The 276,788-nt window shown below is 51.8% G+C and overlaps 11 protein-coding genes across 35 annotated transcripts in view; 7 read left to right on the forward strand and 4 right to left on the reverse strand.

Moving 5' to 3' along the window:
- Positions 1–230: 230 nt before the first annotated feature.
- SAMD10 (sterile alpha motif domain containing 10) lies at positions 231–6,068 on the reverse strand. Of its 4 annotated transcripts, none has more exons than XR_005027824.2 (6): positions 4,476–5,481; positions 2,438–2,619; positions 2,189–2,360; positions 1,775–1,915; positions 1,513–1,670; positions 231–497 (listed from the first exon to the last, which is right to left on the reverse strand). XR_005027824.2 is itself a non-coding variant. In XM_036900907.2 (5 exons), exons 1-5 carry the CDS (start codon positions 5,995–5,997, stop codon positions 1,648–1,650), a joined length of 525 nt encoding a protein of 174 aa, XP_036756802.1. In that variant the 5' UTR covers positions 5,998–6,068; the 3' UTR covers positions 231–1,647. The 4 variants fall into 4 exon arrangements, 2 of the variants coding, with proteins under 2 accessions (XP_036756802.1, XP_036756800.1); XR_005027823.2 differs by having other exon boundaries at positions 1,240–1,670; XM_036900907.2 differs by lacking the exon at positions 4,476–5,481 and adding an exon at positions 5,991–6,068 and having other exon boundaries at positions 231–1,670.
- Positions 6,069–6,117: 49 nt separating this feature from the next.
- Positions 6,118–37,999, forward strand: PRPF6 (pre-mRNA processing factor 6). Its single transcript, XM_036900759.2, has 21 exons — positions 6,118–6,317; positions 7,940–8,108; positions 8,974–9,092; positions 11,510–11,588; positions 12,063–12,239; positions 12,474–12,629; positions 14,391–14,485; positions 14,944–15,100; positions 15,845–16,007; positions 18,513–18,631; positions 19,559–19,777; positions 25,955–26,077; positions 29,247–29,368; positions 30,787–30,925; positions 32,287–32,406; positions 32,743–32,919; positions 33,285–33,418; positions 34,082–34,173; positions 34,757–34,871; positions 37,008–37,134; positions 37,735–37,999. Exons 1-21 carry the CDS (start codon positions 6,247–6,249, stop codon positions 37,885–37,887), a joined length of 2,826 nt encoding a protein of 941 aa, XP_036756654.1. The 5' UTR covers positions 6,118–6,246; the 3' UTR covers positions 37,888–37,999.
- A 1,409-nt stretch (positions 38,000–39,408) lies between these two features.
- Positions 39,409–42,064, forward strand: C5H20orf204 (chromosome 5 C20orf204 homolog). The gene is made up of 4 exons (XM_057503215.1): positions 39,409–39,574; positions 41,051–41,326; positions 41,418–41,570; positions 41,760–42,064. The coding sequence occupies exons 1-4, from the start codon at positions 39,572–39,574 to the stop codon at positions 41,886–41,888; spliced, it is 561 nt and encodes a 186-aa protein (XP_057359198.1). The 5' UTR covers positions 39,409–39,571; the 3' UTR covers positions 41,889–42,064.
- Positions 42,065–50,468: 8,404 nt separating this feature from the next.
- Positions 50,469–52,114, reverse strand: SOX18 (SRY-box transcription factor 18). The gene is made up of 2 exons (XM_036900852.2): positions 51,669–52,114; positions 50,469–51,532 (listed from the first exon to the last, which is right to left on the reverse strand). The coding sequence occupies exons 1-2, from the start codon at positions 52,015–52,017 to the stop codon at positions 50,724–50,726; spliced, it is 1,158 nt and encodes a 385-aa protein (XP_036756747.2). The 5' UTR covers positions 52,018–52,114; the 3' UTR covers positions 50,469–50,723.
- A 2,286-nt stretch (positions 52,115–54,400) lies between these two features.
- Positions 54,401–67,977, forward strand: TCEA2 (transcription elongation factor A2). Of its 5 annotated transcripts, none has more exons than XM_036900809.2 (11): positions 54,401–54,491; positions 58,861–59,007; positions 63,278–63,340; positions 63,633–63,738; positions 64,659–64,749; positions 65,833–65,963; positions 66,231–66,287; positions 66,698–66,852; positions 66,923–67,069; positions 67,578–67,649; positions 67,802–67,977. In XM_036900809.2, exons 3-11 carry the CDS (start codon positions 63,287–63,289, stop codon positions 67,808–67,810), a joined length of 822 nt encoding a protein of 273 aa, XP_036756704.1. In that variant the 5' UTR covers positions 54,401–54,491; positions 58,861–59,007; positions 63,278–63,286; the 3' UTR covers positions 67,811–67,977. The 5 variants fall into 5 exon arrangements, with proteins under 5 accessions (XP_036756704.1, XP_036756700.1, XP_057359194.1 ...); XM_036900805.2 differs by having other exon boundaries at positions 58,861–58,963; XM_036900803.2 differs by lacking the exons at positions 54,401–54,491; positions 58,861–59,007 and adding exons at positions 60,201–60,441; positions 63,139–63,206 and having other exon boundaries at positions 63,260–63,340.
- An 835-nt stretch (positions 67,978–68,812) lies between these two features.
- RGS19 (regulator of G protein signaling 19) lies at positions 68,813–74,482 on the reverse strand. 5 transcript variants are annotated; one of them, XM_036900899.2, is made up of 7 exons: positions 74,360–74,463; positions 73,777–74,136; positions 71,424–71,521; positions 71,137–71,258; positions 70,039–70,113; positions 69,712–69,946; positions 68,813–69,637 (listed from the first exon to the last, which is right to left on the reverse strand). In XM_036900899.2, the coding sequence occupies exons 3-7, from the start codon at positions 71,451–71,453 to the stop codon at positions 69,446–69,448; spliced, it is 654 nt and encodes a 217-aa protein (XP_036756794.1). In that variant the 5' UTR covers positions 71,454–71,521; positions 73,777–74,136; positions 74,360–74,463; the 3' UTR covers positions 68,813–69,445. The 5 variants fall into 5 exon arrangements, with proteins under 5 accessions (XP_036756794.1, XP_057359195.1, XP_036756796.1 ...); XM_057503212.1 differs by having other exon boundaries at positions 73,777–73,855; positions 74,360–74,433; XM_036900901.2 differs by lacking the exon at positions 74,360–74,463 and adding an exon at positions 73,567–73,668 and having other exon boundaries at positions 73,777–73,794.
- Positions 74,483–74,522: 40 nt separating this feature from the next.
- Positions 74,523–89,405, forward strand: OPRL1 (opioid related nociceptin receptor 1). Of its 6 annotated transcripts, XM_036900860.2 has the most exons (6): positions 75,204–75,341; positions 75,476–75,580; positions 84,011–84,252; positions 84,819–84,934; positions 86,896–87,251; positions 87,340–89,405. In XM_036900860.2, exons 5-6 carry the CDS (start codon positions 86,906–86,908, stop codon positions 87,861–87,863), a joined length of 870 nt encoding a protein of 289 aa, XP_036756755.1. In that variant the 5' UTR covers positions 75,204–75,341; positions 75,476–75,580; positions 84,011–84,252; positions 84,819–84,934; positions 86,896–86,905; the 3' UTR covers positions 87,864–89,405. The 6 variants fall into 6 exon arrangements, with proteins under 6 accessions (XP_036756754.1, XP_036756755.1, XP_036756758.2 ...); XM_036900863.2 differs by lacking the exon at positions 84,819–84,934 and having other exon boundaries at positions 83,988–84,252; XM_036900865.2 differs by lacking the exons at positions 75,204–75,341; positions 75,476–75,580 and adding an exon at positions 83,318–83,410.
- On the reverse strand, positions 77,300–79,037 carry LKAAEAR1 (LKAAEAR motif containing 1). Of its 2 annotated transcripts, XM_036900898.2 has the most exons (3): positions 77,857–79,033; positions 77,505–77,627; positions 77,300–77,423 (listed from the first exon to the last, which is right to left on the reverse strand). In XM_036900898.2, exons 1-3 carry the CDS (start codon positions 78,247–78,249, stop codon positions 77,364–77,366), a joined length of 576 nt encoding a protein of 191 aa, XP_036756793.2. In that variant the 5' UTR covers positions 78,250–79,033; the 3' UTR covers positions 77,300–77,363. The 2 variants fall into 2 exon arrangements, with proteins under 2 accessions (XP_036756793.2, XP_036756792.2); XM_036900897.2 differs by having other exon boundaries at positions 77,300–77,627; positions 77,857–79,037.
- A 25,420-nt stretch (positions 89,406–114,825) lies between the features above and the next one.
- Positions 114,826–195,057, forward strand: MYT1 (myelin transcription factor 1). 3 transcript variants are annotated; one of them, XM_036900722.2, is made up of 26 exons: positions 114,826–114,943; positions 116,357–116,493; positions 128,117–128,210; positions 128,753–129,764; positions 150,089–150,189; positions 157,599–157,653; positions 158,455–158,485; positions 163,937–163,999; positions 164,754–165,001; positions 166,133–166,978; positions 168,835–168,969; positions 169,488–169,578; positions 170,616–170,729; positions 173,431–173,645; positions 174,972–175,096; positions 175,676–175,930; positions 178,336–178,490; positions 179,509–179,571; positions 179,673–179,741; positions 184,268–184,330; positions 184,695–184,778; positions 188,636–188,857; positions 190,003–190,094; positions 190,711–190,814; positions 193,044–193,187; positions 193,556–195,057. In XM_036900722.2, the coding sequence occupies exons 4-26, from the start codon at positions 129,740–129,742 to the stop codon at positions 193,694–193,696; spliced, it is 3,441 nt and encodes a 1,146-aa protein (XP_036756617.2). In that variant the 5' UTR covers positions 114,826–114,943; positions 116,357–116,493; positions 128,117–128,210; positions 128,753–129,739; the 3' UTR covers positions 193,697–195,057. The 3 variants fall into 3 exon arrangements, with proteins under 3 accessions (XP_036756617.2, XP_036756618.2, XP_036756619.2); XM_036900723.2 differs by lacking the exons at positions 114,826–114,943; positions 116,357–116,493; positions 128,117–128,210; positions 128,753–129,764 and adding an exon at positions 133,409–133,840; XM_036900724.2 differs by lacking the exons at positions 114,826–114,943; positions 116,357–116,493; positions 128,117–128,210; positions 128,753–129,764 and adding an exon at positions 133,896–134,349.
- A 12,784-nt stretch (positions 195,058–207,841) lies between these two features.
- Positions 207,842–234,162, forward strand: PCMTD2 (protein-L-isoaspartate (D-aspartate) O-methyltransferase domain containing 2). Of its 3 annotated transcripts, none has more exons than XM_057503210.1 (7): positions 207,842–208,011; positions 212,656–212,986; positions 220,971–221,073; positions 221,785–221,956; positions 226,467–226,590; positions 229,571–229,946; positions 233,172–234,159. In XM_057503210.1, the coding sequence occupies exons 2-7, from the start codon at positions 212,680–212,682 to the stop codon at positions 233,215–233,217; spliced, it is 1,128 nt and encodes a 375-aa protein (XP_057359193.1). In that variant the 5' UTR covers positions 207,842–208,011; positions 212,656–212,679; the 3' UTR covers positions 233,218–234,159. The 3 variants fall into 3 exon arrangements, 2 of the variants coding, with proteins under 2 accessions (XP_057359193.1, XP_036756764.2); XR_005027820.2 differs by having other exon boundaries at positions 207,847–208,011; positions 229,571–230,115; XM_036900869.2 differs by lacking the exon at positions 207,842–208,011 and adding an exon at positions 208,298–211,784 and having other exon boundaries at positions 233,172–234,162.
- Positions 234,163–244,973: 10,811 nt separating this feature from the next.
- The window catches only part of LOC130683922 (nucleosome-remodeling factor subunit BPTF-like), a 46,001-nt gene continuing 14,186 nt past the window's right edge, over positions 244,974–276,788 (forward strand). Inside the window, exons 1-2 of one of the 4 annotated variants that reach the window (XM_057503217.1) lie at positions 244,990–245,109; positions 269,696–269,829. Coding sequence is in view for 1 of the 4 variants with exons in the window: in XM_057503216.1 (XP_057359199.1) it covers positions 268,218–268,237 (20 nt within the window). In the remaining 3 variants the exon portion in view is untranslated. Of the gene's footprint in view, positions 245,110–267,561; positions 268,238–269,695; positions 269,830–276,788 lie in introns of those variants that run through there. The other 3 variants (XM_057503218.1, XM_057503219.1, XM_057503216.1) reach the window with 3 other exon arrangements.

The following is a 276,788-nucleotide window of genomic DNA, read 5'->3' on the forward strand; positions in this document are numbered from 1 at the left end:
GGGGCAGTCCACAGAGCTGAACCCACATTTCCAGCCTCTGCCCCTTGTCCCTGCCAGGTCCTGGGTAAACAGACACTCCACCAGAATGCAACACCACTGCTTCCTGGTGGCCCTGGCTGCAGGCAGCTGAGCTGGGCACCCTCCCCTCCCAAAGCCAGGCCCACCCCAGGGCTCTGCTCCCTGTCCCCACAACATGCCTAGTTGGCTAGAGCCAGACACTACACTCAGGGTACTTGAGAACCAGGTTTATTTCTGGCTTTTTTGTCAGAATATAAAAAAGCACAAAACAAGGAAGATGAGACAGGAGTGGGGGGGTGCAGAGTGGGCAGGACAAAGGAGGAGGTGGGGCAGAGATGGGGCCGGCCCTTTGGAAAGGACAGCACTGGGATGGCACAAGGTGGGCAGTGACAGGGCAGCCAGGTAGGATGAGGGGGCTTCCCGTGGGGGGCGCACAGGATGGCAGGCACCAGGCCAGCTGTCCAAATGTCACTCAGGACCTGCAACAACCAAGCTCCCGTTCGGAGGCAGCTCAGGGCACAGAGAAGGGCTGGGGGCTCAGCCTCATCTGTCTCTGAGATTTTCAATGTCTCCTAGGGGAGTGAGAGGGCAGAGGAGCAAGAAGAAGGGGCTGCCAGGACTGCCAGCCATCACTGTCCTTCTGCTGGGCAGCACCAGCCCCAAATCCCTGGCCCTGTGCCCCACAGGGAGGTTGCTCAGGTGACAGCTGGGTATTTGGTGGGTGCATGGGTGGAGCACAGCCCTCAGGATGTTCTCTTGTGTGAATCCAGGTTTTCCTAGGCAAAGGCCAGTGGAAATACCTGCCCGTGACTGCCTTGAAGGAGGTCTCCATGACCCTGGGGGAGGGAGACCCCCAAACCTGCAGTCGGGACTCGGCTGAGTCTGGTGCGGGGTGCTGGCTGTGGGGTTCTTCTCATTGTGCCATGCTAGGTCGTGGCGCTTGGGCAACCCCGGACCTCTCTCGTCTCAGTTCCCATGAATAGATGGGGGCTTGGTGATGGTTTCATAAATAGTGAAAAGTGCTCGGCACAGGGCTCAGCTGGGTGGATGCAGACACTGCTCACAATTATCTGGGTGGTGGGTAGGGCCTGCTGGGGGGGCACAGGGGAGCGCACACACCAAGGAGAGCTTCAGCAGTTTATCCCACCTGGGTGGGCAGTCCTCCAGGTGCTGGGGGAGTGTATAGAACCAGACAAATGGGCAGACAGACAGACCTCTCACTCTGGGAGAGTGCAGGATGCCCAGATGATGGGTGGCTCAGCAGACAGTGGGGTTGGACAATGATGTGAGTGGAGGGAATATAAACAGACTCCCTGGGTGGGGACACCCAAACCCCTCTCTGCTGCCCCACATGCTGCCAGCAGCACCAGGGAGTGGGCCTGGGCTCAGGTCCTCAGAGGAGAAGCCGCAGTCAAGCAGGCCTACCCTCCCAATCCCAGGCACGACTCCAAGTGCACAACCCGAGGCTGCTGCAGGGGGTGATCCTGGTCCCACCTGTCCCCTGGGCTGGGTTCAACCCCTGGGACCTCTTGCAAGGTCCAAGAGGGGCTGCACAGCCAGCTCTGCCTCGTCCTTGCCACGGGCTCTGGTCACAGTGCTGGGGTCTGGGGTTCAAGCCTCTGGCGGCAGCTACGACGCACTTCCGAAGGACGCTATGGGGTGGATGGGGGAGGTCGGTCTCTGGCATCTTCCACTCTGCCCTGAGGCCCCACGGCCCGCCCAGGCCTCTGCCAGCCCTCCGCTCCCTCCCACTGACCTTGGCTGAGCAACTGCAGGCTCCGCCCCTCCTCGCGCACCTGCAGGCGCAGGACCTGCTGCAGCACCTCCTGCCTCTGCGCCTCCTGTGCCAGCCCCATGCGCTGCAGCTTCTCGGCGTTCAGCCGCAGCAGTGCCCGGCCTGGACGGGGAGGGTGGGGCTGAGGTCAAGGTCTGAGGCTGAGAGCGGAGGGAAGGACACAGAGACTCAAGGAGACAGAGAAAGAGGAGAGGGGCAGAGGAAGGCAGGATGGGTGGAGACCAGGCAGAGAAGGGCCAGATCAAAGCAGAAACGGCCCGCAGAGAACCAGGGGGAGAGGGAGGCGACGGGGAGCGGAGCAAGGGCAGGTGGGTGTGGAGGAGGAGGGGCTCCTGGACTCCCCGCGCCCCTCCCCCGCACCCAGCCCCCAGGCACCGGTGATGGCGTGCTGGGAGAAGGCCTCCACGTAGACGAGGTAGTTGTGGGGACAGTGCTTCTTGAGCCACTTGCAGACATCCTGCTGGCTCCACAGGACCACAGGCCTCGTCAGGCCACCCAAGGAGGGACTTGTATGATACAGGCCATAGTGGTCAGGGTACAGCCGGCTCTGCAGGGGAGAGGGATGGCAAGTACAGCAAGGTGGTAGGCAGGGCAGGGGCTGAGGTGGGTAAGGTGGGTGGGTACCTGGGGGGCCTCTGTGCCAGGCTGCTGCAGGAGCTTGACTGGCCGGCTGCCAGCTACTCTCTGCCCACGGGAGTCATGCCACGTGCGACTGGTGCCTGGTGTCCGAGGCAGGTGGCAGGGGATACTCTCGGCTGACACTGTGTGCTCCAGGAGGCTCCGGCAGAAGCTGAAGTGGGCAGTGGCTGCAGAGCATGGCACTTGGTTACAGTGGTTAGAAGCAGGGCCAGAGGCACCTTTCCTGCCAGCTGTCTCCCTGCTCAGCCCTTCTCCCCTCCACGGAGAAGGAACTGCCTTCCCAGTTAGGCATTCGTGAGTCCCCAAAGGTGGGAGGCATGCGAGCGCTGTCTTGATGACCCCACCCCACCCAAAGACTAGGAACTGGAAGCTCCTTCCCCCTTTTGAGTCCGCTGTAGAGCAGGATGAGTCGTTTCCACCAGGGAGGCACAGGGAGCCTGAGACCTACAGCCCAGCAAGGGGCTATCCTGAGACAGCACTGACCTCACCCTTGCCTTGGGCTGACACATGCCAAGCCAGACCAGGGTGCACACGTAGGACCTGAGAGGAAATGCTGGCCCCCATGTCCTGGGAGGCCCTGTGCCATGGGGAGACCTCCCTGGGTGTGCTGCCTGCCCAACATGGTTTGGGTATGTGTGAGAACTCAGTCTCTGCAGCCATACCTAGTGTGTGAGGCTGGGCCCCTGCCCTACTGTGCTCACCAGTTGTGATTCATGGACAATTCAAGCCAATAACCGGGATTCCTGCTCCTCCATGCTCCCAAGGCCTGGCCTACGACAGCTCCTGTGTATGGCAGTTATTCACGGGGTGTGGGCTGCTTAGCACCCAGGTGTGCAGGGTACAGCCCTCTGCTCCGGGAACTAAGGTGATGCCCTGTGCTCTCCCTTCCCACACCAACTTCATTGCACTTGTCAAGTCTTACTAAAATTTCTGGGCTAATTTGACTCAGGGTAGGCAGATAACTCGACAGGCCACTCCCAAGACCTTGCACAGATCTTGACCCACAGGAGGTGCCCTGAAACAAGGGGAGTGCCTGGCACAGATGGATGAAGGCTGTGTGTGGTGTCCACAAGCCGGAGCCCCGAGGAAGCTGGGCCCAGGTTTGCCCCATCTTTATAACATCTGGGCCCTGACTTAACAGGGAGGATCCTGTTCGGAGGCCAGGGCCCTTGCCCCACCCCCTCTCTGCAGCAGGGACCCTCCCTCCTCCTTCACATCTCCCCGCCTCCCCCCCACTGGGCAGGGTTTGTCCTTGTGTGCAGGAGGTCTCAGTAACTCCCTCTCCTTCCACCCCATACGATTCCCCTGACTTAGTACTCCCTCCCTATTCTTGAAACTCTCTGCAATCAAGTGACCCCGGGTGACTAAAAATTTGCTGTCTAGAGTAAGACAGAGGGTGTGACCGATGTGACCCCTGCCCCCAGGTGGCGTCTAGTACCACCGCGGGAAATGACTTCTAAACCAGCATCGTCCAGGGCACAGGCGCCTGGGTCACTGGGCCTCGCCTCATGGGGCCTCTCAGGCCGGGGCACGCTGCTCCAGGCAAACCAGTTGGACGCCGTGCCCGCGCCGCACCTGTCCCCGGACTGCCGGGCCCCGCCCATTTCCTGAGGGCGCTCGGGGAGGGATCTCTGTCCATCCGTCCGGCCGTCCTTCCCAGCCCCGGCGACAGTATTTCAGCAGGAAATGGGCGGGGGCCCTCGGAGGCCCCCGCACCCGATTGTGGCTTCGGCGCGCGCTCGGCCCTACCTCAAGGGTTGGAGGTTGTCCCCGCGAGAAGGAAAAGGTGACCGTAGGGTATGCCTGGCTAGGGACAGGAGTCTGGGCCCGTCACTTCCCTCAAACCAAGGGCGCGCTGGTCCCCAAGGCCTGAGGCCGCCCCCCAACCCCTAGCGCAGGACAAAGACCCAGGACGCGCCCCCCACCGCGCCACGCTGCAGCTCCGAGTCCGCCAGGTCCCGCCCCGTCCCTCTCGGTGCATGCGACCCGCGATATCGCTGCGCCCGGGTCCATCCCTGCTCACCGTCCACATCCCGGCGCTCCCCAAAGCCGGTGCGCACAGCCCCGGCGCGGCCTCGCGGGGGGCTCAGCTTGGTCCTCAGCTCCGTGAACATGGGGCCCTCGGGTCCCGGGCCTGTGCACACGCCCCTCGCCGGGCGCAGGGCGGCCCGTGTGGCCGGCGGGGAACGCGCGCCGCCGCCCCGCCCCAGCCGGCCCCGCGCCCGAGCCGGTCCCCGCGCCCGGCGAGTCTGCGCGGCGAGGCACCTGCCGCTGAGCCCTGAGCGCCGAGCGCGCTCCGGGAGCTCCGAGGTGTGTCGGCGGCGCGCGGGTCAGCGTAGGCAAACGGTGTTTGCCGAGGCAACGGGCGTCTGAGCGTACCTGGTAATGGTTCCAGGGACGAGAGACTTTGTGCACCTCCAGGGCGCCCAGGTCAAGGGGCCAGACCGACCCCTCCCAACCATTTCGTCCATTCTCCTACCCCAGTGTACGCACTCTCATTCACACAAGCTAGACCCAATCCTAACCCAAACCCACCACCACACTGAATTTCTGGGCAGCCAGGGTGTCTCCTCTTCCCTCCGTAGCCCCAGGCTCCGAATCGGTGCCCAGATGTGGCACTGAAAGCGGCGTGGCTGGGGACGGGAAGGAGAAACTCCAGGGAAGCAGCAGCTGGCGAGAGACATGTTTGTTCCAGGAGCCCAGAGTAGTGCTAGGGTGAGCTGGGGGCTGCTTGTTTCAGCCGAGAGCCAGACTTTAGACCAGCTGGGCTCTGCCTTCCCTGCCAAGAGCCTGAGCGCTCTCCCCAGGGCTATGTGCAGGCCCAAGGATGTCCCACAGAAGAGTGAGCACAGGTGCACGTGGACATGCAGAGCACTATCGTGCAGGTTCACCTTACACATGAACAAGGGTGATCTGATCTGTACCCATACCCACCAACACACAGGTAGAGATTTGCACGGAATTCACCCACATGCTGTTGACTGCAGATGCCCACATGCTGACTTATTCCCAAAATATCTGCTGCAATTAGTTACTTTCGTCAATTAGCTCTCTAGGACCTGGCTTCCGATCCTTGCCGGCTTGCTTAGGGTTCGCGCGCTATACAGGGACAGGTACCCGCACCGGCGCTCAGAGACCTAGGGCCGTCGTCTGTACGTAGGAGTACACGCAATCAAGACATATGCACCCAAGTGTTGCACAACCGCGTAGGTGTGCAGCCCCGCTCAGGTGCGTTAAGGCCTGCCACGGGGCCAGGACGGCTCTGCAAGATAAGGTGGGCGGCTGGGCCGAATCGGAAGGGTTCCTGGCGGTTGCGCTGGCTTAGAGAGGGAGGGGACCCACGGGTTCGGCTGGTACAGGCAGGTCTCGGAAGTGCATCGAGAACGCGCAGTAAGCAGGGTTGGCCCCGGCTCAGTTCTCAGGTCCCGCAGGGTTTGTCCAGAACAGTGCAGTCTCTGTTGCCCTCCGACCCGGCCACCCGGCCACCCGCGCCACCCGGCCACGCCCGCCACCCGACCACCCCGCCAGCAGGCACCACCACGCATTCCCGCGCCTGCGCCTGCCGCATCTCCACCTCTGGCCGCGGCCGGAAGTCTCTGGAAGCAGCGTTCCAGGAACTTCCGCCCGGGGAAACCGAGGTGGGCAGGGCTTCGTTCAGACCGCGGGCTTTGCTTCCGGGGCGCTGGTGACGCGAGGCCCGCGACCTCCGTGCGGCGAAGGCTCGGGGACGCCTGCGGTGTTTCGCCTTAGGCCTCGGCCTCGCTCTCTCCATTTTCCACCTAGTCGCCGGCGCCATGAACAAGAAGAAGAAGCCGTTCCTGGGCATGCCCGCGCCTCTCGGCTACGTGCCGGGGCTGGGCCGGGGGTGAGGCCGGGGGCGGCAAGGCGGGCGCTCGGGGTAGGGGCCGGGGAGGAGGCGGTCCTGAGCACCCACTCAGCTTCCCGGGAGGCGGTGCATCCCGGCAGCTTGCGGACGGCGGCGGGGCAAGTCGGCAGCAATGAAAAATTATACACAGTCTGGACGATAGGCATTTGGGCTTCGTTCTGTTTGGGGCTCGGACAGATCTGACTGAGTTCTGGCGGCTGCCTAGGAGATGTGTGAACGGGGGTTTAACCGCGCCTTGGCTCCGAGCCCGTTGTCTGGTCTCGGAGATGGGTAGTAACTCACGAGCAGGTGAATCCCTGACATGTAGCACCACCGTGGCCGCCCTCCCCAGGCCCGGCAGACACTGATCCTTTCCCGATAGCCCAGGCTAGGTTCCCGTGTGGTCGCTTTAGGGTCTTCTTTCCCTGTGGTTTTGGTCGTATATACTACTTGTTCAAACTCTCAGCTCCCCAGGGTCAGGGAGGGCAACTGGAAGGCTGGTGACTAGGTCCTCCATGCCTGTCACACCGAAGATTACCTTAAGTTGCTGAGTAAATGAGTAGTTATTATCATCGTATTTGTTTGGTTATTCTTTGGGTTAGGAAGACTTTTTGGTTTGGTGGGGGTGTTGTATTAGAATCTGTGGGGCACACACAAGACTCATATTTACACCATCTTCAGAAGGCCTGCAGTTTACTAGAAGAGGTGAGGTATTTGTGCTAATTATCATAAAAAGTAGCAGATTTAGAACTCTGGGGTTCCAGTCATCAGGGAACGCCCTATAGAGTGTTAATAGCATTTGAGCCAAGGTTAGGAGAGCTGGATTTAGGGATGGAAAAATGTGGTAGGGTTAAAGGAAAAGTGAAATTTTTGGATGTGTTGAGGAGTTGAGAAAAAAGATGAGGCATGGAGGAAGATGAGAGAACAGCAAGGAGTCTGTGTGAATGGAATATGCGTGAGCAGAGTGGACCTGCAGGAGGCCAGAGGAGCCAGAGCACCTGCAGACCTTGCATAATCGTGCCTGCAGAATGCCGTTGTCAGAGCCATATGCACACAGAGGAAGGGTGGAGGGGCGGCTTCCTTGGTTTCCAGCCTTGATGGGAGTCGTGGTCTGGGTAGGAGGGATTCTGGAGGTAGACTTAGAACTTGGCAGTAGATGGGATGGAGAAGGAGGGAGAGGGAGGCAAAGCTGATGCTATGGTGCCTGGAATGGCACTGCTACCAGCTGAAACATTTCAGAGCAGCTGCAGGGGGCACAGAAGAGCGACCAAGAGTCAAGCTGGGTTTGAGGGCTTCATTGGAAGTAGAGGGGGAGATGATCAGCAGGTTAAAAGGGAGGCTGGGACTTGGAGTAGGGAGATCTGGTGCCCTGGCAAATCTCTTTGAAGGGGAATGGGTGGCAAAAGATAGCCTTGTAAACCCTTTCAAAGTCGGTCAGAAGGTTTCTTGCCTGATAGAGACTGGTAACGTTTGAGAGCATGGCTGTGTATAGTTCATTGCCAGCAGGATCTTTGGAGGTTTCCCAGAGGTGTTAGAAAAAGACATGCTATTAAGTCAGGACTATGGAATGAAAAACACAGGAACACAGTCATCCAGGTAAGTGGATGTCTGGTCTCCTGCAGTGCCACTGGCTTTACCACCCGGTCAGACATTGGGCCTGCCCGGGATGCGAATGATCCTGTGGATGACCGCCATGCACCCCCGGGCAAGAGGACCGTTGGGGACCAGATGAAGAAAAGCCAGGCTGCCGATGACGATGACGAGGATCTGAATGATACCAACTATGATGAGGTGACTGGTGGGCTCCCAGGTGTCTCCAGGCGGGCTGACCAGCTTCCTAGTGCGGGGTACTGCTGCCCCCTGTGATGAGTGGCTCAGAGTAGCTGATGACTTAATGTGTTGTTTATTCACAGGACATCTTCCTGTGTGTGAGAGGGGAGCAGGGAAGAAAATAAAAGAACACACACTTCTGTTTTTTCAGAAGAGATGTACTTGCAGATGTGAGAACCACTGGGTTGGTGTGTTGGGCCAGTCTTCAGTAATGGCTGTTGACAGCCTTGGAGCTGAGCTTTGGTTTCTTTTGCTCCAGTGCTCACCCTCTGGTTGGCGTTGGATCAGTTCAAGTAGTCATCACGGGTTCTAACAGCATTTTTCCTCTGCTTAAACTTAATTCTGAAACAGTTTTAAACTTACAGGAACTTGTAAAATCACATGGAGAATTCCTGCATACCCTTTACAAGTCTTTCGTGCCCATAGCACAGCCACTGATGGGGCCATGGCACTGGTCTTGACACAGCACTACCAACCATGCTTGCTTGAGTCTCACCAGGTTTTCCACCTATGTCCTATTTCTGGTCCGGGACCTGGTCCAGGATCCCACATTGCATTTAGTTGGTCTTCTTAGTCTCCTCCACTGGGGTAGCTCCTCCATCTTACGTGCCGTGGCACTCTTGAAGAGTACTGATCAGTTATTTTTTTCCTCAATTTGGGTTCATCATTTAAAATTTGGGTTTAATCCAAATTTTTTTGGATTAAAAATTTTGTTGCTCAGTTTTTTTTGTAAAATGCAAGGATTTTACAACCAGGAGTGTTCTCTGTGTCTGCTGATGGGGTCTGTGTTGGAGGAAAAGCTCTAAGTATGTTGTTTGTTTCTCAGTTTAACGGCTATGCTGGGAGCCTCTTCTCAAGTGGGCCCTATGAAAAAGATGATGAGGAAGCAGATGCCATTTATGCAGCTCTGGATAAAAGGATGGACGAAAGGAGAAAAGAAAGAAGGTAAAACAAGTTATAGTATCGCCCTTCACATTGTGTTCACCCAACTTTTTTTAAAAAAGTTTTGTTTTGATGCATTTCAGACTTTAAAAGAAGTTGCAAGAACAGTACGTGTGTCTGCCCAGCCTCGAGGCCACCTGGGTCTTGGTCTACGGCAGCCACATTTAGATAAGTGGTTGGCTGTCACAGAGGAGCCTCAGGGCCTGGGCACTGGAGTGGAGAGCTTGAGAGCTCTATGTCTGGCTTTCCAGAAATCAGAATCACATCAGGGTTACCTCTTTGAAATGGGCATAGTGATGTTGCTTAATGTATATTAAAATAATTTGGAAGTTAACTGAAGATGGCAAATGAACATCCAGTTCCTCACAGGCAGGTGATCATGGCTTGAGAATCTCGGTCCATGGACCTTCGGTGTCGGGACACAACCATGGGTAGCTGGGTCAGGTTGGTGGGGACAAAAGCCGATAGTGAGCCTGAAGGGGGTGAAGCACACACAGGTAGGGGAGGACGTTTGCTCTGTCCTTGGGGCCTGTTGGAAAGAAGATGCTCCGCAGCAGGGCCTTAATGTTTTCTCTTTGGGCTCTCGGGGTGTCCTGCACTGAACTTTGGTCTAGCAAATCTTGTACTGATGTCACCTCAATGTACCAGCTGATATGGCAGCCTTCTGAATTCCCTGACCTTGTTCTGGGAAAATTTATGCAAAGCAAACACAGGATCCTACAAACTATAATAAACTACATGGCTTTGTAAGTTGTTTACATTTTTCAAAGAGTACGTTCTCATTAGGGAATGCTAGGACAATTATATTAAGTGTAGGTAAGAGAATAAGATTTATTCATAAGCCCAGAAAGTGACAGTTCACATTTTGGTTCATTTTCTTCTTTATATTGCTTATTATATATGTAATTTACTAAACCCCCATAATATATGTAGAGTTTTTAATTTTTTCAACATTGTAATGGAAGAGTAGAATGTAATTCTTAAGGGGAGTTTATTGAAGCTTATTATTAATCAAGGTGTATGAACTTACAGCAGTGTGTATATATTTAGTAATTAAACATGTATGGATCTGTATATTAAAGAAGGTTTTATTCCAGTCTTCTGGAATTCATACATAAAAAATTGGAGTGACATGGATACACTAAACACTAAGAGAATCATCAAATTTAGTGGATTTAGAAATGTGGTTGGCTTTTTAAGCTTTATAATGAAATAATAAGTATAAGCATACATAAGATTATTGTATTTACAATATACAGAAGAACAGTGCAGCAAACACATGCTGCCATGTAGTCTACACACCTATTCACAGTTCACACATTTGCTGCTTCTGCACCTTTAGGTGGTCTTTGCTGGGACATGTTGGGGTCAGTGTGCCCTCAGCACTGAGCACTCTGCCTTCCACATGGACACAGCGCCTTATCACACCCACCAACATGAGCCCTAATTCTTTGTTATCTGAGTACCAGTACGCAGCTGTATTTCCTTGCTTTTTTCCAAACCAGGACACAATGGAATCACTCCTCATATTTCCGAAGCTTCCCCCTTTCCCGTCTTTTTAACTTTCTACTGACATAGGCTTTTTGAACAGATCAGCTGTTTTCATGAAGGGCCTGAATTATAGAATGGCTGCCTAGCTCCTCAGGGTGTCCTTGAACTTGTTCTCCCCTTACTATTTCCTGTGGGTGGAAGTTGGATCCTGAGGCAGAGTCCTACCTCTGGTTTTTCACCTTTTCCATAATGAAGGAAAAGGCGACTCTCAATGTTAGGGATTATAAGCTACTTGGTTAACATCAACTCTTGTTTGTCTAACTTGGTTGGTACTTTGTCACAGTTTCTTGTAACTCTTTATGTTCAAATATAACTGGCACCTGGCTCTAAATCACCAGTAACCCAGTTAACGCTCCCTAAAGAGCAGTTACTTGGTTGGTGATACAGACCATTCGTTCTGGCAACTGGAGCTGTGAAGCTGATGGAGGGCTCATTGTTAGAGGTGATCTGTTTACTTGGAAAGAGGGAGGCAGTGACAAGTTAAGTAGAGAGTTGGGTGGGCAACTAGGACAGGGCTCAGCTTTTCCTCTGAGTTGAGGAGTCACAAAGAAGGGTTCTTCTGAGTTGAGACCCTACCTTTGGAATTTTGTAAAGTTTCAAAGCAGGAAATACACTCATGTTCAAATTCAAGAATTTATATCAGAGTAAGACAACGTGCTTTTATTTTAATAAACTTCTGCATGTTTTCTTTTGGTAGATAATTGAGTTATTGTATTTGTGAATGTATCCATTATTACCTTAAAATATATTTGACTTAGTTGCTGAGCATGCAGAATTATTTTTTGTGATTTAATTAAGAAGTGTAATAAAATGACTGTTTCAGAAGGGGCATCCAGTATTTCTAATGCATACATACATTTTACTTCTAGGGAGCAAAGAGAAAAAGAAGAAATTGAGAAATACCGTATGGAACGCCCCAAAATCCAGCAGCAGTTCTCAGATCTCAAAGTAAGCAGATGGACTGATGCTGTTTCTAATTCACTCGACCTACAGCAGAGACCCAGCCTGCTCTGTGGTAGAACTGATGCCACTTTACTAACTGCAGTTTTTATTTAACTCAGACGGTAGAAGGCAGCCCCTACTTTAGTATATATGATTATACCTGTGTGCAGAGAGCCTCCCCTCCCCTCACTGATAAAGGTGGGATAAATGAGCTTATTTTCATTGTAACTTTAACTCCATTTATATATAAGGTTTTCTAAATTGTGTCCTCTGGGCTTTGGCAGAACAGTTTAGATTGGAGAGAAGTAGAGTAGATCCAACAAATTGATTTTCCTAAGTGAAGTAGATAAGCATTTCCTCATCAGAATCCTTTCTGAGGGATGATAATTTCGGGGCTAGGAGTCAGGGAGAGCGTAGTTTTTCTTGTGCATGTGAAATTCTGCCAGAGCATGAAAACTTTTTGGGGCTGAATGTTTGCAGAGGAAGTTGGCGGAAGTCACAGAGGAGGAGTGGCTCAGCATCCCAGAGGTTGGCGATGCCAGAAACAAACGCCAGAGGAACCCGCGTTACGAGAAACTGACTCCTGTTCCCGACAGTTTCTTTGCCAAACATTTACAGACTGGAGAGAACCATACCTCAGTGGATCCTCGACAAACCGTAAGCATCCGGAAAGAAGGCAAGTGGATGTCTCGTAGTCTGATCAGACAGGCCGGCAGCGGGGCAGTGGGGCAGCGGATGGTGGCAGAGCAAGTGCTTCTGCAGTTCTTTCACTGTGTTGCAGCTCAGTCTCTCTCTATGTCTGCACATGTCAGACCTCAGGGGAAAGATTTCAGAGAGATAAGGTTCATCTGCATGAAAATGCAAGCCAACATTTTGTCCTTTTATCACCAGCAATTTGGAGGTCTTAACACACCCTATCCAGGCGGATTGAACACTCCGTACCCAGGTGGAATGACACCTGGATTGATGACACCTGGCACAGGTGAGTTGGACATGAGGAAGATCGGCCAAGCGAGGAACACTTTGATGGACATGAGGCTGAGCCAGGTGAGAGTTTGTGTCACATAACATTTTCCTACAGGTGATATTTTAAAACTCTTATTTTATGATTATTATGGGTGTGAAGTAGTATCTCACTGTAGTTTCATTTGTGTTTCCCTTATTAGTGATATTGAACATCTTTTCATATGCTTGTCATCTGTGTATCTTTGGTGAGGTATCTGTTAAGGTCTTTGACCAAATTCTTAATTGGGTTGTTTTCTTATTGTTGAATTTTGATAGTTTTTTGTTTATTTTGGATAACAGTTCTTTATTAGATGTGTCTTTCACAAATATTTTCTCCCAGTCTATGGCCTGTCTTTTCATCCTCCTTATAGTGTCTTTCACAGACAGAAGTTTTGTATTTTAATGAAGTCCAGCTTATCAGTTTTCTTTTCAGATACAGACCTTTGGTGTTGAATCTGAAAACTCATCACCATATCCAGGTCCCCTAGGTTTCTCTGTGTTACCGTCTAGTTTTATTGTTCAGCGTCTCACATTCAGGTCTGTGGCCCACTTGAGTTAACTCTGTGCAGGGTGCAGGGTCTGTGTCTGGGCTCGTTCTCTCCGCATCCAGCAGCTGGAGCACCGTTGGCGGAAGAGACCGTCTTTGCCCCATTAGTTGCCTTTGCTCCTTGTCAAAGGGCAGTTGACTGTGTTTACGCAACGGCCCGCTCTTCCGTTCCACTGACGAGTGTGTCTCTTCGTTCTCCAACACACGCTGCCCTGGTTCCTGCAGCTTCAGAGTGAGTCTTGAGGTTCGGGTACTGTCAGTCCTCCGGCTTTGTTCTTCTGCTTCCGTGTTCTGGGCCTTTGCCTCCTCTCCCCATGAGCATTAAAACAGCTTGTTGGTGATCCGCAGTGACCTGCAGGGACTCTGGTGGGGGTCACTTTGACTCTGTAGGTCAAATTGGGAAGAACTGACATCTTGACAATATTGAGTCTTCCTATCCATGAACATAGACTGTCTTTCCATTTATGTAGTCCTTTAGTTTCTTTTGTCAGAGTTTTGTGATTCTCCTCATATACATCTTGTAGGAATTTGTTAGATTAATAACTATTTCACATTTTTGGGTGCTTATATAAATGGTGTTGTGTTTTTAGTTTCAGGTTCCATTTATTCATTGCTGGTGTCTAGGAAAGCAGTTGTCTTTTGTGTATTAACCTTGTTTCCTGCATCCTTGCTACAGTTGTTTATTAGTTATAGGTGTTTTTTTTTCTTTTAGATTCTCTACATAGATAATCAAATCATCTGCAAACAGAGAGGGTTCTGTTTCTTCCTTCCCAGTCTATGTCCCTTTCATCCCTTCCTTGTCTTGCTGCATTAACTAGGACCTCTTGCCCATTTTTTACTTGGGTTTCGTTATTGTTTATAATGGTAATATTAAGATTTGCAACTGAAGAGAATAGTATAATAAGCTGCTGTGTACAAATTCTTGAAAACTTGAAGGAAATTTAAAGAAAATTTGAAGTAATCTTTTACTTTATGGTTTCTGGATTTCACTCATTCTTAGATAGCCTTTTGTTATGTTCTGTCATATTTTTTCCCCTGGTACTTTTTTTAATAATCTAAATCTTCCTTCTGTATAGATGAAATTTGTTTATTATCATCACAAACTGTTGTTTCTGTTGGAGTCGTTTCCTACTTCTATTAAAGTTTCTGTGTTCTCTGGTAGCCATGCTTGTGGGAAGGGGTTTCAGGGACCTCTGAGTCCTTGGTTCCGGGTGTGCTGATGCCATCCAACCAGCTCAGCTTGGCCTGTTGTGCAGGTGTCTGACTCGGTGAGTGGGCAGACTGTGGTCGACCCCAAAGGCTATCTGACGGATTTAAATTCCATGATCCCGACCCACGGAGGGGACATCAAGTGAGTGTTCCAACTGGGGGGGTTGGATGGAACTCAGGTTGCAAAGAATGTTTTGAGTTTTATTTGACACGTGCAGCCAAAATAGGATATGAGTGTTCTAAGTAATATACAGTGAAGTAGTTTGATTTTCCACATAAAATATATCTGTACTCATTCATTATGGACATTAAATGTGTTAGAAATAATATTCCAAATCTGTGTGCCTGGTAAGCTAGAAAGTAGCTTGCTATTCTGTCCCATGCTCCAAACTTTGACCTTAGTGTTCAGGGCCTGGTGCCTGAAGAGATGTTCAGAGCCTGTTTGCATGGATGCCAAATAGGCTCAGGAAAGTGTCAACTAGAGTTTTGAGTTGGCTTGACAATTCAGACCTTGTATCTGTGCAGTAGCATCTTTCCTCTGGGCTGGGGCACACACTGGGCAGTGTGGTAGCTGATCCCATGTGCTTTCTTGCTTTGTAGTGACATCAAGAAGGCAAGACTACTCCTCAAGTCTGTTCGGGAGACAAACCCTCATCACCCCCCCGCCTGGATTGCATCAGCCCGCCTGGAAGAAGTCACCGGGAAGCTACAAGTAGCTCGAAACCTTATTATGAAGGGGACGGAGATGTGCCCTAAGGTACGGCATGCTGTAGGGCATTTTCCTGGGAGGCTGCATGATGCCAGCCCCAGAGGGACCTTCGTGTTTGCCACATGAGACATCCAAGGGAGTGAACTTCAGTTAGAGTAAACGTACATGTCTGTGGTGTTGAAAATACAGGTAATAGTACAGGCAAGGGGAGGAGGGAAAAGGGTTTTCCTGGGGCTTATCCTCACTTAGAGTGAAGGCCCTTCCACCGTTAGTTTAATGTTGAAAAACCTTTACTAGAAAGAGATAACTAGGTCAGTCCTCATTCCACCTAAAGACTGATGCTGATTCCAGCACTGTTTCGGAGGTGGGAGTGAGTAGGCAAGCTTTAAAAGGTCCTATAAGACCATACATTTATTGTGCAGAATCTGGGGTACTCCTGACAGGGGAAGATGCCCGTGAGTCCTTACCCCAGGACATGAGCGTCAGTCAGAACTTCCCAGGCAAATGTACAGCTGCCTGCTGTGCATTGGTCTCTACTTTGTCCATGGATGGACCGTCCTGCGGGGAAACTGTTCCTTTCTCATAGTGTTGTTGCATGTCTCCCCCATGAAACAGATGTGCCATAGCCACGTTCCCAAGCATTGGCATTACAGAGGAGTCTCTGGTGCCAGTGTGTTCGAGGCCCAGCTGATAGACTTGATTGTGAAATGTGAGGGCGTCATGGGCTCATGTTCCTGAGGCTTGTGTGCACATTCCAGGGCTCCTGCTGCTTACTGTTCATTTGCCTCACAGAGTGAAGATGTCTGGCTTGAAGCAGCCAGGTTGCAGCCTGGGGATACGGCCAAGGCTGTGGTGGCCCAAGCTGTCCGTCACCTCCCCCAGTCTGTCAGGATTTACATCAGAGCAGCAGAGCTGGAAACAGACATTCGTGCCAAGAAGCGGGTTCTTCGGAAAGGTGAACTCCCTGGGGTGCCCACTGGGGCAGGTGTGCATGGGGCTGTGTCCACGAGGAGGAGGTGTTGCCTTCTCCACTTGCGGCATGTGCTCTTGGGGAGCAGGTTTTCCTCTGCTTCGCTTGGGTTGGTGGTCAGGGTGGCTAAAGACCAGTGATGCTTTTCAGGCCTTTATCTGGGCTGCATGGCCTCTGCCCTGGGACTTTCTGGGGGGCATCTCCACCTGGCTCAGGTGTTGGGTTTAGCTCTCATTCCTGCCTTTTCTTGCTATGTGACCTGGAGTGAGTTGGGCAGTTGCTCTGTGGCCCAGGTTTTCTCCATCTACAATATGAGGCAATAACTGCTCAGAAGTTGCTTTTCAAGGCTTGATGAGATGGTGTACAGGAGGGGTGAGCTGGGCCAGCAGGAAGTAAGCCTCATGGTGTCGGCCTCTCCATTCTGTCTGGTGTGTGATGTTCTGGCAGGTAGAAATGTGCCACTTAAGTACAAAACATCTGGGTGTCACGACAGCTTACATTACCTGTGCGCCTTCTCATCCACCGCAAGGCAGGGTCCCAGCAGCACTGTCCTGCCTAGTGCTTCAAGCACAGTAGCGTGTGCAGATGGCTCATGGCCCAGTCAGTGGTTTGCATGTCAGGGAAGCTGATTCTGTTCAGGAATCACTGCCAAGATGGAGCTTTTGTGGATTGTTTGTTTATCATTATTGCGGAATTGATAAGAAGAATACTTGGTAATGTTTTCTCTTCACCAGAACTGCATAGTAGATGCTGCTTTTGATCTTTGCTCCAAAAAAGAGGGCTGATTGGGATAAACCTGTGCAGGTGGCCTATTCTTCCTGAACCTCAGTGTGGGTGAAATAAGGTGTATTTGGGATTGAGGGCAGTTTTCAGTGAGAGGTTTCCAATGTCAGTTTTTAAGATGTGTTTTTGAGTGAAATATCAGATGCATATGTGTGAGGCCCGATGGTACTGGTATTATTTCAGACAGCTTTTGACTGTTTCTGCCTGTGTTTGACGGAGCCCAGGTGAAGTCTGCCTTAGGTGTGGCCCTGACTGTCTACATATGTGTGTGCATTCAAGTGTTTTCTAGTCTTGCGCCTGGTTTCTTGATTGCAGCCTTGTTACCCATTAAATGCTTTGAGTGAGTCTCTTAAAGTGAGTCGGAGCAGAAAGTTAGCACCTGTCTTGGTTTATAGACATCAACTTATCTTTTTTTAGCCAGGAATATAGTTCTCTGATGACAAACACATTGAACTCTGAGTAATTAGCGTTATTTATTTAGGAAAGCTCTACTGAATTTCCCCTGCCACAAGTGATGAATGGTCAGAATGTCTTTGTGGCCACTCCCTGTTCAGCACCAGATTGCCTGGGTCCATTTCCAGCTGGCTTCAGATCTGGAGACAGGGTGGTGCCCGCAGAGCAGTATCAAGTGATTGAGCTTCCAGGCCGCCTTGTGTTGAGGCCCATGGCTTCAGGGTGCTTCTCCCAACTGGTGCTCGGAGTGCTCAGCAGGTGCCATGCTGTTCTGCCTGCCCATTGCTCTGAATAACGGGACGGTAAGGCCAGGGAACCCCAGGGCTCTAGCCTTTTTCTGCACATCTTTGCTATGAAGTAAGTTTCTTGAACGTGTGATGGGTAAGTCCATGGATGGTGGTGCTGGCAGAGCATTGCAGACAGGGAAAGCAAGTCCATCCCAGTAAGAACCAGTCCCTGCCCCTGCAAATGGAATGGGTTTGGGATGTCAGCTGGTCCAGGGGCTGACCAGGGAGCAGTTCTTTGGGAGGGAACAGCTCAGCGGTGGGCATTGTCGGATCATCTGTGGGAGGAAGCCTGTGTGGATAAACTCCAGTGGCTATGATCCCGCCTCCATGGCCCTAGTACACAGCCCTGTGGAGCAAGTGGGGTGGTAGGTCCCCAGAGGAGGCAGCCAGCACCTGGAGGATGTGGTCTTGCCACACAGTGATTAGAAGGCCCCTGCACAGATGCCTTGGGAAGCCTCACACAGGAGCCTTGGCCTGTCTGTCCTAATACACTACAGGGCTCTGTGCAACTGCTCTTTGGGGCTTTTTGGTAGATTGCATTAAGAAAGGGCCTGCTTCCTCAAAGGTCTAGAAGTTCCTGGGAGTCTGTCCCTTTCCCCCATGTTGCTCTGTGCCAGCTGCCCGTGTGCTGCTGAGGGTCCTGCCTGCAGCAGCGCCAGCAAGGCTGTGCTGTTAGTGTGGTGTCACCATGACACTCTTGTCCCCTTGCGCTCCTCAGGCCCCCATGCCACTGCCAGCCATCTGCTCTGCCCCACTCTTTTGCTTTCCGGTTCAGGATGTTCTGTACTGGTCATTGTTTGTGTCTGTGCCAGACCTGCTACCATGTAAAGGGCAGGCCTCTGGTCCCCACCTGTCAGCCAGGGGAGAGACCATCTGACCCTGCTCGCAGCAGCATCCTCTGGGACACAAGCATCCTGCTTTCACTTCCCCTTTTCTGTGACCTGGTTTCTGCTTTGACCTTTCCCAGCCCTTGAGCATGTTCCAAACTCGGTTCGCTTGTGGAAGGCAGCTGTTGAGCTGGAAGAACCTGAAGATGCTAGAATCATGCTTAGCCGAGCTGTGGAGTGCTGCCCCACCAGTGTGGAGGTGAGTCTTCAGGCTCTGTCCACGCCCCCAAGTTCACTGTGTCTATGTGGCATCAACTGAGCACAGAGCTTCCCAGGGCTGTGGCTTCTGGAACCTTAAAGCAGGCAGTGTGACCACAGGTGCTGTCCTGTGACACAGCTGCCAGGCAGAGGTCATTTGAGCTGTGACCAGTATTGCCTCTGCTGGAAGTGCAGAACAGAATCTTAGCTCACCCCTGACTGCCACAGAGAAACCTGTGGGGAATGCTCTTTTCCAGGGCCAGTCTTGTAATTCAGCTCCTAGTTTATTAATGGGACCTGAGGGTGGAGGGCACAGGGAAGTACTGATCTGTCTCTGCCAGCCCAGCATGGGGTCAGCTCGTTGCCTCAGGCTGGGGCCCGCTGGCTCTCTAGCCTAAGCATCCTGGCTCACAGCGCTCTGTGTGGTGATTTTCCATCCTGATATCTAGTATGTCCTTAATTATCCTAAGGGGGATTGTGAAACCCTCCAAATAAAATTAATCTTTATTTATTTACATAAAAGTAAATAGAGCCCATACATATTTTTGGTGATGAAATGTTGCAGAAGCAACAGCTGGAGTGTGAGAACTCTGGAATGTTGAACGCCCATGTGTTCTTTTAACTCCTGAAGGCAACATTCACATCCCCTTCACTGTATGTTCCAACACCTGGAATGAGTCTGGCGCACTGTGCACATGCAAGCAGTGTTTGGAGCACGTGACTGAGAATTTGTCAACTTTACATGGTAACAAAGAGTCCCTAAGTCAGTCAGAAGCACACCTGAACGGTTACGGGATCAGGAGAAGATTGCCGCTGTGCGCTAAGTGGTCCTTGAGAGCTTTTAGAACAACTCATGCGTGTGCTGCAGGCCCGTGTGGCCTGGGCTGTGCTGACTGCTGTCCTCTGTGTTCTTGTGCTCCCCATACAGCTCTGGCTCGCTCTGGCACGGCTGGAGACCTATGAAAATGCCCGTAAAGTCTTAAATAAAGCCCGTGAGAACATCCCTACAGACCGGCACATCTGGATCACAGCAGCCAAGCTGGAGGAGGCCAATGGGAACACACAGATGGTGGAGAAGATCATCGACCGAGCCATCACCTCGCTACGGGCCAACGGTGTGGAGATCAACCGTGAGCAATGGATCCAGGTAAGGTGGGCAGGTGGGGCTCCTATCTGTGGTCAGTCTTAGTGTCGTCTTTAAAAATGGGTGTCTTGCACATTGGAGTCTCTTTTAAGGTAGGGGCTGCTGGATGGCCCTGAGGGCATGTGGTCACATCATAGCTTTTTATAGAGTCAGAACCCTGAGTGCCTGTTAGACCTGGAGGCTCTGAAGAGCTTCCAGCACATGGACACACATGACCAGCACTGCTTTGTGAGTAGAGATAGTATAATGGGAATGATAATATTATGGCTCCTGTCATCTTCCCTGTCTTTTAGCCTTTTCTATAGATTGTAGCCAGTGAAGTCTGTGAAGATCTTTTAACCCAGCCACTGGATGGGTGTCTTCTCCTGCCTTCCACTTCTACCAAGTGAACCCTCTAGGAAGGGGTTCCCCATTCTCGTGAGGGGCCCAGCCTGTAGGGTAGTCAGCCAGGGAAAGTGCTTCTTTATGCTAATCTGCCCCATTCTATCAGAGGGACGTGCAGAGTAGCTTCACTCTTGCCTCTCAGCATTGGAAGATGGCCCTGATCTACATCCCACCTTCTCTGGGCTCCCGCTGCCACAGTTTAGATTACTGTTTTCAGAATGACCCACTGTCTACACCTGAGCTGCCCCAGATATAGGTGGGGAGGGCATCTCCCCTGCTTCCAAGGAGGTCACCTCCGGTGAGGCTGCTTCCCAGGAAACCCTCTTGCTCAGTACCTCTACTCTTTTGTTTGTTTGTTTTTAAGAATAGTTGGTATACAACCTTATATTAGTTGCAAGTATACAACAGAGTGGTTCAACAGTTACCCATGTTAAATCCTCACTGCCTCTGGTGCAGCTACTATCTGTGAGCACAGGAAGATGTTACAGAGCCATTGGCTGTATTCTCCATTCTGGGCTACCATCCCCATGACCAACTTATATTACGATCGAGAATTTTTTGTGCTCCTTTATACCGCCCCCTTCTCCGACCCCCACCCCGTGGTAACCGCCAGTCTCTCCTCAGTGTCTCTGAGTCTGCTGCTGTTCCTCTCCTCTTTTTCACATGGATGTTGTTAATCCACGTGATCCCCTTTTGTGTTTGGACAATTTTTTTAAAAAATTTCAGGTGCAGGGCCTCACATGTGCCTTAAATTTTAACCATCTAGACTGATCACTTCTTTCTTTAGTGTTTTTAACCATGGTGTTTTACCGTGTGGGATGCTTTCACTCCTCTGGGCAGAACAGGGCTCCACCTGGGGTCATCTTTCTGCCTGAAGGACTGGCACTAACACATCCTGTAAGTCAGGTCTGCCAGTGGCGGATTCTTCCCAATTTTGTATCCCTTTCGGTACTTTAAATGTACTGGTCCGCTGTTCACTCACGTGCATTGTTTAGAGTAAGAAATCCGCCTTTCTCATCTGTTCTTCTGTACACCTGTATATTTTTAATTAAAAACATAAAAAATTTCTAGATTAAAAAAGACTTGCTGCTTTCAAGACTTTTTCTTTATCATTGGTTTTGAGCAGTTTGTGCTATGCCTTGTGTAGTTTTTTTCATGTTTCAACTGTAGAGTTTATTCATCTTCGATCTGTGGATTTATAGATTTTATTATATTTGGAAAATTTGTGTCCACTGTTCAAATACCACTTCCTCCTAGGTGGAATTACATGTTCATTAGGGCACCTGAAGTTGTCCCATAGGTCACCATAAGCTATTCACTTTTTAAGTTATTCTTTGTTTAATTTTTTAATAGTTTATTAAGTCATAATTAACACCCCATAAAATTTATCCATTTAAAGTGTACAGTTTGGTGACTTTTAGTATATTTGGCAGGCATCACCATAATCTAATTTAGAACTTTCTCATTACCCCAGAAAGAAAACCTGTGCCTATTACTTATCACTCCTCTGCCCCATAGTCCTATGGACAACTTTCCTTATATATTCGCCTTTTGTCTCTATTTTCATTTTCTAGACATTTTATATAAGTGGAATTATACAATGTGTGGGCTTTTGTGACTGGTTTTCACTTGGTACAGTTGACCCTTGAGTAGTACAGCCTTGAATTGTGCAGCTCCACTTACATGCAGACTCTTTTTCAGTAAATATATTGGAAAATTTTTGGATATTTGTGACTATTTGAAAAACCATTTTCTTTACTCTAGCTTACTTTATTTTAAGAATGCAGTGTATCATCGCTCATTATCAGGGAAATGCAAATTCAAACCACAGTGAGATACCACCTCACACCAGTCAGGATGGCCAACATAAAAAAGACCAGGAACAAAAAAAGCTGTCAAGGATGCAGAGAAAGGGGAACCCTCCTGCACTGCTGGTGGGAATGTAAATTAGTTCAACCATCGTGGAAAGCAGTATGGAGGTTCCTCAAAAAACTAAAAATAGAAATACCATTTGACCTGGGAATTCCACTCCTAGGAATTTACCCAAAGAAAACAAGTTCTCAGATTCAAAAAGACATGTGCACCCCTATGTTTATTGCAGCACTATTTACAATAGCCAAGATATGGAAGCAACCTAAATGTCCATCGGTAGATGAATGGATAAAGAAGATGTGGTGCATAAACACAGTGGAATACTACTCAGCCGTAAGAAAGAAACAAATCCTACCATTTGCAACAGCATGAATGGAGCTAGAGGGTATTATGCTCAGTGAAATAAGCCAGGCAGAGAAAGACAAGTATCAAATGATTTCACTCATATGTGGAGTATAAGAACAAAGGAAAACTGAAGGAACAAAACAGCAGAAGACTCACAGACTCCAAGAATGGACTAGCAGTTACCAAAAGGGAGGGGTGGGGAAGGGTGGATAGGGACGGAGGGAGAAGGGGATTGAGAGGTGTTATGATAAGTACACATGGTGTTGGGGGGATCATGGGGAGGACAGTGTAGCACAGAGAAGACAAGTAGTGATTCTGTGGCATCTTTGTGCGCTGGTGGACAGTGACTACAGTGGGATATGGGTGGGACTCGATGGTATGGGTGAATGTAGTAATTGCATTATTTTTCATGTGAAACCTTCATATGCTGTACAAAATACATGTTGACAACTGTTATTAATACAGCTTCCGGTCAACAGCAGGCTTTTAGTAATTTTGGGGGGAATCAAAGTTATACTTAGATTTTCTGCTGCATGGCCTGATGGTCAACTATGCAGTGTTACCCAGGCTTGTCCATATTGTAGCATGAATGTGTTGAAATCTTTTACATGCTTTAAATTGGGTCATTTATCTTTTAATTATTGCTTATTTATTATCTATTTTTTTATTGTTGCATTGAATTGTAAGGGTTCTTTATATTCTGGATACAAGTCTTTTATCAGATTATATAATTTACAAATGTTTGCTCCCATTCTGAGGATTGTCTTTCACTTTCTTGACTGTGTTGCTTGTATCACATGTGCTTTTAATCTTGATATAGTCCATTTTATCTATTTTTTTCTTTTGTTGCTCATGCTTTAGGTATGTTATCTAAGAAACCTTTCCTAGCCAGAGGTCATGAAGATTTACCCTATTTTTCCCCAATTTTTATTGTTTTCACTCTTGAACTGTAGTCTGTAACCAACTGAGTTAATTTTTGTTGTGTATGGTTCTCCTACATGTGCAAGTTCAGTTTTAGCGCCACTGTGTCTTCCCCTATTGAGTGGTTTTGGCACTGTGTGGAGAACCAGTTGATCATAAAAACAGGAGTTTATTTCTAGACTCAGTTCTATTCCATTGGACTACATGTCTGTCTTTGTGCTAGTGCCGTACCTTTCTGGTTCCATAGCTTTGTAGTGAGCTTTGAGATCAGGAAGTGGGTCCTCCTCCTCTGTTCTTTATAAGATTGTATTAGCTAGGCTGGTTTCTTTGTGTTGCCACGTGAATTTGAGGGTCAACTTGTCAATTTCTGCAAAAAAAACCAGCTGGGATTTTGATAAAGATTGTATTGAATCTTTAGATTAGTTTGGGAACCATTGCCATCCAAACAGTATTTTAAGTCTTCCAATCCATGGACATAGGATGTCTTTCCATTTACTTAGGCCTTCTTTAATTATTTTTCCCCAGCAAATTTTCACTTTCCTTTATTTATTCCACAGCATTTTATTATTTTTAACACTAAGTGGAATTTTTTCTTAATTTCATTTTCAGGTTATTTGTTGTTAGTGTAGAGAAATGCAATTTGTTTTTGAATTTTGAGCTTATGTCCTATGATATTGCTGAAATCGCTTATAAAACTAATAGTTTTAGTGGAATCATTTGGATTTTCTATGTATGGGATCAGGTCATCTGCAAATACAGCTTTAATTCTTTTCCAATCTGGACGCCTTTCATTACTTGTTTAATTGTCCTGGTTGGAACCTCCAGTAAAATGTTAAATAGATTTTCAGACGTCTTTGTCTTGTTCCTCATCTCAGAGAAAATATCCTGGTCTTTTCCTTCGAGAGTGACATTAGCTCGTGTTGCCCACTGATGCTCTTGATCACTTTTTAAAACACTGTTCTTTTTACTCTCAGCTTCATCTTAGACAGCATCTATTACTTTTTCAGGTTTCACAGATCTTTTTTCCTGTGATGCCCCCTCTGCTTTTATCTCGTCTAGGGTGTTTTCATTTCAGATCTTATAAGTACTATGAGCTAAAAATTGTGCCACTGGAGCTATCATTTCAGATATTATAGTTGTCATTTCTAGGAATTTAATTTTGGTCTTTTAAAAATGTCTTTTCATATTTCTGTTTAATATTTTGAACATATGGAACACAGTTATGTTGTTTCAGTGTCCTTGCTGTTCATTCTAACATTTGTGTCAGTTTTGGTTCTGCTGATATTTCCCCTTCCTTATAAGCTGTATTTTCCTGTGTCTTTGTGCGCCTGGTAAGCTTGGATTTGTTGCCAGATTCTGGGGATTTTCCCTTGTTGGGTGCTTGGTACTTTGTGCTCCTAGAAACATTCTAGACTTTGGTACTGGAGCACAGTTATGTCGTTGGTGACATTCTGACCCTTTGGGTCTTGCTTCGACAGATCTGTGCTAGGTCAGATCTGAGCAGTCATCACTCCGGGTCGCTTAGGGTTGCTTTCCCTATGGAGGCAAGACCTCTGTGCATTCTCCCCAGTGCCCTATGTCTCCTGGGGGTTTCTAGTCTGGCTCTGGGAACAGGTCCTAGGATTGTTCCTGCTGATCTTCTGGATGGTTCTTTCCACTCATGCATCGATAGACACTCAGTGCTGGTTGGTGAGTGGGTGCTCCTCTGCAGAGCAGATACTTGGAGTTCTTTGGGCTGCACTTTCCCCGTTGTGCTTGGTCCTGTGTACTCTGTCCTTTGTCCTCGGGGCTGCCAGCTCTGCTGCCTCCAGTGGCCCCTCCTGCAGTTCCCCTCTCTGCACTGCAGCCTGGAGACTCTCCAGGTGGTGAGTGAGCAAACGTGGGTCTCCCCTTGACTGTTTCTGTGGCAGTCCTTACTGCCCTTTGTTACTTATGTTCCATAAGTGTCATCTCGGTTTTCTGGCTGTTTGAGGAGGGAGGGCCTTGGCTGCACCAGCATTTCTTCCAGTCCTCCAAGGGCTTTTTGGAGGCTGGCTGTGTATTCTGCCAGGTTCACTGCTTCAGCTCTCTAACGGCCTTCTCGGTCCTCCAGGGGCCCTGGTAACCTTGTCACATAGAGCAGAACTGGGGGAGAGTCCTGTGTGTCCCCTGTGTCTGTTCTCACCTGCTGTTTGGGGTGCATATGCTTGGCCACAACTAGGCCATCTGTCTTGCCAGCTGCGTTTCCACTTACATCTTGTCAGAAGGATGATTGAGGATGGCAGGTGTCCTGTTTCTTTGGTGGTTCTCAGACTACCTCCTGCAGACTCTTAATTCAAGTGTCTGTGAACTTGTCTTTTACTCCTACTACTTTGAAGTTTCTTTAGCATAGGAATCTCTCGTAGTTATTGAGTACTACAGTGCTTTTTTACACAGTTGGTGCTTACATAATGAATGGATGGATCCAGCTTCATTCAGTCATCAGGTTTTGTTAGCGTTTACCTCCTGGGTGGTGGGGGTGGGGGCGTCAGTGACCAAGACAGACACGTGCAGCCATCTTCTGTGCCCACACTACCTGTGGTACAAAGGGCCTCCCTGCTCTCACCTTTAAGTGATTGCACACTCACCATCGACACCTGCAGCTTGGGGCTGTGAATTCAGTTTGTGTCCCTCTTTCAGGATGCTGAGGAGTGTGACAAGGCTGGGAGTGTGGCCACCTGCCAGGCAGTCATGCGTGCTGTGATTGGCATTGGGATCGAGGAGGAGGACCGGAAGCACACCTGGATGGAAGATGCTGACAGCGTAAGTCCAGACACATGGGCCTGGAGTCTGAGGCTTAGACATAGACCATAGTTTGAGAATCCTGTTGGTCAGCTGATTTTCAAAAGAGTTGCAGTTGTAAAGAATGCAGTTTTCTGTGAACCCAAGTTCGTGTGCAGAGCTGCACCAATGTGGGGGTCTCTCTGGCATGGGCGGGCTTGTGTGTGAACATGGGGCTGTTGCGGAGCCCAGGCTCACACAGCTTGCTGGCTGCTTAGCACTCAGCATCTGGGTCCTTTGAGATTATTTCCTTAGAATAGGTTTCCAGAGAAGAGATAATGGTGTAAAAAATGATGAAAATGAAAAGAGATCCTCCTCTCTTTTTTTAGACTTTAATTTTGAAATGATTTTAGACTTACAGAAAAGTTGCAAAACTGTACAAGGAATTCTTACATGCCCTTTACCCAGATTCCCCCAAATTTACTCATTTTACTACACTTGCTTTTTCATTCTCCACACATACATGTGTGTGCAGTGCACACAAACACATGCCCCTTGTTATTTTTTTCTGAAAATTTTAAGAGTAAGTTGCAGGTGTGAGGGCCCTTTCCCCCCACATACTTTAGGGTTTCTCTTTAAAGGAGGACATTCTCTTCCATAGTCACAGCACGGCTATCAAAATGAGAACTTAATGTCCATATGGTACTATTATGTAATTGTGGACCAGATGCAGATTTCACCCACTGGCTCACAAGTGTCCTTTTAGCAAAGGACTGTGTTCTTGGCAAGGAGCTGCCCAGGAGCACAGCCTCAGGTCTTTGTGGCCCCGATAGTCTAGAGGATGGCTTTGATCTTTTGTTTTTCATGACACTGACTTTTTTTAAACAGGCTGGTGATTTTATAGAGCTCCCTTTATTTGGGTCTGCTATGTGCTTCCTCCTGATTGGGTTCAGGGTCTGCTTTGCTGCAGATTGCTGTGTCCTAGTGGGATGTGTTGGGAACCATATGCACCCTTTCTGCTGTGACTAGCCCAGGTGGTGTCTCCCAAGTTTCTCCATCGGCAGGTCACCAGTTTTTCCATAGTGTGATTAGTACGTCTTTTGTAGTCAGACACTTTGAGACTTTGGAAATATCCCATTTGTTGCCAGACGTTGACCTACTAGTTTTGAGGTCCATTAATGATATTTTGGATCTGTATTAGTTATTACTGTGGTTTTTGCCAGTGGTGATTTCTTGTCATTTCTTGTACATTTTATCAAACGTCATTACTTGGGAGTATGCAGTAATAAAGAGCTTCCCTTTCTTCTTTATCCATGTGGGTGTTCACTTTGCATCAGGGGAAGCCAAGGATGCTTACTCTCTCCTTTGAGACTGCAGCCCACTGCTGCCGCTGCCTGTGGGGCCCAGGCTGCCACCATCTCGAGCTCTGCCATGGTCCAGAGCACAGGTGCCGGCTGGACCAGCTGACTGTGGGGTCTGTGGGGCCTGTAGGTGGCTTGGTGCACTCTAAAGACATGGTTGGTTAGGGGAATTAAGACACAGGGCAACCATCACAGCTTTTTAAAAGCTCTTCATTCTGTAATATTCAGGATATAAAAATGTATGAGGAATAATTTAACAAATATGTGTACAGTCTCTGTATTGGAAGAAAATATCTAAATATGCATGAAGAATCCCAGCTCCTTATTGTGATACCCCTTTTATTCTGTATGAGGAGTCAAAACACTGTTTCTTTTTATTTTCTTTATTGTTTTTGAAAACGCTGGAGGCCCTCCGTGGGGGAAGCCATCCTGTGGATAGCAGATCGTGGGAGCAGAAACCCGGGGGCCCCTTCAGATCTTCTCTCCTCGTTTTGCCTCTTTCCCAAAAACGGGACTGAGCACAGCTGTCTTGCCAAAAGTCTGGAATTCTGGAGTAGGAGCAGAAGCCTCCTGTGTGCTTGGAAGGACGGAGTGTTCCCTAGGGCTTTCACCGCCCGACTAGCCCGGCCCACCCATGCCCGAGACCCTGGCACGCTGCCGCTGCTCCTGTGGGACCACAAGGCCCAAAAACTTGGTGACCGACCTTCAGAACCTCGGTCTGAGGTCACGGAGAGGGATACAGACCAGTTTGGGGTCTGATCCATGGCTGATGTCCTCCCTCACGTGTCCAGATGCCCCGGTCAGGACGCGCCTGGGGCGGGGTCCTCCTTGGATTCTGTGGTGGTGGCCGTGAGCCAAGGAGGAACAAGGGATGAACAAGGCATCTTAGCTGCATCCCTCATCTTTTTTCTCCTCCGCACCCACTTCCATGCCAATCACCTTTGAGACTTGCTAGGGGTCCTCTTTGAGAAAGCAGCTGTCACTCTGGGATGTGGCTGCGAATGGCCAGGTGCCCTTCCTGTGGGTGGCCTTGCACAGCTGTGAGGCTGCCTGTCTAGATTCTTCCACACCACTTAGATGTTCACAGTCGCAAAACTTGGTCTCTGGCACACTTCCTAGTGGCTTTTCACTCACCTCAAGATAGGAAGCCCCATCTTGGTGTGAGAGTGTTTTCAGTGTTTGCGGAGTCTGGGGGACAGTGAGTTCTCCGAGCCAGTCACTGAGCTTCCAGTGTTGGGTCTGCTGAGCGCTGGCCTTTGTCCTGTGTGTCCCGTGTCCTAGTGAGAACAGCTGCCAGCCTATCCCAGTGACCATCTGGGGGTTGTGACCATCCAGAGATCATCATTGCGAATTGTGACTTGCATCCTCATGTCACCTGCCAGGGAGTAAAGTCACTCTTGAGTCTGGCAAACCATCCAGGGGCCAGAGAAAGTGCTGATGGGAGTTCTGTTTGAGTGGATGGCTTTCCTTCTATGTGTACTCGCCTGTGTTTTATGGGTTTCCACTGAGTGTGACTTTTATAACAGAAAGTGTTTATACTACAATCAACTTTAAAGAAGGAACTCATGTGTGTGATATGTAGTTTCCTCTGTGCCCACCTCACTCACTAGCCTGTGGCTGGCCGTCCTCTGTGCCACCTCCCGTTGTTTGTCGAGAGCTGGCTGACGGCCCCATCAGAGGCCCGTGGGCTTCTGTCTTGGTGTTCGTGTCCCCGTCCCCCTGGGTCTCCCTCTTGTGGATTGTGCTTCTCATCAGATGGTCCTGTCGCACGATTTCTAGCAGATGCCGCCACTGGGGAGGGTGGCCAGTGTTGGGCCGCCCACTCCCACACCTCTCTCTCTCTGCTCTAGTGTGTGGCCCATAGTGCCCTGGAGTGTGCACGAGCCATCTACGCCTATGCCCTGCAAGTTTTCCCCAGCAAGAAGAGCGTGTGGCTGCGGGCGGCATACTTTGAGAAGAACCATGGTACCAGGTATGTGGTGGGTCTGTCTTCCCCATGTACTAACTAAACCTCCAGCTGTAGGTTGCAGAGTGTGAATTTAAACCTCACATTTCCACAGATGGGTAGGTGCCTAAATTTGAGGTCCTGCCTCTGTGCTGTGAGGGGCAGGAGCTCCCATGGCACTTGGGACTTAGAAGCAGGAACCACCTTTATGGGCCTGAGGGGTGCCTGGGTGAGGCTGAAGCCTGGAGCCCCGCGTTTGTGCTGGCACTGGTGTTAGCATTGTGGGCGGTGTAACATCTGCGCCCAGACAGGCATGGTTTTCATTTAAGCTGCGCTGGCTCTGGGTTTTGGCTGGTTTTTGTGCTCTGAGGAGGTCTTTGACAATTTTATTCGATTGTACTTCTTAATTGAAAAAACCTTTCAGGTCTGCCTTACTGGCTGTAACTGCTGATTAAATTAGGCGTTAGCATTTCTGGTGTTGAGTGGGTAGCTGTCCGGGGTCTGGGGCTCATGTTGCTGAGCACACACTGCCCAGGTCCTCTGATGCTCTCTCCTGTTTCTGGTGGGCATAGGCCTTGGTGGTTGCACCAGGGTTTCAGCTGGGAACACTGAGCCCTTATTTTTTTTCTTTCGTGGTGTTTAACCTCAGTCTTTCCGCAGTGTCTTTCCATGTGTATTGCTGAAGCTCCTGTCTCCTTCCCACTCTCACCAGCTGGAGTTGACTCCGTTGGGGACATTTTGAGATGACTGTGCTAGCTCACCCTGTACAAATTCACCTCAGACAGTCCATGTCTGAAGTGGGGCCTGTCCTTCTGGGTGTATTTTGTGGGTAGGCCTCCACCTCCCTGTGGCTCAGTGGTCTTGTCCCTGGGCTCAGGGCAGTTCCCCTTCCTCGCCTCTGGCACCCCTCCTGTGGGGCCAACTCACAGAACCACAGGAGAGGCAGAGTGCTCAGGACCTGGGGGGTCACAGTTCTGTGCCAGGTGCTGTGACGGATTGGTAGTGAGCCGCGTGAGAGCTAAGGGCTTCACCTGATACCCAGGCTGGTGATCTTATTCAATAGTGAATGAAAATAGCTTTCTTCCAATAAGATAGTTTCTTTGGATGCCAGAGAATAGACTCAGTGCGTAATCTTTATCGGCGGATCTGTGGTTAAAGATGAAAAGGCCTCTCCTGTCACCCAGACCGTGAAGCCGGCGCTCTCTCCAGGACACGGCTGTAAATGGGCCTCTTGAGAAGTTCCTCCATCAGGCTGTGCTGTTAGACAATGCGGCACTTTGTAGCACCCTCTACAGTAGTTGATTTTAAAAGCTTTATGGAGAGAAAAGATTTCTCCACACTCTCCCCATTGTAAAATCTGGTAAATCATTTATAGTGCCGAACTTTGGAGCAGTAACTGTCTTTTCAGTACTCGCGCCAAGGCTACAAGCGCCTCTGTCTTGCAGGGAGTCCCTGGAAGCGCTCCTGCAGAGGGCTGTGGCCCACTGCCCCAAAGCGGAGGTGCTGTGGCTCATGGGTGCCAAGTCCAAATGGCTGGCAGGGGATGTGCCCGCAGCAAGGAGCATCCTGGCTCTGGCCTTCCAGGTGGGTAACGGTCAGCCATGCTGTGAGGGGTGAATGCACGTGGCCCTGACCTCAGTGTCAGCTCATTGGTGGAAGCTGACTTGAGGGGGACATACGCAGTCGAGGTACACAGGACTCAGGGCTGCTCTGCAGGCAGCCAAGCCTGGAGGGAACCTGAAAGCGGGAGAAGTAGTCCAGCTGGGGAACACCTACTGCTTATTTGCTGTCATTCAGTGTAACCAAAGGCTCCTTGTCCAGAACACAGGGCAGACAGGTGACATTGCCCAGGAGTGGGTGCAGCACCAGGGAGCACCATTTCCCCACAGAAGAGCACCTGACAGCTGCATCCCTGCTTTAAACTTAGACCTGCAGTCCTTGGAGGGGGAAGGCCTTTCTGTCCCCTGTACCCTGAGCACAGGGATGTGCTTTGGGGTCACATGTGGGCCACCCAGTGCTGCCAAGGCCTCTTAGGTGGGTGGAGTTACATTCAAACAGCTACGCCTAGCCAGGCTTTCTATGGCTGAGTCATGAGCTATGCAGCTTTTTCTCAGTTCCTTGTATTTATGATCATGTGTAATATCCTGATACTTTGTGACAACATGGGTGTCAGTCAGTAGTCTGCACCATACTCTTACAGTGCCATGTGAACGTCAGCCTGTTGTAACCAGCCTAGCATGGTGAAGTTTGTCCTTTGAGTAAATATTATGAGAGGAGCCTGGCCTGGCTCTAGGCTTGTGCTGTCTGTTGTTGTTTGAGAGCATTCTCCCACCATCTGCCTGGGCACTGCCCCCTATTTCCGGTATCCTGGGATGGCTTTCACTGGAACTGCTTATCAGGTCTGTGATGTGGTCAGCCCAAGTGTTGCCGGTGGGTGGCTTTGCTTTCAGGAGGCTGCGAGGGCACCACCCGTGCATCCACTGGGCTCTGAGTTGTATAGGCCCAGTCCTGGCTCCTGGGAGCCCTTTCCACACTGCTGGTAATGCTTTGGGCATCCTGTCCTGGCCACATGGACACACTGGGATGGCTAGTTCCTCATCACCAGGCTTGGGAAAGAGCCAGGGTGCGTGTGGGGATCCACGTGGGTAGGACCTGGGTAAAGTGTTGCGGCTTTGAGAGGCCGAGCAAGCTCAGGGTGGATCCCAGAGAACACGGCTCTGTAGCTGCCCGAGCTGCTGCCTGAGTGCTTTAGAGCCTCATGTCCGTGCCGGTGAACACGGTGGCTTGTTTCCAGGCGAGTGGGCATTCTTGGGCTGGACTCTGCCTTGTCATCCACTCGCCCAGGAGGTACTTGGATCTGACTGCCCAGGCCACAGGCTGGCTGCTCTCAGTGAAGTGTAATCCAGCTGTGGCCACTTTGCTCTGGGCCCGTCTTGACCCTCCAGGCCAACCCCAACAGTGAGGAGATCTGGTTGGCGGCTGTGAAGCTGGAGTCGGAGAACAATGAATACGAGCGGGCCCGGAGGCTGCTGGCCAAGGCGAGGAGCAGCGCACCCACCGCCAGGGTGAGCAGCGGCGTCAGCACCCAGCCCTGGGGCCTGCAGCGTCCGGAGCTGTCAGGTGGGGAGGGTGAACTGAGGCCGTGATGCCCTGGGCACGTCTGTTCGTCCTCAGCCTAGAGATACACTCACATATTTACTCTCCACCTCGTTCCAGAAGATCGGAGACAGCTCCCAGAGCACACAAGGTACAGGAGGATAAACAGCGTTTCAGGGGAGCCGTACCACACAGGTGCTGGCCTGGCCTGGGTCCAGTGCTGGAGGCTGGGCCCGAGCCTGGGCAGGCTGGCGGCCCCATCCACACAGTGGTGGGGACTGCTTGATGGCATGTCTGCCCCCCAGGTATTCATGAAGTCTGTGAAGCTGGAGTGGGTGCTGGGGAACATCGCGGCTGCCCAGGAGCTGTGTGAGGAGGCCCTGAAGCCCTACGAGGACTTCCCCAAGCTGTGGATGATGAGGGGGCAGATCGAGGAGCAGGAGGGACTGGTGGAGAAGGCTCGGGAGGCTTACAGCCAGGGGGTGAGCTGCCCCCTCAGCCCGTGAGGTTCACTGCCCCTCCCCCTCACGGGAACTGGAAGGCCAGTGGCCAGCAACATGCTGAGGTCCCAGCGGGTGGAGCAGGGGACTCTCGGGGCCACATCCCAGTCCCCTGCCTCCCTCCTGTGCTCCTCCTCCAGGGCTGCATGCGCTGCATTCAGCTCAGGTACAGACTACTGTGTACACACCACACACTTGCATGCACAGCACCGCCGTGCACATCCCACACCCAAACGTGAAACGGCAGGTCTCCGTGGATGCTGGTACCCTGGCTCTCCTGGCCGAAGGGGCTGCCCAGCGTCTCCCCGGACACCAGCCAAGCCCCTTCCACTTGTCCTTGTTTGCAGCTGAAGAAGTGTCCCCACTCCACACCCCTGTGGCTTTTGCTCTCCCGGCTGGAGGAGAAGGTGGGGCAGCTGACACGAGCTCGAGCCATTTTAGAGAAGTCTCGCCTGAAAAACCCAAAAAACCCTGGCCTGTGGTGAGTCCTGGGGAGCCAAGCTTACCCCTCGGGTGGGCTCCTCATGAAGTTGCTGTGTGGAAGCATTTCCAGCTGGGGCTCTCTGGGAGTATTGGCCCTGGGCCTTGGGAGAGCATGGCCTGGAGACCCAGGTGGGCCTGTATAGAGCTGAATGCAGTTGAATTTGTGCCCTGGTAGAGGATGCCCAGGGGGCTAGGAGCTGATGATGGGGGTCAGGGGTGGGAGAAACTGAAAGAGCATGCACTGCAGAAGAGGTAGCATCTGGGCAAGACTTTGTTTGCCCAGGTGCAGGTAGCCTTCTAGTCCTAGGAAACTGCGTGAGTGTCAGGGTGGGAGCTTGAGGGGGACACTGAAGACACCAGGAGGGGCAGGCCCCGCACACCACTTTGTCAGGGTGCTTGCTGTCCTGGCAGCTGCCGCATGCTGGCCTGCCCTCGTCCTGCATGCCTCCTGTCATCACTCATGCCTGAATGACGTCTGGGTCCCAGGTCTGAGCTGGTGGCCGCCGACAGTGGGCCTGACAACGGGGTGGGTGCCAGCACCTCGCTGCTGGGCAGTGTGGGGAGCTCCAGCTGCTGTGGCTTCCGGGAGCTTCCAGAGCTGCGCTGGGCTCAGGCTGTCAGTAGAGGGGTCTGGACCTTCCCCTTGGGCTTCCCTCCTCAGGTTAGAGTCTGTGCGGCTGGAGTACCGTGCAGGGCTGAAGAATATCGCCAACACGCTCATGGCCAAGGCGCTGCAGGAGTGCCCCAACTCCGGTAGGACTCCGCGGCCTCCCGGGCTCCCAGCAGACTGTCAGGGTGTTCTCTCTGTGCAGATTGTTTTGGTCAGAAGTTTCAATAGTAACTTCATAGGATTAACCGTGTGGATATGCCATTAATACACCATTCATCTTTTGGTTGATTTTTTTTTTTTTTTTTTTTGGTATCATTAATCTACAATTACATGAAGAACATTATGTTTACTTTTTGGTTGATTTTTAGCCAGATATTAGATATTAGTCTTTTTGCATGAATCTTCAACATTTCTGATTGTTTTGTTAAACTCTTAGGTGAGAAGTTACAAGTCAGTGAAATGAAACCTTGATGGTCGTTTGTCTTGTCTTCCTAGCCTAGTTGCCCCCAGAAAGTCATCCAGCTGTGCCATCCGGGCTGCTGTGGTCCCAGTGGGGTGGGCACAGGAGGCCTCTGTGGCTCTGCGGGCCTGTGGGAAGCGACAGTGGTGGTCTGCATACACCCTTGGTCAGAATCTCCACAGGCCCTCGGGCTGCCTGTGCGGGACATGCGCCTCTGAAAGCAGAGGTCTGAGCCCGAGGCGGCTGTCTTTATGTTCAACTTTTAGGGGTGCTGTGGTCGGAAGCCATCTTCCTTGAGGCGAGGCCCCAGAGGAAGACCAAGAGTGTCGATGCCCTGAAGAAGTGTGAACACGACCCCCACGTGCTCCTGGCTGTGGCTAAGTGAGTGGGGAGTCCTCATGGGGTTGCTGACCTGGTGGTCTGGTGGGCCCTGTCTCCAGGTTCCAGCGGGTCCCCAGAATGTCGAGGGCTCCCTGGTCCTTGGCCACTGGAGCTCAGTGACGAAGCGCAGGTGCTGTGAGCTGGGGCCGGCACGTTTCTGGGCAGAGCCACTGAGTGTGTGTTGCCCAGAGTACTTGAGCTGGCCCCTGCCCCTGGGAGGGCAGCTTCCTCTGAGCCCCTGGCTGCCTTCCCTCCGTCCTGGGCTCCTGATGGGACTGCTCTCTTTGCCTCCTTTTTAGTTTATACCTACACATGCCCTGGGTTGCAAGACTAAGACAAACTTGGTAACTTTGGTCCATAGACAGTGCGATTAAGCAAAGCTCCTTTGGCTCAAAAGGCTATGTGGAAGAAAATCATTTTCTCTGTGTTTAAGACAGGAAACCAGGCCATTTCACCTTTGTGACCTGGGTGTCACCCAGGACCCGTGGGCAGGCCTGTCGGTGTGCTTGAGGTGTGGAGATGCATGTGCCAGAGGCCAGCTCTCCCTGAGGGTGTGTAACCTCCAGGACAGGAGGAGGTCAGTGAGGGGCCACACCAGGAGTTCACATGTTGGGCTGAGTCAGGGCCTCCCTGTGGAGCTGTGCTTGTGCTGGGCAGGTGGGGGGTGCTCAGGGCCTCAGGAAGAGCGGGTGGAGTTGTGCAGGGTCGGGGAGGCAGTTCGGGCCATCCTGACTTCACAGGATCTCTGTTCCCTTCTAGTAGGAGGATGTGGCCTGAGAGGACAGAGTGTAAACCTGAGTGCAGGGCAGGCGTGGGTGTGGCCAGAGGAGACTAGCGGGTAACTGGTACCCGTGGGTGGAGGGGTCCTCAGGGGGAGCCTCTGGCTGGGGTCCTGGGGCTGCTGCTCAGGGCCCACCTGGGAAGGGGCATGAGGGCGGGGTAGCTCCATGTGCTGCCCCGACCTGAGCACGAGTCCCAGCCCCCCAGATGCACCCGGGTGGCACTAGCCCGCTTGCTCAGGTCCTGCTCTGCTTCCCACAGGAGCCCCCCGGCTCCCGAGGCCCCGTTCGGGCCTGCCCAGGGCTCCCTCCTTCCCTGCCATCCTGGGTTCCCGCCTCCCAGAGCGACTTTTATGTGTGACACTCCGATAGAGCCCCATAAAACCTCATAAAAGGCTTTGCTAAAGTAAATAAGTCACTCCTTTGCTGTTCCCAGGCAGGGGTTCTGTGTGCCTGCTATCTGAGTTTGCTCTCTTTAAATAACAGTTTATCTAACACCAAGCAATTAAGAATACCACAAGGCTTAAAAAACAATCAAGCTATCAGAGCATGAAATTATTTCGTTTTCTAACTGACTGGCCCAAACAGCTGCCTGGATGGGTCAGGTCAGTGGTGGACCCACCTGCGTCGGGGCCGGGGCCTTTGGCTACAGGGGGAGGGAGAGCTGGGCAGGAGGGGAAGCCACCCAGAGCCCCAGGCGGTCGGTTCTCACCATGGCGTCCTCCCCTCCGTCCGCCCCACTGTCCTGCCTTCGCACCCCTCCGGGGAAGGCTCCCGTGGGTCCCTGGTGCGGGTGCTGTTGGTCCTCACCTGTGGCTTCCAGCACAGGCCGTGCCCCAGGCCTGGTGTCAGGCGTGCGTGTCTGCCAGGCCCACATCATCAGTGTCGGCCTGGCTTCCTGCTGGAGGCTGCCTGATGGGGCAGGTGGTCCAGAGAGTGTCTGTTGAGGAGTGAGCTCCAACCTCGCTTTCCCTGCTCAGAAAACTTAATTTTTGTTAGGTTTACTTTCATCCACTTTCAAAGGAGTTTGAAGTTCTTGCTGTATGTGCAGATTTTTAAAGAAACAGTTTGGTTAAATGCTTGGATGGTTCCAGGTTAGTGAGCTGGAGTGAGATTTCCAGGTACCCAGGCTCATTCCTCCTGTGGGAGCCCAGGGGCCCTCTGGGTGGTCCCAGAGCTGAGCCCTGTGCTGGCACCACACATCCCCAGGCCCGTCCTCCACCCGACACGGGAGCTGCGGCCTGAGGAGGCCAGCACGGCCATGCCCAGCTCTGTGCCTGTGCCTGACCCCCGCCACCCCTCAAGCACCCATCATATGGCTGTTACTCTGGGTCCCCATCCTTCTACCTCCGGACAGGCTGTTTTGGAGTGAGCGGAAGATCACCAAGGCCAGGGAGTGGTTCCACCGCACGGTGAAGATCGACTCGGACCTGGGGGATGCCTGGGCGCTCTTCTACAAGTTTGAGCTGCAGCATGGCACGGAGGTGAGCGGTCTCGCCCCTGCTCCTGCGCTGTGGAGGGCTCAAGGGAGGGCGGGCAGCAGCACCCTCCTGACCCTTTCAGCCTGAAGTTAAGGTGTTTGGGCCCATTTTAGTGGCCTTTCAGCATTTCCTGAATGTGTTGGTTGGTGACTAGGACATGGGGGTCACGGTAGAAATGGGAAAGCAGTCCAAGCCCTGGGGTTGCCCTCCTGGGCCTGAGTGCGGCTTCCAGGAGAGCAACCCCCTCAGGAGCTGAGCGTGGTCAGAGCTGGGGGGTGGCCAGGCTGTCCTGGGGCACCCGTGAGAAGTGGGACCCATAGCATGTGAGCTGGCACACTCCTTGTTCAGGGAAGGCGACAACGGGGCACCTGTGGGAGGCACAGACCTAGGGTTGGGGGTTTGACATGACTGGGCACCTGTGTGTCCCTGGAGAACTTGGGTCCTGTGGACTGCAGTGGGGCTGCCCAGGAGGAGGGGCTGTCCGAAGGAACACATCTGACAGCTTTGCCTGGGGCAGGGACCTGCCCTCTGTGGGGCCAGGGCTGTGGGGCTGGGTGTGTGAGGTGGGCAGGCCGCCTCACGTGCCCGGTCGTCCCTGCCCAGGAGCAGCGGGAGGAGGTGCGGAGGCGCTGTGAGAATGCCGAGCCCCGGCATGGGGAGCTGTGGTGTGCTGTGTCAAAGGACATCACCAACTGGCAGCGCAAGATCGGGGAGATCCTCATGCTGGTGGCAGCCCACATCAAGAACACCTTCTGACTGCCCGGCCAGTCCCGTTAGGGCTGGGGCCTCAGGGCGGCCCCTGGAGGAGTTGGCGTGGCGTGGGGTGGGGCGGGGCTGTCCTGCTTTTTAATTAAAGGTTTTCCAGGTAGCGTGTGTCGGGGTTGGCGGCCTGCGGTTTTCTCTGGGCCTCCCTGGTGCGTGCTTTTGTCCCCCAGCCTGGGCTCCCCACAGTTCCCTTTGTGAGCTGGACAGAGGAAGCGTGGGGAACTCCATGGCTCCCTGAGATTTTATGAGAAAGGCTGTGGGACACACATGTTCTGGTAAAAGCCACTTGTGGGAACAGATGGGTGCTTGGCTCTCTTGGTGCCCCATCTGTCCCCAACCCCACAGGGGCCCATGGTGCTGGTGAGGGCAGTCACCGACCCACAGCTCCACCCTTGGAGGCGGCGGAGGTTAGGGAATGCCCACCCCCAGTGTCAGCACCTGGGGCACAGGCGTCTTGCCTGGAGAGTGCGGCCCTGCCGGGTCTGCTGCTGAGGTTCTGGGAGCCCCAGACGCCACCAGCCCAGGGCAGGGGCAGACCACCCAAGTGCGGGGTCAGGTGCTGCTGACCCTGAGGCAGGTGACCTGGGCGGGGCCGGTTCACAGTCCCTGGCTCCTCGCCTGGGACCATGCCATGCAGGGCCACCCTGAGGGGCCGGGAGGACCTGGGGTTCCCACCGGCACCTAGAAGCGGGAGGGGTCCTGCTCATCACTGAAAAGTGAGTCCTGAGGTTCCTAGGAGCTTGAAATGGAAACTGAGGCCCAGGAAGAGGCAGTGGCTCGTGGACGCTGGCCACCTGCTGTGCCTGGAGTAGGCAGCGCCCTCTCCTGGGCCTGCTTCTAGCCTCCCAGGTACCATTGGGAAGCTGGGAACGTCTCGATTATCCAGTGTGACTATCATCTTCCTCATCTTCACGGGGGTTGTTTTTTCAAATGCATTTTGGTGGTTCAACTTCCCCTGAGGGACATGGATGATCAGCTTCTCTTCAGTTGACATTTTTTAGCTCTAACGCCAGGCAGCTTGGGTTCCGAAGGCAGCCCTGTTCCGAGGTGCTGCTGGGGGCGGGGTGCTGTGGCCCGGTTCCCCAAGAGCCTTCTGGGCAAGCAGCCGTGACCTCCCCCAGTGAAAGGCCTCCTCAGCTCAGGAGGGACAGGCAGTGGGAGGCATCCCTGGGCAGAGTGCTGGGTCGGGACCCCCAGATGTCAGGGCGTGGGGACTGGTGGCTGTGATGGGCATTAGGTCCCACTCGCCTGGTTCCTGGGCGAGGCAGCACCTGCTGATCTCTGAAGAAGGACCTGGTGGAAGGGTGCAGGCAGGCCCCCCAGCCTCGCTGGGCTCCCTGGCCAGCTGGCAACTACCCCCAAAGTATGCCACCCCCTCGAACAGATACCCATGAGGCTAATGTCTTGATCAAAGACCCACTGGATAGGAAGGGAGCCCTCGGCTCCGAGGTTCACTGAAGCAGCAATAGGATAGGGGTGGGGAGGAGGGGGCAGGGCTGGGATCAGGGCCTCCCTCCCGCCCCCTCCCTCCTCTGCTTGGAGGAGCCTACTTCAAAAGCCTGGTGCGCCGGCCTGTGTGCTGGCTTGGTGGCTGCGGCGCCCCCTCCCTGAGGACCCGGGACCATGTGTGAGGCCCACTGGCGGGACTGAAGGAGGGCCTGACCCTGGGAGGCCCATGGTGAGCAGCTGGGATCCACTGGGGAAGGGGCTTGCCGGGCCAAGGGCCTGGAGGCATGCACCGCAGGTCAGGGAGGCTGCTTGGGCCCGCCCTCCCCCCAAAAAAACTCCTCTTGTTCATCAAGACCTGGCCCTGGGCGCTCTTGCCCAGCCATCCCACAGTGGGGGTGGGGGGCAGCCGGCTAGGCTCCTCAAGTCTACCTCCTGGTGCTGGGGAGCCCTGTCTTCACCGGCTGAGCTGGCCTGAGCCTTGGCCCCTGTGGGTGCAGCAGACGGGCCTTCTAGGACCCCCTGGGCAACCGACCACCCCACTCGGGCATCTCTCCAGCATCAACAGCTCTCGTCCCGCTGTGAGTTCTGACCCAGGCAGAGGGGCACTCAGAGTCGGCCATCATGCCCAGGATGTCTGGGGACAGTGTTTGAGAAAGGGCCCCAGCCAGTTGCTTCTGCCCCTCGAGCTGGTGCTGCTGGGACTTCAGGCAGGAGCCCCTGTGCACACCTGGCTCTGGGTTCTGGCTATGGCAGTGCTCAGTCAGGCGCCCTGGCCCGGGGCTGGGAAGCCGAGTCCTGTCATCTCGCTGGGTTCACATGATTGGTTTTCTAGTTGCTGTCAAGACTCCATCCTGGGGGGCCTGAGGCCAAGTCCCTTGGGCTGGGAGCCTAGGGACAAGCTGTGCCCGCTCTTTTTGATGTTTGGGCTTTTCCCCAAGAGAGAGAACCCCTCTGCTCTGGGGCAGGGGGAGTCCTGTAAATGAGCAGAATGTTTGGTGGGGTGTAATGTAGTCCCATTCCCTTCTTGCCTCTGGGGGTTTCCCCAAGCCTTCTCCTCTCATGGGGTGCGGCCTTGAGCTGTGAGCCCTCACCCCTGCCCCGGTTGGGTCGGGGGTGGAGGGGAAACCCACTACCCGTGCTTTCAGAGCTCTTTGTAACAGAGTCATTGATGGGGCTGGGGGAGAGGTGGGAGCTGCCCAGCCACAGAGGGGAGCAGATTAGTTCTGTGCCAGGCGTGGACAAGGGGGGCAGGGCAGGGGTAGGTGGGTAGGGAGAGCAGTGCCAGGGAGTGAAGGGTACTCAGCAAGAGGAGAGCCCAGCTCAGGGTACTTGCAGTATCCCAGTGGGCATGAGGCCCCTCTCTCCCGTGTAGACTAGGGTGCTGGGGGCTCCTGCCTCTGGAACCCTTTGTCCCTGCCACCCCCCTGCCCTTCAGGGCTCTGAGCGGCCTTCCCAGCCCCTCATCACTCAGCCAGCACATCTGCATTGAGCATTAAGCTCCGGTTTTGCAGGCCTCTTGTCCATTCTTCCCTAAAACCTAAAATGGGCAGGGATTTGTCCCTCCAGACCCACACCTAGAACATTTGTTGAGTGTCATGGCAACATCTTTTTTTAATTAAACCAGCTCAGAGATCCCCACCTTCCAGCTGTTGGCGGGAGGGGTTGGCCAAAGAAAATTTCGACCCTGACCCAGTGTCCCTTCCAGGTGCCCCCCAAGCCTGCACTCTGGGCTCTCCTGCTGGCACTGCTGGGGATAGTGCCAAGCTGGGCTGGGCTCCACACCTGCAGCGTCCCTGACGTGCTCCGCCACTACCGTGCGGTCATCTTTGAGGACCTACAGGCAGCTGTGAGACAGGTTGGGCCAGGGGTGGAAGGGACCAGACCAGGCTCCAGACACCTCTATATCATTCAAAAAAATCTGACTGGGGCCGCAGCCCTGCAGCGGCGACGACCAGTGGGAGCCTCCTGCAGAGCCCAGAAGGTATGGAGCAGATGCCCACCCCCCACCTATGTCCTACAACCCCTTCAGGGCCACTTCCCCAACCTCCGAATTTCCTCCGTTCCCTCCCCAGGAACACAGTATCCTGCTGTCCATTGCGTCTCTGGGTCAGACTCTGCGCGGTGCAGTGGCTGGGGACCGACGCGATGCGCTGGAGAAAGCAGCGTGGACTGTGGCCGTGCGCACGGAGGCAGTGATGCGGCGCCACTGCAGGACGCTGCGCCAGGTGTGCGTCCCGGAGTGTGTGCGGGTCCGGATCCCAGTCCCTCTCCTCCCACAGCGGCTCTGCGCTTCCCACGGGCTGGGAACACACTGGCCGGGTCAGGACCCCTTCCCCAGGGGCAGGCAGGACGCGCGGGCTGCCGGGGGCGGGCGCGGGGACCGTGCGCCCTCGCTGACCGCCCCATCCCGACAGCTGAGCCGGCGGCCCGGGACGCGCCCTGCCCGGCGCCGCGGCGGCCGGAGGCGGCTTCTGCTGCGGGCCCTGGACGCCGTCGCCACCTGCTGGGAGAAGCTCTTCGCGCTGCGCGCAGCGGCCACGTAGGGCTCCTAGCGCGCGCTGCGCGGGGCGGAGGCCGGAACCCACCTTGTCTGCGGACGACCGCGCCCCGGAGCGCCCAGGACCTGGAAATGAGAGCCCCGGTCCCGGCCACAGCCGGTCCCGGAGGTGGCCCGCCCTCCGTGCGCAGAGCGAGGCCTCAATAAACTGCAGGTGCTGCGGCTGCGATTCTCCTCTTCGCCTGCCGGAGTCGGGTGGGGGGACCGGGGCGCCGGGGGGACCCACACGGCGGCGGGGGACCCGGGGACACACACTCCCTGGGCAGGGGCCGGGCGGCGCTGCTGGCCTCGGGCAGCAGGGGGCAGCAGGGGGCGGCTCGGGGCCGCTGGGGGCTGGGGGCAGGGCGGGCCTGGGGGCTCCTGCGGGCCCTGCGACGTGGCGTATCCGTCCTGCCGCGCTCTGGAACCGGGGAAGGGGGGAAATGGAGGGGAGGGGAAGGCCGAGCTTTGTGATTCGGAGCAAAACAACCGGATAAAGGAAGCGGGCCTGAAGGGAAGCCAGGCCATTTCCTGCCGCCCTGGGAGCGGTGGCCACAGCCTCTCTGCGGGACTGGACAGGCCTTACAGGGACACACTGACTCGTGCGATGGGACCCTGTGCTTGCTTGGCAAAGTGGGGGCTGATCCTGGACTTCCCCGTTCACAGCTGCGCAGGCCTGAGCGTCCACGGCCCCCTCCCTAATCACAGCTAATGGAGGTGTTGGGGAACTAGAACACCTGGCCAGGGAGGACACCTGGAGGGCCTAGTGACTCTCATCAGGCCCCTCCCGGGCAGGTGGATGGACCCAGGAGGCATCAAAGCAGGCCTGCCTTCTGGGGTACCCTGGCAGAACAGACGGCAGGGCCTCCGAAGGGCCTTTGTCGGGGAGCAGTCAGCAGGGGCACAGAAGCTGGGGCAGGCCTAGCTCCCCACGGTGCTTGTGTGACATGTTTAGTCTCTGCAGCAGGAACTGCTGTCCCTGTGTACGGATGAGGAAACGAGGCCCAGGAGGTTCCAGGACTTGCCCCAAACCACACAACCAGGAGCTGTGAGAGCTGGGATGAGACCCAGGCCCCCAGCAGAGTCACACCCCAGGCACACTCTGCAGTAATGGAGCCGAGCTTCCCGACCCCCGTGTGCATTCAGTTGCCCACCACACTTCTCACAGGCTCCTGGGCCATGAGGTGCAGCTGACCTGGGGGCCACATTCTGAGTACAGGGCGATGGGTGATGCCTATGGTGTGCGTACTTTGTGCAGCATGGGCCCTTTGTGAGGACAGGCATGGTGTGGGGGCTCCAGCTAGCGCTAAATAAAGCACGTGGGGGAGGAGCCTAGACCTACCAAGCAGTGTGGGCTGGGGGGTCCAAGCTGAGGAGGGTGTGAGTCGGGATCCAGAGCAGTCCTTGCACCGTGTGTGCAGGTGGCCTGTGGCTGAGGTAAGGCTGAGGGAGGTGGGCTTGGACATGAAGTGGGTGAGGAGAGGTCCAGACAACCCCACGGTGCTGGCCCGAGTGCCCTGGGTGAGTCACCTTGAACTTGGGAAACGCGGTGTTTGGTGGAACAGCTCACATCCTCACATCGCTGGACTCCTGCCATGAGCCTGGGGGGTGGTGGGGCAGGTGTGCAGACAGAAGGAAAGAGGCTCAAGTTGGCTGGAGCAGAAGGTGTGGGGCAGTTGATTTGGGGACTGGAGAAGGTCAGTAAGAGACTCCAGGGGTCAGGGCAGGGACAGGAGGGGGACCGGCCCCCCATGGCCATTTTCCTTTCAAAGGCAGCTGGTTCCTTGGCACTTGCACCCACCCTAGCCCAGGGCCTGTGGGGAGAGCTCTCCTCTCCTGGTGGCACCTGGACATGGCCTCCCGGGCTGTGGTGGCCGCTGCCCACACACGGCACTCCCTTTCTGCTTCTGAGAGCTGCCAGGCTGCCCTGGGTGAACAGCAGTCATCCGCAATGCCTGAGGCAGATTCAAGCAAACTACAGCTGGCTGGGGTGGGGAGCAGAGGTCTCCGAGCTTTGGGGACACAGTTCCCCCCGAGCCCCGGACGATGACCACGTGAACGGGCGAGATACTCCTGAACCTCAGCCCTGACTGTTCCTCCCCTAGCATGTCTATGTGTGTGTGTGAGTGTGCACACACAGGTGTGCTGTAGGGTTGCCCAGAAGTGTGTACATACAGGTGTGTGTACAGCAGGGATGGGTGTGTGGTTGTGTGGGTCCAAGCCCCCAACTCCCCCTGCCTGGCAGAGCTCCCCTCTCCCAGGCAGACCCTCCAGTGTCTAATCCTGGTCTGTCCTGGCAAATTGAATGCTGTGGGGGTCGGGGCCAGGGCTTGGGAGGGACGGAGGCCTGAGAGGCCTGGCCCAGCAGAGCCCGGGGCCCCGTTCTCCCTCTCAAGTTGCTCTCAGCACGAGCTGCTCTGTCCACTCTGCTTTTTCTCTTGAGGCCGCGCACATGCCCAATGCTGGGCAAAGGCTCTGCTCATCTTGCCCAGTCCTCATCGTGCCAACCTCCTGATAGCCCTGTATTCAGGGTGTGGGGATATGGGGCTCTGTCCCCTTATCTCAGAGATCATCCCTATTAGCTTCCTAGGGCTACTGTAACAAATGGCCAGAAACCAGGTGGTACCGTAAACACACCTCAGAAGAAATATCTTCTCTCACAGTTCTTGGGTCTAGAAGGCCAAAATCAGTATCAGTGGTCTGAAACCAAGGTTTTGTGGGGCTCTGCCCCCTCTAGGGGCCCCGTTCCTGCTTCCTGCAGGTTCTGGCGGCTCCAGGCTTCCCTTGGCCTGAGGCTGCATTGCTCCAGTCCCTGCCCCTTTCTTCACGGACCTTCTCTTTTCTCCCTTATAAGTGTCGTTGCCACTGGATGTAGGGCCACCTGGGTAATCCAGGGTCATCTCCTCACCTTAAGTTCCTTAATTACATCTACCAAGACCCTTTTTCTAAATAAGGTCCCACTCAGTTTCTGGGAGGTGGACACATCGTTTTAGGGGCCACCATCAACCCACTGCACCGTCTTCCTCACGCAGGATCAGGGCAGGGTGGGCTTCTGGCTTCTGGAGCCGAGTGCACTTGTCCAGGGCGGGGGTCTTCCACCCAGACGGGTCTGCTGGCGGGTGCAGAGCCAGATTCCCAAGAGACACGGAGACTCGAGGGAAAGCTGGGGGCACCCTGCTCGGACCCCGAGACACTTGCTCTTCAGGCTCTGCACCTGGACCCCCTTTGTGGCTCACTCACCACAGCACACGAGCTGCTCATTAAATGTTTGCTGCCTGGAACTGACCATAAGCAACACAGAGATTGAGAGACTCAGCCATACCTTTGGCCACGGGGCCACTGAGGGCAGAGTGCAGGCAGTGAGAATGGGCCCTGAGTGTCCGTGGACTGTGGTGTCTGCCAGGTGGGCACCACCACCCTGCCTGCCAAGGCCCTGGACAGATGGCCTGACCCTGGCTCTTCCTCCATAAAACATTGCTTCTGGGGCACACACTCAGTTGGGTCAGGGACTACCCAGTGGTGTCCTGTCCCACATACACGCTTTCTCAGCTGCTTCCAGGGAGGTGGGGCCTGGGGCCCAGTGGCCGTGCCAGGGTGGCAGATGGGGCTGCAGGGCACTGGCCAGGGTTGTGCAACTTCCCAAAGCCAGGGAGCCAGACCCCCCATGTGCAGCCCAAAGGAGGGGTCCAGGCAGGCTTTGAAGGGTAGCTGGCGTCCCACGGCCTCCCCAGACTGGGAGCCTTTGAAAGAACATCTGGAACATGGGCTACCAGCAAACTAGTGCCTGGATTTGGGAAACCAGAAAGTCAATGCCAACTTTACCACTTAGGCGTTCCCCACCCCCTGCCCACATGCTCCGCCCTCTCCCCACCCAACCTCCCACTCCTACCGCCTCCCAGGCTGCCAGTAGGCTGCAGGGCTGGGGTCCATGCCAGTCCGATGCTCTGGCCCTCTGTGGTGCAGACCACCTGTGCGTTGCCCTGGGGTCCTCCTGTGGGCTCCAGCAGCACTTCCCCTCACTGGCCACCACCCCAGCCCACTGAGCAAGCAGACGTGGTGGGAAAGGCACCTACCATGCCAGGCCCTGGACAGATGCAGCTCCCATGCTCATGGCGCTGTGGCTGTGGGACAGGACATTAGTTAGCCAGGACCTAAATCTGTTTCTGGGTGCTGAGAAGGCACGGAACAGCCCTCAGACCCAGAGGAAGCACCTGCACCCAGACCTGGAGGTGCGCTCGCCTCGCCCGGCACTCAGCCCTTGCGTGTGAGCCTGGCCCAAGTGTGGGGTCTCTCAGCCCTGCAGGTGTGCAAGTCAGCTGTCTGTTCCAGCTGCAGTTGACGTGGAAACAAACAAGGTCCCTCAGTCCAGGAAGCAAAGTGAATACTCTTAGGGGGTGGGGAGTGCCAGGTGCCTGATCCCATTGTCCCTGCCAGTGGCCTGCAGGACCCTGGGGGGTGCCCATGGACAGTCCCCATCCTACCCCCTCCCTAGGAAGAGACCCAGCTTTGTAAACAAGACAGAAACAACCATCATGTCCCCCATAAGCCCCCACCCCTGAAGAACCAGCCAAGACCCTGAACCTGAGAGAAGTGAGTCCTTGTTTTGGGGAAAATGAGGTCATGACCTGGGGGACAGGGCAGGGCAGTGGGTTGTGGAGGAGGGGGACGCCCTGGCGTTGGACACTGGCCCCTGGTCACCTCCCAGCTGGATTGGACGTCTGCTCGTGTCTGTGCAGGGAGAGGGCCCACCCTCACCGGGTCCTTTTGCTTTGTCACCTCCCCCCACTGTCAAGCTGTGACAGTTGTGGCTTGGGCATGAGGTGGCCAGGGCTCCCTGCCAGGTGAGCAGGCCCTGTTCCCCGGCAGGTAACCCTGGTGTCCCCTTCTCAGCCTGTGTGGGGCATGAGGCCAGGGGTCGGGGCTGTGGCCAGAGATAAGCACCGCGCCCGGGGCTGCTTCCTGCACTTCCTCTCGGTGCAGCCACTGCGCACCCCTTCCTGTTTTCTGGTGGGGCAGGCAGGGCCAGTGGGGGGGCCGGAGGGGGAGACAGAGCGGGATCATGGGGGCCAGGGGCGGGGTTGTGGCAGATGGGGTGGGTCTGTGGTGGATGGGGCATGGTCGTGGGGGACACTTGGTGGTTGTGGGGGTCCACGGAGTCGTGAGGCCTGGATGGGTCCTGGGAGCAGGTGGAGGGCAGGAAGCTCCCATGTGCTGGTCTCCCCTGGGAGGCTGGCTGCTCGCACACAGAGGTGGACCTAAGTGGGCTGTGGGCTGGCTGAAATCAAAGGAGGGGTCTTGATGCTCTCACCCCTCCAACGTCCCCTGCCAGGAACCCCCACACACCTGGCCAAGACTCTCCAGGCCTGGCACCTGCTCCTTGGGGCCCCACCCCAGCCTAGGGCAGGAGTGGGAGGGGCTGGGTGGAGGCTTGAACCTTGGCTTTGGGGGCCCATGGGGATTGGAGGTCAGCTGCTCTGGATACCCCTGTAGGGGCAGCTGCTCTAGTGTTTGGGTTTAAGGTGAATAATCTACTTGCTCAGATTTGGTCACTGGAGATACAAATGTATGTGATTTAGTGAAAACACACATCCACACAAACCCTGGCACAGGAACGTTCATGGCAGCATCATTCACAATGTCCAAAGCATGGAGACACCCTAAATGTCCACCAGTGAATGAATGAGCAGAAAACATCATGCTGAGCAAAGCCAGACCTAAAAGGCCCCTATGTGGGATTCCGTTTGTAGGAAATGGTCGGAATCGGCAAGTCTGCAGAGACAGAAAGTAGATGAGTGTCTCCTGGGGGCTGGGAGCAAGGAGGGGTGGGGAGTGGGCGCAGATGGGCACAGGGTTTCTGGAGTGATGGGAAAGTGCCAACGTTACAGAGGTGATGTGAATATGTCAAAATCACCCAGCTGTGCCCTTAAATGTATGTAGGTTTTGCAGAAGGTGAGTCAAGTGGTTGGATTGTCTGGAGTTTGTCCAGCCGAGTGGAGACTGCTCTCGGTCCCTTCTTGCCTACCCAGCATAGCCCCACTGGGGTCTGGTGTGTGTGTACAGCCTCGGTGTTCTCCGTGGGGTCCAGCCAGGAGGTCCAAGATGACGGCCACGTCTACTGGCAGGAGGGGTGCTCCTTAACTGCTTGCAGTCCCGCCCTCTCAGACCTCCTCTCCTGGGCTACTTGCTGGGGAGGGTTCAACACCTTGACCAGGTCAGTCCAGGCCAGGTTGGGTCCTGGGCATGGGAGCTGTGGCTGGCGCCAGGCAGGGCTGCTAGAGCTCCCCACTAAGAGCTGGGCTGCCTGGGTCTGTTCTTGGTGGCCCTGACTCAGCGGGGGCTGGGGGTGGGGACTTCCCTTCTCAGGTCCTCAGGGAAGCAGGTGGGTGGGGCCAGGAGGAGGTGCGGTGGGGCTGGAGCCATCCGAGCACTAGGCAGAGGGTCCCCTGAGGAGTCCCTCCCTCACCCCCCAGCACCGGCCCACCCCTGCTGAGGAGGTGCTATTGGAAGCAGCTGACCTTGGTGGGGGGCCCTTTCATGTCCCCATCCCAATCCTGCTCCAGGACACGCCGCAGCTCCGGGCACAGGGGACTCACTCCAGATTGGGGCCCCCACTCGTCTCCTGCCCTGGCGCTCATGGAGGAGCTTCTGCCAAGTGAGCCACTCTTCCTACCCCAGCAGTGGCTGTGCTGGCCCCCTAACCACTGGCCCTGAGGGGGACACCCTCTGGCTGGGGGTGGGGCGAGAAGCCCAGAATGGAGGGTGTGAGAATCCTGTTCCAGAAAACAGGAGAGGTACAGATGGGCATGTCCACCTGCCTGGCCCTTTCTCTGTGTCTGTGGCTGTCTGTGGGTGGGGCTGGCCACATGGCTCTAAGCAGCAGGATGGGCTGGTCCCTGCCTTGGTGGGGGCGGTGATGGGTGAGCCAGTCCACACCTGGGGCAGGGGCTCCTGGATGCTGGCTGTGGTGGGGCCCCATCCCCACAGTGTGGTACACCTTGGCCCAGCTGACCCAAGGCCTCAGGACGTGGGCCACCTGTTCCCTGACCAGGCGGCAGGTCCAGAGCAGAACAGGCGCTGGTGGGCTATGAGAGCTGCACTTACAGGTGATGTGAGCAACCCGTGCCCTGTGAGGAATGTGGCTGGACAGGACAACCCTGTCCCTGTGCTTCAGGCTCCCTGTCCCCTATTGTGTGCCAGCACTCAGGTGTGATTCTAAAGGGCAGGTGATGTCCTTGGTATCCTGAGGGCTCTCTGTCTCTCCTCTGGCCAGAGTCTCTGTCCACCTCTGAGTCCATCTCCTGTCCTCCTCAGCAAGTCTGTTTCTGTCCCTTAATGTGTGTCTCTCTCTATCCGTTTGTCTTTGAGTTTTCTGGGCCTTGCTGCTGATGGGGTAGGGGCAGGGGTCCAGACGCAGCTCTCCCAGTCTGCCAGCTGAGTTGTGGAGCTCCTCCAGTTAATACAGGCGGTGTCACCCTACCTCTGAGGTGGGACACCTATAAAAACAGCCCACACCCTGTTCACTTCCCCACACACAGACAGAATGTGTTCCACCTGTGTGGAACCCACGTTCGCACACGGGCACATACTCATCCAGCCCAGGCCTTGTACATACACCATGCACAGCCTCAGACACACTGGGTGCACACAATCACCATCATGGATGGTCACAGTCACAGCCTCATGCACACATATTCCTGCTTGCCTGATATGCATATTCACGTGTGCAGATTCAGTCTCACCTGCAGTCACGGAGCTGCACACATCATCACACAGAACCCACAAGCTGTCAGGGTTGTCAGTGAGGGGGCACCAAAAAGGATCTGGGGGTACCGAGAGGGCAGTGTGGAATGCAGGTGTCCAGTCCTGCTGGCAGGGGGCACAGGGCTAGTGTGATGGGGCTCCAGAGTTGGGAGCTTGAAATGTGGGGCCTGAGCCCCCTGCTCTGGTCACTGAGCTTCTTTCACCTGGCAGAGCCTGGACAAGGCACCCTGGGGAACAGCGTGGTTGTGCCACAGTGCAGTTCTCTCTGGGCACACAGGGTTGAGAATGACAGACGGGGCCGGTATGCCATGCCTGCAGAAAGGCGTCAATCCCCCCAGCCTCCTGCAGAGAGGGGCACTGTCCCGGGCAGTCCCTGGGCCTGAAGAACATTTTAAAGATGAGATGAGGATGACGAAATGTGGGTGGGGTATGGGGCGACTGCGGTGTAGACTGATCTCATTAGGCCTGAATTAAAATGGAGAGTGGTACAGGAGGGAGGGTGGGGAGAGCCTCCTACCAGCTCTGTCTGGGGGAGTATCCTGGAAGAATGAAGTGGGTGCTGTGGGGTCCAAGCTGGGTGTCAGGCCCTCTGGGGAAGGTTTGGAGAGAACGGCAAGTCCAGGGCCCTTGGGGGAAACCTCGTCTCCTTCCCAGTAACCGTGGACTGCGGTGTGCGGAGGAGAGGACCAGGCACTTTACTGTGGCCTCGCCGGGTCCCGGGAACACAGCTCCTGACTCCTCCTTTAAAGCAAACAGACATTGTTAATCCTCATATTTAAAAAGCCCTTGCTACATTGATGCTTTTGATCACTGAAACCCCTTAGAAGAAAAAGTTTTAAAGTTTAATTAAAAATTAAATATATTGTATTACATATATAAAAAAAAGGCAAAGTAAAAAATACAGCCTGGTTCTAGAAGATACACTGCAGTTAAAGGATTAGGCACTTCAAAAACTTAACCCTGGCAGGGCCAGCCAACCGGTCCTGCGCCTGGGCTTCCTTCGAAAAGCCCGGGACACGGGGAAACCACGTTTGCAGGGCGTCACCGGTTCGTACGGGACGGTTGCATTTAGCCTCAAATTCTAGCCGGAGATGCACGCGCTGTAGTAGACGGCGCTGCTGGCGTCGGACAGCGCCGCTATCAGGCTGCTCTCCTCCGGGCAGGACATGGCGCGGGGGCCCAGCTTGGCCAGCGCCACGTGGTACGGGAGCCCGGCGGCGTCGGGCCGAGTCCGGCTGCAGTTGAGGTACTGGTCGAACTCGGTGAGGTCCACGTCGGCCCACAGGTCGGCGGCGGGCCCCAGCGGCTCGGGGCCCTCCAGCGGCGGGGCCTCGGGCGGCGGCGACAGCGGGCCTGGGTACGGGCCCGAGCCGGGCGCGCCCAGGGCGCCGTAGTAGAGGCCGGGGAGCGGCGCGGCGGAGGCGGGCGCGGTCCTGAGCGCCTCGGTCAGCGGCGCCCCGTAGCACCCGCCGGGGTCCCGGGGCAACTCGGCGGGGGCGTAGGGCGCGCGGAAGGTCCGCAGCGCGCAGTCCTCGGACGCCGCGGGCGGCGGGAAGAAGGCGGCTTCGCCGGGCTCCAGGCCGTCCAGCGGCGAGCGCTCGGGCGTGGGCAGCCCCAAGCCGTCGGACCCGGCGCCCGGAGGGGGCAGCTCGCGGAAAGCCCGGGCCGGGCCGGGCGCCGGGGGGAAGGGCTCGGGCGGCGGTGGCGGCGGCGGCGCCAGGCCGGGGAGGAGGAGGCCGGGCTCCAGCCGCCGGGCTTTGCGCGCCTGCTTCTTGCGGCGCGGCCGGTACTTGTAGTCGGGGTGGTCGCGCAGGTGCTGCACCCGCAGGCGCTCCGCCTCCTCCACGAAGGGCCGCTTCGCCGCCGCGCTCAGCTCCTTCCACGCCTTGCCTGCGGGCAGCGGGCGTGGGTCAGGGGGCTGCCGTCCGGGGGGCCGGACTGCCCGGTCCCGCGTGCGCCCTGCGCGCAGCGCCCCCGCCCGCCCGCCGCCTCCGCGTGAGGCCCCCGCCCGCCCGCCGCCGCTCACCCAGCATCTTGCTGAGCACCGCGTTGTGCAGGTCCGGGTTCTGCTGCGCCAGCCGCTTGCGTTCGTCCCTCGCCCACACCATGAAGGCGTTCATGGGCCGCCGGATGCGCGACTCGTCGGGGGCCGGGCGCTCCCCGCGGCCGGGCGGGCTGAGGCCATAGCGCCCCGCCTCGGGGCTTCGCGGCGGGCTTCGCGGCGGGCTGGGCGGCGCGGGGGGCGCGGCGGGCGCGGCGGGGGCGGCGGGGAGGCCGCGCGGCTCAGCGGCGGCGCCGGGTCCCGGGGCCCATGCACAGTCGCGGCGGGCTGGCGGGTCGTCCTGTGCGCCGTAGCCGGGCGGCGATCTCTGCATTCCAGCTGGGCGCGGCCTGGGCGGAACGGAGCGCGGGAGCGCGGAGGACGGGCGGTGGGCACCTCGGGGCCGGGAGCGGAGGGCAGGCCGGGCGGGCGGGCGGGCGGGCGGCAGTGGCCTCGCGCGGGGTGGGCGCCCAGATATAGCTGCGCGGGGCCAATAGGCGGCGGGCCGGGCCGGGCGGGGCGGGGCGGGGCGGACCCCCCCTCCTTGGGGGCTCCCTTTCTTCTCCGGGGGCGGATTCCGCCGCGGCCGCCTCTGAGCAGCGGGCCCCGCACCCTCTCTGAAGGAGACTCCCCCCGAGTGGGCCAGGGCCGCTGGTGTGGGCTGGAGCCTGGGAGGGGCGCCCTCATGGGGGCTGCCACCGCCCCCACCCCCGCGGAATCAGACACTTGGACGGTAATTGGGGGAGGGGGTCTGCCCCCGTTTCCCCGACGAGATTACTTGGGGAGGAGGGGCCATATTTTAGCACTAAGTTCTTGGGGGCTGTCTTCTCAACAGCCCGTAAGTCCTTTCTCGAATCTAGCTCAAAAGTAACGGTCACCTTGGGAAAAGCACCCTGTATATCTGGGGATCATGCTCTGGTTAATCCAGGGGCGTCATGCCCCCCCAGACCTCCGCACAACTTTCAGCACTGGGGGCTTTGAGCACACTGCAAGCCTGTCCATGGGGTCAGAGGGGAAGATGCTCTGCATGTCCCCTCCCTGACTCCCAAGCCTACTCGGAATAGGGCATGCCTGTGTGTAAACACCCTGGGTCCATACCACCGTGGAGGGAACAGAGGGCAGAGCCCCAGGCCTCAGCTCCCCTCCCCAGGGCATGTTGGGGTGGGGTGGAGGCTGGGGCCAGTAGTAACTGTTGGCACTGTCCAGCCCTGACCACCACTGCAACAAGAGAGTGAAGCTGGACCAAGGGCTGGGGCAGGTTTTGGTGGGTCAGTTTTTCCTATGACATGTCCGTTTGTAGCCTGGGAGTTCTGTAGCCCCCCTTACCGCATCCCAAGTTTTGGTAGCCCCATGATTCATGGCCCTGGGCCTGTGTGGCCCAAGGTTCCCAGTCCTTTGTCACTGACAGTCCCTCTAGGCCACATACAGTCAGTGTTCCTGAAAGGGGTAAGTCCCGTGCGGGCCCTGCAGCTTGCCCAAGAGGAGAAAACAGCCTGAGGGTCTTGTCCATCGTCTGGAGGAGTTAATGCCTGGGTATCCCAGCCTGGTTCCCAGATCTCAGGCCCTAGCCCCTGATTCATGACACTGAGCCCACGCTGCTGTACTGGGGGCAGTGAAGACACGCCATTTCTGCGTCTAGGGAAGACTGGCTTTTCCTGGGAGGCAGGGGATAGTGGGGGCCCTGGAGTGCCAGCTCCCCTTGACCAGTGTGGGTAGATGGACCTGGTAGCCTTCGGGGGTGGGGGGCGGGCAGTGTGGGGAAGGCTCTTTTTGAAGGATGGGTGCAAGGGGCCAGCAGCATGCAGAGCTCTCTCTACCCGCAGCCTTCTAGGTGTGGTCTGGGGTCACCAGGACCTGGCTCAGATTGGGTGGCAGCTGGTCTGGGATGATGGTCACTGGGCTCCGGAAAGAGTTCTCCAGGGTCCTGCACTGCAACCCTCCAACATGGGGGGGATATTCGGTTCCCTTAGGGGACCTGCCTGGCGTTCTACAACCCCCGACAGCCTAGAGTTGTCTGAGCTGCTTCAAGCACAGTGGCAGGCAGTATCCGGTATTACCTCACCATCCCTGTGCCCCCACCCCCAGCAGGATAGCTGCCTCGCCTGGCGCCAGCCAGTGACCCTCCCTCCTGGCTGAGTTCTGCGACCCAGGTGTCCGGCTGTCATGTCCTGTGGGCTGCGTCCAGGCTGGGCAAGGGGAGAGACTCCTGGAGGGCTTGTAGTCCTACCTCTCTGGGGTCAGGCTGCCCTCCGTTGCGTGCGAGCCTCACACGGCTGCCTGGCAGGGGTGAGGTCTGTGGCTCTGGCCCACTGTCCCCGTGGGAAAGCAGTGGAGTAGGGACTGCTGTTGGAGTGGTCCTGACTTCAGAGTAGTGGGGCTGCGGGTACCCTGGGCTATACAAGGGGTTGTGTGGGTGTGGTTGGCTGTGCTGGGGGAAGGGGCATCAGATGTGTGACTCTGTGCATCTGTGTGTGGTCTCTGTGTCTATCTGCCTGGGTAGGGTGGTGAGGTAGGCTGTCGGGTTGGAGGCTGCCCAGAGGCTAAACTCTGCCATGAGGACAGGGGCCCCTGGGGTGTAGAATGGGGTCCTCAGTGAAGTTCTGGCCCGCAAGGGACCAAGGAATGGGTACCCAAGACTTCTCTGGCCTCCAAGCTGTGGCCCCAGCTTTATCCAAAGTGGGGGTGATTTCCAAGTCTGAGGGTGTTCTTTTGTCTCCAGAACCCACCTCAGGTTGGCCTGACCCAAGATGGATGCTGCCCACCCTTGCGGAGGCCCTGTCTGTAGCCCCCAATTGCCCAGACTGAAAGGTGGGGTGGAGGGGCAAGCTTTCTCTGCAAGGGTGGGGCTGGCCTGGTGTAGAGTGGACACTACCCTCTCTGCCCTCCACACAGTACTTCCCTCAGCCTAGGCCAGACCCCCATGCTCTGGGCAAAGCCTGCAGAGGATGCTGGGTAATCCCCCTTGTGGCAGGGCTCAGGCTGCTGCGGACCTCCCAGGCACTGCCCGGGGCACAGACCTCACAGGCTCCCACCCTGTGGGAGCACTGAAGCAAGCACTCATAACTCAGGGATGGTTATGAGTCCCTTGGGACTGGACCCTCTTTCTCCCAGAGGGTGGGGCTGGGGCCCCCACCCGACTCAGGTGCAGGTGGAGGGGACTGTTCAGTCTCCTGAGACCTTGGCTTGGGAGCCAGGCCTCCCAGTTCAGATCCTACCTCGTGGTCCTTGAGGCCAGAGCTCCAGGCCCGGCCCTTGTGCTGCTGCCCCTCCTTGAGGCTGCTGCAAGGGCTGGGGCAGTGGGGAACACACAGTGTGTGGTCCACCTCAACCTCTGCCCTGGGCTGGAGCTTCTGGGGAAGCCGCCTGGCAGCCTAGCATCAAATGGGCACACGTGTGTGTGTGCCTTGCCCAGTGACAGGTCTGGCTCAGGTGAACACTGGGGACAGCAGGCTCACCCCATCCTGTGCATTCTGGCTCTCAGTCCTGGGGTGCTGGGCCTGGTGTCCACAGAGCCACCAGGCTTCCAAAATGCTATGGGTGCGGTGGGCACGAGTGAGTGCGCCCACGTGTTGGGTTTGGGGTCGGGATGTGATTTGTCACAGCTGTGGATCTGTGTTGTGGGTAATAGGGTGTCAGGGTGCTGCTTGTGGTGGTGTCAGGCTGGCTGGGGGTCTGCAGTCTTCTGAATGAGCAGAGCAGGCAGGCCTGGTGCTGTCACCGGGGGCATCTCAACTGTGGTGGGGTTGGGGCCAGGATAGGTCTAAGGGGCATTGTGCAGGGTGTTGTGGGACTCTGCCCCAGTGCTGTGGGGCGAGCAGGACTGAGTAGGTGGGAGGTTTCTCTGGGATGAAGGGCACAGAACGCAGCATGTGAGGAGGCCTACCAAGTGACATTAGGCTGCAGGACGGCAGAGGTCGGGGTTAGGGCTCAGGTCACATGTGATGAGAGTGACTTCTGTGGGTGCCCCAGGTGTTGGGGGGTGTTGTGCTGTGTGAGCTCTGAGGGCCGTGTGTGTCCCGGGAGTTGCAGCGCCCTGTGTGGGCTGCTTGGTGCTCAGTGGGGGCTCCACAGGGACCAGGCTCCGGGGCGGGGGGCTGGCTGCTCTCTGTTTCTGTGGCAATAGCAGGGCGGAGCCGGGAAACACCGTCTCAGGAAGGAAGGCCACAGCTGTGAGGAGGGAGTGAGGGCCAGCCTGGCTGAGCAGGCGCCAGACACTCTGTCCAGTCGTCCGGCCAGGCCAGGCCGGTGTTCCTGCCCCTGGCTTTGCCCCACTAGGGGTGACCCAGGCATGAGCAGCGGCTGGTATGGCTGTCTTTATTAAGATCTTGTCGCCCTGATCCTGGGTCTGTGGCATCCTGGTCCTCCAGGAGGTGTGCCCTGGCCCCCTGTGGTGGCTCACAGTGGGCAGACGTGGGGCTGTGTGTGGGGCCTGCATGGAGTCCACATGTTGGCACACTCGGGTATCCTGGGCCCCTAGGAGCGCCGTCCCCACTCTGACCACCTTGTCCCAGACTGGCTGGACCCCTCACTGTCCTGCCAGTCTTGGTGACAGTCCTCAGTTGCCCTGGGATCCCTGGAAAGGAGGAGAAAAGCTCCCCAGGTAGCCATCAGCCCACCCAGCCCCTGCAGGCACCACAGCTGTTGTTTCTTTTTTGCTGCTGCGGTGGCTTTGGTGACAAGTGGCTTTGATGGCCCAACCGCTGGGGCTGCCAAATGGCCTGGGGGAGGAATGTCTATGTTCTGGGGACCACCCACCCCTTCTTGCTCTGGAGCAGGAAACTTCCATTCATGCATTTGTTTGTTACCAGCACCTGCTATGAACCCTGTCCTGTCTTAGGAGATAGGGGTTTGGCAGGGAACCCAGCAGACCCAAGTCCTCACCCATGGGAGCTTCTGTTCTGATGGAGAGAGACAGACAAGAACGAAGCCACCAACAAGCCAGAACAGGGGCACCAGGCTGTGATGTCTGGGTGAGAGAGAAGCTATGTTGGGGTGCTCACTGCCCATACTTTCATGAGGGGACTTTTGAGCCAACTCTAGGAGACTTGTGGAGGAGATGAGGGGATGCCCAGGGAAGAAGGTTGTATGTAGAGGCAGCAGCACTGCCAAGGCCCTGGGGCAGGGAGGTGTGCTGGGATGTGGGAAGAGCAGCAGTGCAGAGGGGAGGGAACAGGGGGGCTGTGTGGGGCCTGGGAGGGTCTTGCTTCATTCTCTAAAGCAGACTTGGCAACTTGGGAGGGTTCCGAGCCGAGGAGGGGGTGCTCTGACCTAGCTTCCCGCAGCCTCGGCACAGCTGCTATGTGAAGATCGGCTTGTGCAGGGCAGGAAGGATGGACTCTCCACCAGGAGAGAAGGGCAGGGGGTCTGCTCCTGGAGCCAGGCCTGGCCAAGGCCACTCCCAAATCCTGGCTCCTTGGCCCCCGGTGTGCCTCTCTCAGGAGTTTCCTTAGTATCTCTCCAGGAGGGCAGGGCCAGTGTGCCTGGAACCCTGGGTGGCACTGCCTCAGAGACCCCTGGGCTTTCTCCCCTGCGAGTGAGCGAGAGCTCCTCCTTCCACCCCTAGCCCCTGACCCCACCACTACTGCCTGGGGCCCCTGGGGAGGGGGAGGGTGGAGTGGCCGCCAGGCTGGCGGGCTGGGCAGGGAGGGCGGCGTTTCTGGGAATTGTGTGGGGGAAGCACATTGTTAGAATGAGCCTGAAGCAGGCTGCTGGCCTCTGGGGGATGCCTCCTGCCTCCCCCCAAGTGCTGCCTCTTGGGGAGGGAGCTGGGCCTGGGCCAAGGCTATGGGCTGGGCTGGGGACTTTCCAAGATGCAGTCCTAGGCACACGGCTCTTCCCATTCTGCAGACAGGGAGAATGGGACCCAGAGAGAGGGCCGCTGCAGCGCCAGAGCTAAGATAGCAGCCAGCACATGGGGCAGAGGCTCTTGGTGGATCTAAGTCCTGGTCACTGCCCTGCCTGCCCCCAGAGCCTGAGCTTCTGATGGTGATGTTCCGTGGACTGAGATGGGGGAGGGCAGACCTCTGTGCCAAAGATGTGGCCTCACCTGTGTGGAGTGGACCCTTGGGTGTCACTGGGGTGTCCCTAGACCCCTGTCAAGACTGTCTGACCCTTCAGAGCCCCCAGAACAGGATTGGGCTCCCCACAGAAGAGGGCTCCTGAGGGCAGACCCATAAAGGGGTCCAATATGGGAGACCCCTGCAGGACAGGCTACAACCCCTAAGGATAAGCTGAGGTGGGGTTAGTCCTGGGGGTGGGGCTTCTGAGGGCCACACTATGGGACCATCGTGGGAACTAATAAGGGAGGTCCCCTGGCAGTGGGCCGGCAGTGTCCCAGAGGGCCTTCTGGACTAAGGCAGGCAGGGTTGGTCTGGGAAGGTAAGTGGGGGCTGTCCTCTACCCCTGAGGGCTTCTCCCCTGCTGTTTGCTGATTCCCTTTACCCTCTCTAATCAGGAGCCTTCCCCTCCACCCACACATCCACATTTTCATGGCTCACAGTCTCCTAACCCAGCCTGACTCCCTTTGACTTAGCACTAACCTGTCTGGTGCATCTGGGTGTTACCGCTCCTCTGCCTAGGCCCATCTGAGCAGGAAGCGGAGGGGCTAGGGTCCCGAGGAGAGGGCCCTGCGTGGTTCCAGGAGGGTCCCTGTATCAGGCCTGCAGCCCAGAGCAGAGGGAAGATCACTCACTCCTGAGCTGGTGGTGGCTGGCAAGCATGGGTCTCTTCCTGAACCTTCCCCATCCCCCCGTGCCATTTTCCTTCCTGTGGCACTGATTTACTGAGCACTATTAGGTGGCTGAGGGCTGAGGATTTGGCAGAGGGTGGAACCGAGGCCTTGTTCTCTGAGCCGAGCAGTCTGTGGGAGACAGACGCCTCACAGATGGTCCACAGTGCCTCTGGGTGTCTGTGCAGGAGGCACCCGCGTGCATGTGATTGGCACCATGCCTGGAGGATCCTTGGGTGTGCCTGGCATGTGCACATGTGAGCAACTTTGTCCCCTGTATGATTACATCATATGTATTATTAAAAAGGAAGTGAGCTTCGTCACCTGCAGGGCTTCAGGCTGTGGTCTGGAGGGACCCAGCCCTGGTGAACACCTTTTGGGGTATGGCCAGGTTTACCTAATGGCCCCAAAGAAGAATGCAGTGGTTCTGATATTACTCTCGGGCTGCAGCTTTCTGAGGGCACAGGAGGATCTATTCTTCTTGGGGAAGCTCCTTGGAAGAGAAAGTCCACAATGTCAGTTAAGGGCTTGGAGTATCCTGAACACCTTCCAGGCCTCACAAATTCATGAGGGGCCCCAGGACCTGGGATTCCTGAGGTGAGGAGTTAAGAGCTATAGGGTTGGCAGTTGGTGAGTGCTACTCCAGCTTGAGCCCTGGCAAGGGTGGGACCACCTATAGCTCCCGCAAGGGAGGGCCTCTCTCCAAGACTACCCACGGTCCCATCTGGCTGCTTCAAGCTGTGGCCAGAACAGAATGGGCCACCCTAGGGGAGGGCGGTGGATGCCTGCCCACCAGTCGGTATGTGGCTCACTCCTGCCACCTGGAGGCCACCGCTCATCATGGGCCATGCAGGGCACAGGCAGGGGCACCCCACCCTCACCCATGGGGTCACACCCCTCCCCTTGTGGTGGCATCTTTTGATGCAGGGCTGTCAGGGCTCATGGCCCACAACACTATAGACATCAGCCCCCTGGCCTCTACCCTGCCTCGGAATTGTGTCCCCTCCTGCAAACCACCCAGTATCTGCATCACTCAGGAGGGGGCAGACTTCTGGTAGAGAGGCTGGCCCTGCCCCTTTTCTGCCCCAACCCTTCTGGGGCCAGGGCCATTCCTCCAGCCGAGTGCAGCCTGGCCTTCCCAGGGATCCCCAGCGGCAGAGAGGACGGCAATCTAATTGCTCACGCTCTGTCCCCTGCCCTGCTGTCAGGGCACGACCTGAATCAGCTCGCACCAGCCTGACAGCTGCCCTATGGGGCAGACACTCTCAACAGCCCCGTTTCATAGACGGAGAGGCTGAGGCGCACAGTGGTCGATGGCTTGTTCGGAGCGCAGAGTCCGGGATTCGCCCCCGGTGGCAGTCCCGAGGCAGGGGCCTTACGGGTCCCCGGCGCCGGCGCCTAACATCCCCCCACCTCCTGGCCCACCCAGGCCTGAGGCCGAGTCCAGGCCCGAGCGCAGGGGTCCGCGCGGCGCTGGGTCGGCGGTTGCCGCAGGGCTTAGAGAGCGTGGGAGTGAGGGTCTTGCGGCCGCGGGGCACCGCAAGGTAAGCGAGGAGAGCTCAAAGTGGGCGGGGAGAAGGGACGGGCTCCCAAGGGCCTTTCGCCGCGCCATTCGCTTCGGCGGACCGCTGCGGAACCGAGTGGCGGCGCGGCGTCCCGCAGGTCTCCGGCGACGCCGCGTCAGGACTACACTTCCCAGGAGGCCGCGCGCACCCGCGTGGCTCCTGGGAGTTGTGGTCCAGGGCGGGGCAAACGCGCGCGAGACGGGCGGCGCGGGAACTACGAGTCCCAGGGTGCAGCGCGGCGGCCGCGGGGCCGAGGGTTTGAACAGAGGGTCTCCCGCCGGCGGCTGGGCGGTGTCGGCTGCGGCGGGTGCGGGAGGCGGCGACGGCTGGGGTCGGGGTACGGGCCGGGAGGCTGAGCTGGCGCGGGGGCGCTGGGGGCGCTGCCCCCGCGGCAATGATGGGCAAGGAGGAGGAGATTGCGCGGATCGCCCGGAGGCTGGACAAGATGGTGACCAAGAAGAGTGCGGTGAGGGGCGCGGGCCTCCAGGACCCCGGGACCCCCGCCCCGCCGAGTCCGCCGAGCCCCCGTCAGGGCTGGGGACACCACCCGAGAGGCAGGATGAGACCCCGCCCCGGCGGAGACTCGGGACGCAGGGTGGCGCCCGTCGGTGGCCGAGACCCCTGCCCTGGGCCAGCCCTGCCCGTCATCCTGGCATCCACAGCGGAGGCCGCGATCCGGCCTGGACCTTGCCCAGGGGAGCCACCTGCGTTGGACTCGGAACCCAGCTCCCAGGCTGAGATCCCGCAGCCCAGGGATCCGCCCCCTTCCCTGTCCCCTAACTCCAGACCCCCCTCCAGGGCCACGGCCAGCGAGACCTTCCTCGGTCCCACCCCTCGAGGCCTGGAAGACTCCCCGGCCTGTTCTGCCCTTTCTTGCTGGCGGCCGGGTCCCCTCTCGCCTGCTTTCTTGCCAGGCTGCGCATCCTCACAGCGCCCCCACCCCCAACCAAACGCGGGAGCCCCAACTCCCACCTCAGAGTCCCCCGTCCCCCCTTAGATCTCCCGCACCCTCTCTTGGCCTGCAAGACTTTGGAGTGGGAGATCGGACCCATTCCCCGCCCTACCTTTGCCCAGGCAGGGCTGTGGGCCTCATCACCCCCTTCACAAGCAGGGGAGAGGCCTTATCTGGCCCCTTTTCTTCCCTATCTGTCCCTAACCCACAATTATTAGGCTTCCCTAATAAATTCTTTCCCTTTCTTAGCTAGAACTCAGCCAGCAGCAACTGGGGAGTGGGTAAATACCGAGACCCTTGGGAAAGCCCTTGAGGTTTGCTGAACCCTCTTGGGGGTGCCAGGGTGCGCGAGTCCCTGACCAGCTGAGCTCACTGTGCTATCCGGGCTTGTTGTCTCACGTCCAGTGAGCCTTTGGAGGAGGCCGGGCAGATGGGGCTTTCAACTCCAGCCCCTCCTCAGCTTCGAGGCCTTGGCAACCAGTGTACCCTCACACGCAAGCATCCTTGGTGGGTGGTGTCAGCCTCTAGGGCGTGGGGAGGGGACCTGTTTGGCTCCCTGAGAGGCTCAATAAACTCAACCATCTCTCTCTCTCCCTAGACCGTGAGCTCCTGGGGTAGGGCAGAGTGGTGGCACAGGCGATAGAGGCGGCCTGCACAGCCACCTCGGAGCTGTATGCCTGCATGGTGGTTTGCATTGGCTTTTTTTAATTGAGCAGAGTTGAGTCTGGGTCCTCTACTCAGGGTATGAGTTCTGGATAGGGGTCTACTCCCAGCAAAGGGGGCTGGCTCCCGTTCGTTCATTCATCCTGCAAGAAGCCCCCTATTGTGTTCACATCCCTGGGAGGCTGTGGACAGCACAGAGCAGGGGTGTGGGAACAATCTAGCTTTTTCCAGAGATGACTAGAGAAAGCAACTGCGTCCCTTTGTGGAGGAGACAGAACAAAGATCAACACCCCCCAGGTGGGGGCAGAGATGGGTCCTGGAACCCACAGAGGGCTGGGTGATTTGCAGCAGAACTTGGGGGAGGGCTACCCAGGTGGAATGGAAGCCCCAGGGAGAATGAGTAGGGGGAGCAGGCATGGCTACAAGGAGGCTACATGGTTTAGGGGTGCTGTAGTGGGAGCTACCAGAGGCTCCTGCTGGGCACCAGAACCTGTGAGGCCCCTTGGGGGAGTTGGAGACCCTGATTGGGAAGTTAGGAATCGTGTTCATGCCTCTCCAGTCCGGAGCCCATGGAAAGCTTCATTTTGGGAAAAATGGTTTGTGAGTGGCACTGTCCTTGGCTCTGGCAAACATCTGTCTCCTCTGAGGTCACCCCAGGGCTGGATGCCACACAAGTGGAGGGGCAGGGTTTGCCAGAAGGTTGAGGGACGAGCTGCCTCCTGAGCAGAGATGCCACATGGATTGGTGGCCGGGGAGGGCAGGGGGCAGGGTCAGCCCCTCCCTTATCTGAGGCTCTCACAACTGTTGGTGTCTGGGTCTGGTTACTTCTGTCCCCTGCATGTCATGGAGAGAAATGCACCAAGTGTGTTGGAGAGTGAGGGGTCTGTTGGGGAAAGCAAAGCAGGGGAAGAAGATGGGGTGTTGTGTGGGGTGTGGTTGCAGTTTGGAGTAGGAGAGGCCTCCTTCCCTGGGAAGGTGTCATTTGGACAAGTTCTGCAGAGAGCGGCATGTCCCTGGCAGTGAGAACAGCAGGTGCACGGGTCCAGGGGCAGGCAGCTTGACATACCAGCCTGGCATGGAGATGCAGCCTGTGTGTATTCGGCCTTGTGTGAGAGGCTCTGAGGAGAGGTGTGGGCAGGGAAAGAGGATAGGGCTCTGCTGCAGTTGTCTGGGCAAGGGGCTCTGGCTAGCCGGAGGGGTTCCACAAGGGCTGGAGGGGTTGATTGCCAGAGTGAGGGGAGTGAAGTGCCCCAAAGCTTAGGCCTCAGCAGGGCACACTGACCATTCCTGGGTTGCCCTCTCAGAGGGTAGGTGGGCCGCTTGGAGGAGAGGCTGCCCTGTCTGCCTGGGCAATGGACATGGGACCAGATGGGAGTAAGCACCCCTGGGCTACACCTTCAGCTGGTGTGGCACCCTTGCTGGGAGGGGCTTCGACTCTTGAAGGTGTTTCCTGTCATCATGGTTTGGTCAGTGACCTGATGCAGGGAGAGAAGCCACATCACCTTCTGTGGGATTGAGTCCGCAAAGCTGCTTCCCTTCTCCTTCCAGCCCGCCCTGGATGTCTGGCCACATGTGGATCTCCAAGTTGTTCCTCCTTGAGGCCTGACTCCCACCTTGTGTGTAAGAGAAGGTGGGATGGTCCACCGAGATCTCCACGTTGTTTATGAAGGTCCCCCTTCTCCTGCAGGAAGGAGCCATGGACCTGCTCCGGGAGCTGAAGGCCATGCCCATCACACTGCACCTGCTGCAGGTAGGGCCCTGTGTGCCCCGCCCTCGCCCTCACCTTAGTCAGTGCGAATGCCTGTGCCTGAGGAGACCGTCCGTCTCTGCCTTTCTCTGTTGCCTAGTGAGATGTGGCGGGGCATCCGAGGATAACTCAGTCCCTCACTGAAGCTTCTGGGTTCCAAATGGGGACAGTAGCCCTCGAGAAGGGCATTTACCTCCTCATGCTGGTCCCCCGCCCCTGCCATGTGGGAACTTCCAAGGGGCATGAGGAGGGACTGACATCGCCCACCCTCCAGCTCAGTCTACTTGCCTTACAGTCCACCCGCATTGGCATGTCTGTCAATGCCCTGCGGAAGCAGAGCTCGGATGAGGAGGTCATCACACTGGCCAAGTCGCTCATCAAGTCCTGGAAGAAGCTCCTGGGTACGGGTCAGGAGCACAGGCTGAGCGCCAGGCCAGGGAGCACCTTGAGAAGCTCTGGCCCCTGGCCTGTTGGAACTGTAGGGTGCCCAGTCGGGCCACCTAGGAATAGGGCTGTGGCAGAACTGGTTCAAGAAGTGCCTGCTCAGGGCTGGGAGAGGAGGGGCTCCGTGTGGCACAAAGAGGTAGGAGAGTTGAGGGCAGGGGCTGTGGAGCTGCTGAGGGACCCAGCAGAGCTGGGGGAGGAGATGTGGAAGCAGCAAGGGGGAACAGGGAAGGGAGAGGGAGGTGGCGGGGAGGGGGCCACAGCTGCGGGAGGGCAGATCTGTGGGGACAGTGGGGTGGGCGGGGGTTGGAGAGAGGCCCTTCTGGACCCTGAGGACCCATCCCAGACCCTCCCAGCTCAGCCCTTGGGAAATAGAGCGGCTTGCTCAGGGCCTCTCTCCAGTCCTGCATGGCCACCGGTCTGTGTGGTGGACAGGTGTGTTGATGGTGGCGTATGGTGTGCTCTTCATCCCATGCAAGGGTCGGCAGTGCAGGCGTGGGCTCAGGAGGACTGTAGGGTGTGTGCTCAGTGGACATGGGTGCATGAGGCCCAGGTGGGGAATGGCCACGTGTGGCCTGCCTGTGGCGACCGCCCTTTATCCAAGCTTCACCTCTTGAGGCTGTTGTTCCGGGTGGATCACAGCCCCTCTGCCAGGACAGGCAGCTGGTTGGACCCCAGGCAGCCTGCTTGAGTTGGGGCATGTGTGGGGAAGGGGTGCGGGGCCATCTGGAGGCTGGGTGGAGGCAGGGCCTGCAGGCCAGGCTGGTCGTCTGACTGAGGCTGTGCCTTGGCGGTGCTCTGCCCCCCTCCCTGGCCTGGCCCTGCCCCCCAGGGTCTGCTTTCCCCTGGCCACCCGTCTCTTTCCTGGCACCTGCAGATGCTTCGGATGCTAAAGCCAGGGAGCGGAGGAGGGGCGGGCCTCTGCCCACATCGTCCTCAAAGGAAGCCTCCGAGGCCAAGGATCCCAGGTAGCACACCTGGGAGGCAGGTGGACACTCTCCTACCCCTCGGGTGCCTCCTGCCCAGCAGACGAGGGTGCTGATGCTGTGTGCTCCCATGGGGCTGAGGCCATAGGAACACACAGGCCTTTGAGCTCCTTGAAGGGCCCCTTCCTTCCTGGGGAGCTGCTCCCGGCCGGTTGGCTTCTTACTGGAGAGTTTCCTTCTGGAGATCTTCTAAATGCTGCGTCTTTTCAGCCCCCACCCTCTGAGGGGTGAGCTTGTGTCCACCTGGGCGCTGTAGGGAACCCTACTCATGTCCTCCAGCTCCAGGGCTCTTCGTGGGTCTGGTGCTCAGTGGCCTGGTGTCACTGCGAGGCCCTTTGGCCCCTTCTGATTCAGGCTCTGGGGCACCATGGCCTCACTGCTCTGCTGCTCCAGGGAGGGCAGTCGTGGAGACTGGAGGTGCTTATGGGGACTGGATGTGGCAAAGAGGGTCCTAACCCCACTGGACAGGAATGGCCAGGAAGGCTGAGCTCTGGGCTCACAGTGTGGCTGGGTGGAGCTGTAGGCTCATCTACCCATCTGCATGTTATTTTTCTTCCAGGAAGCCACCTGTTTCTACTGGCTTCTGTGGGAGTCATGGGGTCACAAGACAGGAGTGTGAGAGGAGAGCTAGGTGGATGCAGCTTGGCTACCAGCAGCCTGTTGTGGGTCCTCAGCCCTGCAGGGCATCTGAGCTGGGTGGGGCCGCCTGCAGAGTGGTACCTGGTCTTGGGCAACCTCAGCCCTATCTGCCTCCCCCAGGCCTGGCAGCTGGTGTCGGGAAGTGTGGCCCCATGCCCCAGGCCTTCTTGAGGGCAGGGACCTCACAGGTGATGGTACCCACATTGTGCCCTTTCTGGGGGAGTGCACCCCACCCAGCAGGCCTCGCTGCTTCTAGCCAGCTGCGCAAACCCCATGGACATGCTGCTCTGCACTTGGCAGACAGGCAGGGTTATGGGCTGTCATCAGGGTGGACCAAACACAATTGAGGGGATGGTGGTGGTGACGGCTTCTCTGGGAACTGTCCCATGGAGTGCGTGTGGCCTGAGTGGGCCTGTCCCTCTCCAGCCACAAGAGGCCAGAGCTGCCCAGGACCCCATCGACCCCAAGGATCACCACATTTCCCCCAGTGCCAGTCACCTGTGATGCTGTGCGCAACAAGTGCCGTGAGATGCTGACCGCCGCGCTGCAGGCTGACCGTGAGTGTTGCCAGCAGGGCTTCTCGCTTGCCCTGGGGTCCTGGCTGCTGACACATGCCTGGGTTCCCTGGGTGGCTTGGGCCCTTCGTGCCAGCAGGGGGTCTTCGGGGGTGGCCCTCTCACCCAGCTCATGCTGCTGACCTCGGTGGGGTAGGGGATCGTTGGCGACACCAGAAAGCCTGGGTCCTGGGCTGGCTGCCCAGTGCCGGGCAGGCTGAGGTGGTGGTTGGAGCCAGTGGGGTGGCTAGTCAGGGCTGCCTCTTGCAGATGATCACATGGCCGTTGGTACAGACTGTGAGCACCTGTCAGCCCAGATTGAGGAATATATCCTTTGTGCAAGGGCTTGGGGGCTGGGGTTTCTGGTGGAGTCACAGGGCCAACCAGGCCTGCTCCCCTCTCCAGGCAGTTGGGTTGGTCAGGCCTCCCCACTCTTGACCAGGAGTCTCTCTCCTTACCTGCTGCCTGCTGGTGGGACCTGGGTCCCAGAGCCCGAAGCTGGGTCTCAGCCAAGAATGGGTGTAGTGGGGACTCTTTCCAGCAGACCCCTCGCTCACTGCCAGGCCTCGGTGGGGCGGCTGACACCCCCATCCCTTGTTGCTGGTCTCCTCGTCCCTGCCCAGCTCCCCCACCTTTGACATGGCCCCCATAAGGAGAACCTTGTTGGCCTGGGCTGGTCGTGGGGTGGGTGGAGGGCAGGGGTACTGGCTTCTGGGTAGGTCCTTAAGTACTTGCACGCATCTTCCGGGACGTGGGGAACACAGACATGAAGTATAAGAATCGTATTCGGAGCCGCATCTCCAACCTCAAGGATGCCAAGAACCCCGACCTGCGGCGGAACGTGCTGTGTGGCGCCATAACCCCGCAGCAGATTGCCGTGATGACGTCGGAGGTGAGCCTGCTGGAGGGTCTGGGGGCCTCCTACGCACAGCGGTGGGCTGAGCATGCACCCCTCCTCCCAGGAGATGGCCAGCGACGAGCTGAAGGAGATCCGCAAGGCCATGACCGAGGAGGCCATCCGGGAGCACCAGATGGCCCGCGGTGGCGGCACCCCGACCGACCTGTTCACCTGTGGGAAGTGCAGGAAGAAGAGCTGCACCTACACGCAGGTGAGCACATTAACCCCCTCAGAGCCACACAGGCCCAACCGTGGGCTGGAATCTACGACCCTAGTCCTTCGGGACCTCCCCCCTTGCCCAGGACCCCTGGTCCCCAGTAAGCAGTGTCTTGGGAGGTGGGTCCTGCTTGCTCTGCAGCACCAAAGTTTGGGGCCCGGCCTGACATGGAGGAGCCCCGGGGAGAGTTGCTGCTGGTGGGAGGGCTGGCGTGTTGAGTGCCTGGCAGTGGCTACAGGACTACACTCAGACCTGTGGAGATGGACACTTTGCACCCCAAAAGATGTCAGGGAGCCCTGGTGAGAGGAAGCAGTTGGCAGCTGGAAGGTTGGGGTTGCCAGGAGGCCTCAACGCAGGCCACCCACAGGGACCCAGGGCTTGTGAGGCTCTGGGCGGCCTTCCCACGGTGTGGCTCCAGGGAAGACCTGCTATCTGGGGGCTCCTGCTTTTAAGTGACAGAGCCCGGGGGCTGGTGGCCCCTCTCATCAGGATCCTCTCCCAGGTGCAGACCCGCAGTTCCGATGAGCCCATGACCACATTTGTTGTCTGCAATGAGTGTGGAAACCGCTGGAAGGTAAGGGGGAGCCCAGGCCACACCCAGCCCTGCTCTCTGGCGGTGGGCCGTACGTGGTGTGACACTAGGGCCCACCAGCCTCCTGGGAGCTGCCCTGCCCTGAGGGGTCTTGCCGGTGGTATGGCCAGGCACCTCTCGCCCATTTGTTGCAGTTCTGCTGAGGCTGTGGCCAGCACTCTCCCCAAGTCTCTGCCAACAGACACAGCTTCTTTGGAGACCCGCCCTGTGCCCACATGGCCTCCCCTGGAGGGCTGTGTGCCCCACCTCCTGCCCTGCCTGCAGTGCACCTTTGTCCTCCCGCCAGATTATTAAATGTTTCTTTTTGCCACCATGCTGTCCCTGGCCCTTGGCCTGGTGGGCCCTGCACAGGCTTGGGCTGCCAGCTGGGTCCCATGTCAGGTCTGACCCCGCCACTGCCATCAGGGACAATCCTAGGGTCAGGTGAAACTCGGAGGGCCCTGCCTGGGTGCCTGCAGATGAGGGCAGGTGCTGGGTCGGGGCTCAGCTGGGAAGGGTCTTAGGCACACAGACGACGAGTCTCAGCCTTCCCTGGGCACTGTAGCTCAGGGCCCAGGGCTTACGGGCAGGAGGCCAAGTCTGGATCCCATAGCCCTTCAGGACAGCTTGTCCTCACCCCATCTCTGCTTGTGGAAGCACAGTGGATTTGGGGGGGACCCTAGGCAGAATCACTGGGCCCTGGACCAGCTGCAGTTTAAAATTTTTCACCTCCTGGAAACTCAGGGAACAGGATGGCAAGCATGTGGCTCAAGGGGCCTGTAAGACAGTAGAGGCTACACTGCCTGGCACCCACAGACCCTTGGGGAGGCCACACCATCTGTGTCCTGCCCCAGCCAGCCTGCAGGGATGAACTTTGACACATGCCAGGGATCCTGCCCACCTGGGGCCTGAGCAGCCCTTCTCATTGCTCTGCCTGCCTTGGCCAGGCTGGGCACGGGGGCCACACCTGCCTGGGTCACAATGCCCTCCCCAGCAGGGATGAGCACAGCTGTCTACTGGGGTCACTGCTCTGAGGATGGGTGGCAGTGGGGACAGAGCACTTGGGGTCAGGTCCCTGGCAAAGCTGTCTGTTCCTTGCCCTGGGTATTGGACAGTTACTCATCTTCTGATCTCCCCCAAAACATGTAAAGAGAGAAGACTTCTGCTTAAAAAATAACTTCAAATAAGACACTCTATTTTGGGGGTAAGAGATGGAGATAAATATGAAAACATTTTTTTCTGTTTTTGATAAAACTGTGAGGACATATTTCCAGGTTTAAAGTCAAGGAACATACAAAAGAGAAGCTGACTCCTTTTGTGTTCAGCCTGTTCTGAGGTTCTGGGTCTGATTCTGGGGTGCACACAGCCTGAGTTGGAGGGTCTCCTCGTGTCTCAAAACGATTCAGTACAGAGGTCCTGTTCTCCAGAAAAGGCATTTCTTGAGGCTCCTGGATGCCTGGGGAGAAGGCCCGGGAAGCTGGTGGATCTGAGGTGCCTCTTGGGAGGGTCCCTCCTCTCACCATGCTGAAGCTCTGGCAGGCCAGTTGGAGCTGATGTGTGGGGGGCTGCCTGGGCCCAGAGGCCCTCATGCCTGCCTCTTAGCAGGGCCCTGAGGTCCTCCTATGTCCCCCGGGTGGGGCGGAGGCTTCTGGCCTGCCCTGCACCTGGAGCTCTTGCTGGGATTGCCCCCAGGGGTGCTGGACCCTGCAGGTGTGCCCGACACCTGCTGACACAAGCTTGTGAAGGTAACCTGAGTCTGCCCATGGGCAGGTCCCATCTGTGCTGCTGCAGTGGGCAGCCTAGGCCTCGCTGGAGGACTGGGAGCCCCCCCGGAGCAGCAGGGCACGATAAGTGGGGGAGCTGAGGAAGCGGGGGTACGAGTCCCGGTGCATGAGTGTGTAAATCTGCAGCTGCGCGTCGTCAAATGTGTGTGCAGACGGCTCCTGCATCTTCTTGTTGATGCCCTCCCGCACTCGGGAGTCCAGGCTCACCTGTGGGACAGGGTACCATGTCAGGGGCCTGGGAGGCACCGCCCTTCAACCCCCAAGTCCATGCAGTGGCGCACCTCCTTGGGGGACAGGATGGACACGTAGTCCTCGTAGATAAGCCGCGCCTTCTCGTCCACCACGTGCTGGCTGGCTTCGGACTTGAGCTCCTCGCAGGCCAGCCAGAAGAGCATGTTCTCCTCGCTATATTCTGTGCGCAGAAACTCCCGGAACACACCGCGGCCTGCCGGGCTGTGCATCAGCTTGTCGAAGGACTGTGCCCAGCTCTGCACCTCCTCGGGGCTTGGCGTGGCACTGTGAGCATTCACCACCCGGCCAAGTCAGGCCCGGGTCCCCTCCACCCAGGTGCCCCACACAGATGCATGCACACACAGCTGGCCACTCACCACACTTCACAGCTGGGGAGGGGCTGCAGCTTGTTATCCTGCGAGGCCCGCCATGCTCTCCGCCGCTCTTCATTCCTGATGGCAGGGAGAAGGTGGCACTGCCCGCCTCGGCACATGCACAGGCACATATCTGAACACGGGATGCTCAGCATATGTGTGAACCCACTGCAGGTGGGAGGGCCTGGAGTCCACTCCTTTTATATCCTCCTGGGAAAGAGGGTCTATACCCACTGTCCACGGCCCCCTCCTCCTGCCCAGGGGGCCAAGGCCATTTCAGCAGTGCGTGGGGGATGTCTACTGTCTTTCTGCCTTTGGGACTTCTTGGGTTCCTGCTGCACCCCTCCCTCTCTGGCCTTACCTTGGCCCCCACCCAAGTGCCTGACTCCTGACTCTCCCTAGGGGACCTTTCCTCCCTTGGCTCCTAGCACCGTGTCAATGCTGGCTACTAAATCCATACCCCGAGCTGGACCTCTCTCCAGGGCCACAAAGACGGCTAACAGACATACCAACCCAAATGTCCAGGCAGAATTTGGCTCGGGCCCTACCCTATCAGCTAGACCCCAAATCCCCCTCTCAGCCCTCACAGTGGGTCTTAACTATTCATGGCCTCCCACCTCTATTTTCAGGCTGCCCCATTCTGCGTGGAGCCTGGTCTTAGGCCTCTGTTGCTCACTGGTCAGCAAATCCCCCTGTCAGTCTCCACAGTGCTGTCCACTCAGTGGCCAAGGGTCAGAAGCCTGAATGAGGCCAGGGCTCTGCACGGTGCAAAAACTCCAACAGCTTCCCTACATGCCTAGAGAACCATCACACCACCCTGAGGCCCCACACTTGCCCTCCGGCATGCTGCCTTGGAAAGCAGGCCTCTGCTCACCGCTTGACCTGACAGTCTGTTGGGGCTGTGCCACACGATCCGCTGCAGGTCCCCAGAGCAGGTGGTCCCCAGAGCTGGCCCACCTGCACGTGCACCACGTGCAGGCACCGGTGCAAGGGGCTGTGCACCCGGGCAAGCGCCGTGCAGCGGGGCCCTGGGCCCGAGCCCGCCCACCCCCCGGACTCCCCACTTCCCCCTGGGCACCCCTGCACCCCCGGCCCACATACCGCGAACAGCCACAGCACCAGCACCAGCACAGGCAGCAAGGGGGGCGGCCGGGGGCGGCCCGGGTGGCAGCATCGGGGCCTGACATCGAGGGTGGCCGGCCCGCCGCCTCCGGCCCGCCGTGCTGGGGACAGGGGCTGCCTCGTCTCCCAGCCAGGCCGCAGGCCCTTGCACCTCCCCAGGGCAAGCCGGCCGCGACCCTCCCGACCTCCCAGGTCTTCGAGGTGCCCCCATTCCTTGCCGTGCCCCCTCCCCCAAGGGGCAGAGGTGGGTGGGGGTGGGGGCACACCTGTTTCTCAGCCTCATGCGGGGTGGGCATGGGTGGGTGGAGGAGGTCGCCCGGGCTCCGTGGTGCCAGCTCCGGGACCCTCACCACAGCCTGGGGGTCTGGGAAGAGAGGCAGAAGTTCTCACTGAGAACCTGAGACTCCAGCCCTTGCCTGGCCCCTGGGAGGGGTCCCGAGAAAGTCTGTGTCTGCTCTGTGGACCTGCTGGGCCTGCTCCCCCACCTCCCACCTCCGGACCACTCTGTCCAGGCTCCTTCCCCCTCCAGAGCTACACTAGGGTGGGAGGGGTGCAGGGTCAGTGAGCCTGGGGCCCAGACGAGACCACCACAGAAGGTGCTGGGACACCCCCATCGGCTTAGTCCCTGGGAAGCCGGAAGCCTGGGTTCCTCTTTTTTGGTTTCCGCTCCTGGCCCCTCCCAAGGGGGCCAGAGGCCCTGAGTCTGGGACTATGGGGTTGGTGCATAGGAGTGCTGGTCAGACTTTCAGGACTCCCCATAAGCTCCCTCCAGCCCCAGTTTTCTGCAGTGGGGGGAGGTGGGAGGTGAGTAGGGTTGTCCCCCACCAGGAGTCCAGATTAGTGTGTGGGCCCCAGAGGATTCCAACCTGTCACTGAGACTCGGGCAGCAGCCTAGCCTAGGCCTGCAGCATGGAGGATTTGAGTGGGCCCTGGACGGGACTTCCTGAGGGTGCAGGACGTGGGGCAGGGCAGGGGTGAGGAGGGTCATTAACTTCCAGCTCCTCAGCCCTAGCCGCTGCCCTGGCACCTTACCCACAGCTGCACCTCACCACACCCAGGGGCTCCCAGACTCCCTTCCCCTCCCCCCAGCAGGCTGCGGAAACCACTGCGGGCCTGTGGAGGGTGGGGGTATCCCGCCCCCGGGCTGGAGCCGCAGCAGGGAGTCCTGTGTCTGGAGGTGTGCGGGGGTGGCCCACTGAGGCCCCCAGCCGGGCATGCGCCCCCACCCCCACCTCAGGATGACCCTAGGGCGGCGATGGTGCAGGGTGTCTAATCAGTGCCCTGGAGGCAGTTTTGAGCGCCCCTTGCGAGGCCTCCCTGGGACCTGCCTGAGCCCCTGCCGCTGGGGCCAGGAGGCTCAGACATGGTTTCACTTTATTTTCCCCTTTATCTCATCCTGTCTGACCCCCATCCTTCCACTCAGGGTCTTTTAATTCCTGTTTGGTCCACATTGGCCTCTTGGGGTCTCGGAGGGCAGGAGGTGGGATGGGAAGGCCCCGGAGTAGTCACTGGGCTAGGCAGCTCCTGGAGCTGGGGTGCTGGGCCAGGACTGTGCCAGCCGTGGAGCTAGGCACACTTAGGGCCCCCTGCCACCAGGACTGGGCATCACAGACCTCTGCCCTGACCCAAAGCTGGGGACCAAGTGCAGGGACCTGGAGCCTCAGCCGCTCATCACCAGCCTGGCTTCCCTTGGGATCATAGATGGGATCCTCAGATTGGGTCCCACAGGCTCCCACCAAGCAGACAAGGAACCAGCCCCACAGCGTGCCTTTCCCTAGGGGACAAGCGTCCAGGGCAAGGAAGGGGTGTGGCGACCTCTGAAGTCCGAGGCCTACCCCAGATGCACTGCGACCTCCCCAGGCAGGGCCCCTCTGCCTCCCCCCACCCCCACCCGAGGCTGCCCACCCCCACCTCAGCTCTAAATTGGAGGAGGGGGCCTATCAGAGGGCGCAGGGCCCAGGTGCTGGGGGCCAAGTTTGGGGTGAGGGTGGGGCAGTCCCTGGACCTGGTGGGCCATTCCTGTACCAGGCTCCCTGCACCCTCCTCAGGCTGGCTGGGGCCGCCCTCGTCCCGAGCGCACCCGCTCTCTCTCCTGGGGAGATGGAGGGTCTGAACTAGGGCTCCTGCCTCTCAGGAGGGGCCCCTTCCCATTCCCTGGCCCCTCCAGGCTTTGGCCCCCAAGTCTGGCATGGGAGAGTCTGCACAGGCAGCGAGTCTGGTCTCTGGGGACAGAGGCTCCCTTGGGAGTGGCTGCTGCTCTGCTCCACAGAAGGAAAAAGAACGTCCCCTAAGCCAGCTCAGTCCAAAAAAAGAGTAAGAAAATGTGACAATCCCAGAAAAAAATGTCACAACCTTTGGAGGGGAGCTGACAGAGGGGCTCCGTTCCCTCCTTCCAATCCCACTAGGTACCTCTCCTCTGCTGCTCCCCCTTGACTGGTCCTGGTGGCCCTCGGGGCTCCAGCCCAACTCTGCAACGGTGGGGGCAACGCACTTCTCTCCCTCTTCTCTCTGCTGGTAGGGTCTGGGTTTGAGGGGTCTGTTTTTCTTCAGGGGCCCCCTCTTCCAGCCTCTAAGTCTCCCACCCCTACCTCAAGGAACTCGACATGGTGCCCCACTCACCAGTGACCCAAAGGCGAGGTGGGGGCGGGAGGGGCCAGGTTCGCCCTGGGCCCCACCCTGGCTGCCGAAGGGGCGTGCACTGCAGCAGCAGGGACTCGAGTCAGACAGCAGGAGGTACTCCTGCAGCTCTCTGGAGGGAGGCCGGCGCCTGGAGTCCCCGATCTGCTGGGGCCGGGGGTCGTAGCTACTCCCCTGCGACCGGTAGTGCTGAGCAGCTGCCAGATGCAATGGGGTGGGGGCGGGGGCGGACAGCGCGTCCCGCCTCGGCCCCTCCCCACTAAGCCGAAGTGGGGCGGGAGACGCGGAAACCTGGGTTCTTCCGGCCCCCCCCTTTGAGCAATCACTTCCCCAGGCTTTGAGCTGCAGAAAAAGGGGAACCCGGTTGCAGCACCCCCTCCCCCACCAGCGGGGGGTCGGGCTCCAGTCCCGCCGCGGCGCAGAGTCCACGTGGACCCCGCGGCGGGAGTCCTTGGGGTGCGGATGCGGGCGCCAGCTCCCGAGGCTCCCGCGCGTACGGCCCCGGGACCCGGGCTGGGAGGGGCAGGGCCGCCGGCCTCGGCGCCGCGCGCGCGCGCGCACTCACCGGCTGCGCTCTCGAGCCGCTCGCGCCGCCGCCGGCCCGCGCGCTCCGAGGTCCGGCCAGATCGCGGGGAGGGGGCACAGGGCGCATTGCGCAGGCGCCCGGGCTGCACTTCCCCAAAGCGCGGGGCCGGGACTTCCTCGCGCAGGGAGGCGCCCGGCCCGCCCTTCCCGGCGTGCCCCGCCCCGCGCTCGGCAGCCTCCGCGCCCCACGAGCCCCTTCCCCACCGCCCGGCCTGATCCTGCGCGGCGCCGTGGTCCTCGCTGGCGCTTGGCGTGTCTCTTGGCGATGAGGTACTAATAATGGGGCCTCTGGCCCTGGGGCGGCTGACCTGGCAGTGCCGTGGATGGGGGTGTGGCGTGCCCCCCCCTCTGCTCAGCGGGGCCATGCCAGCTTTGCCCTTCAAGTGGGACTTCCAGGAGACTACGGCCCAGTGTGAGGCCCCAGAGCCCTCGAGACTCCGGCGTCCCCGTATGCTGCTTTCCCCTCTTGAGTAAGAAGAGGCCGCCAGAAAGGACTGTCCACCAGTCACTGCTGGCCTGGCACTAGCCTGAGACTGGGTGCCCTTTCCTGTAAAATGCTCTCACTGTGCTGTAGGGAGTTTCCCAAGGCAGGGGGCGTCCTGTGCGCCGCTGTCTGTGCTCTGGTGGGGTGCAGGTGCGGATGCTGGGGGAATGGGTTCTTATATCTGAAGTCACCAAGTGTCCCTGGCCTTGGGGCCTGGCTGAATCAATCCCTCTGACCCCTCCGGTTGCCCAAGATGTCCTAAAGCCACACCCTCCTCTTTGCCATGCCCCTTCTCTTTGGCTAACTCTCCCGATATTTTATCGTCAGGCACAGGTGTAAGTTAAATGCCTTGTCCCAGGGTGCTTCGAGCCAGTGTCAGCGTGGTCTCAGCCCAGCTCTGGAAATGGTCGCAGAGTGTCTGCAGCCCTCTGGCCATGGTCATGGGCAACGACTGTCCGCAGCGCAGACACTCAGCCTGGTCAGTTCTTGGTGCCCTGGTCCTGTTCTCAAAGTGCCTTCCAATTGCACGTTGTTTATGCACATTTATTCAGAAATTTTCAAGACGTAAAAGGAAGTGGAGATTTTACATTCACTCATTCTTCATTCACTCAGCAAGTATCTGGGTGTCCCCTGTGTGCCAGGCAGCAGGACCTAGCAGTGAGCAAGACAGACCAGCCCCGGAGCAGACAAGAAACGGACTGTCCGACTGGGTGAGAGGTGAGGAGGGCTAAGGAGAGCGTGGCAGAGGAGCAGGCAGGGGCCCAGCTGGAGGAGTGTGCGCACAAGGTCAGAGAGGTGAGGGAGACCCTGGAGGCTGGGGTGCCTCTCGATGCTGTGTGCCCAGGGGCTCTGCCGACATGACCACAGAACTGTCTGGCTGCCATGCTGACAGGCTGGTCAGGCCAGGGCAGAGCCGGAAGCCTGTCCAGACTGGAGGCAGCTGCTTATTATTTAGCCTGGATAACAGTCCTGAGAGGTGGATCCTACAAAGACGGCACCTCGTCAAGGCCACGTCGCCAGGCTGATTCCACAGTGTTTGGTGTGGTGTCTTTACCCACCTTCTGAGAAACGTGTGGTGTAGCTGGCCATGTAGTCCGCACACTTCTTTTTTCCTTCTGGCCACTCTACACCCTTGCTCACCCTCCTCTCCCTCCCAGCCCTCTGTACACGGTCCACCTCTGGTCACTCCCCTGTGTCCTCTGGGCACTTGGCCTGCTCTCCATTCCCCTTGCCTCATCTCATGCATGTCAAGGTGTGAGTGACCAGCACTCCTGAACAGAGAGGCTGCCTTCTCCTCTCTGTCTGTCTGTCCCTGGCCCGAGCCACCTAGTCTCCCGTTCCTCCTTCCCCCTGCCTTCCCAGAGCCCCTGCTCTCCAGCCATACATAGCTCTCTCCTCTCTCCTGGAGCTGCCAGACACCAGCTCCAAACAACATCCTGGGCTTGGTTTAAGGCCAAGGGCAGCAATAACCCAGAAAGGGCAAAGTACAGAGGAAGAAGGGCTGCTGAGGGCACCAAGGGCCCAGGTCCCCATGTGGCTCAGTCCCCATCCTGAGTTAGGTCAGGGAGGGGCACTGGCTGCCACTGAGCAGGACTCCTTGCAGCGGGCCCCCAGCTCTGACCTCTGCCAGGAAGGATGCACCCCTCCAGGATCATTTCTCCACAGCAGGCTGACTCAGCAGGAACTCCCTGGTAGCGGGAGTGGCTTGTCTGAATCCCTGCAGCCCCCACCTCTGCGACCTGCTAGTCTGGTTGAGGCTGGGAGGGAGGGAAAGGAAGAGGTGGCTGAGAGAAGCCCCAGGCTCTGCAAAGAACCTGTGTGGGGAGAAGAGAAAGTTCTCAAAAAGGAGGTCTCTCCAGAAACTTGGGAGGTGCTTCTGAGTCCAGAGGGCTTGCCAGTCCTGTGTCTGATAGAATGGGATGGGGGTGGTGCCCTTCCTGCCCTCCGCGCGCGCGCGCGCGCGCGCGCGCGTGTGTGTGTGTGTGTGTGTGTGTGTGTGTGTGTGTGTGTGTGTGTGTGTGTGTGTCTGGGGCAGCAGGGGTTCCCCCTTCCCCAGTGTCTGTCTTTGGAGGACCTCCCCGGAGCGGCTGGATCTCCAAAGGCCAGCTTTGGCTTGTGCAGTCACTATTCCTGCCCAGAGTGTCACCCTCCTCCGTGAGCCCCTGCTGGAATGACCTGAAATCTGGGGTCCCGCTTGGGCCCCACTTTCTTCCTGAAGCTTCTGGGGATGTGACTGTTGCCCAGCCTGGGCCCCTTCCCCCACGGGGTCGGGGATTGTCCCCCGTTCATCGGACACACGCTCACTTGCACCTTCCTGCCCTGGAGGAGCCCCGCTGTGCAGCCCATGTCTGTGGCATCCTGCATAGGAGAGGGGCAGCCGTACTCCCCCTTCCCTCCCCAGGGGCCTGGAGGGGGAGCACAAAGACCAGGGGGAGCTTGGGAGAATGAGAACTTTATGTGGGCCGGTGGGGCGCAGTGCGGACGCACTATGGGATCTCCATCAACGTGGGAAAATGCCGCCGTCGACTTTCTCCTCCAGGATTGTCTCCACACGCCTCCGCTGCCGGGGAGAAGGGCTGGAGCCAGGTGTGCGGGAGGCAGGCAGGGCCCCCTCTCCGCCCCTTCCTGGGCTTGTAGTCACCTCTTGGCGGTCCAGGGGGTCCGGGATCCGCGTGGGTTTCAGCTGCGGCGGCAAGAACAGCTCCAGGCGGATGGCAGCGCGCGCGGACTTCTGCCGCTGGATGAGGAGCGAGATTTCCTCCGCCTGCGGGCCCCGCGTGGAGGGTGGCTGGTGTTTCTGAGCTCACAGGGCCGGTTGCCTTTACCCGTCGCACGCAGGCAGGTCCGCCACCTCCCCAACCCACCGTCGGCCTCCACCCCGCCCTCGCAGGGCGCCCCAGCGGGTCCCCCGCCCCTTTCCTTAGGCTACCAGGACCCGTCTCCCCTCCCCGACCTCTGACGCGCCCGCCCCTCCCTCCCCGCTCTGGCTTCACCCGCAGGCGGCTGTAGCGCAGCCGCAAGGCGCGGACCCGCCCGCGGGCCTCGGCGGCCTTGAGGACACCAAGAAGTCCGTCCCGGCGCTCCGCGGGCAGCTCCCACGACTGCGCCCACACGCGCGGGTCGGGCACGCGAAACTCCAGCTCCACTGACTCGCGTGGGAAGATGGAGGCGGCTGCGCCCGCGTCCTCAAGCAGGTTGCCAAAGAGCAGGTGGCGGTGGCGTTGCGCGGGGCTCATGGCTGCCAGCCTCTCCGTTGTGAGGGCCCAGCCTGGCTTCGGGAGCTGCTCCGCGGGCGCCCTTTTGGCGCGCTCCCCCGCGCCCTGTGCGCCCTTTCCCGCGGGCTCCCGCGGGCCCCTGCGTCCCTGCTTCGCCGCTGGCGGCTGCATCGTCAGCCCTGCCAAGGGAGGAGGGCGTCCGGTCGGTGCTCGAGCACCCGCTTAGGCCTGGCCTCGCCGCACTGTGCTTTCCCGGCTCCTGCCCCTCGGGCTTCTGCCCCTTTGCCCAAGCCCAGCACGCAGCCCTAGCAGCGCTCAGTTCTGCAACCATCTAGAACTTTCTGATCCACAAGGAGTTTCAGGAAATCCCTTTCCTGCCTGGTTCTCCAATCACTGAGAAAATGCTGAGACCCTGAGTTGACTTCAGGCTGTACCCAGAGGTGGAGGCCCGGGAGGGGCTGTGGGTGAGGCTTCGCGGCCCCTTTCCCGCAGTGCTGGGACCTTTGCTGGACTCCAGAACCCCACGACTACGGTCAGCAAACACTCACCCTACTGGAGCCCCAGGGGCTGGGCTGCCCGAGTCCGCCCCGCACTGGACTCAGGCCCCTTTGTCTGTGTGTGAAGGGCTGGAGGTGGAACGGTGGGCCTTCATATTTTGGGCAGAGGACTTGTGCCCTTCTGGGAAATGTGTGTGGTTTTGTGTATGTCTGTGTGTGTGTGTGTGTGTCCGGATGTTCTTGTGTGGATCAGGCTGTGTCTGGGAGGTCTCACATGTATGATGGGAGAGGACCCCATCCGCCTCGCCTGTCCCCTGCTGGGTCTAGATGGAGGAAGGGGCAGCGGAGCCCAGAGAGAAGGGGATGGAGTGGGAGGGTCCACAAGGGGCGGGGCAGGAAGGGAGACGCCCTGGGAGTGCCGGCTCAGCCCTGCCGTGCGCCTTTCTTCCCCGGACCCCAGATCCTGGCCCACTGTGGGCCAGGGGCAAAGCCGCTGCGTTCTGAGCGTGTGCCGGCGACCACCCCTCCCCCCATCCTTAGCTACAGCGGTCAAGGGCCCCGTCGCAGCATCCCATACTTTCTGCCTTCTTGGGTCTGAGCCTCCAACTGAGCCCCGACTCTCGGGCTTGTTGACACGGTTGCCCGGCAACCGGAGCCCTGCCCCTCCCCCAACCTGACGGGGTCGGACGGCCCCTCACGAAGGGCTTGGGCAGAGACGGGGGTCCCAGTGAGTGGAGAGCGCCCCCATCTCGGGGGCCAGACGCCGCAGACGCCCGCCCACCCCGCTTTTCTGGACTGCGGAGGACGTGCAGGAGGCGACTGCCAGATTTTCCAGCCCCGCTTCACTTTCCTTTTGGGGGAGCCCAGGCACACTGCGGGGGCTGCGGTCCAGCTTCCTGGCTGGAGGGGTCTTTGGGGGCTGGTTTGCAGGCAGAGGGCGCAGCTATGAGGACACCCTCGCGGTTGAGGCCCTTCCCATCTGCGTGTCCCGAGGTTTCCCACAGCCGCTGGTGTTCACAGGAAGGGGAAATGGTCACAACGCAGCACCCCTCACCTCTTCCAGAGCAAGTTTGGCGACCCAAGCGTCCCGCAAGACCACACCCAGAGTTTTCCTGAACCCTAAGTCTCTGCGTCCTAGATTTCTGTAGTTATTTGTAAATTAGTAATATTTGATAACTAATTTAGTTCTCAATTTACTAATTCTATAATTTATTCATGTACTCATTCTAGGTTACATTAGGCACCACTTAGTGCATTAAACCCATCATTTGCTGGTGTTATGGGTGGCTTCCACACCCTTCATTCATGTTGTGCCAGCGTGTGCACTGGGCCCTGCCTGGGGCCTTACGGGCATTCAGGGCCTGAGCCCCTGAGGTGGGTCTCAGTTGAGCTATGGCTTTCCTCCAGGAAGCTCTTGAGAATTCCCACTGTTTCTGGGACTTTGCTCCGGCCTCCTGGTCTGTGCTCCTGTGTCCCCAAGCCTGCACCCCGGGCAGCTCCACAGGACGCCTGTCCACCCTTCCAGCTCTTAAGCCTTTGTCGCGGCTGTTCCCTGGTGCTTTCCCTTCCTGCCCTGAACGTGCCTTTGGACTGTGGCCTTGGCTTTGGGATTCAGCACCAACCTGGGGGCTTACTGAATGAAGATGGAGGTCTCTGGGCTCCAGAAAAAGCAGTGAGGGGTCAGGAAGGCTGACCTAGCAGGCCACCTCCTCCAGGCAGGCCTGGATACAGGCAGCCCACGCCACGATCCCACACAGGTGAGTTCTCTGAGACAGGTTTCTGGGCCCTCCTCTAAGCTTCTCAGGGACAGGCCAGGGGGGCACACAGGAGGGGAGTTGCTTGCTGGTTCCTGGCAGTGGAGTGGGACTTGTAACTTTCCCTCTGTTTTTATAGGATTGAAAAACTTTGAACACCCCTCCCCCTTAATTCCTGGAGGGCTTGGTGCCCACATAGCTACAGTCCTGAGCTTGGCTTCTTCCTGCTTCTCCACACCTGTGGTTCCCTGGGAGTGGGGCGCGCCCTGTGCGTCTGTGACCCAGCGACTGTGAAGGACCACCGGGCAGATGTCTTCCATATGTTTCTGGGTCCAGGATTCCTGTGTTTTTCAAGGGCCGATGGAAATGCTGAGTTGTAAAAGCTTATTGACTGGTGCCAAAGCCTGAAAATAAAGCTTCAAAATAAAATTGATAAGCCTTATTGAATGGCTACAAACATTAACATTATATTAAAAACCTACAACTCAATTCTCTTGTTGCTGTATATAAATATTATGAAGTCAGAATTACAAGGACAAAGTAATTTATTATGATGAGACTCAGAATTATTAAAAAGCTCTCACTTTTAACAGCACAAATGGCCGAGTGTAGCCTGGTGGCTGAATTCCCCGGAGATGGCTGTTCTGTGTGAGGCTGCCAGTGACTATCCTTGGACTCCTGTGCCAGCCCAGGGGTGGCGGAGCTGTGGAGGTGGAGGGGGAGCAGCCGCGTGCCAGTCCAGGGTGGTGAGGGCTGGTGCTCAAGTCTGCCACCTGGCATTGCTGCCTCAGTAGCTGTGTACATGAGCGATGTGCTCACCCCAGTTTGTGGGAGTATGTCTCATTCTGGGACAGAGGTCCTGTCCCAAATGCCTGTGGCCTGAGTGCAACCCATGTCATCTGTGGATGCATATCCTATAAGCTGGGTGTCTTGGACTGTCCTGGTGTCCCTGCATGTTTTGTTTTGCCTGCATATGACGCATGTGTTTCAGTCTGTCCATCTTTGACACAAATGCCCTCTAATATAATATGCGTCCCCTGCTATCCCACGTGTGACACAAACCTTCTGTATCTGACTGGCTGCTCATGTGTCAAGAAAGGCAGTGCCTTAGGGTCCAGGGCTAAGTGTGGTCACATCCCAGCCAGGTGACCGAGCTTGTCCTTTGGCTGAGACCGTACCTGCGGGGGGGCTGTGTGCCCAGCTCCGCCGTCCTGCGTGCCGGCTCTGCGAGGCACTCTTGTGGGATGTCTGTCCAGCCCAGTCTTGCAGCAGCCTCACGGCCCTTCTTTCCCCAGTCTGGGGCCTGGGCTGGGAGACAGCTGAAGGTGATTGGGAAATGCAGCTCTTTGGGGCTGGTAATCAGGGTTTCCGCTGCTTAGACCTTGGTGAGCCCAGCTGGTGGAGGCTGTAGGAAGCCTGGTCTCCCTGAGTGCCTGCCTCTGCTGGGCTCCTGAGGCCAGTGGGGTTGTGCTTTGTGCTTTGAGCTTCCTCTGGAGAGTGTGGTGCACATGTGTGTCCCCTGGGTGTCTGAGGGCTTGATCTGGGTCTGTTGTCTCCCACCTGCCCACGTGCCTGGAGAGCAGCTTGGTGTGGGTGTGCATGTGTACAGCCCACGTGTTTCTGCCTGTGTGTCTACATATTTCTGAGCACGTACCTGTGTCTGTGTGTTCACCCATGTACCTGTTTGGGCATCCATGTGTGTTTGCAGACATCTGAGTCTGTGAATCCCTGAGTGTCCTGAGTGGATTCTGGTCATGCTCCGTGTCCCCACACATATCCCTGAGGTGGCTGCAGTGAAGATGCAGAGATAAGCCCTGGGAGATATGTTGGGATGCTGTGTCCCGGGGCAGCTCCATATTCTCCTGATTTGCCAGGTATCCTAGCGACACTGCTGCCAGTCGCCTAGCAACCAGGTCCCTATCCTTGGAGACAGATGTTCTGAGCAGGGTCTGGGCTGTGTGGGCAGAGCCTGTGTAGAAAGGACGACCCCACGACTGCATGGGGCTGGCGGCTCAGCTCAGGGGTCACCTATACAGCATGTGGTCCCCGTGCTGGAAGGAGGTACTCCATGGCAGCTGTTCAGTGGCATGGGTGTTTGGGACTAAGGGTGTCAGGCTCAGATGTTGCTCTGGCAGAGACACCAAAGTGACGGACAGACCTGAGTTTTAACCCTGCCTCTGCCAGTTGGAGAGATGGCTTCACCCCTCAGGGCTTAGGGCTCTTGTCTGCACCAGGATGATGCTGATTGCAATGGCCAGGTGCCATGGGGCTCGGTGAGCTCATGTTCCTGAGAGCACAGGGGGCACACAGTAGTGTCCGGGCATCCCGCTTGTTTACACCAACCTCTGATCAACTCAGGGCTGGCCAGCAGGGCCCTGTCCCGTGTCCATTTGCCCACTCAGCTCACCTCCCATGGGAGCTGGCTGGAGGGTGCTGTTCTGGGCACAGAATGCCAACCAAGGCTGGCCTACATCCATCCACGGCAGTGTCTGCTTCCCAGTGTGTCTTGCTTGCCACGTCCCTGAGTCTGTGTCCCGGGTGTCTGCTCTGCCTCTGTGCCATGTCTTTGTCTGAGTCTCTTTTGTCCTGTGTGTGTCTGTCTCATGTGCCGGTCCCTGAGTCTCCATGTATCCTTATGTGTGTCTGTCCTGTATGTCTGTCCCTGAGTGTCCATGCATTCTTGTGTCTCTCTGTCCTTATGGGCCTGTCCCTGAGTCCCTGTGTGTCCACGTGTGTGAGTCTATCCCTGTGTCCCTGCATCCTGTGTCCCAGCCTGTCTCTGTCATTCATCTCTAGGTGTGTGCCCTGGTGCTTGCCTCTGTCCCCTTTCAGCGTTGGACCAGTGACCCCCTTCCCTGTGGCCCCCACCTCCAGCCTGCTTGGCCCCTCCCCCTCTGGCGCAGCCGCCTCCTCCCCCGCCCCAGCTCTGCGCTATGCTGCTGCGTCTGGTCTGGCGTCTGCTGAGAAGGAGCCGCAGCCCCATCTAGACGTGGTGCCAGGCAGAAGCGGGTGCCTGCTGGGCTCTGTCAGCCGCGGAGGGTCAGGGTCTCCAGGGTCCCAGCTCCCACAGAAGCTGCCGAGGTAAGGCTGAGCCCCTGTGGCTTGGGTGTGGGGGTCACCTGCAGAAGCCCCCAGCACTCAGCAGGTCTGGGGCAGGGCAGGAGGAAGCTGTATGCACTGCTGCCCTGGGCCCCATGTTCCAGATGCTCCTGAGCATGTCCTGGTCCCTTTTGTACCTGCGTGTGCATGAAGGCAGGTCTGGGCTTCTCTGTATTTGTGTGTGCACACATGTCCCCTGCCTATGAACACAGGGTGGCTGAGTATCCACAAGCCCCTGTGGGTGGACACACATCCTGGGGTGTAACCACATCCACACGTCCCATGTGGGAGTCTGCAAGCCAAATGTGACTGTCTCAGTGTGTGCACGTGAGCCTCTGTGTGAGTGTGTGTCTGTCTGTGGTACATGTCTGCATGTCACTGTGTGTCCCTCTGTGCATGTGTGTGCTCCTGTGTCCCTGTGTGTGTGTGTACAGGTGTGCCACTGTGTCTGTGGTTGCTTGTGGAGGGTTCCACATGCCTGTGGGCCACTCTCTGTGCTCTGTGGCCCTAGCCAGGTGGGTGTTGGGTGCTACGGTCATGTGTCCCTGTGCCCTTCCAGGTACTGAGTGGCTTCGCACACAGGGCAGTGGCATGGAGTCTCTTTTTCCTGCTCCATTCTGGGAGGTCCTCTACGGCAGCCACCTGCAGGGCAATCTGTCCCTCCTGAGCCCCAACCACAGCCTGCTGCCCCCCCACCTGCTGCTCAACGCCAGCCACAGCGCTTTCCTGCCACTAGGGCTCAAGATCACCATTGTGGGGCTCTACCTGGCCGTGTGTGTCGGGGGGCTGCTGGGGAACTGCCTCGTCATGTATGTCATCCTCAGGTAGGCTGGGCCCCACTGAGACCCCTCCCTGCTGGTGAGCCCCATGCTGTTGCAGAGGGGAACAGTGTATGGAGGGCTTGGAAGGAGGGGAGGAAGAGGGGGTGTAGAGTGGCCTGGAGGAGAAGGGCAGCATGGGGACAGCACGGGGAACAGAGTAGGGGAGAGAGGGGGCAGCACAGGGGCAGTATGCATGTACATGTGTACATGAATAGGTGAGGGTGTGCATGTATGCATGCTGAACGTACTGTATTGTGTACACGTATGTGTGTTCTCACCACACGTGTACATGAACACATGGGTGTTTATGTGTATGCGCACACATGTATGTACCTGTATGTGTGAATGTGCCCATGTGTGTTGCACGGTGCATATGTTGGCGTATGTGGTGTGCATGCTTAGATGGGGGCTGGGAGGAGAACTGCCTTACCCAGGGGTCTGGGACTCACATGCCCTTTGTGGCTGGAGGGTGCTGTGGGTGAGAAGTGCCCAACCTGGGGTGGTCTTGCCCAGCCTTCCTCTGAGTGCTTCTCTGTGTCTCCTTTGCTCTGGGGCACCCAAACTCTCAGTTCCATGTCCTGGGCTTGAGCAGACAGGGAAGGGTGCCTGACCCACAGCAGTCCCCAGAGAGGGTGACACGCAGGAACTGCCCTGGAGGTGGCACAGTGTTTTCAGAGCCTGAAGAGTAAGTTGGGCTGCTTCAGGAGTCAGAAACACCCTATTTAAAGTCCTATTTTTTTTTAAGACTTAATTTTTTAGAGCAGTTTTAGGTTCATAACAAAATTGAGAGGAAGGTACAGGGATTTATCATATAGCTCCCACCCCACACATGAATAATGTCCCCCATCACCAACATGAGAATGGTACAGTTTTTACAGCTGATGAACCTATTTTTGGCACATCAAAATCACCCAGAGTCCATAGTTTACCTTACGGTTCACTCTCGGTGTTGCACATTCCATGGGCCTGGACAAATGGGCAATGGCATGCGTCCACTGTGGACTCACTCAGGGAGGGTTCACTGCCCTAAATCCTCTGTGCCCCACCTGTTTGTCTCCCCTGCAACCACGGATCTTTATGTTGTCTCCACAGTCTGGGCTGTTCCAGGGTGTTGTGGGGCTGGCATCGCACAGTACATAGCTTCCCAGATGGGCTTCCTTCACTTAGTGATGTGCACGTAAGCTTCCTCCATGTCTCTTCCTGGCCTGACGGCTCATTTCTTTTCAGTGCTGAATAATATTCCATTGTCTGGATGTGCCACAGTTTATTGACCCATTTGCCTATTCACCTGCTAAAGGACACCTAGGTTTCTTCCATGTTTTGGCAATTATGAGTAAAGCTGCTATAAACATCCGTGTGCAGGTTTTTGTGTGGATACAAGTTTTCAGCTCCTTTGGGTAAAAACCAAGGGGTGTGATTGCTGGATTGTATGGTAAGAGGCTGTTCACTTTTGTAAGAAACCACTGACCTGCCTTCCAGCGTGGCTGCACCTCTTGCACTGGCCCAGCCCGGGTGAGAGCTCCTGCCACCCCGCATCCTCGCCAGCATGTGGTGTCATCAGGATTTGGGATTTTGGCCAGGCTGATAGTGTGCAGTGTGTCCCTGCTGCTTTGCTTTGCGTTTCCCTGATGATGGGACGTGGAGCATGTTTTCATGTGCTTGTTTGTCACCTGTATGTCTTCTCTGGTGAGGCATCTGTTAGGGTGTTCGGCCTGGTTTTTAACTGGGTTGTCTGCTTTCTTATTGTTGAGTGTTATTCTGGAAGCAGTCCTGTATCAGACATGTGTTTGGCAAATTTTTTCTCCTCTCTGTGGCTGGTCTGCTTTTGACCAGCTCTGTGGCTTTGAAAAGGCCACTTAGATCCTCTGAGCCTGGGTGTTCTCCTGCATAGAGTGGGCATCAAAATAGCATTTTTGGAATCTTAAATGAGATAAAATGCATGTAAAAAGCTTGGCACAGATATCTGCCATCATTGCTAAGGCCTCTTGTACTTATTTTTAATCCTACACTAATAGGCAGGACTAAACCCCAGATTCCCTTATAGCAGCTTAACTGACACGGAATATTGTCATCAGCCATCACCATCACCATCACCATCACCACAGTAGCCGTTGTCATAACCACTGCCATCGCCACTATAGCAACTATTAATTATTCAGCAAATATTTATCAAGTGCCTACAGTCCCCCAGCCCTGTTCTATGTGTTTGGACATAATCAAACCCCATTAGCACACCACCCATTCCTGTCACTATTTCCTATCTTGATCACTAGATGGCAGTGCGGACTGGGAAGGCCTCTAAGTGCTCCTGCGGAGTCAGAGCCCTTGAAAACCTCTAGCAGCAACGCCCAGGCTTGTCAACGTGGCCATCTGGGCCAGATTTTAGTCCATGACGGGCTTTCGAGGACCTGACAGGGAGGAGGGGGTTCTTCCCCTTATGGTTCTTATCTCTTTGCCTCCGTTCAAGGCCAGGTGTGTCAGCCTCCCCAAGCAACCAACTTTTCCAAAGAGACCAGTCTTTAGGTTTGAACAAGGGTCTCAGAGTGGGTGCCCCTCATGGTGGCCAACAGGAAGGGCCCCTTGCCCTTTGCTGCCAAGACTAGCCAGGTTGGCCAAAAGAAGCCTTCCTTCTTGTCGCCTCTGCAGACACACCAAGATGAAGACAGCCACCAACATCTACATCTTTAACCTGGCCCTGGCAGACACTTTGGTGCTGCTGACCCTACCCTTCCAGGGCACAGATGTCCTCCTGGGCTTCTGGCCATTCGGGAATGCCCTGTGCAAGGCGGTCATCGCCATCGACTATTACAACATGTTCACCAGCACCTTCACCCTGACTGCCATGAGCGTGGATCGCTATGTGGCCATCTGCCACCCCATCCGCGCCCTGGACGTCCGGACGTCCAGCAAGGCCCAGGCTGTCAACGTGGCCATCTGGGCGCTGGCCTCCCTTGTTGGCGTTCCTGTTGCCATCATGGGGTCAGCACAGATCGAGGATGAAGGTCAGTAGGGTGGCCCTCCTCCGCAGCGCCGTTCTCCCCACAGGCCCCTCCCTTCCCACCTGCACTGACCCCGCTTCTCTCCCTGCAGAGATTGAGTGTCTGGTGGAGATCCCCACCCCACAGGACTACTGGGGTCCTGTTTTTGCTGTCTGCATCTTCCTCTTCTCCTTCATCATCCCCGTGCTGATCATCTCTGTCTGCTATAGCCTCATGATCCGGCGGCTGCGTGGCGTCCGCCTGCTCTCTGGCTCCCGCGAGAAGGACCGGAACCTGCGGCGCATCACACGGCTAGTGCTGGTGGTGGTGGCCGTGTTTGTGGGCTGCTGGGCACCTGTCCAGGTCTTTGTGCTGGTTCAGGGGCTGGGCGTCCAGCCGGGCAGTGAGGCCGCTGTGGCCATGCTGCGCTTCTGCACAGCCCTTGGCTATGTAAACAGCTGCCTCAACCCCATCCTCTATGCCTTCCTGGATGAGAACTTCAAGGCCTGCTTCCGGAAGTTCTGTTGCACACCCACCCTGCGCCGGGAGATGCAGGTGTCTGGCCGTGTGCGCAGCATTGCCAAGGATGTGGCTCTTGCCTGCAAGACCTCTGAGACAGTGCCGCGGCCTGCATGACTAGGCGTAGACCTGCCCATGGTGCCTGTCAGCCCGCAGAGCCCCACACCCAACACGGAGCTCACCCAGGTCACCGCTCTTTAGGCTGACATGCAACCTGAGCCCCGAGTGTCACCAGCCTCGGTGCCTTCTCTGGGGTCCCACAGGGCTCAGTGACATCACGGGACAGGTCAGAGCGTCAGGGCTGCTCCCATGGGGCCGGTCAGATTAAAGCTGCTTCCTGATGCGGGATGGGGAGGAGCACAAGGACTCACTAGTGAGCATGCCCGGCCAGAGCCCACCAACACGCCCCAGCTTCATGGGACATTTCTGGCCTCTCCCTGCTGCACCTTGCATGCTCTGGGTGGGCACTTGCCTGGAGGTGTAACAGCAGCATATACGCTGTGCTGGGTGCTGTCGGCACAGAGCCCCGAAGCCTCTGCTCTGAGCAGCTGGAAGAGCCTGGTGCTGCCTGAGCGCCAGCAGGCATCTCTGGGCAGTGGGACTCTTGCCTGTGCCTCGTGCTGTCCCCTATCCTCGTCCCCCACCCCTGCTTCCCTTCAGAGCCTTCTCAGCAAACCTCTTCCTTCCAATAGCCGCAAACGTGGCTGCCCAGGTATGGGAAGGTGGCTCATACCTGGGGGGCTCAGGATGGAGCCTGTGTGACCACCGAGGGCCACTCCATCATTCTCCAAGTGGCCCTACATGCCGAGTCTTGGCCGTTTAGTGCTGGGTGGGCTCTGTGCTCTGTCTGGTGGTCCTGTGCCCCCCTTGGGCTCTCCCTCTCACTTTTCCTTACCTTGAAATCAGAGGCCAGAAGCTATGCAATTGACAAGACTCTGTGCCCTGTTTGGATCCTGTGGCTTTGGAAGGGTGGCAGTGAGGACAGGTTCTGCCCTGCACCCCTAGTGACTGACCCCCAGCTTCATCACAAGCCTCCAGATGTCTGTGGGAGGCCTGAGCTCCCTGCTGCCTGGACTTGTCTTAAATGGTGCCAGTCAGGAGATGGTTTCACGTGGGCACTGGTGTGAGGAGTGAGGCTTGGCAGGGCCTTCTGCGAGGACTGGGCTGCACGCACTCCAGGTGTGAGTCCCTGCTGTGGCCACCAGGGAAGCACATGCCCTGGCCACAGATGGAACCTGCAGGCTGCTGAGTTTGCAGATGGATGCCTGGGAACCTGCAGCACTGAAGACTGTGGTGCCTCCACCTGTAAGCTCAGGCCGTGACCAGGTGACCTCAGTCACTGGCAACGAACAGGAGGTGCTGACTTGGGCTGGCTTCTGCTTCGGGGAGCCTGGCCCTGTGGGGCTGCTCCTGAGACAGCTGTCTCATGCTTCCTGTGGTTGGAGGCTTTGCCAGGGCAGCAATGGCTGTGGTATTTTCTTGCCAAAACTGAGAGATTTGTGAATTTGTGCTGTTACAACACATATCTTTATGTATTTATGCATGTGACAAGTGTGAGATCCCCTGCACGTGACCAGCCCTGATCCTGTCTCCAGGGGTCACAACGGAGGGCCATAATAAACCCCTGCCTGCTGACCAGGGTGCATCCCTCGTAACAGGCGTTTCTGACCCCTGTGGGTGGGGCTGCTGGGGTGACTTCTCTGGGGTCAGCCTGTGGGGGTGGGCTGGTGAGTCCCCCCCACCTGCTCTGTGCTCCTCACATGGTGGGGCTTGGCCCGTAGTGGAGGGTCCCCCCGAGAGGCTGCAAGTTTGGGGGCTGAGGGGCTCCTACCTTTTCTTCAGCACGAATAGTTTCTCCCTAGTTTATCCCGCTGCCGCAGCGCCCTCCTGACCCCTGCAGCAAGAGGCCCTCTGTAAATCCAGAGGGGGGGGCGCCCTTCCCAAGGGCTCATAGGTTTTCTCGCCGCACCCAGTCTGGCGGGCTTCCCTGTCCTAGCCTTTCCCCTCCCTTGGGTGGGTCCAAAGGGAGCTTTGATAACGATGGACAGAACGGCGTCCCCTGGTGGCCCTGAGATGCACATGGGCCTCTGGCTTCTGTGCGGCCCGTTCCTACCCAGGGTGACCTTCCAGAGACAGGGGCTTCCGAGGGGGCAGGGAACGGGCAGATGGGCCAATGGGCAGTTTTACACAGGTTTTAATGATGAGCACTTTGCTGTTAAAATATAGCATTAAAGGAAAGTTTGCGAGGGACGGGTCACAGAGGCAGCATTGTGAGGGGCTCTGCGGTTCTGGGGTCCGGGCCGAGGCCGAGGCCCAGGATGGGCTCCTGAGTGCAGCGGACCCACCAGGCGCCTCCCCCCGCCCCCGCCTCGCCACCCTCCTGAGACCTAAACCCCCACCTCCAGGCCCGCGCCATTCTCGCCTCTGTCCGGGCCAGGCGCTGTTCGAGGCTCAGGCTTCCTCCCCTGCGCAAAAGGACCGGCTAAGCCTTCCTGACCGGGCTGCTGGGAAAGGCCGGGGCGTGGGGAGGGGTCAGCAGTCCCGTTTGACCTTAGGGGAGCAGTGGACACAGCTGCCGCTGTGGACTGTCCCGCCCCCACAAGACCTCCAGGTCTGGTCAATGGCAGTGACATTTGAGACGCTGAAGGGAAGGGCCGGATTCTCCTTGGAACCAGGATCCCAGAGCCTGGGCTCCCTCCCTCCCCGTACGCCTCCCCACCTTTGTACGTCAAGGTGGAGGGTGGGGAGACAACCAGTGTCCTTGGGGGGTACGCATTTCTGGGGCCCAGGGACTGCTTGGGCAGCATCTCGGTGAGGGTTCCTGCTCCCATCTTGGCTGGCCTCTGGCTCCCTGGTTCTTGAGGCTTGTGGGTCCTGGGTGAGGACCCTCCCTGCCATTGGATGGGGGTGGGCGGGGCCTGTGCACAGCGGGGCTGTGCTTGATGACTTGTTCACCACCACGGTGTTCCCAGTGTCACTCGCGTTGCTGGCTGTGGATGGGGGCAGCAGCCGCACCAGGGAATAAAGGGTCTGGGGCTTCTGGGACACTTGACTCACACCCTCTGTGATGTGGAGGTGTTCTGAGGGGCCAGGGGCAAACTGGGGGCAGGGTGGGAGGTCCCAGCATCCCCGCTGGGCGCCACCCCTCACTCCCTGCCGGCTCTCTGCCACTGACACCTCACCCTGCTCTGCGCTTGGGTCCCCACTTCGTGAGGAGCTGAGGGCGGCTGAGCCGCAACTGTGCTTCTGCTCCCAGAGGTGTGACTGCAGCAGGAGGCAGCCGTCTCCCCGGGGAGGGGGGGAGTGGCGTAAGGGTGTGCACAGCCCCAGCGTGGTGGCCTAGGGACTCGCCTCCAGGGCAGATGAGGAGGGAGGTCTTTCCTAGGTTGAGGCTTCCTCCTGGAGCTCTGGGACGGTCACCCTGCGGCCCTGTGGAGAGACCCTGCCTGTGCCCCTCTCCCTGCGCAGCTTAGGTGGCCGGGACCACTTGAAGCCTGAGCCAAAGCCCCCCAGAAACTGCTCCAAATTTCTGTCCCACAAGAGCGTGAAATAACAAATGTTTACTGTTCAAAGCGGTTAATTTTTGGGAAATTTGTTATACAGCAATAGATCACTAATACAGTGCTGTTGGGAACAATAACAGGACTGGGGTGGCATCTGAGTTGCTTCTGGCTGAGAGAGAGGAGGGGAGTGGAGTGGGCCTGAGCTCTTCTGGCCGCAGACAGGTGAGAACCGATGTGGCTGGGGACACTGGAGTATGAGGGGTGGGGAGGTGGTCGTGTGCCCGGGGACCGCTGGGCAGACTGGTCAGGACTCTGCCAGGAGGACTGAAACCAGGGACCCTGAGCTGAGAAAGGGTTCTGGGAGGTGCCTGCCGGAGGCCCACTAGGGTGCTCTTCAGAGACCTGCTTCTCCCCTCCCCAAGCAGAAATCAGTCTCTGACCAGCTAGCACCTCAGTGTGCCCACACCACCAGAGAGGGGCTTAGGGTGGAGTGCACTGGCTGAGTCTAGGCCCCAGGCCACACCCTGGAGGAGAAGCAGTCCAGACGCCAGCTGTTCAGGTGATGGATGCCCCCTCTAGACTGGAGGCATTCAGAGGTACTGGCAGAAGGGTCCTGGGTGCCACAGCAGGACATGAGGGGCCACGGGCTGTGGCATGGAGCGCACAAAGGGGTGTGGGCCACGCGGCACCCAGGGGCTTGAGGGGCCCTGAGCCACGGGCTGGGGGTTGATGGGGGTGTGTGTAAAGGTGCACGGGGCTCCTGGTGAGATGTCACCAGGGTGTCAGGCTGTGAGTGCACTTTGCTGCCTTGTTTGGTTTCTGCAGTGACACCTGGCTTTGTTGCCCCAGGTGTCCAAGTTTTGTTACCTCCCAACACTGTCTTGGGGTGCTGGCCCTCGGAAGAGATTGCAGCTGGGGTTTCCCTCTCTGCAGACCGCATTGTCAGGGAGGACGAGGAAGGAACATCTGGGGAGTGTATCCATGTTCCCGCAGGTAAGTAGGGTCACATCAGTTGTGTGGGGATGTGTGGCTGGGTGGGCCCTGAACCTTCATCCCGACAGCTGCCTGTGCAGAGGCTGTCCAGGAGGTGGCCAGCCCTGGTGGCCTTTATCTCTCTGTGTGGGGGAAGTAGTGAGGGTATGTGGATAAGTGGGCTGTTCCCTGAAGGGACAGTGCTTTTCCTGAGGCATACGGGGTCCTGGGGGGAGCGGTACTCAGGCATCCCGGCGCTGGAGTGTGCTGCGGCAGTTCCTGCAGAAGCTACTGTCCAGGACGGTGTAGAGGAAAGGGTTGAGGCAGGAGCTGGCATAGCTGAGGCTGGTGATGATGTGGGAGATGCCAATAACCAGTGATGCCTGGGGCAGGTCTGTGGCCAGGGCCACGATGGAGGCCAGGTGGGAGGGTGTCTGGCAGAGCAGTCCCACAGCCAGCACAGCCAGGCCAAGGTGGTCACCTTCTGCTTGGCCTTGTCCACAGTCCTGGCTCTGGACCGGACCTGCAGGGCCCAAAGCTGGTGCGGAAGGTCCCCGCAGAGGGTGCAAAGAGTGCACATGGGCACCACAAAGCCCAGGACCGGCATGTAGATGCGGCTGGCCTGGAACCAGGTCAGCCGGCAGCCAGCGACCTTCAGCTCATTGCTGTAGACACCTGCGAAGGCGAGGGGGCGCGGCACCAGTAGAGAGTGGTGGTGTGCCTGGTGCCACTGCCCCAAGAGAAGCTGGTGCCTGCTGCAGCCAGGAAGGAGTCGCCTCTGCTGTTGGGGGGCTCCAGCTCGGATGCTTGCATCATGAGGTAGGACTGAAAATGGTCCTTGTTCTGGACAGGTGGGAGGTGCCTCGGAGTTGGGGGCCTGGACAGCGGAGGCCCCCTTGGGCTGGACTCTAAGAAAGAAAAACTCAGAAACCTTGGAATCTGGCAGCTTCGAACAGCCGCCGTCTCAAGTTCTCTGGCCAAGGTCATGGCCACTTTACCAGGGTCAAGTACACATGGGGTGTCTTTCCACCCACCCCATCCAGTGGCCAAAGAGTCTGGTGGGATGGACAAGGGCCTCCTCCTGGGCAGCAGTTTTGGCTGGGCAGTTTTCTTTCCCAAGCCCCCCATGTCCTGCAGAGAGCAGTTGCTGACCACTTTTCTGGGGAGATCTGTCCACCTCAGCCCCTGTCCTGGCCACCCCCCAACATACAAATCTGCTCTAGGCAGCTCCTTTGCAGACGGACCTCCCAGGCATATACCCGACTCCTTTGAACCCACAAGTCCTGCAGCCAGTGCCCTCCCAGTCACACTGCAGCTTCTGCACGACCACCTGGTCTTCTCCCCACTTACCTGTCCATTGATACGTGGCCAGAGCTAGTGCCCTTGGTGGGTGTGTGCTGGCGGCCAGCTTGACAGTAGCAGGGATGGAGTGAGCAGGTGTGGCGACCTGGACAGGCCCACGTAGGGTCCCTTCGGCTCTCGACCTCCTGGGGGGCTGTCAGGACCTGCGCTCTAGCAGCCTCAGCTGGAGCTGGCTTCCCAGCAGAGCCTTCAGCCTGGAGGCAGCACAAAGGCTCTGAGGGAAGGAGGTGGTCCCAGGGGCTGACACAGCCCCGGGAGGAGGGGGCAGGAGCCGCAGCCACCACGGCCCTCACTCACTCGGCTGCTCCCCTGTGGGCGGCCCTGTGTGTGTGCGTGTCTGTGCACATGTGTGCCTGTGTGTTGGGAGGGCACACGGTGCAGACACATCTGAACATGCCCAGGCCTGTGGGCAGTGGGCGGGACCAGGGTCTTTGAGCGCCATCCATGGGTCTCTATGGGCCTGAGCACACTTATCTACATGTGCATGTGTGTGTACGTGGGTGAGCACCTGTTGTCTGTATGGGGTTTCTGAGGTGAGCTCTGTGGGTCTGTATAGGACCCTGGCTGGGAGTGGTGGTTTGGGGAGTCTGCATGCCTTCTTGTGGAAGCAGAATTTGTTGCTCACAGATAACCCAGTTTCTTTCTTTTTTTCTCTCTCAGAAGGAACATGTGCATATGCAACAATCACAGGAGGTGGAAGGCTGCAGAGGGAAAGGAGGTTGGCTGGAGCTTGGCTCCTGGTCCCTCCCTGAACTCCCCGTCAAGAGCCACTCTCAGAGGACTCTGCCCAGGTGGGGAAAACCGTGTGCTGTTCTGCACGGAATCTCTTGCCCACATCCACTTTTCCTGCTGAGCCAGATGCACCCTGGCTTATCTGACCCCCACTTGCAGACAGCTGGGCTGTGTCTGGCTGCTTTTGCGGCTCTGAAGCTAGCAATGACGCCTGCTGCCATCTCTGTGTGTCTTCACATGGGCTTCTGGGTCAGGGGTCTGTGTGTTTCCAACCTGGGAGATGTGGCTGCCCACTGTCCGCAGGGTTTGGGGGCTGTCACCCCACCCTGAAAGGCTGGTTTCTTTCACCGGGGCTGCCGTCCTTGTGGCCCAGGTCAGAACTGGAGCCTGGGCAGTGGCCCGAGCACCCTGAAGTCACCAGGCTTGAGGCTGCACCCAGTGGGCTCAAACTGGGCATGGCAGGGTGCAGGGCCCCTGCTGGTTCTGGGAGGCCTGAAGACCACAAACCTCTCCCAGGGGTTGCAGCCCTCCTGCCAAGGCAGAGGCTTCATCCAGCAGGCTAGGACCCACCCCACTCCCTTGGTAGCCCCCAGGGCTCCTGCCTCCAAGTGGACTTTACTCACCCCCCTACAGGGATATTCAGGCACTAATTTCTGGCATGTGTGGGTTGCTGTAGCCAGAACTTACCTGGGGACAATTCACTGTCCCACACGAAAACACTCTGACTTCACGGATCTGGATGAGAGAATGTCTTTGGGAGGCGGAGTGCAAGTGTCCCGATGGCACCCTTGCCTCCATGACTGGCCTGGGCCTGGGAGGGAGGGCGCTGCCCCTTTGCTGTGGGTTGGATAGGCTTTGGACCAGATCTCTGGTGTGTCCCAGGCTGAGACCCAGGGGATGGGTAGTCAGTGACTCAGAGGGAATGCCACATGAGTGGTTCCTTCCCTGAATCGGGGGCTAAATTTTGCGCTTTGGTGGTGTTTGTGGGTGGGGGGAGGTGCCGGGTTAGCTCACAGCATCTGGACACCAGAGGCAGAACAGAGAGGGTCAGGCCTGGTGTTTGGGGCCCTTGCCCCTGCGGCCTGCATGCTGGCAGGAACACGGGCGGGTCTGGGGTGGGAATGGCTGACAGCCCCCTCCAGGCCAGGCGGGAATGGCCCAGGTCTCCTGTCACTCAGCTGCTGTCCTCAGGGTGGGGCAGGGCTGGCTGCTGGGGGGCCGAGATGTGGGCTTCCCTGGGGAGGGTGCCTGGGGTCCCCATCCCCTGCACGTCTTGGGAGGGGCCCAGGCTCTGCCCATGGGCCAGCATATAGCTGACAGGGCTCCTCTCTAGCCCTGAGCACAGCGCCTGGCGCGGGGCCCTTCACTGGAGGCCCCGCCTCGGATGGGACTTTCGTGCCCCTGTAGCTCTTTGCCCTAGCTTGGCAGGACACCAGGTACCACCCCAGACCTTCTCCAGGGCTGGTTGTTCCAGGCAGGTCTTCCCCGAAGTCCCCAGAGCAGGAGTGGCTTCCTGTGAGCTCAGAAATCCCCCCACGGGGTTTCCTCAATGCTTCGGGCTTCCTCCAAGGTGCCTTTGAGTCTGCAGTCCCCCTGCACCCAGTGTCTGGCTGGGTGCAGAACTCTGAGCCCCACCCCGACTTGCCCTCTGCTCCCCTGAGTGTCCTGGGGGCTGGCCCGGGAGTCAGTTGAGCGTAGAAGATTGGGGGGGGGCACAGGGGCAGGAGGGTGGCTGTGAGGGGCACCAGGTGTGGGTGATCAGCTCGCGGGCACATTTGGATGAATGGGCTCAGGGCCCTGGGGAACCAGCTCCAGGCCTGCGGGTTCGGGGACCCCTCCCAAGTGCTCCTCCCCCAGAAGCATGTCATCCATGGCCATGCTGCAGCACCAAGGCCCCGTGTGGGGGATGCCCCGGCCTTCGCTCCCCCGGCCCTCGAGCTCCGCAGGTGGCTTTGTTCTACCCCTGGGCCGGACACTGTATGAGTGTCATTCCGGGGAAATGAGTCCATTTTCAGAAATCAACTGGCTGTTTCACATTAGTCTCTGAGGCACTTCTGAGCTGCAGAGAGGAGAGGAGGGGCCTTGGGAGAGGGAGGGGTCCTCACCTGGCGTCCTGGGTTGTGGCTGGTGTGTCAGGACAGCCTGAGTCTGCGTGGTGGTGAGTGTGCAGTTGTGTTTGAGCACTGCTGCTTGCAGCTGTTCACATGGGGAGAATGCTGTGGAAACCCAGTCCCGCCTGGGCTCCCCATGGCAGGGGCACAGGCCCTGGTGCTGCCCAGCATGGAGCCTGTGAGCTGAGAGCTCAGGGGTGCCGGCTTCACCCTCCATTTCACTCGGTGTGGGAGTCCCCTTCCGCTTGTCCCTGACTACTCCCGGTGACTTGGGTCTTGACACATACGTGCACACACAGCAGACACGCACACTTGCAGAGAGACACGTGTGCATGCCCACAGGTGTGGAGCGCTTACACGCTCACCTGTGCCCTCTGAGTTCTGCTGGGTCAGCTCCATCCTGGCAGGCCTGTCTGCTCTCCTGCCCCCCCACCCCTGGCTCGTAAGGACAAGGGTGGCCATCTGCGGCTCATGGCCCTGCAGGGCGTGCGCTCTGAGAGCATCCAGCCCCAGCTGCCTCTCTGCAGGTAGTTGGGTTGGGAGCTGTAGCTCACTGGAAAGACAGGTGATTCCAGCTTTTCCCCAGGATGGAGCTGGGTCACATGCTTCCCCAGGTGTCCATCAGGCTCCCCGCCCTGCCACCGGGGGCCCAGCGACCTCTCTCCTCCAGCAGCCCGTGGGCACCCAGCTCTCCCCAGGGGGAGGTCACAGCCTGGGGCTTCCTGATGGTTCTTGTCCATCCTGTGCCAGGCAGGGGGCTTTTGCTCAGCCAACACCCACATATCCAACCCTAGGCCCAGAGGCATTCACCCACTTCACAAGTGTGTGACCAGGAACATGGCAGCGAGCAGAGGGAAACAGTTCTGCTCTGGGGCTGACCCTGTAGTGGGAAGGTGGTGAGCAAAATAATAAAGCGCCCAGGGCACTGTAATGCATGGTCTGACACCATCTTCCAGGTGTTCCTTGCTGAGAAGGCACCTTGTGCTGAAACTCCAAGCAGGTGGGATAGGCCTTGCAGGTGTGTGTGGGGCAAAGGACCGTGGGGAAGGTGGTGCAGGGCTTTGCCTGCCTGTGAGTTGGAGGAAGGGAGGATGGGCCTGCCAAGGCCTCAGGCCAAGAGTCTGTGGGGTGAGGTGTCGGGGAAGCAGTGTTGGAGTGAGGTGAGGAGGCTGGGAGAGGGGCCTCTGCAGAGGTCCTGCCCTGGGGGTCTGGAAGGGCAGGGAGGTAGGGGCAGGACGCTGTACACTGTCCTTACCAACCCTGTCCAAGGCCTTTGGGAGGAGGGGCTTTGAGGGCAACCGGGGCTGGGCTAGAGGCTGGCTGCTCTCAGGGTCCCACCGTGCACACTCCCCTCACCCCCCAGGGCACGCCGAGCAGCTGCCAGTGTGGCAAATGCCAGGCAAGACGTGTGGTTCGCCCAGGTGGCCAGGCCCTGCTCAGCCTGGGTGGGTGGGGGTCGGCGGGGGGAGGATTGAGTTAATTACCAGATAATTTACTGTCTCCCCTCCCACAGGAACTTGAGTCTGAGTTGGGGGAGTAAAGTGGGGCTGCGGCGGCCATGGGGCCACGGTGGTGGCTGCCTGCCCTCCTTCCTGCCCAGGATCCCGCCACCAAGAACAGGCTCTTCTGAGTGGAGGGGCCTCACTGCAGGGTGTCTCTGCCCCTCTGGGGGCATGTCTCCTCATGGGCTCGGAGCACATGGAGTGTGTGCAGCAGGAGCGGGGGCGGAGAGGGCTCTTTCTGTCCCCTGGGCGGGGTCCCCTGAGGTCGCGCAGCATGAAGTGGGCAGAGAGGAGGCGAGTGCCTGGATGTCCCAAGCGGGAGGGGCCACGGGCACGTCCATGTATGTGAACATGCCTGTGAGTGGCGGGAGTCTGTGTGCACCTTGACACCTACATGCCTGGGACAGCAGAGCGCCCAGGCCGGAGACGGACCCAGGGAGAACCTTCTGTGAGCTCGGCCTCCTGCTCAGTTCAGGAATTCTTAGTGAAGGTCAGTGCACAGGCTAGTCGATGCTCAAACCAACTCCTCAGAGTCATGACTTGGATAAGGAGGGCTGCCTGGTGGTGACCCCGGAGGCGGGCAGCGTTTCTCTCCCCAGGAGGCTTTGCCCACAGAGCTTGGCTGGTTTCTGGGCCTGGGGAGCAGGGCAGCCAGATTCCTCTACAGGCCAGGCTGGGTCGGGGGTGCTCCTGGGGCCGGACTGCTGACCTCGGACCAGGCTCTGTCTGTGGGCAGACATGGCAGGGGTGGGAAGTTTGGGGGAGTAAGGTCAGGCTGAGGCGGCCCCCTCACCTCCTGGAGCCCCCAGCCTGGGGACTCCTGGACAGCGGACGATAGACCGAGGTGAGATGGTCGGGACAGAATGATGGACCCTGCCCAGCAAGGGGCCTCTGGTCTTGATCCTTCCCTCTCCCCACCTTCTTGCACCAACCCCAAGCTCAGAGAATGGAGCTTGGCTTGAGCTGTGGCAACTTTGGCCACCCTGGTGCCCCCAGCCTGTGTGCACACATGCTCTCTCACGTGTGCACACAGGTCTCTGTGCTTATGTCCTCCTCCCCGACATTTGCAAGGACTTCTGCCTAATTCTAGGTCATGCACGGTCGTGTCCCACCTGCCATGTCTTGGACTCAGGTGGTGGGTGGGGGTGTCTGGGCTGCTCACTGAGAGACTGGGCCTCAGCAGGGGAAGGCTGGGCACTGGAGAGGGGCTGTCAGTGACAGGGGCAGGTGGCCAGGGCAGGTACAGAGCCCTGTGGCCACATGCTCGCTGGCCATCTCTGTTGCACAGGTATTGGTGAACATGTGTATGTTTCAGGCCCTGCTTTCGCAGTGTCTTGTCACACGTCGTGTTCACATGTCCCGCGGTGTTTGCTGACACGAGCACACACACGTTCATTCCCCATCTCAGGTCTGCACGTGCCGGTGGCACAAATTCCTGCTCTTGAGTCCCATCTGCCTGTCCTGAGGCTCTGCCACGGGGTGAGAGGAGCTGGGGTGGGGGGTGGCTCTCACCTTCTCTGTGGCCTCTGTGGCCAGGGAGTGGGTCCCACTGTGGCGGAGTGTTGGGCAGGCCAGGCATCTATGCAGCTTGGAGGTTCCCACAGACCTGATCCCTGGAGGGGTCCCTGTGGGGGCCGGGGAGGTAGTGGGGACTATACCCTGGGGCTGGGGAGGTGGAACACAGTCGGGAGAGTGCGGGGAAGGAGGCAGGGCTTGGCTGGGGCCTCCTGGCCTCTGCGTCCCCATCTATCCTGTGCACAGGGTTTTGCCACGCAAACCACGGTTGGCTGCAGGGCCGGGGGATGGGGCGCCTTGGAGACTGGGTGGGGGGGCACCACCTGGCAATGCCTTGGCCTCCCCTGGCCTCGGCTGGCAGGCTGCCCTGGACCCTGCCCTGCCCTACCCATTTGCTCACTGGTACCTCTGCTGGTCGGTGGGGCAGCCCTGCTGCCCGCCCACTCATGCCAGGCCCCGGGCTCAGTGCTGGGAACAGGTGGGCCTGGGGCTGTACCAAGGGCCCCAGTGCTGCAGCAGTGGGCTGAGTGACGGTGACTCCACGCTCCAGGCAGGGTCAGGGGCCAGGCCAGGCGACAGCCTCCTGGGAAAGGCCAGTGTGATCTGGGCAGTCTGGGAGGACCCCTGGGAGCCCGGGGTCCGCAGAAGCTGTGGGCACAAAGCTCACGGCTCCCATTGTGGATAGGGGAGGAGCCCAGGCCAGCCTGGGGATGGGGCAGAGACGGTGGTGGACTTGTAGGTGGCCAGCCAGGGTCCAGCCTCACAGGGAAGGTTCCAGGCCACGGCTGAATGGTGTCCTCCTGCCTGGTCAGGGCTTCCTTCTCGTACCCAGAGCCTGCTTGGGCCTCCTCCTCTGTCCCTCTCTGGACCTGAGGCCAGAGGTGTGGTGAGTGTGTCCTCAGAGCTGTGTCTAGAGCTCAGGACTACTGTCCTCCATTCCCAGGCCTCTTCTTGAAGGTCCAGGAGCTTCAGTGGGGCCTGCCTTGGGGGATGGGACAGGATAGTTCCCCTGAGGGAGGGCTGTCGGGGTGGCCGGAGGGGCCAGGGCTGGCGAGAAGACAGCCCCTCGCCCCCATCTCCACCCAGGGCTGAGGCACCTTCACCGATTCCCGTGGTCTGCCTCTGGGGCGATCTGAATGCCCACTATGTGCCATGCCACACACGCTGGCCAAGCAGCAGAGGCCCGTGTTCTCTCTGCCCATGGGGACCAGGAGTCAGTGCTGCTGTTAGCTGACTAGGAGGGTGCGAACCGGGGGCTCTGAAGGGGCTTCCCTGGCACGCTCGCACAAGCCTGCAGCATCAAGGTCCAGGGACGGGCCCTCTGGTGCCCCCTCGGGAAGCGGGCCCTCCTAAGGCAGGTGCTGGAGCGGCAGGACCCTCTGAGCACCTGCTTCCTTCACAGGGTCCAGGAGTGTGGGTGTGAGCCAGCGGCTCATGAGGAGGAGACCGGTCCTGCCAGAGGTCTCTGACCCCACCTCTAGGTGATGGTCAGCAGTGCAGGCTAGAGCCCGCTCTGTCCTTGCTGTGTGACCCAGGGTGAGGTACCCAACCTCTTTGAGCCTCCATTTCCTCGTTGGTCAAATTGGGATCATAGTTCTCCTGCCTCAGAGTGTGGAGAGGATTAAATTGAGGTGATGTGGGCTGGGGACTCTGATGGACACCTGCACGTTGGGCCTGGTGTCTGTTTCACGCTGGGGGAGCCTGTCTGCATTCTCAGTGCTCGTGCTGCTCTGGACCTGGTCTGGGGTTTCAGCCTTGGGCATGGGCAGTTCAGATGGACACCTGCTGCAAACACTGGGCTCCCATCACTGTGCATGGCATAGGAGGCTGCTGAGGGCTGCAGGCTGCAGGCTGCAGGGGGAGAAGGCTTCCTGGAGGTGGTGTGTGGAGGATCACCAGCATGTGCAGGGAAACCAGGAAACCATCCACTGGCGGGCTCTGCAGTGCAGGGAAAGTACCTTGAAGCTCCCCTCTTCCAGGAGGCCCTTCTGATTAGCTCTGCCCTGCCACAGAAGGGCAGTCATTTTCCCCAGAGGTGGGGTAGATGGACAGGGGTCCCCTTGATCTCCCAGACTGGGCTGGGTTCTATGAAATGCAACCCAACCATGGCCCCCCAGTGGCTGGTCCTGAGCACTGCCGCAGAAGAGCTGGGACAGCTGGCACCATGGGTGACCCCAGCCCAGGTCCCTCAATACCATTCCTGAAGAATAGCCTGGGCACACTCAAAGGAGGCCCCAGTGGTGGAACCCTGGGCCTGACCAGCAAGCCTGCATGTGGTTCATTCAGCATATTTTTAAGGTCCTATGGTGGGGGTGGCACATGTCCTGGAGGATTCAGGGGCAAGTGGGTCTCTGTCCCCAAAAAGTTCCATCCTGGAGTTGAACTTTGTCATGCTAGGGCCGGCCTTGATGGGTCACAGTGGGCTTCCCACGAGCTGCGCTTCTCCAGATAAGGAGGGGTCCCAGGCTCAGGGTGGAGGATCATGAGGGGTTGCTGAGAGGCTGGTTGCAGATCTCTGTGTGTCTCGGGGTGGCTGGAGTCCAGGAGGAGTGAGGCCAGAGGGCAGCAGGGCCACGGGGAGGAGCAGAGCAGTGACATGGCCACAGTTGTGTTTCAGATCATTCTGGCTGCAGGAGGGAAGGTGGATGGAAACTTCAGGCTGGCAGTAGGTGGCCTGTGGGAACCGAAGCCTCTGAGACCCCAGCCTGGTGGCGAGGAGGAGGCACTGGCAGGCAGGGCCTGGAGGGGGCTGGACATGGAGTGTGTCATGGAGGGGCTTAGAGGTGCCAGCACCCCTGAACAGACCAGTGGTGAGATCTGTTGTTGGGGGCCTGGGCTAGATGGGGGCAGAGGGGTAGGGGGTGCGGGCTTAACAGGTCTCAAGCACCTCAAATCCACTTGGGTCCTCAGGGAAGGCCCTGCCAAGCCTCTGCCTGGTGCCCCAACCTACTTCCTTCCCACTGGGCAGGGAACACTGGTGGTCAAACCTTACATCTCAGATAGGGTAGAGGTGTCTGGGCAGTGGAGGCTACCTGGAGCCTGAGGGCACTGCAGCTGGAAGGGCCCCAGGAAACGGCATCGGGGGCCTTGGGGACCTGACATTTCTGTGCGAAGGTGCCATCCTTGGAGTGGGGGCAGCTTACATGGTGGGCATACAGATGAGCATGCACATACAGGCTGCATGCATGTGCTGTGTGCATGTATGTGCGTGTGTGCAGTGATGCTGCAGTGTAGGAGTTCCTGCTTCCTAGTCTCTTTCTTTAGTTCTATTTGTCAGCCAGCATGATTTTTCCAAAACCATATAAGATCACATCATTCCTCTCTCTAAAAGCCTTTAAAAACTATTCATTAAAATATTTATGAATGAAATGGTGTGATTGCATTTGGGATTTGCTTCCAGATGGCCCCGAGAATGTGGCGTGGATGACAAAGGAGGGCTCCCAGGTTGCCCTCTGGCTGAGCCCAGTGATGCCCACACAGGTGGTCTGGGCGCTCTTCTCTGCTTCTGTCTATGTTTGAAATTGTGTCAGTTTAAATAGCAAAGGACTTTGAAATGTCAAAAAAAATTACCAGAGTTTCTTTCTATCACTATCTTTGAACTATTTTATAGCTCTATAATTGCATAAAATTGATAGTAATGCAAACAATTATTGTTCACAGAAATGCAAATTGGTTTTGTCCAGTGGAAAGCAATTGATGATTGTTCTTTGGGCATCGACCAGTTTTCCATCTACTTACATATTCATTCCAGGATTCTTCATACCTTGTAGGTGCCTTTGGCTTGGATTTTCCTTTGAACTGGGTCATAACATTTTGCTGGTTTCTTCATCAATGAGTGTCACGGGTTGAATTATGACCCCAAAAAGATATGTTCAAGTCCTGATTGCCAGTGACTGTGCGTGTGACCTCATCTGGTTGGAAAGGGCCCTGATCACTTGCCGCAGCCTCCACCTCAGGGCTGTGTTAACTTTCGGGCTGCATCCCACTGCCCAGGCAGGTGAAAGGGTGCTGGCACCTGGGTTTATTTGTTTGTTTTTAACCTAAGCACAACAGACATGTTGATGCATTCAGATGACCAGCCCATGCCCCCTTGGGCCCTCACCATGAGCTCCGGACCACATGGAAGGTCGCCATGAGCAACCCCAAGGTTTTTAACAGGGTCCCTTGGGACCCGACTTGGGTCCGTAGACTGTGTCTCCCTCCTCATCCGCCAGAGGGTGGCAGCGTCCAATGTTCGCCATGGAGACAGCTTCCAGGGATTCTTACAGGGTTGAGACCGTCTGGGGTGCTGAGACCCTCTGAGAGTCAGCAGAATGCAGCCATTGGACCCTCTGAAGGGCCAACATCAAAAGGAGGTGGTAACTGTGGCCCCAAGGCCCTGGCCCCCCAGTACTTCAGAATCACTTGGGGGTCCCCACCCCCAGACGCCAGTGTCAGAAACTCTGAACTTGGCTACAGGATTGGAAATTCAAGTGTGTTGATTTAAATATTTTAATATATTTTACTTTTCCTTTTTGGGGGAGGGGGCATAGGTCTCACCGCGGATTTTTCAGGGAGGGGCTTGGCAAGGAGACTTCCCAGCTGCTCAGCCACAGAATGCACTGCAAACTCGCCGTGGCCGGGAGAGGCCCCACGTGGCGCAGGGCTGTCCCTTACTGGTGGACACTTAGGTTGTTTTCAACTCCTTTTCATGGACAGCAGTGCCAAAGGTGTCCCGAAAATGTGCATTTCCCTTGGGGTGGCTGCCTGTGTGTGCTGAGCAGAGCAGCATGCACTGTCTGTGAAAGTCTCTTGTCAAACTGCCCCCCACCCAGTACGTGCCAGCAGTGTTCCCCCCTAACTCCCAACATACCCATGTTAAGAAATCTTTGGCTCTTTGCTAATCTAAGTGGTTTAAAAGAGGAACTCTGCAGTTTAAAATTTCATTTCTCCTACCACAAGTCAGGTCAAACAACTTACATGTTTCAAAGTTATACTTTCCCTTTGTTCTATAAATTGGTTATATCCTTGACCCAGTTTTTAATTGGGTTGTTGGACTTTGTCTTACCTATTTGTACAGTCTCTTTTCATAGTAAGGCTTTATCCCTAAATATTTGTAAATACAAAAGTTCCTCATTTGTTTTTATTTGTTTTTATTTTTTATTTTGTTATCATTAATCTACAATTACATGAAGAACATTGTGTTTACTAGGGTCCCCCCTTCACCAAGTCCCCCCCACAAACCCTATTACAGTCCCTGTCCATCAGCGTAGTAAGATGCTGTAGAATCACTACTTGTCTTCTCTTGTGTTGCACAGCCCTCCCCGTGCCCCCCCACATTATACATGCTAATCGTAAGGCCCCCTTTCTTTTTCCCCACCCTTATCCCTCCCTTCCCTCCCATTCTCTCCAGCCCCTTTCCCTTTGGTAACTGTTAGTCCATTCTTGGGTTCTGTGATTCTGCTGCTGTTTTGTTCCTTCAGTTTTTTCTTTGTTCTTATGCTCCACATGTGAGTGAAATCATTTGGTACTTCTCTTTCTCCCCCTGGCTTATTTCACTGAACATAATACCCTCTAGCTCCATCCATGTTGTTGCAAATGGTAGGATTTGTTTTCTTCTTATGGCTGAATAATATTCCATTGTGTATATGTACCACCTCTTCTTTATCCATTCATCTACTGATGGACACTTAGGTTGCTTCCATTTCTTGGCTATTGTAAATAGTGCTGCCTCATTTGTTTTTTGAATTTGTCTTTGTTTAAAGTAGTTTTGTTTGTATAAATTTTTCAATTATGTGAGGTAATTAATCCTTTATTATTTTGGCTTTGTGAGCTTATAATATTCTCCCCATGCTTTCTTATGATACTTTTATGGTTATTTTTAATGTTTACATCTTTGACAGAGCCCCTTTAGGGGGCTGTTTAGGATTTATTCAGGATTAAGATCCAAAGCAGGAATCTGTGTCAGTCAGGGTTCAGGTAGGAGAGACATGACACCCTCAGGTGGGGAGGCTTGAGGAGGGCTGGGTGAGGGGTCAAGCTGAGGGCAGGGCATAGACAGAGGACTTGGGCCACAGCAGGTCCACCCTTGGGCCTGAGAGGACTGCTTGGCAGGAGCTGAGGCCTGCAGGTGAGGATCCTGCCTGGAGAGGCCCGGGGAATTACTAATCCCACCCCAGTCCTGTGGGGCTCCCCATGCGGCAGCCAGGAGGCAGGGGGCCAAAGGAGCACCTGAAGCTCTGGGCAGGGGAAGGGGAATGAGGGATGCTGGGTGTCGGCATAGGAGGAGCTCAGTTGGTCACTGAATCAACACGCTGACCCAGGGCCAGGCTGGCTCCCTGAGGAGCTCCTCTGGGACAGAGTCCTGAAGGTTCTGGAGGCCAAGGAAAAGCCCATGTGGGATGATCTGGCCCTGAGCTGGTCTGGACAAGGCGGAGGCTGGCCTTCCTGGCCCAGGGCTGTCCACCTGAGCTCGCGGGGCAGTGGGGATGCTGGGTGGGACCCCTGACAGACTCCAGCAAGTGTGTCAAGCTTGTTCTAAGAAGTTACAACACTCTTTGACATAAAACTTTAAACCATAAATCAGAGTAATAACATCTAAAATCTTGGTGATTTCCCCAGGATGACTATCTGGACACTTTTAGAAATAAAAGCCAACTTCTTAAAACCATTGTTTTCGGTGCCCTGCTTTGATGGTTCCCTAAACACTTGCTGGGTTAGAAATTCAGTCCCCAGGTGGGTCTTGGCGATCTGGGAGAGGGAGTGGGGCTGGGCCAGTGCACACAGCCCAGAGAGAGGGGCTCGGTGGTTGTCTTGCAGGAGCTGCTGACTGCACCGTGGAGCGGAGGACACACAGGAGTCCCGGGCTACTGGGGATGGTCTGAGAAGGGCTTGGGCCTGTGCGCCATGGCCCCACAGGCCCTGTCTAGGCCAGAGGAGACAGTGGGAGGCCAAGAGAGCTAGCGGGATGCTCTTGGTGCCCCTGGTGGAAGGTGGCCAGGACCTACCGGATGCCCACCTGTAGATGGGCTGGGGCAGGGGGTAGTGGGGGGTTGAGGGCAGAGATCAGCTTTTATGGTGGCAGTTGAATTTGGACCACCCATGGGGACCCAGGCAGGAGCCCCTGGGGGTTGAGGGTGACATAGGCCCTCTGTGTGGGGTGCGCTGAGGGTTTACCTGTTGCTTGTCTGACCCTGGGGCTCACCACCCTGGTTTGCCTGGACAAGAGGTTTCCTGGATGGACCTCGGTTTTGAGATCAGGACAGTCTGGGCAAACCCAGGTAAGCTGGCCACCCTGCTGTAGGTCAGTTCCTGACATAGCAGAGCTGACTGGCAGCAGCTGCTGTGTTCAAAGGCTGGGCCCTGCAGGAAGGAGGCACAGAAGCCAGGTCAGAGATGAAGCCAAGGAAGCCATGGACACAGAGGCAGCCCTGCCCACCACACCTACAGGCTCCCGGGCGAGGTGTCCAGCCTGTCCTGGATGGCACTGTGAGACTTGGGGGCACTGGGACCCCCTTCTCTCTTGTCCCAGGACCCCCAGTCTCCTGTCCTATACACCCTGGGTCTTGCCTGTCCTTTGATTTCCTTGGTGATTCCTCCTGGTATGCGGGGGAGCAAGAGAGGGCCACCAGAACTCTGCTTACCTGGAGTGAGGCTCCTTTCACCTTGTCTGTACAAGGCAGGACTGCTATACATTTTCATGGTAAATTCGTTTTCAGAGCCGTTGTTGAGATTCTGGAAGCAGAGAAAATGCATTTGCTCCATCACCTTTCTGGATGTGACAAGTCCTATAAAATCTATTAAAGCCTTTAATGAAATCCCTGCTCAGAGCTGCTCCCTGAATGAATGTGGATTTGGAATTTAAATTAAAATGTTTTTTTTGTAGTCTGGAGGTTTTGCCTGGGAAGAAATTAAAGGGATAGCTCACCTTTCTGCTATCCTTAGGCTTGGTGGCCCTCTGGCTGGGTGCTGGAACCCTTCACCAAGCCCCAGCCCAGCAAAAGTGTAGGTCGCTGTGGAAGCAGCAGCTGGGCCCACATGCAAAGCTGTTCCCACCTCAAGCCCCACAGACGACCCCATGCAGAGGGGAGCAGGTGCACCTGTGGGCCAGGTAGCCACTTGGGTCTGGAGATAAACGTCTTCACTTTTAAGTAAGGGCAATCCCCATAGTCTGGGGGAGAGAGACACGTCCTGAGCAGGTGTCAACAGCCCTGAGAGGAAAGCCGGAGCAGTCACGGTGCAGCTGGAGAATGTAGAAGGGTTGGTGTAAAGGGACACAAGTTAGCAGAGCAGGAACATGGAACAACAACCCAGACAAAGGGACCTGCACTTGGGACTGCTTGGGGGGCAGCGGAGGGCCTGGCGGGTGTAGTGGCTGGCCCAGGAGGCAGTGCGGCAACTCTTGCCTCCTCACCTGAATCCTGACCTCTGACTTCAGGCCCATTCCATGGTCCATCACTGAAAAGAAAACCCAAGGCATCTCTTCTCAGCTGCGTCCTGGAGTCTGCTGTCCCATGTCTCCCACCAACTACTCTCACAGCCCTGCCTGGGGAGACAGTCAGGCACAGACACGCAGAGCCCTGGCATTGCACAGCTCCCTCACGTGGAGCCTGTGTGGATATAGCTATGTGAAAATGCTCAGGACACCAACATGTGCTTCCTTTCCTGTTTTCCAGGTTGGCAGTGTCACCCCATTCTTTCTCTGATGGAATATTTAAATTAAAAAGAAACATATTAAAGGTGTGTTGCAAGTGACAACAGGAGGGATTCAAGATGACAGCATGAGAGGTGAGACAGAAAACTCCCCCCAAAACCACATATAATATGAAAATATAGTTAATACAACTAATCCTAAAGGAGCAAGGAAAGAAGGCTGCACCAGACTGCACACACCTGGAGAACATAGCAGACCTCGTAAAACAGGGTAAGGTACCAAGGCCTTGATCTGGTGGGACTCAAGCCCTCCACCACTCCAGCTCACTGGTGGGAGGAAGAGAAATGAAGTGGGGAGGGGGTGGAGGCCTGGGACTGCTGAACACCCAGCCCTGGAGATCTGCTCTGGGAGCAGGAACCTACATTGCATGGTGCTCTGGAGATTGGTGGGGTTGGAAAGCTAAGACAGGGGGAATGCTTGGAAAGACTGAGATTCCAGTCATTTGTGGAGGACAGGGATCCACATCCGGATGCCCTGGGACAAAGGAAAGGTGGGCGGTCTGAGAGGCTTCCTAGCAGCGAGAGAGCTGCTGAAGGGGTGGGGTTTGCACAGAGCTTGCTGCTCAGGAGAAAGGACAGGTGGATAAGGTTGTCTGGGCACGCTCTGCCCAGCAGGTTGGGAACTTTCAGGAGCTTCAGGTGCTCCGTCCCCATGGCTGGCTACTCAGCTCCAAAGCCCCCCACCGTGATACGCAGCCTGCTGCACCTTCCTCCGGGCCTGCTGCCACCAGCTCACAAACCAGCAGTCCCTGCTCTGGCATCAGGCCAGCCAGAGGGAGGCCCTGCCTATGGCAGCTACACATGCAAAGCACAGAGGCCGCTCCCTGTGTGCTCGGCCCACTGATTCTGGCAGTGGAGGCAGGCGCTGCAGCCAGGAAGCAGGAAACAGCTCTTTCCTCCCACCAGGCACCAGCTCCGCTCCCCTGCGACCCCCGACATCACTCCAGGGGTTGAGCAGCTCCAGAGAGTAGAGCTTCTGGGCACTAGAGGGCACCACATACAAATATGAAATGTCAAAGGAACCTGGTTCAAATTAAATCCCACAAACACCAGAAAAAGGGGCAAGTGAAACTGAACTCACCAATCTTCCTGAAAGAGAGTTCAAAATAAAAATCATAAACATGCTCATGGAGGTACAGAAAAATATTCAAGAACTCAGGGATGAATTTAAGACAGAGATTCAATCATAAAGAAATTCCATATGTGAAATGAAACATACAATGCAGGAATTTAAAAGCAGATTAGATGTAGTTGAAGAGATGGGAAATGGAATAGAAATTAGAGAAGAGGAATACAAAGAAGCTGAGGCACAGAGAGAAAAAAGAATCTCTAAGAATGAAAGAATATTGAGAGAACTGTGTGACCAATCCAAGTGGAACAAAATTCACATTATAGGAACACCAGAAGAAGAAGAAGAGAGAGAGAAAGGGATACAAAGTGTCTTTGAGGAGTAATTGCTGAAAACTTCCCCAATCTGGGAAGGAGACAGTCTCTCAGGCCATGGAGTTGCACAGATCTCCCAACACAAGGGACCCAAGGAAGACAACACCAAGACATATAATAATTAAAGTGGCAAAGATCAAGGATAAGGACAGACTTTTAAAAGGAGCTGGAGAGAGAAAAAGATCACATACAAAGGAAAACCCATCAGGCTATCAACAGACTTCTCAACAAAAACCTTACACACCAGTAGAGAGTGGCATGATATATTCAATGCAATGAAACAGAAGGGCCTCAAACCAAGAATACTCTACCCAGAAAGATTATCATTTAAATTTGAAGGAGGGATCAAACAATTTTCAGATAAGCAAAAGCTGAGAGAATTTACCTCCCACAAACCACCTCTACAGTGTATTTGGGACTGCTGTAGATGGAAGTGCTCCTAAGGCTAAATAGCTGTCACTAGGGGAAAAATAACCACAGCAAAGAAAGTAGAACAATTAATTACTAAGCAGATGCAAAATCAAATCAACTACCCCCAAAGTCAGTCAAAGGATAGACAAAGAGTGCAGAATATGATACCTAATATATAAAGAATGGAGGAGGAAGAAAAAGGAGGAGGCAAAAAAAGAACCTTCAGGTTGTGTTTGTAATAGCATACTAAGTGAGTTAGATAGATAGTAAGGGAATTACTCTTGAACCTTTGGTAACCATGAATCTAAAGCCTGCAATGGCAGTAAGTACATACCTATCGATAATCACCCTAAATGTAAATGGTCTGAATGTACCAATCAAAATGCACAGAGTCACTGAATGGATAAAAAAACAAGACCCATCTATATGCTGCCTACAAGAGACTCACTTCAAAACCAAAGACATACACAGACTGAAAGTAAAGGGATGGAAAAGATATTTCATGCAACTAATAGGGAGAAAAAAGAAGGAGTTGTAGTAAGTACTTATATCAGACAAAATAGACTTCAAAACAAAGAAAGTCACAAGAGACAAAGAAGGACATTACATAATGATAAACGCACCCAATACAAGATCACCTACATATGTGAAATAAATACTAACATAATTAAAGGTGGAAATAGAATGCAATGCATTCATTTTAGGAGACTTCAACACACCACTCACTCCAAAGGACAGATCAAGCAGACAGAAAATAAATAAGGACACAGAGGCACAGAACAATGTATTAGAACAGATGGACCTAATGGACATCTACAGAACACTCCATCCAAAAGCAACAGGGTACAGATTCTTCTCAAGTGCACATGGAACATTTTCAAGAATAGATCATATACTAAGCCACAAAAAGAGCCTCAGTAAATTCAAGAAGATTGAAATTGTACTTACCAGCTTCTCAGACCACAAAGATATGAAACTAGAAATAAATTACACAAAGAAAACAAAAAAGCCCACAAACACATGGAAGCTTAATACATGCTCCTAAATAATCAATGGATCAATGACCAAATAAAAACAGAGATCAAGCAATATATGGAGACAAATGACAACAATAATTCAACACCACAAAATCTGTGGGACGCAGCAAAGGCCGTGCTAAGAGGGAAGTATATTGCAGTACAGGCCTACCTCAGGAAAGAAGAAAAATCCCATATTAACAGTCTAAACTCACAATTAATGAAACTAGAAAAAGAAGAACAAATGAGGCCCAAAGTCATTAGAAGGAGAGACATAATAAAGCTTAGAGCAGAAATAAATAAAATTGAGAAGAATAAAACAACAGAAAGAATCAATGAAAGCAGGAGCTGGTTCTTCGAGAATAAAATCAAAATAGATAAGCCCCTAGCCAGACTTATCAAGAAAAAAAGAGAGTCTACACACATAAACAGAATCAGAAATGAGAAAGGGAAAATCACCATGGACACCACAGAAATACAAAGACTTATTAGAGAATACTATGAAAAATTATATGCTAACAAACTGGATAACCTAGAAGAAATGGACAACTTTCCAGAAAAACAGAACCTTCCAAGGCTGACCCAGGAAGAAACAGAAAATTTGAACAGACCAATTACCAGCAACGAAAATGGTTTCACTGCTGAATTTTATCAAACATTTACTGGAGACCTAATACCCATCCTCCTTAAAGTTTTCCAAAAAGTAGAAGAAGAGGGAATACTCCCAAATTCATTATATGAAGCCATCATCACTCTAATGCCAAAACCAGGCAAAGACACCACAAAAAAAGAAAATTACAGACCAATATCCCTGATGAACATAGATGCAAAAATACTCAACAAAATATTAGGAAACTGAATTAAAAAATGCATCAAAAAGATCATCCATCATGATCAAGTAGGATTTATTCCAGGGATGCAAGGATGGTACAACATTCGAGAATCCATCAGCATCATCCACCACATCAACAAAAAAAAGAACAAAAACCACATGATTATCTCCACAGATGTTGAAAAAGCATTCGACAAAATTCAACATTATTTCATGATAACTCTCAACAAAATGGGTATAGAGGGCAAGTCTCTCAAGATAATAAAGGCCATAGATGACAAACCCACAGCCAACATTATACTGAACAGCGAGAAGATGAAAGCTTTTCCTCTAAGACTGGGAACAAAACAAGGATGCCCACTCTCCCCACTGTTATTCAGCATAGTACTGGAGGTCCTAGCCACAGCAATCAGACAACACAAAGAAATAAAAGGCATCCAGATTGGCAAGGAAGAAGCCAAACTGTCCCTGTTTGCAGATGACATGATATTACACATAAAAAACCGTAAAGAATCCACTCCAGAACTATTAGATCTAATATCTGAATTCAGCAAAGTTGTGGGATACAAAATTAATACACAGAAATCGGTTGCATTCCTATACACTAACGATGAACTAGCAGAAAGAGAAATCAGGAAAACAATTGCATTAAAAAGAATAAAATACCTGGGAATAAACCTAATGAAGGAAGTGAAAGACCTATACTCTGAAAACTACAAGACACTTATGAGAGAAATTAAATAAGACACCAATAAATGGAAACACATCCCGTGCTCATGATAGGAAGAACTGATATTGTCAAAATGGCCATCCTGCCTAAAGCAATCTACAGATTCAATGCAATCCCTATCAAAATACCTACAGCATTCTTCAATGAACTAGAGCAAATAGTTATAAAATTCATATGGAACCACAAAAGACCCCGAATAGCCAAAGCAATCCTGAGAATGAAGAACAAAGTGGGGGAAATTACGCTCCCTGACTCCAAGCTCTACTACAAAGCCACAGTAATCAAGACAATTTGGTACTGGCACAAGAACAGACCCACAGACCAATGGAACAGATTAGAGAGCCCTGATATAAACTCCACTATATATGTTCAATTAATATACAATAAAGGAGCCATGGACATACAATGGGGAAATGACAGTCTCTTCAACAGCTGGTATTAGCATAACTGGACAGCTACATGCAAGAGAATGAAACTGGATTATCGTCTAACCCCATACACAAAAATAAACTCAAAATGGATCAAAGACCTGAATGTAAGTCATGAAACCATAAAACTCTTAGAAGAAAACATAGGCAAAAATCTCTTGAATATAAACATAAGCATCTCCTCAGGCAAGGGAAACAAAATAAAAAATGAACAAATGGGACTACATCATGCTAACAGGCTTCTGTATAGCAAAGGACACCATCAGCAGAACAAAAAGGCATCCTACAGTATGGGAGAATATATTTGTAAATGACAGATCCAACAAGAGGTTAACATCCAAAATGTATAAAGAACTCACACGCCTCAACACCCAAAAAGAAAATAACCCTATTAAAAAATGGGTGGAGGATATGAACAGACACTTCTCCAAAAAAGAAATTCAGATGGCTGACAGGCACATGAGAGAATGCTCCACATTGCTAATCATCAGAGAAATGCAAATTAAAACCACAATGAGATATCACACCAGTTAGGATGGACAACATCCAAAAGACATACAACAGCAAATGTTGGTGAGGATATGAAGAAAGGGGACCCCTCCTACACTGCTGGTGGGAATGTAAATTAGTTCAACCATTGTGGAAAGCAGTATGGAGGTTCCTCAAAAAACTAAAAACAGAAATACCATTTGACCCAGGAATTCCACTCCTAGGAATTTACCCTAAGAATGCAGCAGCCCAGTTTGAAAGAGACATATGCACCCCTATGTTTATCGCAGCACTATTTACAATAGCGAAGATATGGAAGCAACCTAAGTGTCCATCAGTAGATGAATGGATAAAGAAGAGGTGGTACATATACACAATGGAATATTATTCAGCCATAAGAAGAAACAAATCCTATCATTTGCCACAACATGGATGGAGCTAGAGGGTATTATGCTCAGTGAAATAAGCCAGGAGAAAGACAAGTACCAAATGATTTCACTCATCTGTGGAGTATAAGAACAAAGCAAAAACTGAAGGAACAAAACAGCAACAGACTCACAGAACCCAGGAATGGACTAACAGTTACCAAAGGGAAAGGGACTGGGGAGAATGGGCGGGAAGGGAGGGATAAAGGGAATAAGGGGCATTATGATTAGCGCACATATGGTTGGGGGGTAACAGGGAAGGCAGTATAACACAGAGAAGACAAGTAGTGACTCGATAGCATCTTACTACGCTGATGGGCAGTGACTGTAATGAGGTATGGGGTGGAGACTTGGTGATGGGGGGAATCTAGTAACCACAATGTTGCTCATGTGATTGTATATTAATTATACCAAAATTAAAAAAAAAGATTAACAACAAAAAAAAAACATCTTGGCAAGGGGGAGCCTTGTAGGTAGGTGAAGGCGGTGACTGTGGGCAGGTCCAGGGCTAAGGCGGAAAGAGAGGCGCTCCAGCTGAATGTGAATGTTTGTGATACAACCAGCAAGGCCCACTCTCCAAAGTGCAGGGCACAAGCGTGCAGACCCACAAGAAAAACACAGCCGGACAGAAACAAAGGGCAACATGGTTGTGCAGAAACAGCTGGGGGGACATGGTTTCTGGGGACCCCTGCCTGGTGCTTCTTTCTCTCTCCAGACCAGGACGTAGGCCTGCAGGTGGTGGGCTGCATGTGAGAAGCAGGGAGCCCTGATTCTTGCAGTCCTTCCCAGAGTGGGTTTCCTCAGTGTGAAAGGGCATGGCAGGCATGCAGAGAATGTTCCAGGCCCAGAGGTCCTGAGGGAGCAGGACCCAGGAGAAGTCTCTCCCACCTTCCCAACCACTCTGAAGTTCTGGGAACTTGGGAGTGTGGTGCTTTACACTGCCCTCTACAGCCCAGAATTGTATGAAAAGACGAATCCTAGTCACCTGGGAAACACAAGAGTCTGGCAAAACTGAAAACTGATGCCCCGAGTCAGGTGAGCAGATGTGAAATGGTGAACTTCATGCTGTGGCAAGAGGGGGGCCAAATCAACTCTGATGCACCTTGTGGATAAAGGGAAGGTTCCTGTGCCCAGGATCCTTCCCTGGCCCTGGTTGGCTGGCCCACTGCACATGTGCGGGCAATGCGTTGTTACTGACTCTATATAAAGAGCTCCGCCCAGTACTCTGGGCAAAATGGTGGCACAGCTGCAAGGCTGCAGGAGAGCAGAGATGAGGACAGAGGCCCAGAGGATGGCTGTGTGGGCAGAGAGGCCCAGAGGCAGGGACCAGCTTGCTGCACGCAGACTCGCTCTGAGTGGACGGGATTCTGACTGGACAGAATCTAATAATGGACCTGCCACTGTGGAAATAAAGTCAGGTATAAACCCTTTCAACCCAGGAACGTTCTACTGTCATTTTTTTGGTCACATTGAATCCACAGTGAACTTGCCCAGGGCTGAAACCCATTGGTAAGACACACTTCAAAAATAACTTCTGTGTGATGAAAGCAAGTTGCAAAGGCTTTTGTTTTGCGTGATCGCAATAGTGTAATCTGCAAAGCATGTCATGCGTTGTTCTTGGGTGTGTGTGTAGACGAAAACTGCAGAGAAGTGACATGGACCGATTTCAGAGGCTCACTCTGGGGAGGATATGACAATGTAACATTGTCTATGTTTTTGAACATTTTAATGCTTAAAAAAAAAAAAGACTTTGGGGGATGGGATGAGGAGGCAGCATGCTGGAGACTGACCCCAGGAGGTGGAGGGAGTGGGCAGGTGGTGTGAGGCTGGGAGGAGCAGACTTTGAGGACTCCAGGCAGAGTTTTGTAGGAGGAAGAGCTGAGGAGAAGGGGGAGTCCAGCACAAAGGCATCTGGGAGGGCCAAGGGTGAGGCAGGAGCTTAGTTCTGGCCTCAGGGTGGGCTGGTGCCTCGTAGAATGACACTTCCAGGAACCTGGAGCTCAGGTGGGGACATGCACACGTGTCCTGCTACAGCATCTGGGCAGTAGGTGGCCCCGAGAGGGCTCGATGTCTAGGCCTCAGGGATCAGGCACTGGGTCAGGGTGGACTGGGCATAGAAATAAGGGATAGAGAGGGCAGGGGACCAGAGAACTGGCCCCTCCCAGCACCCAGCACCCTTAGTCATGCATCGTATGGTGTGCTGCACCAAGCAGACGCTGCTGGAGGCTGGTTCAGCCACGGAGAGCTGCTTCCTGCGGATCAACAAGTTTATAATAAACACAGTTAAATTTTTATTTATGGCACAGCTGCTAATTGCACCATAAACACTTTTCATCAGGCAGTTTCTGTTTACGCATTTGCCAATCAGCTCATTACCCAGCCACCTCCAGCAGCTGCCCTCACAGTCCCTAGAAGGTCTCACCTGCCTCTGTCCTGCCTTCATCACAGCCCCTCACTGTGCCGGGGCCTCCCACCCATCTCTCCACAAGACGGGGACATAATCTGAACCTTGGACTCCCTCCTTTCCTCAAGTGGCCATGGTCCTGGAGCCCCATCTTCTGGGAGGTGCATCCTGCAGTGTCCAGGTGGGTCTTGTGTCTGCTTATACCTTCTTCATTCCCGTAGCCGTGACCACCTCCTGTGTCAACATCCTTCCCCCCAGGCCAGCCCCTCAGGGGCTCTGTCCCTTCCCATGTCCCATCTGCAGGTTGGTCCCCATGTGGAGCTGAAGCGAGGTGGATCCCCGCCCAGCACTCAGACACTGACATGTGCCCCCCAACCCCCTGCCCCAGACAGCAGGCCCCTGGGCCTTGGTTCCTGAGATTCTCTGACAGAGACCGAGTAGTCTGCCTGGTGGCATTTCTGGAGTCCTCTCCCGGCCACCCTGGTGAAGAGAAACCGCCTGGCACTTCCTGTGGCAGAGCCTCTCCGCTGGGAGTCCAGCTGTGCCGCAAGGCGAAACCTGGGAGGGCGCATGTTTGTGTTGTAGCTGCTTGGGAGGAAAGGGGGAGAGACCATCTCCTGGTCACCAACCCCTTCATTTCTTAGATGAAATGGTGTCAGAGCCACTCAGGTTGGCTGATAGGAAAGGACACCAAGGTCCCTCCCCAACAGGGCTCACTCCAAGGGAAAGGGAAACACCAGGCTCGACACAAGGGCTGGTACACAGTGGGACGATGGGGGAGGCCCAGGCTTTGGATCTGTGCCATGCATAAGAGACCAGAGTCATGATCTCTGGCCCTACAGTGGCCTGTGAGGCTGGGGACAGCAGAGAGACCACAGGACAAGGAGTGCGAGGTTTGCCACAGGGCTGTGAGGGCCAGTATTCCACCTTGCATTGGGGGACCTGGCTTTTCCCTACTGAGGTCAGGTGCAGGACTGAGGAAGCCCCAGTGGTTCCAGGATGGGGTGGGTATCTGGGAGGAGGAGGTTCAAGCAGGAAACTAGGCTCTGTGCTGTCAGGGGGTTTGGAGACTTGCATACTGATTGGAGAAACCAAAACCCGTGCCCACACTTGTATCAAGCTAGGCACGGGTCGTTCATACGTGCTCCCCTTCTCAAATGTCTCCTGGCCCCTTCTCTTGGGGACCAGGAGACGATCCAGCCCAGGCCTGCTTTTTGGGTCTCCTGGTTGGGGAACAGATTTGTCATAATAGCACTGAATTGTGGCGGGGGGGACAGGACCCCTTGTACTCAGCCCTGGACTTGGTCTGGTGGAGGCTGATGTTTGCTGAGTGTGTCACTGGGCCAGCAGCTTGGGCTGTGTGCCGCCCAGGGCCGGGTGGGGGCCTTGGAGCTGCTTGTGGACTCCGCGTGTGTAAGGAGACTATGGGCCTGTCCTGTCCGCATGCAGCTGCTGCCTGGATCCCGTCCTGGGTGGGACACTCCCTGGGTTTGAGTCTGGCCCCTTCTCCCAGTGCCCACTAGCCCCAAATCTAAATCTGGCAGGGGCTTGGGTGGGGCCTGGGACCAGGAGACAAAGAACCTCCCTGGCGGAGGCCATGGGCAGCTGGGGGATCTTCAGCTTGGGCTGGGGGATGGGCTGCTGACTTCTCCTTCCTTCATCCCCGCCCAGACTCTATTTTCAATCAGTTCAATTACTACAACTTTAAAGCAATTAGGGAGAATTAGCGGGCAGGCTGCTGCAGGGGAGGCGCCCCCACCCTCGTTTTTCCCACAGCCTGGCAGCTGCTGCAGACACCCGGACTCGCCTGTCTTACTTCTCCTAGAGATGCAACCTCACCTTCTCTTAGGGTCTGCTGAGGGGAGGCGGCCAGGGGAGAGACCCAGAAACATGGGCCCAGAGACTGGGGTGAAGAGAGACTGGTAGGGGGCACAAGGAGATGGAAAGTGCCTCCCTGAGACCCCAGGCCTGTGTTCACCTGCAGAGGGGACAGGCAAGGACACCAGTTAGATGCTCAGTCCCCAAACCAGGGTGCCTGGTGCAAATTCCGGATCCTGGCACTGATCCTGCTCCCTCCCACTCTCTCCTCCTCTGTCACTGACCTCCCTGACCTCCCTGAGGGAGGAGGCGGATTAAGTCCTCGGGATGCAGAAGGCACTGGGTGAGTCTGTGACATTCCGCTCAGGACAGCTGCCCTCCCCCTGTGGCCTCTGTAGGGAGGGAAGGAGTCTGCTCAGTTCTCTGGGGAGGGGGAAGCACGCCAGCCTCTGGAGGCCCCTGGCCTGGCACCCCTGCACCCCTTTGTGTAGCAGGGCTGCTGCAGCTCAGAAGGAAGACTGTGTGGGGCTCTGCCCCTGTGTCTGCCCTCAGAGGGGTGGGTGCCCAGCCGTGTGCACCTGCAAAGGCCCTGGAGCCAGCCCCAGAGCTGCCCAGAGGAGGTGACCCTCTGTGCTGCAGACCCCTGGCCGAAGGCCTGGGCCCTTAGTCCGTGCAAGTGGATGGGGGTGCAGGGCAGGTGCAGGGCCTGACCTTGCAGACAGAACCCTTTGTGTTGGGACCCACCCATCCCTCCCAAGGCTTCTGGTCCCGCCCCTCCCCACTCCCCCAGCCTCTCAAAGAAGGCCTGTTCTGGAAGCCTCCTCTGGGAGACCCCCCCCCCAGCAGTGCAGCCCCCCTGAGGTGTGGGTGTCCGCAGGCTGGCGTCTCTCGTGTGTCTGCACCCATCTGGTGGAGCAGGCCCTGAGCTGGGGTTGCATGAGACATCCTCTTCCAAGGAGGTGGACGGTGGATGAACACAGTTACCTGTGCAGCTCTGTTTGTGATGGGGGCTTCCGGAGAAAGGGGCCAGGCTGGACTCCAGGGACACCCTGACCTAGTCTGGAAACTTCCCAGAGAGGGCTTAGCAGGATGATCTGGGAGAAGGACCTGGGCAGGGCAAGTCCTGGGAGGTGGCAGGGAGAGTGCGGCTGAGCTCAGGGGAGAGGGGCCGGGCTGAGGCCTGAGTGGGATCCTGCAGGCAGGTGGACAACCTGTGTCTTTATCCTGAAGTGATGGGACCTGATGAGGGGGCACAGGACAGGGTGGCTTCTGTTAGGTGGGTACAGGGAGGTGCTGGGCATGGACAGGGGAGGGGCAGGCCCCGCCTGTTCTCCAGCCAAGGAAAGGGTATGCCTGACTCAGCAGGGACCCCCTGACCCATGCCCTCACACGTCACAGGGGGCAAGCCAGGAAGGTCAGTATGGCTTCCAGTGGGCAGTTGCAATGGTCTGGGGTGGACTCTGGGGCTGTCCCCTCCTCTCTGGCAGGCAACGAAGGGAACCAGTCTGCCCCCGCTTATTAGACTGACAGCCACAACCAGCTGCCCTTGTCCTCTCTGGCTGTCCGTGCTTTCCCTGCAGGTCCCATCATGTCTGGTCTGAGCACATATGGGTGTCTGTGCCCTGTGTCCCCACTGCTGCCACTGTGCAGGTGAGTGCGCTGGCGCTGGGGTAGTGGCCTACCAAGGAAGGGCTGCTGAGGGGTACCAGGCAGGGGGTTACAGACTTGCAGATCTCACAACCCAGTCAAGTTCCCCTAGAGACAGTGGGACCACCCACAGTTGCTGGGACCCACAAACTCCTGTCACTGTCAGTACAAAGCAGAGGGCTTGATGCCCCTGCCTGAAAGGGCGTCCTTCAAATCCAGGGTAGCTCTTCATGGTGGACACATTTTGCGTCATTGAAGCTTCTATTTGACCTTGTGTGCTAGTTCCTGGGGTGGGGGCCTCTTGGGGAGAGGGGCTGCTTCCTGCCCTCCCACCCCCAGCTCCCCTGTGGCTTCTGCATAAACACAGGGTGAGACCAGAGGAAGGTGGAGGGATGCTTAAGGGCCAGACGTTTTCTCCCTGGTGCTTGCTGTTCCTATTATGAGTTTTCACTTCCTGATGAACCATCTCCAGCATCGTGGCCCCACACTGCAGGGTAAGTGTGCAAGAGGCGAGGAGGTTAAGACACTTTGGACCACCACCTGTGGAAGGCAGAGTAGCTGCAGGCAGCCTGTGGCTGTGGCTTGTGAGTTCACCTCTGGCTCAGGTTTGAGGGAGAGACCCAGCAGGTAGGGTCAGGTACTCATGCCAGGCCAGGCAGGGCATTGGGCAGCATCCTGAGCACAGCAGACTAAATGCCTGCCTGACATGGTTCCCAGCCCCGTGGCAGAGGCACAAATAGCTGGGAGGTTTAGCCAGCCAAGGGGTCCAGGCAGGCCTCTGGAGGAAGGACACATAAGCCAAGACCATGCAATGCAGCCGGTTCCTCAGTAGTGGGCAGGCCGGGAGTGTCCATGTTGTGGCCTGCACCTGCAAAGGGCTGTGGCAGCGGGAGACCCAAGAAGCCTTGGTCTGGGTGATGCACGTGGCCCCCCGGGAGGAAGGCTTTGTAGGCTCAGGAGGAGGACGTAAGGGCAACGCGGTAGGCCCTGGTTTGAGAAGGAGGAGGACCCCAGTGGGGCTGACTCGGGATGCGGGACCTCGGTCTGTGTCCATTTGTGCGCCTGCTGGGTAACAGCTGCTGGGGGGTTGATTCACATGGTTTCCTCCTGCGGGTGAGAGGCTAGACCTGTGGCTCTTGTGCTTTTGTCTCTCTCCTTTGTGGGGCAGAGTGCACTTAACAGACACATGCACATGTACGATGTGCACACACATGCTCACACATAGATATGCATATGTGCAAACACACAGGTGTGTGTGTACAGATACACAGACATGCATGAACAGATGTGGACCCATAGATTCACAGCAGACAAGCACGCACACAAGCATTAATGTGCATGTACACTTGTACAAGACATGCACACAGGCATGTAGCCACAGAGGTACACACATGTGCACACATAGCATGCACACAAATGACTCCTCAGTACAGTGTGGCTTCTGCTGCCTGCTGCCATCTCTCCCCATCCGAGCACAGGGGCAGGGTGCAATCTCTGAGGGTAGAAGGCCTGGTGTTCGAATTCTGCCTCTCTCCTCTGGGCCACAGCTTTCTGATCTGTTGACAAGGGATCCCGGAGTCTCACAGGTTGCTGGAGGGAGTCAGTGCCCTACTATGGGTGAGGGGCTGGGTGCTAGGAGCTGATATCAAGGATGGTATTTATTCTTGCAAGACCAGGGTGTGCCACCCTGATGTCTGCTCTGGAAACCCAGGATTCAGGGGGTGGGATGGCTCTGTTTGTGGACATGGTGGGGGCACATGGGCTGGCAGGTGTCCCCTCGCTCAGCAGCTGGCAGTACTGGGCTCAGCCTCCCCTAGTACTAGTACTAGGAGAGTACTAGTACCCCTAGTACTCTCCTGCTGCTTTCCCTAAAGCCAGGGCCCTCATAGCCCACCCCACTAAACCCCACATAGTCCAGAAGACTTTTGGGAGAACTCCTGGTCAAAGGCCAAGTAACTAGGTAGAGGACAGTTATGGTTAGGTTCTCAGTGTGCTGAGAATTTCTACCTTTGAACCCTGATTCAAGGACAAAGTGTGCTTACCCAGAGGTCTGGAGGGAGTTGGATGGGCTCTGGGAGCCTACCCACTGAGCCCCTGAGACGGCTGATGCCCTACGGGGCAGCTCTGTCCCCTTGACTGTGCAGGGTGGTCAGCACAAGTCCACTGTGGGCGATTTAGTGCAACCCCTCCCTCAGCTGAAGGCTGCCGCAGCAAGCCATGGTGTGGACAAGTGGGGCAGTGACCACAACCTGGCCCGCCTTTGCTGTCCCCTGCTGCCGGGCTTGGAATGGGCAGGACCGGCCATGTGGCGGCAGGACTCCCAGGGCAGCGTTCCTGCTTCTGACCCCAGGAGCACAGGTCTCCCTCTTTTCTGCCACTTGAGGCATGTGCTTGCCTGTGGAGATGTGGTGACCCTCAGGGGCCACTGGGGGCAGGCTGTGGGGGCTGCCTGGCTGTTCTGGCATGGCTTCCTCACCCTCCTCTTGTCTCCATGAGGGGATCACGGCTGGTTTCGAGGCCCACAGTGGTTTCTGGGGGAGGGGAGCGTGCCCCAGAGACTGGCATGCCTGTCCGAGGTCAGGGGACTGTGCAGACAAGAGAGTGGTGTTCGGGGAGTGGCTGGACAGGTGTCAGGCCTCTCAGGGAGGGCAGGGGACCTAAGGAGCCAGCTTGGGGAGGAGAGAGTGTCAGCGCAGAGGCTGCAGGGTGGGGGCTCAAGGGGGAAGAGCCACAGAGCTGCACATCAGGGCCCGGCTGTGGGAGGAGGAAGGGCCCGGGTCTCCATGGGCAGCCGTAGGAGGTACCAAGATCACAATGCCCCCCTGTGGGCAGGAGGTGGCCTCCCATGGACCGTCGGGGTTTGTTCTGCCCTCTGTGATGGCAAGTGCCGGGGACAACACTGGCTAGAACTGGTCTTGCTGGGGAGTCCACGGGGACCCCCAGGGAGAAGACTGGCGTGGCTGCTGGGGTGGTGGGCCCAGCAGGCTGCGAGATTCTGGTGCAGGCCAGGCAGAGGAATCAGCTTTGGAGGTGAGCCAAGAAGATGTGGCAGCTCCTCTCTGGTGAGGCAGGTCTGAGCTTTGCTCCTAGGGTGCCCCTGGGCCCCTTGGTCCACAGGATGTGGGCTGGCTGCCAGGAGTTTCCCACCTACCATGGCTCCAGGATGAAGCTGGCAGCAATTATGACTCAAAGCACCAATCCCAGACCAGTCCTCCATTTGCATCTGCCTTTGGGGTCTCATGGGGAGGAACCAGCTTTTGGAAACATCTATGGTGAATGTTCAGCTGCAGAGAGACATGGTGGGAGTTTTCAGGTTGCTTTGCTATTTTGGAGTCTAAAGCTGTGTCTGGAATCTTCTTTGTTTTAGAGGCAAGTGGCAGGATATGCCCCATGTTTCTGGGTTCCCTGCAGAGTCAGGGTTGTTTGGGGTGGCCCGAGACAAGCTGTGAGGGTGCAGGGTGGTGTGTGGGGGGTCTCGAACCCTTGTGCCTACAGCTGAGTCTCACACACTCGGGACCTGTCCCCAGGCTCTCTGTGGTGTCCGTCTGGTCCTCACCTCCCGGGCCCTGTGTGCAGAGTCCCGGCCCTCCCCGCCCCCTGCACAGCACGCACATGGACCGTCTGTCCAGTGCTCTTGGGTGTGCTCTTTGTGTTTTTGCAGGACATTGGTGTGGTTTTCAAGTTTCCAAGTCCATCTGGCTGATGCAGGATGGGTTCCAGTGCCGTAGCTCCCTTGTGCCCAGATTCCCTGGTGCTCAGAGAAGCCCTTCAGCCTTTCTGAGACCGTAAAACAGTAGAATCAGTCCCACCTGAAGTGCGGGGATGATTCCCTGAGGTGACTGTAAGTGGGAGCCTGCAGGGGTTTGGTCAGTGGTTACCACTCTTGCCATTATCTTCACTATTGTTTTATGCAAACTCAAACTGGTCCCGCACAGTGTCCCAAGGAAACTTAGCAGCAGTGTAAATGGATGGGTCCACTGCAGGTGGCACTCTGTGCCCTGTTTCTCAGCCATGGGCTCCAGGCTGCCCCTTCCACCTTGATCCTACTTCTCCCTTCCAGGATAGGGCCTGTGGTCACTCTGAAAACACTGCTGTTACCTTAAGGTCACTGGGGCTCCCCAAGGGTGCCCTCCTCTCTGGCATCCTGCCATCTGTTCCTCTCAGCCCTCCTTCCCTGCCAACCCCGTGCCCTCTGTGGGATTTGCATACAGGTGCCCCGGGGGCAGCTGAAGGGTCGGGGGTGGGGCCAGCAGCCCATGCTGGGAGGGCCAACAGCACAGGAGCACAGGTGGTGGGACAATGGCCCTGCGGAAAGTGGTTTTTATTCTTCCGCCACTTCCTCAGAGCTGTGTCTTTGCTCCTATGCCAGTGGGGCGGGGAGGGGGGCCTCTGGTGTTTGGGGCCTGTTGGGGAGCCCTCACTCTGACACTAGCTCCCCTGGAGCTGGTCCCATTTAGTCACTGTCTGAGCCTCAGCCCCTTGTCTATGTATAATTGGGGTGATGGGGGCATAGGGGGAAGCCTGCAAGGGTTGTGTAAAGAGGAGCTAAGGCCCTGTGCCTGCTGGGACAGACCGGGGTGGGGGTGTCCCTGCCATTGGCCCAGGCTGTACTTTCTCAAAGGCCCCCCAGGAAGACTTTCAATGCTCACTCCAATGGGGGGGGTCAGCTAGGCAGGCCTGACTGCAGACCCTGTAGGTGGGTGCCTGCAGGGCTGTGAGTTCCAAGGGCATTGTGGATTATTATCCTGGTGACCCCCAGTGAGAACCGTCCCTTGTGGCCACACCTCCCAGGCACTGATCCGATGCATCCATCCCCACCTGCCCTCTCCCACTCTCCCTCCCACTGCCCCATCTATACCCCATCCATCCTCATGGACGGCAGGCTGGACGTGGAGACTCAGGGCTATTGATGGGCTCACTGTAGCCTCAGCCACAGGCTCAGGGCTCTGGTGTGCATGCGTGCATGAGTGTGTGTGTGTGGTGGGAGCACTACACCGGGTTCAGTAGGTTCCACACTGCTCTAACCCGTGAAGGCGGGCGTCCAGGGGAAGGTGCAGCCTGGGGCCCTGGGCAGTCCCAGGCCAAGCAGGAGGCCCTGTGGCCAGTGTTCTCTGGTTGTCCTCATGGGCATGTCCTTCAGGCACCTGCCTAGGCTCCCCAGCCCTCCCCTTTGCCTCCATCCTCCTTGCCCTGCTCATGGTCCCACCAGATGGTTGCTGCCCGTCCCAGGGCTGGGCCTAGGGGAGGTGGGTGAAGCTTGGGCACCGTCTTCCCTTTGAAGCTGAGGCTGAGACCTTCCTCACGCAGAGGCTGCGCGACCTGCATGGAGAGCCCTTCCCAGTGAGCTCCTGCTGACCAAGGCACCACAGAGACCTCTCTTTGTGGTGCAGAAGGCCCAGACATAGCCCCGGCCTCGAGCTGTGTCTGCGGGTGGGGACAGCACTGCTGCCCTCTGCAAGGGCTCGCTGTGCTTGCAAGGGCACAGTGCCTGGCGCCTACAGGACATGTCCCCTTCCTCCTTCTCAGAGGCTGGGCCTGCGGGTTGAGTGACTGGTTGGGACATTCTGTGTGGTCCCCTTGGAGAGGTGAGCATGTTTGTCGGGAGGACAGGGGTCTGTTCCCCACTACCAGCTCTGTGGAGGGCTCAGCTGCCCTTAACCTTCCTGGGCTCCACATCCACAGCTGAGATAGGAGGACCTTCGTCACCTAAGGGCACTGAGTGTGAGACTGGGACCAACTAGGGTCTGTTCCTTTGCTCTTCAGGAACCAGCTGCTGTCACACCCAGTGTGTGGGGTTGACCCAGGCTGGCTTTCTGCCTCTGGTGCTGGTGTGGCTGGGACCCCTAGGATAGTGTGTTTAAAAACCCAGTTCAGGCATCTCAGGACTGAGTTGTCCCAACATGGCCAGACTGTTGCTGTCTTCAGTCCTCAGCGTGTGGCCAGCCAGTGTCCACTGGCTCCACCAAACTCCACTCTTGGTGCGGTGGGAGCTGGACATTTAGGCAAGGGTGCATGCCCCCTGGGCTCTGCGGGAGGGCTCCCGTCCCATGAGACCATCTTGCATCTGTGAGCCATGCTCTTGGGCCACTAATAAGCTGACGCCACCAGCCTGGCCTGCCATGGCAACGGCCCACAGCCCCACTCTGAGGCCAGGCTCCCGGGCGGCTTTATCTCTGAGGCCATCTGTTCTGGGAGCAGAATTCCAAAGCCACTTAAACAGAGCCTGGAGCAGGGCAAGGTGCTGAACCTGCTGCCGCCCTAGGAGTGTGCACACACACATGCACACACGGACGATGCATGGACCCTGTGGGGTGCATGGAAATGAAATCAGGGGAGGCTTCCTCACAGCGCTGCCTTTTCCCTGTGGACAGACACCCATCCCAGAGCCTTGGTGGCCAGCCTGTCTGCCCCTCACCTCTGCCTTTCTCTCCTGTGTCCCACACCCTTGTCTGTGTCTGTTTCTGTGTCTGGTCTCTGGACCCCAGCCTTGGCCCCCTGCCGCTGCCATGCTGTTGGCTGTTCTCCCTTGGCTCCTGCCAGGCCTGCTGCTCTCTTTCTCTTGCCTCCTCTGTCCTGGAGAGGCCTTGCCTTCCGGAGGCTTATGGTCTCTGCTCATCATCGTGGGCGTGCCTAGAGCAGTGAGGCAGGGCCAGCCGCTCACCGCTCAGGTCTGGACCCCCTGCCTTCCCTTATTTCACCCAAGATTGCCAGGCAAGGAGAGGAGTGCTACCAGACTCTGTTCTCAGCTTCCTGGGCCCCAGCCTGGCACAGTGCACACAGAGTAAGGGGAGGCCTCCTTGGAGTCCCTCTGGCCCTCCCTGAGGTCTGACCTGGAGTCCTGTGCTGTGGCCCATTGTGGCCTCCGCTTCTCTGGGCAGTGTCCCCCGATGCCTAGCTGCCCCTGGGCCATTGCTGAATCTGCTGTGAGCTGCCTGAAGACCCCAGGGCCACCAGGCTCAGACCACCACCAGAGCCTGAGGGCCTGGTGAGCTGGGTCTTCCAGAATGATCTGCTGAGTCCTGGCTGGTGGTCACTCAGCCATGTCCCTTTGCCCTAACCCCCTTCTGCCTCTGAGCTGCAGGTGGGCCTGCTCATGGCTTGAGCCTTCACTTCTGGCTCCCTCCAGCCTTCAGAAGGGGTGGGTGTCTAGACTGTGCTCTGAGAGGCCTTAGGCAGGTCCCAGGTCATGGCAGAAAGGGAAGGGGAGCAGAGGGGCAGACCTGTGGGGCTTCTTGGGTGCACATGTCGTGAGGGCTCTACTAAAGCCAGCCTGAATGGTCAATGGCCACAGTACTGAGCTGTCCCCCCAACCCCCCGCACCAGGCACTGGGCCCTAGAGCCCATGACAGGCCCCCAGGACAGACCCTGCTGTGGCCCTTACTTCAAAGGCACGCTGCTAAGTATGCGGCCTGCTGAGTCTCTGCTGAGAACAGGTGATGTCCTGAGGGCTTCCCTCAGGTGGGGGTGGCTGAGCTCAGTGCTGCCCAGCTTCTGGTCAAGGGGAAGGAGGTGCCTTGGCTGCAGAGCACCTGAGAGGCCGGGGCAATAGCTGCCCTTGACAGTCAAGCTGCATTCTGCAGACAGGGAGCTCTCTCAGGGGCGTGACGGCCAGAGGTAACTGCTCCTCACACTGTAAAGGGCCCACAGGTCACTTGGGGTCACCTGGTCAGAACATGGACTCTGACTTGGCTGGCCCATGTGGACCTGGGGCTCCTGTGCCGGTCCCTCAGCACACTGTGAGCAGGGTGGGGTGGCATGTGGAGGAGCCCGGAGGTCCCCCGTGCAGCTCCTCAGGGCTTCAGAGGATACATCTGTTTTGTCCCACTGGATTCCGAATTTGTCCAAGGGGCTTTGTCATGTGATGGACTATGAGGCGGTTTGGTTTTATCAAAGGAGAAAGCGCAGGCCTTCCTAGAATCCCCCACTGTTTCTTTAAATAATCAGTTGTAGTCAACTCCATCCAAAGAACACGTTTCCCCAAAGTCAGGGAGTCCTACTCGGGCGGGGCAGGAGGGGACTGCCACCTGCCGGCCCCCGGTGTCTGTGGTGCTTGGAGGGAGGCTTTGGCTTCCTGGGTTCCCCAATTTGGGAGGCAGGGGTGTGGTGGGGGGCCCGCCAGAGTGACTCCTCACCACCAACTGGAGTGGGAAACTGAGTCATGGGAAGGCTGTGTGAACACGTCTGTCACTGCAGAGGAGGGACCTCCCAGCCCATGCCAGCAGCGTGTATAGTCACCTTCCCTGACCCCACCCCTTCCCTGCCCCTCTCACCTGCACCAGCTCTCGTCTGCCTTTTCACTGTGCTGCCCTCTAACCAGACGACTCCCTTTTTATTTCCAGCCTGATCTTGGTCCTGAGCCTCAGACTGAAACCCATATCCCGGAGCAGAGCTGTCAGTCCCCAGGGACCTGCTCTCGCCCTGGACCCCAGCTCAGTGAGTGGCACAGCCCCCTCAGTGGCTCAGGTCAGCCCTGGAGTTCCACATGGCTCTTGCCTTCCCTCTAGCCCTACCTAGACCCTCAGCAGCCCCACCTACCCCCAGTGTGCCCAGCCTGGCCAGGCTTCCCCATGGACAAGCTGCTGCCCTTGTCCTGCTGGCTGCCCAGCCGCCTTCACTGGAGGTCCCCCTGGAGCGCTGGAGACATCCAGTGGTTTGTTGGTGGTCACAGAGCTGTAAGGGGACAGGGGCGGCCTGGGATCTGCCTCATTCTGGCTCTGGGACAGGGACACCTGACTGCAAAACCCATTCCCCTGGCTTGCAAGGCAGCAGATAGCCTGGGAGTGCTGGGTACTCGCTACAGGCTTCGCCTACTGGTGGGTCTGTGAGGACAGGGACTAGTAGTTCCTTTTCTCCATCCCAACATCTCGAGGGCCAGCGTTGAGGACATCTGCTCTGGAGGAATGTGCGAGGGGGCGCTTAGGACTGGTCTGCCCCTCCCACCTCCCATGGGTCCATCCTGGGCTCCTTCATGGCAGGAGAGAGCCTTGCCCAGCCCTGCCTCCCAGGCCTCCAACAGAACCAGCGGATGCAGGATTCCTGCCATGCACCTTACCTGCAGCAGGCCGCACACAGGCTTCCACCTGTCAGGGGCAGGCGCCTGAACAGGGGCAGGCAAGTATTCAGAGCTAAGGGTGGTTGGAGACCATGCAGGAGGTGACCCCTGAGTTGCCTCAGGGGTGAATGGGAGCTTCTCAGTGTCAGGGGAAGCCAGGTGGAGGGCACAGCCAGGCCTGAAGCTGGGACTGTCCAGCCAGGTCTGGTGATGGCCACACTCTTTGCTCTAAAGTACTCCGGTGGGCAGTGAAGGGTCGTAGGACAGGGTGAGGCAGGAGAAATCATTCCAGAAAGGCCCCTGCTGCCTCCCCCTACCACTGGTTGAGACTGATTTGCAGACCAGAGTTCCTCCCTCTCCCCGTGCCCCTGTGAGTCCGCCCCACTAGCCGCCATCCCTAAGGGAGCGGGCTCCCCACCGCAGCCCAGGGGCCACAGGGGCCTTAGCCGCTCAGCAGCCCATGATTGCGCTGCAGGGGAGGCCAAGATTCCCCAGACCTGAGGCTGCCCCACCCCATCCTGACTGGTCGGCCACCAGGTTTCCGGCCTGACACGGTCTGGGGTGAAGCAGGGAGGGAGGGAAAGTGGGAGGCGGAACGAGCAGGGGAAGATGGGGGGAGGGGGAGGGGCAGCATCTCGGAGCAGGCGCCTCCCCTCCCTCGCTGGTTCATCCTGGTGTGAGGGGCTGTGTGTTTGCTTCCCCCCACCTGCAGGCGGGGCCCATTGTGTGGGGAAGGGAGCCTCATTGGCAGGGCATCAGTGTGTGATCATCTGCTCCCTGGCCCTGATTGGCTGGATGAGAGGCCCCCCCACCCAGGACCCGGGACACAGAAGTTTGTGCAGCAACTTTTTCCAGCGTGAAGTGATCGTGTGTCCAGGCTTCAGAGTGGAATTGTGCCTGCCCAGCAAAGATGACTCTCTGTGGGACCTTCCTGGGTGCGTACCTCCCCCCCATCTCCACACACCCCTCCCCAGGCCTGTTCACATGTTTCTGCCAATATGCCGAAGGGACTAATTAGCTGTGTGTCCCATCAGTGCTCTGTGCTCTTTCCTGGGCAGCCAAGGAGGTGACAGACAGGCTCCCTCCTGAGTGAGGCCAGGGCCCTCAGCCCGATGCCTCCCCTTCCAGCTGGTCGAGTGGTTTGCAGAACCCTGTCAAGACTGCCGTGTCTGCGGGCTTGCCTCCCAAGGTTGGAGGTGGGGTGGGCAGTGGGTGGAGGTGGGTGTGTGCAGGCGCAGGAGCCGCGCTCTGGGAGAAGGCGGGTGGAGAGAAGGTGTGTGTGGCCGGAGAAGTCCACTGCTGCCCGAGTCTCCACCACACGCAAAGTTACTCTGTCTGTGTGTGAAACAGTAACACCGTGTGAGAGCAAGTCAGTGTGGGCACGTCTCCCACGGTACCTCCAAAACATGGTGCGTGTGCTCACACCAAGTCACGGGGATGCTGTGTTTGATATCTCAGCATGAAACAGTCTCAACTATGGCCCAGAGTGTGTGTGAGTGTGTGTGCACGTGCGAGTCTCACAAGCCAGCGAGTGTGAGGCAGGCACACAAAGTCAGCGCAGGGTGGTGTGAAGAGTGGCCCTCGGTTTTGTTCGCCCCATCTGCCAGAGCCTGCCCCGGGCAGCGGCCCCCCCGCCTTCAGCTGTTCGTATACAATATTAATGCTGACCATCTCGGCTCCGCACACAACGGCTCTAATTGTCGTCTGCAGCTTTAAGGCGGGCGCCCATCTGCAGGGAAGCTTTCAGAAAGAAACAAGGAAACCCTCACCCCCAGCTGGTCACCGGAGAAGGTGGTGCCAATTACAGATGCGAAAAGTTTAGACCGAAATTACTTGAAAGAGTTTTTATGAAGCAAATGAACTGACATTCGGGATGTCTGTGTGCAGATTTGCACACGTAATTGCATTTATTTGAAGTCAGTGTACCAGCCGAGCAGTCGTTAAGCCTGCTTCCTCTGCTCCCACAAAGCACTTCCTCAGCAAGCCCCGAGTTTGGTTTTGCGAATCTCCCCCTTTTCTCCCCGTGTGGAGTTTGAGGACCCGCCAGTCAGGCAGAGGTTGTTTCCCTGTGGCTCTTCCCAAACTGGAAAGTCACAGGCTACTACCCCCACAGATTTTCATGAAATAAAGCCTAATGGAATAATGTGGTCCCTGCTTGGTTATGGGAAAGAAAATATATTAAGATTAAAAAACATCCTGATGATTTTCACCCCGTGTAAGAAAGTTTTCAGCTCCATCTCGTTATTGTCACTTACAGGCAGGGCTGGAAGGCTTGTTTTGGAATTTCCTCTCCCAGGCCGGGGTTCAGTGGCTGCATGGGGGTCCTGACTGAGTCTGTGCTGAGGACAAAGGGCCCGGAGCGGGCAGGGAGCGCTGTCCAAAGTGCTGATCAGACCGCGTCGCAGGGCCGCCCCACTGCTCAGGCTGCGGGCAGCCGCCGAGCCCCGAGACTCGCCAGCAAACTCCCTTCTCTGCTCCTTTCCTGCGGCTCCTTCTCTCAACAGAGTCAGCTAAGGCTTTTGAAACTTTACTCATCAAAACGCGTCTTCCGAAACGACTCCTACTCTGACCAGCAGGAGCCCCGAGGCTCCTCTCCAGGCTCTTGGAACAGGCACCGGCTCGAAGTTCCTGAGCACGTGGGGAATGCGCGCCCGAGCGGCCGCAGGTGGAGTCCGGAGCCCCCACCCCGACCACCGGAGCTGCACACCTCGATGGGGAAGGTGTGAGATGCTGAAAGGCTAGGTTTGCAAATGCGATTTGTTACCTAGAAAGTTAATTGTGCTGCCCCAGGCCTTTTTGTGGCATCCTGATCGCTCAGTCTTTACTTCTGTTTGTTGTTTCCTAAGTTTGACTGTTGCATTTCTGAATTAAACACTTTCATGGAACACTGGGTATTGCTGGAGGACAAGGCTGATGCAGCACCGGCCCTCCCTTTGATTCTATCTTCATGTGGGAACAATGGCGAGCGGGGCTGCTTGAGCCTGCAGCCTGCTGATAAGAGTTTAATAGAATTTCTGAATGCCAAAGGTTTGGGATGTAAAATATCCCAGTACACACAGCATGTCCAGAGGAGACAGAAAATGGCTTCCAGGAGAGCTCTCAATTGAATATGTCCTTCGATGCTCATGGTTTGAGCCCATGAAAGAACAAAAACAATGGTAGGCAGTTACTATAGGAGCCTCAAACAGTTCTTATTTGGCTAATTAATATTTCATCCTCAGTTTGACCAGTGACGGCTTGCATTTATTTCGTTTTGCTCAGTATACAAGATTGCCCTGAGTGCGTTTTGCTTTAGTGGTTGAGAGTAATGTGGTGTCTGTATGAGAACCAAACATACTTATTTGCTTTTTGGATGAGGCTCACTGGTTTGCGTGTAATGTGATGTGAAAGCAGCACTGCGTTTTGAAAGTATTTCTCATGAGAGAGTTTTAGTTGATTTTCAAAATATGCTTTCTTTGAGAAAACTAAATGTTTTAGTTCTGTCTCATTCCTGCTTTTGGTGGCCTGAGCCCTTTAGTGCTGATTAGGTTGGGGGCATTGTGTTCCTGCCTAACTCACCGAGAAATGGTATTTCCTGTCTGTTGAAATCTCTGCATGGCACTTCTGAGCCACTAGCTTCTCCGGCCCTCACACTGGCCTGTGACGGCGTGTTCTTAGCAGGTGTCCGAAATTCAGTTTGTGTCATGTTTCACAGTACAGTTTCCAACACTCGATTATGATGGACAACTGTTAGCCCGGCTTATCAGCAAGGAAAGGGAATTTGGACAGTAAGCAAGAATACCATGGCTCCTGGGCACTCTTCCCGAGGAAATTCCAGTGTTCATACCTGAATGTGGAAAAAAATCTGACTGACAGATAAGAAAGCAAACAATTGGGTTGCTTAAAGAGCGGGTGGGCACTTCTGTTGTGTGTGATGGATTTTTCTCTTGGGTTTGATTGGAGGACTCCTTGCAGGCAGTTTTAAAAAAGACTCAAAAAGAGAGCAGAGAACTTGCGCAGGGTGCTTTCCTCCGGCTGGGATAAATTTAGTGGTTTTAGGGCACAGAATACTCATGCCTCAGGGAGTACCCAAGCTTTTTTTGAGAGGGCTTATTATTTTAAAACCTAAAACAAAAAAGGGAATGTGTGGTAAAGAGAAGGATCTTTTCCGGATCTGTTCTGTGTGTGTGACTTTAATTTTTGGTCTGTGGTCATAGGTACCATTTATGCACTTTAAAAAATACATGCCTATTTAAGTCACTGATTCTTGAATATGCAGATGAGCCAATTTGTAGCCCTCTGGTTCATCTGAGTATAAATTCTGCAGTCCGTTCTTTATGATGGTAGGTCATATTCCTAACCACCAATAAATATTGTAAAGTACTTTCGCTGCAGCCGTGCTAACCCAGGGCATCTGTCATTCCGGTTGCTGCTATTAGGAATTATTGGACTGAACCACTCGTAGAGAAAGCAGAGGGGGGTGAGCCTGGCGGTTGTGACGCTCTCTGCCCTTTTGTGTGTTTTGCATAAAGAAAACCCAATCATACTGCACATGAATTATGGATCTGTGTGGGCAAATGCAGGCACCTTCTGCTGGCTGAGGCTCGGGGCAGGAGACAGGGGCGCTGCTGGCCCGGGCACCTCTCACTCCCCAAGTCAGCAGATCCATCTCTCTGATGCTATACTGTAAATTTATTTCACCTCGGAGAGTAAACAGATATATTGGAGCCCCAAGGGTTCATGGGTAGCGTATTTACAAAGGAGCCTCTCCGCCAGCCCGTGCCACTGCTGCTAATGAGAGCGGTCATTAAGTAAATGAGACGTCGCCTTTAGCTGGCTTAGGAGTTCGCACACTAAGGGGAGAAGATATTTAATTGAAACCCTCACACAGGCTTCCCCACATGTGACCGCTGTAAGGGAGGCAGCTGCCTTCCCTCTCCTCCCCCGTCCACCCTGCACCCCCCATGTAAATTTCATGATTGCTTTCCGTGATGTCATTTTGAAAGAGGACAGACAATAGCTGTGGGGAAAGGTAAGTCAATGTTACGTTCTTTTGCTGACAAAGGCAGATATATCCAGGGCTTGGCTTTTCCCCTCAGACGGAGATGGAGAGGGCATGCAAGCAGAGTTAATTCCTAAGATGAAGGCTTTCTTTGCAGGAAGAGCAGGTCTGGGGATGGCTTTTTAAAGCTGCTCTGAGGGACCGGGGCTTTCTTCTCCTGGGTCTGCCGGTGGCTGCGTCCCTCTTTCTCTGACCCTTGCTGGCTTGCTCACGAGCTCGGCCTCTCTGAGAGCCTTAATGGACCGAGTCTAACAGAGAAAACATTGAGGGGGACCTGGTATCAAGACGAGAGAAACTTTACGCGCATTTCTGGAAGAGGAGCACAGATATATTTGCAGCTGTGGGACCCAGCGCGGTGTGCCCAGGGAACATGCTGGCTGCTTAAGGAGAAGACCTCCCTGGTGCGGGGAACTCGGAGTCGGTACCTCATCTACGACCAGCCCCCCAGCCCGCCCAAGGCACGGAGGAGAGATGGTCATGTGAGCATTTTGTCCTTGCGTGTCACATATTTCTAAACTTAACAGCTAGAGTACGTGTGTCCGTGGGGTAGACACGCAGACCCAAATGCCGGCCATTCCTCTCAGCTCCTTTCCTGGCCGTGTGACGGTCACAAATGTGCTTACTTATGGTATTATTGTAACTGAGTTTGTCTATTTAAAACTAAAAACCAGGGTTGGCCCAGAAGTCTATGTGAGCCTCCAGCAATGTATGCCATTGCCTGCTGGGCGATGTGCTCTGGGCTGTGGACTTCATCTTGCCCGTGGGATGCACTGTCTTCTTTGTGCATCAGGAAAATAAACAGGCCCCCAGGGGCCCCTGTGTGGCGGTGTGGTGGGTCCTTACCTGGGAGGCCCATGTGTCTTCCTGAGTCACGGGGCTCTTCTCTTCTCAGCACCCCCTCGGCACCAGTGGGCATCATCGGCTGGTAAAGTTGGGTGTTTAATTTCTGAAACAAAATGTCTGAGAGGTGAGTCTGGCAGCAAGATGTGGGCTTGGTCTCGGGCCGCCCGACCGTGTCACTGTAATGGCGATGATGGCAGTGCTCACCATCACTATACTTTTGGGAGAGGGAGGTGAGAAATTTTGCCCTGGTGGTTTAAAAAAAAGAGAGGCTAGAGAAACGTGAGGATGCCAAGGATGCCGCGAGGGCAGTGGCTGAGTGAACAAAAGGCAAGGCAGTGTTGGACAGGCCCGGGAGAGGCGAGCCCTCAGCCTCTGGGCATGAGGGGGTGCTTCCTTCTGCCCCCTCCAGATGCGGCAGAGCCTGCCCTGTCCTCCCTCAGCCTGGGGAGGGGGAGTCCCCACCTGCGCTGGGTGGCAGCTGGGAGAGGCCCGGGCTCCTGGCCCAGGGCCCCGCTCCCATCGGTCCTTGGCTGTGATTATTACCTCCTCCCTTATGGCCCTGCTAGTTAATTGTAAACAAAAGAGTGGAGAGCAGGGATTGGAGTTTTGTGGCACCAGTGGGGAGGTGTCACCAATGGGCAGGACCCTGCCACCTTCCCACAGTTGTTCACTGTGCAGAGGAGGCCGGGTCTGGGTTGAGAGGTCAGTTTGTTTGCAAAGAGGCGGCAGCCTCATGAGTCCTGCTGTCTTGTGGGGCTGGAGGCCGAGGCCCCTACAGGGTCTCCAAACCCCTGGGTGTCTGGGTGGCACTGGACCTCACAGGGGTATTGGTTGATCTAGGGGGCTGGGCAGCGGCTGCACAGACTTGGACATGAAGGCCTTCCAATCCTGGGGCTGTCTGGGCTGTGACCCCCTTGGACCATGGGGTCCCAATGTGGGCCAGGGAACTCACCTAGGGAAGGGGACTGTTTCTGTCTAAAGTAATCCAGGGGGCCTGTGTGACCCTCAGGCATTGCCTGCAGGTCTGGAGGCAGCCTCAAATATTCTGAAGCAATGCTCCAGACCCTGTTGGGAGACTCTGGCAGAGGCAGCGGTCATCCACTGCCCAGTGCCCCTTGTGCGCAGGGGAGGAGGACCTGCTCTGAAGCAACCCTGCCCAGTGGGCAGAGTCTTTGGGCAGCAGGACTGCTCCATCCCCAGGGGTCCCAGCAACTTGTCCTAAAGAGAGGTGGCTCAGGCCAGAGCTCGGCCTGCCCCCTCCGCTGTGGTGGATGCTCTTCCTGGTGCTGCCAAAGCCCAGAGCCCCTCCTCCCTGGGCCCCACGGCACTCCTGTGGCCTGGGGTCACTGAATGTGCCTGTGATGATGGTATAGGTGACTCTGTGCGAGCCTGGGGCATGGGGCTGGGAGGATCTGCAACAACTCTGGTAAGGGAGCCTGGGGGCTGTGTGTGTCCTGATGGCTGTGCGCAGGCTGGTGGGGCGGAGCTCCTCCTGGATGGACTCCATGTGAGGCATACCTGCAGCAGAGAGTGAGGCGTGGGGCTGCTTGAGCTCCTGCCTGGGCCGGGAGGGTGGGACCAGCACCGTGGTCAGCTCTGGGCCTGGACTCAACCGGGAGGCAGGGAAGTGGCCTCCAGACAGGCGGGGGCTGCCAGTAGTCATCTGATCTGAGGATAGGCAGGGCTTTGGGTGGCCAGGAAGGCCTGCATGTTACTCAGGCGTGCTGGAAAGATAGGAGCTGCGCCTGTCCTGGGCCCGGGAGACTCTTGTTGGCTTCTGTCTTGCAGAAAGCTGGGCATTAACAGAGAGAGGAGAGCCCGGCAGGGTTCTCCCTCACCCACCGGTTCCTAGGTCCTCCCCCTCTGCTCTTCCCTTGTGAACTCACAAATAAACCAGAAGTTAGTTGTCTACAGATGTAATTTTAACAGGAATTTTGTGGTGTGAGTTTACAGGAAAACTGTCTTTGGGAGCCAGCATCATTAGGAGATTAGTCAGCCTAAAAAATGCTCTTTCCCAGAAGGGATGAGAGCAGCTGCCATGGGTGCCGCCCTCAGGCGGGCTTTCTGCTCCCTGAAGACCCCAGGGCCTGGCTTCGCCCAGGACCCCCCAAGGCGGGCAGCGCACTATCTGGTCTGGGGAGCTTCCTGCGGGCTTGGGGTGGAATGTCTTAAGGTCCTCAGCATATTTTCTCTCTCTCATGGATGGCTGAATTTTCCCAAATGTCACTTAAAAAAACCCTCAAAACAAAATTAGAGAGACGTTTCTTACTTGACCTAAAATGCCTTTGCTCTCGCACTTAAGTGAAGCCTGCTTCAGAGAGAACAGCGGAGGGAAGACGTGCGAGGAAGCTCCGGTCGCCGTGGGCTCCCTTTGTGCCTCCCTTGCCCCGGGAGCCTGTCATGCCGAGCTCTTCCCCCAGGCTGGTGGCACGTGCTTGGGAGCTCTGGGCTCCTCTCAGGAGAAGAGCATCACCTACCACCTCTCATTTTTAAATTTGCACTTAAAAAAAAAAAAAGAAACCACAATTGTTATTTTAATCAAATGGAATGAAAGTAACTCGGAGGACCAGGTTCTGACCTGCCCCAGCCAGGCGGTGAGGACGTCTGCCTCTGCCTGTGGACGGGGGCAGGGCTGTCAGGCTCTGGTGGTGCGCGTCAAGCCTCAGGGCCACCCCTTGTTTTAAGGCACCTGCAGACCCTCAGGGTCTCTTGGAGTTGTTCAGACCTGGCACTGTTTGGGTGGTGTGCCCAGGGCTTGATTTGGGACTGTGGCCGGGGACCAGGGCCTGTGTGGTCATGATCAGGCCTCGGGAGAACTGGCGTGGTCAGTTCCGTGTTGCTCAGGGTGGCTGGCAAGGTGGGAATGTGCATGTGGAATCCAGACATGGAGGAAGAGCCGCTGTGCCATATGGCCGGAGCTGCTGCCAGATGAGCCCACGGGCCCCCACCGCACGCCTCACTTCACACCTTGATCGTGTTCGACACTGGTCTGAGGGCTCCGGCAGAAGCCATCTGGGGTCTTTCCTTTTTTTCCTGTTTTGTTGCCTAAAAACTACACATCAGAGGAGCAGCCTGAGCTCGTGGGTCCCTGGAGCTCCCTCCGCAGACGGGCCCCCTCACCTGCAACCCGCAGCCCCTCCAGGCCTCTCTGGGGTGGGAGGGAAGAGGCTCTCAAGTGCCTTCTGTGGGAGCCAGAGCGTGGGCACTCCATTTTGCCCCCAGCGTTTGCTTTAGAAGGTCCTAGAGGTTCCCTGGGGCTCCCAACCTCAAGCTGAAAGTGTGCTTTAGCGCCCTGAATCAGTGAGCCAGACCCCAGTGCTGAGTGCCCTCAAGGCACATCCCTGATTTCCCTGTGCATTCCGAGGAGCAGACTTGTTGAAGTACTTCAGACTTTACGCCCGCAGGGCTGGTTAAATTTTGAAGGTAAAACAGTATCAGCAGCCCTCCTCTTTGGGCAGCCCAGGCGGCCCCCCACCAAAGGAGCTGCCTGGTCTCCATGAGGCATTGCGCAGATGTAGAGCTTTGCCTGTGACAGATCAGGTGCCCAGGGACAAGGGCCCCCCCAGCCCCAGGTTCCCAGGGTGGTGACCACCCAGTGCCAGAGCCTGTGGTTCGTGGGAGCCTGCCGAGTATTCAGACTGCTAACTGGACAGTCAGTTGTGGTTTGCACATGGAATTGTGCAATTTCTCACACATTCTACCCTTAACAAAGTTTTGTTTAGGCAACAACAGGGATTTGAGATTGGGAGGGCTTACTGCGTTTGACATTGTTTTCATTGAGACTGAACCATCATTGGTAAAGCAGAAATGTGGCTCAGGTCCTGAGGACAGACGGACACATTCGACACTGTTACTTTGGATGCTGTGCCTAGGTTGGGCTGACCAGTTAGTGCCCATTAACATGCCTTGTGGGTAGACACCGTCATTACCACATTTTACAGATAAGATGCTGAGTCTGGGAGGCCCATCAGCTTCCCAGGTAGGAGGTCCCTGGTTCTGCAAGGCTTCCAGAAGAGAGAAGCCCTTCACTCCCCACAGGTCTCCCAGCCCTGCTGCCCAGCATCCCACGTAGTCCAGGAGGACGTCCTCACTGTCCTCCTGGGCACTGTCCCCACCTGGGAGATGTCCTTGGTCCGGCCCAGCCTGCCCCCCAACACTGCTCTCCATCTCCCGACTGGCTCATCTCCTGCAGCCAGACTTCACCTTTGCTCTGGCCTCATGCAGATGCCGCTCTGCACCCCTGGGTGGACCTCACAGGAGTCACTGACCCCCTTAGGTGTTTGCCTGTTGAACCACCTCTCTTGGCAGTGGTCTCCTCACATTGGGCTGTGGGTGTTTCTGCCTGCCCCTGAGGACAGCCTGCAGCCCACCATGTCTGGGGCCTGTCTGGCGGAGGAAGGAGGCCACAGGGTTCTGGCCTGAGGTTCCCTTGACAACACCGGGCTGGACATAGCCGGGGAGGGTTCTGAATTTGGTTTTGAGGTAGGAAGGAAAACTTAGGTGGGGAGAAAAACTACTTAAATGCTCAGTGAGGGGTCTTCAGTTTTGAATTTCCCCTCTACTGTCAGCTCCTTCTTGAGGCTGAAGCCTGCATTGAGACCATGTCCACCAGATAGGAAGTCAGACTACATCACGCAAACTGAAGGGTGCCTTCATTGTTACCTGTTAGTGGTTTGGTTTTGCTTTGGCTAGATTATTTGGATTTTTGTGCGATCTCAGAGTGCTTCCATGAAGCTCATGCCCCAACTCTAGCCACGGACAGCGACTTGAGTCTCATTTTGCACCAAAGCAGAGTATCTGGGAGGGTTCACCCCCCTGCAGTATGAACTGACAGTGTTCACCATCTGTGGGAGCAATGAGAAGCCATGAGCTTGCTGCCATCTCTCGCTCAGCAGTTCTGGTACTTCCCATCAGAATCGCCCACAGAGACCCCAGTGCCCTGAAATCAGGTGTCTACTTCCTCAGGGCACCAGCCCAAGGGAGAAGGTGGCTGTGTTGTTTGCATTGAATATAGTGAAGCTTTGTGACCCCTTAAAGCTCTCAGGCTGTGTCCTGAGGAGCTGGCTGTAGGCTTCTGGCCTTGATTTGCTGGTCCAGCTGCAGCATGCATGTAGTTTTTAAGTTCAGAACCTGCTGCTGGGTGTGGGGTTCCCCTTGCGCCAAAGGGTCTGAGTTTTCATGCTCTGCTTGCAGCCTGCATTTTCGGGACCTAGGGACCCAAACGGGCTTTGATAATGAGAATTAGGGTCCAGCTCTTCCTGTGCTGCAGGATGAATTCCCAGAGAGCACTCTGGTGTGTGTCAGTGTAGGGTAGTGGCAGGGCCTTCTTCCCCACCCTGCCCTTCCCCTCCTGGTGTGGGCCCCTTACTCCCAGAGTTGGTCAGGCCAGCTGCTTTGGGTCTGTGTAGAATGTTTGTGTTTTCTCTAAATTCTGTTCAGTGTTGGCTCTCTGTGTGCTGAGCACTGTCCATGCAGATTGAGAAATTAGCATCTGTACCCCGACCCCCCATATTTCTAGCCCTAAAGGTAGTGGTGGGACATTGTTGGGCAGTGCTAGGAGGCTGACAGGGGGCTCTGCACCTGTGAAAATTGACTGCCACGGGGGCCACTCTGAACCCTGGAACTGGGGCTACAGTTAAACTTACCAGGGAGCAGCTGCCAGACTGCAGCGCCTGGGGTTCCCTGTTCTCCCCACAAATAGGAATGCTTCCATCTGCTGGAGGTAGTGGGACCAGGTGGCAGAGGAAATGGGGCCATGGCTCCTAAGCTGGGAGGCTCCAGCACTGTGAGTCCCAGTTGGAGGGTGCTCCCCACAAAACCCTACCTGGATTTCCCAGAGGTGCTGAGAGCCCTCTGCTTTCTAAACCTGGCGTGAAGAAGGGCACAGACAGACCCTAAATGGGGTTTTAAGAAACTTAGTTTTCATCTGTTTATACCAGAGAGAGCCTGTTCCAGTGGGTCACCTTCAAGAGCCTAAATACAATATGCTTTCTAGGGGGAAGGAAGTGGCCATTTCTCCTCTCCCTGGGCTGGGAAGTTCTGACTAAGAGAGTTTCTGGGACTCGGGGACAAGAGCCCCAGAGCAGAATTCTAAAGACCTCTCCTAAACCTGGAAGGTCAAGCTTTCCTCTCAAGACCCCCAAGACTTACAAGGAGGGCTTCCAGAAGCTAGCCCTGGTCCCCACCCCAGCAGGCCAGGCCCACACTGTCCCAGTCCCTTGCATCACCTCTGCTGTCCTGTGTACCACTTCGGCACCCAGGATGGAGACAGCAGCTCTGAGTACCTTGGTCTTAGAGTCTCTGGCTGTGTCTCAGCGAGGCAGGCTCTGGGGTTAGCCTGGTCATTTCACCACCCTCCTTTACTGAGCACCTGTTGTGGCGCAGGCTCTGGGCCCTGAGAGGCAGCAGGATAGGTGTGTGGGTCCTTCGGGCACCCTGGGAGCTGCGGAGGACGCAGGTGACAGAGTGGACACCTTCCCAGGTCCTCTCCTGACCTGCAGCCTGAGTGGGGTAGATTGGCAGGTGGAGGGAGCCCCTCCCCAACGCTGTCTGCAAACAGCTGCCTTGTCCATTTCAGGGGCTCTTTCCCTGGCTTCTTCCAGCTTCTTGTGCTCCCAGTCTTTCCTGCTGGCCTGGCATGAGATGACTTAGGGCTCTTGGGTGTCTCCAGACTCCTTGTCTGGGGGTGGAGCATCTGTGCCCAGTCCCCACACTCCTGGGGGGCTCGCCAGCCCAGAGGGAGATCAGGATTGGGGCCCTAGTGTTAACCCTTGGTGTTGAACTCCACTTGGGGTGGAACATTCTTGGTGGTATCTTTGTGCATCCTCATGCAGCAAGCAGTGTGTGCCAGGCACATTCCTGGCACCTGCCCGGGTGCTGGAGGCCTTGGCCCCAGCGACTCTGAGCTAGAGGCTGCTCAACACTACCATGCCCCTTCCGGGACCCTCTGGCCTGCCCGGGGCTGTGCCCACCCCCACCCCCTCCTGAGACCCTCCTTCCCCTGCTGGCAGGCTCGGTGACAGGCCGCTGGAGAGCACGTCCTATGATTCGGTTTGGAAAGTCATTATTACTGCCGAGCAGTTTAGCTGTTGTTCTTACAGTGCTGGTAAGGTTAAAAGAAGTAATAACAATAATATGAGAAAGGCTCAGCCACAGTAACTGCTGGCAACATGCTATTTGCATTTTTAAGGAAACACTTCTTTGAGACAGCCTGGGTGAAAGGTCACTATTTGCATATAAATGGAAGGAAAGTGGATGGTGCTGGAAGTTGCGTCTGTATTATTTTCTCAGCAGTGAGCTGCTGTTGGAGAGATTAGGGGACATGGCTTGCATTTGGCTTTTATTGAAGAGAGAACGTACCAGCGAGGCTGATTCAGAAGCAAAATAATGAGAGAATGTGCAGAGCTGCAGCGTTGCCAGCCCCCTGCCCCCACCTCTCTCTCTTCTCTCATTTTCACCTAAACTCAGCAGAAGCAGGTCTGTCTTTGCTCCGCTCAGCAAGTCTTCATTTTACTTCTCTCTGAATTCCAGTTAAAAAAAAAAAAAAAAAAGAAAAAGAGCGAAACTTGCCCTCATTTTCCCCTTGGCCCTGTTTGCATTTCCTGCCAAAAGCTGGCCCAGTAGGTGGGAGGCCAGCACCTCCTGGAGACCCTGAAAACCCAGGAACAGAAACCCCAGGGCAGCTACACTCCAGGGATTAGAATCTGGAAGGGACCCCAGGGCTGGGTGCGGTGGGGTGGCCCCACCCCTAAGAGGTGATGGGTGAGAGGGAATGGGTGTCAGGTCTGGGAGCTCCCGGGGCTGCAGGAAAATGTGGCATCCCCAGGGAGCCCTGCGGTCCCTGTAGCCCCTGCCTGGGACCCACAGTGTCCCTAGGGCAGACAGCACTTCCTTTTGGATTCTCAGGGCTGTCAGCCTTTCTGCAGGGTCCACCCCACCCGCACTGTGCACTGGGGCTCACGTGGGAACCCCCAGGTGCCACGATGCCCTGGTAGGGGGAAGCCAGGCAGGCCTGGGGACCTTTGGCCTTGGGCTTTGCTTTCGGCACCACACGTCTCTGGAATGTTTTGATTCTTTATTTCCTCTATTGATATTGTGTCTGGGCACAGAGGGCACGCACATGGCCCTCAGCCTGACCGCCTTGAAGCTCTTGCTTCACTGTTGAGGAACCTGATGCCGTGAGGGTGGTGTTTCTCTTCTGGGATCTCCCCCGGGAAGGATGTAGGGCCTCTGGCTGTCCCGTGTTTTAGAATTTTACAGTGCTTGCCTCGGTTGGAGTGCATCTTCTTTTTTATTCACTGTGCTGGTTACTTAATGGGCCTTTTGTCTAAAAATATGATTTCCTTTAGGTCTGGGAAATTATTTTTATTATTCAATTCTTATCCTTCCCTCTCATTTTCTTGGTTTTCTCTTTCTGCAACTGTGGAGTTGGACGCTGGGCTTGCTCAGTTTTCTTCATTTCCTATCTTTTGGTTTTTTTTTTACTTTCCTAGCATATTTCCTCAATTTTGTCTCACAACTTTTCTGTTGGATTTTTCATTTTGGTTTTATGTTGTATTTCCAAATTGGGAAAGACAGACGCAATAGTATTATAACTTCCCAAATTAACTCCCATACCAACATCTGCCGCCCACCGCAGCCGGGGCTGGCTGGCCTCTGCTCTGCACAGCGCTCACTCATTCTGCCCTTGTCCTGCTGCTGGCCATGGTCCACGCGCAGAGAGGGCTTCGTAAGACATTTGCTCGTTCATCCAGTGCAGGTTCCTGGATGCTCCGCTCCCCCCACAGACCTAGGGAAGCCCTGGACACAGGTGTCTGGGAAGGGGCCTCATTTTGAACTTGGTGAGATCCTTCTGCAGTGCCCGGCAGCTGTGCGATGTGAGCCTGTGTGCCCTCCACGGGCCTCTGGGGGCGTGATTTGGAGGTGGCTTTGGGGTCAGAGGGTCTTGGGTCCAGAGGGTGGAGTTCTGGGCTGGTCCCCCCAGATGTCTACTGAGGCCTGTGTTGAGTTTTGTGTGTGCCTTAAGTCATTTCTGCACTTTATTCAGACGTTTTCTTCCTGCTTTTCTGGGCTTTGCCTTAAACCTGAGTAGCAGCAATAAGGGGATGGATGAGGATTGAGAGGAAAAATACGAACCAATATTTCCTTTTAAACGGCAAGGTATGTTTATACTCAGTTCCAGGGCCCAGATTTTCATGGATACGTTCAATGTATGGCTCTGAGGTGGAGTGGGGGGCGGTGGCGCCGAGACACACATTGCCGAGTTTCACTCCACATCAGGAAAGCCGCAGAGGCCAGCCCTGTCCCACCTGTGGGACTGGGTGTCGTGGCCCCCGGGGGTCCCCACGTGAGCCCCAGTGCACAGTGGCAGTGCACAGATCTGTGCGGCTGGTCACTTATGATGGGGGTCAGACTGGCTGTAGCCCTGGGCTCGTTGGTCAGCTGGGGCACGTCCTGAGGTGGCGGTGGGAGCTAGTCTGGGTTTGTGCCACGATGCTCTTGGCTGCACCAAAGAGGTGTCTTCTCCTGGTGTCTCCAACTGAGCTGCCTCGGGGTCGGGTGGGGTCTGAGATGCCTCACCTGCCGTACCTGGCCTGCCCCGCATCACTGCCCTTACCCACCTCCTGCTGCATCCCTGAACCCACCTCCGTGGCCGTGAGGGTAATGGATGGTGGGGAGTCCAGCCTGGACCAGGATGTGGGCTCATAGGACCCAGGCTGAGAGAACCGAGTGCACCCTGCCCGGACTGCTGTGCAGGGGCCCCTAGAAGTGGCCTTGCCGACCAGTTCCATGCCTGTGGGCCAGGGGTCCATGCATCTTAGTGGGAGGTAGTTCCTCTCTTGTCGGGCAGCTCCTGTCGTCAGAAAATTGTTTTCTAACGTGAGCATCCACTTATGGTTCCTCTAAAGCTGCCTGGAACCCATGGACGGCCCCTCAGTTCGCAACAGCCCTTGCCTGCCCTGCCCTTGTTTCCGCCACGACCTGGTGTAGCAGGAACTCCTGCCCTCCTCGCTGTCCTTTGCCTCACCCCTGGGCTGAGCAGGACGCTTCAGAGGGCGTCTGCCCCACGCAGGCCTCTCCTCTCTTAGGGCTGGTCGTCGTGCCTCTGGTCCCAAGCCCAGGTGAGAGTCAAGATTGCCTCCGGAGCCTTCCATGTGGGCTCCCTTGCGTGTGCCATTGACTTCAAGAGCAGCTTCCTTGAAACATAATTTACATGTTGCATAATCCACCCATTAGAAATATCCAATTTGGTGGTCTTAGCATATTTATAGTTGTGCATCACTACAATCTACTTTCAGAACATTTTCATTGCCCCAAAAAGTAACTAAGCCTATTAATAGTTGCACCCTTCCCCCTGCCCCACTAAGCTACTTTTTGTCCCTTTGGAAAGAGAATATGGAACTGTATAATATGTATTTTTTCCTTCTGACTTCTGTCTCTGAGTATGATGTTTCTGAGGTTCACCCGCTGTGCACTATGTGTGATCCCTTGAATCCTTTCTATTGCCAACTGCTGTTCAGTGGTATTTCGTATCATCCATTTAGCTGATGAATATTTGGGTTGTTTCCACTTTTTGGCTTTTTTATTCATTAGTATGAATGCAGCTGTGAAAATAGTTGTGTACCTGTTTTCTTTAGGCTCTCTGTAGACATGTTTTTGTTTTTCTTAGGACTATACCTAGGCATGGAATTCCTGGTTTATATGTTAACTCTATGCTTAATATTTTGAGGGGCTGCCAGACTGTTTTCCAAAGTAGCAGCACCATTTTGCATCCCTATCAGCAATGTATGAGGCTTCCAGTTTCTCCATGTTCTTTCCAACACTTGTTATTGTCTATTAAAAAAAATATATAGCCTTTTTAATGGGTGTGAAGTGTTTTAATTTGCATTTCCCTAATGACTAGATGCTGACTGCTTTTTATGTATTGGCCATTTATTTATATGTTGTCTTTGGAGAAATGTCCATTCAAACCCACTACCCATTTTTAAATTGAGTTATGCATCTCATTATGGAGTTGTGAGAGATCTTTATGTATTCTGAATAAAAGTCCCTTATCAGATACATGATATGCAAACATTTCCCCAGTCTTTGGGTTGTCATTTCACCTTATTGATGGTGTTGTTTGACACACAAAAGTTTAAGACTTTGATGAAGTCCAATTTATCAATTTTTCTGTTATTGCTTGTGATTTTTGGTATCACATCTAAGAAATAATTGCCTAATGCAAAGTCAGGAAGATATATGTCTAAGTTTTCCGAGTATTTTAGCTCTTACATTTAGTTCTGTGATCCACTGTGAGCTGATTTTCATGACGCAGCAAGAGGGACCCCACCTCGTTGTCTTGGATATTCCATGCTCCTTGAATGGCCATGTGAATGTTAGAATCAGTTTGTCAGTATCTGCAAACAAAACAAAATAGCTGCAGAGGTCAGATTCTGGCAAGATTCAGAAAATAGCAGTGGCTCTTTGGGTCCCAGGACAAACTCAAGTCTTGTGAGAAGCAGATCTAATTATGAGCAGGGATGGGAGTCAGAAGGGGATTGGCAAGTGGAGCTGAAGGAGGCTGTGCAGGATGAGGAGAGGCTCAGGGCTGCATGCAGGGGTGGGCAGAGTGCGCCCACCACACCGGGACGGTGCTCGGCTCCATGTGGTGTGGCTGTGCTGGCCACTCTTCCAGGACTGCTGGTTCGGTCAAAGCTGTAGGCACGAGCTGGCTGGAGTGGGCAGCAAGGGACAGGGTCAGCACGTTTGAGTCCCTTGAGAAATGCAGTTAAGAAGGGGACAGAGACGGAGAGGGGGCAGGACTGGGGTGTGGCATCCAGACAGACATTAATAGAAAGCCTTCCCGATGCCTCAACCTTCCTGAAGAGCTGAGGAGCCCCAGAAAGGGTCCAGTTGAGAGGGAGGGACCAAATATTTGAGAGGAATGTGGGATATGATTGATATTCCTGACCTTTTCACTGGTGGTGGGAAGGAGGACACATGAAGCCCAGACGGAGAAGTTGGCATCGGTGAGATGCAGGCTGCCCCCTGTGTCAGGGACCAGGAGGGGACAGAGGAGGGCTTGGGCGTGCACGCTGGTGTGTCCTGCTGAGCGGTGGGAATCTCTGCTGAGTGTGTGTCTGGGCGGGGCAGGGTATGCACAGGAGCGCCTAGATACGGGCTCCCTCTGAGGGAAGACCCTTCCTCCTTTGCAAGCTCAGTGGGGGCAGGTGCTAAGAGCTCCCGGCTCTGAAAACATTTAGGCTTTCCTCAATGACCACCTGGCCTCTCACTCAGCCTTTGGGTCCTTTGTTCTTATTCTTGGGGCAGGTGGGGGGCGTTTACGCAGAGGAAGGGGTTGCTGTCAGTGCTGGGGCAGGGTTAGGGTTAGGGCTGGGTTCAGGGTGGTCTAGGAATCATTCCAGGAGCATATACCCTTCTGTGTGGGGCCCTCCGGGAGGCTGTGGGGCTGGAAGTGACCACAGACATTGGTGTCAGGAGGGAAGCGCGTGCTGTCTGTGGGCCCAGGGGCCCCAAAGTGGGGGTCTCCCCAGGTGGCCTCAGGGTAGCATGGCCTGCGAGGAGCCGGGGCTCTGGCTCCAGGGCTTCGTGCTGCTGTTGCATGGGAGCGGTCTCCATGCAGGCCTGGCCGGACTGGTGCTGGGTCTGCAGCTGAGCTGTGGAAGGTGGGTAGCATCAGGAGAGGGCTGTGGCCTGGGTCAGGGCTCTGGCCCTGCAGGACTCACGTGTCACCTGCCAGTAGGCCCTGCTTGTTTATGGTCTGCTCATCGGGGTCCTGTAAAAGTGTCTGAGGCCTCTGTGGAGCCAGCAGGGTGCACTGTGCCAGGCCCCGGGGAGGCGTCTGGGACCCCTGCTCGCTAGTGGCTGGCTTGTTGTCCGTCTGTGAGCAGGGATTCAGAAGAGAGCGTTAGAGACCTAAACGGCCAAAGCAAGGGCTTGTTGGAGGAAAACCTCCTCCTCACTTCAGATTCCTCACAGTAATGGCAGTGACACCCTCACACATTCCCTTTGCGCCAGGTGTGGCCAGGTGCAGGAGCAGAGGTGCTCTACCAGCCCCCATCCCCGTCCCCTCTCTGCCACCTGCTGGTGTCTGCCGGCAGCACGACTTCTGGAAGGGGCATCCTGATGGGATCCCCGTGTTTCTGCACAGGGCCTTCCTTTGGTCTGGGGGCTCTGAACCTGTTTGGGATGGGGGCACGTGCTGCTGCCGTGCACATGGGGTGAGGGCGGCTGAGTGTGTCCAGGAGGGAAGGGCCTTGTCTGCAGAGACCTGGCCACACACAGATCCCAGTGGGAGGTCGAGAGGTCCCCTTGGTTGTTTCCTAGCAAAGGATAAGGTCCTTACTGGACTTGTAGTATTGACTATAGTTTGTGCCAGAAGTCTCCTAGGAAAAGGAAGGAATTATGTCAATGTAGGAGCTGGTCCTCATAAATGAGGTTCTCTGGTCCTGGGGTCATGTGACTTGTTTAAAACAGGGCCCTGCATCCCATGGTGTGGTGCTAAAGACATCACTGGGTGCTGCTTTGTTCTCACAGAAAAGGCAGGAGTGGCTGTGTAGAGGTGGTGATGCCGGAGGGGGTGTTCTTAAAGCCCCAGAGCAGGTGTGCAGCACACGGCACGTGGGCAGGCTTCCTTTCCAGACTCTCCTGGGCAGGTGAGAGAGGAGACCCCTTGTGAGCTGGCCATCCTCAGACAAAACCAGAGGCTCCTTCTCAGATCCTCGCCTGGCCCTCCTCCCCTGGGCTTCTCTGGGAAGCAGGGGAGACCTGGAGCAGAAAGAGCACAGGGGAGTCACACCGGGTGGGGGTGCTTCTAAGGCACTCTGCTGCTGTGCCCAGGGGGAGGGAGCAGTCCTGCTCAAAGCACAGATCTCAGGATCTGTGTCCTTCCTTCAGCTGTCAGTGAGACGTGCCCCAGCCACCTCACATATTCACAAGTGTCACCCTGACAGGAAATTGCCCGGTGCAGTGTGTCTGCAGTCTTCTCTCCTGGGAGGTAGGTGTGGAAAGTGAACCCCAAGTGCTTTGCAGCCAGGGGTCTCCCAGCCTGTCATTGCTGAAGATGCGAGGCCTCCCATCTCCCTCAAATTCTTGTGGACTCACTTCCTGAATCTCCTTCCCCCCATCCCCCTAGGGCGGGGCTGTCTGCTCCACCCCCTCACCCATGCTGTTTGAAGTATCCTCCTTGTGGGTTCGGGACCCTGGATAGCCCCCGTACTCCATCCCCCACACTCCTGTTCGGGAATCTGAATGCCTGGTGGGTGGCCCTGGCCCCACTTGGACTGTGCAGATGACATCACCAGGTGCACTGGAGACCCCAGGGTCTTGGAGGCATCTCACAGCCACACCTCTCTAGGGAGGCCACCTGGGTCCCCTGCAGGTGACCCATAGCTCAGCGTGGGGTAGGCACACAGTAGGTGCTCACAGTAGGCAACACATCCTGCTGTTTCTCTCATTCCTTTGAAGACCTTGTATTAGGCTGTCTCCTTGACAACCTCTGTGCTTCCCTCTGTGTCTGTGTTCCTGGAGGTCACAGGAGGCCTTTTAATGGGATGGAGGCATCTCCAGACAAGCGACTGCTGTGGCCTGAGCCACAGGGCGGCCTGGGGCAGGATTGGCGCAGTTCTAGAAAAACAGCCTTTGGGGATACATGCCGAAAAGTACGAAGAGAAGGAGGATAGCATGACGACAGTGGGCCTGACGGGCCTTCAGCAGAATCCAAACTCACTTCCAAGCAGAAGCGGAGCAGAATGCAGAAATACTCATTTTCTGTTTTTATTGTTGGTTGCTTAATGACCTTCTTTTGAAATGCTGCGGTGGTAGAAAGCTGGTTGTCATGGAAACAGGGAGTGTCGTGCAGGGAATAGGTACACAATGCATTTCTTTGTCACGTCCAGCTGATGCTTTCAGCCTCTGCTTAGACGTGTGAATTTATGTGAGGAATTAAATATTAACTGGAGGCATTGCCTTGGAGAGAGACAGAAACACAGGGAGAGGAAAGATGCTGGGGACAGGGTAAAGTGCCCACACTTAGGGACCGTACCTGATTGGCACCAGCTCCCGGTGGAAGCTGCTGTGCTGGTGAAGTCCGTGCCCACCCTAGGGCATGTCCCATGAAAAGCAGCTGAAACCAGGCTGATGCTGCAGGATGCCAGATGCCTCTGAGCAGTGCCCCAGTGAGGGAGTGATTTTCCTCAAAGAGCTTCCATCTCTTGTCCCTGGAACAACTGTGGGGCCACAACTTTGCACATCTTTCCAGAAAAGGGGGCTGAATAAATGCTGTGTACAAGATCACCTCAAGTTTCTTATTTATCTCTCCTCTGAAGCTGGCACAGCTGGCATTCATTAGGTGTTCTTTTTTCTGACCCTCAGAAAATGAGTTCCGGTGTGAGCTGCTGAGTCAGAGGTGGACACACGGAGACAAGGCCAGTAACTGTGGGACCTCAAGACTTCTCCTGGGTGGACACGGCAAGGTGAGGTGCTCAGAGGGCCTGGGCAAAGGTCTTCATCACTCCTAGGCATGGAGCACAGAGGTGATTTTTGGCTTAGGCATCATCAATCTAGGTTAGGCAAAGGATAATTGGGGGCTAGGGCCATCACTGATCTGATCACTTTTAAATTAAAGGAAGAAAAATAACTCTGAAAGGAATAAAACTAAGATGTGACAGCAGAGTCTCACCTTTGGCCAAGTTGCTGCTCTGGGGTCTGTCTGCCCTGGGCTCCCTGAATGCCTGTTTTGTGCTCTCTTCTCCCTGCTGTTACCTGGACAGGCTGGGAATCCCCGAGAGGCTTTGCTGCAGGGACACGTGAGGTCTGTTGACCTTGTTTATTTCAGTCTTACCAAGTGGAGGCGGATGGTGCGCGGCCTGCTTATCCCTGCCTAGAAGTCACTGATGAAGGTGCCTCAGGGTCCCCACCTGCCCAGGGATGCTCCCCCTAGGGTGTCACGTGCACTTACAGCCATACCAGGTGGGGGTGACAGCTGGCTTGGCGGGTATCCCTTCCCGTCTTCCTGATTCTGACCTGTCATTTCTTGACATGTAGAAACTCTCCGTCAAGGATCCAAGCCATGACCCAGGGCCCAGGGTGAGGACAGCAGGAGCTGTGAGGCTTCAGGTGACGACCTCGTTTGAGGGAGCTTGTGCTTTACTCTCAAACCCAAGGCTTTTACTCTCCATCTAGTGACTAGAATGTGCACGTTAATGGGTCTGTTGTAGCGTCTCAGTTCACACTTTCATTCCTGTAGGGCTATGGTGCCCTGCCCTGCCGTGGTGGAGCCTGAGGCAAGAGGAAAAGTCAGGAATACCAGTCCTGTTTTTATTTAAATATTTGGTATTCTGTTCACCATGGATTTTTTTCTGCATTAATGTTGAGGTTTTAAAATATTGCATTAAACTATTATGTATTTTGGTCACTCAGTTTTTGTTTCCCCCTTAAATTTGCACCTGGGCGAACGAATACCTCACATCCTCACCCCACCCTGTCCCTGAGCCTTCAAGCAGAGGTCATATCACTGGAAAAAATCACTTGATCGAGGCCAGGGCCTCTGGGTGACGCATCTACCATTGCTGGAGGTGTGTAAGGGACCGGAGGGAGGCTGCTGTCTCCCAGGGGCTCAGGCATGACAAGTCCAGAGGCTGGCCCAGCGTGAGTGCCCCCAGCAGCATCAACCCTTCCACGACTGTCCCATTAGAGAGTCATTTCCTCCAGTGCAGGCCAGGAGGGCCTGAGTTACTGTTCTGAGCAGAGAAGCCAAACGGAGAGAGGGCCAGAGAAGGCGGGAAAATTAGGGCTGCTCAGCTGTATAGGGGGTACCTTCCTGCTGAGGAGGCTGAGAAGGTCAGGTCACAGAGAGAGTGGTGGCCATGGGAGAGCAGAGTATCACACAGCCACGAGGGAGTGGTCCGGGGCAGGAGGTGGTGAGGTGAGGAGCTTAGGGCCAGCAGGGCAGGGGGAGCAAAGGAATCCTGTGTGGGAGGCATGCGCTGCCTGCCAGGCCTTAATTCAGCACTGAGCATGTGGACAGCTCAGAGGTGGGTTTGGAAGGGAAGCTTGGGGGGCTGTGGGCTTGGGGGAAGTGCTGGGGGTTGTGCCTGTTTTGGTTAACTTAAGGAGAAGGTATTTGTGTTAGGTCCTTAAATCTCCCCTTGACCTTGAAGAATGAAACATTTGGGTCTTAAATCACATAGTATTCAGTGGAAGACTAGAGATACGCAGTCCAGGAATGTGTTGGTCACATGGACATCTAGCCAGGCCTTCTTCTTGCCACCCCGCATGGGTGCTCATGATGAGGGAGGGAGGTATCGCTGGGCGTGGCCTTTCTGGCTTGCCTCACCCTGATGTGGTCAGATTTCTATTCCTGGGTATGTAGAAAATTCCATTTATGTTGGAATTTCAAAGAGATGGACCCAGACACGGCTGCTTTATCAGGGTGTCTATTATATAGCTTTAATTTTTAATTTGGGGGTTGGGGTGAGCCACAATCCCATGCTTAGAGATGTCAGAAGAACCGCTCCCAAGACATGTGTTAAAGAATGCTCCATGGGGTGTCCTTTCTACAGCCCAAGGGGAAGGATGGTCTATTCAGCTGCCAGTAGGTTGAACAATGGGTAGAATGTCAGGAGAATTTCAGACACGCAGTGGGACACCCCGAAGGGGGGACTGAACTGTCACTGCCCGGATCCAGGGCTGCTGTGGTGGCCATCAGGGATTTGCAGGGGTGTGGGCACGTGGTCTGGCCTCAGAGATCAGAGAATAGGAAGTGGGATGTATGTGCTAAGGTAGCAGAACGTCTACCATGTCTTTGAAGTGGACGGCCGTGCTTCAGGCAGATCCGGCATGTAACTGCTCAGAAGAATGGGAAGCTGGGAAGGCTGTGCAGGCAGGCAGCAGTGGACGGACTAGGGATGGAGCTGGGGAGGACTCCGTGGGAGTGCCTGGGGGGAGAGAGGGTGCAGGAATATGGTGGGGGCATGGATGTGCCCCAGCAGTCTCTGTGCACGGGCTACCTAGCAGCGGTGTGCGACCTGGCATTGCCCTGGGTGTGCACAAGTGAGAGGAGTAAGACAAGCCCAGGTGGCTGCCCTTCTCCACCCTCTACCGGAGAAAGGGGATACTGGGAAGGTGCTGCTGGAGTCAAGAGGGTGGGTTTTGGCCAGTTCCCTGGCACCTCCTTACCCCTTCTTTATAGGCAGGGCTGCTTGCAGCCTCCTGGGAGTCAGTGGATGCCCCCGCTTCATCCAGGTCTTCTGGGAGGAAAAGTGTGTCTGCCCTCCCTCAGGGGCACTGATCCATACCATCTTGTGGCGTTAAAAGGTCGTCCTGAGTCCATTCTAATTCTCCAGCTTTCTAGCTGTGGGAATGCATTTTAACAGCTGTGAAACACTAAGCCATCCTCAGCCCAGGGCCAGGGGGAACGTCCCCTGTGGTCTCAGGGGGCTTGGAAACACCACCCGGGTGAGGCTCTGGTCTCGGCTAGACTGCTTCCAACTGCTCCGGGCCAACTTCCCCAGCTCCCGAATCTCAGAGACATTTCCAGCTGTCCTCATTTGTCTGTCCATCTGTCCTTACGTAATATGTACTGAGCAGTGAATGAGGCCATGGCAATTTGCTCTCTGCAGGAGACAATGACCTTGAAAACATGAATAAACTAGCTTATTTCAGATCAGATGAGGACTGTGAGGGAAACGAGCAGACACAGGGTGGAGGGTGAGAGAAGGGGTAGGGAAAGGGAGGCACAGGCCTGACCCCTGAGATGTGCCGGCCACCCCCGTGTGTCCTGCTCTCCAGGTCTCCCCTCCCTAAATGTCCCCAGTCGTCACTGATACATTGAGCTTCTCCACTCCCATGCAGGCTCCCAAGTCTGGGCAGGCAGCCCCCTCCCTGACTGCACTTGAGCTCTCCGCTGACACCCGTCTTTCCCTGGAGTGAAGGGCCTGTGTCCTTGGGCAGCGAGGCCGATCTGCTTGGGCCCGGAGGTCCTGCAGGAGCTGGGGAGCAGGATGGGGTCTCCGCTGCTTGGGGTCAGGTTTCAGCGGGTACCCTTCAGTCTTCAGCCATCCATGCAGAAGGGGAAGGCAGAGGGTGGGGAGGAGGGAACCTTTAAGCTGTGAAGGCCTGTGCAGAACCAAGAGGAAAAGAGAGTGGCAGAGAGATGCACACTCACCTCGACAGAGAGAGAGAGAGAGAGAGAGTGGGGATAGGTGGGAGAGCAAGAAAGAGAAGGAGAAGAACCTCCTACAGAGACCCCCATGGACATGGAAACAGGCGGTTGTACTTGGCCTCTGGGGATACGGGTGAAGACCAGCACAGAGCCTGCTGGACATCACCGGGTGCCCTGTGAAGCCTCTAACCGGGTGATTTTGAACTCTAAGGAAGAGCCTACCCTCTCTGCTTGCTCTAGGCTGTGTGTCTGGATTCTAAGTGCATTTCTCACAACCACAGCCTAGGGGTCCAGATGAATTTACAGCTTTCAAGGCTCTTTTGGTCCTGGAGTTTGTACACATCCAACTTAGGGAGCTCAGTTTTGGCAAGGATGCTGGGCAGACGGGTCTGAAAAGGGGCTGGTCTTTGTAGCATGTCATTGTGAGAACTGTTTACATTTAAAAAGGGCTTACATGATTAATCTTGACTTTTACTAAAAACTACAAAGCAGAACAAAGCATTAACACTCTCTTGAGTGAGAATACCATTATAAGATACTAATAAAGAAAGTAAAATGGAAGGGAGAAGAGACAGTTCTCTCCGGTTAATAGATGTGGCAAATGGGATGTATTTGCCCTTGTAAATTATTCTCCTCCCCACAGTTTTCCTGTTGAAGAAAGAACTATTGAAATATTAATTAGAGTGGAGAGACGGTTTACAGAGCACAGGGACACGGTCCTGGTGGCAGAATAAAGTTGCATTACAGAAAGAGCACTGATGGTGTTCTTGAGAAGTCACTGGCCCCAGAATAAGAATGGGGATTGAGGGGTGCTTGGCTGGGACAAGGGGGCCTCTTCAACCTCAAGGTGATGGGCCATTCGGTTATTCGTGGGCTGTACAGAAATAGGGACTTAATTGGTTTGTGCTTGGAGCAAGTGAAGTGTTTTTAAAAATGAATCAATGGAATATTGGGACGTTCTGCTTGTGTTCATGTCAGTGAGTGGCCTGTCTGTGTGTGGCCCCGGGGGGCTTCCGGCAAGGCGAGTAGCATGAGCCTGGGTGGTGCTGGGCTCCTGTGGGCTCCAGTGCGCATCTCCAACATGCAGCACAGGTGTCAAGGGCACGAGGACAGCAGAGACCCCCCTTCCCCCACCCCATTGCTTTGAGCTCTCCGAGAAGGGAAACAATGTATATGAGACGTGAATCAGGAGCCGCTTTATCGCCGCTTCGCTCAGCTGCTCTCCACGCAGCCGCCACTGCTGGTTTCAAACAGCTCAGGAATCGATGTTTCCCTACTTCGTTGTTAATGTCCTGAGTCATCCTGCTCTTACAAACTCAGTCTCATTAAGGAGCTAACCCTGGTTTTTCCTCCCATAGTTCAGTTTTTGTTTTTCCCTTTTAAAATCAAAGCTACATGCACTGAAGAGAACTTCTCATTTATTGACCATTTGATGCAGATAAATTGCAAATGGAAAGGTGCTGCCCAAATGAATGCCACAGCTGTTAGCCTCATCAATGGGCGCTCACAGTCTGCACGCAGCGCCCAGTACGCATCCCTGCAACCCTCTCTATTCTCTGCTCTTTGAATAATTTATCTGCAGGAAATCCAAATTGCCAAGGCACGCTTTAACCTAGCAGAATGATTGCCAATTTCCTTGGGAAAACTGACAAAAAAAAAAAGAGCTGTAGATTGCATTTCAGCTGAAAGCAGGCGCCCTGCAATCAGACGCATCAGCTCCATTGTGAGGCCCGCGACCGAAGGCGCTGCGCTGTGGCTCCACGCAGACGACATTTGAAGGCTTATAAATTTGATGAAGTCCCTTTGACACCTGCTCCTCTCTTCACTTTAAATGTGAGCCATTGGTCCATGGGGAACCTCCACTTTAAAAATAGAAATTACAGTAATTGTCTTCTGTGCTAGTGGAAGGCTGTAATACACGCACAGCCCGTTGCACTGGCCCGGCAGCCAGTAGCCGGCCTCTTTCATAAATTACCCCAGGTTTTAATTTTTCTTCCTTAACAAATCACATAAATCATTGTATGCAGTACTGTCCATGGGGGTGGTTCACTTTGTAAATTTCACCTTCCTCCTTCCTAATTGGGGGAATTTCTTGTTTCTTCCCGGGTGGCACCTCAGACTCCTCTCTCTTAATGGCTTTTAGGGACTAAAACCCCTCACCTGCTGCCCTCCCCCCGTCACTGTCACTTTTTCCTCACCGTCCGGCTTTCCCTTTGGTAGCCTTGGCTGTGGCTGGGGGCAGGTGGGATTGTTCCCTTCCCTCCTCACCGTGGGGAAAGGCGGTGAGTCCTGGCTTTCCTGGGGTATATGGGGCATGTGGGGCACACCTGCCTGGCAGAGGCCCCTCCCCACCTGGCCACTGTCCCTCGGAGTCACGGAGTGTGTTGGGGTTCCCACCTACGTCATACCTCCTTACAACCTGCCTGCCCAGATTTGTCATGGGTGGCACAGGTCAAGGACTCTGTGTGATGACCTGTGGCCCCTGGGGACACTCCCCAAGCCCTGTCTGTGACCCTAGACCCCAGGCTTCATCTTCCGCGGGCTCTCCCTCAACTCCATCTCAGGACAATGTGGGCTGTGTCCCCCATGGGACTTGGTTTGGGGCAGGGAATGTAGGTGAGAGGGGGTACTTTTGGGCCCAGGCAGGGGGGCCAGAGGATGTGTGGGGCCAGGGCTGTGCAGGCTCCACTCATCCTCATTGGAGAAGCAACATCTCTGGGAGGGTGGCCTGTGGTCCAGTCCAGATGACCCCTGGGCCTCCATTCCTGCCTTGGCCTGGCTTTCACCCAAGACTGCTTCCCTCCCCTGCAGCCAGGCCGTCCAGCATAGTGGCTGCAGGCACTTGGCATGTGGTTGGTCAAACTTAGCTGTGCTGTGAGTCAAGGAGACATGCAGGGTTTTTAAGAGTTAATACAAAACAAAATCCCATTCATAATTTTTTATAATAATTGCTGTTGAATGGTTATGTTTTGGATAGATTGGGCTAATTAAGTAAGGTTTAGTATTAGATTAATTTCACCTTCTTTTTTTACATTTTTAATATGGCTATTAGAAAATTAAAAATAAAGTGTGTGATCTGTTTCCACTGGGCAGTGGTGCGCTGAGGCCCCTGTGCCTCTGGGAACACGCATGCTTCAGACATCCCATCTCACCTTAGGGACAGTCAGGCCGCCTCTCCTGGGGACAGCATGTCATAGAAATTGAAGCTGTCCATCTCTGGCTGCTTCAGGTCCTTGCCACCTGCTTCTAACAGGATGTCCCTAGCGTGTTAGGGACACTGGCCTCCACGGGAAGCCAGGCTTTGGGCACAGTGGGGTGCATGCAGCGGGCAGCCTGCCCTGGTGCCTTGGCACCTGCTGGCCCCAAGAGCAGTGAGTGGAGCTCCTCGGTCTTTCCAGGAGACTGCATGTTACGAAACCCCAACAGGAACGAAGATCTGGAAGGTGGGGCGGCTTCTTCCTCGGGCATGAACCTGGGGCAGCAGAAGGGCAGGAGCAGGAGATGGGGGACACCCCACGGCTGGTGGCCTCTGCCCCGAAGCACCTCTCCTTGCTTGCTGCTCAGGCAGGCCTTCCCTATCTTGTGAGCCCATTCCTTCCGTCCCAGATTCGCCTTCACCAGCAAAGCTAAGCCAGAAAATGGCTGGAGGTCCCTGTGGAGCCCTGGAGGGTGGCTCTGTGCTGCTTTTCCAGTTCACATCGCAGTTGTTTTTGCTTGCAGATGAGTTTAGAAAGTGAGGATAAGCGAGCTCGTACGCGATCCAAGACCCTCCGAGGTGAGTGCTGCCCCGCTGCTGGCTGGGCCTGGCCACGAGGGCAGGTCCTGAAGCTGTGAATGCCTCTTCACTGACAGTTTCCTCAGCAGAACAGCCACCCCCAGCAACGCTCAGGCCCTGGGATGCTTTCCCCCTATGTTGGGCCCCGGGGGTCTAAGGTCTGGCGGCTCAGGCCTCTTTTGCCTCAGGGTACCTGAGAGGGCTGGGAGGGACCTTTGACCCAGAGGAGCTTGCCTGAGTGGCCAGGAGGACGCAGGCATAGCTCCTGAGAGTAGGAACGCGAACTCAGTGGGGAGTCATTCTGTCTGGGAATGAAAGGCCGCCTGTCTTTGCTCACCAGCCTTTCTGCCCCCCAGGGTATCGGTCCTTGCGGGGGGGGGGGGGGGGGGGGGAGAAGGGAGGTCGCTGGGTGACCTGGCAGTGGGGTGGGGAGAGGGAGCAGGGCCCTGCTGACCCCTTGGCCAGCCTCGCCCTGTGATGCCACAGGCACAGCAGGGAGGGGCGCTAAGCTCCTCAGGTTGCCACCCAGTCGGACCCCTGAGCGTTTCTGCCCTGGTGGCCCCGTGGCCGAGGGCCAGAGGCTTGGCCCGCCCACCCCGTCCAGCTTTATCTGCTGGCTCCTGTTTCCAGCCGGGAGCCAGCCACCTGCTGCCGGGAGATCCCACATTCCAGCTCAGAAGATGCGGGGTTCAGCTCTCACTGGGGTTGCTGCCACTCTGCTCCATTTGTGTCATTAGGGTGATGTGCCTTTTCAATTCTGACTCCCACATGTTTCCCTGTTTCTCTCTTTCTCTCACCCAGTGCCCCCAGAGCCCACAGGTGCTGACCTCAGGTAAGAAAGGCCTCTGCTAGCGTGGAGCATTGCCCATACCCATGACCCTACGTGTTCTAAATGTCCCACATGGGGCACTTTGGATTAGACCAGCAGTGGCCCTGAGCCCCTGCTTTCCCTAACAAGGCCCCTTCTCCTTGCGCTGTGACCAGCTGTCTTCCCCTCTACTCTCTCCCACCTCTGTCCTGGCCCTACCACACAGCCAGCCTTGCAACAGGGGCCTAGACGTGCTCGCATCTGGTCACCACCAGGACCTGACTATCCCCACAGTCCTTGGTCGTCAGCCAGGTGCTGTATTAGCAGGCTTTCACAAACACTTCTGCATTGCATGGTCTGAAGGCCCATTTGTCCAGAGATGAGGAAATAGGCAGTTTTGTGTCCTGATCCTTCTGCTGATTGAAGATGCAGACATGGCTGAGCTCTGTGGGAGCTCCCTGAGGAAGAGAGGACTGTCCATGGTAGCAGTTTGCTGGGTTTAAACAAGAGGGGGCCAGACCCTCCTCCCTGGAGTCCGACTTGGCCCCGTCAGCTGACTTCCATCCTGGGGTTGGCCAAAGCCTTCGGAGGGGAAGAAGGTCCGGAGAGAAACCCTGTGTGTCAGGGCTATCCTGGCACCACCCCACACAGCCTTCGGTCCGCTGACTCTGTGGCCCTGGGCTCCTCCTGAGGTCTCTGGGGCCAGCCCTTGGTGCCTTCTTGCTCAGACAGAGCCCCAGTGAATGTTGTCCAGGCTCCAGTTTCCCCCTTTTCTCTCAGGAGGGGTAGTGCTGGTGAAGTCTCAGAACAGGAAACGTGCCAAGAGAGAAGGGAGGTAGTGCTTGTTGAGGGTCCCCAGTGTGCCAGGTGGGCACCCGGTGCCCCATTCAATTTTCACAAGCTTCCTGTGAGATGGGGCCACACTTGAGCTGCAGCCCAGATAACCTGCCCAAGGCTCATTCATCCCTGGTGGGGTGAGGGGCTCTGACTCCTCCTGCCTTCCCCCATAGCAGCTCTGGTGCTGAGTACACCACGGTGCCCCAGGACCCACACCCGAGACGGCCGATCTCTGGCCTGCATCAGGAAGATACTGTGCCCATGCCGAGGGGTCAAGCGGTGACAACCGCCTCTTGATGGAAGTTTCTCTGAGCTTCCCGGCACCTGAATGGGACAAACAACATTTCTGTCACTGAGGGTCGATGCCATTCTTTCCCTCCCTGCTCTACCCCTAGCCCAGGGTAGCTCTCTGCACAAGACTGCACAGTTCCAGGGCAGAGGCTGCTTCCTAATTCTTAGAGGTTAGGATTTCCATTAAACTGTGAACAAATCTGAGGCTAGGACCATATGATTCCTTTCCAGATAGCTTTTGTATGGATGGCTTTAGCCAATCAGAAAAACGAGAGGACCCCAAGTGTCCCTGGCCCCCTCCAGCCCCTGAGGTTGGATGAGGAAGGGGCAGGGGTGCAGGCAAGAGGCTGCCTGCTCGAGCCCCAGGCCTGGGTCAGGCTCAGCAATGGCTGCACAGCACAGTCTTGATGCCAGGCATTCTCATGGAAGCACTGCCTGGTGGTGTTAGCACCCCATTAAACCCAGGCTCAAAGGGTTAAAATTTTTCCAGCCAGGAGAGCTGGACCACATGCTCTCCTGCCCAAAGCCCAGTCCTGGTCACAGAGCAGGAGTGGGGAGAGTGGAGGGCAGCCAAACCAGGCCCCTGGAGGCGCAGAGCATCCTCTCTCCCTGGAGGGGAGGTGTCCTCTGCTGGGCTGTGCCACTGGAGAAAGTGCTACATGGTGCTCAGAGGGTCCAGAGCGCTGGGTGGAGAAAAGGCTTCCAGGAGGAGGTGCCACTTCCCCCAGGCTGTGTGACATTCACCTGGGGACATCTTGGGGACAATGAAGGGGAGGAGGCTGGGCAGAGGACTCCAGGAAGGTCTGGGTTTTGGTTACAGCAATTGATTTTGGCAAGATAGATAAAGTTATGGAGCGAATTGGAAAGGCAGACCAAAGAGATAGTCTCATTTAGTCTACCAGAAGCAGTCTCTGGTAACTTTGAAGAGGCAGAAGCAAAAACAACTCTCAAAATAGATTTTTTTTGGAAATAGTCTGAGAGGACCCAGCTAGCGTAAGCAAGAGGATTACGTGAGCACCTGGAGTTTGTCTACCTCCATGAATATTGTGGTCTCAACCTATTTACTTGGTAATAGGGAGACCCTTACATTTTTTTTATGGGGAAACTAGGGGCAAATGCATTGTTATTTAATGTTATGGCAACAGTGTCTTCAGCAATTCTTCAAGCTTTTGGGAGCGGAGTAAAATAGAATAATTTGTGCCAAGGGGCAAGACATAGTCCTTCCTTCCTGTGCTCAGAACCACCTGCTGGCCGCGAGCTGTGCGTGGGGATATGGTCTGTGCATGCATGGTGGCTGTCGCAGCCTCATTTACCTATAGGAACAGGCAGGTTCTGCAGGCCGGGACTACTTCCTCCTTCCCCAGCGCAGCACAGCTGTGGTCAAACAGGCAGAGAAGACGGCCCTGGCGCGGTTTACACAGTGGGTGCCAGCATGGGGAGGGAGGTCGTGGCTGTGACCTGGGAGAGGAACATGACGATGCCAGAGAAACTCACACAGAAGTTGCCCAGTTATGGTAGCTCTGCATGCTGGACTCCTTCGGTGGACAAGGGACACCCCTTTGTCCCAGAACTCCGTGGCCTGCCTCCTGCCTCAGCCTGCCCCTTCCCTGGCTCAAGCAGAGCTCACAGGAAGATGCTCATTTTCTGGGTGGTGGCATGTGGTCGCTATGAGGTGAGCTGGGGAGAGGATCAGCCTGGGCTGAGCAGGACTCAGCTGTCTGTCCCAGCTCTGGGTGCCACTTCCAGCTTGACTGTGCCCTGACTTTAACCCTGAGGGCCCAAGGGGACACAAACAGATCTGCTGGTCTGCCTTGCACCGTAAAGGGTGGGCAACATGTCCATGCCTATTTCAGTCAGGGCCCATGTGCTTCACACGACCTCAGGGCTGCCCTGCTGGAGGCAGTGGTCAGGCTGGGGATGTGGGGGCCTTGCCTTATTGGCAATTGGAGTGGCTGGATCCCTTTTGGAGCATCTTTGGGGCATCTCCGAGTTCTGGGAGAGACGCCTGTCTGTAACACCCATGTCCTGGCTGCCTGCCTGGCTGCCTATCCTCACCTGAGTGCCTCCCCTTTGAGCTACTGGCCAGCTCCTGCCCAGGGGTCATCTACCTGCCTCCAGGGGCCTTATGGGGGTGGTCGTATGGGGCCCCACCTGGGATTTGGTTCCTCCCAGCCTTGCCTCAGCTTCCCTGACACCAGTGGTTATGTTTAGGTCCCTCAGAGTGGCCACCTGGCCCTGCTCCTCCATGCTGACTGAGATCAGGGCCCCCGCAGGCCCCGTGCCTGCCCTGCCCCGCACAGAGAGCCACCTGGGGCATTCAGTGCTTGGCCAGGTCCGCTCTTGCTCCGGGCTGGGGGTGGCTCCAGAGGCCTGGATGCAGCGCTGCTTCCTCACCCTTCCTCAGCCCTGAGCACAGGGAGGGCATCAGTGAACACAGGCCCTTGGGGCTCTGACGGGGTCTCCCTTGGCTGCTGCACGGGGAGCAGGGCCCAAGGGGTCTCCAGCCGCCTCTCACAGAGGGGCCTCACTAGCTCTGCACGTGTGGGGCCCCAGCTGTCTGCGCTCTCTGAGGCTGGGGTGGAGCTGCGGCCCTCCAAGCTGGAGGCCAGGGACCTCCGGAACCCGGTGGGTGGGGGTGTGGCATCGAGCAGGTGACATGTTTGGGGGCAGTGCTCATGCCCCACAGGCCTACAAGGCAGCTGTCACCTAATTGCCTGATTAACTCTGATTAATCGACTAATTAGGACCTCAGCTTCACATCCCCAATAACAAGGAGCTTTTGTGAAAAGCCCAAAGCTCTAAAGGGAGTGAAAACAAGGCACAAAGTCTGGAACAGACAGGGCGGGGCAGCCCCAGCTCTGCCTTCTGGGGAGGAAATCCGCAATAAAATGTGGCCTGTCGACCCCACCCCCATCCTCTTTCTCCCCTCCACCCTCTAACCTTTCCTTTCTCTTTTTAAACACAATGAAAACCCCCACCGAGATCAGCCCTGCTGGCCCACACCCTGGAGGGCTGCAGGGACCCGTCCCCCAAAGGCTGCTGGTAGACCCAGGCAGACCCTGGCTGGGCAGTGAGGGTGGCCCTCAGGACATCTGGGCCCCACGGCCATCTGTGGTCAGCCCATGACCAGTGACATCAGAAGCCCTGGGGTTTGGACAGAGATCCAGGGCTTGGACACCAAGAGCCTACAGGTATCCATGGTCCTGTACGGCTCCCTTTCCAGGCTTTGGGGAGCCTGATCCAAGGTGGGGAGCTCAGACCCCAGACGCTGACCCTGTAAAGAGCAAGGTCTTTCCATTTTGGTCAGGGCCCCTTGGGGTAACCCCACCCAGGAGGACCTGGGGTCACCCTCCTGCGGGCGACCTCCACGGGTTCTCTATCACACTGGGCAAGTTTACTGCTCCATAAAATGGGGTGACTGCAGCATCTTGGAGTCCTTGGTCTGTAGATGTGCCCAGTGGACCCTGGGCTGGCACTGCACACAGGCCCCCCTTCTGCCCTGGCAGCTGATTCCTGGGGAAGTGGGTTGGGGCATGATCTGTGCCCATGATCAGAAGTTTCTGGAGCTTCCTAAGGTTTGGTGCTGCGAGAGGCAGGTGATGGTGGAGGGTGAGGGACTCCTGGGAGCTGTACCTCTGTCTTGGTATGCTTGGTATGCTTGCCGCCATGGGTGGGAGCTGCAAGAGCCCCACAGAAGTCTCACGGGCAGCTCTTGGCTCATTGGTCCTCCTGGCTTCGTCTCCCTATAGGGATAGCTGCCACCCTCACCAGGATTAAGGTTCTGGAGTTTGGTCTTCACTGCCACATGTGCCCACCCCCAGCTGGAGCCTCTGGCTCGGGCCAGGCCTGCATGTTCTCACAGCATCATTCGTTCCTGGTAGTGCTGGCTCAGTGTACTGGGCAAAAAGCAGACCTGGCAGGGGCTGCAGAGAACACTAACGTCAATGGCAGAGCCTTGCAGTGTCAGTGGCAGCCATGGAGAATCCCAGTGTCTGTTCTCTGCCTTGGCCAGGCTCAGGTGCTGGCTCCGGGGCCACCTTAGAGGGTGTGGAAGCCTGGTGGCAGTTTGCCTGCAGTGGGAAAAACTTACCTGCAGAAAAAGAAGCCTGATTTAGAAGTCTTTATCTTATACATACAGATTTTTAATTAAACGCACTCATAAAATTGTAATTAGCCATTCATTTATGTAAATGTGTTGAGTTATTTCATTCATTTTTAGCTCAGTGCAGGAAGGCATTCTGGGAGGAACTGTTTGGGGCCAGTCTTCTCCCCATGGCAAGGTCTGGGTGGGCCCTGAGACTCGTGCCAGGCCCGGCCCCGAGTGACCACTCCGCTTGTCCCCCACAGCTGCCCCACCCCAGGATGCACTGGCTCGGGACACGTCCGGGGCAAGTACTCCAGGCACCGGAGGTAAGGAGGCCTGTGGGCCCTCTCCAAGGCTCCTGGGAAACAGGATGGGCTGCTGGGCTGTCAGAACCCCTCTCTGGCCCTGGGCCCCTTCGTGGATCTAGAATCTTCCGTCTCTGCCCTTGGCTGCTGAGCCACCCATCGGACCCTGGGACCATGACGCCTTCGCTGCTGCGGCCTATGTGCCATGGCATGCAGTGCCCAGGTCTCCCTGCTGGGGCTGCCCCGAGTCGGGATAGTCGGGTGGGGTTGCTCAGGGCACACCTGACAGCTTTGGGATCTGAGCTTTCCACCCGGTGTCACTGTTGTCATTGCACAGCTTGACCTCAGATGCCCCTGCTGCTGAGCCGTACTGAGGGTGTAAGAGGGTGTAAGAGGGCGTGACAGGTCTGGAGGTGAGGGAAGGGCCGGGCACTCCCGATGACCTGCTTGGTCTGAAAGAGGGCATGGAGCAGAGCAGCCTGGGGGTGGTGAGAGGGCCACTCTGCAGTGCAAGGGCCTGTTGAGGTTTTAAGTCTTCTAAGAGAAGCAGGAAATGCAATTTAAGTGCAATCAGGAGTTTTTTAGTGTGGACAATTAATGTAAAATTTTAAGCACATCAGCCTGCCAGTCATGAATTTGGGGCTTCAAGCTGAGAGATGGCGATGAGCTGCAAAGAGGAACTTCCAGGACAGGGGAAGCAGAGGGTGAAGGGTGGGAGGGAGGACCCCGGGGAGGTGTAGACAGGGCGGCCCTGCTGGGGTCTGCTTCCTCCCAGCTCGCAGAGCTGCCCTCTGGCCAAGAAGAGGAAGCTGGAGGGTGTCGAGGCCGAGCACCTGGTGTCCAAGCGGAAGTCACACCCCCTGAAGCTGGCTCTGGACGAGGGCTGTGGTGTGGACAGCGATGGCAGCGAGGATGCCGAGGTGAAGGACGCCTCTGTTTCGGGTGAATCGGAAGGAACTGTGGAGGAGGCCGAGGCCGAGATGTCAGGACAGGAGGAGATTCATCGCCCTGGGCCAGCTGAAGGTGCTTTGTTGCTCTTTCTCCCCCGAATAAAGGGCGCTTAGTGTGGCCCTGGAGAATCGCAGCCTGTGAGCGGTGAGCGAGCAAAAGTCCTTCTGAGAACAAACCACGTCTTGTCCCGGCGTTTGCTGGGGCTTCCTGGAGGGTGGCCAAGCAGGGAGCTGGGGGCCATGGCGCGTCTGTGTTCGAGCACTGGGTGTATGATTGTGGCTGTGTGTCTGCGTGCATGTGAGAGATGGACATGGACTATGTGTCTGTGCTGGGGGCTCACATAGGCCCATCCGACCTGGCTCTTGGGGAGGGCTGCCTGGGGACTGGGGCAAGGGGTCTGCTTGGCATCAGGCAATGGAGGGATCTCCCTGCTTGCACCTTCTTTCCTTTGCGGCCCACCAGGACTGGCGGGGTCTGGGCACTAAGCCCTTGGCAAATGCTGGTGTAAAGGTGGCTCCAGGCCCTGAGGGAAGCACCTGTTCCCTGGGAGCCCCTAGCAGACTATAGAGTCCTGGGAGTAGGACTGTGCCTGAGGCCCAAACCCCTCAGCTTCCCGTGTCTTCTGACCTTGCAGGGTATGGGATGGACTTTTACTTTATTTTGGAGCCAGTCCAGCGTGAGTCCTCACGCGCCCCCCTGCTCCTGGGGCTCTGACTGCACCTGGAGTGCTTCCTGGTCTCTGGGGTCCTTGTGCAGGATCCCAGAGGGCCTGGGTGTGGTGAGAGCCCACTACATCATAGTCCTGGCAGCTAAAAGATTTAAATTTGGGTCCTTTAAATATATAAATTCATTTACTGCTTTTCAATTATGGAACAATGTCTAAAAATCAGATGTATTCTTTAAGATCCTTTTTATGAAATGCAAGTTTGCCTGATTTGAGAAAGTACACATAACAGGGAGCACTGGTACTCAAAAGTATCAGAGTAACTCTTCAAAAATACAGTACTGGTCACTCTGTCTTCCTCCTATAAAAAATTCACAGCAATCTCCAGATCCAGGCAGGGGGCTGGCAGAAACACCCACCCCACCTTCTCTTTTCTTGGGGTTCCATTTCCCCAGGCTGTGGTGGGGGGCGAAGGGGACCAGAGGCCTCCTGTGCTTCCCCACATGCCCCACCCACATGGCATCTCTGACCCCATGCAGGAAGGAGCCCCGGCAAGTCGCATTTCGGATCCAGCCCCGTCAGCAGCTCCACGGGCTCCTCCAAGGGCAGCTACAGTAGCTATCAGGAAATCATTGCAACTTCTCTCCTGAACTTGGGCCAAATCGCGGAAGACACCCTGGTTGGGAAGGACTTGGGCCAGGTGGCCAAGCCAGGCCCCAGTGTCGTGCACCTGGTTCGGGAGGAGGCTGAGGAAGGGGCCACCAGCGATGAGGGGGGAAAGGACATCTTTATCCAGCCAGAGGATGCAGAGGAAGTCATCGAGGTCACCGGTGAGCACTCACAGGAGCCGGGTCCTCAGTCCCTGGAGGGTGTGGCCAGTGAGGAGTCCAGAGAGCAGAAGGTTGCCCTGGGTAATGAGGTGGAAGAGGAGGAGGAGGAGGAGGAGGAGGAGGAGGAGGAGGAAGAGGAGGAGGAGGAAGAGGATGATGAAGAGGAGGAGGAGGAAGAAGAGGCTGCTTCCAGTGTGATCTGCCCGGAGGATGCCCCTGCCACCCTCTCCAGGAAGGCCCCCGAGCCTCGGCACCCTGCACCTCTCAGCCCCAAGCCCGAGCACCCCGTCCTTGTGGAGGTTCACTCTGACGATGGTAAGGATGAGGACTCGCGCTCCCAGAAGTCTGAGGTCACGGATGAGTCGGAGATGTACGACATGATGACCCGAGGGAATCTGGGTCTCCTGGAGCAGGCCATTGCCCTGAAGGCTGAGCAGGTGCGAGCCGTCCGTGAGCCGGGTTGCCCACCCTCTGAGCAGGGCCAACTGGGCCCCAGCGAGCCAGGGAAGGCGGCAAGGTCCCTGGATGCCACACGGAAAAACTACTGCAGCAAAGGTAGGGCTGTGTGTCCCGGCTCTGCATAGCCACCCTCCCTCCCTTCATCCAGGGATGTGCAGACCTGCCCCACACCTGGGGATGCAGACCGAGTGAGAGATGGCCAGAGCCCCTTACAGGCTGGGGTGGGGGTGGGGGGCAGACGCAGACAGGGACAGATACGTTCATGGCTACAGACTTTGGTTACTGATACTGAGGAAATGGGGTCATACTGCTCATAATAGGGCGATCTTTAGAGAGACACAGAGCATGGGCACCAGGTGGGAGGCAGAGAGTGAGAGGAGTGGTGAGCCAGGCGCAGCAGCTCAGCTACAGCCGGGGGGTGGGGGGACACACCTGGGTCATGGAAGGACACAGGCAGACCCTGGGGGGCATACTTGAGCCACGGAGAGACTTGGGTGAGCTGTAGCTCAGGGGGCTGCCTTGCTGGCAGGTTGGTGGGAACACAGGACACAGATTTTCTGGGAACACTCATTCATATGAGATAGGCTTGGGGCAGATGTCGAGGAAAACAGATGGGAACATAATTTCAATCCAGAGGACAGCTATTGAGAGAATACCTTTTCAGGATGGCACAGACCTGGGGGAAAGCTATTTGGGGGCTCAGATTCAGGCCAGCACAGGCTCAAGTACAGGCCTTGAGGGGACATGGTAAAGGAGACCCTGGTGAAGGGGACACCAGGTGTTGGGGTGTCAGTCTTGGGGGATGGACTTGGGGCCCACAGATCAGGGCAGACATTGGTGTAACACTCTTGGGGAGTGGCATGACTGGAGCACCCTGGGGGAGCACAGAATTTATGACAGCCCCAGGCGCAGGTGTTTGGGGGACCTAGACCCATGGGGTAGACATTGGAGGATGGGATTCAGGGTTTCATACCTTCAGGGATAGAGTTGAGGGCATGGACCCAGGGGACAGAGCCTCCGGGCGAGGGAGGTGGCCGAGCTGGGAGCACTGGGCAGAACTGGGATGACCACATGTCTTGGGAGAGTTGGTGGGACTGTTTCAGGGGACTGACACCGAGACAGACACAGTGCAAGCCCTGGTCAGCGGCCAGGTAGGAAGCAGGTTTGGGGAGGGGTTTATGATCCCCTCAGGGTGACCCTGCCCTCCTGGGGCCGGTGAAAGTCCAACTTCCTGCCCTTTGAACTCGAGAGGCAGAGCTCCTCAGAGTCGTCTGGGCTTCCGTGTTCCCCCAAAAGGGACGGCTCCAAAGCAGTTTCTCTGGGACATTAGCTGTGCTCTGGAGCTCACCCACATCCTGAAAGGCATCTCCTTCTGGCCCCTACACTCAGTAGTGGCCTCTCTGGGCCTGCAGAGGCTAGATGAGGTCAGTAACTGAAATTTGGGTTTAAATTTTTGCCCAGGCATTTATTAGTCTTGTGAATTTGGGTAAGTCACTTAACAATTTTATCCTCTTCATTTTGTCAAATACAAAGGACATGTCCTGAGAAGGTCCTTGTCACATACTTTCACCTCTCTATGCAGAGGCCAGACCTTGAGGTATGGAGGTTCTTGGAGGCATGGTCCCCACACAGAAGCCAGCCAGCCTGCCTCACATAATGTCAGCAGCAAAGAGAAAAGAGGGTGCTAGCTACCATCTAGGCTGTTCTCTTTGAAATCCTGCCATCCGGGGCAGTTTGGGTAGTCCCTGGGCTTTTCCACATACACAGCTGGTGTGGCCTAGTTTCCCCAGGGTCACCTCACAGTCCAGCTCCTGGTTCCACTTGGGCTCTGGGCCATTCTCCTCTCAGGACAGCCGTAGTGAAGGGCTGGGAGCTGTCCCGGCCCCTCTCTGCTTGCCACCCACCACCCAGCTTCCTGACTGCTCTCCAGCTGATGCATCTTGTGTGATTAGATCCCTCGAGGGCCGAGAAGCGGGAGATCAAGTGTCCGACACCAGGCTGTGATGGCACTGGCCACGTTACCGGGTTGTACCCTCACCACCGAAGCCTGTCTGGCTGCCCCCACAAGGACAGGATTCCCCCAGAGAGTGAGTAGCTCTGTACAGTTTAGGCCATCTCTGGTGTTTGGATGGTGTCCACATGGAGAGCGAGCTGCCCAGGGGCCCTGCCCTTTGGTTGACACTGGGCTCTTCAAGGCTGGGGACACAGATCGTGCCCAGTTACCCACTTTGAGTTGGCAGTTGGGATCAGGGCCTCTGGAAGACTGCCACAGACACAAGCAGGTGGGAGGGGAGACAGTCAGCAAGCTGGGGAGGGGCCTGCCTCTGGCTCTGAAGGCTCAGGAGGAGAAAGCCTGCCCTTAGTTCTAGGCTGGAGGCAGTAACTGAACATCAGAGGAGAGGAACACGGAATAGCCAGGAGTTGTAAAGCTGAGTTGTTACCTGCTCCGGGGAGGCAGAGGGGCCGCAGCGGGTGGGACATGACTTGACTGGGCTGAGGCTGGGTGGCTGGAGTGCCCTGGGCCGCCGCTCCCAGCTGCAGTCTTCTGGTGGGCTCCTACCTCCTCCTGGCTGTGCTCACCGCCTCCCTCCCTGGTCTCTTGCAGTCCTGGCCATGCATGAGAGTGTGCTGAAGTGCCCAACTCCTGGGTGTACAGGCCAGGGCCATGTGAACAGCAACCGCAACACTCACAGAAGGTACTTAGGCTGAGCTTCGTGGTTGGGGTTGTGATGGGGGTGGGCCAGGCCTGGGACCGGGGTTGGGCCTGCCGTGGCCCCTGTGTGATGACCCTAAGGACGGGTGCAAGGTCAGGGCACACCTTTTGGGGGAGGTCACCCAATGGTGTTGTCGCCTGTGACCCTAGGAGTCGGGGTCCCGAGGACCAGAGGGCAGCTGGAAACCCATGGGCATGTGCCAGTGCAGAGGCCACCTGCCTGTGGAGAGCCAGGCGGAGCTGCCCTGCCGCCTTCGGGAAGGCGCTTGCTCGTGGTGGAGCCTCAGCTGTGGGCTGCTCCACAGGAGTGCTGAGGCCCCAGTGCAAGCGAGGCTCCTGGGGCACACTTGGGACTTAGTGGCCTGCCATCACCCACAGCCGGAGGTGACTGTGTCCCCCGCCCTTGCCAGGAGCACCAGGGTCCATGAAGGGACCACCTTTGCTCCAGTGGGCACACAGTTGGTTGAAAGGCTAGGCTGAGCCCTGTTGTGATCGCATCGCCCCTCCAGCCTGCTCACAGTCAGCACCACTCTTTCTGTGCCTGTGATGTCTCAGATTGGGTGCTTCCTCAGAGGGGCCTCTGCCCTCCTGGCGGGACCCTGCTAGTCATTGACCTCTAGGGTCAGCCGCCCAGTTGTGGCCATGGGGCTCTGGGCTTCCCCCAGTCAGCTGATGGAACGTGAGCCACAGACGGGTCCAGGACACAGCTCTGGTTGGGGGCAAGAGGAGAGGAAGTGGGTAAGAGCAGCCCCACAGCCCAGACCCAGTCACGGAGGCACCTTGTCCAGACCTTTGAAGGCCTTTTGGGTGCATTTTGTCTTTGTGTATCGTCGGCTTAGAAGGTCCCCAAACAGAAGCTGGTGGAGTGCTCGTGCTTGGAGGGCTCGGGGACAAACTCGAGAGAGGGCCCTGCTCCCAAGAACAGCAGCTTTCCTGGGCTCATGCTGGTGTCTGCAGGGCTCCTGGCTCAGACAGGCGGGCCTGCAGGGGAGGACTCATTCACTCCTTGTCCTTCTCTAGTTTGTCCGGGTGTCCCATTGCTGCGGCTGAAAAATTAGCCAAATCTCATGAAAAGCAACAGACACAGACGGGAGATCCTTCCAAGAATAGTTCCAGTTCAGATCGAATCCTCAGGTGAGTGAAGCAAGCCACAGAACTGAAGGGCCTGCCTCCCAAAATGCCGGCAGGGGCTTCTCGGTCTCTGCAGGGCTGCACACGCATGTGTGCATGTGTGTACGTGTGCTGATATGTCGAGATTGTCCCAGGCTTTGTGGGGAGGCTGGTCCTGTGTGAGCACAGCAGCTGAGGGCCACTCAGGGGGCACTAGGAACTGCTCGTCCCTGGCAATCCTGCCTCCACCTCCCTCACCCCAGGGATGGATTCTATACCAAGAGAGGGATGCAGGTGGTGTCCCCAGGGTGTTGCCCCTTCGGGGTCCCCAAAGTGCGAAGACAGCAGAGAGCAGGCGTATATGTGTACTTTGCATGCATGTGAATATGTGCAGATGTGAACAGGTGTGTGCATCTTGATGTGCCTCATCAATAAGGGAGTCTTCTGAAAGCGCATTCAGATGCCTTTGCTTAGTGTCCCGTCTGTCCATGTGACCCTGGGAAGTGGGTGCTACAAGTAAGGCTGGAGGCTCAGGCATGTGCTGGGTGACCCACACACAGGGCAGAAGCTGGCCCAGCCCCTGGCCAGCCTGGCTGCTGAGTCTCCTGCCAACCACAGCTCTTCACTGGTGGGCCGGTCCCTGCAGCTCGGTCCTGTGCAATTTTTACCCACTTGCTGTCCCTATTTGTCTAAGGAACTGGGACACACACAGGTCTTCCCCTCCTCTGGCCTCCTGACCCCTGTTTCACGTCTGCCTCCCAGAAGAGTGTAGGCGTGGTCTGAGTCATGACCACGGCTGCGGCACAGACCCAGGGCTGGAGAGCGGGCGTGCCTCCTCTGCTGCCTCCTCTCAGGGTGCACCGAAGCGCTGCCCCTCCCCTGGCAGTGTCAGCTGGAGGAACTTGGCCACCCACCGTGGCCTGCTCTGAGGACTCCGTGTGAGGGCAGGGAGCAGCCTTGCCCACCATGCTGGGGCCCGCCGGCCTGTCCTCAGGGCATCTTCAGCCCTGCGCATGCAGTCGGGTATCTCCACCAGCTGTTCTCACGGGGATTGGAAACAGCTTCTTCCCTCCATCTTCTTGACATTCCTTCCATCTTCCTGTCAGTTACGGGATCGTTTTCAATAGTTATTTCAATCATTTCCCTGCCAATCTAAGTCACTGCTAAAATGTTAACCCACCAAGCAGGTGAGGCCCTGTGAGGCCAGGGTAGGGGCCTAACACGCTCCGAATGTGGAGGCTGCACCCCCGGAAACTTAGACCTCGGTTTGTTTGTAAACATAGAACGGTGTTATCTCACTGACTCAGAAGTTTCTCAGGAGGCTTAAAGGAGGCAATGACATTCTGCCTCCTGGGGCCCTTGGTGAGGAACCCGAGATTGTAGCCCTCACGGCCAGGATGCAGGAGCCTGCTGTCCAGGCTCTGTCCATTCTCTGTGGCCACATGTCTGGGGTTTCTGGGTGCTGTACTCCTGGGTGCAGGGAGTCTTTGCAAAGCTTTGCTGGCGTCATGGATAGTAGGTCTGTGCTGATGGCTGGAGTCCTGGCTGAGGAAGCCACTGAAATGTGGGACTAATGCCAAGTTTAGGATCCATTTTCCCCCTGGGGGTGCCTGAACAGTTTTCCTCAGCTTGTCCAGATGCCTCTGGGCCAGTCCGGCTGTGCCCCCCCACTCTCCTTGGGGAGGAGAATGAGCCCATGCTCTGGTGGTGTCTGATTTTCTAAGGCCCTTCAGAGATGGCCTTGTCATGATTTCAGGGTCTTTCTGCCACCAGGCTCCTGTTTTTGGGCCACACTCAAGTTCTTCTAGTGTCAAGCACCTTGGAGGCCTTTACCATCAGCCTGTTCCTAATTCCGTCCTTCTACCCTTTCTAGATTGAAGCCAGTGCTTGGCTCACAGACAGGAGCAAGGAGAGCCAGGTGGTGGGGGGCTTTCCTGGGCCTCCTCCCCCCTTCGTTCTCTCTGAGCTGACTGCTGCAGAGCCCCCTGCACACCCTGTGTGGTCGCCATTCTCTACCCTGCCCTGTCTTCCTGCCCTAGCTCCTGTGCTGTCGGGGCTGGTGTCTTCACACCATCTCTTGTGCATTTAAAAATCCGAACTCTCCCAAGAGATCAGGTGCCATGAACTGAATGCTTGCAGTGGCCCTTTCACGCCTGTGCTTGCCCTTCCAGCAGGCTCTCCCAGGGGCCATCGCAACTGTCAGCAAGCAGAGGACAGTGGCAGGCTCAGCCCATGCCTTGTGAGAAACGGAGTCGGGCCTTCCCTGACGCTGATTCTCAGAAACACCCCCATGTGCCCTCTGAATGCCTGACCCCCTCCTTACTGGGGAGTTCTGAGGTATCCCCCACCGGAAGCCTGCCTCCGAGTGGCTGGTTGCCATCCTAGGGATGCTCCTGTAGGCTCCCTGCCAGGGGTTCACACCAGCTGTAGCCAAGCTATTTGGAACTTGCTCTCCTAAGTTCTAGGGTAAAGTCTCAGGCCCCACTTCCTCTGACTAGTGCGGTCTGCAAGGGGACATGCTATTATTTCTGCAAGGTTCTTATTGCTTCCTCCTTCCAGGTAATTCTTCATACAGATCAGGCCCTGGGCACCCTTTAGTGGTGGGACATGGGGGAGGGTCTCCCTTGGTCTCTGTCCATAGAGCTCTGAGGGGTCCCCATCCAGGCTGTGGGATGAGTCATTGGGTCCTGTTCTCATGGTTCTGCAACTCTGTCCTGCACCCCAGGCCCATGTGCTTTGTGAAGCAGCTTGAGGTCCCTCCGTATGGAAGCTACCGGCCGAGTGTGGCCCCCACCACACCCAGGGCCAACTTGGCCAAGGAGCTGGAGAAGTTCTCCAAGGTCACCTTTGACTACGCAAGTTTTGATGCTCAGGTTTTTGGCAAACGAATGCTTGCCCCAAAGATTCAGACCAGCGAAACCTCACCTAAAGCCTTTAAATGTAAGTTGGGGAGAACCACTTCTGGAAGGTGTAGGGTTTGCGGGTCAGTGGAGGAGGGACCACTTGCCAGAGGCATGTAAGAAGTCTGTGCCCTGGGTGGGTGATGGGAGAGGACTGGAGGCAAGCCCAGGGCCTAGCTGTCCAGTGTCTACCATGGCTGCTTTCTCTGAGTGCACCTTATCCACATTACTACCTCCATGTTCACCGTCAAACTTGATGTATCTCCTCACTATTTGTGAAACAAAACCCAGGCCCTTGATGTTGTCTGGGGCCAAAGGCTTAAGAATGATCTGGCTGCTGCGCATCCGCCGTGAGAGCACTCGCTCTGGCGGCTGTCCTCTCCCAGAGCGTCATTCCTGCGCAGCTGCTGGGGGTGCCTGGGGAGGGTCAGACCACCGCCGCACTGAGTCAAGGCTCCCTGACAGAAGCTGTTTGTCTTCCTGCACAGGGACCATCTTACAGGTCTTATATGACTATGCAATATCTGTATAACAGCGACAAATTTTCTAGGTACTTGTACTAACAAAGTTCATTCCTAGAAACCTTCAAGAACACAATCCTGCCTATCTTTTCTGGTCAGTTATTGCACTAATTTGTGGGTTGCAAGCCCCTTATCCCTGGACATCATATGAAAGGGAAAAGCGCCTGCAGTGCACATGAGGCTGGAGCCGGCCTCTCCCAGTGGCTGCTGTCTGCCCCAGCAGCACTGGTGGCCCTTGATAGTTTCCAAGTTAGTAATGAAAATACTGGTGGATACAGTTGTCAGCTGGAGTTCAAACATCTCTCCCACTAGTTAGCGCTGGGCTTCAAGCCTTCACCAACAGGCACCCACTCACAAGGAGCTTTCTGTATATCTGGAAGTTTACCGGTGATAGCAGCCTTTTGGGATGTCGTGACAAAACTTCCCCACTTGAGCGGTATTCCAACCCCGCATCGTATCATTTGCAGAGTTCTTCAGTTTCTTAATAACATTTGGTGACAACTTGTTTTTGTTTGAAATAGCAGGGATGCTGCAATGTCTTTGGAAGGTTTTGCTCTTTCTGCCCAAATTTTGGTCAAACCTAAAAGAGCATCCTCAGTACCCTACAAGAGGGCAAGTGGGAGTGGGGTGTGGGCACTTGTGAGTGGGTTGAATGGCCTGGCCCCAAACCCACCTTCCATGTATCTGCCTGGGTTGCTCCCAGCCATCCCAAAGGCCCCTGATGTGTCTGTGTGGCCACTCGGTCCAGCTATATACAATCTAGCGTTGTTCCCTTTTTGCAGCCAAACCTTTCCCAAAGGCCTCTTCCCACAGGCACAGCCCCTGCACTTCATCCTCTTCCGCAGGCTTCGACTACACGCATGATGCCGAGGCTGCACACATGGCCGCCACTGCTATCCTGAACCTCTCCACACGATGCTGGGAAATGCCTGAGAACCTCAGCACGAAGCCACAGGACCTACCCAGCAAGGTTGGTGTGTCCCTTGCAAGGAGCCCCTTCTGAGGTAGAGATGTAATGGTGGGATGTATAGTCAGGACCACGTGCTGCCTGCATAAATGTGCTCAGCAGCACCCAGTGTTGCCTTGGTGATGATCATTCTTACCTTTTCTCCTTCCTGGCCATGACCTGCTATGACCAGAGATGTTGGGTGAACCCCCCGTGAGACCGCTGTGTGCTGCGTCTGAGAGGCACCAAATGGCGTGCACGTGTGTGCGCCCTGTTGTTGCCCTGAGTCTGAGGGTGGTATCACATGCCGCCTGTGTGCCCCTGAGTCTGTTTGTTGGGCACGTTGTCTGACTGTGGCCTTCTCCCAGATGTGCTGCTCCTGTGTTGGGAGACTGGAATAGGGTCTCCTCCGTTTGAGTTTCAGGAAGTGGCCAGTCAGGACTCTTTCCTCTCAGAGACTCTTTTCTGTTCCTATTCGGCTTCCTTTCCTTCCCAGGGAGCACAGTTCTGGGCTTTCTGCGATGCCGATTCAATGCCCAGAAGGCTGTCATGGGGAGGGGTAGAATCACTAACATAACACAGGCATCCCCCGTGCGATCGCAGGCCGTGGACATCGAGGTGGATGAAAATGGGACCCTGGACCTGAGCATGCACAGGCACCGCAAGCGGGATGGCACTCTCCCCAGCAGCAGCCCGGGAGTGAGGTCTCCCGAGGCCTCCCAGCGCCAGGGCAGCACAAGTGCCACCCGCAGCTCCGTGACCGCGTCCCAGTCGGGCCCAGCCTCCCGCCAGGATGAGTGGGACCGGCCTCTGGACTACACCAAGCCCAGCCGCCAGCGAGAGGAGGAGCACGAGGAGGTGGGTGCCAGGCTGAGGCTGCCATAGGGGCAGGGGCTGCGGCCCAGCCCGCCTCAGGTCAGCCTGCCTTGCCTGAGGACCGGTGTGAATGTGCCTCCTTCTTTGGCGGGGGTCCTGCCCCTTTTCACACAGAGCTGTGGACCCTCCAGGCAGCTAGGGCCCCACCTGCCCTCCTGGACGGGTTTTCACCCTCAGGCTGTGCTGCGGCCTGGCCTGTCCAAGGCAGAGGTGGCCTTCTCTGCTCCACAGGGATGGTGGTCAGCACCAAGGTGGGCTCTCTGGGCAGAGTGGGGAGAAGGGTTTCTTTCAGATCTCACAGGGGATGATTTGGAAGCAGTTCTGAATTCCCTGGTTTTGTGGGCCTCCCACCAACCAGCTGCCCACACAGGGACACCCTGAACTCTGGCAGCAGCCCCTCCTTGCTGTCCTCAGGATGCTCCAGGCCACCTGGCCCCCTGGACAGAGGCAGGAGAAAACTCCTGGCCTCGAACCCCCAGGGTAGACAGTTGCCCAAGTCCCAAGACCAGCCCCGCCTGGTGAAGAGCAACTAGCAGGTGTCTGTCCTGAATCTGTAGTCTGAGCACAGTGGGCGTCCCCTTTACAGTCACTCCACCCACTTCAAATGGGGGCTGACTGAGGCTTTTCACCAAAGAGGAGTGCTTCCAGCTCTGAGGATGGCCCAGGCTCTGGGCAGCCCCTGCACATTGTGGGAAGACCTGCAGGACCCGCCCCTCCTCTTCCTCCCCTTGCCAGCACCCCGGGTCCCAGGAGGGCAGTGGGCAGGTCCCTGTGGGGGCAAGGAGGTGGGGGCAGGCAGGATTCTTCTCTGAGAATTGCCACCTCCCTGTGAGCCAGGTTTTGTGGGCCTTTATAGAGGAGCAGACTGGGACCCAGGCTGAGATCACTTGGCTCAGTCATGTGGCTGCAGCTTGGTGTCAGGCCCCAGAAGAGGTGCCCCTCTCAGACTGCACCCCAGTAGAGGGAGTTGGCCTAAGAAGTCGGCCCGGGGCTGCCCGGGTGGCTTTCTCCCTGGTTTGTGGGACCCCAGTCTGAGGCAGGGTGGGGCTGTCCTCTTGGGGGTGGGGTCACCACCTCATTCCCCCAGTCTGCTCTCATCCTCGTTCCAGGCCTGTGTCCAGACACTCCTCCCCCTGGCTGCCCGTCCCTGCCTCCTCAGCCCTCCCTCAGCCCCTCCCCTGCCCCTTTTCTCCACCGCCAGCTCAGGCTGGTCTCCCTGGGCTGCCTTGCCCCTCCCCTTCTCCACTCGTGCACCCTCTGAGCATCCGGTCCCCTCCCAGACTGTCACTGTCCTGTCCGTGGACTGAGTCAGTTCTCAGAGGTCCTGAGGTCCCCACCGTTGAAGCCTGCTCCCATGCTCCCCCATGCTCCTCTATCCTGAGCTCCATCCAACTTGCTCAGGGGAATGAGTCACTTTTTTGTTCAATAATAGTAGCACCCACAACACTGACAAGATCCCTACAAATTATGTAGGTGCAGGCATTTCCCTATTTGATCTCCAGAAGTCCTGTCAGGGGTTGCTATTATCTCACGTTTAAAAGCGTTGCACCTGGGCCCCAAGAGGTTGAGCACCCCTTGCGTGGGACACAAAAGTGCCAGCATTGGGATCTGAACCATGCACACACCACACAGAACGCCTCTTACAGATCCACTTGCCAGGTGTTCACCTTCTCAACTCTGTGGAAACCCACCCTCCCACCGCCACCTGGCCTCAAGGGCAGGGACTGTCTTTATTCACTCCTGTGTTCTCAGCATCCTGCTCTTGGGTGATGATTGAACACCTCCAGGCCTGCTGCAGGAGTTCAGAGCACTTATTAAGTGCCTGCTGTGGTCAAGGCATGGTGCTGGGCAGGGTCACAAGGTCACTGTGATTAGTTTTATTATACTTTGTACCTTATTTACTCTCACTGTGCCATAGCACTTTTTAAGAATTTTTAAATTTTTATTAAGTTATATTGATGCACAATCCTGTGTAGGCCATGGCATTTTAATAAACCTTTTTAGTGCCTACTGAATGCCATCTGTAGCTCAAAGGAGCTGCACTTCCTGTAGGCTCTCATGTTTGGAAGGTGGTCACCCAGTGGCTGTTAGGTGGAGGCGACCCATGTGCCACGTGGAAGCTTTCAGGAGCTGGACATGCCTCCCTCCCGGTGCAGCTCTGGGGCCCCGGCTGCAGGGACGGGGGTGGTGGGGCAGCACTGCAGCCCCTCAGCATGCTCTCTTCTGTGTCTTGGGGGGGTAAGTCTTACTCCCCCATCCAGAAGACAGGCAACTCCAGAAAACGCCTCTGTGGACGCTGTTCTGAAGTGCCCCTCTCCCTCAGGCCCTGGGCTGGGCACATGGCCCCCATCAGCTGGTTAAAACATCTCCCTGCTGGTTTTTTGCAGTCAGAGCCAGCAGCCCATTCTTTTGCTTCTTCTGAAGCAGATGACCAGGAAGTGTCGGAAGAGAGTGTCGAGGAGCGGAAGTACCCTGGGGAAGTCACCCTGACCAACTTCAAGCTGAAGTTCCTCTCCAAGGACATAAAGAAGGAGCTGCTCACGTAAGTCTCCGCCTGGGCTGACAGGGCTCCTCAGAAACCTCTGTGCCCTGGAAGGAAACACGCCACGATCCGAGCCTGGAACGCCTGGGTCTGCTCGTCAGGCCCCCCGCCCCGGCCCGGCTCTGACTATTCTCCTGGCCTGACTGCCTTGGCAGACAGAGGTTGGGATTCCTTCCCTTGAATCCTCAAGCCAGGCAGTGGGGACACATCAGCTGGTTCCGTCACCTCTGCACTGCACTCGTGTCTGACACGATCTTCTAAAAAATGATTGGGATTGAGGAAGAGCCCTGCTCTGGCCTGCAGAGCAGGACAAAGGCTGAGGGGAGTGGGCCCTCCGCACGATCTCACCGCACCCTGGCCTCATGTGCCTTGTGCTTCAGGACTGGGCGCCTTCAGCTGTGGTGGCCCAACAGCTCCTTGGAATTACTCTTCACAGGGTTTGACCAGATGTCATTAGGGAGTGAGGCAGCTGTAGGTAGATGTGAGCCTTCCCGTCGCCTCTGGGCAGTCCCCCACTGAGGACCACCTCTTCTGGAGGTCTGTGAGGGTCCATGCCTGGCACCCGCACCACAGGGGACCCAGCCTCGCCTGTGCTCAGTTTGTTTCTCGAGTCCCTCTTCTCCTTGCTCTGAGCCCCACCCGCTTCCTCCTCCTCTGTAGCTGGCTGTCCCCAGCACGGCCAGATCCAGGCTCAGGTCTGGGGCCTTGTCTCCAGGGAAGGCCATGCTGTTCAGGAAGGAGCCCCTTGCCTGCGTGTTCACTGGTACATGCACAGCCCGTGCACTTCAGAGGCATCCTGACTTCAAGGGGAGCTTTAGCTTGGCTCCTTTCTCCTTCTTGAATTAAGTTTTGTGGGAGGAATTTGCCAGCGAGGACGGTGCTCTGAGGATGAAGGTGGGGGAGTTGCCCCTTGGTCAGCCAGAGCAAGTGTCAGCCTGCCTCTTCGAGTAGGCTCCCTGGGAGCAGAACTGGTGGGTAAGCCTACTCCCTGTCCTGACACTCTTTTTCCTTTGTCCAGCTGTCCTACCCCTGGCTGTGACGGCAGTGGGCACATCACTGGGAACTATGCCTCCCACCGCAGGTTCGTGCCCCGCTTGGGTCTGGCCTTGGCGCTATGTGGTGGGCCTTCTCCTCTCCGCCTCTGCCTCCCTCTCTGGCTTACCCCGATCTCTTCTCTTTCAGCCTCTCTGGTTGCCCTCTTGCTGACAAGAGCCTCAGAAACCTCATGGCTGCCCATTCTGCTGACCTCAAGTATGTCTGCCCTCCTGGCCTCCATGTCCTGGGCGGCTCCCTTGCTCTGCTCTCTCTTCCATGAGGCTCCAGCCAAGCCGGCCTTCCCCAGGGCTTCAGCCCCTGGCTGGCCCTGCCCAGTGGGACGGGGCAGAGAGGCAGGGCCATGGGAGCCGATTCTGCCTGGCTGGGGCTGCTGCTGCCTGTGTCTCCCTGCTGAGTGCCGCTGTCTGCCGTCTGCCTGCTCTCTGTGGCTCCCATGCCCCCCGCCCCCCGGCCCTGCCAGCCTTTCCTTGGGTTGAAGACTGAGAAGGGAGCCCCTGATGGTCCAACCCACCCTCTCCTCCTCCTGAGAACCTCTGACGGTTGTCTGGGCCTGCTTCTGTCATTGCCCTTGAGATGTGGGAGGAGGCCAGCACTGGCCTTGGCTTGTTCATCTCGTCACGGCCCAGAGGGCTCAGGCTGTGCAGCTCTTGCTAAAGGAGGGTGCTGCTGCTGAGAGAGAGAGCTCTTTGCCCTTCCCTTCTCCTGCAAGCTTTCCCGCTGCTTCTGTCTGAGCTCCTGGTGCCCTCCCAGATAGGCTTCTCCTCCATGCTCAGCTCTTCTTTGCTGAGCCCCTTTTCTGCTTCTGCTCCTCCCTGCCCCTGACACACAGGTGGGGCAGGGCCTGTTGGCACTGGCTGGCCTCCTTGACAGTCCTGCTCAAATGAGATGCAAGGCGTCAGTGTCCTCTTGAGGCTGGAGTTGGGGCCTGGCAGCGCCTTGGGTTTTCATGCCTTCAGCTGAGTGGTGGCATCACGGCTGGCATAGCCCTGAGCTGTGTGGCACTTGTGCTGGGCTCCAGGGCTGGGCTGAGGCTGAGGAGGGAGGTTCACTTGTGTCCCCTCAGGTCACCCCTTTCCAGGAGTGGTTCCCCCTTCCTCAGGCCCCTGTGCTGGCGAGCTCTGAATCCAGGCTGAGTTTCCTTGGCTTATTCTGTTCTGGGGCCAGACAGGAGCCAGGGTCCTGGTGCCTCCAAGATGAGCTGGTGTTGCTGAAGGCTTACAGGGGTCTGGGCTGGTTTAGTGATGCAGCAGAAAGCTCCCGACCTCGCAGAGCAGCCCTGGCCTGCCAGCCTTCTCTCCGTTGCTCTGGTAACAGCCCATCGGGCCCCAGCAGCCAGGAGCTGTTGTTACCAAAGTACCTGCAGTCACGGCCATCGTCAGCTTCAGCACGGCGTTGAGGCTCAGCCCGCAGGGCAGGTTCTTTCCTGGTGTCCAGCCTCAGGGCCCTGGCACACAATCGCCCGCAGGCTGAGGACCCGCTCCTCCTCCTCTCCCCTCTTCCCTCCCTCTGTCCTCCTTTCATCTTCCTCGTGTTCCTCTCTCCTATTTCCTTTTCCAATTCTACCTGCTTTTTAAGTATGATGAGTTTTCATGGTTTTCCAGCTTGAGGGCCTGGCTGGATTTAGAGCTCTAGATGTAGGCCTTGCTTTCTGCAGAGCAGATGCTCAGGGCTGCTGGAAGGAAAAGGTGGGAGTGTCTGGGCCCAGAAATACAGCCATCTGGGGTTGGGGGGCCAGTGCCTCCCAAATGTGTGGAGAACTGTAACCCAAACCTTGTTTAGAAATAGCAACAGAAAGTCTTCCCAGTGTGGAAACAAGTCACTCATCCAGCCTTGGCAAGGTCTGGGATGGTGTCCAAGGTGCCCCAACTCCCTCTAAAGCTCTTCTCTCCCCTTGGGAGTCTTTCTGTGTCCCACTCCTTGCCTGGGCTTGGGATGGATATAGGCTGGCCTTCACCTCATGCCGACATGCCAACGCTCCCCTCTCCCTCTCCCTCCTCCTGTCTAGTGAATGTCTGGCATGGGCTGCTCCTGACCAGTCTTGTGGCAGCAATGGATGAAGGAGGCCTGTCCCCAAGGGGACAAAGACACCTATGTCACTGTCTTGTGAAGTGAGCTCTCTTGGCATCCTCCCTATCGACACTAGGGTGTAGCAGCTGTCTCTGGTGATGTGTTTTCTGGGTTTAAATCAAATCAGATCAAATCAAATCAAATCAGATCAAATCCCAAGGGTCTTTGCTCTTCTCTCCCATGTGCCCATTGTGTTCAGGGGCTTGGGACACAGTGGTCTTGGGCACCCCTTCTGTGTGCTGGGAGTGACAGTACAGCCACACACCCTGCAAGGGAATGATGGGGAAATGGTCCCCCCAGTGAACAGCAGTGGGGCTCAGAGGCAGAGCTTGTGGGCACCATCTAGCTGTAGTGCTTCCCTTAGACGTGGGCCATCCTCCTGTGCAGACACACAGCATACTCAGAAGCAGACGGTGGGAGGGTTCCTGCAGCTGACCTGTGGGCGTGGCTTACACAGCTGGCCCAGAGGGATGCCTGCTTCTCCAGCTGCATGAACACCATTCTCTCTTGGGTACAGCTCCTGTGAAAAGCCTTGTCAATTGAATTGAATCAGGCTCACGAGGAGTGTGGGACGGCCCCATCTGCCTGGAGGAGATGCACTCTGGGGATTCGGTCCCACCTGTGCTGGGGTCTGGTGGGCCACCCAGGGATGTATTCTCACCTAGCCAATGTTCTTCACTCCCCGGACTCACAGGTGCTTGTGGGGCGTGGCTTGTAGGGTGCTGCCCATGGCCCAGAGCTGTATTTGTGGCCCTGAGGCTCAGGGCCGCCAGGGCTCATGCTACCCTTGCCACCACCTGCAGCGTGAGCCGCTGGGAAGGAGTGGAGCCCCAGGCGGCCCCTGAGCAGCTGCGAACCCAGGAAGGAGAAGCACTGTGCCCACTTTTTGCACTCAGCCTTCCCGAGAGCAGGAAGCGGGCTCTGACTGGCCTGGCCGTGGGAGTGTTTGGCAGGGCGCCCCCAGCCGAGGAGGGGACAGTGGGCATCACAGGGGCATTGGCCACCGCACAGAGCTGTGCCTGCAGCTCAGTCCCCAGGGGCTGTCCTGAGCAGCTCGCACCCTGAACCTGGACAGTGTAGACACAAAGCGCCAGAGCAGATGTGTCCCAGCAGCTGTAAGTTTGTTTGAAAGGGAGAAGCCTGCCTAGATGGAGGTGGTGGGTGGTTGCCCTTAAAATGTAAAAACTTCCCTGTCCCAGACTTGCTTGGGTTTAAATGCTATGCACGTGGTTGGGACAGGAGCCATCATAACCTCAGTGGAGTTTGAGTCAACCCAAAACCCGACAGGAGGGTGATTTTACAGGTTGGCTGACTGGCAGGCCAAGGAGGTGTCCCATGCATGGCAGGAATGAGGGGGTGCCTTGAAAAGTCCTCAGGGGCTGGACAAGGAGCTGGGTGTGGGGGGATCAGAGGACCCCTGGGCATCGGGCCCCTTATGTTGCCCTGCCAGCCTTGAGGTTTCTCTGATGGGGATCAGGCAGCAATGACCTGCTGAGGTCTGGGAGGCGACCCAGAAGCTGCAGGGAGTCCTTGGGCTGCGCGGGCTTTCTCTGTCCTGCCCCGGATGTGGACACTGTGTGTGCTGGGGAACAGGCTGCTGAGGAGGGGCCTCTGGCTCAGTGCAGGGCCTGATGCCATGGAGCCCACTTCTGACTGAGAGGCAAAGACCTTGTCCTGTTCCACCTGTGGCTGGTCCCACGACCCTCTGGGCCACTCTGGCATTCAGGAATGGCCTTGGCTCTCCTGGTTCTTTCTCTGTGTGAGGCTCTTGGCTAAACCAGACATGTTGGCTAAGCCAGAAATAGTAGAAAACAGGCTTTCTGGATGCACCCTCCAAGGTCCTGCCAGGGCTCTTGGTGTCCGAGCTTCCCCCTCACTGGGGGCCAGGTGTGACATGGCAGGCCCACTGCAGAGGGGGCTTCCCGTGCACCATCTAGAGACCCACCAGCAGAATTAGGTGGACTCCCCACCCTGACACCAGCAGGAACACACTCATTTTTCCTCAGTGGACATTCAGGGGAAAAAAACTTACAAAAAAATCCATGCTCATATATTAAAGTGGAATTCCTACCTTCTAACATGTTTGTCGTATGTTAGACAACACTTGGGGTGCATAAAGTGGGCTGTGTTTCGTGTCTCCCCTCCTTACTCTCTGCTGTCGCCTGCTGCTCTTCAAGGCCCCTGGCTGTGTGGACTCTGCACTTACTGAGAATCCCACCTCTAGGTGTGGATGGTAAACACCTATTCATCTGTCCATGGGGGTGGTAGCCCTCCATGAGAACAAGCCCTCTTTCTCCCAGGGAAGTTGAGGAAGATGAACCCATCTTAGGTATTACGTTTGCCTTCCTGAGCACTCACATTTAAACTTAAGGCCCATATGTGTTCTGGAACCTTCTAGTGCATCCTAAAACCCTACAGAAGGCTGTGTCAGGAGCCCATCATCTCTGCGGTGGAAATGTCCTCTCCTCTTGATCTTTCTGGGCCCCTTGGGGAAACTGACTGGTAAAATTCTGAAGCCTGGAGGTTGTGGCAGCTGTGGCCAGGATGCGACCTCAGTGCTGGGAGGTGGGGGTCTGCCAGGGGGGTCACACCGGCCGAGCACAGGGAATCCTTCATGGCCACACATCTAGTCCCAGCTCTGCTGTCCTCTGCAGGTGCCCCACACCTGGCTGTGATGGCTCTGGCCACATAACGGGGAACTACGCATCGCACCGGAGGTGAGCCTGCCACACCTGGGGTGCCAGGCAGTGGAAGTGGGGTGTCTCTTCTTAGATGAAGTTCTAAAGCTCCAAATATGACACTAACATTGCCGACAACTAGAGCCCATGCCATCTCTTTACTGAACTGCTGATGTTCCCAAAGCCTGATCAGGTTGCCCCTGCAGCCAGAGCTAGGACCTCCTGGTAACACTCCCTGTCTTTGGTCCTCCTGCCCAGTGGAGGGCTCACTGTTGGACGGTTTCTTGGGATTGGGACCCACGGGACTGCTGGTCACAGAACCTGAGGGGAGCATGGGGCCTATGGGTGTGAAAAGCTGCTGTTCTGGGACCATGGTGGCATTTTTTTCCACTTTCAAAACTAGCTTGTCTGGCTGCCCTCGTGCCAAGAAAAGTGGAGCGAAGGTGACACCCACGAAGGATGACAAGGAGGACCCCGAGCTGATGAAGTGAGTCAGGGGCCTGCTGGCCCCTTGCATTAGTTTGTAAAACTGTTCTTTTCCTGTATTTTATAATTTTTTAAAGCTCCTTCTATAATCTCATTTCTTTAGAACAGCTGATCACTGACAATATCCATTTTTACGGAAGTTTTCTGCTATGCATGTGGGTGCCCACAAGGGCATGAGCTGTGTGTGTTGGATTGAGGGCATCGCAGACACCTGCCTGCCTGGGCCTCTCAGGTCTGGGGGTGCTGGAGAGGTCAGAGGTCAGACCTGAGAGGCCACCTGGGCGTGGGTTCAGGGTCTGTGGCGGCCCCACCGAGCACTCATGGTCACTGCAGTCTGCATGACTCTGGCCTGGTGGGAACAGTCACGTGTGGGAGCTGAGGAGAGGGTGGTCAGGAAGGTGATGGGTCTCGAGCTGTCCATGTCTGCACCCTCTCTCATACACCTTGCCAGGGAGCTGGTCTGAAGTGAGGGAGTCCCGGGGGGGTCACCCAGAACTGGGGCCTGGACACTGCCATGGGTGGGAGAGAGGACATCCTGTGTCCTCCCCTCAAGGAGGACATTCTGAGGCTCTCCACTGACCTTCTCACGGGGGATGGCTGACACGTCATCAGAGGACTTGTGTGTGAACTGTGACCCTGTGAGTGCCCCACTCGGGTGGCTGTGGGTGGCGAGGGGAGGGCTTTAGTCACTGCAAGTTTATCCTTCCAGAAGGGAATTTGCTAGTGGGGGCAAAAGGCTGTGCCACAGATCAAACAGGGTGACCCACCGTTCAGTTTGCCCAGAACTTTCAGTGCTGACACCAGGCATAGCAGGCAATGGGTCCCCCGGCAGGCCGGGAGTGGGAAGGAATGGTTGTGGCTGCCCTGTGGCCAGAGCCTCGTGAGTGGCTGTCTTGGTCAGAGCAGGGCCTAGCAGGCCCTTAGGAAGCAGATCTGCCCTCTGTATGCTGCCCACAAGCCAAGAGCAGCCAGATGCTCACCCCTGCCAAGGGAGCGACCCGGTCCAAGGTTTGCTTCCTCCTCTTGGGTCTCACCCTCCCTATGCCACACATGTGCTCGTCACTGGAGGAGGGGCCCGATCCGCCAGTTCACCAAAGGGAATGGCCCCACTAGCCATTTGGTGTGATAAGGCTGTGGCTTGTTTATTTAATTTTTGCAATGAAACAATAATGCTAAATCAACAGTGCAAAAATATGTTGGTATGGTGAAGGCTGCCTACTTAATGTTAGTGTGGGTTAAGAGTATTATTCCCTCTGAGAATCCAGGGATTTGCCTGTGATCATAGAGATGCAGTGCTCTTTGGGATTTGGAAGGATCCTGCTGGTAGGGACGTTGTAAGCGGATTGTGCTGCATTTGCAAATGATTAAAATCAAGATCAGCATTTTTCAAGGTAACTGGTAAAAGTGGTTTTCCTCCTCTGTGCTGTCAACTTTGCTTTTAAAATAATCTCTGCAGCAAAGTAGAAAATGTGACTTAGAAACAATGCAGCATTCACAGGACAGACGAAGTTCCTAATGGCTCCACAGCAAGAAGGGGAGCCTCCGTGTTATAGAGGCCATACATCCTCCCTAGCCATACACTTTAGCCCTATTTATAATTGACTAGCATCTTTAAATAAGTGGATACTGTAGCAGAAACTTCCCTAGATGCGTCAGGGATGGGATTTTTGAACATGCCGTGGTGAGATTCTGGAGGGGCTGCCTGAAGAAGATCCCTTTTTTTTTTTTTTTTTTTAGATAATTATTTTTTATTGAAGGGTAGTTGACATACAGTATTACATTAGTTTCAGGTGTACAACACAGTGATTCAACATTTATATACATGATAATTCTAAGTACCAGCTATCACCATACCAAGTTGTTACAATATTTTGACTATATTCCTTATGCTATACATTACATCCCGGTTGCTTATTTATTTTACAATTGGAAGTGTGTACTTTTTCTTGGTTGTTGTTGTTAGGGCATCTCTCATATTTATTGATCAAATGGTTGTTAACAACAATAAAATTCTGTATAGGGGAGTCAATGCTCAATGCACAATCATTAATCCACCCCAAGCCTAATTTTCGTCAGTCTCCAATCTTCTGAAGCATAACGAACAAGTTCTTACATGGAGAACAAATTTGAAGAAGATCCCTTTTTATGGCATCTTGTGTCTACACCGTTTGAGATTAAGTCACATCAGCAGTTTGTGGTAAATCTCTTTGGACACAACCAAATAACTGGTCATAAACTTCCTAACATAAAGGAATGTTAGGTTTTGCAAAGAAAGTGGGAAAGAAGACTTTAAACTGTGTGTTGTAACTGTGAAGAAACATCTCTCATGTAGCCTCTTGATCTTGTGATGTCGGGGCCTCACCGTCACCTCAAGCGCCTGACCCAGGTGTCCCCTGGAGCCCTACAGCTAGGAGGTGTCCAGGTTTTGGGGGCTGACAAGGAATGGAACCTCCCCAAGCCCCATGGAGGGGCCCCCTGGCAGGGTCTCTGCTCTGGGGTGGTGGCTGAGGTGACCTTGGGCCAGCTCAGCAGATACCACTCATGTCTGAGGCTCGAGTGGTGGCATGCTAACAAAGCAGCAGGAGCCAAGCGAGGGGGACAAATGAGGACAGGTCCCCTCCAAGGAGTGTCTGTTGTGACCACCTCCGAAGTGAGGCAACAAGCCTGAGATGGGTTTGACACTGGGCAACGTGGCCCTGGCCCCCAGCCCTGCCACTGCAGCAGGAGCCCCTGGACAGCCCTTGTCCTCCCAGGGCTCCTTTCCTCTGAGTTCTCCGCATCCCGAGGCCCTCTGTAAACTGGGCTGCATGTCCCTGCTGGATCTGGTGTGTTTGTGGGTCTGCACAAAAAGAAAATGGGTGGCAGGTGGCAAGTTAGTGAATCATTTGTTTGAGGGCGAACACTGAGAACTTGAAGATGGAAGAACTTATCCTGGGTCAGGTGCTTGTTCCCAGGTGATCCTGACCTCAGATCCCACAATCCTGAAATGCTGGTGCTCAGCAGGCACCACAGGGAGGTCCTGGTCAGGTCCCTCCTGAGGGCGGTGATGACCCTCAGCCTCATCTGCATCATCCTGGGACTGCATGGACTCCAGTGGCAGTGTGAGGGGAGTCCTGGTGTACCTTTTCAGGTTACCTCACCTGTTCTGGGCATTTGTTACTTCCAAAGGGATTCTCTCCTTGAACCAGAGCAAAGGAAAATGCCATCCAAGCCAGCTCTGGGAGGCTGTCACTGCGGGTGTCCGTGTCTTCTTTGCCACATGAGCTCTGTGGCCTTGCATTCTTCCTTCTGGGACACCCATGGGCATCATGGTACCATTAGCCTCATCCTGGAACCTGTGGGGAGACAGGGCCCCTGCTGCCTCCGAGCTCCTGGGTTCAAGGTGCACCTGTGACCTCCTGTGACGCCCCAGACTCTCCAGGTCTCATGCTTGGTCCAAGTCTCCAACAAGTGGCTTCTGGGTGACTTCAGCCCATACCTTCATTCCACATTGCTGGAGTGATACATGAGTGATGCCAGCCCAAGGTCTAAGCATAGACCCAGGAGCATCTGAGAGACAGCCCCAGGGCCCGCCCAGGGGTCCTGGGGTCATGCTGGGGATGCAGGGGGAGGGTGGCTGCTAACTCTCCAGTTAGGTAGGGGTGTGAGACCAGAGGTGCGGAGGGGACATGACCGTGGCTGCCTTGGCCTCCAGTCGGGGGGCCCAGGTCCTTCCCTAAGTTTCCAGGACTTGCTCTAGCAGCGGGAGCTTATCCAGGAGCCCCCAGCAGAGCTCCATGTCCAGTTTGGTTGGGTCTCTGGGCTCACTTCTCCCACCTCCAGCACCCAGTGCTCAGCTCTGGCTTCTTTGTGCCATAGGTGTCCAGTTCCAGGCTGTGTGGGGCTTGGTCACATCAGTGGCAAGTATGCCTCTCACAGAAGTGCATCTGGCTGCCCTCTGGCTGCCCGGAGGCAGAAGGAAGGTTCCCTGAATGGCTCGCCGTTCTCCTGGAAGGCACTGAAGAACGAGGGGCCCACCTGCCCCACTCCAGGCTGTGATGGCTCTGGCCATGCCAACGGGAGCTTCCTCACTCACCGGAGGTAGCTGTCCCCACATCCTGCCCTTTCCGTGCATCCATCAGTGACCACAGCTTTGGGGCTGTGGGCAAGGCTCCCCAGGGAGGGCCAGACTAAGAGTCAGTGTGACCTATAGTTCTGAAGGGAGAAGCAAGGCCCAAGTTGGTAGCTGACTGGGGGAGGCCGTAGAAAGTCTCTTGGTGCCAGGTGCTGGTATTTGTGACGTTGGTCACCCAGGTGCTATTGTCGTGAACCCCCTTCCCACATGCTGACGGAGGCCCTCCAGCGGGAGTGAGCAGAGGCCTGTGGCTGGTGGCACTTTCTCTGAACAGGCTGCTGGCCTCTCATGAAAAGCCTTGTCCGTCTACCTCCCGCCTTACCCCGCCCTCTGGGGCCTCTTCTTTTGAATTCTGGGTCCAGGCCTCTGCCTACTTTGCATGGGACCTGGTGACGAGACCCCTCCCTGTCTGGGTGTGGGCCCAGACAGTACCCACTGGCTCTCATCTGCCCCCCCAACAGTTGCCCCAGGGCTGGGGGCCCTTGCCTCTGATTTTCTGTGCCAGGCAGCCAAAGGGACCTCCAAGGGCACTAGGTCATCACCTGGTCCTACCAGAAACCTCCTTTTTCTTTTTTTTTCTCCTGTTTCTCCAACTGCAAGATTGATTAACTCATTCATTCCACAAACCTTTACTGAGAGTCGACTGAGTACGAGGCTCTGGAGGTAGAGCAGGGAGCAAGAGTGATAATCTGGCCTTCCTTGAGTTGATTGGGGCAGGGCAGGTGGGGAGACAAGACTGTAAAAAAATAAGTGAAATACCTAGCATGGCAAAGGATGTACGTGTTTTGAGGAAGACAGCTGCAGAGAGAAGGAGGTCAGGAGTTTGCACCAAGCCTTCTGGGGACAAGCCTTTAGGGCAGTGGCCTGAGCTGACAATGGCCCGGGCTGCTGGACAAGAAGTGAGGAAGTTGGGAGTCCTGGAGCTGGAGAGCAGGGGCAAAAGGAGAAGAGCTAGAAGGTTCTGAACCAGGATCCTACCAGGCTGCCAGCCAGGGAGGACTTGGCTTCCACTATGATGTGTGACCTCAGACTGGCCCTTTGTGTCTGTGACCTTCGATGACCTGTGTGCTATGTGACCTTGGACTGGGTAATGTGCGACCTTTGCTTTCAGCTTGTCTGGATGTCCCAGAGCAACCTTTGCTGGAAAAAAAGGAAAACTCTCAGGGGATGAGGTTCTTAGCACAAAATTCAAGACGAGTGATGGTAAGGATGCCCTCTGGCAATCCCAGCGTGTGGTCTTTGTGGCCTGGGTGAGTGAGCAGCCCTGGTGGGAAGGCAGTAGGGAGGCAGAGCTCCTCCTGGAGGGGGTCATGGTGGAGACGGACCCCTTGACTGGGGCCGACAGGTCTCTCAACTTTGGCTGCAGACCTCAGGCTGCCCTGGCTGGGCTCCCAGCCCTCGGCGGCCGTGCCGGCTCTGACCTGGGTGTCAGTGAGTGTCGGCGTCAGAGAACTGTGCTGGCACCGGAAGCTATGTTCTCAGGGTTCGCGGAGTTGTGAACTCACTAGGTCCCAGTGAAGAGGGAAGCTGAGGAGATTTAGCACTAAATGGTAAAACTTGCCTATTTATCTGAGCAAATCGATACCTGCCAAAGAGGTTTATGCTTTCCCATCTACGACCCAGGGCCAGGAGGCAAACAGCAGATACGGGGCTGGTGGTCTCCAAGACTGACTCTCCCAGCATGAAATATGGGCTGTGGCCCGCCCAGCACAGGAAGCTCAAAGGCCAGGCCGGGGCCTCCGTTTGGGAAGGGGCCTTGCCCCCACTTGCTGCCCGGCTGGAGGCTGAGAGCCGTGACCGAGGTTTCTCTCCGGCACAGTGCTGGAAAACGACGAGGACATAAAGCAGCTGAACCGGGAGATCCGTGACCTGAACGAGTCCAACTCGGAGATGGAGGCCGCCGTGGCACAGCTGCAGTCCCAGGTGGGTGTCACTGCACGGCCGGCCCCCATACCAAGGCCCTGCCCGCCTCCCAGTCTGAGGAAATCTTTCCCATCCTCAGCCTCCTCCTGTGTGAGGCGTGAAGAGGTGAGCCCCTCGTCAAGGCTGTGGTGGGCACTGCTCAGGGATGCTCAGGGCAGACCCTGCCATTGTGCCGGGAGTTCTGCAGAGCCGTTGGCTGTGGTCCCGTCGTGGTCAGTGGTCCTGTCAGCAGGAGCAGTACCATGCTGTGGATTCTAAGAGCCTGGCTGGAGCTGGATTTCACCCCAGCACAGCCACACGTCAGCAAAGGGGCCTCTTAGCCAGTCTGCACCTTGACGTTCTCACCAAGAGCACAGAGATAATAATAGGCATCAACTCTGTGCGGCTGATGTAAGAGGAAAGCAGTTAGCGCAAGTGTCTGACCCAGAAAGAGTGGCTGTTGGGAGTGACAGGATTACAAATTACTTTAAGTGTATGCATCATGTCTCTCTGATTTCCCCAAAATGAACATTTGTTATCAGAAAAAAGCGGTAAAGGTCTTATTCTGAAAACAAGATTGTGCCCTGCCCCTGGCAGCTGAGTGGGGGCTGGAGCAGAGCTCAGGGCACAGCAGGAGCAGCCACACATAGCCACACCCTCTAAGGCTGTAGGGACAAAGGGACAAGGAGATGACCAGGCCCTGCAGGATCTGAGAGCAGAGAGGACAGACGGGGAGATGGAGGCTGCAGTGCAGCGTATCATAGCTCCACCTTTTCTGTTATGCTGCTGCTCCCTCCTCTGGCAAGCAGGCTTTGACACTGACCTCCTATTACGCAGTGCCTTTGTAAAAATAGCATCAGCTGGTGGAGATCAGGAAGGATTTTCATTCTGCTGTGCAGCATCTTCCCCACGTACACAGGCAAGAGAGGCAGGGGAGTGTTGGGCCGTCTCTGGGCACCAAGACTCATGGCTGGTGGCCGTCACACTCTGTCTCTGCCTGCTCCTTCCCCTCTCCAAGTCCAAGCAGCCTCCAGGGTCAGTGTCCTTGGGACAGCACCTCTGCTTTCTCTTTATTTGCTGATACTCACCTTCTTAGAGACAGATCATTCAGTGACATCCTTTTGGAAGGACTCTGAGACCTCTTTCCCCTCCAAGGAATTTTGAGTTGTGTGCTCTGCAAAGGGCCTCAAGCAAAGAAAAGACAGGCCCTCAACCCCTACTCAAACATTTTAAAGCCAAAGGCTTGTCACCAGGTGATGAAAACATGATGCTCCCCAGCCACAGGTCATAGAGCCATGTGGTTGGAGGAAAGCACTGGATCCCAGCCACAACTCCTAAAAGGCAGCTCACCATTCAGCACCCAGGGGATGGTCCCATGTGTCACACAAACTGTGTGATCTTGCCTCTGCCTGAGGCTTTTGTGAGATGCACTCAGGCTGGGGGCTGCCCTCCCAAGCACGTGTTCTCCAGACCAGGCTCTGGGGCAAGCTTCCCACCTTCCACCCACTGGCTGTGAACCTCTGCAGAGGGTCATGCTGACTCTCAGACTCACCTGGTAGCCTGAGCTGCTCAGAGAAGGCAGGGCTGCCCATAGCTGTCAGCCTTATCATCGCCGAACCTCTGGGATCCCAGTATGAAGCACCGAGAGCCCCCTGGGAGAAGCTTCTGAGTTTCTGACTGGGACTCCCTCCTGGTGTCCTGCTGGGTCCACAGGAAAAAATGTGTGCTGGAGACCCGAGGGTGCTCCCAGGGCACGCTGCAGAAGTCACTGGCCGGCCCCACTCAGCTGGAAGCTGCAGAGGCAGAGAGAGTTGCCTGTCCTGCTCGCCTCCACAGCTCCACTGAGGCCCTTTGTTGTCCTTCTGGTGGGGGACGACTCAAGTACAGCTGGACACCCAGTGAGGTGGGTGAAGCACGCCCATTAGAGATGAGGAAAAAGAGGCATGGCGCAGCCGACTGTGTGGCAGGTGGTGGCCGTTATTTGAGCTTTGGAGTCTCAGATCCCCGACCCTGCAGGACAGAGGCAGCATGGAAAGCCATGGCCCCACATGGCCCTGGGCCCAGAGACTGCATCCCCTCCTCCACCCAGGGACCCAGGAAACAGGGTCCCTGCCTCTTCACCCTCCACCAGGGAGACGTGAAATGTGGCAGCGCTGCCATTCCTGGTGTGCCCCCAGAAGGACGTGAGGGACACCGTCCGCAGGGCCCCTGTGAGTGCCAGGAGGCACTTCCCGTCTCTCTCTGGTGCAGATCTCCTCCATGGAGAAGAGCCTGAAGCACATTGAGGAGGAAAACAAGCTCATCGAGGAGCAGAACGAAGCCCTGTTTCTGGAGCTGTCGGGCCTGAGTCAGGCCCTCATCCAAAGTCTTGCCAACATCCGCCTTCCACACATGGTAAGCAGTGTGAGGCCCTGTGGGCACCCCCGCTGAGTGGGGCTAGCTGCTCCCCAGCACTCTGCGGGAGGCAAGGAGGGCAAGCACCTTCTGGCTCTGGGGTCCTGCCGGGAGGGCCTGACGCGGGTGCTCTGCCTGGGTAGGCCCACGGTGTCTCCAGCCTTCCTGAGCTTACTAATCTGTAGCAAAATGCTCACGGTTGTTTCAGCCCAAGGGTAGAAGTGCCAGCCTTGCCCCTGGTCCGTGTGGGCCTGTCTCAGGCAGTGCGGGCAAATCAGTCTGATGTTCCACCGTTGATTTCCATGGCTTCTGAAACCCGTGGGGCCCACTGCACGGGCAGGGCTCACTAACCTGGTTCTGTCCTCCAGGAGCCAATATGTGAACAGAACTTCGACGCCTACGTGAGCACTCTCACCGACATGTACTCCAACCAGGAGTGCTACCAGAACCCCGAGAATAAGGACCTCCTGGACAGCATCAAGCAGGCTGTGAGGGGCATCCAGGTCTAGGCCTTGCCATTCAAGGAGCCATCTTGCTGATCTGGGGTACCCAGGACCTCCTGAATTTGGCTTCATTGTTTACCTCGCCCTGCCCTCCCAGTGGAGATTTCCAACTCACAGTGACTTCTAGTTGGCAGTGTGGGGTGGCCCTGGGTGGGTTTATCCAAAGGGGTGCCTGGAAATAAGTATCTCCTCTGATGCTCTTGCCAGGTGCGAGGTCTTGACCTCCCCAGGTGAGTGCAGGGCTGGGCATGAAGTATTACAAAGTGATTTATTTTTTTTCTGAAAGAAATCTGAAGAGCAGCTCAAAGTCTCCAATGGAAGCTCATGGACAAGGTTCTCAGGGAAGTTTTGGAGTTTGCAACCACAGTATTCCTTTATCTGTCAAGGCTGGGAGGGTGACTGTGGGCATGGGGCAGGTGGTGCGTGTGATGGTGTCAACCTGGAGCCTGCTCCCTGGGGCATGCGTCTGCTTGGTGAGGCCAATGTAGCAAGTATGTTTTCTGTTTCATTTATTCAGTTTTGTGTTAAGGATGGAACAAAGCACTGTTCCAGAGAGTAAGTTAGGAATAGGCTTGCAGCCCCTGTCAGCTCAAGAAATCTAACCTGGGAGGCTCCAGAAAGTTAACCGTTGGTTCGACATTAAAGCGCCTCATGCTGGGAGTGGCTGGCATCCCAAGCCTGCAACAGTCACCTGAGGGTTGGGTTCATGCTCCTTCTTGGGACTGTGGCTTTTAGACCCAGGTCTGGGCCAGGGCTAGGGTCTCTGGCTCTCTGTATGTCCACCCTGGCCTGTGACCCATCACTGCCACATTAACTGGGTCACAACAGAGCTTGACCGAGGTGGGTCCACATCAGTGAGGTAGGCAGATAAATTCCTGATTGGAGACCACCAAGGTCTCACTTATTTTTAGATACATCAAGATTCAAAAAAAGGCAAATTTTAATATGATGTGTTAAAAACACAAAGTTTCTAACATGTAAATAGAGTCCAATGGATTGTGACTGCAATTCCAAGTTAGTATTTAAAAGTAGAGAAATTGCACTTCCTGGAAGAAATAAAAAAGTAGTTAGTTTCATTACTCTGTAAATTATTTAATTTTGTCAAGATGTAAGTATTTATATTCACAACCTCTTATGTTAATGTTGCTATTTATTTAACATTTTTATTTATTAATTTCATGTATTTCAACTGCACCCCACACCAGGATACCACGAGAGGAAGATAGATGAAATCAAAGGAAAATGAACTATCCAACCATGAGTCAGGCCACACACAAAAGAATCTCGCTTTTACTTCTAGTTATAATTCTGATGCAACCAAGTTATTTTTTATATATTTTGTTATTTATTATTTTAATAATGGATTTGGATTTTTAAAAAAGTGTTTTGTAACAGGAGTTTTGATAATTTGGGATGTTTTTCCCTTGGTCCAGTGGAAAGAAAGACTTTTGGTTTTCTTAAGCCCTCTGGGTTCCTCTTGTTTCAGGCACGGACGACAGCAAATGGAGTTCTGTATTTATTACTATGTACACGCAGCGCAGATGTGTGTGCTCTGGCGTGCTTCTCGTGTCGCATCTGTGTGCTGGTGTCCGGGGGCCTAGTTACGCTGCTGTGCAGGAGTGCTGGCCACAGACAGCACCGAGCAGTCCCCGCTCACAGGCTCCCGGTCCTCTGGCAGCTCCGATACTGTGACCCTCCTTCCTCAGGAAACGCATTGAACCCACAGCACAGCACTTCTCAGTGTGTTTGCAGGGTGATTTCCTAATAAAAGTCCACTCTGACTGTGAGTGGTAGCCGTGTCTGTCTGTCCTTGAGAACTCTGACGAGTTCCCCTATTGGGTGCAGCCCTCACTCACCCTACTGGGGAGCGGGTGGGTGGGTGCGTGCTCCCATCTCAGGTCTTCCCCAATGTCACGTGTGGAATCTCTTTTTAGTAACCACCCTTTCCCTACCCCAAGGAGTGATTCTAGATGGTCTAAGTCACTGTGCCCTGCTCTCTGCCACATGACCGGACATGTGGGAGTCAGAGCTTTCTTCTAGGGTCAGTCTTCCTGCTGGGGTTGTGTCGGGGGAGTGTGTATGGAATGCAGGCTGGCCCGGGCCCTCTCCGTGGGCAACACTGAGGAAGCCATCTGCAGGAGAAGACTTGGGGCCTTCTGGAGGGAGTCAGAGCTGAGAAATGGAGAAAGAAAGGTGGAAGTGGGATGGGGAGGAAGAGAGAACTCTGATGACCTTTTCAGAGTGCTTGGATCCAGCCACACCTGAAGGTCATCCACCCCTGCCCTGTCCACTTACATGCTTGCTTAAGGTAGGGTGCCTGTTTTGGTGTTAGGGTGGTACCTCACTGTTTTCACACTTTTGTATCAGGTGGATCTCTAGGTCTCTCAGGTGAGACTTAGATTTGGGGCTTCTATTCACATTCAAGCTGAACTGGCAGCACACTTTGACCTCCCTGGGAATCTGGCCCTGGAGGCCAACCTAGAGTTCTCATCTGACATGTGAGCAAAAGAAAATTCTTGAATGTTCTGGGCCTCATTTCCAGCAACCCCTGTCTGAGTCAGACAGGACACTTGGGGGCATGTGGTGTGTTCAGAGGGCAGCTGACCCTTGGGAGAGCTGCCCATGGCACCACAGCCCCACCCCCTCACAGTGCTCGCCTTTCTCCCCTTCCTCTGAGCGTCTACAATGTGCAGGCCTCTGAAGTCTGGTCTCTCCTCTTACGGCACCTTCTATAGCTCCCTCTGCCCATGTCCTGGCCTCCCTCCCTTTCTCACCATCCTTACAGCGTGTGTCTGCTGTGTGCAAAGAACTCACACCTTTCCCTAAGCCTGCCTTTCCCAGGTATAGCCCCTCCTGGGTCTTCACTTGGATGTCCCACAGGCCACAGGATGCATGCCCATGTGACCAGGACAGCCCCCTGGCTGCTCCCCGCCGGACCTTCCCTGGGCCCAGCCAGGCACCCACCCTCGTCCTTCGGCAGAGACACCCACACCAGCCACTCCCATCTCCCACTATGCATCCACAGGCTCCTCCACCCAGAACTGCCATTGCCTCTACTTACGCCTCCTGGTGCAGCACGGACTTCAGGCAGCCCAAGAGAGAGCCAGGCACCTGAGCCCCTCGTACAGAGACCCCAGCAGCACACACAACAGATACGGTGCACAACCCAGTCTTCCTAACTCATAGCCTATTCCCTGGATGGATTCTTCCTGCCGGGACTACGGCAGCTCCTTCTCTGGTTCCTCAATGCCCACTGGATCTGACTGAGCCACCGAGGAGTCCAGCTGAGCTGGCAACCCCTTTGTTTTCCTGAGCAGGGCAGACCCAAGGGCCAGAGGCCTGGGGGCAAATCCTGGCAGCACAGCCAACCCTCTGCGTAACCCTGAGCAGCCTCCTGGTCCTCAGGTTTCTAGTCTGTATGATGGGCACAATCATAGTGCCTGCACCAGGTGGTTGAGGGTTGGAGGAGCCTGTGCAAGTCCGAAGGTCTCAGGCATCATCAGTCGTCACTTCTCTTCTGCACCTGCTCAGAGCTGAGCCAGGTAGGGCTTTGTAGGGGGTGACTCAGCCCTGGTTGAGCCCTTCTACAGTTGGTCCCTGATGGGGCCTCAGATTATCAATCTCTGGCTGGGGGGTGGTCTCGGGCAGTGGCCCTGGGGGACATGGTGTGTGACTTACAGGCACCCTGAGCACCAGTTTTCTCTGCCATTTTGACAGTTTCTACAAAGAAAACCATAACACTTAAAGACAAGGAAAACATTTTTGACAGTGTGTGAAACAGGCAGAAGTATGTCTCACTTGGCAGAAAATACCCTGGAGCAGAAATGAGTGGGTCCAACGAGGGGTGTCCACTGGTGGGGGCCAGGGAGGGGGCTGCACTTTCCACCCTCGGTCTCCTGTCCCAGGGCCCATGTGGGGAGCAGGTCTTCTCTATGGGCTCCCCTGCCATCCCACCAGGCCTCTCATCCTGGGAAGTGGTAGGCTCCTGGGGACATCCCCGCAGGACAGAATTGCATAACCTCCTCCACCTCTGTGGGGCACTAGGTGTGCCCGCAGGCCCTACACTGGCTCAAGAAGCTGCTGAGGGTGTGCTTCTCAAGAACCAGAACCAGCCCAACCCTGCTCCAACTGTGAACCCTTTCTAGGAGCAGGTGCTGAGTGACCAGAGGGCTAGGAAGTTCCCCCCATAAATACAGCAATGAGCGTTGTGGGTGGCCCAGGGCAAGCTCCCTTGGGAAGGGCTCCTCCACCCCACAGGAGACAAGTCCTTGGGGAGGTTCATCAGCATAGGATTTTCAAAGCTGATGCTGCTGGGCCAAAGGGCCCACTGATCTTGTGCACTGTGTCCATGCAGGGGCCCCTCCTTACCCCCATCAGCTGAGTGGGGCTGCTTGGTCGATTGACTGTCGCTAGAGCCATCCAGGGGTTTCTCTTAGGGTGGCCAGACATGTCCAAGATCCCTTTTCTAGACTCATAAAGGCAGTTTTTCTGACGCAACATTTTCAGTCAGAAGCAGAGTAAGGAGTAAGACATGGTCCTTGCTCTGGGACTGGGACCCCCAGAACACTCCTGATCAGTCTGGCTGCCACCGCACTGGTGCCCTCCCTGGAGGACCCCTCCTCTCTGCTTTTCCTAGAGGGTAACAGCTGCCCTGTCCCCTCCCATGTGCTGGCCCTGGGGAGAAAGGCATGTCTGCATGATTCCCACTGAGTCCAGGTCTGAGGGAGGGCCTGGAAACAGGCCTGGACTCACTCCGAGGCAGGCTTCTAAGCATGTTTCCTTCCTGGAGTGCTGAATCTGTGGGGCCCTTTTTGGAGTCTGGAACCCTTTGAAATTGTTCGAGAAATTGGGTGTGCATGTACAGAGGTGTACTCTTCCCCTTGTCCACAGCCTTCCTCACATTCTTGAGTGCAGTGGAGAGACTTCCAAGCTCTTAGTCCCCAAGTGCCCTGTGAATATGACACTCAGAGTGGCCATGGGCTGGGGACCCCAGCTGGCACCAAATAGGCCCTGGGCATGTTGACTGTCTGTGTTGCAGTTTCCTTTTCAATTTGGGGGGCATGTAAAGAAGAACTGAAAAATGTGCATCCACTGAAGTGGGGGCCAGTTCATTCTGAACCATTGGGAAGCCCCCATCTGCCCCCCAGTTCAGGGTCCCTCAGTGAGAGGGCTCATGACGGTACCAATCTGCTCCAGAACTCAGGGCCCACCACTGCCCATAACATTCTGCCCAGACACCGTCCATATCCCCAGTCGTGCTGGAGCTGCAGCACCACTGGGTGGCCACTCATCGGGGGTGGAGGTGGGGGGTGGGGAGGTGTTGGGGGGTGGGCTGCTGCCCTGCTTCTCAGATCCCTGGGTCAGGAACAGTGACTTTCAAACACTGTTCAAGCACTTGAACCCTTAGAGTGAGAGAGATTTGTTTTAAGGAATTGGCTCATGCAGTTACGAAGGCTAAGTCTGAAATCTGTAACACAGGCCAGCAGGTGGAGGCCTGGGAAGAGCTGATGTTGCCATCTTGAGGCTGAAGGCCCCCTGGAGGCAGGGTTCCTTTTTCCTCAGAGGATCTTAGTCTTTGCTCTTAGGGCCCTCAACTGCTTGGAACGTCTGAGGCCCACCTACTGCAGAGGATAATTTGTTTTACTCAAAATTTACTGATTTAAGCGTTAATCACATCTAAAAAAAAACCCCTATAGCAACATCTAGACTGGTGTTTGACCGAACATCTGGGCACCACGGCTGAGCCAAGCGAACACATAAAATTAACTATCACAGACACCTTCCCTGTGTCTATGCATTGCTAACATTTTATTAAAGTGGTTTAAGATGAGAAATTATTTTTTAGAATTTTTACCCAGTCATTTTACATTTGAGTTTACCAGAATTTTCAGATCAACATCAAACTACAGTCACCTCTATAATGCAGATAGCACAGATGCCATAATGCAAGTATGAAAAAAGTTGTAATTTCCCTCTTGGGCTAAACATGCTTTAAGATGAGAAATAACTAATTTTTTCCCCTTTCAGAGGACCTAGTTTGGACCCTCTCAACACACTAGCTGTAAGTGGCGACACCTTGTGGTAAATTTCTCATCTTGCCATGACCCCAGCCCCATGGATGTGGGTGGACCCCTCCAGGCTTGTTTCACAGACCCGCCAACAGGGGAGGTGACAGGCATAAAGTCATTCATTCGGGTTGCTTCCTCCCACCCTCCCGTCCCCCTGCCAACAAGAGGTGTTTGGTGCAACTCTGGGTAAGAATCTCACTCAGAGGCCCAGGACACTGAGAGTAGACATGAGGCCTTCTCCACTGCCCTGGATGAGATGTCAGAAGAGCAGGGGGCAGGGAAATGGAGTAGCTGGACAGGGACTCCTGTCCACACATCCTCCTACTTCCTCTGCACAAGGGAGTGACAGGGGCTTGGGCCACACTTCCTGATGGACAGGTGGGGAGCTCCAGGACATCATCCATCAGGGCTTGTTTTCCTAACTTGATTCCTTCTAGGCAGGGAAGTCCCTTGATCAGCAGCCCTGACCACTCTCTGGTGTTTAGAAGTGGACCTTATCCTCAAACACAGGGTTCTGTGCATAAAGCTCTTAGAGGATAAAATGTATTTCAATTATTGTGATTGCAAAAGCAGTACTTGCCAACAGCAAAAACAACACTTCAGTGAATAAAGTAAGAAGTGGTATCCTTAGCCATGACTCAGGAACACACACAAAGAAAATAATTTTTTTATTAAGGTATCATTGATATACACTCTTATAAAGGTTTCACAAGAAAACAATGTGGTTATTACATTCACCCTTATTATAGAGTCCCCCCCAAACCCCATTGCAGTCACTGTCCATCAGTGTAGTAAGATGCCACAGAGTCTCTATTTTTCTTCTCTGAGCTACACTGTCTTCCCTGTGACCCCACACACACCATGTGCACCAATCATGATACCCCACAATCCCCTTCTCCCTCCCTCCCCACCTGCCCTCCCCCACCTCTCCCCTTTGGTAACCAGTAGTCCCTTCTTGGAGTCTGTGAGTCTGCTGCTATTTTGTTCCTTCAGTTTTGCTTTGTTGTTATACTCCACAACAAAGAAAATAATTTTTTTTTTGTTAATTATTTTTTTATTGAAGGGTAGTTGACACACAGTATTACATTACATTAGTTTCAGGTGTACAACATAGTGATTCAACATTTATATACATGACAATTCTAGGTACCAGCTATCACCATACCAAGCTGTTACAATATCTTGACTATATTCATTACATCCCGGTTACTTATTATTTTACCACTGGAAGTGTATACTTTTTTTTTTTTTTTGTGAGGGCATATCTCATATTTATTGATCAAATGGTTGTTAACAACAATAAAATTCTGTATAGGGGAGTCAATGCTCAATGCACAATCATTAATCCACCCCAAGCCTAATTTTCGTCAGTCTCCAATCTTCTGAGGCATAACAAACAAGTTCTTACATGGAGAACAAATTCTTACATAGTGAATAAGTTCTTACATGGTGAACAGTACAAGGGCAGCCATCACAGAAACCTTCGGTTTTGCTCATGCATTATGAACTCTAAACAGTCAGTTCAAATATGAATACTCATTTGATTTTTATACTTGATTTATATGTGGATGACACATTTCTATCTTTATTATTATTATTTTTAATAAAATGCTGAAGTGGTAGGTAGATACAAGATAAAGGTAGAAAACATAGTTTAGTGTTGTAAGAGAGCAAATGTAGATGATCAGGTGTGTGCCTGTAGACTATGTGCTAATCCAAGCTAGACAAGGGCAATAAAACATCCACGTATGCAGAAGATTTCTCTCAGAACAGGGGGGGTGAGGTTCTAAGCCTCACCTCTGTTGATCTCCAATTTCTCACCTGATGACCCCCTGCGACTGTGCCTGTCTTAGGTTGTTCCTCCCTTGAGGAATCTTACCCGTCTCTGGCTAACCAGTCATCTTCCGGGGCCATACAGGGAAATGTAAGGTTGGTAAGTGAGAGAGAAGCCTTATTGTTTGAAATGGTTAGCTTTTTATTTCTTTGCATATTTATGCCCTGTAGCTTCTATGCCCAGCATTTGTCTTGAGGTATCTTTACCACTTGGAAGAATTATGATACTCGGTAAATTTGATATGAGGCACGAATTCTATTTAAGGGTTGTAATTAGGAAGGAAGAAGAAAAGCTATAGAAGTAGCAGGCGGCAGAAAACCTGGGAAGATTGATTATTTCTTTGACATATCTTCTTGTAGAGTAACTTCAGCATGGATAGGTTTTAAGCTACTACTTAAATTGCGCACAACATTAACATAATAGGAGTACAGTTACATAAGCAAAGCATACCTGTAATTATCAGCCATCTCCATTTCTTGTGAAACCAAGAAAACCAGTTAGGCACCTTAGGCATTTGTGAAAACTTATCTATGATATGGTGGATATTGTCCAACTGAACTTGAACAGTCTGAGAGAAATCAGACAAATTAAAACAACCCATTCCTGGGGAATGTTCACATCCCTTATGTTCTTTTAACAGTAAATAGTCTGTAGTTGTAAGATTTTGGAGCGCTACAATTTGCACTTCTCCTAATTCTTGGTTGAGTTCCAACAGTATAGATCCAGTCAAATTTGTTGTTTTACTGTATGCACAGGCCAGCTTAGATATCTCCTTCCTCATTCCCATGGCAAGTCCAGGAACTGGTGGGATGAGTGCATCTACAGCTGTAGCAGTGCGTGGATCTTTGTTGGGGTTTTTTGATGATCATCTTCTGGCATGAGTCTTCCAGAGAGTGCTGATGTTGGAAGTTCTTTTTCATATCATATCTTAGTTCATTTTCGGGGTAGCCCAATTAGGCTTTGATCCTCTGTATAAACACAAACAGATCCTTTGCCTACACTTTTATATGCCTTTATACTCTTGTGTAGAACTCATTGGAGGTTACCACTCAGGAACTGCCCTTTTTTATTTTTTATTTTTATTTTTTTTGGTATCACTAATCTACACTTACATGACGAATATTATGTTTACTAGGCTCTCCCTTATACCAGGTCCCCCCTATAAACCCTTTTACAGTCACTGTCCATCAGCATAGCAAAATGTTGTAGAATCACTACTTGCCTTCTCTGTGTTGTACAGCCCTCCCTTTTCTCCTACCCCCCCCATGCATGCTAATCTTAATACCCCCCTACTTCTCCCTCCCCCTTATCCCTCCCTACCCACCCATCCTCCCCAGTCCCTTTCCTTTTGGTACCTGTTAGTCCATTCTTGAGTTCTGTGATTCTGCTGCTGTTTTGTTCCTTCAGTTTTTCCTTTGTTCTTATATTCCACAGATAAGTGAAATCATTTGGTATTTCTTTTTCTCCGCTTGGCTTGTTTCACTGAGCATAATACCCTCCAGTTCCATCCATGTTGCTGCAAATGGTTGGATTTGCCCTTTTCTTATGGCTGAGTAGTATTCCATTGTGTATATGTACCACATCTTCTTTATCCATTCATCTATCGATGGACATTTAGGTTGCTTCCAATTCTTGGCTATTGTAAATAGTGCTGTGATAAACATAGGGGTGCACTGATCTTTCTCATACTTGATTGCTGCATTCTTAGTATAAATTCCTAGGAGTGCAATTCCTGGGTCAAATGGTAGGTCTGTTTTGAGCATTTTGATGTACCTCCATACTGCTTTCCACAATGGTTGAACTAACTTACATTCCCACCAGCAGTGTAGGCGGGTTCCCCTTTCTCCACAGCCTCGCCAACATTTGTTGTTCTCTGTCTTTTGGATGGCAGCCATCCTTACTGGTGTGAGGTGATACCTCATTGTAGTTTTAATTTGCATTTCTCTGATAATTAGAGATGTGGAGCATCTTTTCATGTGTCTGTTGACCATCTGTATTTCTTTTTTGGAGAACTGTCTGTTCAGTTCCTCTGCCCATTTTTTAATTGGGTTATTTGTTTTTTGTTTTTTGAGGCATGTGAGCTCAGAAAATAATTTTATATACTTATCCACATAGCTTTCTTTCCAGTGCTCTTCATTCCTTTGTGTAGATCTGTATTTCTACCTTGTATTGTTTGCTTTCTGCCTGAAACCCCCTCTTTATCATTTCATGTTGTGTGGATCTGCCGCTTCTAGCTTTTATATGTCTGAAAAATTTTTATTCACTTTTTTAATTAATAGGTTTTCTTTTTTTAAATTATAATAATAATTATTTTTTATTTTGCTATCATTAATGTACAATTACATGAACATTATGGTTACTAGACTCCCCCTATTATCAAGTCCCCCCTACATACCCCATTACAGTCACTGTCCATCAGCGTAGTAAGATGCTATAGAACCACTACTGGTCTTCTCTGTGTTATACTGTAATAGACTTTATTTTTGAAAGTTTTACGTTTTCAGAAAAACTGAGGAGATAGTACAAAGAGTTCCCATATACCTCTCCTTCCCCAGCACAGTTTCCCTCATTATTAATGTCTTGCATCAGTGTGGTATATTGTTAAAATTGATGTACAATATTGACACATTATTAATTAAAGTCCATGGTTTACCTTAGAGTTAGTTCACTCCTGATGTCCTGCATTCTGTGGGTTATGAGAATGTGTATTTCATGTATTTACCATTATAGTATTGTACAGAGTAGTTCCACTACTATAAAAATCCTCTGTGCTCGATTCATTAATGCCTCCCTCTCCTCCCCTCCCCATCCTTGGAAACCACTAATCTTCTGATTGTTTCTACAGCTTTGTCTTTTCTAAAATGTCATGTCCTTGGAATCATACAATGTTTCCCTTTTTAGACTGTTTTCTTTCATTTAGCAATAAGCCTGTAAGATTCTTCCATGTCTTTTCCTGATATGATGGCTCATCAAAAAAATGGATTAATAGTCCATTATCTGGATGTATCAGTTTGTGTACCTATTCCGAAATTGAAGGATATAATCTGGTGGCCTCCACATTTTGGCAATCATGAGTAAAGCCACTATAAACATTTATGTGCAGGTTTTTGTGTGGACATAGTTTCCACCTCATTTGGATAAACACCAAAGATCACAACTGCTGTGTTGAATGGTAAGACTGTATAGTGTTGCAAGAAACCACCGAACTGTCCTCCGAAGAGGCTGTACTATTTTGCTATCCCACCAGCAATGATAACAGTTCCAGTTGCTCCATATTCTTACCAGGATTTGGAGGTGTTAGTGTGCCGGATTTTAGCCTTTGTAATAGGTACATAGTGGTATCTCATTGTTCTAATTTGCATTTCCCTGATGACATAGGATGTTGAGCATCTCTTCCTAGCTTATTTGCCATTTGTATATCTTCTTTCCAGGGCATCTGTTCATTTGGCCCATTAAAAAAATTTTTTTTTAATTGTTGAGTTTTTAGAGTTCTTTGTGTATTTTGGATACAAGTACTTTATCAGATGTGTATTTGCAAATATTTTATTTCAATCTGTACATTTTCATTCTCTTAAAAGAGTGTCTTTCACAGAGCAGTTTTTAATTTTAATGAAATACACTTTACAACAATTTTTTCTTTCATAGATCATGTGTTTGATGTGGTTTGTAAAACAACACTGCCAATCTTAAGATTGCTTTCTTCTTGTGTGGGTCTGTTTCTGGGCTCTCTATTCTGTTTCACTGATATATTTGCCTATTCTCTCATCGATATCACACTGTCTTGATTACTGTAACTTTACATAAGTCTTGAAGTCGGGTAGTCTCACTTCCTTGTTGGGAACCCCAAAGACTTTCTCTCACCCCAGCTACCAGAGCTAATGTTGTGGGCTGGATTGGCCCTTGGGGTTCTTATTGATCGCAGGATGCACATCCACCAATACCGTGAGGGAACTCTGAGGAACAAGATTATAACCCACAGTTCCTGGAGGGTACATGGCACACCCAAGGTTTGGTGGTGGAGAGAGAGAAACTGGGGCTCTGCCTTTATTAGGGTTTGAGGTTGAGGTGTCTGGGGTCTTGTGGGGTCATTCGTTATTGGCAAACTTGAAACATAAGGTTAGGAATTAGGGTGTGGGAGACTGGAGGCAGGATCACTCGGGTGCCTAGTTATCTAGGTCAACCAGGGTTTTCTGAAAAAGGGAACTTCGTGGGATTGTGTGTAGGGGTGGGGCTTGTTCCTTCCCTGGTTATTCTGGTAATAGCTGTGTTACACAGCTGGCAATATGTATATTTACCATGGATGCCTTGCCAATCAAAAGCTTCCTTTCAGCCAACGTACACTACACCCTTCTCACTTTTATTTTTGAAAGATATTTTTACTAGGTACACAATTCTAGGTTTTTCTTGATCTCCTTTCAGTATTTTAAGGATGTTGCTTCACTGCCTTTTAGCTTGTATTATTTCCATCAGGATATCTGCTGTCATCCTTGACTTAATTCCTTTGTACATAATGTGTCTTTTTTTTTTTAAACTTTTATCATTCATTTTGAGAAATTTATGTTGTGTCTTGGTGTAGTTTTCTTTGATTTTTGTACTTGGGGTTCATTGATATTTACAGTTTTAATCAAATTTGGATTTAATCAAATGAGTTTTTCAAAAATTTTTTGATCCCATTCTGTCTTTCCTTCTTTCTGGGACACTAATAACATGTTTATTAGGCCACCTGAAGTTGTCCCACATTTGGCATCGATGCTGTTAATATTTTATTCTTTTTGCTTCACCTGTTTTATTTGGGATGGTTCTATCGCTATGTTTTCAATCCTTTCTTGAGCAATGTCCAATCTGCTGCTAATACCATCTAGTGTATTTGTCAATGCAGACATTATGTTCATTTCTACAAGTTGTATTTGGGACTCTTTGTAACCTCTGTGTCTCAACTTTTTCAACACTTGATTTTTCAGTTATAGTGCCTCTTTTAGTACCTTTGTCTACTAATTCTTTCTTTCTGTGACTTGTTAGGTGGGATCTGAGTAGTGACCAGCCTGGAGCTAAGGATTCCTCACGACTGAGGCAAGCCCCTTCCATGTACTCTTCCAATGAACCTTGAAGTTTTCCAGTCTCGCTGGTGGGAACCTACACTACTTCCTGTCTTATGTGGGCAGTGTTACCCCTAGTCCTATTGAATGATTCTTTCTCTGGCCTTGCTTGGGCTGTCCCCTCACAGGCATGTGCTGATTAGATCCCTGCTGAGTACTGGAGGGGGACCTGCTACCGACTCTCAAGTACTTTCCCCACCGGCACTCTGCCTTGTGACCTCCAGTTGCCTTGGTATCCCTGCATCCTCAGTTTTGTCTCATTTCAGAGGTCTTCCAGGCTCTGCTTGGGTACCCCCCGGCTCTGAAGCCTAGAAACGCTCACAGCAGTAAGATGGGGGCCACTGCAGGGCTCAGCTCTTTGGCTTCTCATCTCTCAGGAGCTTTGTTGTATGATGTTGAACATCCTGAGAATAGTTGCTTTGCATAGTCTGTCCATTTCTTTGTTGTTTCAGGCACAAGGGCAAAAGTACAGCTACTGTTACTGCTTCTTGGTTAGAGTTTGTTGACAAAAAAATTCCGGAGATGGACAGTGGCAATGGCTGTACAATGAGAATGTACTTACTGGTACTGCGCTTTACACTTAAAAATGGTAAATTTTATGCTTATCTACAAATTACCACATCAAGAAAAAAACAAACTTAAAAAAAAAAAGGGCCTCAGGAAACAAAGGAAGTCTGTACTGTACTTGAAGATGTCCACACAAGCCCCTGCATGCGGCTCCACCCACGACACCTGCCTCAGGCCTCGGCCCCACTGCCCCCGTGCCTGGGACTCCGCCCCGGGGAAAGACAGCCTGGGACACAGCTCGCTGTGGAGATGCGCTGCGCTGGGTCTGGGGTCACCTGTCAGGCAGGCCCCTCCGGGAAGCCGCCGGACGTTCCCCCACCCCGCAGAGACGCGTTCGCTCCAGCCGCGGGTCGGCCGAGTCCCCGCAGCGCGGCGGGTCTGCCCCGGGGCAGGTGAGGGAGGGGCGGCCCTCCCACAGGCAGCCCTCACTGCTGCGCTGGGCTCTGCGCGGCGAGGAGGCGCCACCCTCGCCTGCGGCCGTCCTCTACTCCCAGGTCCCGCCGAGCGCCCGCCGGCCCGGTACCCGGCCGGTGGGCGGGGCGCGCTCGGGGACCCACGCGCCTCAGTCGCCCCTTTAAGCGCCGGCCTGGGCGCATGCGCAGTCGGACCGCTGCGCGCGCAGACGCAGCGCGGCGGCGGCGGATGTTTACGGCGGAGGTCGCAGCGGCGCAGCCGGGCCGCGGACGGGCGAGGGGCTCCCGAGGAGCTGCAGTCGCGGCGTAGGCACCCGGTCCCGCGGGCCGGCCGAGCCCGGAGGTAGAGCCGCCGCCGCCCTCGGCCCGGCCCGCGGCGGGCGTCGTCGTCTCCCCGCGGCCCCTTCCTCTCCATGTGCCCTCCCGTCCCCCGGTCCGAGAGTCCGGCCCGTCCTCCAGGGGCGTCTGGCCGCCGGCGAGAATCCCCCGGCCCCCCGCGTCTTCTTATTCCCTTCCCTCCCCCACTTCCGTGCCCCCAGCGACGCCGGCCCCCTACTTCCGTGTGCTACCCTCTTCCCTCCCCGGGCTTCTCCCTCCCCCGCCTCTCCCCCCTTCACCATCCCTTCTGGGGTGCTCCCCTCTCCTCTTCCCCGCTCCCAGGCGTCTCCCCTCCCCTGGGGCTGGTTGGTATGCGCCCGTTTTCCCGCCCGCGTTCCAGGGGTTCCCGAAAGTCTCTGTCCTGGGACCTAGTCGCTTACACCCTTGCGTTTACTGAACTCTCCGACGTGCAGCTTGTCCCTAGGGTACCAAGTAGGAAACGTTCGCGGTTAGGTCTAAGACCGATCAAGAATTACCAGGGTTCGAAACAAATTCTTGGACCTTCTCAGGAGGTGACAGAATCTGTTAAAAAGCAGTCGGCAACTCCGTGCGTCGGGGTTCTTAAGAATGAGCCCAGAGCGCTGGGACTTACCGTCACGCATCTGGGAAAGGTCTGAAGTGGGGGAAGAAGAACTTGCCTGGGCTTCGTGCCTGTGTTTTGCTTGTTTTTGCTAAGGGATATGCCTCTTGAGTTGATGTTTGCCCCAGCGGTTCACCTCGAAAAAGTTATCTGTAGCTTTCGCCCCTTTGCTCGTGCGCTCCTTTTCTTTGTTCTTTTTCCCAGAGTTGTGACTGAAGTAAACAGCTCCGTTCTGGGTGTGTTGAGTAGACTTATTCAAGAATTAGTGAGGTCAGATTCCTGTGAACAATTCAGAACTTGGGGTTGTGCTTTTGCAAAATGGAGCCTCACAATGGGGGTGAGAGGGGACCTGGTAGGTGATGGGGTTCAGCCCTTGAGACCAACGCCTCGGACTCCTGGACTTACCCATGCTTGCATCTGGCCTGGGACATCCTTGGGGGTGAGAGGCTCTCCACCTTGTAAGAATGGTTCAGTAGTTGTAATTCCTGTTGTTAGAAAGCCTTACTTTGTGTTTAGAAGAAGTTATCTCCATCTAACATGTGATTCACTGGTTTGGCTTTTATCAGGCTCATGAATAAGTGTATACATGGCAGCCTTTCAAATGTTTGGAAAAGAAAATCCCTCTGCATTCCTCCTGAAAATTCTGGTTTTTAAGAGAAGTCTCAGTTTCATGCGTTGTTCCACCAGCAGGAGGTGTGGTGTGTTTCTGTTTTGAGCTGGTCTCAGCGTCAGTAACTGGTGTGGGTGGACCAGCCCTTGTGGTTCTCAGGATTGCAAGACACCCTTCAGCAATGACCCTCAGGAAACTTTGAAAAAATAAAGGTTTATTACTTAGAGCACCTGGAAGTATCACAAGGAGGTGGTATGTAGAGTGAGAGAGAACACTTGGGCCTGGGTTTATGCTCTTATTGGGATTGAGGGTGGGGCATAGGGTTTAATTACTCTTTATTGGTGAATGAAAAACATAAAAGTGTTACAGCCTGGGAAGGAATGTTGGTGGCCTGCCTAAATGGTCAGTTAGTGAAATCAGCCTGGTTCTCGGAAACAGGAGCCTCAGTCAGGGGACAGGGCCTGGCTCTCTATTTAGTGCTGTGGCTGGCGATGTGTATTGGGACAGCCCTCTTTGAAGTGGATGCCTGGGCAATCAAAGCTTAGGTTAGGCACTTGTATTACAGAAAAGAAACAACCGTCAGGGTCCTTTTCCAGCTCATCTGCCACACGAATTACTTTGTCCATATTCCCCTTAACAAGTGATATTCAGGTTGGAACATGGGCCTCCATGTGTAGTCTGACAAACCTGGCATAGACTGGAATCCAGATCCCCCATTATTAGGCCTCGTGCGGTGTTGACCTGGCCACAGTCACAGCTGCCTCTTCTGTCTGTCGTGAGACCTTCTCACTCCTGCTCCTGCTCAGCCAGTGTCCTCAGCCAGCAGTTGGTTTTGGGAGGAGCGGGTATGAGAGTAGGGTTTTCTTTCTGGGCTGTGGTCAGTTAACTGCAGAGTAGTGAACTACCTGAAGACTGTAAAGTCTGACCAAGTCCAGCATCCAAGAAATTATTTGCCATTACTTTGAATATCGAGTTTGGATTGTAGAATCAGGTTTAGTTTGGCAAGGATATCTCGGAAACTTCTGTTGCTGTGGAACCTCCTGTTTTTGGTGGCATTACCGCTGATCACATCAGTGGTTGGTAGTAAGCAGTGATTGTTTCCAGTGTGAGGGAGTGGAGTGTTACATTACCAGGCAGACTTAATAATAAATATCAGACCCTACATATGGTCACATACATCCTACCAGTGGCAACAGAGAGGGTTACCCCATAGTTACTTAGCCTGTCATTCTGGGTAAAGAATACCAACATGTTATGTACTAAAGAAAGTTTTTACCTTGAGGATTTCCAAAAGCTGCATTTGGTGCAGGATAAAGAACCTCGGCTTTAGGCCAGACCATCAGGGTTTGAATTCCAACCATCCCCTCATGCACTGGTGTGTGTGGTAATGGGCCAAATAACCACTCAGTCCCAGTTTGCTTCATGCTGTTGTGAAGCCAAAGCAGGGTTGTGATTGGCAGGTGACACCTATAAAAAGATTATAGCTATTTTTACTAGAAAGCTAGCCTTCACTTACGGAATAAACTTTGAAAGTGAGGCAAAACTGAAAATAAATGATAGGTATTTAGTAGAAAAATGAAACATGCCCAACATATAGTTTGTGTTGTCTTCTGAAGATTAGAATGGTGGTTTTGAGATAGAATGATAGAACATTATATACAGGCTTCTGGGTGGAAAGGTGGGTTTCAGACCCTCCATCGGGGATTTGTGATTTCTGGGCTTCTTCCTAAATAGACTTTTAAGCAGCCAAACATGACTCCACTTTTAACCAGTGACCCCCAATTCTAAGATGACTGTCCTGGACTAGGGGTATAGACTTTAGCTCTGGAACTGAGTGGTTTATCCAAGATTAAGGTCGACCTCGTTAGCAAGCATCCCATCTGGCCATGGACCATGACCTAACAAGGGCTCTGAAACAACTTAAAGGTGAAGATGAAATAACTGAACTGCCCTAGTGATATGAAAAGTTGATTTCCAAATTCTTGATGAACGGTTCCACCCATAAAATGGAAGAGCATTTGTATTAAGCTCCTCCTTTCACACATTTTGTGTATTTGTAAAAAGCTGGCATTCATCTGTAAGGTTTATTTTCATTCCTGGGAAAGCCTCTTCCACCACAGTTGTCAGCTGGGTGCGTGAGGCATGTATATGGAAACTCTACCCCCAGTATTTCTTTATGATTCTTGTTCAGCTGTTAGAAATCCATAGGATTGTGAGGGGGAAAGCAGTATAAACTTTGTAATAATAAAAGAATAGTATGTTGTTATGGAAGTTACCTGACTTAGATACTTAGAAGTGCTTGGAAAGTCTGGTGTTTTCTTTTTTTCCCCAACAATTTATATTAGATGTTTTGTAAAACATAACTATTTTATGTGAGATACATGGGTAAGTATAAAATTGGAAAAGATGCAGTTTTAGGAAGAGCAAGTCCTCAACAGATGAAGGCGTTGTCCCCTGTGAATGAGAGGGAGGCACAGTGTGTTTCAGTAGTTGGCTCAGAGGGAACATATGCTGTTACTTTTTCTTCTTGAAGGCAGTTGGGAAGAAGGTAAGAAATGTATTTTTATTGTTAAAAAAGCTGAAAAGGTTTTGTAGCATACTCTTCAAAAGCTCCTCCTAGTCCTAAGCTGTAGCCTTGAAAAAGATTTTGTGTTTGTTGCAATAAAGTATTTGTCAAATATATTATATGGGGGAAGAGAGTTTTGTGGATGTTTTTGCCTGACATTTGTACATCAGAATATCCAAGTCAGCTGATTGAATGGATTGCTTGACTTGATATTTATGTGTATGTGAGGGTGTAGAGTTGCCAGATAAAATACAGGACCCCAGTTAAATTTGAATTTGAAAAACAACGAACAATTCCTAGTATTTGTTGTTTATTTGAATTTCCATTTTTGTTTTTAAAGACTTACAAAAAAAGATCTGCAGCACTTGAAATACTAAAAGAGGAGCTGATATTAGAATGATTTTTTAGACATGTCTAATTTTTTATATGTTTACATTCAATAATTTTGCCTTATGTGGATATATCCCTGTTAAGGCAGATCTATGTTCAAAATAATTGTAACCCTCAATAGTTGGCGTTTTAGATTGATGACTTCCTGTAAAGTTTTGAGTTCATACTTCAGTGATGTTTTTAGGTTGTCAAATATGTTTTAGGTATGTCAAGCTCATTTGAATTCAGTCGACATTATAAATTACAAAGTTACATCTGGATGTATGTAATTGAATTTCAAATTTAACTTTTCTCTTCTGAATCTGGCATCCTTGGGGGTGGGGTAGGGTGGGTGGGTGTTAACAAACTATATTCCATATGTATTACTTCAAGATTTCAGAATTTGAAGTTGGTGAGTGTTCAGAGCTTTCATTGTTTTCATACCCTTAATATAATAGCTCTTTAAAAAAATTTTTAATTGCAGTATTGCCTAAGTGTGATTTTGAAGATGGGAGGTGCTGTGAGTGCTGGTGAAGATAATGACGAGCTAATAGATAATTTGAAAGAGGCACAGTACATCCGGACTGAACTGGTAGAGCAGGCTTTCCGAGCTATTGATCGTGCAGATTATTATCTTGAAGAATTTAAAGAAAATGCTTATAAAGACCTAGCTTGGAAGCATGGAAACATCCACCTCTCAGCCCCATGCATTTACTCAGAAGTGATGGAAGCCCTGGACCTGCAGCCGGGGCTCTCCTTCCTGAACTTGGGCAGCGGTACTGGCTACCTCAGCTCCATGGTGGGGCTCATCCTAGGTAAGTGTGGGGAGAGTGGGGGACAGTGCTGTCTGTCTCCTGGCACAAGAGGAAAGTCTGCTGGCAGCGTTTCCTTTGCAGAGATGGTGCCTAATTGCCCTTGGCCTTCCCAACAGTTAGTTACCCAGTGTTACCTACACAGAATCACAAAGTGGTGGGAAGGTGAAGGAAGGGTCCTGAGTTTTTTAGAGGGACCCCTCCTGTTCCCCTTTCCCCTCTGACTTGTACCTCCACTGTCTGTTCAGCACATCCTCCTCCCGGGCAACAGAGGATCTAGGGAGTTGTGTAAATCTGGACCTTATGGTTATTTCTTGATTAATACAATCGCTCAGCCTGCTTTGTAGCTGTATCTCTAAACAGGACAATCAATGAAATAGTGAAAACTTTTTTTAAAAATTAAGGTATCGTTGATATACAATCTTATGAAGATTTCACATAAGCAACATTGTGGTTACTACATATACCCATATTATCAAGTCCCTTCCCCAAACCCCAATGCAGTCACTGTCCGTCAGTGTAGTAAGATGCTCTAGAGTCACTACTTGTCTTCTCCATGCTGTCCTGCCTTCCCTGTGACCCCTCTACATTATGTGTGCTAATCATAATGCCCCTTAATCCCCTTTTCCCTCTGTCCCTCCCCACCCTCCCCAACTCCTCCCCTTTGGTAACCGTTAGTCCCTTCTTGGAGTCTGTGAATCTGCTGCTGTTTGGTTCCTTCAGCTTTGCTTTGTTGTTATACTCCACAAATGAGTGAAATCATTTGGTACTTGTCTTTCTCCACCTGGCTTATTTCACTTTACAGAATACCCTCTATCTCCATCCATGTTGTTGCAAATGGTGGGATTTCTTTTCTTCTTATGGCTGAATAGTATTCCATTGTGTATATGTACCACATCTTATTTATCCATTCATCTACTGATGGACACTTAGGTTGCTTCCATTATCTTGGCTATTGCAAATAGTGCTGTGATAAACATGGTGGTGCATATGTCTTTTTGAATCAGAGGTCTTGTTATCTTTTGGTAAATCCCTAGGAGTGGAATTCCTGGGTCAAATGATATTTCAATCTTTAGATTTTTGAGGAACCTCCATATTGCTTTCCACAATGGTAGAATTAATTTACATTCCCACCAGCAGTATAGGAGGGTTCCCCTTTCTCTGCATCTTCAGCATTTGCTGTTGTTTGTCTTTTCGATGTTGGCCACCCAAACTGGTGTGAGGTGATATCTCATTGTGGTTTTAATTTGTATTTCCCTGATAATTAGCGATGTGGAGCATCTTTTCATGTGCCTGTGGGCCATCTGAATTTCTTCTTTGGAGAAGTGTCTGCTCAGATCCTCCATCCATTTTTTAATTGGGTTATTTGCTTTTTGGGTGTTGAAGCATGTGAGTTCTTCATATATTTGGATGTTAACCTGTTATTGGATATGTCATTTACGAATATGTTCTCCCATACTGTAGGATGTCTTTTTGTTCTACTGATGGTGTCCTTTTCTCTACAGAAGCTTTTTAGTTTGATGTAGTCCCAGTTGTTTATTTTTGCTTTTGTTTCCCTTACCCAAGGAGATGTGTTCAGGAAAAAGTTGCTCATGTTTATATTCAAGAGATTTTTGCTTATGTTTTCTTCTGAGAGTTTTATGGTTTCATGACTTACATTCAGGTCTTTGATCCATTTCAAGTTTGCTTTTGTATATGGGGTTGAACAATAATCCAGTTTCATTCTCTTACATGTAGCTGTCCAGTTTTGCCAACATCAGTTGTTGAAGAGACTGTCATTTCCCCATTGTATATCCATGGCTCCTTTATCATATATTAATTGGCCATATGTGAGTGGGTTTATATATGGGGTCTCTATTCTGTTCCATTAATCTATGGGTCTGTTCTTGTGCCAGTACCAAATTGTCTTGATTACTGTGGCTTTGTAGTAGCGCTTGATGTTGGGGAGCATAATCCCCCCTGCTTTATTCTTCCTTCTCAGGATTGCTTTGGCTATTCAGGGTCTTTTGTGGTTGCATATGAACTTTAGAACTATTTCTTCTAGTTCGTTGAAGAATGCCATTGGTATGTTGATAGGGATTGCATTGAATCTGTAGATTGCTTTAGGCAGGATGGCCCTTTTGACAATATTAATTCTTCCTATCCATGAGCACAGGATGTATTTCCATTTATTGGTGTCTCTTTTAATTTTTCTTATGAGTGTCTTGTAGTTTTCAGGGTATAGGTCTTTCACCCCCTTGGTTAGGTTTATTCCTATGTATTTTATTATTTTTGATGCAGTTGTGATTGGAATTGTTTTCCTGATTTCTTTTTCTGCTAGCTCATCGTTGGTATATAGGAATGCAAGAGATTTCTGTGTATTAATTTTGTATCCTGCAACTTTGCTGAATCAGTTATTAGTTCTAGTAGTTTTAGGGTGGATTCTTTAATTTTTTTTATGTACCGTGTCTTGTCATCTGCAAACAGTGACAGTTTAACTTCTTCCCTATCAATCTGGATGCCTTTTATTTCTTTGTGTTGTCTGATAGCCATGGCTAAGACATCCAGGACTATGTTGAATAAAAGTGGTGAGAGTGGGCATCCTTGTCTTGTTCCCAATCGTAGAGGAAAAGCTTTTAGCTTTTCACTGTTAAGTATGATGTGGGTTTGTCTTATATGACCTTTTTTATATTGAGGTACTTGTCCTCTATACCCATTTTTTTGAGAATTTTTATCGTGAATGGATGTTGAATGTTGTTAAATGCTTTTTCAGCATCTATTGAGATGATCATAGTGAAAGTTTTTTGATATCCACTAGGAGTTCAAGTTCTTCTAAGCAGTTTTTGTTTGTTTTGTTGTTCTAATAAGACACAGTACTTGTATGTTGTTTACTTTTAAATAAATTCCAGGAATGGGAGGGATTTAGCAAGTTACCTTATTTGAATCCATTTACCCTTTTGTCCCAAGTAAATAAGTTATGACAGTGTACATGAGAATCAGCTGCTTTTGATATTGAAACAACAGTATCCAGTAAGTGAGAATTTATGTATTTATTACTTTGTGTAAAATGTGCTAGTGGGGGAAGTTGTTACTGTGAGTGATGTGGACCGGTTTTGCCAGAGGAGTGATGGGAGCTAATCTGTGCTTTGCTCTGGGGCTGCTGCAGCAATCCGGGTGGGGGATGGTAGTGGCCAGACCACAGGTGCAGGGTGCTGGGAGTCTATGTGTGTTTGGATGTTGTAGCTGACAGGGTTTGCTAAATATCAAGTATGTTCACAAAGTTTTGGCTTAAGTATCTTGATTTTGCTATTGTGTTAGTGTAAGATTCTGAATATTGGAGATTTCTAGTGATCATGTACAGATCATTAGCATGCCCATCACAACATTGTTTCTTTGTGGCCATTTTGGGAAATCTTAGCAGTAACAGTGCTTTTTGTGGATATGGAGTGAAATTTTGGGTTTCTTTGTACATCCACATACTTTGGAATTTGGTGATATTTGAGACACTCATCAGTAGACATTAAGGCTATATAGATTGCTGCCCTCTTTAAATGTGTCCTTTTTTTTTTTTTTTCAAGCTACATGGGTTTTGGATTTAACTTGCCTTGGATTGAGACTGCTTTGCAAAGAAAGCCTGAATTATTTATCATTCTCGAATTAGTGAACTGCAGTTCTCTCCACTGGAGCTGAGGATAAAGTGGTATTTGGTGGGGAGGAGGGTGGATTATCCAACTGACCAGAGTAGAGATGCTGTGGAAAAGAACTGAAGTGCTTGGTGACAGAGTTCATTTTTGTGGACAGACCCCTTGGATCTGCAGGGAGAAGGCTGCACACACTGGAATGTCATCTCTGTCCACATGCTGTGTGTCCTGGGCCTTCCTCCGCAGTTAATTTAGCCTTAAGACTGCTTCTTGTAAATCATTTAAGAGGTGAAAGCCTTGTTGGCTTCCTAGTGCAAATGTGAGCTCTGAAGTCTTATCAGACCATCTGACACAGAGATACTTACTCTTTCTGAGCCCAATACCTTTCTGCCTGGCCTTGAACTTTATCCCTTTTCTGCCACATTCCTGTGCTTGTTTTGTGGACTGCTGTCCTGTTCTATTGATCTCATGAATGGGGTGGAGGATACAACACCTACTTCAGAAATGGTGACTTATGAGCTACCTGTTTAAAAGTACAGGGTGGTAGGGAAGTGGAGTGAATGTGGGAGCCACTCTGTCCTTGGTGCTACTGTCCCAACGTTCCCCTCAGCCCTCCCCCATGTCCTTTCTTTCCTGCTTGTCATCTTATTGGGGTGGGTCAGCGAATGTGTGTTATTACTCTGTTTGGTGTTAATTATGTTGAGAATAAGAACTATGTCCTTATCTGTTGTTAGAATTAACTACTTAATAAGTGTTTGATCGAAGATAAGAGGCTAATGAAAATGTGGTGAGTGGGGAAATCAAAGCAGGTATTCTTGATCCCTGGCACAGTGCCCCCATGCCAGAGAGCAGTGGGGATTGAAGTTGGAGTAATTTGAATTTGATGTAAATAGTGAAATTTGATTTCTCAGGTAGGGTGTGTTTTGCTGAGAGAAGGTTTTAGCAGAAGCTCTGTGTATGACAGACGTTGAGAGAAAGAGAGCAGCAGGTGTGCTGCCCAGGTGAGGACAGGAAAGCCTCAGCCAGGTGTTGTGGCTGCTGTGGTAGGAACATACCAGGTAAACCCAACTGGCAATGCTCAGGTGGTTTATTTACCAGTGTATCTGTTGGGTTGAAAGCTACACTTTAGTATGTACGTGTACTGAACAAAGTCCTGCATGCCATGTTCACCTTCATGTACAGACCTTAAAAAATACAGGTATGATGTACCTATAGTAAATGAATAAGTATGAAGTGAGGAGCATGGTGAATTTATTTTTGTGTGTCCATCTCTGTGTAAGCACCACCCAGAACAAGATGCAGGATATAATTGGTGTCCCAGAGGCTCTCATTCCCCTCCCCGCCCCAACCACCAGAAATAGGACCCCACTGCCTCCAGAAAGGTGGGCACTATTTTATCTTCCATGAGCACACATGAATATTGCCTATTTTTGATCTTCACTCACATGGGTTTGTAGAGATTCAGGTAAACTGTTTGTGTCAGTGGTTCTCACCCAGATTTAACCCAGAGGCGGTGTTATGCTGAGGGAACACTTCCATCAAGTACCCTCCTGACTTTTCTCACAGCTTTATTTCCAATTACTGATAAATTTCCTTTGATATAAAAAATGTTTCACACTTCAATCAGCCAACCAGAGAAATGAAAGGCATCCATATTGGTAAGGAAGAAGTCAAACTGTCCCTGTTTGCAGATGACATGATATTGTACATAAAAAACCCTAAAGAATCCACTCCAAAACTACTAGATCTAATATCTGAATCCAGTAAAGTTGTGGGATACAAAATTAATGCACAGAAATCTCTTGCATTCCTATACACTAACGATGAACTAGCAGAAAGAGAAATCAGGAAAACAATTCCATTCACAATTGCATCAAAAAAAAGGAAATACCTAGGAATAAACCTAACCAAGGAAGTGAAAGACTTATACTCTGAAAACTACAAGACAGTCAAGAGAGAAATTAAAGAAGAAACCAATAAATGGAAACTCATCCCATGCTCATGGATAGGAAGAATTAATATTGTCAAAATGGCCATCCTGCCTAAAGCAATCTACAGATTCAAAATACCAATAGCATTCTTCAATGAACTAGAGCAAATAGTTACAAAATTCATATGGAACCACAAAAGACCTCGAATAGCCAAAGCAATCCTGAGAAGGAAGAATAAAGCAGGGGGAATTATGCTCCCTGACTTCAAGCTCTACTACAAAGCCACAGAAATCAGGACAATTTGGTACTGGCACAAAAACAGACCCATAGACCAATGGAACAGACTAGAGAGCCCAGATATAAACCCAAGCATATATGGTCAGTTAATACATGATAAAGGAGCCGTGGACATACAATGGGGAAATGACAGCCTCTTCAACAGCTGCTGTCGGCAAAACTGGACAGCTACATGTAAGAGAATGAAACTGGATTATTGTCTAACCTCATGCACAAAAGTAAACTCAAAATGGATCAAAGACCTGAATGTAAGTCATGAAACCGTAAAACTCTTAGGAAAAAACATAGGCAAAAATCTCTTGGACATAAACATTAGCAACTTCTTCATGAACATATCTTCCTGGGCAAGGGAAACAAAAGCAAAAATGAACAAGTGGGACTATATCAAACTGAAAAGCTTCTGTACAGCAAAGGACACCATCAGTAGAACAAAAAGACATCCTACAGTATGGGAGAATATATTCATAAATGACATATCTGATAAGGGGTTGACATCCAAATTATATAAAGAGCTCACACACCTCAACAAACAAAAGCAAATAAGCCAATTAAAAAACGGGCAGAGGAGCTGAACAGACACTTCTCCAAAGAAGAAATTCAGGTGGCCGACAGGCACATGAAAAGATGCCCCACATCTCTAATCATCAGAGAAATGCAAATTAAAACCACAATGAGATATCGTCTCACACCAGTTAGGATGGCCACCATCCAAAAGACAAACAACAAGAAATGTTGGCGAGGATGTGAAGAAAGGGGAATCCTCCTACACTGCTGGTGGGAATGTAAAATAGTTCAACCATCATGGAAAGCAGTATGGAGGTTCCTCAAAAAACTCAAAATCGATATACCATTTGACCCAGGAATTTCACTTCTAGGAATTTACCCTAAGAATGCAGCAGCCCAGTTTGAAAAAGACGTATGCACCCCCATGTTTATCGCAACGCTATTTACAATAGCCAAGAAATGGAAGCATCCTAAGTGTCCGTCAGTAGATGGATGGATAAAGAAGAGGTGGAACATATTCACAATGGAATATTATTCGTCCATAAGAAGAAAAAATATCCTACCATTTGCAACAACGTGGATGGAGCTAGAGGGTATTATGCTCAGTGAAATAAGCCAGGTGGAGAAAGACAAGTATCAAATGATTCCACTCATCTGTGGAGCATAAGAACAAAGCAAAAACTGAAGGAACAAAACAGCAGCAGACTCACAGACCCCAAGAATGGACTAACAGTTACCAAAGGGAAAGGGACCTGGGAGGATGGGTGGGAAGGGAGGGATAAGGGAGGAAAAGGGGCATTAAGATTAGCACACATAATGTAGGGGGTGGGGGGGCTACAGGGAAGGCAGTATAACACAGAGAAGACAAGTAGTGATTCTGTAGCATCTTACTACACTGATGGACAGTGACTGTAATGGGGTATGGGGAGTGGACTTGATAATGGGGGGAGTCTAGTAACCATAATGTTGCTCATGTAATTGTACATTAATAATACCAAAAAAAAAAAAGATTACAGATGCTGAATACAGCCTTGGTCAAATGAAAACTTGTTTTGTAGCCCCCTATAAGTTATTCTTTTTTTAATTACACATGAAGTCTTCCTAAAAAAAAAAAAGTTTCATTGTGAATTTGAATTATAATTTTATTTTAATGATAATGGAAACTTGTTTTGTGAGGATTATTAAAATGCCCTTCTGAGTGTTTTGGGGGATCCTGTATGGAATACAGGTCTGTGTGCAGTTTCATTTGTAAATGCAAGTTTCTTCTTCAATTAATTAATGAGACCTTGAACTTTTGCTTTCAGAACTTGGTTTTTTGTACATGTGCAGTGAATTCCTTAAAAGTCTGTGAGCAGGGAGACACAGGCTTTGGAAAGCTGTGGTGTCAGTAATACTAATTAAGTGATTTCTAATACATAGTAATGGATATTTATGACGTGGTGAGCAGAGGTTACCCTGCATACTTATAGATTAGCGTTGTGTGAGATAGGCCCAATAATGTGAGAAGTCTTCCAAACCTAGTGAATTTCTGTAATCACACATGCTAAAGCAGATGTGATACAGTAGATAAAATAGAATGAAGAGTAAGAGTTCTTGCCCTAGTTCTAAAAGTTGTCTTATTCTGAAACTTCTCAGGTCCTTTTGGTGTAAACCACGGTGTGGAACTTCATTCAGATGTGATAGAGTACGCAAAGCAGAAGCTAGACTTCTTCATCAGAACAAGCGATAGCTTTGACAAGTGAGCTCCGATACTGTCCATTTGGTGGGGTGTGGAGTTTGACTTAATGTTTTTGATTACATGGAAAGAAATCAGTTTATTAATGTTCAAATACCAGCAAACTTGATTAAACAGTGGCTAGAGAGTCAGGGATATATATGTATCTGTTCAAGTTATTTAAAAATACTTTATTTTTTTAAGGGCTTTAGGGTTTTTTATTATGATACCTAGGTAAAGGTAATTTTTCACCAGTATAATAAAATAAATAAAAAGTGTTTATTTTGCTCAATTTTCTTGTTTCTGAGACATTTTACCACCTAATTGTTTCTAAAACAAAAGTGTTACATTTGTCTGTCAGGTATAACTAGCTCTGGCCATCTTAAAATAAGGTATTAAAGTTCTTTTTTTATGGATTAAAGTTTGTAGAAAAACCAAATGTATTTTTCCTCACATCAGTCATTCAGTGGATGTGGAGTAAGTCATGAAAACAGCAAAGATGATTGCAAGCTGGCTGAGTTAAGCTTGTATTGTGCTTATACTCACTTGCAGAAGATTTTGTTTGAAATTTCTGGGGTTCTGTTTATTAATAGTAATAATAATAAATAGTAAGAGCTTCTAGCTTCTGCTTGTGCACATGGTATTATATTGCTGTGGGATCATACAATAACCTGAGGTGTATAGACTTGTTACAGTGTGATATATTTGGTTATGGAAAACATTCTTTACTTTCAGGTTTGAATTCTGTGAACCTTCCTTTGTTACTGGAAATTGCCTGGAGATTTCTCCAGAGTGTTCTCAATATGACCGAGTGTATTGCGGGGCTGGTGTGCAGAAAGAGCATGAGGAGTACATGAAGAGCCTTCTCAAAGTCGGAGGGATCCTTGTCATGCCGCTGGAAGAGAAGGTCAGATCCCCTTTGTGAATGATGTTTTTGCATGCTTAACTGTTTGCCAACGTCTGTTCCTTGAAGTTTATGTGTATTTTTCCTTGTATCTCTCATACCCACTGCTTCCATTTCACAAATGAGGTAACAGGCATAGACAGGTCATAAAAACAGCCTAGGTAGGGCCAGGACCTGACTCAGGTGGGCATTCCAGAGCCTGCACTGTAAGTTCTCCCCTCCCCTCCATTTTCTCCCCTCCTTCTCCACAGCTATTCTGTTTATTCTGTTAAGCTTTTGTTGTATTATTAGAATTATATGTATAAATTTAAATTAGAGTTTCTGGTCTCACTGTTGGTCTAATTGTTGAATTCCCTGTTGGGGAGTATTTTACATGAATCCCTTGGTTAGTAGGAATCTTGTCCACGTTTGCTGTTTGGTCATGCATGGTTTTGTATGTTTTAAATACTGTATTTTATTGGGGAAAACACTGTAATAAATGAGCAGATTTATTTATTACAATCAAACGATTGTCAAAAAGAATCATCAAAAATAACTAGGAAAAACAAATTAAACAATTAGGAGATTGTGCATTTTTGTACAAGTTCCTACAATTTTTAATGTTAGCATTTATTTCATTCAAAAGGTGATCATTCATTTTAGAAAATCTGGAAGCTATGACATTAAGGAAAGCTGCTCTCCATCCCTGTGCTAAGGACCACTGGTGTGTGCTGTTTCTCATGCTTCTCTTAGTTGGCGCTGCTTATTGTACACATGGCTTAGGACTTACTGTGTTTAATTAGAAGGGTTCATGAGTATACTTCTAAGTCATTTAACATTGAATATCATCAGTTTAGTGCTTATGTAGTAGCCTGTTGAATTGTTGACCACAGTTTATTATCAAGCTCCTGTAATTGGACATTAGGCTATGTGTGGTTGTTCCCTGTTTTTTATTATTATATGAAGACTTTAGTGAATTTCCCTAATTGAACTTTTTTTTATTGACAAATATTTCAGTTTTACCTATAAAAGACAAGGGCTCTGTTTTTGTTAAACCTCATCACAAAACCATTATCAACCTAAAAAATTATTAGTAGTTTCTTAGTATCTTTTGTGTCTTAGTAATTTCTTAGTATCTTAGGACATTTGAAAATGTCCGACTAGTGTCCATATTTTCCCAATTGTTTCAAAATTCTTCTGGATGATTTATTTCAGTGAGGCCTCACTTAAGGGTTATGTATTGCATTTGGTTGATACAGATCTTAACGTGTTTTTAAATCTGTAAGTTCTTTATTTATTACTTTTTCCTTGCAGTTTATCTGTTGAAGAAATCAGGTCATTTGCCTTTCAGAGTTTTCTATAGCCTGGATCTGGAGATTGTATTTCTTGGTGATGTTTCACATATTCTTCTTTCTGTCTTCTGTGTTCCTTGTGAGTTTGTACTTGGATGCACAAGCCCGATTAGGCTCTGGTTTGATGTATTTCCCGGGGAGGAGAAAGGGTGCAGGAACACGGCGTCCTCCCTTGCTCCCTTACGTACACATGTCAGGGCTATTGTCTCTTTCTGCCAGTCATGTAACTGTGACCTTAATTCATTATTTTATAAGGGCTGCAGAAAAATTCCATCATTTTAAAATCACAGTGTAATTCCATCATTTCTCTTCATTTAGTAGCTACAATACTTACATAAAGAGAAACACCCTCATTAGTTATTTGGTTACCCTGAGATTTACTTTATAAGGACATGCAGGATAATTTCTGATTCTTAACTTTGGTTATCAGCTTTCTTGGTAAGTTGGTTCTCTGACATATGCCGAAAATGGTGACCAGTGAGGTTTTGTTTGACTTTTAGTCTCACTATGAATTCATAGATTTAAACATTTAGTATTTTAATTGTGATCCTTATTGAAGTTCAGATTGTCCCACCTTGGCTAGTGGGCACCTCTCCAGCTTGCCTCTTGGGCTCTGATTCAATCTCAGTGGTCTTTGATAGCTCCATTTCTTTCTGCTAAGAAAAGATGTTCCAGACTGACTTATATATTTTTTACCACAAACTTGGAATTAACAATTTCTGAGGATCCCTATTCATTTCCAGTTCCATGGGAAATCGGGGTCTAGAGACCAGTTAGGGTCTTTGGGGCAATCATGGGTACTGGGATAGTTTTTTCAGTGGGCCTCTAGAGCTAGGACCTAATGCCACCTCCTCCCCACCACACACACACCTGTGTGTTTATGTTTTGTTTGGCTTTTTGAAGATAAAATACACCATGGTTTTATACTGATATTTCCAATTAAAATCGGGACCAGAGGATTTTTTTTACATCTTCAGCCTTATATCAGTATTGCCTTTCTTATGTGCTGAAAGTTCTGGTCTCCAGCCACCCAACTTATTATTTACCTACAAATACATAGTATCATCATTGTCACCAACAATCTGATGTTTGAAACTAGTTCAGGATTTTTATCGGTGGGGGTTGTTTTGCTTGTACATTCCACTAGAGATGTACATGTTACTGTATTTTTCAGTCACTGGAGCTAATGCTTCTCTGTGAGGGAAGCTACCAGCCTGACACACAGCTCATTTTTTTACTTTTCTTTCAGTTTTTAGGGTTTGCCATTTTAGGTTGTATAACTTTTATTTATAAGAATCCAAGTCTAAATAAGGAATACTCACAGAATTCTCTTCCATGCATGTCCCCTCCACTCTGCTCCCTTCACCTGTAGGTAATCATTTTCTTTGTTTTTTTGAGTTTATCTTTATATTTTAAAAAATGTATAATCAAACACATCTGTTCATAATCTTCCTTCAGTGAAGATGTGCAAATTTTCCCATGCCATCCACCCATCCGGATGCATGAACTAAATTGATAGTTTTAAGTTTTATGTATTGTTTATTAAGTTTTTGATGTTTATTATGAGTAGAATTTTTTTTGTTCCTATTTTGTTTATTTAAATCCTTATTGTTGTTGGTATATAAGAATGTGATTTTTTGATGGGCATTTGAGTCCTTTCCAGCCTTTTGCTATTGTATTTGCAGCACAAATGGTGCTACTATGAAGAGGCTGTGCACACATCTTCTTGTGGATATTCTTTATCTTAATCTTTTCTGACTCATGATCTTTTCCAGGTGCAGTCTCAAAAGGAGAAGTGCTTGATGAAAGATTATGTTTTAACTTTTTCCAATTGCCCTTTCAAAGGCATACTTTCAGCAGCACAGAAGAGGAGCTGATCCACATCCTCGCTGATGGTCCCACCTGTTTTATTACTGCTGTTTGTAGTAGGGCCACACATCCCCATCTTTGCTCTTCTTTCTGAAAATATTGTTTTACATACATATTTTCTTTGTAGAAATTACTTCAGAAGTCTGTGTTGTATTGCAGAAACATGTTAGACTTTTGTTGGAATTGTGTTTCCTCCAGATTAATTTGAGAATATAGATGCCTTTACAATATTCTTCTCATCTAGAACGTGAAATAGGGATTTATACTTTTCTTTAAGAATTCACACATCATTTATTGATTATATTTAAATGCTTGATGTTCATTATAACCAAAAATTTTCCTTTTAAGAAATGTTTTCATACAAAAGCCTTCTTGCTGGTATACAAAAATGTAACTTATTGATGCTTATTTAGTACAGGACTACTTAATTCTTTTAGCTCTAAGGTTCATGACATGGAATCTTAGATTTCAGAGGATTTGCTGGCTTAGATATTTTCAGGTCCTAGAGCATATAATCTTAGCATCTCAGAGCTCACCAAAAAATAGCACCATGACCTGCGTGGGCCATTTGGAGGACATGCCAGCGGGCCATGCTGTCTACCCAGGTTCTCCTGGTGCTCCTAATGCTGGGATTCCCAGGAAGGGCAAAGACCTACACTGCAGTGTGCTAGTCACCTAACTCTGTGTGCTGTAGGGGTGACGTCACAGGGACATTTAAACACTTCAGATGCGTCTCCCGGGAGTGAGCATCAGCCCCTGCATAACTGGGATGGTGTGGTCACCTTTAAGGAAGTCACAGTGACTCTGTAATGGTAGCTCTTGTTCAGGACGTGGTCATGAGTCCTCAGTTGTTGCAACAAGCTCTTTTTATAGTTCCCATCTCCAGAAACAACTGCTCGGATTCAGTTTGGTTTGCATCATTGCAGGTGATTGTGCATATCATTAATGGCTTTTACTTTAGAGCGAACCCTCTCCTTACGTTTTCCCCCAGCTTTGACTTTTTTTGGAGAGTCCAAGAATGTTGTTCATCAGAATCAGCACATTCCATATCTGATTGTTTTTTCTTTCATCTATATTTTCTGTAAACATAAGTTAGGTCTACAGGCTTGAATATATTCAAGCTAAACATATTTGCAAGAGTATTAATAAGTTATGTGTACTTCATGTCATATCACATTAGGGGCCCAAATTGCCAGGTTGTTTCAGTATTAGTGTATCTGTGTTTTTTAGATCATGTATAGGAGAGATTTTATTTAAATACAAGCTATCAGTAGCCAAATCTTCTGAATATTCTCATTTTGTCTTTGGGATAGTTGACTAAGATAACGCGTACTGGTCCTTCTGCTTGGGAAACCAAAAAGATTCTAGCTGTTTCTTTTGCTCCTCTGATCCAGCCCTGCCATTCAGAATCAGGAAAATCAAGACTTGTCCAGTTACGTAAGTACAGAGGCTCTTACTTATCTTTAGGATCTTTTTAATCGCATTAGAATTTGAAGCAAAACAAAGTTTATAAGGAACCTTTTAATATCAAAGAGCATTTTTCCACTCACTGAAACCATAAAATTTCACAAGTGACTTTTAGTCCTTTAAAAATTAATCTATTCTTAGCCTATTTTAGGTTATTTTAGGCTTCTTTTAAATCTATAGAGAGTTGTTGCTTGTCGTGCCATTGCAGAAAACCTACATGAGAGGGAGTTAATCCTGCCGTGTGGACAGGCCTTATGGAGAGAGTGGTTGCCAGTGCTGAGAGCCTGTAGAATATGAGACCTTCTGCTCCCTGGGCTGCCCCGTGGGCACATGTTTCAGCCGGTCTGCTGGTGTAGGTTGGAGGCTCCCAAAGGCGTCTCACTCACCTATGCCTTGTGCTTTTCACTCCTTAGGATGTGGATCAGGCAAAGTCCTAACATCAGGGCCAGTGTTCATCCAATGTAGTTTTATAAATCAAACAAAAAATTACACAGCGGTGAGCATTGGAAATAATTTCATTACAAATAAAATTATTGAGCATGCTCTCTGTTTCCTGATCATGTAGAAAATGTGGAGAACACACACGCCAATAAAGAAGAAAAAAATTAACTATGATCTCACCACTCAGAGATAATACATGTTAGTGAATTCCTCCCAGAATTGTTTTTTCAATTTATGATGAATCATTTAACAAATAGCAATGTTCTCTGATGGTCTCTGCTAAGTGCAGGTTCTGTGAACTAGGCATGGTCCTTGAAATGCAGTATCAAGCAACAGGAGAATATAGGAAGGGGTTGGAAGGGTAAGGGAGGGCTTGAGAGAGAAGGTGACATCGTGGTTGGTCTTCAAGGGTGAAAAGGAATTCTTTAAAGAGAGGAAAGGAAGGAAAAGCATCAGGAGAGGCATGGTGACTTTCAACAAGCACATTCCCCAGTGTGGAGAGAGTAGGAGTGTATGGCAGAAACTAGACTGGTACACAGGTCAGACTTGAGTTTATCATGATTGCAGAGAACTGTCAGATGTTTTAAATAAAAGATGTGGTGCATCTGCATTCTGGGCTACATTGGTGGTCAGGTAGAGGGTGAGTTTGTCAAATACATGTTCCCTGAAAATCCCACCAGCATAATTAATCATGTACTGCCTGTGGTCAGGGAGGGCACCACCTCCCAGAGCCTTAGCAGAGTTTTGGAAGGTGAGGGCACAGTCAAGGTCATCTGTGAAGCTTTTCAGGGGTCTCTTTGTGTGAGGGCCTGGGTAAGAATCCGGACAGCGTGGAGAGCACCCCAAGGTGTGGGTTTTGAGGCCAGGGCTTCCAGGCGAATGTTGAATGATAAATAATCATGTGATATACTTTAGGGCTTCGGAAGTGAACAGCCCAGTTATTTGTAACTTCATCTTCCTGGGCGATCTTTCTTAGACTAGTAAAGTGTTGATGAAGACAACGAAATAGAAAAACCATGAGCATGAAGTCAGTGCATAGTGAGGATGTGTCAGTGTAGACGTGACATGTGGGGGAAGACAGGTTAGTTCTCAAAGTGGACCGACAGGTGGCAGACTGCAGACAGGAACCACTTAGGATGTGGTTAGCAAGAGATAAAGATCAAAAGTAAGACACTGGCCTCTACAGAGGAAAGGATTCTGGTGTAGGTACATAGGGCTTTTCTCAGGAAGGACACGGGAGCCTGAGGTGTCCAGCATTTGTTAGAGATGGGGGTCTGTGGAAGGCTCAGGGCCTGGTCAGGACTGGATCAGAGCTGTTGGCCAGTCTGTTATTTGACAGAATGGATGAGAGAGAGATGGTAGTAAAGAGAATCTCTGTGCACAACACCAGGCTGGGTGGAATAGGAGGAGCCAGCAAGAGAGACTCAGGCCAGGGGACCGTGAGGGGGGTCGCTTCCCTCCAGGTGGCACCTTGGGGAGAGCCTAGAGAGGCCAGAAGCTGGCACTTGGGAGGTCTGATGACCTCTGCAGGGGCCGTTCCAGTAGTCTTAGGGGCAACACAGAGTATGGTTAGGGAAGGAAAGACGGCAGTGTTGGAGCAGAAAGGCGTGACCCCTGGCGTTGAGCAGCAGGGCTTGTGCTGGAGCCTGTTCTGGAGGGGAGAGCAGGAGGCAGTTGGGCAGGAGAGAAGGGTCTGTATTGATAAGGGGGAGGAAGAGTTGAGAGCTTGGGCATGGGTGTTTTCCTGTGGAAGAGTGGGCATTGCTGAGATTCTTTGTAGGCCCCTCTGATTTGGGCAGTAAGCATAGACCAGCAAGAGCCATCACTCTAGTGCTATTTTTTAGAGATGTTTGGTACTAGAGGGAAAACAAGTGATGTTCATTTTCAGTTTAATGTATTTAAGTACATGACCCCTAATTCCTTTTGATAAAAGCCCTTATATTGCTATGATTGCATTGCCTGTATCAAATTGAGTTTAAGTGTAATTGGCAGAGCTTATTTTTCTTTGGTGTGCTTTGGAGTTTTCTTCTTAAACATATTTTGGATTTGCTTTTTCTCTACCTTAATAAAAAAGGAACAAATACTCAGTTTGTAAAGTTCTATGAAAATACTAACATGGGTAAAAGAATGCTATAGCCATATATTCACTGTATTATTACTGGAGGAGAGAGAATACAGAAATGAATATATGTCAGTAGATATATAAAACGGGCTATCAAAGAAGCAAAAAACCGTAACCCAGGTTTTTATTCTGCCAATGATTGATTAGTCAAGTTAGCTGCTGCTTTTCCTTATCTAAGTTCAGGGTTAGCATATTTGAAATTATCTTTTGAAAAATACCATATGAATGCTAATCAGACAGTAATTGGCATTTGTCCGGAGTACTCTTATATTCTTGTATTTGTAAATATGCCAGTGAATGAAAATGATGTTGAGATTTTCAGATGCTCAGGCTTTGTGTTGGCGTCACCCAGGACGAGTCTGACACATGCTGCCGTTTGCCCCACAGCACCCTTGGCGGTCCGCAGCCTCCAGGACTTGGCTCGCATAGCCATCCGGGGCGCCATTAAAAAGGTCATTCATCAGGAAACACTGAGCAGAAACGGAAATGGACTGAAGAATACTCCGAGGTTTAAACGAAGGAGAGTTCGCCGCCGTCGAATGGAAACAATTGTCTTTTTGGACAAAGAGGTCTTTGCCAGTCGGATTTCCAACCCCTCTGATGACAACAGCTGTGAAGACTTGGAAGAGGAACGGAGGGAAGAAGAGGACAAAACCCCGCCTGAAACGAAGCCAGACCCCCCAGTCAACTTCCTGCGTGAGAAGGTCCTGAGCCTCCCCCTGCCAGAGCCCCTGAAGTACTACCTGCTTTATTACAGAGAAAAGTAAGTCTGTGTGGACAGGAAAACGCGACAGCGGGCCGCCGGGCCTGTGCGTGCTGGCGTCCGCCCGTGAGGGGTGCCCTGCGGCGGATTCGATGGGGGAGGAAAGCGCACTGCTCTCTACATTTCTTCAAGTTTGTTCTTGATTGTCCCCTAGCATTTTCATCCAGAGGTATGAATTCTTTAAAGTTAATCTGACAAACGTAAAATGCATAGAATGCTTTTCCAACAGGGAGAGAACCTGGAGCAGGATGCTGACTTCTGGCTCTCATGAAGCCCTGAAGCTCTGTCTGCATGTGGGGACTGCTTGGTGACTCTCCCACACAAAGTACATCTTCATTAAAAATGAAAAATGGAGTTGAAATTAACCTATGTTGCTCATTCGATGTGAAACAAAGCACAGGTTTATAAGCTTGTAAAGTCTTAGGGGTGTGAACACCTGTGTTCAAGTTTCAGTTTTACAGTATGAACCTCTTAAATTTTAAGAATGCTTTTCACTAAACTTTTTAGTTTATAACAGGAGGGAAACATTATTGAAAAGCCCTCTCTTATTTTTGGTTAAGTTAATTATATCTTATGTGAGTTGTCAGTTGTAATTTTAAATATGAAAAGATTGTGATGGGGGAGGAGGAATAAAAATTGCCAGATGCCCTTCTGAAATTTCAGAAGAATTCCAAGGAATTTTTTCCTAACATCGTATTGTTACCTTTAAAAAACACCAATGTCTAGTAATCATTTAAAGACTATCCTGAAGAATGAAGTAAGTGTGTGTAAAATAAGCGGTATTAGTTCAACCCCACAGGTATGGATGATTGTTGAGCCAACTGTAAAGACGGCAGGTGTCTAAGGCATGACATGCTTGGTCCTCAGAATAGGTGAAAAGTATTAAGACTGCAGGAAATAGATTGGGGTCTGGATTATAGATAGTCTGTGCTTTTTTTCAGTTGTCTGTTTTTCTGTAATAACATTACAGCACTGATGCATAGATTTTATCTTTTATAATTCTGCATAAGAACAAATACATGTACTTTAGTGGTTCCATTGCATTAGAACAGTGTAACTCACAGTGACTTGAGAAATGGATCTCTAGAGCTTTCTATCTTTACCAAGTTATGGGTCTAGAAGAAAAGGCAGTTCTTCCAGTCAGATGGCAGAATGTTTGGATTACATTGCTTACTACAGAATATTGGTTCTTTTCAATTTTTTTTAACCCAAAGAAAAGAATATAAAATGTTAACAACAAATTCATACTCAGAGTGCTAATGTAGAATTAATCATCCAGATTTTATGATGTTATCCCTTAGCCTCTTAGGTGTTGCTGGGGTTCAGTGTCTCTCTGGTTTCACCAGCTTAACTGAGTTCTGGTTATATTTTTAAAACTTTTCCGCTTTTTAAAAGTAACTGAATCATTTTTATCACAGGATACTGTGTGCATGTATAGCTGGGAAAACGTATATTGGGCTACATTTGTAAATTTCAGCTGTTCTAAAGATTACTTCATAGTTTTTACCTGCTTTTTTGCTCAAAGTCAAGCATCATTCTTTGAGACACATGATTTCTGTTTACTTGCCAAAACTTCATAGTTTACAGTTCCTTGTTGACATTATTCCAGTTGATACATAGAGACCTCTGCAATACAGGAACATTTTTGGACATAATAGTAAATAAATTATATCTGTGAAATCTGTTACATGAGGTGACTTGACTAAATTTTTTTTTCCTATAATTGTACATGGATTTCATTTTTTTTAACAACCACATTTGCCTTTAGGCTTGATTTTAAAATTTCTTTTCAATGCCTAAGACGTGCTTTTCCCTGTGTATGTTAAAATTTTCACAACATTTTCTATTTACATGTTGTCAGTCTGAGTGATTTTTTAACCAGAATTTGGTTAAAAATATATAGATATAATATATGTGAAGTAGGTGGTATTTATCTCACAAACATAAAGGAGAATTGTAAATGAGTTTTCCTATGCTTAAGCACCTTCCACCAGAATTCAGAATGGTACGCTACTTTTTGTTTTCAAACAAATGAAGCATATACAGTCAGTGTTGCCTGCAGGCTCTGTCTTGTAAACTGCATTTTAGGCCACTGTTGGCTTTTATGTCTTGAGTAGTCTGTATTTTTATATGTCACTTTTGTCTTGAAAGTAGTAAAGCCATAGACATGTGCAAAACAAGTATCAAATTTATGAACATTATGTAATGTAAAAATCAGTGGTGTATTTTAAAATACTTTTGCCTGTCTGGAACTTTCAGGGGATTAATGCAAGAAATTTGAAAGATTTTAATCAGCTTGTATATGTGGATAAATAAAGATACCAATAAAGTTAGTTAAGACATTTTAGCTTTCTTGGCATTACTTCTGTTTTCTGTGTGTGGGATTGAAATTCTTGACTACATTTTTTTTCAAAAATCTTAACAAAATAAACCTTTTTTCTTTATTAGAATAATGTGTTTTTCTTCACTACTTTGTACTGTTGCTTAAAAACACATGAAATTGAAATAGTCCAATAGAAAAGTGCTCCAAGTACATGAGAGAACAGGTGTGGTTTTTGTGGCACTTGAAAATGTTAAATGAAAATCGGGAAATGGCAACGTATCTTACAAGCAGCAAAGGGTAAGAATTTAAGTTTAGGGTTTAGGGTAGGGTTGGGGTCAGACAGAGGTCAGGGCCTGGGTTAAGGAAGAAGGGTTAGAGTTAGGTTCAGGAATGAGGGTGCAAGGTCAGAGGGTCAGGATCAGGACTTGAATTTTTGAGGGGCTATTGTTAAAATATTTTTTTTACTTCAAATTCAGATTTTTTCTTCTAAACATTGCCAATTATTTTAGTCCATCTGGGCCACTGTAACAAACACCATTTTAGTACTTTGAGGGGCTTATAAACAGAAGTCTGTCCTGATTCTGGAGGCTGGAAGACTGAGATCAGGGTACTGAGATGTTAGGGTGATGGCTCTCTTTCTGGTGGCAGGCTTGTATCCCGGGGGGGAAGGGGCTGGGGTCTAAGGCAGAGTAATCCCAGTTGTGAGGAATACGTCCTCATGACTTAATCGCCGCCCAAGCACCCCATGCTCTAACACCATAACCTTGGGAGTTAGGATTCTAACATGCGAATTTGGGGGGAACCCAAACATTCACATCACAGCACTGATACATAGGAAGTCGATTTGCTTTTGTGTGGTGACCCTCTGCCTTGCCTTGATTTTCTCTTTGTTTCCCCATCAGGGCACAGGAATGGTGGGCTCAATTTCAATTGGAAATTTCGAGCTAAGACGCTGAACTGGAGAGCCACAAAACTGCCGGAAAAGGGTGAACTGTGGGCGTGCCGTGCCCTGCGCTGTGCCCGGAGCCTCGGCAGGGGAGGGCACGCAGCATCTGGGGACGGTTGTGGCGGCGAGGACAGATCGAGCGCGACCCCTGGCCGCCCGGGGGCGCAGCTGGCGAGGCGGGTCTCGGGCACCTGGTTGTAGGCGCAGGGCCGCGTGTCCCACCTGCCCGCCATGGCTCCTCGGTGCTTCCCCGGGGATTTCACAGCGGCTCCTTCTTCGGCTTGGCTGCTCGGAACACGGCACTCGAGGGGTTCGGGGCGTGGCGGAGCAGCCGGCTGCCGGCGCCCTGCTGTCCGGAGCCTTGTCAGGTCCTCTTTCGGTGCATGTGAACGCTGTCGAGAAACTAGGTGGACACATGGAGAAGGCAATGGATGAAACATTACTTAGGTTTATGTACATTATTCATATGCCAACTGGCATTTAGCAAAAATGCACTTTTCTGGCCTTAATAGAAGTAAACGTTGTTACCAACAATTTTTTACTTTTGGTGAGAAAAATCACAGTTTAATTGGCATCACATTTGTAACTGGTGCATAGAATAATACCTGTTTTGTAAACGTTGACACCCTACATTAGATGAAATGTGTAAATTTCTCGAACTTTGATAATAAAATCAGAGTTTGTTAAAAGTCAGTTACTACTTAGTTGGTAACTGTAAACCCATATGGTCCCGGGTTATTTTCCAATGGGAGATTTCTAAACACCAAGCTTTTCTATGTTCAGTGGTCTGAACATAGAAGAAAATAAGTATTTTCTTTAGGGTACATTTTCTCATGTGTATTTTTAAAAGGAAATCATCCACTTCCTCTAGGTTTCCCATTAGATTCAGTTTGTTTTTCTTACTGACTTTTAATTTCTCTTCTCTTTCTAGTTTTCTCCAGGATTGTCACGATTAATTAATAAATATTGGTATGTTATGAATAATTGAAAAATTTTATGTGGATTTTATTTTATTTCATTTGATTCCCTTTATTGTACGTTTTTCTGCTCCAGGACCCCATGACATTTAGGCGTCCTGTCTCTTTAGGCTCTCCTTGGCTGTGACAGTGCACCGATGGACTTGGCAGCCCTGAGGGGGACCAGTCAGGTCTTTGGTATCATTGGGATATGCTGGGCGTTTTCCCATGGTTAGACTGCTGGCATGAGCTTGGAGGAAGCAGATCACAGAGGTAAGGTGCATTCTCATCACTTTATAGGAAGGGAATGTCTTCTTGAGGCAACTGTGCCTGTTAAGTTTGGTTTCTGGCTGAAGTAGTGTTTTCCAGGTTTCCCCACTGGGAAGTTAGGTTTTTCTTGTCCATTTGTGTGTCTTCTTTAGGAGGAAGACACTATACAGAGCCCACACCTCAGGGAGGGGAGTTAAGTCCACTTCTGTGGTGGATGGCTGAGAATCTACATCAATCATTTGGAACGGCTCTGTGTAGGAGAGGCCTGTTCAGCTCTATTTATTTACAACCCCCACCCCACATATGCATTTCTTCTTACCAGTGTGAACGCTTGGATCATTATTTTAGGTTTTTAGTGATACCCCAGCACTACAGTGTTTGATTGCCTAGGTATTCCTGCTCTCGCTGTGGCGAACTTGTTCTGCTGGCTTGTTTTCCTTCACATATTCAATCTTTATGGTTTTCTTCTGCGGGGCTGCTTCCTTACTTCATGATACTTCAATATTATCATAGGTGCTCTAGTTACTGTCTCAATTCTAGTATCAGCTCTTTCTTCAGAGTGCCCTTGTTCCTTTAATAGAGAAGAGTATTAAAAACCCATATGTGGGAGCTGAATGTGCTCAGTGGACAACACGGGTGGGTAATGTGTGTGTGTCACTGTGTTGTCAACCTGGAAAGGAAGAGCTGCAAACAGAGGCAAAGTAGAGCTTACCTGGGATTAAAGAATTTCAGTTTGGAAAGCACAGATCCAGGCAGGTACCCAAATAGTGTTCCCACTTGTAGGGTGAAAAAAGGGATTTTATGAGGTTAAGGAAGAGGGGTGGCAGTTACATGAGCCAAGAGAAAAGTTTTCTGTGGGCGTTTTAATAAGTTGATCCACTCTGGGTTATACACTGACCACTGACTGTATCTTCAGGAAGTCCATATCCATCAGACTTGTGGTCAGATGCCTGTCCTCCTGCTGGCCACTCAGATGATTGCTGTTCTGCCCAGTGCACAGGTTTTGGCCCAGTCAGACAAAGGCCAGTGAGGTGGCTTCTCTTTGGCGGCTGCTGCGCCTCCGTTCTGACGTGGCTCCAGTCGTGTCTGTCTCTCACAATGTTCACAAAATGTTCACAATGTACAGGTGCCTGACTGTGAAGATTTCTGTGTGGAGCTCCCCACATCCACATTAAGCTGCAGGTGCATTTGTATCGACATCTTCAACCTGATCTGTGATCGCATAGATCTTGTAACCTTCTCCCCTTGCTTACCTGTAACTTCCCCCTCCAACAGGGAGAACCCTGGCTCCGACTGTCTGTCACTTAATCCACTTCTCGTCCCACATTACAGATGTAGGGTTTTCAGGGTTGTCAGTGAGGACCCACATGGAAGTAGCTGATAAAACACAGTCCGCTGTCTGTGCAGTACATCCTCCCTTTAGTCTACAGACTCTGCCCATTTCCCGGTGTCCCCAGGTCAGCACCCTGTCTCACCACCAGCAGTGAGCTTTTCCCCAGACATTTCTAATACAGTTAGATTCTTTGTTAAATTTTGTATTTACCCTGTGACACTCTCACATCCTAACTAACTTAATTTGAATAGATTATGATTTAATTGTTGGGCTCTAAGGATCTATGGGTTTAGACAAAAGCATAGTGGCCAGTGGCCATCACTAGAGTGTCCCATGGGACACTCCAGACTCCACACCATGACCCGTTTACCGCCTCCGTAGCTGTGCCTTGTCCAGAGCGTCATGTACACGGGGTCCCACAGTGTGTGGCCTCTTCAGGTTGGCTCCTGTCACTTAGCATCATGCACGCAGATTTACCCACGTCTCTGCACGGGTTGGCGGTTCCTTCCTTTCTGTTGCTGAATAGTTTCCATTGCTTGTGTAGGGGAGGCAGAATAGTATCCCCCCCTGCGCTTCTTGGTTCCTGCCTGAGACAGCTGCTCCTCCTGCCCAGAATTAAAGAATGCTTAGCAGGAGAAAAGCAGACAGAAATGTAATGACATGTGTACTTCCTGTCTGCATAGGAGATGCCCAGGAACACTGAGTAACTCCCCAAAGTGACCTAATTTACCACCTTAAAATCTATCTTCAGCTAAGCACAAGAAAGGTGTTAGGGGAGGAGAGAAGCTAGTTAACTGGGGGGTTATCAGGCAAAGCAGAATAAACACAAGTGCATGGTTGTCATGCAGAGTTGAGCCGAGGCCAAACTCCACTGGTAGAAGCTTCTAGAGGTTAAGTTAGCCTTCCACTCCTGGTACAGAGGGACACACCCTTACACATGTGGATTTCCTGCATAAATGCAAATGCTCCTTATAACAGGGCAACTTCTCAATTTCCAGAGAGTCTCTCTGCTGTTTTAAAAAGTTAATCAGCCCAACATAATCCTGTGCCAAAGAGGCATATTTTGGGGTGGCATATTCTGCTACCCTTCCTGTGGGTGTACCCCAATCTGCTACCCCATTCATCTACTGAAGAACTTTCTGATATCTGTGAGTTTTTAGCCATTATGAATAGAGCTGCTGTGTAAAATCACATGGTGGTTTTTGTTGGGACATGGTTTTTCAAAGCAGTTGTCTAAATACTGGAGCAGCAATTTTGGATCCTAAGATAAGATTTTTTTTTATGGTAAAATATTTTTTAATGGTTCTTTTTTGTTTTATGGATTTTTTATATCTTGAGTAAAAATTCTTTATCAAATGTTTATTTTGCAAATACTTTCTCCCAGTTTCTCTCTCGTCTTTGGGTCCTCTGAACAAGGTTTTAAGAGTAGAAAATTACAATTCTATAAAACCCATGTGATTATTTATTTTTCTTTTCAGTTAGGCTTTTGGTGCTGGGTGTTAAAACTCATCATTTAACCTGAGTTGTGCAGATTTTCTTCTTGTTTTTTTTCCTTCTTGGACTGACATGGTCATTTTGCAGTTGAAATTACTTTCCGGCAATTTCAAGCCTACGGAAAACTTGCAGTGTCAGTACAAATACTCTTTACACTAAATTCCCCGGCATCCCGTTTCACCACTTCACAAAAAATGCTGGAGTGTCTGTGCCAAACAGGGACACAAGTCCAGGGAGCTACCACCTGATCTCAAATGGGGGAAGTGTTAGGGTCTCCACATGATAACCCAGGGCGCAGACCCCCCGCGGCTGTCACCACCACCTTCTTCTGCAGCTGGGTTGGGAGAGACAACAGGAGAGTGAAAGTGGACTGCTTGTAAGAAATGAACGGGTTTCTCCCACTTTATTTCTCCCTTTGACTGATTTTGGTTTCAAAGGTATTTTGCCCCTGGATTTCCCACCCTGGAGTTCCACTAAGTAATCACTGATTGACTTGAACATGACGTAAGAGGAAGCCCATGGAACAAGCTGACATGCTAATAATCCCATAGGAACCTCACTGTTCCCCAGTGTAGCTGATAAGTAGTGTCCAAGTAGCTTAAATAACATGACTGATAGATTTCCCTTGGTTTATAAATTGGGAGTTTCTAAAGTTTTATTTTCACTTTTGAACGACTCCTGACTGCACCTCTTTTAGTCACTGCGGTAGAAAAGGATGGATAGGACACACATTGTCTCAAAATCAGTAGAACTAATGTCCTGGTATTGTACAAAATGTCAGAATCCACAGTCTAAATGATAGATGTGCCATTATCTTGTTTCCTTATCTTTTATCTATATAAACTATCCTATCAAGGGCTCAGCTTCCTTATCTGGGATAAGAGGTGGGTAGATTTGCCAATATCCAGGAGCATTGGAACTTTAATATTCCCTGGTTATGAGGGCTGAAGCAAAAACAATGGCTTCTTTAATAATTAAGTTGGTTCATGAAAGTCACCAGGAAGATCTCTGAGATCAAATACCATATACACATTGCAGCACACTGACCCTTACAGTGCTCACTCACTCACAGAATTAAGGGCACTGTGCTAGGGTTTTAGGGTTCTCTTTTTTCTTAGGCAGGGAATGTAGATCAAAGGATTTCTTTCTCTCACTTTTTGGTACTACAAGCCTTTCCTTATCTCTTGGATCTTAAAAGATGGGTAGAGTTTTGGCATGTGGAGCATAGGTGGGGCATTTCAGGTGGTAGGAACAATGTGATCAAATGCATAAGAAAGAATGGATTTTGAGAATGGCACATGATATTACATGGTGAGAGCAGCATCTCACAGTTTCTGCCTTGCACAGCACTGGTTTTAGATGATATTAATGCAGGTCTGAAGCATTTGGGAAAAGCTGCCCATCACATCCCCTTATGTGCTGCACTATGGACTCTGAGATGCTTTGGAGGGAAGCATTGATTTAACTTGCTCAATTTAGTCTTACTCGGATTTACTTGACAACAACCCTTTCCGCAAAGCAACCTTCACTCGACTGATGGGCTGTATTTTGTGGAAGGCCTTTGACAAATGCTGGCATGGGGCTAAGGATACTTCTGTGTTGGGGCAGGCATGTGATTTTTTTTTTTTTGTTAGAATGTTTCACTGTTTCATGCCCTAAAATTTGTCACTTTGTAGAATGCAGGGTTTAGCCTTCTGCCTTTATTTGATTCATTGTGCTTCTCAAACAGCTCAAGAACTTTCCTGGCTTCATCTCAGGTGGTTACTGAGAGAGCTCCCAGGTATGTTTCATGGCTCTGGGCACTTACCATTCATTTCCTCTTGATTCCTTTCCTTTGACTTCAAACTTCTTACGAATGTGAGCTAATTGGTAGGTTCCTCAACCTGTAGTATGAAAATCAGCTACCTCCCTCACATTCACTTTCTTAGTTACAAGATGTAATATTAAATGAATAAAACATAGCCCAGGGATTGACTATTGAGCAATGGCATATGCTCAATAAAATTGTATTTGCCTTCTTTCTTTGTCCAGAGGTATCCAAACACTGCCAAAGTTCTTAAATTGAAAGCAGAATCATCTAATGTATCCATCTCATCCAACCATCAAAATTGGTCTTTTTTTCTTACCCATATTGCCTCTTATTCCTAATAGTGACATTTTAGTCCAGTCTGAGCAGATTGTAACTTACTACTTCATTAATACCTTGGCTATTCCTTGACTAAAATTTCCTTCATGGACTGACAGTCTCATGATCCCAATCAGTTTTTTAAAGGTATACACACAAACAACAAACACTAATTGCCCTGACCATAGGTGAGTTTCTACACGTTTATACACCCAGGTATTCAATGCCAGAAAAAGATATCATAAGGCATTTATAGCAGCCTAATATGTTCTCTCTCACATCTTCCCCCCTCTGTACTCCTCAGGGGTAGCCCTTATACTGAATTCTGTCAGCACGTGTACACGTGGCAACACTGTATCCTCCTGGGTCTGGCGTCTTGGCCTGTATCAAGTGTACCAGTGCTTTGTTTCTTTTATTGTGTCCCCCTGCTTATTTGAAATTAGACATTCATGTAGTGTCAAAGTACCCCTGATTTCCCAATATTATCATGCTGATGTACATCTTCAAGGGCTTTCCACAGTTTCTCTCTGTCTTTCCACCCTCTTCCTCTTCAATCTACATCTATTTTATTTAACCAGCCTCAGCCAGCCTCACTCCCTCTGTTCCCCATCACGTACCAGTCCCCTGATCAGCCAGGGTTGCTCACATTTCATAAACCCTCTGTGCTCCTTCCTGACACTGTGTCTGTCTTGTTTCGTGCCTTGAAGGCCATTTGTTCTCCTTCCTACATATCTGTTCAAGTTTCAGCTCAAACCCTGTCTTTCTCAAGAAGTCTTCCCAGAAGAAGCCAGTGCTTTTTGGAATTCTCCTTTAGTGAAATCACATAGCCAGTCTAATCTGTGCTCCCTGACCTGGTAATTAATTACTGATTGTTTCCATCATTTAGTAGTGTTTGTTTTCCTTATGTGTTACTGTCTATACAAGCAGATTAGAATGACTTGAGCCAGGAACTATGTAGGTTTTTTTTTCATTTCAGTACAAGGATCTGTGATATTAGATTAGATTAGATTAAACTGCTCTTTCCCACTTCCATTCACACTAAGGTCTTGCATAAAGCACAAATAAAACTTACTGGTTACTAGGTTTTCAAGTCTTTCTTTCTGGTCCCTGGCTCTAAGCTGCACTTCTGTAGTGCTGACTGCTTGCTTATTGTCACGCAACTTGGGAATTAGCCAAATCATTACAAATCTAGAACATTAAAGATATCAGAAAGCCAAATGGATGTCATAGGCTGAGGCCCAAGGGAGAGGTGTGTGAGTCATAGGTCAATGAGGCTCAAAATTAATGATTTGCTCTTCCAATATTCCATTGTAATTAAGAAAGGAATATGCAAGTATGTGATTAAGATCTAACAACATTGGTAAAAAGAGAAAGGGCTTTTTGGAATGTATGAGTGAATATGATTGGATGGAGAGAAAGAAAAAACCAGGGCCATGAGCCCACAGATGAGCTCAGGAGAGAGGAGGTCTCACTCATCTTGGAGAGCCTCAGCCACCTGAGCAGTGTTGGCAGGAGACAAATGAAAGGGCTTTGGGAGCGGCTACAAAACACTCACGGAGAAAAGCTTGGCCTGGTGTTCATCACCCAGCTATTCCTGACACGCACACATTAACTAAAGGCAGGTCTTTGCCATAGTGGTGTCCTTATTTGGGCAGTTGGGTCAAATCAAAAAAGGGCATCTTGGGCTGCCAGAATCAACAAAGAGAGGAAAAAAATAAGCAACATGTCACTCATCAGTGGTTTTCCCCAATATATACGGTCTCCCTGATAACACCTCACCTAATTCCTATCGTAGCACAAAAACTAGATTGGACGGTAAGGTAAGATACCTGTAGAAACTGAATTAATATAGAAAATAAAAAATAACTTTAAACATAAAGTTCTGAATGTTGTTCCCAAGGAAAATTGAGGTGATAGTTCAATAATACATTGAGATCAGGTGAGGGCTGAGAAATATTAGAAAAGCGGGATATAGTAAGAAAACATCTGTTTGAAGGCATGAGTAATATTAGTAAAAATGTGATTGTTCCATGACCTTAAACATTTTCTGACAAAACATTAGAAACTCTCTTCCTGTAGCTTATAAAGGTATAGATACAGTTTTAAAAATAGTAAACCTTAAAAAAAAATAGTAAACATTAGATATAGCTAATACACTGCAATCTAAAACATTTAGAAATATTGAGAATTAACATGTTTTATTCCATTGTAGGAAACATACAAGACTTCTAGTTTCTAGTCCAGCAACAGATGAAAACTGGACCAAACTGAAAAATCAGTGGCACTTCTCTCAGGTCCATCAGAGATGCGAGGTTACAAGGCAGGTCACAGGCAGATGCAGAGAACAGTAATTTACCAGAACAGAAACCCTGGCTCATGAAATCCCTTTGGAGATCCACAGGAGTGGAAAGCTCTGTGGAAGCCAGTGCAGAAGGTTAGGAAAACCTGAACTGTAATTGGTGAATACCTGGAGGCTCACCGTGGACAAGTCTGTGAGACAGAGACTCTAGGGAAGCCCCCATACTTCTGTGAGTTTTACCTCTTGCAGCTCTACCAGGTTGTTCTATAATAATCAGAAAAAAAATCCCTTTGGGGTTCTGGCAGTGTGGAGAGGAAAGGAACAATTTTGAAATATACCAGAGAATTCAGTTATTCTTACCAAGGCCTGCCTTCAAAGAAACTTTTGCCGGAGGCTTAACCCTTTGGAGTTCTGTCAGAGCCTAACTGACCTGGGGGCAGGGAAATAGCCAACTCCAGCCCCTTTTATCTATTCTGTGCCTCCTAAGGTAGGGGATAAAACTAAAAGGTACTGGTGAGGGCATGGCTGAGGGGCACAGGCTACTGTAAGACTGAAACCGAATCAAGACTGTGGAATGCTTCCCCTCCTCCACACTGTAACACCACATCATTAAAGGCTTTTTTACTGCCATTAATATCACCCAGTACATCATTGTCTGGATAGAATCATTAAAATGCTTAATATCACAAATGGCAGAAAACAAGTAAAATACAAAAAAAGGAACAAAGAGCAATGGTACCAGATACAAAGAGTAACAAGTATGGTAGGTATGATCTGCTATATCAATAATTGATTCAAATGCCAGTGGTCTAAATACACCAATTAAAAGAGAGAGATTTGTCAGACGGGATGGAAAAACGACCCAGCCAGCTAGAAACAAGATATCTTCCTTAAATATGAAAATACATATGGATTAAAGTGATGGAGAAGGATATACCATGCTAATATTAGTCAAAAGAAAGCTTGAGTAGCTATATTAATTTCAGGCAGAGCAGGCTTCAGAGCAAAGAAAATTATCAAGCACAAAGAGGGCCAATACACAATGATAAAGGGGCCAGTTTGCCAAGAAGACATTATAATTGTTAATGTGATGTGCCTAATAACAAAGCATCAAAATTCATAAGCCAAAAACTGACAGGACTGCAAGGAGAAAGGGATGAATCCACTATCACAGCCAGAGATTTTTTTATTTATTCATTTTTTTATATGCCCATTTTTTTGGTATCATTAATATGCATTTACATGAGCAGCTTTGTGGTTACTAGATTCCCCCCATTATCAAGTCCCCCCCCACATACCCCATTACAGTCACTGCCATCAGCATAGTAAGATGCCATAGAATCACTACTTGTCCTCTGTGCTCTACTGCCTTCCCCGTGCCCCACTCCCCTACATTATATGTGCTAATAGTAATGCCCCCTTTTCCCCCTTATCCCTCCCTTCCCACCCATCCTCCCTGGTCCCTTTCCCTTTGGTAACTGTGAGTTTTCTTGAGTTCTGTGAGTCTGCTTCTGTTTTGTTCCTTCAGTTTTTTATTTGTTCTTATACTCCACAGATGAGTGAAATCATTTGGTACTTGTCTTTCTCTGCCTGGCTTATTTCACTGAGCATAATACCCTCTAGCTCCATCCATGTTGTTGCAAATGGTAGTATTTGTTTTCTTCTTATGGCTGAATAATACTCCATTGTGCATATGTAGCACCTCTTCTTTATCTATTCAGCTACTGATGAACACTTAGGTTGTTTTCATTTCTTGGCTATTGTAAATAGTGCTGTGATAAACATAGGGGTGCATATGGTTTTTTGAAACTGGGCTCCTGCATTCTTAGGGTAAATTCCTAGGAGTGGAATTCCTGGGTCAAATGGTATTTCTATTTTGAGTTTTTTGGGGAACCTCCATACTGCTTTCAACAATGGTTGAACTGATTTACATTCCCACCAGTAGTGTAGGAGGGTTCCCCTTTCTCCACATCCTCGCCAACATTTGTTGATGTTTGTCTTTTGGATGTTGGCTATCCTAACTGGTGTTAGGTGATATCTCATTGTGGTTTTAATGTGCATCCCCATATGAATTTTAGAACTATTTGTTCCAGTTTGCTGAAGAATGCTGTTGGTAATTTGCATTAATTCTGTAGATTGCTTTGGGCAGGATGGCCATTTTGACAATATTAATTCTTCCTAACCAAGAGCATGGGATGAGCTTCCATTTGTTAGTGTCCTCTTTAATTTCTCTTAAGGGTGTCTTGTAGTTTTCAGGGTATAGGTCTTTCACTTCCTTGGTTAGGTTTATTCTAGGTATTTTATTCTTTTTGATGCAATTGTGAATGAAATTATTTTCCTTATTTCTCTTTCTGCTAGTTCATCGTTAGTGTATAGTAATGCAATAGATTTCTGTGTATTAATTTTGTGTCCTGCAACTTTGCTGAATTCAGATACTCTAGCAGTTTTGGAGTGGAGTCTTTAGGTTTTTTATGTACATTATCATGTCATCTGCAAATAGTGACAGTTTGACTTCCGCTTTACCAGTCTGGAAGCCTTATATTTCTTTGTTTTGTCTCATTGCCGTGGTTAGGACCTCCTGAACTATGTTGAATAACAGTGGGGAAAGTGGGAATCCCTGTCTTGTTCCGGGGGCTGCCCGCCCCCTACTGACGGTCCTCCCGGCCAATGAACGCGCGGCGCCGCGGAGCGGACAGCTATTGGGGGCGCGCGCAGATCACGTAAGTCCGGCGGCTGCGTAGTAGCTGCAGGCGCCGCCGCCTCCGTATTCATCAGTCAGTAACGTCCGGAGCACCGCAGAGAGAAGCAGTCTATACCGTTCCCTCCGTGCTTCGGTCTGCCGGTCCGGGGAAGAGCAGCTTGAGTCGTCCCGTCCGCGCAGTGGGCCCGCGGAGACCAGATGTTGACGGACCCGCTCCGTGCTCGGCGGCGCCATCCTCCCGGCCTCGCATGCGCTGGCTGCACTGACCTCACCCCAGCCTCGGATCGCCTCGCGCCCGCTGGGCTCCCGGCGCCTCACTCGCCCATTCTCGACTCTCCCGCGGCGTGCGGCGTGCGGCGTGCGGCGTGCGGCAGTCACTGTGGCCGAAGCGCCCCAGGTGGTGGAGATCGACCCGGATTTCGAGCCGCTGTCGCAGCCGGACTACAGCCAGTCCAGCTCTGCCTCCTCCACCCTGGCGCCGTCGGGCGGCTCGACCAGGAACCCCGAAGCCGCTGCGGGCCTGCATTCGGCCTCGGCAAGAGCCGCTTGTCCCACCGCAGCGCATGGGGCAGCCTATCCCCTGCCGATCGCATCGTCAAGGCCGTCGAGAGCTCGGCAGATAAGCCGCTCCCGCTGCCGCGGATATGCGGCGGAGGGTCCAGAGCGGGCCCCGCTTCAGGGGTGAAGGCGACAGCGACGGCCTTGCGGGCTGGAAGGTACGTGGCCTCGGGGCGCGGCCGGACCCGGATGGGATGGGCGCGGGGACCCCTGCCTCCGCATGAGGTCTCGGTGGAGCCGGTGAAGGGGCGGCTGTGCAAGTGGCTCGGCGGGCAGCGCGTGGCCTGGCCCGCGGGGCCGGGAAGCGGCTGACGCGGGTGGGGGGCTCGCAGGGCCCGGCCAGGCGCCGGGCGTCGGCGCGCTCCGCCAGAGGGGACGCGCTGGAAGGGAGGGAGCGGAGTGGGTGCGCCCGGGGCAGACGACCGAGCGGCCGGCGAAGTTCGCCGTGGCGTGGGGAGAGGGGCCCGCCAGAGCCGCAGCTCCTCCGTCCGGGCCTGGGTGGTGAGGGCGGCTGCCCTCCGCCCCGCGGCGCGCGTCCGCCCGGCTCGGGGCCGCGCCGCCGACCTGCTTCCGCCGCCCGGGCTGGGGACGCAGGCGGAGGGGTGGGGATGGGCCGCGCAGACGGGGAGGCCGGTGGGCGTTGTGCCGTGTGTGGATTTTCTCGGTGGGGGCCTCGAGGGCGAGGGCCTGCATAGCTGAAGTTCAAGTGTGACCCGCGGCGGGCGAGAGGCCGCCCGGTGGCAGCACTTTTAGAATCAAAAAATTTTTTTCATGAGGCACCTCTCGTATTATTTGGGAATGAAGTTTCTTTGCTTTGGTCTGGGAACTGACAGTGCATTTTCTTGTATTTAGAAATCCATATCTTTCTGTCATTTCGGTTTGTAATCTGCAGCTGAGTCATTTATAACTAGCCACAGAGATTCTGAGACGGGGACTGTGGCTATAGTCAGAGTAGGGTGAGGGCCTCTGGAAACCAAAGACCCCTACACCAAAACTCCGTATTAAACAATTCAGCAAAGTCAGTCACATTAATTCTCTAAAGTAAAATACCAAATTAGGAGTATAAGCATTCTTCAGTGAAGATTAGTTAAAACTAAAAAGCCAAGAGTAACCCGGCCTGGAATGTTTGTGTAAACATCCCCCGGATAAGAAAATACCTCCAAGTAGCCCATGTCTTCATTGTGTCAATTAAATAAGGCTGTTGTAAAATTTACTTTAGCCTGCTAAAAGGCCCAGCTTATCTTTAACTTTGCCCAGATGCTGCTTTTCCTCCTCCAGCCCCTAATCAAGTGATGTATAACCTGGGCAATTAATATGGCGAGTAAGCCCAGCCACAAACAACATAGTAAAAGGCAGGAAGCATCCCATCTTAAAGATAAAGTTGCATTTTAACACCCAGGAAGTTAAACAGGTAAGATTATTCTTTAAAAATTTTTATTAAGGCATTGATATACACTCCTATGAAGGTTTCACATGAAAAAACAATGTGGTTACTACATTCACATATTGTCGCGACCCCCCACATCATACCCCACTGCAGTCACTGTCCATCAGTGTTATAAGATGCCACAGATTCACTATTTGCCAAGAAGTAATTAAGTTGCTCTTGGCTTTTTGAGCTTTAATTGATTAGTTTTGGGTCTTTTTAGTGGACTTTCTGGCCTTTTTCTCTTTCCATCCCCTGCATGGCTGATTTCCTGCCTAACAAGTAGGTTTCGTTTTTGTCTTTTAGAGGGTTTCATTTCCTGCCCAGAAGCCATTTAGTTTGATGTAGCCACACTTGTTTACTTTTGCGATTGTTTCCCTTGCCTGGGGAGACATACTCAGAAAAAATTTGCTGAAACCAACATCCAAGCGCTTACTACCTATTCTTTCTCCAGTTTTATGGTTTCAAGTCTTAACATTTGTAGAAACAAAAAAAACCCTCTTTCATCCCCCCACTAAACAAACCCAAGACGTGCTTTTGGATTTTCATCCTTTTCTTTGTCCTCCAGAGACTTGTTTCATCGATCATTCATAAGACATACCCATTTCCTTTTTTCACTGGTTTATTTAGGATTGCTCTGTCTTAAAAATGATGAATAAGAAGTAAATACAACTTTTTCCTCAGGTGGTTGTGTTTATATACTAAAGATGTATATCCATGTTAATATGTGTAGCTCTAGTTCATTCATTTTAACTAGTATATATTACTTTGTTTTACAAACATACCACAACCTTTTAATTTATTTTTCCAATATTTCACTATACAAATAGTGCTGAAATTTACATTTTTGTTTATGACCTCTTGTGCACATGGATGAGAACTTTTCTGGATTCTATATCTGGAAGTGCAATTGCTGTGATGGAAATGGCATACAGCTTTGATTTTACTATGTATTGCTTAATATTTTTATACAGTGTTTATACCAGTTGGCACTACCAGTGCGTAAGAGATTTACTGCTCTACATTTTTGCTCATCTTTGGGATTTCTTTGTTTTTTGCCTTCCCACTTCCTCTGTATAGAACTTGCTATAAAGTCCAGTAGATTTTACTTCTACATTTTTTTTATTTCTAGCTCTTCTTTGCACAGCCACGAAGTAAGAAAATTTTTTGATTCATTTTATCTCATTCATAATCATCTCCGTATTTTTGACTCTACTGCTACAACTTTAGATGAGACCCTTCTTACCTAAACTATTGCACCAGAGTGAATATTGCAATCTCTCTATTGGAAATCTCTTCCTGCTCCAATCCATCGTGCTTGAAACTGCTAGATCACTATTTCTCATGTAAGTAGTTTACCATTGTTTGCAGTGTTAAATTTAAACACTTAATGTGGTATTCAGGGTTATCTATTATAAGGTCCTAAACTACCTTTTCAACCACTATTTTCTGCATATGCCCTATACACAGCCAGACTAGATTACCTGCATTTATTAATTCATTCATATAGTTGATATTTAATGCTTTTACTATACTATACAGGTATACTGACCCTTGAGTTTTGTAGGTACTATTGCTATAAAACGAACAACTCAAGATTCTTGTTATTGGCAGCTTGCAAGTGACTTCAGGCTCTTCTGTGAATAAACCCAATGTTTTCAGCCTCTGTTCCTCAAACAAGTTTTACCTCCGCTTGTGATGCCTTTTTTCCTAGTTCTTCCACTTAGCCTTCTTTGCCTTTCTAAGTCCTACATACTTTTCAAGGCCTGCTTCAGGAGGCATCTTTCCATGAAGCCTTTTCTAACACCTGCAATTAATTTTGCTCCCATTCTACTATACTTACATAGATTTTTTGGCACTTACTATGTTCCATGTATTGTGTTATCTTTCCAAGGTGATAAGTAGACTACTTTGTCCATTTATATTGCCTTTGTAAAACTTAACATAATGTCTTATATATGGTAGGCATGCTATTAACTTCAGTTGAAAATAGTATGTTAATTAAAACCAACCTCAGCAATTAGACTATTTTGGGAGATCAATTTGAATTAGAAAAGATGCTTAATTATATACTTATATCTAGTGCTCTTTAAAACACTATAGAATAAATTAAACTAAATCAAATAGTAGGTTTCTATAAAGAGATCTTTAGGGTTCACTTTGATCAATAATGAACTTTACTTGTAATTAGTGTAACAGTTATTCAGTTTGTTTTTAGACTTTTAAGTAGTTCCTTTAAGGCAGAGTTTTCCAAACTGCACTCTGAGGAATCCAGTGAGTTGGTTCTGTTGGGTTGCTTTGGCTGCTGCTGGATTCCTTCCCTGCCCCAAAGCACAGCCTTTTATTTATATTTTACTATACTGGGCTCCTTCGTAAACAAGATTTTATCTAGGAAAGACTCTTCTGATGAAATTGTTTAAAATAGTCGCTGAGTGTAAATACTTCAACTTTATCCATATATTTAAGATTTTCCAAGATCTTACAAAAAGATAATATTCCCTCTTACTCCTTTATTACCACAAACTGCAGATCAGTAGTTTATAATGAATATGAGACTTGAAAAAGTAAAGCAAATGATATGTAATGGGCTTTAGGTATAGCAGGTAAGCTGTCTGTTCTCTGAATATTCTGTATCTGAATTTGTATTTTTGAGGAGTTGTTAGAATATCAGAAATTACTGGAATTGGTATACAAATTGTTAGGTAGGCTGAAGAATTTTCAGGATCATGGCTTGTAAATTTTAATGTGTGTAAAATTCTGATTCAGTACATGTAGGCTGGGGCTTCAAATTATTATTAAAAAAAAAAAAAAGTTTTAGCATTAGTGGACTGTGGGCCACATTTTGAGTAGCAAGGAGCTAGCTGACTTTCCAAAGCCTAACACCACATTTTAGGACTGCAGTCTTGGTCCTAGATAGCAGGTTTTCATTATTACAATAGACATTTGCTTAAACTGCCTGTTTCTCTACAGTCTGATTTATATTTTGCCATTTTAATAGAAATTTTTGGCTGTAGCTCCAGGAGTAAGGGGTGGGGGATTCCCCTCCAGAAACAAATTCCAGTGAAACCAAACTAAGTCAAGGGAAAGGGCAGGTTGGGAGAAACCATTGTTATTGCTCACAGCTCCAGGTGTCCTCTTGGTCACTGCACGCATGTGCTTAATTTTGTTTGGCTGAGGCTGTTTTAGTTGGTATAAGTACTGCCTTTTTTTAAAGCAATTGTTATTATCATGAATTAACAGCAATTATATGCCACAGCAGGTTAAGCTGTTAATTTTATCTGTAGCACATGTGAATTGAAAACCTAATTTGTGTAAACCAGTGAGACAGTTATTTAGCTAAATAGCTTATACTCAAAAAGAAATAAATCAATTTTGAGGGTCATTAATTATTTTATTTAAAATATATAATATCAACTATTTTCATAGTCTTTTGTGCTTTTATAGAAAATTATAATACTAAATCATAGATTTAAATAATAGTTTTTTAAGAAAACTCAGAATTATTTACTTTTGATAAATGGAAATTAGTAATTAACTTTGTAGACCAGGACAGCAGAGCAGTTTTGGGGGAAAATTACAATTTTTATCTAAACACATTAGAATAATTTTCATACTGATAGTTATTATGTCAGCCCTATATTATTTCACTTAATAATTGTCAGTAGTAGAAATTGCTGGTGGAATTACATTACAAAAGTGACTTAAAAATATTCTTATTCCTTATCAAGTAGTTACTAACATTGCTATAAAAGTTTTCATGTGGAATTTGTTAGATGTTGCAATTCTGAATAGAAATAAACTTCCTTTGTTTCTTCTGATAGCATCCATTGATTTTTTTTTCCTCAAAGATACTGTAATAGTGCTGATAGAAGCAGAACAGTTGGAATGTACATTAAAAATAAATGTGATGAATAAAAAACACTACACTACAACATTATAGCCTTGATTTTTCTTTACCAAAGTTCCAGAATCTAAAGGACAAAAATACTGACAAGGTCAAGAAAAAAATGAAAGACAGAAAAAGAAAATGACACTGAGGTCTTGGTTTAATACATATGTATTCCAGGTTGATGGTTGATTTCATTAGCAAATCTCATTGTTGTGCAATGTATGCTCCTCTGCAGCAAAATGAATATTGTATTCTCACAGGCTCTGTGTGTATCTATTATGTTGCATTAAATGAATACACACATATTTGTAGCTTTCTTTGGTTTATTCTTTATAGTTTGTCTTTTAAGAAAAAGAGAAATTGAATTACATTCTTGTTAAATTGGTAAAAGCTTTTCAATTTATATTATAGCTATGTTTCCTACTTTTATTCTCTGAAGTAAACAATTTTAAGTGGTTAATGTAAAATCATTCTAATTATCCTATAACTTTCTAAATTAATAGAATATAATATTGATTGATTTACGCTTAAAATTAATACTGAGCTTCTTAAGCATATGCTTTCCAACATATTTTTAAATGTAAAAGTGTTTTTAATTGCAAGAAAAATGTTAAACAAGTGTACATATTATGCCAAATGTAAATACGATTACCTTTCGCAATACTACAGATTGTAGGTTGAGATCACTAAGGTTTGAATTTTCATAAAACAGGAAATTCAGAAATAACAAATTTCAGTGGCTACACACTGGAAGAGTTCATTTAATAATAGAAGAGGTTGCCTGACTCTGGGTTATGTATATGAGTTCAAATATGGATCAAACTTTATTGGATACCACTGTTATTTAATCTTAGTCATTTTGAGGTCTGACAATAAGTTATAAAATCTATGGTTTTTGGTAGTGTTCTCAAAAGTTGTCCTCACAACTAAAATTCTTCTGACAAGCTTGAAAGTAGAAGAGCCTAAGGTTTGATGTAATATGGGTTGATTGTATGCCATTTGGAAATTACCTTTGTGGTAAAAAATTGGCCTTCTGGCTTACTTGATGAAATCCTAATAAATACCTTAGTTATGTTGAACAGCCATAAACTGTTATAAGTATGTAGTTGATTAATGCATCATATTAAGTTAATTTGTACTCAGAGCATTTGCATTTCATTATTCATAGTGGGTAACGTAAAAACTAGGTATTCCAATATCTAGTAAGGGAAATACTAAAATAATTAGAGAGTAATATAGAGCTAAATCAAATAGGATGAGAAGGTTATGTGGGCCCAAATAGCCAGGGTTTTGAGAGAGGAGCATCCTGAAAGTGGTGAGATTTAAACTGATAATGAGGTAGGAAAGCAATGGGGTACAACATGACCATAATGTGGGCAGTAGGAGAATATAAATTTGGCATCTTTGGGAGACAGAGAAGAGGAAACCCAACTGTAATGGAAGATACAATTTGCTACTGCCTATTAAATATCAGATTGTAGCATTGCTAAATTTTAGTAGTATTAAGCCCAGATATATGGTATATTGAGATGCTGCCATTGTGGACCTTATTTTTTCTTGTATGATAAAATGGGAGATAGGAAATTCTCTTGATACTAACTTTACTCTTTTCTTCCCCACCAGTAACGTAAAAATAAAACCTGCAAAAGTGTGTAAAGATTCATACTCTAAAATGAATCTTAATTGGTGTAGACTGAATGGGAAGATAATCAATCTAGAAACTCTTAAGTTAGATTTCTTTACCATTTCTTGGTTAGAAATACCAAATTGAGGAGGAATAAAAATCATCACAGATTGGGCTCCCAGGTTGCTGAATTAAGCAGGATAATAGAAGGCCCCCCGGAAAAGTAAGAGAGGGACTGATTTAAATTTTAAAAAGAGATCTCCTTGAAGTGTTTGGACCTGTGTATTAGTGTCGTCTTCATCTGATCTGGAGCCAGTCGTCGCTTGCGTGACCATTTTACTTACTCATCCATCAGAAGAACCTGAATTTAGAAAATGAAATAGGACTTTGGAATATGAAAATGGGCTATGAATTTAACAAACATCCTGAGGATTGTTAGTATTTGTTTAAAGTCCCAGATGAATACCTTCTGGTGTAACTATTTACTAAAAGCAATACACTGTATAAAAAATGTTTCAAATCCAATAAATGAATACATATAACCCCAGATTAAATTGTAGAAGGTTTACTAGCAAGATGGTTCATTTTCTGGATAACTTTCCTTATGTTATGACCCTAACTGTGTTGAGGAAATGTTAAAAGAAACTTTCATAGGAAATCTATTACTTAATTTATATAAAGATGCTGTTTAGAAAATTACAGTACTGTCCAGTGTCCCGTTACTGAAAAGTAAAGAAGTTTCTCTTACTTCTGAGCACTAGGAAAAGCTCTGGTGCCTGTTTGTAAATTACTTCGTATATGGAATGAATGAAAATTTTGTAATTAGATCTTGTTTCCCATTTCATGGATTGCTAAGAAGCTAAGAGCTGAACCACCCACATTTTAGAGTTGTGCAAGGCCTTAGGTGTTTCCTGTGTTCCAGCTTTACCTTGTGTTTCATCTTTCTTGCATCCTCTTATTTTCCCTTTATACATACTAATTTGTATTTTGAAAGAATTCTATTCTACTACTAATGTTTCTGTAAGTCACATTAAATAACTTTGGAGTCAAAGATGGGATATAAATAACTATGTGAAGCTTAGTTATTGCAAGGAGAAGGCGAGCAAATAAGAGGAGGAGTCTTTCTTCCTTGTGTTCCCTTCCCAGCATCCTCCCTCCTTCATCTTGCACGAATTTCTTAAGTCATGGAGGACTGAACTCTTCTGTACTTTCTCAGAATTGCAAGGGGGCAGGGAAATCCTTTCTGAAGCTTTTTGCTTGTACAGAGTTACCAGGTACAGTTTGTTAGGCTAAGTGTGCCCTACACGAAAGTGCCCGACTGAGAGAACAAGTAGGGCTAAAATACATCTTAGAGAAGGAAAAGGTGACTTATTCTCATTTGTTGGCCCAGAAGGGGTCTTTTTCTAACTCATAGGGTGATAGTATTTGGTTTTTGTCCCTGCCCTTTTGATTGAGTTATAAACTAATCTAAAATTTGATGACTAATGATAAAAGTTACCTTGAATGAAGCAAAATTTCAAATTTATTTTCTTCACCCGTATATTTCTATTCCATTACTCTCTAAATTTGACCCCATTGTGTTGAACTAAGATAGTCATGATCTTTGAGATAGTTTAAATAATTTCTAATTTAAAATTTTGTTTTGTCACATGCATTACATAATCAAAGCTACCTATTTAGTAAGAATTATATCGAATTTTCGATAAAGGAAATAAGGGTTGTGTTTGCATTCCAGGTAACAATAGGATGTTTGAAGTATTTAATTTGATTTGTTCAGCTGGAACTGTTAACTACTTAGTCATGGTTTTCTGAAAATTTGTTATTAATGTATCATCATAGTAATGTGGTCATTAGCAACTTGCATCAAGGTTATTCAAGACTGAATAAATACTCTTTTCAAGTGACACACAGTTAAGTGTTTGTAATGAAACCTGCTCTGAGATTCTGAACTCCTGCTACAGTCATATCTACTTGGGTGTTCTTTTTGTTGTTACTGATTTTATTGTCATTTTGTTTTCTGTATCAGTACATTAGAATTTTATTTTGCAAACAGTAAATATAAACCTGATTAAGTATTTGATTTTTTAATGCTCACAGGTAATTATTTTAGGTTTTGTTTTTCTGAAGCACAAATTTAAAATGATCCCAGGAATAGCTTCTAGTTGTGTGACTTTTAGATTCGTGTAATTGAGATTTTTTTCTTAAAGATTGCCACATAAAATCAAAGTATCTTGTTTTTCAGGAGTTTGTCTTAATAAAAAAATAGGCTTATTATGCTTTGATTATTGGTCTCTGATTACAACTTAAAAACTACTTTCATCAAGCAGTTGAAATTTAAAGACTTTTTTTATATTTAGGAGGTTTTGAACAGTTGACCTTAGTTTATTTTTAAACCTTGCTTTGATTTTACAATATACTTGCCAGAAGTAATTAATTTATTTTTGATTTTGTTATCATTAATCTACAATTACATGAGCAACATTATGTTTACTAGGCTCCCCCCTTCACCAAGTCCCCCCTACATACCCCATTAGTCACTGTCCATCAGCGTAGTAAGATGCTGTAGAATCACTACTTGTCTTCTCTGTGTTGCACAGCCCTCCCCGTGTCCCCCCACCACATTATACATGCTAATTGTAGTGCCCCCTTTCTTTTTTCCTGCCCTTATCCCTCCCTTCCCTCCCTTTGTCCCCGGTCCCTTTCCCTTTGGTAGGTAACTGTTAGTTCATTCTTGGGTTCTGTGAGTCTGCTGCTGTTTTGTTCCTTCAGTTTTCTTTTGTTCTTATACTCCACATATGAGTGAAATCATTTGCTACTTGTCTTTCTCCACCTGGCTTATTTCACTGAGCATAATACCCTCTAGCTCCATCCATGTTGTTGCAAATGGTAGGATTTGTTTTCTTATGGCTGCTTATTGCACTTTTTAAACTGGATTTCATTCTTCCTTTTTGTTTGTAGTTTCGCTCTCTGCTTTCATCATTGCTCTCCTGGTTATGAGCAATAGCTTTGTTTTAATCGATATGTATCTATATCTGTATCATCTATTATCTATCATGTATCTATCTAATCATCTGTCATCTTTCTATCCATCTTTCTATCTGTCTATCATCATCTTTTTGTCTGCCCATCTATCCTTATGTACAGAACAGTTAACAACATAGCTTATATGTTACTTCCCTACATTATGCTTCCAAAAAATCTTGCAAGGTAACTAGGCCATAGAGACAGCACTGGGTTCACTGAGACACCTGCAGGTCGTGTCAGCCGCGTGTGCTTACAAAACCAGTAAATGGTGGTGCAGGGACTTCAACCCATATCTCTGTCCTCTGTCCTCTTTTACCTCCTTATCACTTGCTGACTGTGTTCTAGCCACATTCATTGACTAAGTGCTCCCTGAAGACCACAAGTATCCTTCCTCTGGGCCTGTTGTAGACAGAAAAGTAAACTTGGTGCTTTGCTCACCACCATGTTTGAGGGACATTGGCGTCACTGCTGATAGGAGGAGGGACAAATAAAAAGGAACACCAAGTTCTAGACAGGAGCAGTTGGGAGCAAAGTGTATGTTGTTGAGTGACGTGTTTATTTGAGTGTCCAAACTTCCCTCTTTATCTAGTTATTGCGTCTTTACATTCATAAACATCATAAAATCCACTGATTTCAATAGCCCAAACACATATTATTACAGCAATTCAGTTGTGGAGGTCAGAAAAAATGAGAAGGGCTTCGCTGTACCACTGAATCTATGACTGGATATTGCTAAAACCAAACAAAAAGAATTCACCATGGCTGGAAGGGCTGTTTTCTACTTACTGTCTCTCTGTGGACTCAAACAGAATCCCTTTTTTTTTTCCAGTTTCACTTGTATAGGGTACCTGTCCCCACCCCTTCAACTTGTAGTTTGTCTGTGTCCTTGGATCTCAAGTGAGTCTCCTGTAAGGAAGCACATAGATGATCTTGAGTGAGTGATAGCTTTGTTTAGTATTAATGATTTCCTATCTGCCTGCCTATCTATCTATTTATCCATCTATCTATATCTGTCTATCTATTTATCTATCTTATCTATCTTATCTATCATCTGTCTATTATCATCTATGTATCTAATCTATCTAATCTATCGTCTGTATGTATGTAGATCTATCTAAACTATCAATCATCTATCTATCTGTTATCTCTTTTCTCATTTTTGTCAATGTTGTCACTAGGTGCACATTCATTCCTTAACCTTCCCAATTTAGCATGCAATCTGTTTCCAGTGAGTCCCAGACTAAGACATATGCATACACATACACAGTAATGACATAGTGTCATATCACATTTCCTCCTTGTGTTGACCTGCTTCACTGAAAGTCAGCATTTCTCTTGGATTTTTTATACAAGTTCACATATATGTAAATGGGAAATATACCACCAATATGTTGTGCTTGAGTGGACAAACTGACTTTTATTTTCAACTAATTTTTGTGTCTAAAAATCCTACCATTAGCCACTCTAAAACAAAGTAATGAATCGAGAAAATTCTTATGCAGCAAATATTTATTTAAACACTTAGTATGGCCTTGGCACTGAGGTAACTCTATCAATAGAAGTCTCAGCAAGTATCATATATACTAGTGCAAGTGATGTATGTAAATTATTCCCTTTGATTCTCTCAACAACTCTGTGAAGTACATCATGCACCAGATGAGTTTGAGGTTAGTGATTTTCCCCAAAGTTACCCAAAGCCTGTTACCTGAGAAATCTGGATTTGCACCGAGTGTTTGATTACAAATAGTCTACACTATTAACATCTTCAGCCTCTTGTATCTTCCTTCTTTGAAAATTCCAGCTTCAGAAGAGTGACAGATATTGTTATGCCATGATTATATCAAATATACCAACAATTGATTTGGTAACAAGGATACAAGTGAGCTGAACTGGTGTTTTAGCAATTGTATAGCAGGAAGAAGCTAGCAGTTATGCAATGATGGTACTTAAACTAAAAAATGAAGATTATGTGGGAGTTAAGCAGCACAAGAGGGAGTGGAAGAGTATTTCTAATAGAGGAAATAAAGTGGCTAAAGGCCTTAGTGCAGGAAAGATCCTGGGACATTTGAGGAAAAGATAGAATGCGGCCAGTTATGGCCTCAACACCTAGAAAGAGTGGGGAAAATAGGCCACAGATTATGTCAGTTTAGATAGAGATGGTCGTCTGTGGGTTTCCATGTTGAAAATAGTGGAAATTTTTAGCAATTACCTGTTCCATGAAACAGCAGGATGGGTTAGGAGTAAGACTCCCAAAATGGGAAGTTTTATTTAAAAAAACAAGGAAATAGATACCTATGTTACTTTGTAAGGCTCTGCTGTACCATACTACTACACACTGGATTGTTTAAACCATAGACGTGTATCCTCACAGTTTGGAGCCTAGAGGTCTGAGAGTGAAGTGTCACCAGCTGGGTTCCTGCTGAGGGCTGTGGCCTGGGGTCTGCTCCATGCCTCTCCCCTAGCTTCTGGTGGGTTTTGGCAATATTTGGCTTATAGAAGTGTTCCCCAAAACTCTGTCTTGACCTTCACATGCCATTAGGCCTATGTCCATATCTGTTCAAAATTTTTTTTTTTTGTTATCATTAATCTACAATTACATGAGGAACATTATGTTTACTAGGCTCCCCTCTTCACCAAGTCCCCCCACCACACCACATTACAGTCACTATCCATCAGCGTAGTAAGATGCTACAGAATCACTACTTGTCTTCACCGTGTTGCACAGCCCTCCCCATGCTACCCCCTACGTGCTAATTATACATGATAATCGGAATACCTGCTTTCTTTTTCCCCACCGTTATCCCTCCCTTCCCACCCATCCTCCCCAGTCCCTTTTCCTTTGGTAACTGTTAGTCCATTCTTGGGTTCTGTGATTCTGCTCCTTTTTTGTTCCTTCAGTTTTTCTTTATTATACTCCACATATGAGTGAAATCATTTGATACTTGTCTTTCTCTGCCTGGCTTATTTCACTGAGCATAATACCCTCTAGCTCCATCCATGTTGTTGCAAATGGTAGGATCTGTTTTCTTATGGCTGTAGAATATTCCATTGTGTATATGTACCACATCTTTATACATTCATCTACTGATGAACTCTTAGGTTGCTTCCATTTCTTGGCTACTGTAAATAGTGCTGCTATAAACATAGGGGTGCATCTGTCTTTTTCAAACTGGGCTAGTGCATTCTTAGGGTAAATTCCTAGAAGTGGAATTCTTGGGTCAAATGGTATGTCTATTTTGAGCTTTTTGAGGAACCTCCATACTGCTTTCCACAATGGTTGAACTAATTTACATTCCCACCAGCAGTGTAGGAGGGTTCCCCTTTCGCTACAACCTTGCCAACATGTGCTGTTGTTTATCTTTTGGATGGTGGCAATCCTTACTGGTGTGAGGAGATATCTCATTGTGGTTTTAATTTGCATTTCTCTGATGACTAGTGATGTGGAGCATTTTTTCATGTGTCTGTTGGCCATCTGAATTTCTTCTTTGGAGAACTGTCTCTTCAGCTTCTCTGCCCATTTTTTAATTGGATTATTTGCTTTTTGTTTGTTGAGGTGCATGAGCTCTTTATATATTTTGGATGTCAAGCCTTTATCAGATCTGTCATTTATGAATATATTCTCGCATACTGTAGGGTACCTTTTGTTCTATTGAAGGTGTCTTGCTGTACAGAAGCTTTTCAGCTTGATACAGTCCCACTTGTTCATTTTTGCTTTTGTTTCCCTTGCCCAGGGAGATATGTTCATGAAGAAGTTGCTCATGTTCATGTCCAAGAGATTTTTGCCTATGTTTTTTTCTAAGAGTTTTATGGTTTCATGACTTAACATTCAGGTCTTTGATCCGTTTCTAATTTACTTTTGTGTATGGGGTTAGACAGTGATCCAGTTTCATTCTCTTACATGTAGCTGTCCAGTTTTGCCAGTACCATCTGTTGAAGAGACTGTTATTTCCCCATTGTATATCCATGGCTCCGTTGTCATATATTAATTGACCATATATGTTTGGGTTAATGTCTGGAGTCTCTATTCTGTTCCACTGGTCTGTGGCTCTGTTCTTGTGCCAGTACCCAATTGTCTTGATTACTGTGGCTTTGTAGTAGAGCTTGAAGTTGGGGAGCGAGACCCCCCCCCCGACTTTATTCTTCCTTCTCAGGATTGCTTTGGCTATTTGGGGTCTTTGGTGTTTTTATATGAATTTTTGAACTATTTGTTCCAGTTCGTTGAAGAATGTTGTTGGTGATTTGATAGGGATTGCATCAAATCTGTATATTGCTTTGGGCAGGATGGCCATGTTGATGATGTTAATTCTTCCTAGCCAAGAGGATGGGATGAGTTTCCATTTGCTAGTGTCTTCTTTAATTTATCTTAAGAGTGTCTTATAGTTGTCAGGGTATAGGTCTTTCACTTCCTTGGTTAGCTTTATTCCTAAGTATTTTATTCATTTTGATGCAATTGTGAAAGGAATTGTTTTCCCGATTTCTCTTTCTATTAGTTCATTGTTAGTGTATAGGAAAGCCACAGATTTCTGTGTGTTAATTTTGTATCCTGCAACTTTGCTGTATTTTGTTATCAGTTCTAGTAGTTTTGGAGTGGAGCTTTAGGGTTTTTTATGTACAGTATCATGTCATCTGCAAATAGTGACAGTTTGACTTCTTCTTTACCAATCTGGATTCCTTGTATTTCTTTGTTTTGTCTGATTGCCATGGCTGGGACTTCCAGTACTATGCTGAATAACAGTGGGGAGAGTGGGCATCCCTGTTCTTGTTCCCGATCTCAGAGAAAAAGCTTTCAGCTTCTCGCTGTTCAGTATGATGTTGGCTGTGGGCTTTTCATATATGGCCTTTGTTGTATTGAGGTACTTGCCCTGAATATCCATTTTGCTGAGAGTTTTTATCATGAATGGATGTTGAATTTTGTTGAATGCTTTTTCAGCATCTTTGGAGATGATCATGTGGTTTTTGTCCTTTTGGTTTATGTGGTGAATGATGGTGATGGATTTTTGAATGTACCATCCTTACATCCCTGGGATGAATCCCACTTGGTCATGGTGTATGATCCTTTTGATGTAATTTTGAATTCTGTTTGCTAATATTTTGTTGAGTGTTTTTGCATGTATGTTCATCAGGGATATTGGTCTGTAATTTTCTTTTTTGGTGGGGTCTTTGCCTGGTTTTGGTATTAGGGTAATGGCTTCATAGAATGATTTTGGAAGTATTCCCTCCTCTTCTATTTTTTTGGAAAACTGTAAGGAGAATGGGTATCACGTCTTTTCTGTATGTCTGATAAAATTCCTAGGTAAATCAATCTGGCCCGGGGGTTTTGTTCCTGAGTAGTTTTTTGATTACCGCTTCAATTTCTTTGCTGGTAATTGGTTTGTTTAGATTCTGTGTTTCTTCCTTGGTCAGTCTTGGAAGGTTGTATTTTTCTAAGAAGTTGTCCATTTCTTCTTGGTTTTCCAGCTTGTTAGCATATAGGTTTTCGTAGTATTCTCTAATAATTCTTTGTATTTCTATGGGGTCCGTCATGATTTTTCCTTTCTCGTTTCTGATTATGTTGATGTGTGTTGATTCTTTTTCTCTTAATAAGTCTGGCTAGAGGCTTATCTATTTTGTTCTTTTCTCAAAGAACCAGCTCTTGGTTTCATTGTTTTTTTTTTCTATTTTATTCTTCACAATTTTATTTATTTCTTCTCTGATCTTTATTATGTCCTTCCTTCTGCTGACTTTAGGCCTCATTTGTTCTTCTTTTTACAAATTTGATAATTGTGACATTAGACTATTCATTTGGCATTGTTCTTCCTGCTTTAAATATGCCTGGATTGCTATGTACTTTCCTCTTAAGACTGCTTTCGCTTTGTCCCACAGAAGTTGGAGCTTTGTGTTGTCATTTGTTTCCATATATTGCTGGATCTCCATTTTTATTTGGTCATTGATCCATTGATTATTTAGGAGCATGTTAAGCCTCCATGTGTTTGTGGGCCTTTTGCTTTATTTGTACAATTTATTTCTAGTTTTATACCTTTGTTGTCTGAAAATTTGGTTGGTAGGATTTCAATCTTTTTTGAATTTACTGAGTCTCTTTTTGTGGCCTAGTTTGTGTTCTATTCTGGAGAATGTTCCACGTGCACTTGAGAAGAATGTCTATCCTGTTGCTTTTGGATGTAGAATTCTATAGATGTTTATTAGGTTCATCTGTTCTAGTGTCTTGTTCAGTGCCTCTGTGCCCTTACTTATTTTCTGTCTGGTGGATCTGTCCTTTGGTGTGAGTGGTGTGTTGAAGTTTCCTAAAATGAATGCATTTCATTCTATTTCATCCTTTAGTTCTGTTAGTATTTGTTTCACATATGCTCTTGCTCCTGTGTTGGGTGCATATATATTTATAATGGTTATATTCTCTCGTTGGACTGAGCCCTTTATCATTATGTAATGTCCTTCTTTATCTCTTGTTACTTGCTTTGTTTTGAAGTCTATTTTGTCTGATACTAGTACTGCAACACCTGCTTTTTTCTCCCTGTTTGCATGGATTATGTTTTTCCATCCCTTGACTTTTAGTGTGTGCATGTCTTTGGGTTTGAGGTGAGTCTCTTGTAAGCAGAATATAGATGGGTCTTGCTTTTTTATTCATTCTATTACTCTGTGTCTTTTGATTGGTGCGTTCAGTCCATTTACATTTAGGGTGATTATTGAAAGATATGTACTTATTGCCATTGCAGGCTTTAGATTCGTGGTTACCAAAGGTTCAAGGTTAGCTTGTTTACTACCTTACTGTCTGACTTAACTCGCTTATTGAGCTGTTATAAACACAGTCTGATGATTATTTCTTTCCCTTCTTTTTCCTCTTCCTCCATTCTTCATATGTTGGGTGTTTTGTTCTGTGTTCTTTTGTGTTTCCTTTAACTGCTTTTGTGGGTAGTTGATTTTATTTTTTGCCTTTAGTTAGTATTTGTTTGGTCTGCTTTCTTTGCTGTGATTTTATTTTCTCTGGTGATACCTGTTTAGCCTTAGGAGTGCTCCCATCTAGAGCAGTCGCTCTGAAATACCCTGTAGTTGTGGTTTGTGGGAGGCAAATTCCCTCAACTTTTGCTTGTCTGGGAATTGTTTAATCCCTCCTTCATATTTAAATGATAATCGTGCTGGATACAGTATTCTTGGTTCAAGGGCCTTCTGTTTCATTGCATTAAATGTATCATGCCATTCTCTTCTGGCTTGTAAGGTTTCTGTTGAGAAGTCTGATGATAGCCTGATCAGTTTTCCTTTGTAGGTTACCTTTTTCCTCTCTCTGGCTGTCTTTAAAACTCTGTCCTTGTCCTTGATGTTTGCCGTTTTGTTTATTATGTGCCTTGGTGTTGTCCTCCTTGGGTCCCTTCTGTTGGGAGTTCTGTGTACTTCTGTGGTCTGATCGATTATTTCCTCCCCCAGTTTGGGGAAGTTTTCAGCAATTACTCCTTCAAAGACACTTTCTGTCCCTTTTTCTCTCTCTCTTCTTCTTCTGGTACCCCTATAATGTGGATATTGTTCCTTTTGGATTGGTTCCATAGTTCTTAATATTGTTTTATTCCTGGAGATCCTTTTATCTCTCTCTGTGTCAACTTCTATGCGTTCCTGTTCTCTGGTTTCTATTTCATCAATGGCCTCTTGCATCTCATCCATTCTGCTTTTAAGTCCTTCCAGAGATTGTTTTATTTCTGTGGTCTACCTCCCTACTTTGTCCATTAGCTCTTGCATTTTTCTCTGCAGCTCCATCAGCATTGTTATGACCTTTATTTTGAATTTTTTCAGGAAGATTGGTTAGGTCCATCTCCCCAAGCTCCTTCTCAGGGGTTGTCTCTGTTAGTCTCGTCTGGATCAAATTCTTCTTTCTTTTCATGGCAATAGAGGTAGTTGTGGGGAGTTGGTGCGTGTGTCAGCTGGGAGAACATCCCTTCTTGCTACTAGCAAGAAGGGCTAGTAGCCTTCCTCTCCTGTGAGAATGGCAACCCCTAGTGGCTTGTGCTGGGCAGCTGCGTGCAGATGGCTTTTAGGTCTGGCCTGAGCAGCTGCTCTCGGTGTGGCCGGCCTCAGGTTGCTGCTCCACTATAGCAGAGCTGCACCAGAGGGGGAACGGGCGGGAGGCTGTTCATTTACGTGAGTGGCTCCTAGCCGCGCTGCCACCCAGGGTTTAGGGCTCCCAGAGTTCCCTGGGATTCCCAGCTGCTGTGCTGGGTGCGCCGGGACACTTCCTTCCAGCTGTGAGTCTCCTGTCCCTTTAACGCTTTCAAAAAGCACTCGCTTTTCTTTGTCCCAGGGTCGCCAGCTGTGGGGACCCGCTCGCAGGTTTTACTGTTCCGTTTCCCTAGTATCCAGCACACCACGCACTGTGGCTGTGCTCCCAGTGTGGATGACTAGGGCTGGGTATTCAGCAGTCCTGGGCTCCCTCTCCCTCCCTGCTCTGACTTCTCTCCTCCTGCCGGGAGCTGGGGTGAGGGGCGCTTGGGTCCCGCTGGGCTGTGGCTTGTATCTTACCCACTTCCTGAGGCGCTAGGGTCTCACAGATGTAGATGTAGCCTGGCTGTTGTCCTGTACCTTCTGGTCTCTCTTTTAGAAAAGTTGTGTTTATTTTATTTTCAAAAATATATGTGGTTTTGGGAGGAGATTTCTGCTGCTCTACTCATGCTACCATCTTCGCTCCTCCTTCTGTGTCTCTTGATTGGTGCATTTCCTACTTTTACATTTAGGGTGATTATCGATAGATATGTACTTATTTCCATTACAGGCTTTGGATTCGTGGTTACGATAGGTTTAAGGGTAGCTTCTTTGGTATCTAACTGTCTAACATTAACTCACTTATTATGCTGTTATAAACACAGTGTGATGATTCTTTATTTCCCTCCCTTCTTTTTCTACCTCCTCCACTCTCTGTGTGTTAGGTGTTTATTTCTGTACTCTCTTGTGTTTCCCTTAACTCCTTTTGTGGAGAGGTGATATTATTTTTTGCCTTTAGTTAGTATTTGGTGTGCTTTCTTTGGTGTGATTTTATTTTCTCCGGTGCCATCTGTTTAACCGAAGGAGTACTCCCATCTAGAGCAGTTCCTTTAAAATACACTGTAGAGGTGGTTTGTGGAAGGTAAATTCCCTCAACTTTTGCTTATCTGGAAATGTTTAATCCCTCCTTCAAATTTAAGTGATAATCTTGCTGGATACAGTATTCTTGGTTCAAGGCCCTTCTGTTTCATTGCATTAAAGATATCATGCCATTCTCTTCTGGCCTGTAAGGTTTCTGTTGAGAAGTGTGATAATTGCCTGATGGGTTTTCTTTTGTAGGTCATCTTTTTTCTCTGTCTGGCTGCTTTTACTGCCCTGTCCTTGTCTTTGATCTTTGCCATTTTAATTATTCTGTGTCTTGGTGTTGTTCTCCTTGGGTCCCTTGTGTTGGGAAATCTGTGGGCTTCCATGGTCTGAGACACTATTTCCTTCCCCAGCTTGGGGATGTTTTCATCAATTATTTCTTCAAATACACTTTCTGTCCTATTCTCTCTCTCCTTTTGGTACCCCTATAATGTGAATATTGTTTCATTTGCATTGGTGACAACAATTCTCTTAAGTATTCTTTGATTTCTATAGATCCTTTCATCTCTCTCTGCTTCATCTTCTCTGTATTTCTGTTTTCTATTCCATCAACAAGTCTCTTGCACCTCATCCAGTCTTCTCTTAAGTCCTTCCATTGTTTGTTTTATTTCTGTTGTCTCCCTCCAGAATTCATCCCCTAGCTCTTGCATATTTCTCTGCAACTCCATCGGCCTGGTTATGACTTTTATTTTGAATTCTTTTTTAGGAAGATTGGTTATATTGGTCTTACCAGGCCCTCTCTCTGGCATTTGAGTGATTTTGGACTGAACCAGGTTCTTCCTTTTCATGGCAATAGAAGTGATCGCCAGTGAGTGGCATGTGTGTCAGGTGGGAGAGCAAAGCCCCTTTCTGTTTGCTGTTCGCCTTGCCCTTCTCTGCTTCCTGTGCTGGTTAACTGCACACAGCAAGCAGTCTCTGGGTTAATTCCTTGAGCTGCTGTGGGTGGGTGGCCCTCAGGATAGCCTAAGGCGCTTGCGGGGGTTGCAGGTGAGCCACACGTGTTCTGCGAGAAAGGTGCCCCTTTAGTGACTTCCGGACTTTGTGCTGGCTTCCTTAAGCCTGTGCCAGGCAGCTGTGCACAGGGAGCAGTCTCTGGGTCTGGCTTGTTGAGCTGTGCACTGGGAGAAGATTCTGTGTGGTTGCTGTGAGCGAGGTTGCTCCCCGGCTGGTCTGCAGCAATGGCGTGTCAGCAGTTTGCTTGCAGTGCCGGCTGGGGGGAATGAACAGAGAAGGCTGTTAATCACTGTGAGGGGCTTCAGAGCTGTGTTGCCACCCAGTGGGTTAGGGCGCCTGAAGTTCCTTCAGATTCCCAGCCTGCTTTTCTGAGTGTGCCAGGACGATTTTGTCCACCTTTTGAACTCTTGTCCCCTTAAGACTTTTAAAGTGCCTGCTTTTCTTTTGTTCTAGGGCAGCTGGCTGTGGGGACCTGTTCAGGGTCTCCGTCTCGGATTTTACTTTTCCATTTCTCTGATATCCCGTACACCATGCAATATGTGTCTGTGCTCCCAGTGCAGATTACTATAGCTGGTTATTTAACAGTCCTGTGCTTCCAGTCCCTCCCCAGTCTGATTCTTTTCCTCACTCCAGTGAGCTGGGGTTGGGGGAGTGCTCTGGTCCCGCCATGTCGCGGCTTTGTATCTTATCCTGTTCATGAGATGCTGTGTTCTCATAGATGTAGATGTAGCCTGGCTGTTGTACTGTATCTTCTGGTCTCTCTTTTAGGAATAGTTGGATTTGCTGTATTTTCAAAATATATATGGTTTTGGGAGGATATTTTCGCCACCCTACTCATGTCACCATCTTGAGCGAGTCCCCTCGTGGTTTTAATTTGCATTTGCCTGATGATTAGTGATGTGGAGCATCTTTTCATGTGACTGTAACCATCTGTATGCCCTCTTTGGAAAAATGTCTATTCAGATTCTCTGCCCATATTTTAATGGGTTCTTTCTTTTGGAGTATATTTATCCAATATGTATTGGATTTCAGCCCCTTATCAGATAGATCACTTTCAGATATGTTGTTCTTTACAGTAAGTTGCCTTTTCATTTTGTTGATGTTGTCCTTTACAGAAACTTTTTAGATTGATGAAGCCCCTCTTGTTTAATCTTTCTTTTATTTTTCTTGCCTGGGGAGATGTGTCCAGAAAAAATTTACTGTTGCTGATTTTCAGGAGATTCATGCCCATCTTTTCTTTCAAAAGTTTTGTGATTTCATGCCTTTAGGCATTTAATCCATTTTGAATTAAGTTTTGTGCATGATGTTAGACAGTGATGCGATACCATTCTCCTGCATGTAGCTGTTTGGTTTTCCCAGCACCATTTATTGAAGAGACTGTCTTTTCCCCATTGTATATTCTTGCCTCTCTTGTCATATTTTAATTGACCATATACATGTGGGTTTTTTTCTTAGTTATCTGTTCAGTTCCATTGATTCATATATTTGTTCTTATGTCAGTACCATACTGTTTGATTCACTGCAGCTTTGTAGTATAGCTCTTTACCCCCAGCATTGTTCTTCATTGTCAAGATTTCTTTGGCTCCTCAGGGTCTTTTGAGGTTACATGTAAATTTTAGGATTCTTTGCTCTAGTTGAATGAAAAATGCCATTGGTTTTTGATAGGGATTGCATTGAATCTATAGGTTGCTTTGCATAATATGGCCATTTAACAATAGTCATTCATCCTATCCAGGAGCATGAGATAGCTTTCCATTTATTTGTGTCTTCCTCAGTTTCTTTCATCAGTGTCTTAGAGTTTTGAGAGTACAGGTCTTTATCTGCCTTGGTTGAATTTTATTCTTTTTGAGGCAATCATAAATGGGATTCTTAAATCTCTTTCTGTTAGTTCATTTGTATGTGTAAATGTGGCAGGTTTTTGTGCACTGGTTTTGTTTGCTGTGACATTTACTTTTACTGTGACATTTATTAATACCAGTAGTTTTTTGAGTTTTCTCTATACAGTATTATGTCATGGGCAAATATGGGAAATTTGACTTCTTCCTTAGTAACTTGGATGCCTTTTACTTTTCTGGTTGCCATGTCTAGGACTTTAAGGACTATGTTTAATAAAAGTGGTGACAGTGGGTATCCTTGTCTTGTTCCTGACCTTAGAGGAAAAGCTTTCAGTTTTTTGCAATTCAGTGTGATGGCAGTGGTGAGTTTGTCATATATGGCCTTTGTTATGTTTATGTATGTTCCCTCTACACACACTTTGTTGAGTTTTTAGCATAAAAGCATGTTGGGTTTTGTGATCTATTTTGGTACCTATTGTGGTGATGTTAGTTTTTATCCTTCCTTTTGTTAATGGGGTGTGTCATTGATTTGCAGATATTTCACCATCTTTGCATTCCTGGAATAAATCCTACTTGTTCTTGGTTAATGAGTCTTGTCATGTTTTTTTAATTCAGTTTGCTGCTAGTTTTTTTGAGGATTTTCACAAATGTGTTCATCAAGGATGGCGGTGTCTTGGTGTTCCTTTTTTTGTACTGTTTCTGTTGGATTTGGTACTGGGGTGATGCTGAACTAATAAAATGGCATTAAGTTTTCCTTCCTTTTCAAGGTTTAGAAGTAGTTTGAGAAAGGTAAATATTAACTGTAGTTTAAATGTTTGGTGGAAGTAATTTTGAAACCATCTTGTCCTTGACTTTGTAAGGAGTGTTTTTTTGATTATCAGTGTGGTTCATTATTGTCAGTCTGTCAGTGGAGATTTTCTATTTTTTCTGGTTCAGTTTTGGAATATTGTGCATTTCTAGGAGCTTACCTTTTCTCCTATGTTTCCCAATTTGATGGCGTGATGTTTTTTATAACAGCGTCTTGCAGTCCTTTGTGTTTCTGTGGTGTCAGTTGTCACTTCTCTTTCATTTCTGAGTTGAGTTGTCTGTGTTCATTTACACATGGCTGTCCTTTTGCCTTGTCTCCATTTGTTGATGGTGGTGAACTCTAAATAAGACAATGGAAGAATAAAGTCTAAAAGCCCTGTTTTCTGTATGGAAGTGCTTTCATTTCTTTGGCCAGATTCAAGTTTCTGTAATTCGTTGGGTCCATTTGTGAACTCTCTGTTCGATTTCATTTGTTTGTGTGTGTTTGTTTATGTATTTATTATATTTTTATTTTATTAATCAGGAGAAAGAAGTGCAATTTATAGTGTGGCTTGACATTTAAATCAGAAGTTTCATCTAAACACACCTGCCCAATAGAAGGGTGAATGACCTGTGGAAACCTCTGGTAGGTCTTTCTTCTACACATCAACATCAAGGCAGCTGGGTTTTTTAAATTGGAGGGTGTCAAGCACACATTTGGTTTTGACTGGTAAAGCAAATGATTAGAACTAGTAGAGTTTTGGGTGTTTGAAAATATTCAGGCTAATGAAGACAGGTTTACAGATCAGGATAATACTGTAGAATGGAAATACAATTTGTTCACTTAGTCTAGTGCAGTGTTATAACTGTCTAATATGTAAGTTGCCTATCTCCTGAAATTGGAGTAACATGCTTGGCAAGTCTGTTATCCACTTGCAGCCAGGAGGATCCTTGTTGTTGGAGCACAGATAAGAAACAAGGCAACTAATAAGATGTGTTCTGTTATTTTTTTTCTAGAAGTTTGGTAGTTTGATGATTTTTTAATAGCAAGGCAAAATCTAATTTCTCAGTCAACTTCAGGATCCATTAGGATGCAATTGCTGCTTTGGGAAATTACCATGAAGTCTCAATCAAGAGCTGTCAAGTTCTGTTTCTTCAGTGTTTTCTATCAGGGCAGAGAAGGTGTCAGTGCTTTTGTGGTTAGGAGACTTGTTGTTTTTGGTCACTCTGATGCTGGGGTTCTTGTTCACGAAGCCAAAGAATGAGCTTCATAAACACTCAAGGTAGGAGAGCAAGGTAGAGGCTTTTATTTAGAGATAAAGTGAAAGGACAGAGCTCCTGGCTGACACCAGGAGGGGACAAGAGAGTCCCTGTGTGTATTCATTTTAAATATTATGCTCCTTTAATTATTGTAGCTGTGCAATTAAGCTTGAAATTTTAACGTTTCAGTTCCAACTTTTTCTTTATCATTGTATAGATGAACAGGTATTCAAATGTGTTGTCAATTCCTGCAAGATAGTGTGGTAAGGTTATTGTTGGGATTACGTGGGATCTCTAAGTCAATTTGAGGAAAATGGACATCTTAGTAATGGAATTTTGATCATGGACAGTATATCTCAGTTGTTTTGTTTTTTCTTTCATTGCTCTCAGAAATGTTTCACATGTTTTTCCTCAGAGATCTACAAGTATTTTGTTGCATTTGTATTTGAGCATTTGTATTTTTGCATTATTTGTTTTTGGTGGATATAAATGATACTGTTTCTTACATATCCCAATCATATGTTAATGGTTGACTGAAAATCAGAAATTTTTATGTTCACTTCGAACTTAAGTGTATGGTATATGTGTAAAATCCCATCTGGGCACAGAACAATGGGCTCCATTTCTGTTTGAACTTAACCGTATATTTTCACTGAATAATCCATATATTGAATTTGAGCCCTTTACCAGGACTTCTAAGAAGGGGCCCAACCATCAGTAGTGACTATGTTTGAGCTATGGGATGCCTCAACCTGCCTTTTGTGGCATGCACCGAGCACGTGTGCTCCTCCTGTGCACTCTGGTACCTTTGCTAGAGTGAAGACTTGAGCTTTTGTATCGGCAGAACCCAGGAGTCTGGGCTGCAACTTTGGGATGACTTGGAGCCCAGTCCACCAGGAGGAAAATGCTTCCCGTGTGGGGTCCTGACACCTGCAGAAGGGGCTTTGCCATGGTTTCTTCTGGATATTTCTGTAAGGAGTGAGTATTGTAACTTTTTTTTTAACGTGTGTTGTATAAAATTTCTTTGAAAGGTAAATAAGGCTGGTGTTATCTATACAATAAAACTTATGAAAGACCAGAATTAGATTATATAATAGCTCCAGGTCTGGGGCATAGTGTGTACCCAGAAAGAATAATATTTTGTGAATTTAAAATGCTTCATGGAAGCAGATCAAGTGAGGAATGAGCCAGCTCTTAGAGCTTTGTGCCCTTCTGTGAATCATCTTTAAAGAGCTGACCCTGTAATAATTAATGTGCAATGTTCCTCATTCACTGAGGGGTTCTAAGAATAAACTTTATATTATTCTGTGTCATTTTGATTCAGGATTGTTTCTGTGGAGAAATCCCAATTCAGCATCATATACACAGTCATAAAATTCATATCAAGAAATGGGACCAGCCAGTCTTCCCTGCAACCTGAGGCAAAGAGAAAGAAGTGACACCCTAAAAAGTCTCTTCACTCACCTGTATTGTTACTTTTCCAACATTAGAGTAATTGAGATCCACTGAAAAGTGGAAGTTTTAAGTACATTAAAATTCAGAACATTTTGAGTTCTGCTATTTTATTGATGCCAAACCAGAATTTAGTATGCTTTAATGTTCCTAGCTTTCAAAAAGCTAACTTATTAATATGTTAATATCCCCTGTAGCTTGTCATTTTCAAACGGGATTATCATTGTGCTTGATGATTTCTCCTAAATTAGTGTTGAACATAATTTTTAAAAATTATCTTCATCCACTAATATGTTCTTTGCCAGACCTCTGTGTGAATGAATGTATTTGTCAAAGCATACATAAATGAACCAAGGGAACATCTAACTGTTTCGATACACGATTAGAGTGAACAAGTTTCATGAATCAGGTTTAGAAGATCAAAATATGATGATGTCTTTTCATGCCGCCTACTGCATGCTACTTAAAACCATTTAAGGTGAAGTTATTACCAAATGAAACAAACCTGTTTCCACTAAGCCAACATACAGCAAAGCCAAACACTGACATGAGCAGTGAAACCAAACCCTGACATTGGGATGTGGTGAAAGAAGGTGGGTGTTCCCCAAGCAAGGAGAATGGATAGCTAAAGCTTAAAAGCCCTGCACTGACTATTGGCTTATAAGCAAGGGCTTTTAAAGGTTATGGGAAAGGGTTGCCGGATATGGGATGAGCTTGTGGCGTTGTTCTGACAGGTCCGTGGTGATGTGACGGTGGACTGTTTCAGGAGTGTTAGCTGTCAGCCTTCTGGCTCCACTGAGGCTGGAGTCCATGGGCTCATTGTCAGGAGGTGGCATGTCTGGTGGGGCCTAAATTCCTGCAAAACAATTCAAGGATACATGAGTCAAGAGTCTGTCTGTGGCCTTGAGGGGGAAATCAGAGTCCTGGGCCATTTTAGTTTGCTTTACCTTGGTTTGCAAACTCCCATTTTTTAAAATCTTAATTTACACATTCTGATTCCCATACTGTGGGTCATAATTGATGGACCCAGTCTTATGTATCAATGAGATGTCTGAGGGCCTTTATCAGACAGGGAATGCCTGTGCAGTTACATCTTTAGGACTGAAATCACCATAACGCTTAAGGGCTAAAACATTGGCTGCTTTTTCTAAATGAGATGCGTTTATGGAAAACAGATTTTCTCAGGTTCCAAGTAGAAAATCTGAAGGTACTTTACTTTTGTGTATCTTGGTTTCTGAGATGACAGTGAGATGTTTCTCATCTTCCTTTTTTATGTGCTTCCTTCTTGTAATAATGGAAAATTCAAGTTTCTCTTTAGCATGCTCATTCCTTTACTTTTTTGGTCTACTCTGAGCTTCAGAAAAAAATGTACATAAACCTTGCTTTAGCTTTACATTCCTCTAATATACTTTTACCTAATATTCTTTGTTGGTAAGCTACACGACAGGCATTCTAATAAGCATGAGGAATTACATATTGTCCTGGTTTTTCACTAGAGCTGTTTTTTAACCAATTGCTTATAATTCATATGATCAACTCATCATGATCAATTGCATTAAATTTGAGAGTCTGTCTGTGCCAGCGTGCTTCTGAGTTTAGCACTGTGTATTTTATGTGTTACAACTCCTGAGGAAGTTTTCTTAATTACTTAAGGAATCTAAAATTTTCTGGACTATCAACACGGGTTTTGTTTTAGTCTCTCATAACTACTGCATAGAATCTTTATTTTACAAGGGTGTCTATGTCTATAAAACCTATAGCATGCTGTAGGTTTTACTTCTTCTGAATTGTTTTCATGGAGGAAGCCCTACACAGATTCACACACAGGGGAAGTAGGTGTACATTCAGGGGATTGTCTGCTTGAATTGTGGACAGTATCTGACTGTGGAAATCAGATGCTTTTTACCAATGCTTCTATGAATTCTCATAATGGTTAATTTCCTATGACACTGGAATAATTGAAATTCTCTTAAATATTTAAAGAGTGTGTGTATTATATCTCACAATGTAATATTTCAAGTTTACATATTTGTACTAAAGCCAAAAATATTTTCAATTTGCTGTTTTTAATTTTCAAATTCATAAAGTATATCCATGTGCCTTATTAAAGTTTTACATTCATACAACATACTTCCAAATTTATATCCTCTCATTGTTTATTTAAAAACGAGTGAACTAATAATAATGATGCTTGATTAAATTGTCAGTTTTCAGGAGAGTCTTAAAATTGTCAGGAGACACCTAAAATTTATTTCCAGTCACTTAGAATATCATTCCATGGTGCTAATTTGCATACAATTTTATAATGATTTTGTATCAAGATTTGGATTCAGCATAGTATATATTCTCCTTTGATATTCCATGTATTAACTTTTGAGTCATGTTAACCTGTGTCAAAGTGCACCAATGACATGTAGTCCCCTATGGCAGCACAAAGGGGATAGTCTCTTCATCACATAGCCCACATACCTCTGCACCGTAAATTCCCCGCAAGGTCATGTCACTCCTTCCTACCGCTTACCCGGTAATTTGTCATAAGAGAATCCCACCTCAAGAGAGCCAGAGTGGTGATTCTCTCTACTCCCCTCTCTTCATGTTGCTGGGTTATACCTGTAGGGACAGACTCAGAGCAGCACCACGCAAGAAGCAAAATGACAGCTGAGACCCCAGCTTCCGTCCTCCGCCAGCCTCGTGGAGAGGACAGGGTGCAGTGGTTCAGGGGCACCATGGGCCTTAATGGGAGGAGTGGTGGTAAGAGGGAATGCCTTTTATCCCTGTCCTGTGCCCTGTGGCAAGGGTTAGAGTTTTCATAGTAGCCAGGTGAGGAAAGGCATCATGATAGAAAAAGGGGTTTAAAATTCTCAGTGTTTCCCCAGGATCCACAAATTATCCATCACACTAGAGGTACAGTAACATTAATACAGTACTCATGTACTGCATTCTAAATGTTCAGTTTCTTACAGGGTTGACCAGCTTTAGCTTTACAACTTGGTTCTTCTGGGGTAAATCAAGCTCTTCATCCATAACATATTTTGCGGTCAGATTGGCTTAATGGCATAGTATGAACACAGTCATTTAGAAGAGTGTTTCCAGATAATTTCAGACTTACAGAAAACCTGCAATATCCCTGATATTCCTTCATTCAGATTTTCCAGTGGTCAGTGCACCACTACATTTGCTCCATCATAGAAAATTGTCCACTGTATTTTTCCAATTAGAGGCACAATTTACCACAGAAATACAACATGACCCACATTAGGAAATCAAAATTGTTGATAATTCTTACCTGCAGAGCAGCTTTAAATATCAGCAGTGGCATCAACTATGAGAAAAATATGTCTGCATTCTGGTCCATAGACTTTCTGTCATTTTCATGACCTCAGTTGGGTTAGAGTCCAAAGTTCTCCAACATCATTATGTGCAGGCTCAAGAGTCCTTGTCTTCTTGGCCTTAGAGGGGAAGCTTTCAATGTTTCACTGCTGAGTATAGTGTTAACTATAGGTTTGTTGTATATGGACATTATCATGCTGAGGTTGTTCCTTCTCTGTTTCTTGTGGGTTTTTATGGTAAAAGTATATTGTATTTTGTAGCATGCTTATTCTGACTCTACTAAGATGATAAGATTTTTTTCATTTACTTCTAATCTCATGATTTGCATATGGAACCACTTGCCTCCTTGGGATAAGTGTCAGCTGGTCATGTGGGAAATCCCTTTAATGTGACCTTGAATTTGGTTTACTGATACTTTTAGAAAATGCTCATCTATTTTATTTTTTATTTTTTTTTATTAAGGTATCATTGATACATAATCTTATGAATGTTTCACATGAGCAACAGTGTGGTTACTACATTCGCCCTTATTGTCAAGTCCACAACACATACCCCATTACAGGTACTGTGCGTCAGCATAGTAAGAATCTTGCATCTATTTTCAATAAGAATATTGGTCTGCAGTTGTGTTTTTTCATGGCATCCTAATCTGGATAGATATCAGGGTAATGGTGGCCTCATAGAGTGAACTTGGAAGTGTTTTGTACTCTCCAATTTTTTGGAAGATTTTGAGAAAGATTGACATTAATTCTTTAAGAGTTTGGTAGAATTCTCCAGTGAAGCTCTCCGATTACCAGAATCTCTTGTACAGCAAGTGTTCTCTGTCTTTTTTTTCATTCATTTATTCTTTCATCAAATACTTTATTATTTTTATTTTGGTATCATTAATATACAATCACATGAGCAACATTGTGCTTACTAGATTACCCCCATTATCATGTCCCCACCACATACCCCATTATAGTCACTGTCCATCAGTGTAGTAAGATGCTATAGAGTCACTACTTCTCTGTGCTATATTGTCTTCTCTGTCTCCAGAGAAGATCATAGCCTTTCACTGCTGCCTCTCAGCACAGGCCTGTCATTCGTACCGGGTCAGTGGGTTCTCCAACTGCGTTTTGTATATGGAAGATGCTTCTGATGATTCTGCAAAGTTGCAGTCTTCCGGCTGGGGAGCCGCAACCCGGGGACGGGCGGCACGGGAGTGGCCGGGTGTGAGCCCTCCCCGCAAGCCCAGCCCAGTGTCTGCATCACCGCCGAGTTTGAAGCATCCAGTAAAAACGCAGGACGCCCGAGTTCACGCAGCCGGCCCGGCCTGGGCGGAGCGAGGATGCTGGGAGTGCCGCGCCGGGGGCGGGTTGAACCTCGCGTCCCGCGAGGCCCGCTGATCCCCGGGGGCGGAGTCCGCATTCCCACGGCCGGCCGTGCAGCCGCGCAGGGAGGCACCACCGCGTCGAGGGCAGCTGCGGGGACAGACGCGGGATGCGCGCGCCCCCCGGCGACTCCGCCTCCCCGGGCCTGCTGCTCAGGCCGGCCCATGGGCCCGGCTAGCCGCCCTCCGGCCAAATCGGTGGCAGAACACCTCCGTGGTCCTGGGGGCGCGCGTGCTGGGACACGGCTGCCAGCGCCTCGGCCCGCCCCAGGAGCCGGGCCCCCAGGTGGCAGGTCACCGGCCTGACAGCGCCCCCGCCCTGGGCTCTTCAGGCCCCGCGCGGCTGCCCAGCCGGCGCTCCCTGGCGGCCCCCAGGTGTCAGCTCCCACCCCCACCCCCCGCGGGAGCCGAGGGCACGCTGTCCCCGCGTCCGCCGCCACCGCCGCAGGCCTGGGGCGGCGGCTGAGCGCCCTCCCCACTGGCAGGGATGTCGGGCCTTTCTTAGGCTCTTAATCTACGATACTACTACTAAGCTTTTCCTTACACTTCTGAAAAAACGGAGTCATTTTTGTTCTATAGAATTTACTACGTTCTGGATTTTGTTTTGATCGTCATGGTGTCATTTTAACATGTACTCTATCCGTATTTTCTCCTTAAATGGGCAGTTGGCTCCTGAGGCTTGATTAGTTTCAAGTTCCGTGATGTGGGCAGAGTATTTCGTAGGTGGTGCTGTGCACTTCTGCTGGCATCACATCGGGAGCACGTGCTGTGTGCCTTTTGCGGTGTTAATGTTGATCCCTGGACTCAGGTGTCAGTCTAGTCCTTCCATTTTTTGTTCCTATGAGCTTTTCAGCTGCTGATTTTAGTGGCCATTTATCACCTTTGTCTGTATCCATTGTGGCAAAGTGGTGATGTTCTAATTCTGTCCTTCCGTCTGCATTTGTTAGTTGAAGGTCTGTGTAATTCTAGAGAGAAGAACATGCCCTACCTATAGGAATGGTAGGATAATAAGCAGGCACTGATGCCATAGCTAACTCCAAAGGTGACCGGTTAGGTTCTTGCTGTGTTATCTTTATGAACTGATGATATATTTTTTTATTCATAATTTAAAAAATTCATTTTGACATCATTAATCTACAATTACATGAAGAACATTATGTTTACTAGACTCCCCCCTTCACCAAGTACCCCCCACAAACCCCATTATAATCACTGTCCATCAGCGTAATAAGATGCTATAGAATCACTACATGTCTTCTCTGTGTTGCACAGCCCTCCCTGTGCACTCCCCCCCACATTATACCTGCTAATCGTAAGGCCCCCTTCCTTTTTCCCCACCCTTATCCCTCCCTTCCCATCCACCCTCCCCTTATTGTTTTATGGTGTAAAAATGCGGTTAGTACAACTGCTGTTCCTACTGTCTTCATTTGAAATCTCAGCCAAAATTCTCTCCTCAGGATTAATATTTAAAATGGGAATTACTGAAAAGGTTTAGTATAGATATTTTTTTGACATGTAGACACTGAGTATGTGCATTGGTTTTTTTCCATAACCCTGCCGTAACATCATCTTGACTATGCTTTCATCCTGAATATCGTGATCAGTATCAAGTATAAAAATGTCTTTGTAATAGCAGTGAAGTACATGTAGTGGCTAAGACCCCAGGCTTTAGAGAGAGACAGTCCTGGGTTCAGATCACACATTGCTGTTCCTTATTGCCAGTGCACCTCAGGAAATGATTTAACCTCAGTGGGCCTGTGGTTCCCTCAATGGTAATATAGGG

The sequence above is a fragment of the Manis pentadactyla genome, chromosome 5 (genome assembly GCF_030020395.1).
Source record: "Manis pentadactyla isolate mManPen7 chromosome 5, mManPen7.hap1, whole genome shotgun sequence".
NCBI classification, from domain to species: domain Eukaryota; kingdom Metazoa; phylum Chordata; class Mammalia; order Pholidota; family Manidae; genus Manis; species Manis pentadactyla.

What these genes read in the sequence shown, in the direction of transcription:
- PRPF6 (XM_036900759.2), top strand. Translation starts at nt 6,247, where the DNA reads ATGAACAAGAAGAAGAAGCCGTTCCTGGGCATGCCCGCGCCTCTCGGC. An exon ending in ACCCACGGAGGGGACATCAA is followed by an intron (nt 14,486 to 14,943) that starts GTGAGTGTTCCA and finishes CTTGCTTTGTAG; the next exon opens with TGACATCAAGAAGGCAAGAC. An exon ending in AGCTGCAGCATGGCACGGAG is followed by an intron (nt 37,135 to 37,734) that starts GTGAGCGGTCTC and finishes GTCCCTGCCCAG; the next exon opens with GAGCAGCGGGAGGAGGTGCG.
- SOX18 (XM_036900852.2), bottom strand. Translation starts at nt 52,017, where the DNA reads ATGCAGAGATCGCCGCCCGGCTACGGCGCACAGGACGACCCGCCAGCC. An exon ending in GGTGCTCAGCAAGATGCTGG is followed by an intron (nt 51,533 to 51,668) that starts GTGAGCGGCGGC and finishes CGCTGCCCGCAG; the next exon opens with GCAAGGCGTGGAAGGAGCTG.
- TCEA2 (XM_036900806.2), top strand. Translation starts at nt 60,370, where the DNA reads ATGATGGGCAAGGAGGAGGAGATTGCGCGGATCGCCCGGAGGCTGGAC. An exon ending in TGGTGACCAAGAAGAGTGCG is followed by an intron (nt 60,442 to 63,277) that starts GTGAGGGGCGCG and finishes CTTCTCCTGCAG; the next exon opens with GAAGGAGCCATGGACCTGCT. An exon ending in GTCAGCCCAGATTGAGGAAT is followed by an intron (nt 66,288 to 66,697) that starts ATATCCTTTGTG and finishes AAGTACTTGCAC; the next exon opens with GCATCTTCCGGGACGTGGGG.
- RGS19 (XM_036900899.2), bottom strand. Translation starts at nt 71,453, where the DNA reads ATGCCCACCCCGCATGAGGCTGAGAAACAG. An exon ending in TGGTGCTGTGGCTGTTCGCG is followed by an intron (nt 70,114 to 71,136) that starts GTATGTGGGCCG and finishes CCCTGCCATCAG; the next exon opens with GAATGAAGAGCGGCGGAGAG. An exon ending in CCATCCTGTCCCCCAAGGAG is followed by an intron (nt 69,638 to 69,711) that starts GTGCGCCACTGC and finishes CCTGTCCCACAG; the next exon opens with GTGAGCCTGGACTCCCGAGT.
- C5H20orf204 (XM_057503215.1), top strand. An exon ending in CCTCCTGCAGAGCCCAGAAG is followed by an intron (nt 41,327 to 41,417) that starts GTATGGAGCAGA and finishes TTCCCTCCCCAG; the next exon opens with GAACACAGTATCCTGCTGTC. An exon ending in ACTGCAGGACGCTGCGCCAG is followed by an intron (nt 41,571 to 41,759) that starts GTGTGCGTCCCG and finishes CCATCCCGACAG; the next exon opens with CTGAGCCGGCGGCCCGGGAC.
- OPRL1 (XM_036900863.2), top strand. Translation starts at nt 84,020, where the DNA reads ATGGAGTCTCTTTTTCCTGCTCCATTCTGGGAGGTCCTCTACGGCAGC. An exon ending in GTCATGTATGTCATCCTCAG is followed by an intron (nt 84,253 to 86,895) that starts GTAGGCTGGGCC and finishes TCGCCTCTGCAG; the next exon opens with ACACACCAAGATGAAGACAG. An exon ending in AGCACAGATCGAGGATGAAG is followed by an intron (nt 87,252 to 87,339) that starts GTCAGTAGGGTG and finishes CTCTCCCTGCAG; the next exon opens with AGATTGAGTGTCTGGTGGAG.
- MYT1 (XM_036900722.2), top strand. Translation starts at nt 129,740, where the DNA reads ATGACTCTCTGTGGGACCTTCCTGG. An exon ending in GCCCATTCTGCTGACCTCAA is followed by an intron (nt 179,742 to 184,267) that starts GTATGTCTGCCC and finishes TGTCCTCTGCAG; the next exon opens with GTGCCCCACACCTGGCTGTG. An exon ending in GAGGACCCCGAGCTGATGAA is followed by an intron (nt 184,779 to 188,635) that starts GTGAGTCAGGGG and finishes TTTGTGCCATAG; the next exon opens with GTGTCCAGTTCCAGGCTGTG.
- PCMTD2 (XM_057503210.1), top strand. Translation starts at nt 212,680, where the DNA reads ATGGGAGGTGCTGTGAGTGCTGGTGAAGATAATGACGAGCTAATAGAT. An exon ending in CATGGTGGGGCTCATCCTAG is followed by an intron (nt 212,987 to 220,970) that starts GTAAGTGTGGGG and finishes GAAACTTCTCAG; the next exon opens with GTCCTTTTGGTGTAAACCAC. An exon ending in TCATGCCGCTGGAAGAGAAG is followed by an intron (nt 221,957 to 226,466) that starts GTCAGATCCCCT and finishes TCTTTGGGATAG; the next exon opens with TTGACTAAGATAACGCGTAC.
- LKAAEAR1 (XM_036900897.2), bottom strand. Translation starts at nt 78,249, where the DNA reads ATGCAGCCGCCAGCGGCGAAGCAGGGACGCAGGGGCCCGCGGGAGCCC. An exon ending in TGCGCTACAGCCGCCTGCGG is followed by an intron (nt 77,628 to 77,856) that starts GTGAAGCCAGAG and finishes CGGGGCCCGCAG; the next exon opens with GCGGAGGAAATCTCGCTCCT.
- SAMD10 (XM_036900905.2), bottom strand. Translation starts at nt 4,566, where the DNA reads ATGTTCACGGAGCTGAGGACCAAGCTGAGCCCCCCGCGAGGCCGCGCC. An exon ending in CTGGCACAGAGGCCCCCCAG is followed by an intron (nt 2,361 to 2,437) that starts GTACCCACCCAC and finishes TCTCCCCTGCAG; the next exon opens with AGCCGGCTGTACCCTGACCA. An exon ending in CTCCCAGCACGCCATCACCG is followed by an intron (nt 1,916 to 2,188) that starts GTGCCTGGGGGC and finishes CTCCCCGTCCAG; the next exon opens with GCCGGGCACTGCTGCGGCTG.